We start from the raw sequence: 276634 nt of genomic DNA on the forward strand, positions 1-276634 counted from the left end.
ACAGAATATAAAATATCAGAAAAATAAGGGTATTACTTTGTGAAATTTTTACTTGTCTCCTGGGTTGGAAGGTAAAATGTGTTTGAAAATCCCTTCTCTGATACTTGACTAATCTTCCCTTTGAGCAAAGAACGAGCCCCACTCGGCTTTTGTGAGGAACAGTATCAAGTAGAGGTTAATAACATTGTCTCGTTTTCATCGTGGTTTCATTGTTATTATGTATAAAGTGGTTAATAACATTGTCGTCTTTATCATAGTTTCATTGTTATTATGTATAAAGTGACCCTCGTGTTCCACTTAAGAGTAGCAATAGGCAAGTTCTCCCTTTAAAGACATTTACTGACGTTTTAAAAGACGTCCTTGTAGGGGCGCTGGGTTAAGCATCCGACTTCAGCTCAGGTCACGATCTCACAGTTCGTGGGTTCGAGCCCGGCGTCCGGCTCGGGGCTGACCGCTCACAGCCTGGAGCCTGCTTCGGATTCTGTGTTTCCCTCTCTCTCTGCCCCTCCCCGCTTGCACTGCACTCTGTCTCTCTCTTCTTCAAAAACAAATAGACATTAAGAAAAATCAAATTAAAAAAATAAAAGATGTCCTTGTAGAATAAGATTAAGTTCAATTACAGTAATAGTTCGGGGGCGGGGGCGAGAGGAAGAGAGAGGAAGGTTGAGGAAGGTTGCAGGCCTCCCCTGGCTCAGGCCCCTGTCTGGGAGCCCCCCGGGTCTGGTGGTCGTCAGGGAAGCAGGGTTCTGGAGACGGGGTGCCAGGCCTGGCTCCGCGTGCAGCCTGGGCCTAGGCACATCCCTCTGCCTCCGTCTCTGCATCTGCGGGAAGCGGAAAGCGGGTAGGGTCAGTCCTTCCCTTGGGTTCTGTGTCTGTGTGGACTGGGCCCTGAGGAGTCCCTTCGTTCCAGCTCAGCTCCCACCCCCCTCCCCTCACTGAGCCCTCGCTTCTCAGACAGGAAGACCACCTGTAGTTCCGAGAGATGCCTCAAGGGGGCAGAGGCGGCCCTCGGCTGAGGGGCCGGCTGCCTGCAGGCACGGGCCTCGGGATGTGGATAAACCATGGGGCCCTGGAAAGAACCTATTTCCCTGCGCCCCTGTGACCGAGGTGCAAACCGGTGTCCCTCCAATTCTTGGGCTGTCTATCCCCCTCCTCGCCCCCAGTAAAATGGGTTACTGTAAGGATTAATTAATGGGAATATAACGTACCTAGGACATGAACCTGACTTTCACATGGGAACTGTGGACCTCCCACAAGGGCTGTGGGCCACTTAATAAGCTGGAAGAATTTAAGGCATTTTTATTTCCCTGTGCATGATGGGGGAAGCTTGTGAGCACAGAAATGGCGAGATTAAAAATTGTGAGGTTTGGCGGGGGGCGCCTGGGTGGCTCAGTTAAGCTCTCCACTCTTGGTTTTGGCTCAGGTCATGATCTCACGGTTAGTGAGTTCGAGCCCTGCATCAGGCTCTGCGCTGACAGTGTGGAACCTACTTGAGATTCTCTCTCCCCACCCTGCCCCCCAACTTGCGCTGCCTCTCTAAATAAATAAGTAAATAAATAAACTTTAAATTTTTTTAAGAATAAAAATTGCAGAAAAAAAGAAAAAAAATGCACTTAAAAAAAGCTATTATCCTATCATCTTGGTATAAAACCTTTGCCGTCTTTTTTTCACCGCAAACATAAATATATGATCCCTTGCCTATAAACTCAGGTATGCAAGAAATGTCCCCTTCGTTCATGAATTTTTTTTTTTAACTTTAAATTGTGATAGTTGTTGTTGTTGTTTTCCCCAAGGGAGCAACTTCTTTATGTATTTATATTAAGTAGGCCCCATGCCCAAGATAGGGCTCAAACTCACGACCTTGAGATCAAGAGGCACATGCTGGTGGGAGGGGGATGTGTGTGCCTGCGTGTCTCAGTTGGTTAAGTGTCTGACTCTTGATTTTGGCTCAGGTCATGATCCCAGGGTCGTCAGCCTGTTGTCAGCTCTGTCCTGGTCATGGATGCTCTCCCTCCCTCTCCCTCTGCCCCTCCCGACCCCCAGATTAAAAAGTTGCATAATTTACTGACTGAGCCAGCCAGGCGCCGCATAAAGGGTGATAGTTTGTTTTATTTGTTTTTTTGTTTGTTGTTTGTTTGTTTTTTTAGAATTTATTTAGTTGAGAGAGAGAGAGAGAGAGAGAGAGAGAGAGAGAGAGCATGAGCTGGGGAGGGGCAGAGAGAATGGGAGACAGAAGTTTTGAAGTTGGATACTTAACCAACTGAGCTACTCAGGCGCCCCCTCTGGATGGTTTTATTAAAAGAATATATGCTTGGAGGGCCTGGGTGGCTCAGTCGGTTAAGCGCCAGAGTCTTGATTTCAGCTCAGGTCACGATCTCATGGTTTGTGAGTTCGAGCCCCGTGTCAGGCTCCACACTGATGGCAGAACCTGCTTGAGATTCTCCCTCTCTCTGCCCCTCCCCTGCTCGTATTCTCTCTCTCTCTCTCTCTCTCTCTCTCTCTCTCTCAAATAAATAAATAAATAAATAAATAAATAAAATATATGCTCAACAGAAACGAATCCAAGCAGTTTTGAAAGTATGAAGAAAATAGGCAATAAATCATCATCATAAGTGGGATTTTCTCTTTCGTGAATATAATTTCAGAATTCTGTCTACACCACCTCCTCATGTCTCTACAGGATGATAGGATAGATGGAAAGCTATGATTATGAGATCCTAATCCATGCTATTTTTTTTCTGTGGACAGCCAGGGACTGGCTTGCCTGTGTGTGTGTGTGTGTGTGTGTGTGTGTGTGTATGTGTGTGTGTGCTTAAAATTAATTGGTACATGTTGCAGGGGCAGTTTCAGTTTTACAAGAAAATTGAGCAGAAAGCAAAAGAATTCTTATATACCACCTCACACACACACCTGCACACCCCTATTTTTCTATTGTTTTTAATGTTTATTTATTTATTTTGAGATAGAGAGCACAAGCAGGGGAGGGGCAGAGCGAGAGAGGGAGAGAGAGAATCCCAAGCAGGCTCCTGATGTAAGCACAGAGCCCCAGGCAGGACTCAATCTCACAAACATAAATCTCAGATCTTATTACCTGAGCCAAAATCAAGAGTTGAACACTTAACCAACTGAGCCACACCCAGGTGCCCCTCTGTTCTTAATTTTTCGAGAAACCTCCAGACTGTCTTCCAAGTGGCTGCACCTGTTTGCATTCACGCCAACAGTGTGTGAGGGTTCCATTGTCTCCACATCCTCACCAACATGTGTTGTTTCTTGTGTTTTTGATTTTGGCCATTCGGACAGGTGTGAAGTGTTACCTTATTGTGGTTTCGATTGCAATTCCCTGACGATGAGTGATATTGAGCATATTTTCATGGGTCGGTTGGCCATTTCTGTGTCTTTGGAGAAATAGTCTGTTCATGTCTTCTGCCCGTTTTTAATGGAATTATTTGTGTTTTTGGTGTTGAGTTGTATAAGTTCTTTATGTATTTGGGTTACTAATCCTTTATCAGATATGTCACTGGCAAATATCTTCTTCCATTCAGTAGATTGCCTTTTAGTTTTGTTGATTATTTCCTTTGTTGTGCAGAAGTTTTTTTTTATTTTGATGTAGTTCATGTTTCCTTTTTTCCCCCTTCCCTCAGGAGACATAACTAGAAAAACATTGCTATGGCTGATGACAGAGAGATTACTGGCTGTGCTCTCTTCTAGGATTTTTATGGGTTCAGGTCTCACATTCAGGTCTTTAATCCATTTTGAGTTTATTTTTTATGTATGGTGTAAGAACGTGGCCCAGTTTCATTGTTTTGCATGTCGCTGGCCAGTTTTCCCAGCACCATTATTGCAGAGACTTTTTCCCATTGCATATTTTTGCCTCCTTTGTTAAAGATTAACTGACCACATAATTGTGGGTTTATTTCTGGGCTTTCTACTCTGTCCCATTGATCTTTGTTCTATTTTAGTACTGCACTGTTTTTTGTTATTTAATGTTTATTTTTATTTTTAAAAATTATTTAATGTTTATTGTATTATTATTATTATTATTATTAAATGTTTATGTATTTTTGAGAGAGAGCGAGAGAGCATGAGTGGGGAAGGGGCAGAGAGAGATGGAGACACAGAATCCGAAGCAGGCTTCAGGCTCTGAGCTGTCAGCACAGAGCCCCACATGGGGCTCGAACCCACGAACTGCGAGATCATGACCTGAGCTGAAGTTGGACGCTTAACCCACTGAGCCACCCAGGCGCCCCTTTCTTTAAATGTTTGGTAGAATTCACCTGTGAAGCCCTCTGGTCCTGTACTTCTGTTTGTTGGGAGTTTTTTTGATTACAGATCCAATTTCATTGCTGGTAGTCAATCTGTTCAAATTTTCCATTTCTTCCTTATTCAGTTCTGGGAGATTATATGTTTCTAGAAATTTATCCATTTCTTCTAGGTTGTCCAGTTTATTTTTCATAATATTCTCTTACAATCCTTTATATTTCTGTAGTGTTGGCTGTCATTTCTCCTCTTTCATTTCTGATTTGAGTCCTCTCTCTCTCTCTTTCTCTCTCTCTCTGATAAGTCTGGCTAAATGTTTGTTAACTTTGTTGATCTTTTCAAAGACCTAGTTTCATTTATCTGTTCTTTTTTAAAATTTATTTATTTTGAGAGAGAGAGAGAGAAAGAGAGTGTGTGTGTGTGAGTTGGGGAGGGACTGAGAGAGAGGGAGAGAGAGTCCCAAGCAGGCTCAGTGATATCAGCACAGAGCCCAACTGTGGGGCTCAATCCCACAAACTGCGAGATCATGACCTGAGCTGAAATCAAGAGTTGGACGCTTAACCAACCAGCCACCCAGGTGCCCCTCATTGATCTGTACTATTGGCTTTTTTTGTTGTTTGTTTTGTTTTTAGTTTCTATTTTGTTTATTTCTCCTCTAATCTTTATTGTTTCCTTCCTTCTACTAGTTTTGGGTTTTGCTTATTCTTGTTTTTCTAGCTTCTTTTTCTTACTCAATTACAATGGCTAGTCCCTCCAGTACAATGTTGAACAGAAGTAGTGAGTGTGAACACTTTTGTTACTGATCTTAGGGGGAAAGCAGTCAGTCTTTCACCATTAAATACGATGTTAGCTGTGGGTTTTTCATAGATACCTTTTATCACGTCGAGGAAATTCTCTTGTATTCCTAGTTTAAGTGTTCTTATCAAAAGGAGTGTTGGATTTTGCCAATTTTTTTTTTCTGAGTCTATTGAAATGACCTGTGATTTTGTTTTTTGTTCTATTTGTATGGTATACTACATTAATTGATTCTGGGTGTTGAGCCAGCCTTGCATTCCTGTGCTAAATCCCACTTGGTCATGGCGTATCACTCTTTTACTGTATTTTTGGATTTGGTGTGCTAGTATTTTGTTCAGGATTTGCATCCATATTCATAAGAGATATTGGTCTGTAGTTTTCTTTGGTGGCTTTGGTTTTGGTATCAGGTTGATACTGACCTCATAGGAGTGTTGTGTTGCTTCCTCTGCTATTTTTCGGAAGAGTTTGTGAAGAATCGGTATTAATTCTTCCTTAAATATTTGGTAGAGTTCAGCAATGAAGCCATCTAAGCCTGGACATTTCGTGGTGGATAGTTTTTTTCTTTACTTACTACTACTCGAAACACTTCATTTATTATGGATCTCTCAGATTGTCTATTTTCCATTGATTCAGTTTGGTAGTTCATGCCTTTCCAGGAATTGTTCCATTTCATCTAAGTTATCTAACTTGTTGGTGGACAATTGTTCATATATTCCTTCATATTCCTTTTTATTTCTGTACGGTAAGTAGTAATAACCCCTCCCCCCCCCCCCCCCCCCCGCCCTTCATTTCTGATTCTGGTAATTTGAGTCTTTTCTTTTTTTCTTGGTTTGACCTAGCTAAATGTTTGTCAATTTTGTTGATATTTTTAAATAACTAGCTTTTTGTTTCAATTATGTTCTTTATTTTCTCTGTTCCCTACTTCTTTAATTTCTTTTCCAATCTTTATTATTTGCTTGCTTCTACTGATGTTTTAAGTTTCGTTTGCTCTTCTTTTTCCAGTGTCTTTTATTATTTATTTTATTCTATTTATTTTATTTTATTTCTATTTTTATTCTATTTTTATTCATTTATTTTTTGTGTGGGTGAGAGACAGAGTGCAATCAGGGGAGGGGCAGAGAGAGAGAGAGAGACAGAATTTAAAGCAGGCTCCAGGCTCTGAGCTGTCAGCACAGAGCCTGATATGGGGCTCGAACCCACAAATCCCAAGGTTATGACCTGAGCCAAAAATCAGACACTCAACAAACTGAGTCACCCAGGTACCCCTCCAGTGTCTTTTTGTTTTTTATTTATTTTGTTTTTTTATTTTGAGAGAGTGTGCTCATGTGAATGGGGGAGGGGCATAGACAGAGGGAGAGAGAATCCCAAGCAGGCTCCATGCTGTCAGCCCAGAGCCCAAAGAAAGGCTTGATCTTATGAACCATGAGATCATGACCTGAGCCAAAATTAAGAGTCAGATGCTTAACCAAATGAGGCACCCAGGTGCCCTGACCTCTTTTTCCAGTGTCTTAGGTGGAAGGCTAGGTTATTGATTTGAGAGCTTTCTTTCTCTTTTTTAAAAATTTTGTTATTTTTTAATGTTTTTTAAAAACTTGCTTATTTATTTTTGAGAGAGAGACAGAGCGCCAGCGAGGGATGGGCAGAGAGACAGGGAGACACAGAATCCAAAGCAGGCTCCAGGCTCTGAGCTGTCAGCACAGAGCCCGATGTGGGACTCAAACCCACGAACCTTGCAATCATGACCTGAGCCAAAGTCGAATGCTAAACCAACTGAGCCACCCAAGCGCCCCTCTTTCTGTTTCTTTTTTTAAAGTTCACCCATTTATTTTTGAGAGAGAGAGTGCAAGCAGAGGACGGGCAGAGAGAGGGGGAGGGGGAGAGAGAATCTCAAGCCGGCTCAGCACTTGTCAGTGCGGAACCTAATGCAGGGCTCAAACCCATGAACCATGAGATCATGACCTGAACAGAAATTAAGAGTTGGACGCCTAACCAACTGAGCCACGCAGGTGCTCCATATCTTTCTTTCCTACTATAAGCATTTGTGGCTCTAAGTTTTCCTTTAAGCACTATTTTTAGTGTAAATTTTGGTATCACATTTCTTCATTTCATTCACCTCAAAGTATTTTATGATTTCTCTTTTGACTTCTTCTATGATCCATTGATTATTTAGGATGTGTTGTTAACTTTCCTCATATTTGTGAGTTTTCTAATATTTTCTGCTGTTGAGTTCTTATTTAATTCCACTTTGTGGGGCACCTGGGTGGCTCAGTCAGTTGAACGTCCGACTTTGGCTCAGGTCATGATCTCCCGGTTCGTGAGTTCGACTCCCACGTTGGGTTCTGTGCTGACAGCTCAGAGCCTGGAGCCTACTTCAGGTTCTGTGTCTCTCTCTCTGCCCCTCCCCTGCTTGCACTCTGTCTCTTTCTCTCTCAAAAAGAAATAAGCATTAAAAACATTTTCTTAAAATTTTTTTATTTACATTTATTTATTTTTGAGAAACAGAGAGAGACAGAGCATGAATGAGGGAGGGTCAGAGAGAGGGAGACACAGAATCCGAAACAGGCTCCAGGTTCCGAGCTGTCAGCACAGAGCCCGATGCAGGGCTCGAACCCACGAACTGTGATTCGTCCTGTTTGTGTCCTGTCATGATTGACCTGAGCCGAAGTCGGACGCTCAACCCACTGAGCCACCCAGGCGCCCCTAAAAACATTTTCTAAAATTCCACTTTATATCGTTTTTATCCTTTTAAGCTTGTTATGGTTTATTTTATGGCCTAGCATGTGGTTTATCCTGGAGAAATTTCTATGTGCACTTAAGTAGAGTGTGTATTCTGCTGATGTTGGTGGAGGGTTCCACAGATGTCTGTTAAATTTTGTTAGTTTATAGTTTTACTCAAGTCTTCTATTTCTTAGTTGACTTGTGGTCTAATTGTTTCATTCTTTTTGAAAATGGGTTATTGAAGTCTCCAAATATTTTTTTCATTTTCTATATTTCCCTTCATTTTGGTCAGTTTTCTTTCATGTATTTTGGTGATGTGCTACTTGGTAACTATTGTTTCAATACATTCCTAATGGATAGATCCTTTTATCATTATGAAAATGTCCCTCTTTGGAGAGTCTGGCTGGCTTAGTCAGTAGAATATGCGAGTCTTGATCTTGGGGTCATGAGTTCAAGCCCCACATTGGGCATAGAGCTTCTTTTTTAAAAAAATGTCCCTCTTGGAACACCTGGGTGGCTCAGTCGGTTAAGCGGCCGACTGCAGCTCAGGTCATGATCTCGCGGTCCGTGAGTTCGAGCCCCGCGTCGGGCTCTGTGCTGACAGCTCAGAGCTCGAACTCACAAACCGCGAGATCATGACCTGGGCCGAAGTCGGACGCTCAACCGACTGAGTCACCCAGGCGCCCCATAGACAGCATGCAGTTTGATCTTGTTTCTTAATCCCGTATGACAATCTCTGCCTTATTTAATCCATTTATATTTAATGTTATTACTGACATAGTTGGACTTATGTCTGCCATGGAACTTGTTGTTTTCTATATTTCATGCCTTTTTTGTTCCTGTATTCCTCCTTTATGGCTTTTTTTTTTTTTTTTTTTTTTTTGCATTAAGAGAATATTTTCTAATGTGGAATTTTAATTCCTTTAATTATTTTCCCTTTTTTTTTTTTTTTTAGCATTTTAGCAGTTACTCTAGGATTTACCACATACAACTTAACTTATCTGAATAAGCTTCTGATTTATATTAGCTTAATTCCAGTAATATATATAGAAATCATACTCCTATATGGCTCTATTCTCCCCCCTTCTTGCGGTGTTACTGTGTATGTTGTTATATTATATCCATTATTGTTACAAACCCAATAATACATTGTTATAATTATCACCTTACCATCTATAGTTACTTCCTTAGCCCAACACAGTTTTGCTCCTACCAACTCCCTTTGTGCTGTCATTGACAAATATATTGCACATATTACATTTTTACATGTTACAGCCCCAACTATACATTGTATACACATTACTTTTTAAAATTGCTTTATAAATCGGTTAGAAGTAGGAGAAATCCACTTCCATTTTCTTTTATAATTACATAGTTGCCTTTTCGTTTGTTTGGTGGACTCAGATTATCATTTGGAGTCACTTGCTTTCAGCCTGAAGAGCTTCCTTTAATATTTTTCTTTCTTTCTTTTTTTTTTAGTACAATTTATTGTCAAGTTAGCTAACATACAGTGTACCCAGCATGCTCTTGGCTTCAGGAGTAGATTCCCATGACTCATCGCTTACATACAACACCCAGTGCTCATTCCAACAAGTGCCCTCCTCAATGCCCATCACCTATTTTCCCCACTCCCCATCCCCCCTTTCCCCTATCAACCCTCAGTTTGTTCTCTGTATTTAAGAGTCTCTTATGGTTTTCCTCCCTCATTGTTTGAAACTAATTTACCCCCCATCTCTTCCCCCCATGGGCATCTGTTAATTTTCTCAAATTCCACTATGAGTGAAAATATGTGATATCTGTCTTTCTTTGACTGACTTACTTCACTTAGCAAAATAGCCTTCAGTTCCATCCATGTTGTTGCAAATGGCAGGATTTCATTCTTTCTCACTGCCAACTAGTATTGCATTGTCTATGCAAACCACATCTTCTTTAAAAAAATTTTTTTTTAATGTTTATTCATTTTTGAGAGACAGAGACAGAGCACGAGTGGGGAAGGAGCAGAGAGAGAGGGAGATACAGAATCTGAAGCAGGCTCCAGGCTCTAAGCTGTCAGCACAGAGAACGACATGGGGCTCTAACTCACGAACCGCGAGATCATGACTTGAGCCGAAGTCGGCGCTTAACCGACTGAGGCACCCAGGCGCCCCTAAACCGTATCTTCTATACCCATTTGTCAGTTGGAGGACATTTGGGCTCTTTCCATAATTGGCTATTGTTGATAGTGCTGCTATAAACATTGGGGTATATGTGCCCCTATGAATCAGCACATGTCCCTATGAAACAGGAACCTCCACACTGTTTTCCAGAGTGGCTGTACCATTTTGCATTCCCACCAACAGTGCAAGAGGGTTCCCGTTCCTCCACATCCTCGCCGACATCTGTTGCTTCCTGAGTTGTTGATTTTAGCTACTCTGACAGCCACTCATTGTGGTTTTGATTTGTATTTCCCTGATGATGAACAGTGTTGAGCATCTTTTCATGTTGTCTGTTGGCCATTTGGATGTCTTCTTTGGAAAAGTGTCTCTTCATGTCTTCTGTCCATTTGTTTCACTGGATTGTTTGTTTTTAGGGTATTGATTTCGGTAAGTTCTTTATAGATTTTGGATACTAACCCTTTGTCTGATGGGTCATTGGCAAATATCTTCTCCCATTCCATCAGTTGCCTTTTAGTTTTGTTGATTGTTTCCTTTGCTGTGCAGAAGCTTTTTATCTTGATGAGGTCCCAATAGTTCATTTTTGCCTTTATCTCCCTTGCCTTCAGAGACGTGTCAAGTAAGAAGTTGCTGTGGCTGAGGTCCAAGAGGTTGTTGCCTGTTTTCTCCTTTAGGGTTTTGATGGTTTCCTGTCTCACATTTAGGTCTCTCATCCATTTTGAGTTTATTTTTGTGTATGCTGTAAGAAAGTGGTCCGGTTTTACTCTTCGGCTTGTTGCTGTCCAGTTCTCCCAGCGCCATTTGTTAAAGACACTGTCTTTTTTCCACTGGATACTCTTTCCTGCTTTCACCATACATTTGTGGGTCCAGTTCTGGGTTATCTATTCTATATCATTGGCCTATGTGTCTGTTTTTGAGTCAATACCGTACTGTCTTGATGATTACAGCTTTGTAGTACCGGCAAAAGTCCAGGATTGTGAGGTCTATCACTTTAGTTTTTTTTTTTTTTTTTCAACATTACTTTGGCTATTTGGGGTCTTTCGTGGTTCCACACAAATTTTAGGATTGTTTGTTCTAGCTCTGAGAAGAATGCTGGTGCAATTTTGATTGGGATTGCATCGAATGGGTATATGGCTTTGGGTAGCACCAACATTTTACCAATATTTGTTCTTCCAGTCCATGAGCATGGAACGTCTTTCCATTTCTTTGTGTCTTATTCCATTTTTTTCATAAGTTTTCTATAGTTTTCAGCCTACAAATCTTTTACATCTTTGGTTAGGTTTACTCATAGGTAGTTTATGATTCTTGGTGCATTTGTACTTGGGGTCAATTTCTGGATTTCTCTTTCTGTTGTTTCATTATTGCTGTATAGAAATGCAACCGATTTCTGCACATTGATTTTATTCCCTGCGACTTTGCTGAATTCATGTGTCAGCTCTAGTGGCTTCTTGGTGGAGTCTTTCAGGTTTTCCATGTAGAGCATCATGTCTTGTGCAAAAAGTGAAAGTTTGACTACTTCTTTGCCAATTTAGATACCTTCTATGTCATTTTCTTGTCTTCTTGCTGAAGCTAGGACTTCTGACACTGTGTTAAACAACAGTGGTGAGAGTGGACATCCCTCTCGTGTTCCTGATCTCAGGGGGCAGCTCTCAGTTTCTTCCACATTGAGGATGATGTTAGCTGTGGGCCTCTCATACATGGCTTTTATGATGCTAAGGTATGTTTCTTCTATCCTGACTTTCTTAAGGGTTTTGGTTAAGAAATGATGCTGTATTTTGTCAAATGCTTTTTCTGCATCCATTGACAGGATCATATGGTTCTTACCCTTTTTTCCATTAAGTGATGTATCACACTGATTGATTTGTGAATATTGAACCAGCCCTGCAGCCCAGGAGTGAATCCCACTTGATCATGGTGAATAATTCTTTTAATATACTGTTAAGTTCGATTTGCTAGTATCTTGCTGAGAATTTTTGCATACGTGTTCATCAGGGATATTGGCCTGTAAGTCTCCTTCTTAGTGGGGTCTCTGTCTGATTTGGGAATCAAGGTAATGCTGGTTTCATAGATTGAGTCTGGAAGCTTTCCTTCCATTTCTACTTTTTGGAACAGGTTGAGAAGAATAGGCATTAACTCTGCTTTAAATGTCTGGTATAGGGGCGCCTGGGTGGCTCAGTCGGTTAAGCGTCCGACTTCAGCTCAGGTCACGATCTCACGGTCCCTGAGTTCGAGCCCCGCGTCGGGCTCTGTGCTGACCGCTCAGAGCCTGGAGCCTGTTTCAGATTCTGTGTCTCCTTCTCTCTCTCCCCTCCCCTGTTCATGCTCTGTCTCTCTCTGTCTCAAAAATAAATAAACATTAAAAAATTAAAAAAAAAAAAAAAAAAGAATTGACCAAGAATCAAATCAAGAAATGCAAAGCTGCTGGACAATATCTGATGGTGCCTTGCAACAGGTGGCTGTTTGGTCTGGAAGCTGGTGGAGGGGCCGTCTGGTCTGGTCAGTGTCAATTTCACTCCGATAGATAGGAAGTTACCGGGCACGGAGGGGCGGGGTTTGGTGTAAGTGGGTCCCGCCTCTACCGTGAGCCCACCGTCCAGTTCCTTGGAGCCCCACCATGTTGGGGATGAAAAGAAAAATGGTGACACCCCAGTTTCTCCTCCCCCCAAGCTGGTGTCCCAGACCACTCTGCTCAGGCCATTTGTCCTGCTCCACAGTCTCCTGAGCCCCCGGGCGCTCGCTCTCCGCCACGCTGACCTCTGATGTCTTAAAGGATCCAGCTCTGTGCCCCAGTTCCCGAGTAGTGCCACTGTGCCCAGCTGACAAAGGGCCTCTGGCTGGCAGGTGCCTGCGGGGTCTTTTGTCCCACAGCACTCAAGGGAGGGGACTACTCTCTCCGCCTGCACCTCTGAGCTCCCTACTGAGCCTGGGGCTGGCTCCCTTCCCCACCAGGAGCGTGCACAGGGTGGCAGGCCCCCGTCCGGAGGAAGTCCTGCAATCCTGGATCGTCACTCCCAAGGCTGTTTGCAAGTTAGAAACAGGCTCTCTTTCCGTTTTTTCCATTTCCCTGTCTGGGGTCCACAGAGGTTTTTCTCCTGGCCAAATACAATCCCACAATTCCACAGCCTCTCTTTCTCTTCCTTTTGTCTCTCCACAGAAGGGGATCCCTCCCCTCCCTCCCTATGCCCCCCATTTTATCTCTCCCAATGTGCAATCACGCACCTATGGCCCACCAAGCTGTCCCCGGGGGGGCCCCTGGAGATGCCTCTGTCACTCTGTAGCCTGGATTCCTGGAATTCCAAATCTTCTGGCCTCAATACTGCTGTGTTTGAGAGATGAGGGAACTTTGGGCCCCCCTACTTCTCCGCCACATTGACCTCTCTTCCTTTAGTATTTCTTATAGGGTGGGTCTGCCAACAACACGTTCTCTCACCTCTGTTTCCTGGGAAGATCTTTATTTCACCCTCATTTTTGAAAAGATAGCTTTGCTAGAGACAGGATTCTTGGTCGACAGCTGTTTCTTTGCCTGCTTCGAGGATGTTATCTCACTGCCTTTTGTATTCTGGTTTTTGCAGAGAAGTTAGGTGCTCCTATCTGTTAGGTTCTCTTGTAAGAACTTGGATTTTTCTTGTTGCTTTCAAGATTTTCTCCCTGGCCTTTGACTTTTAGCATTTGTGCCATATAATGTCTATTTGTGGTTTTATTTGTATGTATTTTGCTTGGAGTTTGTTGAGCTTCCTGGATGTATAGGTTACTGTTTTTCAATATATTTGGGAAGATTTCTGCCATTGTTTCTTTGAATGCGAATTTTTTTGGCAACGGTGCGGAGAAAGGAGAACCCTCTTGAACTGTTGGTGGGAATGCAAACTCGTGCAGTCACTTTGGAAAAAAAAAAACAGTATGGAGGTTCTTCAAAAGTTAAAAAGAGGAGTACCTTAAAATCCAGCAATTGCACTACTGGGTATTTACCCAAAGGATACAAAAATACAAATTCTAAGGAGTACATGTACCCCCAATGTTTATGGCAGCCTATCAACAATAGCCAAAGTATGGAAAGAGCCCAAATGTCCATCGAGTGATAAATGGATAAAGAAGATGTTATGTGTGTGTATATAACACACACACACGCACACACACACACACACACACACGCACACGCACTGGAATGTTACCCAGCCATCAAAAAGAATGAAATCTTGGGGCGCCTGGGTGGCTCAGTCGGTTGAGCGTCCGACTTCGGCTCAGGTCACGATCTCGCGGTCCGTGAGTTCGAGCCCCGCATCGGGCTCTGGGCTGATGGCTCAGAGCCTGGAGCCTGCTTCCGATTCTGTGTCTCCCTCTCTCTCTGACCCTCCCCCGTTCCTGCTCTGTCTCTCTCTGTTTCAAAAATAAATAAACTTAAAAAAAATTAAAAAAAAAATAAAAATAAAAAAAAAGAATGAAATCTTGCCATTTGCAACGTTGTGGATGGAACTAGAATGTATTATGCTAAGTGAAATAAGTCAGAGAAAGACAAACATCATATGATTTCACTCATGTGTGGAACTTAAGAAACAAAGCAGATGAACATAGGGGAGGGAGGAAAAAGAGAGGGAAATAAACCATAAGAGACTCTTAACAATAGAGAACAAACTGAGGGTTGATGGAGGGAGGTGGGTGGGGGAAGGGGCTCGATGGGGGTGGGTCCTAAGGGAGGCACTTGTTGGGATGAGCACTGGGTGTTGTGCTAAGTGATGAATCACTGCATTCTACTCCTGAAAGCCGTATCACACTGTATGTTTAACTAGAATTTAAATAAAAATTTGAGAAGAAAAAAAAAAGGACCTTCTAGTGAATTTTTCATTTTTGTTATTGTACTTTCCACCTCTGTAACTTCCCTTTGGTTCCTTTCACAATTTCAGTCTCTTTAGAATTATTCTATTTGATGAGACGTGACATCATGCCTTCCTTTTACTTCCTTGATCATGGTTTCCTTTAGTTCCGTAAACATGTTTAAAAGGACTACTTTAAAGTCTTTTTCTGGTCAAGCTAACATCTGGTCTCTCTCACAGGCAGTTTGTGTTGCCTGTTTGTTTTTTTGTTTTTTTTCCTGTGTATGGTCATGCTTTCTTGGTTTTTTGTTTTGTTTCATTATTGTTGTTATTTTCTTATTTGCTCAGTGACAACCGGATAATTTTGGTGAAGTCTCTTTCCTCCTCACAGGGTTAAGGCTCTGATAGTCTTTTCAGGGAGGCACAGGGAATTCAGGGAATGCTCCTAGCCACCCTAGAATGACAGAGGTTTGGGCAGGTCTCCTGACCCCACCCAGCTGTTAAGCTGCCCTAATTTCCAACTGATTTTTCTATTGTTTTCAACAATACCCTGGGGCATACATTGTTCTAGGAAAGAATCGTAGAACGGTAAGAATCCCATCAACTGTCTCCTTTGAAGGAATACTGTATAGTTCATAATTAAATTTTTTTTTTAATATTTATTTTTGAGAGAGAGAGAGAGAGAACGTGTGAGCAAGGGAGGGAGGGCAGAGAGAGAGAGAGGAGACAGAATCCAAAACAGGCTCCAGGCTCTGAGCTGCCCCAATGCGGGGCTCAAACCCACACACTGTGAGATCGTGACCTAAGCCGAAGTCGCGGACGCTTAACCGACTGAGCCACCCGGCCGCCCCAGAACCTCCACTATCCTTGAGAACACCTTTAGGTCTGAACTTCTTCGCTCTCTGCTATAAATGAGGTCAGCTCCTGCGGGAAGAGAGTAGGAGCTGTTTTATGGCCAGTTTCTAGCCCCAGGCAAACCTCTGAGCCAGGGTTCTGGAGGCGGGGGGTGGGGACCAGGCAAGCTTCTCTCTGAATAACACTCCTGCTTTAGGAGCTGAGCCCTGGTGAGGAGCTAGGGAGGGATCAGCCCGAGGTCCTTTCCGCTTGCCCCTCCTGGTGTGCCATCACCACCTCGGGAGCCCAGGCCAGAGTAAGAGGGCCCCGGGGTTCCCAGTACACTGGGCTCAAAGCACTGGCTCTGTTCCAGGCACGGAGGCTGGGCAGAAAGGGGCGGCCACCTCTCAACTGTGGTCATGCACTTAGGTGGCTGGAACAAGTCGAGAAATGCCGACGTCCTGCGCCTCCCAGGAAGAAGGCCCTCTTAGTAGGACCTAGGGCGAGAGGGGCCCTGTGTTACTGGTCTGGGGGAAGAGGGGCGCTGTGTTGTTGGTTTGAGTAGGAAGGGTGTAGGGGACACTTTTAGGCAACAGGCTTGGGCGCAATGGAAAGCTGGCACCCACAGTGACCCAGTAGGGATTACTATTGCTGTTTGCCGTGACCCTCTCCTAGGTGGGAGGCCCCTTTGGGAATTGGTGACCGGCCTTTTCCACTGTGGGACAAACCCTTTCTATTCCTTCGGACTCCCCCTTGGGCTGTGTTCTTAAAAACTGGAAGGAATTTGACCTCAAGGCCTGAGGAGAAAATGTCTCCTCTCTTTATGTAATGTTTCCTGGCCTCGGGAAAAACTGGCCCAGATCAAGAGGTAAGGCCCCTCACAGAGCTCTTTCTTAGAATACTGTTTTCCCGCTTGACCTCTTTTGCCAGAATTCCTCCAAATGGTCAGAAGTCTCACATGTGCAAACCTTCGTGGCCTTGTCCCCAATCCCGGCCCCCAGAAAAACTGTAGAAGTTGCCTTTCTGGGTTTCATGGCCCATCTAACCCCGTGGACATTCTAGATTACCCCTCTTTTATTCCACCTGGTCATTTTTCCCCTCCCCCTGAAGGTCCAGAGGCTCCCCTGGATCCTATTAGTGCCCTAGGGGCCCCTGCCATTGCCACTACCCTGCCACCACCCTACCAAGGCCCCCTCTCTTACATCCCAAACCCGTCTGGCACTAATTATGAGCCTAAGGACCTGACTTTTGTTTCTCCACAAAATGCCCATCAGTGAGGGAGTGAACAGGGGTGCAGGGACCATTAGGGTCCACATTTCCTTTCCAATGTCTGATTTGTCTCAGATAGAAACAAAATTGGTTTGTTTGTTTTTTTAGCCAAGATTAAGGTCATGTATCACCCCCAAATCCCACAACCCATCTCAGTACCTTCGAGGTTCTTTATGGGAGATCTTTCCTCCAGACAAATCTTATATTAGGCCCTGAAAGCCACTGTCTCACACATTATATTAACCCCGAGGGCAAACTGTCTCCACCATTAATGACCACCCAAACCAGTACAGTCCAAAACCTGGCCCCTCTTTCTCAGGAAACGACATCCAAAACTTACATCCGGGGACTGGGCGTACCTCAAGACTCTTTCGCAGAACAAAAAGCCATGTGAACCTGTCTGAACTGGGTCCTATCAAGTTCTCCCCACCACTCCAACAGTGGTAACCCTTCACGGCTTCCCCAGAAGCCATCTTTCCAGAATCAAGACTCCTCCTGCCCCACATGAGGAGACCTCCCGCCAAGTCCAGCTGTGAGCCATTGGAGATCTAAGCACTGTTCCAATGAGACTCAGGGGGTACACACCCCGAGGCCTAGAGACCCATGAATCTGGCCCATACCCGGTCCCCATTCTCTCCCATGCAAGCATTCAATTATATTATCTTAGAAAAACTCCCTACTTTCCTCCCCAAACGCTCAGGATCTCTCCTTCCCAATTGCAAGACTTCATTCTCGACCTTTTCCTTCAGGGTGACCCCTCCGAATTTACCTGGTCAGACATCATAACTTTCCTGGAGCTGTTCCCCCCCTTGACGTCCTGCTCTCACAGTATAATCATCACCCCTTTTGGGGTTAACCTTTTTCTTTGTCATCGTCACCTTTTGGTGCATATCCACTCTCTCCTTCACTGTCCTGCCCGCTGCTCTCTTGCGGTGTATTCAATAAACCGCCATTTCCTTTGTTCTACCTTAGGTGAATTCTTTTTGTTTTTTTATATATTTTTTTTACTGTCTATTTATTATTGAGTGACAGAGACAGAGCATGAGCAGAGAAGGGGCAGAGAAAGAAGAGACACAGAACCCGAAGCAGGCTCCAGGCTCCGAGCTGTCAGCACAGAGCCCGACGCGGGGCTCGAACTCATGCACCGGGAGATTGTGACGTGAGCCGAAGCAGGACGCTTAACCTGCTGAGCCACCCAGGCACCTCTACCTTGGGTGAATTCTTTCACCACCCTTGCAGCCGGCTTCCGTCAGCTTGTCACCACAGGGAGGGGTCTTGTGTTGTTGGTCTGGGGGAAGGAGACCCCTGTGTTGTTGGTCTGGGGAGAGAGGGTCCCTGTGTTGTTGGTGGGGGAAGGGGGTCCCGGTTCTCTTGGTCTGGGGGAGGGGGAGCCTGTGCTGTTGGCTGAAGTGGTCCAGAATCGAGTCTGCACCTCACTGAACCGGAAGGAGGGTGGAGGGAGGGAGTGTTCTTGGTTCCAATACCACAGACCCTCACCTATCTTACCAAATCTTCCTAAATGTTCTTGCACGGCTTTTCATTTTCTGCTCACCCTTTGGACCATCTCCAGAAGCGTTCAGTATTGTTTCGGTTCTGTTTACTGGCTTTCACCGGCTTTATGGGAAGGCAGGTCTGTGCCACCCCCTTGTGCTGGTTCTGCCGATGTCTATGTCTGAAGGCAGAGATCTGTTTTGTTTTGACTTTTTTTCTCCACCCCATGGGAGAAAATGCACAAAACCTTACGTGGAGCTCGGCACAGAGTAGAGGCTCAAGAAACAGTTCTTAAGCGAACGAGCCCCAGAAAACAACGTGATCCTTTCTCTCCACTGTCTTGTTGAACTTTCCCTGACAAGGGCTTACCCTCCCTGCCCAGGATGAAAACTCAGGGAGACCCTTCAGATGTCTCAGTCAATATCTGAAAATAAGAAGGTCCCCATCCTCCCTCCTTGGGGTGTTAATGGTATAGTCCAGTCTATAATTACAGGACTCTGACTTTCACTGAAACTGCACTTCCCCGACCCCCTGCCCCAGATCCAGACCGGGAACGGGGTCGGGGGGGGGGGGGGGGAGGTCGTGATCAATTTCTCTGTCTTCCTCTCTAGGTCGCAAGCTGCCATTTCTTTCTCTTTTTTTTTAATTATTTAAAAATTTTTTTATTTCTTTTTGAAAGAGAGAGAGAGCGTAAGCAGGGAGGGGCCGAGAGAGAGGGAGGCACAGAATCGGAAGCAGGCTCCAGGCTCCAGCCTCCAGCTGTCAGCACAGAGCCCGACGTGGGGCTCGAACTCGTGAACCATGAGATCATGACCTGAGCCCATGACCTGAGCCGAAGTCAGACGCTTAATTGACTGAACCACCCAGGTGTCCCTCAAGCTGCCGTTTCTGTCTCTCGTCCCTGCTGGATCAGCCCGAGGGTGATGGGTGTATTTGTCTCCTACGGCTTCCGTACCAAGTTACCACAAGCTCCAGTGGCTTTAACGACACACGGTTATTCTGTATAGTTTTGGAGGCCAGAAGTCCAAAACCAGTCTCGCTGGGCTAACGTCAAGGCAGGGGTAGGCTGGCTCCTTCTGGAGCCTCCAGGGGAGAATCCACACATGGCCGCTCTCAGCTTCCAGAGCTGTGGTCCCAGCGTCCCTTGGCTAACGGCCCCTCCCTCCATCTCCAAAGCCAGGAGCCTCGGTAGCATCAGACTTTGGTCACATTCCTGCTTCTTCTCCATCAGCCCTCCCTCTGCCTCCCTCTCATAGGACTCTTGAGGTTACCCTGAGGGTCCCCCCCACCCCCGACGCCCCAATCATCTAGGATCCTCTCCCCGGCTCAAGATCCTTAGTCACATCTGTGAAGTCCCTTTGTCAGATGAGGGAACATTCATTCGCAGGGTCCTGGGATTAGGACCTGGATGTCTTCGGGCCATTAATCAGCCTGCCACATGGGATCAGGGTCTAAGGACTGAGAGTCTTTCGTGGCTGGTTCTGCTGTGGCCTGTTAGTGACCAATGCTGACTGACTTTTGCCTCCTGTGGGCAGCTTTTGAGGGACCTCCGTGGGAACCCCAGCTGCAGTCCCCCTGGTATGCTTGATGCTCGTCCCAACCTGCAGATCTGATGTCCCTTCCTCCCAGGCCCTGCCATCCACCCTCAGCTGGGGTGCCCAAAGCCCCCAAGGGCCGTCTCAGTCAAGTCCCTTTCGGGGGGTCCTGTTTGGTCTCTGGGAATTTGGTGCATTTATGCTGCTAAGATTTGCCGCCCACCCCCGGCACGACTCCCTTGACTCGCCGTGTATGTGGCCCAGGCTCCAGGCTGAGGTCACGTGGCACAGGGGTTATGGCACGGGCCTGGTTCAGGTTTGCCTGGGCTTGAACCCCAGGCCTGCCACTTGCTAGCCATAGGCCCTTAGGAGAGCTACTAGCCTTTTTTGTGCGTGACCTGGCACAGAATAAGCCCTTTGAAAAGCATAAACTAAACCAGCCACCTGGCCCCCCGAGCCCCAGGGGACACATGGTCTGCTTCATAAGGAGTCCCCTCCCACCTCTGCCTCTAGGCACCTCAGATTTGGGGTGGGGGTGGATCCCAACCCCGTGACTGCACCATTCTGAGGCTTTGAAGCCTCAGCTGAAACTGAGCCGGAAAGAGGAACCTTATGACATCCTGTCACACCAGGGTCTGGGGCGGGCGGAGGACAGGGAGGGGCCGTGGGGCGCTAGCCAAGGCCTGGCCAGCTAGGGCTCCGGGGTAGGCAACGGCTTCTGCCACGTTCCTCTTCTGGATCCACAACTTTCTTTCTTTTTTTTTTTTTTAAACGAAACCTTTTATTTTGAGATGACTGTAGATTCACATATATCCTATCAACTTTCTACATAGTAAAATTTCAAACCTTCCGGAAAGCCGTAAGAAGGGCATAATGACACCCATAGACCCCTCACCTGCGTTCACCAATTCATATCTGGTTGAGTTCATGGTTTTTAATCTATTATCTGCAACTCTATAGACACTCATAGAAATGTAGAAATATGGACATGCTCGGTCCACTAGGCATTATATTTCTTTTTTTTTTTTTTTAATTTTTATGTTTTATTCATTTTGAGAGGGGAGGGGGAAGGGGCAGAGAAGAGAGAGAGAGAGAGAATCTCTCTGCGCTGTCTGCAGGGAGCCTGACACGGGGCTCAAACTCACAAACCTCATGACCATGACCCAAGCCAAAATCAAGAGGCAGACGCTCAACTCACTGAGCCACCCAGGTGCCCCTAGGAATTATACTTCTAAAGACTCATATATAATGAACTTCTTTCTCTCTCTCTATATATATATATGTTTATATATATATATATATATAAACATATATATATGTATGTATATATACACGTGTATATATGTGTGTGTATATACATATATGTACATATATATATGTTCATAGATGAATATATTTACATTGAATGAGTGTGTGTGTGGTTATACGCATTTCCCCCCCTAGCTCTGCCTGTATAGTAGTTTTAGAAGCAATAACAACTCCAGAATAGTAAGCATAACGAACACCAGCTCAATCCTGGTTAAACACCACCCTCTGCCTCCCGAGGCAGCTGATTCCAGGGCTGGGGCAGGAGAAGTCTTAGATGAGCCTGAAACATACTGGTAGAAAGGAAGTGCTCAGAGAATGATGGGGACTTGTCATCATTCTGGGGAGTCCTGCGAGGCAAGAAGACAAGGAGGCAGCTGGAAAGGGGTCCCACTGGTCAAATCTGGGATACTCTGAGCATTCCAAATAATTCGTTGTAGTAACGGATTGTCATCCATTGACGAAAACACCTAAGCGTGTCCCATCCCGCACCCCAGGGCCCTTCCTCACTGTCCTCTTCTGGGTTTGTGTCTCCTGTCTTTCCTGGAGAGAACCTGGGTACTAAACAATACCATCGTATTTATCCATTTATGCTCCTTCCCACAATACTCACTCACTTGTTCCGGAATTGCTGCACTGGTGCCACAGCCCATAACACACCTACTAAGGGAAGGCCAAGACTTATTTGCAGTTCTCTTTGACCTTAGGATCTCAATCGCACAGCCCGGCATTTGAACCGGAAGGGGCACCTTCCGGATTGGGCTTTGACGTACGTGTAGGAGTCTCCCGGGAAGACAAAGTGGAAGAGAGGACCCTGCAAAGGGACATGCATGTGCAAAAGGCCTGGGGAATGGAAGAGGGGTGTGTACCCCCCTACTAGGGCAGGGGCCCAGTGTTTGTTTACGGGGAAAGGAGATAACAAAGGGTGGGTCTGGAGAGGAGTGTGGTGGGGGATGGGGGTCGTGGCTTGGAAGGGCCTTGAATGTCAGGCAAGGAGCTTGGGGTTGACGTAGCAGGCACTGGGGAGTCCTGAGGGGCACTGGGCTTTACATAATGTGCAGGGCAGATCGGCAAGTTGGTGGGGGTGATTGGGACCTTGAGATGCGATGCCCGAGCTGCCAGGGCGGCTTTGGGGTCACTTCTCTGGAAACCTCCGTATCTCGTCTGTGACTTGGGCCAAAGAGAGGATCCACTCCCGGGGCTCCCCGGGGACTCCCCAAGAGCCCTACCTGGCCTTTGGGGCCTGAGGCAGAGGCTCTCTGTGTTCTGTGACATGTCTGCTTCCTGTTTCTCCTCCCTCAGGGGAAGCCTCAAAAGAAAAACGCGCTCTCAAAACAAAGGAAGACGGGTCCTCGACTGCAGAGGAAGCAGGAAGCTCTGACCCTGCTCTGAGCCCAGCTGCCGGGGCCTGGGGACAGCGGGATGGAGTCCGTGGCCCTGTACAGCTTCCAGGCCACGGAGAGTGATGAGCTGGCCTTCAACAAGGGGGACACGCTCAAGGTAGGGTGGCCGGGATGTGCCGAGTTGGTCACACGTGGAATGGGGGGGGGGGGTTAAGAATGAGGGCCCGGGACAGCCCCCCAAACAGAGTCCAGCTTCTACAGGAGGACGGGCCCAGCTTCCCCAGTTATTGTGATTCTGGACAAGCCACTTGCTTCCTCTGAGCCTCAGTTTCCTCATCTAGGAAATGGGGGGATAATTAATTAGGACCCGTCCTTTGGGGGCTGTTGTGAGGGTTCAAGGAGACGTTACCATAGTGCCTGGCAGGGGTTGGTTCAACACCCAGTTTTCCGGGCGAAGAATTTGAAAAGACAGCTGAAAGGAGGGAGGGAGGGAGGGAAGGACAGAAAAGCTCTTAGGAAAGAATCGCGTGGGCACACTAACCTCCTGGGGCTGAAAGAAATGTGCCCGAAGTGTAAGAATGAGCTTCCCAGCAGTGTGGAGAAAAGGGAAAGGAGAGTCCTACCACAGCTTGTGTCTCCTTGTCTGCCCCCCCTTTTCTTTTTTTAGTTTTTATTGTTTATCTTTGATTTTAGAGAGAGAGCGAGAGAGCACGTGTGCGAGCAGGGGAGAGGGGCAGAGGGAGAGAGAGAGAGAGAGAGAAAATCTTAAGCAGGCTCCATTCCACAACCCTGGGATCATGACTTGAGCCAAAATCAGGAGGCAGACAGACAACCGACTGAGCCAACCCAGGTTCCCCTTTTGATGCACATCGCAGCCCTCTAAGGTGGTCCGGGCCGACGGGTTTGTGGGCGCTGTCTCTGGCAACGTCCCTGCTTATAAGTCTGCATATGCAAGCAGAGGTCAGGGGCCAGATTCAGAAGCGGCCATGCCAAGATTTAGGCACTGGAGTCCCGCTGACGTATGTTAAGGAAGTCACTGCCCCCTCCCTGGGCCTCAGTCTCCACACTGGAGCAGCGGCCATTAGACGGGGTGTCTCTCCCCCCTGCTGGGCCCCGCTCTTGGCCCCAAGCTTCAAGCACAAGAGGAGGGGACAGGAATGCCCATTTGTTGACACCCCACCAGAGCCAGGTCCCGAGCTCAGCAAAGCACACTAACGTCCCAGTTAAGCTGCCGAGGTGGGGAGAATCAGTGCCCCCTTTCACAGGTGACTAAACTGAGGCACAGGGAGGTGACACGACTTGCTCGGCATGGGGCCAAATGTGGGGTGCACCTACGTCCTTTGCCTCTGGAACCTTCATTCTGTCCCCGTGGGTCTGGGCTGGGGTTTGGGGAGCTCATGACGCTCCCCAAGAGGAACAGTGTCCCCTTAGGGGGCTCCCTTCCTCTCTATGCTGGGATGCCTGCCCTCAGGTCCACCTGAGGTGCCGGCTGGGGGCCCCGGGGACACGTGGCCATGTGGGGACGGGGGCAGGCTTAGCACCAGCACCACCTATAGCCAGGGTATGAGACCTTTGGTGAGAATCATATCTAGTTGAGAGATCTTACTAATCTGAGAGCAGTTTGGGGTCTGTAGACCCAGATGTAGGGCTTGGAGGGGAGCAGGACAGGGAGGAAATAGGAATGAGGTGGGTGCTGGGCTCCAGCTGAGGCTCAGAGTGACCAGCCAGCAGTGGATGGGGATCAGTGGGCGTCCCCCAAGCGACCGCAGCAAAGGCTGTGAAATCTCCACTTTCCTCCCAGATTCCTGTGCCCGCGACCCCCACCCCCATGTCAGTCAAGTTTCCCCGCTAACTTCTGCTAAAGCGTCAGCCGACTCCTGGTGTGTTTCTTTTACCAGAAGTTCTGGTTAAGGCAGGAGCGAGTGAGCTCATGAGCTCATGAGGACAGGGACCACACCAGGGCACCAGGACGTGAAACGGTGCCTGGCATGCAGTAGCCTCTTAGTAAGACATGGGGAATGTTGCAGGGAAGAAGGAAGGAAGGATTAAAGCGTTAGCTGAAACTTGGGCATCCCTCATGTCCACAGAGACTGACGAGGGGACCTTTCAAGCTCAAAGAACGATGGAGGAATGCCAGGCAACGGAAAGAGTGGCCTTTTCTCCCCTTCCTTCCTTCCTTCCTTCCTTCCTTCCTTCCACAAACACTTGTCAAGCTGTGGAGCACATACTTAGGCATTGTCCTAAGTGCTGAGGGTGTAGCAATGGAACAAGGCAAAGTCCCTGCCCTCCTGGAGCTGACATTCCAGAGAGTGAGTGACACCAGGAGGTGATAAATGGATTGAAGAAATCAACTGAGGGAGATGAAATGCAGAGGGCCAGTGGGTGGGAGGGGACAATGGGACAGCTTTAGGTGGGGTCGTCAGGACAGTCTCTCAAAAGAGGGAACATCTAGGGGTGCCTGGCTGGCTCAGTCAACAGAACATGAGATTCTTGATCTCAGGTCATGAGTTGGAGCCCCACATTGGGCATAGAACTTACAAAAAAAAAAAAAAAAAAAGAGGTAACACCTTAGCTGAGACCTGAAGGATGAGTTGGAACCAGCCATGCAAAGAGCCGGGGGAAGAGAGCAGCAGGTGGGAGGGAACAGCTGGTGCAAAGGCCCTGAGGCAGGACCGTGTCAGTGTGTTTGAAGAGTTGAAAGAAAGGTCTGTGGCTGAAGTGCAATGAGGGAAGAGAATCACAGGGTAAGGGTGATGTTGGGAGGTAAGCAGGAATTAGGACCTGTGAAGGATTTGTATTTCATTCCAAATTTGAGGCATACTCACGGAAGAGTTTTCAGTAGGGACAAAGACTGGATCGAGTTTACGTTTTGAAAAGATAACAGAGGGGACAGGAATGGAAGCAGGAAGGGGCTCTTGCAGTCCACTAAGTAAGAAATGAAGGTGGCTTAACCTTAAAAAAAAAAAGACAAGATATTAATGTCCTTAATATGTAAAGAGCTCTTATAAATCAACAAGAAAATCACAAACAGCATAATAGAAAAATGGGCAAAGGATATGAATGGGAAAATTGCCGAAGAAGCAACGTAAGCAAGTAAGTGCCCAATTTCACCAATAACAAAAGACGTGCGCCTTAAACCAAGTAATCGTTCCCCATTTGCCAGACCAGTGAACTTTTATTTTAAAAAGAATCTCCAAGTTTGTTGAGGATGTGAGAAAACATGCACTTTTACATGTGGGAGGTGGACAGGGTAAAGTGACGATCATTTTGATGGGAACTTGGGAAACATATAAAAAGCCGTAAAAATATCCATGTGTGTGAGCCAGAAATTCTGCCTCTGGGAACCCGAGATGTAATCAGAGATGTATGTGTGTTCTCTCATTAAGGACTCAGGGAGCACTCAGTGTGTCCCTGGTCCCATTCTCCGCCCTGGAGACTCAGCAAGGAGAAAACGGGCACAGTCGCTGCTCACGCAGCTGGTATTCTGGTGGCAGACGTGGGCCACAAACCAGATAAAGAAGGAAAACACAGAGTTTGTCAGATGGGGAAGGTGTATAGGGAAAAATAGAGCAGGTGAGAGGTGGGGCACGTTGGCAAAAGCGTCTGCAGTGTGAAATTAACCTGCGTTACCGGCTTAGTGCCAAATATTACGCAGTCCTGAAAATGCTCTTTGGGGAGGGCGTTTCATGCTTTTTCTGCACATCTCACATGTTCTGCAACGAGCAAGCATTCCTTCGAGGGCCAGCTGAGGCGGTGGGATAGCACGTTCACGGTTGTGCAGGTGCAAGGTCACATTTATTTATTTCGGATTTGGATGGATTTTTTTTTTTTGTATTAGCTTTATTTTGTTGGTTTTTTATTTATTTTTGTGTTAGCTTTTATTTATTTATTTATTTTTTTTATTTTATTTTAATTTTTTTTTCAACGTTTTTTATTTATTTTTGGGACAGAGAGAGACAGAGCATGAACGGGGGAGGGGCAGAGAGAGAGGGAGACACAGAATCGGAAACAGGCTCCAGGCTCCGAGCCATCAGCCCAGAGCCTGACGCGGGGCTCGAACTCACGGACCGCAAGATCGTGACCTGGCTGAAGTCGGACGCTCAACCGACTGCGCCACCCAGGCGCCCCTATTTTTGTGTTAGCTTTTAAACAGACTTTATTTCTCAGAAGTTTTTTTTTTTTTTTTTTTACTTTTTAACGTTAATTTATTTTTGAGACACAGAGCGCTAGCCGGGGAAGGGCAGAGAGAGAGGGAGACATGGAACCTGAAGCAGGCTCCAGGCTCCACACCATTCGCACGGAGCCCAGTGCGGGGCTCGAACCCACAAACCGTGAGATCGTGACCTGAGCTGAAACCAACAGTCAGACTCCTAACCGACTGAGCCACCCAGGCACCCCCAGAAATTTTTTCTTTTTAAAGAAATTTCTTAACATTTATTCATTTTTGAGAGACAGAGGGAGCCAGAGACAGAGCCGGTGAGGGAGCAGAGAGAGAAGGAGACACAGAATGTGAAACAGGCTCCAGGCTCTGAGCTGTCAGCACAGAGCCCCACACAGCACTCGAACTCACAAACTGTGAGATCATGACTTGAGCCAAAGTCGGACGCTTAACCGACTGAGCCACCCAGGCACTCCTTAGAAGTTTTCTTTTCTTTTCTTTTCTTTTTTTTTTTAATGTTTATTTATTTTTGAGAGAGAGAGGCAGGGGCCGGGAGGGGCAGAGAGAGGATCTGAAGCCGGCTTTGCACTGACAGCACAGAACCGGATGCGGGGCTCGAACTCACGAACCGGGAGATCATGACCTGAGCTGAAGTTGGTGCTTAACCGGCTGAGCCACCCAGGACCCCCCAGAACAGCTTCAGATTCACACGAAAATCGAGGAGACAGTACAGTGGCATCTGGACCCATCTCTCCCTATCCGTAACATCTTACATTATGAACCCCATGCCATTTTTTCCCCCACGACTGTGACAAAGTGTATTAGGGGACACCAGAGAGGACAAAGTGGAGGGGACAGGGTGGGCAGGGGGCAGATTAGACACCGTCTCTAAATATATAATAACCACAGCTGGTTTGTAATGGTTCACTGTCCATTTCAAATTTCAGACTGACTGTCCTCTGTGTCCAAGTGATTTTGAGTTATTGCAATGGGATCGTCTGTTCTCCTCTATGCACGTTATTAACTAACGAACATACTCAGAGTTTCTGCCTGGCTTTTATTTTTTTAACATACTGTCTTAAAACATTCTTTACCCCGATTCCCGAGTTTCTTGGGGCCCCCTTAAGTTTTGCTCCCGAGGTGCCTCACCCCCCTCACTCTTGCGGAGCCCTTCCTCTGTGCAACTGTAAAATCGTGAGCATGATGTCACCCTGTGTGCCCCCTTCTCCCGGGGCGCAGCTCCTGGAGCCATCCCGTTGATCCTTCCAACCGGTGCTTCCTGAGCGCCCCTGAGGGCCAGGCCCTGTCCCAGAAGTGCCCACAGGCAGATCCCAGCCTCTGGGAGCCCAAGATGAGAACATCTGAGCTCTGGTCTTGGAAGAGACCTGGGTGGCACATAGACCCACACTGGACACACCCAGACATCACTTCCTGGAACAAAGCATCCTCCCCGGTTGGCTGGGCACGTCCGGGTGCACAGGACCCCACTGTTCCCAGCTGAAGGAGGGGGGCCGGGTGGTGGCTTCGCCCCCATCTCTCCACGGATGACCCGGCCCCCAAGACCCAGACTCGGGGAGCCCACAGCCTCCTCGGCATCTCCAGAGACAAGGTCGATGGCACCTCGGACCCAATGCCGACAACCCTGAGCCCTCTAACCTGCTCCCCGACAGCCATTCCCGTGGCAGCCTGCCAGCACTCGGCCCAACCCCCTCGAGTTGTCCTGGCTGCTCCCCAACTGTCTCGTACCCGGCCGGTCGTTGAGTCCTGTCAGCGACTCTGCCGAAACCTATCTGGAACCTGACCGCCCCTCCACACCCCCTCCCCGACTGCCCTCCTCCTCCAGGCCTCCCCCGACCCCGGGCAGGTGCACAAGCTCCTCACTGCCCCACCTGCCTCTGCTCCTAGCCTCCCCAGTCTCCACACGGTGGCCATAACTCAGAGCCTGAGCCTCCCCTGCTGCCCCTCCCTGGCTTCTCTTGGCTTTTATTTTTTTTTTTTTAAGTTTAAATTTATTTATTTTGAGAGAAAGAGTGAGAGCACGAGCAGGAGAGGGGCAGAGAGAGAGAGAGAGAGAGAGAGAATCCCAAGCAGGCTCTGCACTGTCAGCACAGAGCCCGACGTGGGGCTCGATCCCACAGACGGTGAAGTCATGACCTGAGCCGAAATCAAGAGCTGGATGCTTAATGGACTGAGCCACCTGGGCGCCCCTTCTCTTGGCTTTTAAAGGAAAATCTGAACTGCTTCCTGTGGCATACAAGCCCTACGTGCTCTTGCCTGGCTGGCCTTCCCCACTTCTCCTCACAGTTCTGCCCTCCTGAGTCAACTCCAGACCCTCTGGACTCCTCTCGGTTCCGAGAGCAGGGCTTGCTACCACCTCAGGGCCCCCTGCACTGGCTGTTCCCTCTGACTTGGACACCGTTCCCCGCATTTTCTCACATCCGGTTCCTTCCTGTAACCGGGGTCTCCGTTCGCATATCACCTCTTCAGGGAGGGTTTTCTGGACCACCCCCATCTGTCCCCTGTTGACAATCTGCCTGCCCTCAACCAGACATCCTCGATCTATTTCAGAGCACTTGCCACTAATTTAAGGTACCTGTTCAGTTGTTTCCTTCCTTCTTTATTGTCCGCCTCTGCCCACAATGTAAGCTTGTTCCCTGCTGTCTCTCTAGGACTTTGCATGGTATCTGGCACACAGCAGGTGCTCAGGAAATAACTGATGAGTGAATTCCCTGGCTGGGGACCTTGGGGTAGGACAGTGTCCTGGGTGGAGCACACCCATGGGGGTAAAGGCCGGGGGCAAGCCAAGGTGTGAATTTCACCAGGGAGGAGCTGATCTGTCTCCTTGGTGTCAGTTTTCATGGCCCAGAGGGTCTGTAGCTTTTGGACAATTTTAACGGCAAGAATTCAGCCAATCTGGGGCACCTGGGTGGCTCGGTCGCTTAAGGGTCCAATTCTGGATTTCGGCTCGGGTCATGATCCCGTGGTTCGTGAGTCTGAGCCCCGCATCAGGCTCTGTGCTGTCCCTGGTTTGGGATTCTCTCTCTCCCTCTCTCTCTCTCTGCCCCTCCCTCGCACGCACTCTCTCTCTCTCAAAATAAATAAATTAACTAAAAAAAAAAAAAGAATTCAGCTAATGTAGCTAATGAGAACATCACAGATGAGAAAACTGATGCCAAGACTAGAGAGAGAGTCGGAAGCAGACGGAGTAGCCCAGCCCCAGGCTCCAGGGCATCTTCCTTGAATCTGTGGCCATGGAAGACAGCCCACAGGCTTTAATTCTCCCATTAAGTTGGGGAATTATTTTTGTTTTGTTTTCAGCAAAAGTTTTCCTGAGTCAGCCACCTGCTTCCGTCTGTCCCCGGGGCTGCTGACCTTGCCCAGGCTACAGACTCAGGAAGGAAGGAGTCAACGGAGCCTGGCAGACAGACAAGGGGGTGCCTGCCTGCACGGCCTGGGCCCAAGGCAGCAAATCCCAGCTCTTCCTGGCAAAATGGAACTAAGTCGATGCCCTTGCGTCTGCCTGCCCCCCGGCCCTTTGCACCTGCAATGCCCCCATGGTAGCATGCTCTTCTATATCTGATGTTTTTTTTTTCTCTCAACAAATACCCACTAGGATTGAGCCGATGTGCGCATCTGCTCCAGGACTGACAGGAGCGATGCCCCCTTGGCCTTGGGTCCAGGCACAAATGGGAGGTAGAGTGGAGGTAAAAACCAGTGGGCCAGGGTCCCCCCAGACCAGCTGAGCCAGGAACCCCAGGCCCCAGAGTCCTGGCTTGCTGTATGGGCTCTGCCTCCCCGCTGCTGGGTGGCCTTGCTCGCCCCCCACCTCTGGGCCTCGGTGTCCCCATCTGTGAAATAGCCTTTGGTGATGAGCTGTCCCACGGAAGGCTTGCCCCGGGGAAAGGAGGAAGGGGCCCCAAGATTCATTCTGTACATACTGTTCCTCCCTGCGGCCGCTTGGTTGCTCATCCACTGTAACTACCAGCCCGACTCGGGCTGTTTCAGTTCCTCTCGACCCACCTGTGGGGCTGCAGAGATCTCACGCCATGGACGAGGAGCCCATGTGACCTGGGCAGGCCAGGCCTCGGCCACGTCTCAGCCCAAAGACCTCCTTTATTTTGCTCTCTGGTGCCTGAATCCCCACCACCCTGCATTGTCACCCCTGAACTCAGATTATAAGGGTTGTTTAAGTGTAAGTGACCCCAGGTGACCACCGGTAGGCGCTGAGCTCAGGCTGGGGCTCCCCGACCTTCCAGGGTCCCTCCGACCTTCACCCCATGGCTCGGTACACGGCATGCAAATGCTACAGAAACCCCATGTTCAGGGGCACAGCTCAGGAACTGAGGCACCCCAGATCTGCCCCCCCAGATCTGCCTGGGAGTCCAGCTCCGGCCCCCCTGAAGTTCAACGCACCAAAACCTCACTGGGTCCCCAGCTGTCCAACCTGGGGAGTCTGTGACCCTCTTGGGGACAGGCTGTCCCGGGCCCTGAAATCAGACACGGCCCTCGTGAACTGGGGCAGGTCCCCAACCCTCCCCTGTGAAGTGGGTCCTGGGCTGGCATGGGTGATGCCCACCTGGGGTCCTTGAGCGGCGAGACCTCAGCTGGTGGCAGCCGTGCCTCTTTGGTAAGCAAGTGACCGTTGTCCCTCCCGCCCGCAGATCCTGAACATGGAAGATGATCAGAACTGGTACAAGGCTGAGCTGCGAGGTGCTGAGGGCTTTATTCCCAAGAACTACATCCGCGTCAAGCCCCACCCGTGAGTGGCTGCCCCCCCCGCCCCGCCCCCTGCCCCGGCCCTACCCTCAAGGCGGCCCCAGACCCTGCAGTCAAGTGTCCTCACCTGGCCTGGCCCAGGCCGAGCCGAGCTGCCCGAAGGGCACCCCTTAAGCACGCCCCTGGCTTCTAGTCATCAGTGTCTATGCTTAGCAGGGGCAGAGGACAGAGATTCGAGGACCAAAGTGGTGGCAGGGTCAGGGCCAGCCCAGGCCACGCCCCTGAGGGCCTGGAACACCAGAGAACGCCCAGGAGAGTGCTGAAGGGGACAGGGCCCCGGGCTCTCAGACAGCTGGTGGGGTCTCTGGCAGGTCCTGCTGTCTCTATGCCTCAGTTTCCTTACCTGTAATACAAGAAGGGCCGAGGCTTCAATCTGCAGAGGATTCTAGAGCTCTCTTTAAGAGTGGGTGTCATGTGTGGGGCCAGGCATCCTGGGACCTGGGACCTGCTGGCCCAGGGAAGCTCCCAGCACGCCCTCAGCAGGTGGCCTCCCAAGCTGCTGCCCTGAGAAGGGCCGGGGCCGACCCCGGCCCCAGAACAGGCCCAAGTGGCCGAGAACCTATGAAAAACCGACTGGATATGGCTGAGATGATGGTGGAGGTAGGCCCCTCACTCAGTCACTCGTCAAACACTAGCCGCAGCCCCAGGGGGCCTGGCTGGGTGATGCCAGAGACACATGATGAGATGCTGGGGTTGGAGCAGCCCCATCCTGTGGGAGCAACAGGTCATAAAGAAAGCACGAGATGGGAAGGCCGTCAGCATTGAGGTAACTGGGGAAGGCTCCTCAGAAGAGGTGACAATGAATGGGGTTTTGAAGGGTGTGTAGGAGTTAGCTAAGCAGCAGAAGAGGAAGGCATTCCTGGAAGAGGGGACAGACAGGACAATGAGGAAGAGCCCGTGGCAGGAGGGCCTCAGATGCCAGGCTCACGGTGGTGGGGAGCGTGGCGATGGCTGAGCAGGGGAGGGACCCTGTCACAGGTGGAGGCGTGTGACAGGGCCGTGCAGGCTGGAGGGGACAGACTGGAAGCCATGAGGTGTGTGTGACGGTGAGTTAGCAGGGGAGGGCAGTGCAGGGTCAGGGTGGGAACTGGAGGGTATTTCCTCTTTATCTGCCTGCCTTCGAGTTATTTCCAAGCTGCTACCACCTCCGGCTTCCTGTGCAGGCAAGGCCCCATCCCACCCACATCCCCAGCTACCCTGCCTGGGTTCCAGGCATCCCCAGCCTCCCCACGCAGAGGCCGCTGCCTCTAGCCGACACCCTGGGCTGCAGCTATGACATCCAGGCCCTGCGGTGGCCCTGTGGGCAGGTATCTGTCCCTCTGGCCTTATAGTCTTTCGGTCAATAAAGGGAGAACACGAGGGGAGAGAGAGAGAGAGAGAAATGCCAGGTGTCCCGGGGAATCCATAAGCCAATGGAGGACACAGGCAGGAGTGACCACCGTGGGCCGGTGGGTCAGAGAGAGGCCGCCAGGGGGAGGAAATGGCCTGGTGAAGGCCAGAAGCCCGGAAGGCACAAAGCTGCTGAGGAGCCCTGAAGAGAAGCTTGCATTTGCTGACCCAAGATTTCGGTGCAGGGCCAGGCCTATCTGGGTGACGCTGGTGGCTGAGACAAGACCACACCTGTTGGAAGCCATGGAGGGTCCCCGTGTCTGAGGCCCTTGGGGTCCCGGGGGTCAGTTCTAGCCACCTACATCTGGGACAGAGCAGGGACAGGGGTGAGGCCCCCAACCCACCCACCAGGTCATGCCCAGATGTGTTCTTGGCTAACCTCAGCACCTTCCCTGGCCCCAAAATAGCGGTGGGGAAACTCGGCATCTGACTCAGCCCGTCGGGCCCCCGGGTGGGGGGGGAAGGGGAGGGGGAGGGCTGGGGAGGGCTGGGGCGGGCTGGGGTCCCAGAAGGCCTCATCCTACACCAGCCCCACTCCTTCCCTGAGCACCCCCACTGTCTCCCCTGCCTGCCCGGGGAGCCCCTGGGGGAACCGTGATACCGACCAGGGGCCCCAGAGGCACCCACCCGGCCGTGTGCCCGTGGCGGCCGTCAGGGAGGGCTTCCCAGAGGAAGGGCATGGTCCGCTGGGCCTGGAAGTTACAGTAGAAGTTTGCCAGGGAGGGCAGCAGACAGGCCTAAGCGAGTGCTGTGCGGGGAGGGGCGTGAGCCATTTCACAGCAGCTGAGGCGCCTGCAATCTCTCCAGGGCAGACAGTGGAGACAGCTGGATTCTGGGGGCTTCGGGAAGTGCTTGTCCCGCACCCCGTCCTTCAAGCCACCTGAGGACCAGCCCTGCCTTCTCCTGACGGGGGGCAGGGCTGGCCTCCTCAGAGGGTGTGGTTGCCGAAGCCTTTGAGGGTGACGGCCGCCCACACACTGACGCCTCCTATGGGGTTTTGTGGGTTCTTTGGAGACACCCGAGCCCTCAGGAAACGCCCACTCAGGGCCCCACTGGGCCCCTGCTCCTGAACGGTGCCTGCACCTGTGTCCTGCTGGGGGCCGCGGCCTCCCAGCTCAGCCTCCCGAACTCCGGGGACCCGGGCCGAGCTTTCCAGATGGTGGCCTTGAGCCCCCACACTCAGCAGCCGTCTTCACTGCCTCCCCTCCCAGGAAATCCACCGTGAGATGGGCTCGGGGTCCCCACCAGTCTGGGGACAGCAGTAGGCTAAGCCTCGCTTCTGGGTGTGGTTTCCTCAGAAGCAGCACCTGAGCCGCAGTGGGAGGACGAGAACTTTCTTTTGGAGCGGGAGGCGGGCAGGGTAAGTAGGGCTGTGCCGTCCACACGGCCGCTGACGGCGGCAACAGACAGGAGGGGCACCAGAGGGAGAGGACGTGACACAGGCACCCCAGAGTGTTCCATCGGGGCAGGGAGGTGAGTGTCCACCTGCTCGTCTCAGAGAATGTTCCGGGGGCTCGGTCTACCCTGCACACAGGCCTGTGTTAGTCGCCAGAAAAAAAGCCCCGGGGCCGAACCCTGGTGTTCGCATTTGGCCCAGCCCCGTGCGGGGACGGCGGGGACGGTGGGGATGCGGTGGGACACCACCGGCAGCTGCCGCTCCACCTATCGCCCTGGCTCTGGGCTTCGAGGGCTCGTCAACATCCTGACACAACAGGAAAAGTCCCACCTCACATCCGCCCCCGGTGCCAAACTCAGACTCAGGAAACATTTGCTGAAAGAGGGAAGGGAAGCTTGACAAGGGACGGAGTCTCTGGACCCCACCCGGGGTTGGCCGTGGTGCCACCATGAGACTCTGGCTGCTCTGGGCCTCAGTTTCCCCAGCTGAACAAGAAAGGGCCCAGCCAGAAACCACCTGGACGCTACAAGGGTGGGCAAGGCCCAAAGAGGCCGGGGCTGCGTGGGCCACACGGCGAGATGGGCAGGCCTGGCAGAGAAGCTGAGCCCCAGCCTTTTGTCTCCAGGTACTGGGGGCAGAGGGGCAGTGGGGGTCTTGCAGGACTCTAAGCATCTACCAACCACTTCTGCATTACCCAGTTCTATTTGGTCAGCTAGAAAAGGGACTTGGACCTGTGAGCAAAAGTCCAGGCGGCCTCAGTCCGTGCATCTGTGAAATGGGTGCAGGGAAACTCTTAGTGCTTTTGCCCTCCGTTTTCTCCTCTTTTTTTTTTTTTTTTTTTTTTTTTTTCACTTTTCAGAATCTCTCATCTAAAACAGAAGAGCTCAGCTGGGGTTGGCCAGGTCGAGGTGCCCTAAATTTTGATTTTTCTCCTTTCATAATTTCTCATTTCATAATATGTTTGCCTGGCTTGGGCTCAGGAGCCAGAACGCCGGGATCGGGTCCCCACTCCTGCCTGCCATGGCGTGTACCCTTGGGTTCGTTGCTGTGCGATTCTGAGCCTCGGGCTCCTCATCTATGACATGGGTGCAATCACATCTCCTGTGTCTCGGGACCGCCGTGAGGATCCGCGATGTTGGAGGCCCGGCACATGGGGAAGGGGTAGCCTGGCCTCCCCACTGCCCTCACTTGTCCCCTCTCTCTGCAGGTGGTACTCGGGCAGGATTTCCCGGCAACTGGCCGAAGAGATTCTGATGAAGCGGAACCACCTGGGAGCCTTCCTGATCCGGGAGAGTGAGAGCTCCCCAGGGGAGTTCTCTGTCTCCGTGAAGTGAGTTCTGACCCATGGGGGAGCGCGGAGAAGGGTGGAGAGAGGTCTCCCTGAGGGAGGAACAGCCAGAACCTGGAAGCAGGTCACTGTCTGGTGGGGGGCGGGGGGGCAGGGAATGACACGCACCCCGGCGTGTGGTCCAGAGTGGTGGGAATATGCTTGGAAAGGGGGTCGGGGCTGCCTGCAAGGCCTCAAGTCCCGGCGCGAAGGGTCTGTGGACATTATTCTCTGGGCAGTAGGGAGCCATCATAGACTCATCATGAGCGGAGGAAGAAGGATGCCAGGGTTTGATGTAATGGAAGCCACTCGGGGCGGGAGAAGCATCGAGACACCCAGGGCAGATGTCCAGGATGTGGTGTGGGCAGGGTGCCACCATATGGTGCCGTGATTGAGATGAGGGACTGTGGGGCCAGGCTGCTTGGGTTCAGGTTCTAGTTCTGCCCTTTCCTGGCTGTGTGACCTTGGGCAAGTCACTTAACTTCTCTGTGCCTGCTTCCTCTGATGTGAATTGAGTAATTGCAAGGAATATATGAGTCAATATATATATATATTTTGAGTCAATATATTCAGAGCGATTGGAATACTGCCTGACATTGAAGCAGGGTCGCCGTGATGGGAGGGTCTGGCTTTGTGACCAGCAGCTCCTCGGGCATGATGTGGCAGTCTCTGGGGAGCGCAGAACCCAATCCCAAAGGCCACAACTAGGGCCATGGAGGAATCCAGGCTGGAAGGTAGAAACAGGAACAGGCATCGGGGGCGAAGGGGTCTGGTCTCTGTGTTTCCTATTCTCAGGACCTGGGACAGTAGGACATAGATGCATAAATTCAAGGAATATTTTGTTGAGCTACATGTCCTGTGCCAGGCTATTCTAGAAGCTGGGGAAATGACGGTAAAAAAAACCCAAAGTTGCTGCCCTGATGGGTTTATGTCCTGGTGGGAGAGACAGACAGCATACAAGGAAGCAAAGGAATAGAGCAGGAGCCAAGGTGGTCAGAGATGGCCTCTCTGAAGAGGTAGTATGTTTTTAAATGTTTATTTTTGAGAGAGAGGCAGAGACCGAGCATGAGTTGGGGAGAGAGAGGGAGGGAGATGCACAGAATCCAAAGCAGGCTCCAAGCTCTGAGCTGTCAGCACAGAGCCCGACGCGGGGCTCGAACTCACAAACCACGAGATCGTGACCTGAGCCGAAGTCGGACGCTTAACCGTCAGAGCCACCCAGGCGCCCCAAAGGTAGCATTTGAACAAAGATCTGAACTTGGAAGTGGAGGCTGCCCAGGTCTCCAGGAATGAGGACCTGGGAGGAGAGACTTCTACGCAGAGGGAACAGCAAATGCAAAGGCCCTGGGGTAGGAATGCACCTGGGCCGTGTTGGAGTCCACAGGAGGTGGTGTGATAAGAGCAGAGAAGCAAAGGGGGAGAGGATGAGGGATGTGGTCAAAGAGATGGAGCTGACGGGTCCTGACCGGGAGTTTTCTCTGGGAGCAGTAGGGAGCCATGGAGGGTCTTGAGCAGGGGGCGATGTGATTGGCTTCCATTTTTTGGCAGATCCCTCCGGCTGCTATGAGGAGGAGGGATGGTTGGGAGTAAGCAGAGCACTTGGAGGCCAGTGAGGAGCCAGGCCGGAGGTGGCGGTATCTGGGACTCTGGAGGGGGCTGAGGACATGAAAAGCGACCGGGGAGGGGAGTGGTGTGGATCTGCGAAGTCAGGGCCCCCAGCAAGATGCCGACTGTCAGGGTCTCCGCGGGAGGCGCCCACGGTGCCAGCTTTTCCTGTCACTGACCGCGGTATTGGGGTGGCAAGGTTGCCAGCGGGAGGGAGGGAACAAGCAGCGGACCCTGGAGCTTGGCAGTGTGGCCCCTAGGAGGCCGTTCTCCCGGGACTGGGTTGGTTCACGGCCAATGGCTTGATTGTCCAAAGGATAAATGAACACGGGGCCACTTTGTTGGTTAATGTGGGGGCTGGGGGGGGGAGTGTGACAGGGCGCTGGGGTCCGGGGAATCCCAAAGAAGCAGAGAAAGAAAGACACGGACAGGGAGGCTGCTGGGGCATGTGTGTAAAAATGACCCAACATCGCGAGAGTTCTCGGCACTTACCTGATCCCCTCCAAGCTATGCAAGCAGCCGGCCAGTTCCTTTTACTTCCCTTCCGTCCTTGACCTCCAGGGAACAGACCGGTTATCCCAGGGGATGGGAATGGCTCTGGCCCTCTTTGAGCCTCTATTTCCCCATCTTAAAAATGGGAGCACTGTTAAGGCGCCTGGGTGGCTCAGTCGGTTGGGCGTCCGACTTCAGCTCAGGTCATGATCTCCCGGTCTGTGGGTTCGAGCCCCATGTCGGGCTCTGTGCTGACAGCTCAGAGCCTGGAGCCTGCTTCAAATTCTGTATCTCTCTCTCTCTCTGCCCCTCTCCTGCTTGCACGCCATCTATCTGTCTCCCCCAAACAAATAAGTCTTTAAAAAAGTTTTTTTTAATGGGAGCACTGTCAGTGTGCATGTGTATGGGGGTGGGGGGGATGCTGTGAGTTCTTAGCTCTGATCCACCACCCCGCCCCCCGCCCCAGGACGGTCGTGGGCATCTGGAGTGCCCCCTGGGTCACTTCCCACTTCCACAGCTCAGCCTCCACTCCCCAGGATCCGTGCAAAAGCAGGAAATGGAAATTTTCCGTGTGCTGGCTGGCCAAGGGCCTGGTCAGCTGGGAATGGCGCCACCAGGTGGGCTGGTCCAGCTTCGAGGGGCTCCTGGAATCAGTTCAAAAGCCCAAGATCACCCAGCAAAGCAGGGGCACAGGGGACTCAGCCGGACAGCTTCTGCAGCTGGAGCTGAGGGGAGGTGGTGGCCCTGCCAACCCCCACCCTGCCTCTCCCTCCTCTGTGATCAAATCACACCTCCATGCACTGCCCTCTTCTGGCGATTCTTTGTAAGTGCAGCCCGGCTGGTGCAGGTTCAGACGCTGCTCTGTGTGTGTGTGTGTGTGTAAGTAAGAGAGAGAGAGAGAGAAAAGAGAAGAGAGAGGGAGGGGGGGAGAGAGAGAGAGAGAGAGAACCACAGAGTGGGACAGAGAGAGGAGTCAAACCAAGGAGTGTGGTGGGAATGTAGACACAGCCTGGCCCAGGCGTCTCCACGATGAATGAATAAAACCAGCAATTCAGAGACAGGGGACACTTTCCACAGGGTGAAGGAGGTGATATCTGAGCTGGGCCCTGAAGCCCGAGTAGGAGTTTGGTGTACAAAGAGAGGAGAGGCATGTCAGGCACAGGGACTAGCCTGTTGGACCCGGAGTTGGGGTGGGGCAGGGGTGGGTTTGGATAGCAACAAGTCCGACCAGGAGGGGAGACAGGCAGTACTAGGAAGTAGTTGTTGAGCAGGGGAGCCAGCACCCACATCCTGGGAAAAGGCCTGGGAGCATCTTTCGGAGAAATCCTAGCACATGCCCTTCCGCACGTCCCCCAGGGCATCCTGGCCGAGCCCCCCTCCCCCTCTCCCCCCCCCCCCCCAGGTCAGAACCAGAAGGAGCTTCCAGGGCTCAGCTAGCTGTGGTTTGTGCACAGCGTCACCAGGTGGCGTCCTCCACCCCCCAGTTTCATCCCAGCTGAGCCACGCCTCCCAGGTCCTCCTCCCATTCCTGGTCCATTGTCTCTCCCGGGGGCCTTTCAGTGGCCCTTGGAGGATCACAGGGCAGGGATTAGAGTTGGAAACTGAGACTCAGAGGGCGTATATGGCTGGGAGTGTGGGCTTTTGAGCCAGAATCTCAGCTCTGATACTAGCTGTATAACCCTGGGCAAATTACCCTCTGAGCCTCAGTTAGTAAGTGCTCCAAAAATGCAAGTTATACTAGTTATTATATTACCTTCTAAGGGCCACACTGCTTCCCAGCCCCCTGTCCCACGAACCCAGGGCTACTAGAGAAGGGGCAGTGACAGAGTGGCAGGGAACCCAGTTTTCGTCCTGACTTCGCTTCCCGTACCCCCCCCCCCACCCCGTGCCCCCGGGCAGGTCCTGGCTTTCTCTTGGCTGTAACGGCCTCATCTACATCATAGAGACAGCAACCCCCAGGTTGTGAAGTCCAGTGACTCGATGGCCATCCAGCAAAGTGACAGCTGTGCAGGTTCAGGTGTGAGAGCATTTCCGCCTGCATCGGCTTGGCTCTCGGGGACTCTGACCCCATTCCACGTGGCATCTCCCGCATGCTCACGCCAAGCCCCATAAAGCTGTCAGAGGTGGGGTTTATGGGCCTGGGCTGCCTCTCGGAGCGAGAGCGGCCACGGCTGACTGCCCTTTGTGAATTTACAAAGGGCCGTCCGCCACCACTTCCAGGGGCATGTCTGAGCTGGCAGGCAGCAAGCCAGGGACCAAGGCTGGGGCGCAGTGCCTGGGCTGTGTCGCTTTTGTCCCACACTCCCAGCCAGCCTGCGGTGGACTTCTCCGCCTTAAACGGCAGGTTGCTCCCAAGCGAGGCATTTTGCTTCCGTTCAGGCCGGAAGCGCCCTGGAGTCAATGCACGTATGTTTGCTCTGGTCACCGAGTACCTACTGTGTGCCAGGCCTTGTCCCAGGTGCTTGGGATTCGGCCATGAACAAAATAGGACAAAGCTCCCTGTCCTTCGGGCACCCATTTCTACTGGGGTGACAGACAGGAAACAGTTATACAAATTATATAAAATCTTGGAAGATGATAAAGGCTCTTGGGGAAGTGAAGCAGGAAAGAAATGGTAGCAGAAGGTGGAGGGTGCAATACTTTGCAGGCAAAGACAGAGAAGAAGTGATCCCCAGAAACCCCACTGGCAGGAAACGGGGGCCCAGAGAAGTGCAGTAACTTACCCAAGGTCACACAGCAAGGAAGAGCAGAGCAAGTGCCCATTGACCCTCTGCGCCCTGACAGACCCACCTTTCCTGAGTCCCAAAGACCCAGGGGTCCCTGCCAAGGTCCCCTTGGTTCGATTTCATGTCTGCTGCGGCACGTGTATTCCGCCCCAGCCCTTTTCTGAGGCTAGAGAAGGGCCATGCCTAACGGAGATCACCTGGTGGGGGTGAGCACCCAGACCTCTGCCCCGGAGGGCCCACAGGCCCCAGCCGGGGCAGTCCTGGGGCTCCTGACCTTACCCCAGCCTTGTTTATCCTGTCCCTTTGCTGCTGCCACTGTCCCTTTGCTGCTGCCACCAGGCCAGAAAAACCAGCCGGGCAGGACAGGCTGTTGCGAGCATCAGGACTCAGTTGGTCCTTGAGGCTTTTGTTACAGCCCAGAGGCCAGGCCCTGCCCCTCGTTCCCCCCACCCCGCCCACAGTGGGCGGGTGTGGGGGTCACACACAGAGACAAACACACCCACGGCTGCAAAGAAAGGGACTCACACATACAGTCATACAGTCGCACTCACGGAGCAGAGAGAGAGAGAGACCTCCCCCTCCCCCCCACACCCCTAGACACGAGAGACACGGACACCAGGCACACGCAGGCCAGGACACTCACACAAACACCGTGGGCACTGCCCACTGTTGTGGACCAGCTCCACATGGCCCCTCCTCTGGCCTCGCCCAGGTCGAGACCCCTTCCTGGCCGCCCTTCCCGCCTCCAGCTCAGCAGGGCTCACAGGGCACGGCTGTCTGCACTCAAGCCATCCCCCCTGCCCAGTTCGGGGGTCATCTGGAGTCAGACATGGAACCCCCTATGTGCCCTGCAGCTCCCCTGGGCCGGGGGGAGGGAGGGAGAGTCCACAGACGGTCTAAAGGGTTCTCAAACACCTCAAGGCTCCACCCTGGCCTTGAAGGATGGCTAAGGCCAAGACCACAGAGGAAAGGGAAGGTGTTCCTGGGGAGATCACTAGCAAGGGCCCCACGAGGCTGGAAGATAAGCTGGCTAGAGAGAGGGAGACTGCCCCAGATGCTGAGTCCTTGGGGCCACCCGATGGAAGTGGCCCTGCTCAGCCTCAGACAAGCGTGATCACTGATCAGGAGGGGCCACGCCTGGCTTACATGGCCGCCCCTGGCTGTGGGCAGGCCTCTCTCCTTTCTGGGTCCTGCTCTCCTCACTACAGAACAGGAAGGTTGGACCAGGTGGGAGAAGGGACAAGGCCCGTCATTTACTGAGGACCTACTATGCACCACACACAGGTGAGGGGCTGGAACACGCAAGCATCCCAGATTTGAGAATTCTCCCAATTCTCAGATTGGAAGGTTCTAGAATTCCTGGGTCCCTTGTCCCTTTCCTGTCTCATCTCCTCTTCTCTGCTCGCCGATCGTCCTGTGTGATCAGGGAATGCTTTGTTCCTGATAACTTTCCTGGTAACTGAAGGTAACCTCCAAGCACCAAAAAGTTCAAAGTTGTGGTCCGTTGGGGTCGAGGTCATTTTCTTTTTCTTTCTTTCTTTCTTTCTTTCTTTCTTTCTTTCTTTCTTTCTTTCTTTTTCTAATGTTTAATGTTTATTTTAATTTTAGAGAGAGAGGGAGAGAGACGGATCACAAGTGGGGAAGGGGCAGAGAGAGAGGGAGACATAGAATCTGAAGCAGGCTCCAGGCTCTGAGCTGTCAGCACAGAGCCCGATGTGGGGCTCGAACCCATGAACCGTGAGATCAGGACCTGAGCTGAAGTCCGAAAGTTGGACGCTTCACTGACTGAGCCACCTGGGCTCCCCCTGGAGATCATTTTCACAGCTACTACCCCCTTATCTGTCCCCTTACCCAAAGGGGAGGGGCCGTCCTTACCCCAGGTTCCTCCTCCTGCCTCTGCACCAGGTGGCCCAGATATGACATGGAGTCCTTGGGGTCCGTTTCCTGGTTTCTCACTTGCCCGGCTTCGGGTTGCCTCACTCCGCTGCTGGGAGAGACACTCCTCCCCGAACACCCCTGCCAAAGTCTAGGGACCCGGGGAAAACCTGATCTCGCAGGGACCGGACACTAGGGAGTCATAGGGCTTAGAGGCTGCCTCAAGGGGAGCGTGTGGCCTCTGGGAGGCTGTGGCAGACCAGACAGGGCAGGAGGCACCGTCCGCCTGCCCGCCCTAGTTCCATCCCAGGAACACGGGCATGCATGTCGGCCGGCCGACAGCATGAGCGGCTTAGTCACCTGGGAACAATGCTTGCTGATGAGCGCCTTTGTCTCGGGTCTGGGGATCACTGCTCCACCCGGTCCCAGAACTGGCTCGCCTTGGAGCTAAGCTGCCCTGAGATCTGGATGTGTCTTAGAGAGGGTGTCGGGTCTATTTCAGGGTCAGGACACCTGGAGGGCTGGAATCACAGCTCAGAGCGGACCGGACAGGAGAGGGTTTCAAGAACAACGCACCTGATGAGCATTTAAGCCTTGGGCCTTGACGCTCTAGTCCCTGGGTCTAGCCTCTCCCAGCTGGGCTAGCCCTCAGGGCCCACTCCGGCCTCCCTGCCTTTTCGGTGTGTAGTATGCAAGCCATTCTGTGCAGTGGGTCAGAAGAAGGCCGTACAAGGGGCTGAGGAACCCAGGGAGACCTCTGACTCTGACTGAGCTTGGGCCATTTTACCTGGGCTTTGAGGCATGAGTAGGAGCTTGACTCGAGAAGAATTTGGAGAAAACTGTGTATGCAAAGGCTTGGAGGGGAGGTATGTTGGAGTGGAGAGAGAGATTCTGTGTGGTTTGGACCCCTTAACATGGGCAGGGTGGGAGGCATCCCACTTTGCCCACCCCCCCCCCCACTCCCAACACACGAACAGAACAGATTCACCTTAAACAATTATCTTCAGTCTTTAATCTTAAACCTTCAACCGAGCAGCGCACCCGCCCCAGGACTGATGCTGGAGGAACCACGGGTCCCAGGCCTTCTGGGCTCTCAGCTCCACCAGCCACCTGGGCAGGAAGCCCTTCCACGGGCAGGTTCCTAAGCTGGCTTCTTTCTGCTGGGGAGCCGGGGTTCTGCTGTGTTCTCCCAGCAGATTCCCCCGCCTCCTGCAACCCCCCTCCGGGGAGTGCATCAGCGCCCCCCGTTGGGCAGGTGAGGAGGCCGAGGCCCAGAGGCCCAGGTGAGCTGACCGGAGCAAGGAAGGGTGGCCGTGGTCTTTTGGCCAGGCCCAGAGGATGAGAGGGAAGGCCTCCTGGGGATCACAGCCCAGGGAACAACGTGGTGCAGTAGCAGTCCTGGACTGGGGCTGACAAGGTCTGCGATGTTCCCCGTATCACAATTAGAATTATGATTATTGCTATTGCCGTACGACGAGAACCAGCAGGGGAGCATGCTAGAATGACGCTTCACACGTGGGAGCTTGGATGTGGCCCCAGCTCCGGTTTCTGTTGCCGCGTGTGACCCTGGGGGGGGGTCACGGTTTGCACTCGGGGCCTCAGTTTCCCCCACCGTACAAAGGGCTCGGTTTGCACCTCCTGGACCACGTGGTGGGGCCGGCCACCCTTGCAGAAGGGAGGGGAACCGCAGTGGTTTGTGCTGCCCATTGTCCTAACGCTGGCCCCACCTCTGGTCCCAGTCCATCATGGCCTGTCCTGGCCTATGGGACATGCTGTGTGCGGGAAGAGAGTATATGAAGCGTATGAAGGAGGTGAGGCTGGGCAGGTAATCAGAGCCAGATCTCGAGTCCGAGGTGTTAAGATTTTCTCCCGAGGGCAATGGGGAGCCATAGAAGGTTCTTGAGGTAGGGGGCACATAGAGACATGAAGCATCCGACACACCTGAGCTCCTCTCCCACCTGCAGGCTTTGGTCTGAGTCAGCATGGTCTGAGGACTCACTCTTCGTGGGACCGGGAGGGCCGGGAGGGGGCTAGGGGAGATTGTCACGTCTGAGGGGCATATTGAAGAGATGTGAGAAGAGAAGGCCGTTTATTGATTTATTTATTTTTAAAGTTTATTTATTTTGAGAGAGAGAGAGAGAGAGAGAGAATGAGTGGGGAAGAAGGGCAGAGAATCCCAAGCAGGCTCTGCACTGTCAGCACAGAGCACGAGTCGGGGCTTGAACCCACGGACCATGAGCCCACGATCTGAGCCGAAATCAAGAGTCGGACGCTCAACCGACTGAGCCACCCAGGCAACCCCCTCCTCCGAGAGGAACCCGTTCAATGCTGCCAATTAGCCACAGGCAGCATTTTCTGAACCCTTTTCCAGAAGGAAGGTGCTACCATTATCCAGAAGCTGAGGTTTAGAGAAGTTCAGTGACCTGCCTAAGGTCTCACGTCGACCTGCCCTCCCGCCCTGCGCCTTCTCCCCCGACTGCGGGTCTCAACCAGGGCTGAGAGGGGCGAGCTTCCAGGGGGAGGCAGAAGGGGGGGTCCCCGGGCCCCGCTGAGGCTGCCCCTCTCCGCTAGCTACGGCGACCAGGTACAGCACTTCAAGGTGCTGCGCGAGGCCTCGGGCAAGTACTACCTGTGGGAAGAGAAGTTCAACTCCCTGAATGAGCTGGTCGACTTCTACCGCACCACCACCATCGCCAAGCAGCGGCAGGTTTTCCTGCGGGATGAGGAGCCCCTGCTCAAGGTAGGGCCCCCCCACGTGAGCCTCCGCGGGGGGCCGGGACACCTGCCGGGTCTGGCCACCCCCCACCCCCACCGGCAGCCCCGCATCCAGCCCAGGCTCTAGAGTCCGACTCTGGTGGCACTGCGGTGAGACACGCAAGGGTGGGGACGGAGAGGGAAAGGAAAGGAAGGAAGAGAACGGATGTGACGCGGGGCCACCAGTGTCTGGCTTGTTCTCAGCTCCTGGCGCAGTGCGTGGGTCACAGTAGGCACTCGGTGTGAATTTGCGTGAATGAAGGTACAGACACCTGCCGAGCCTACTGGGTGCCGTGTGCGCTGAGCTGGGCTTAGTATGCTGGGGTCCTCATCTGGCCATTGCCCAGGTGAGGAAACTGAGGCGCACCCAAGACCACCCACTGCGTAGGCTCAGTCCGGGGTTCTGGCCCCGAGGAGCTGGTGTTGGGTGGGGTGGAGGCAGTGTGAGCGCTCGTGGGTGAGGGCCTGGCTGGGCTCAGGGTGTGTGTGTGTGTGTGTGTGTGTGTGTAGTGGGGGGTGGGTACCCAGCCGCCACTGGTCCTCGCAAGAACAGCAATTTGCTAGCCAGCCCTTTCATCAAGGGGCCCCTAGGACCAGCCCTCGCTCTCATCAGAATGATGATAGCAGCCAACAGGGTTATTAGCCCCGGTGTGCTGTTTCCTCTGGGAGGGGGGGTTCGGCAAGGCCTGGGGCTAGAGGTCAGGACCCTGGGACGGCCCAGTTGAGCCTGGGCTCTGCAGGGGAACCAGGGAGCATAGCCTGGGGCGGGGGAGAGGGGAGGCTGACGGACTGCTACAGAGAAGCTCCAGTCCTGCCTGTCCCTAGACCCCCACCACGCGTGACCTTCGTCCGTTCCTCAACTGGGCCTCGGTTTCCCCTCTCATGTGCCAGGAGGGTCAAACGGTGCCTCGGGAGACCCCCATTCATGCACTCTGGGCCTCCAGGAAGCTGCCGGGCCTCTTAAATCTGATCCTGGGGCTGGGTCGGTGGCGAGCTCTCTGTCTGAGCCACCTTCCCTCCCCCTCCCCCTCCCCCCGCCAGGCCTCTGTCCCAGACCTCCTGCAACCTCTCCCCTTCACCGCCGTGGGCCAGGTCTGCCCTTGGAGAATGTGAGGGAGCCAGTGTGGAGCTGGCTGAGGGCTCCCCACACCGCCGCCCCCCCCACCACTGCCTCGCTCTGGCCTGGGCCCTGGGGGCACCCACCCTGTGGGAGAACTCCAGAGCTGGCTCAGTCCCCTAGGACCCATGCCGCCTCCTACTTCCTGGGCAGAGAGCCGCTAATTACAGCCTGTCCACTGATCCTATCACCCATCCTGGATAAGATTCCGCAGGCTCAGAACAGAGATGCTGGTGGGACCGGTAGGGCCAGGACACGGCGACAGGCTGACGTGCCTGCAGAGAGCTCTTGTCCGCCCGCCATTTGCGGGGGGGGGGGCGGGGGGGGGGGAACTAAGTCCCACGAGGGTGGGGACTTACCCGAGGTCACCTCGGGGTATAGATAGGACAGGAACCCAGGCCTGAGAGCTGGGAGCGGCCCTGAGTGACATCCTCTCCCTCGAAGCTCGGTCAAGGGCGCAGCGGTAAACTCTGTTCTTAGCTATGCACCACTTTACAGCTTACAAGGCCTGTTCCTGTGGCCAGGACAGTGGTGTTGGTCTGTGGAGAGGGTGGCGTAGACTTGGAGTGAGAACAGAGTCCAAGCTCAATTCTGCCCTCCCACCCACAGCAAATCACTTCTCTTGTTGGGGCCTCCTGAAAACCCCCACTAACCACCTCCTCCCCTCGCAGGGCCCCCGGGCCTGCTTTGCCCAGGCCCAGTTTGACTTCTCGGCCCAGGACCCCTCACAGCTCAGCTTCCACCGCGGTGACATCATCGAGGTCCTGGAGCGCCTGGACCCCCACTGGTGGCGGGGCCGGTTCTGCGGACGCGTGGGCTTCTTCCCACGGAGCTGCGTCCAGCCGGTACAACTGTGACCGGGGTGGGGGCCCGGGGCGGGGGCAGAGCCAGCAGGCCATCCGCCCACCAGACACTGAGGTCCCCAGAGAGGACGCGGACGCCCCGTCCCGGGGTCCCACGGGGCTCAGCCTCACTGGAACGTGGACCTCCTCACTGCCAGGCCCGGGCTCCCGCTGCTTCATACAAACGGAGACGGGGCCTCGGTGCCCGAGGACCGCTGCGATGTTCAGTGCCCACCAGGCAGGGGGAGCTCCCAGAGCTTCCTGCTGGCCTCTTCCTGTTGGCTGCCAGCTGCATGGTGTCACGGGGCAGGGGGACAGAAGCCCCACTCACTCCAACCATCAATGGCCGCGGTCTCGGGGCTCTTGTATTTGGGGGCTCTACCCGAGGAAGCATGGGGGACGGGTTCACCTGGGGCTGACCATCTTCTGGGCCTCCCTGCCCACCCTCAGATGGCCTCTTGAGGTGTTCTGGCTACCGGGAAAGTGGCTTAGAGGTGAGGGACAGGCAAGGGGACTGCATGCACATTGACCTGGACCGATGGACAGACTCCAGGTGGAGACTAACTTCTCAGCAGCCCCCTGACGACTTCAGGCCCCACTTGGGTGTCCAACACCCTCACCCCACCACAGACACTTTGGGGAGGGCCTGCGGGAGGGGAGTGCAGGGATGAAAGAAACAGGCAGCTGTCCCTCTCCCATAGGCCCGACACGATGGACAAGCTCCGAGGGCAGGCCCCGGGCACAGCCACTTGGGGGACCTGGCTGCTCTGGCCTTCTCTGTTTAGGCCCAACTTCTGCCCGGACTGGGGTTCCCGGAGCTCAGGGAAGCTACAGGCCAGGCGGGAGGCCAGGGCCACCGCCGGACTTTGAGGTCTAACAGCATCTGGGATGGGACACTGGCCTGAGCACCGGCGGGGCGTCCGCATGGAATGTGCCACCAGCAGCCGGTACTGACTAGCCCCTGACCAGGGCCTGGGCACTTTGGGGGGCAGGAAGCATGAAACGGGGCTCCGAAAGTGCTTCGAATGCCAGGCTGATGGTGGAAGGGGCAGGGAGCGGGGAGGGAGGGAGGGGACGGCCTCGTGGCAGCCAGGAGCAGCTGGGATGGGAGGCAGGAGTCCAGGGAGGGGGACTCCCCTCTGCCCAGGGCCGTCTGGAGACCCTTCAAGCCCCGAGCTGCTCCTGACCTGGGCCCGTGTATTCAAAATAAAAACAAGAAAATGAGTATAAGGATGTCGATCGGAAACCTCATTTTCTTTGCTTTGTGCTGGTTTTGAAATACCGCCTTCTTTCTGTCCGTCGCCCCCCGACCTTTTTAGGACTCCTCCTTTGCCGGCTCAACTGGTGTGTGGGCACCGGACCGGCTACGCAGTCGCGAGGGGAGTCCCTGGGTCTCTGGGCCTCGGTGTCCTCAGTGAAAGCGAGGTAGACCCGAGGATTCCGAGCGCTCCGGCCTTCCTGGCCACGGGGCCAGCGTCAGGCGAAGTAGGCGTAGAAGAAGATGTTGACACACATGAGCAGAATGGCGTTGAAGCCACACACACGGGCCCAGAAAGCGTGTTTCTGGGGTGTCCGGCCATCGCCTGGAGGAGGTAGGAGGAGGAGAGGGAGACAGATGAGGCCCACAGGGCCACACTTCATACTCCTACGTCCAGGGTGCCTTGGGGTGGGAGAGAGACTCAGAGCCTAGGCTCACACACGTACCTGCTTTGGCTCCCACGAGCACATCCTGAGCCAAGGTCCACCAGGTAAGGTTCTCAATCTGCGGAGAACGATCGGGACATGGGGGGGTGGCAGGACGGGGGTGGGCCCAGACAGGGTCAGGGGTCGGTGACGGAAAAATGGGCAGCTAGGTTCAAAAGGGGACGGGGGGGTCAAGAGCTAGGAAATTCTGTTTATTTTTTTTAAGTTGATTATTTATTTTGAGAGAGAGAGCAGGGGCGGGGCAGAGAGAGAGGGAGAGAGAGAATCCCAAGCGCTGTCAGCCCGACGTGGGGCTTGAACTCATAACCCACGAGATCATGCCCTGAGCTGAAGTCAACAGTTGGATGCTTAACCGACTGCACCACCCAGGCGCCCCAAGAGCTGGAAGATTCTCGAGTCGCAGAGGGTCAGGGGTCAGAGTCAGGGGCCGGGGCAGGCTCACCTGGATTCCCTGGGGGGGTGACGTCAGCAGGCTCCCAGCCACCACAACGACCCCGCTGAGCACAAAGAGGGCGACGGCAAAATGCAAGTAGTGAATGCTCCTGAGGATGGCAGGCCGCGTGTCCGGGTCACCGCAGCGGGGGGCGGGGTGCAGGAATTCCAGGACCAGCCGAGTGGCACCCAGGGCCAGCCCCACCATCAGGCCCCAGAAGGCCCCCTGGGGAAGGGGAGGCAGGGCAGGTGGACGGTGAGGGCCCAGGTTCCCCCAGCACGCACACGGGCGGCAGGGGAAGATGTGAGCCAGACGCAGCCCGTCCGCGGGGAGGGGACCGAGCCCCGACCCCCCCCCCCCCCCCGTCCTGTCTGCCCCGGTGCTGCCCATCCCCCACCCACCTGCTCATTGGCACGCCGCCAGAAGATGCCCAGAACAAAGACTGCGGTCACTGGGGGGGCCAGGGAGCTGGTCACCGACTGCATGTAGATAAAGAGCTGCCCGCTGTTGGAGTCCTGCAGGATGGGGATCCAGGCCACGCTGACGCCGACGAGCACCACGATGACCAGCCTGTGGGCAGGCAGTGGGCGTGCTCGTCCCGGAAGACCCTCCCTCAATTCTCCCGCATCTCCCGCAGCCACTAAGATGCGCTCTCCAGCCGTCCCCTGCCACCCCAGCCTCCTCCCTGGCCTCTGGTCCACTCCTCTAGGGATGTGGCCGGCCCTGCCCTGCCCCCACCCTTCCACGGCTTCCTGCCGCCTGGAGGTCCGCCCGACTCCACCTGTCCCTGGGGTCTCCACTGCGTCAGCCCTCAGGGAGCCCCCGGCCATGGCCCCCCAGGCTCTCCTCTTTGTCTTCAAGGCACTCATCCCAGTGGACATACAGAGGTATGTTCGGGGGGGTTTACATGCTCCTTGTCTGTCTCCCCGGCCCGGCTGGAAGCACCAGGGGAGGTGGGAGCCTCATCCATGGAGCCCACTGCTGCATCCCCTGGCATACAATAGGTGCTCAATAAACACTTGCCGGCTTCCTGAGAGGCCTGCGGCCCTCACATTCCAGCCAGACTGACCCCCCCCCCCCCAGCTTCTCTAGTGCTGGTGGCCTCTGGCTGAAACCCTCCTCGCCACTAGAGCCTGAGGCTGCAGACCACCCATCACAGGGTGACCTCTGTCCTAAGAGTGCAAGGCTTGGGTCGGGGCCCGGACTCCTCAGCTCTGAAGCCTGAGACCTCTGGCCGGAATGAGCCCCTCTGCCTCCCTCCCCTGTGTGGACCCCTCCTTCCGGCCCCTGCCTGCCTCCCCTCTCGGTGCAAGGCCTCCGCCGCGGGGACGTGCTTCGCTCACTCATTCAGCAGTCGCCCGTTCAGAAGCCCACCGGAGTGCAGGGCACCGTGTGAGAAGCCCAGACTGGGTGATGAGTGGGCCCTGTCCCTCCCCAGCACGGACAGCAGGGCAAAGAAAGTAGATAAGTCTGTTACTCTGTCCTAAGGGCTGGGCTCAGGGAGCCCAGAGGAAGTATCGATCCCAGAGGGCTTCTAGGCAGAGGAGGGCCGCCCTCCAGCCTCGAAGAGGTGTGGGGCCCAGCTAAGGAGGCAGAGCTGGGGTCAGGTGTCCTATCTGCTCCTCTTTGGCTGAGTGCCCCTTGCCCCTGTGTCTTGGGTCACTTGGGCACACCTCACCCCCAAGGAGGGTGGTGGGTGAGACCCCCCTGGAACCCTAGACGGGACAGCGAGGGCGAGAGAGGCTACGTCTGCAGCTGGGGCGGGGCTTTCCTGTGTGCCTGTCCGCCCGCCTCCCTTTCTTCCCTTCCAGGCCTGAGGGAGAGGGTGGAGGAAGGAGGTACCACCTTGATTAAGGCTAATTAACCCTTAGCCTGGCAGGCAGGCGGGCGCTGCCCTCTTCAAAGGCATAGGCGGGCTCCACGGACACCCAGCCCACCCCGCCCTCCCCACACAGTCTTCTGCAGCCCACACCGGGCTCAGCGTCTGTGCGCGGGGCCTGGCCTCTCCGGGCCGGCCTGGACTGCGGCCCTGGCCTTCCCCCTGCTCTCCAGGGCTTCCCCTTCCAACTCAGTCACCATCAGGCTGCCAGAGAGACCCCAGGCCCAGAGGCTGTTCCTTCTGCCTGGAATGTCCTCCTCCAATTCCTCCCCTGGCTGACCTCCTCACCCTCCAAGGCTCAGCTCAAGGCCTTCCTCCTCCAGGAAGCCTTCCAACCCCACCCCTTCCTGCACACACACTGCTGTCGGGATGACTGACCCTCTCCATCATTCCTGGGCTACAGCTGCGGTGGTGGGGGGGTGGCCCTCAAGGGCTTTGAGATCTCTCTGGCTCCCCCATATTGTTGAGCTTGATGCAGGATAATAGGGAGGCGTCGGGCACTCCTTGTGGACTGGATAACAGAGAATGGCAGACAGAAGCGGGGAGCAGGAGCAAAAGGCCCTGGCAAAGATCAGGGCCCCAGATGTGGGACTGTCACTTGCCCCAGGCCTGTGATGGCTCCTCTGGTGCCACCCCAACCTGATGAGACTGTCAGGGTCACTGGCATGCCCCTGCCTGTCCCTGCCCCACGACGGCCTCCTCTCCAGGCTTCTGGACATGCTCTGTTACCCCTCTCTGTGAGTCCCACACCTCCTTGGATTGAGGCTCCAGAGACCCAGGACCCCACACCATCTAGGAAACGCAGCTTAAACGGTGTTGTTTTAAGCAGGAAGAGGCTGGAGGTGTTGGGGGGTGTCCCCGTGCTGCACGAGGGAGGCCTTTTCGAGCTGAACCCTGGCCCAACACCTAGCATGAGATCCTTTCCACTGCACCAAACTGGCAGCTGAGGGAACTGGGACCCAGAGAGGGTGAGCAACCTGCCCTGTATCACACAGCCTTATGCCCACAGGCAGGTTGGTGGAGCCTGGATTGGCTGGGGCTTGACATGGTAGAAGAGGTGGGAAGGAGGGTCAAGGGCACCATGGCGGGGGGGTGAGTTGGAATGGGGGGGCAGTTAGGACTTTGGCTTCAGGTGGGAAGAGGAAAGAAGCCTGCTTCTGAGGAGGCCAGGAAGTCGGGGGCACGACACATGGGGGCCACTGAGCGGGCACTGAGGCTACCCGGGTCCCAGACCCGGGGACCCGGTCACACTCTGGGCAGCTGGAGGGCACTTGGTCCCGGGATGCCGAGCCTGGAAGGGCTTTGGAGGAGTCTGCCAGATAGGGGCAGGTTTTCGGGGCCACTGAGGAGGGGCGGGGGAACAATGCAGGGGGGGAGAGGAGGTCAAGGGGCCAGGACCTGCTGACACAGAAGCTTCGTGCAAGGCCGGAGGGAGAGGCTCCTTGTTTTGGAGGAGGCTGTGAGCCTACAGATGAGCTCACACTCGCCTGCTGAATGGCGTGTCCCGACAGAGCCCTTCTGACAGCAGTGTGGCTGACTTACGTCACTGGGCCACCTGCCTGGAGTTGCAGCAGAGACCCCGCCCTGAGGATGAGAGCCAAGGGCAGGGGGCCGCAGGGTGCGCTGTCGGTCAGACACGCACCAGAGGCTGGGCCCCTCGACCGGACGGGCGGAGTTGGGGGAGCAAGCCTCGGAGGGGCACGGGAGGGTGGGAGCTGGGAGAGGGCCCAAGCGGGCGGGCACGTTCACACACTAGGCACCAACCTCTCATTACCCGTTGCTGAGTTCACCCCAAAGGACTCTCCGCCGAGTACAGGGATGGAGGGCTGGGCCAGACATGGCCCCTGCCTGTCTTTGGGGGGGTGGGGGGCATCAGGGAGACAGGTGGACCTATAGGGGCCACATGTCCTGCAGGAGGAATCAGACCATGGTCCCTGTGGGAGGCTTAGAGGGGAGAGGGGCTCACTCCTCAGTCAGGCCTATCAGGGAGGGCTGCGTGGAGGAGGGGGGGACACTTGGGCAAAGTCTAGAAAGATCAGGGAGGCTCTTCAAGGCGATAAGGAGGGGACAAGCAGGGCTAGGAGGAAACGGGAAGAAACTCAGTGGGGCCAGGGACAGCTGTGGCCTGAGTGTGGCCATCCTGAGAACTGGCTCTGGGCCCTCTGTGGGGCAGCTGGAAACCATCAGGAGGGCTAAGGGCTCAGATTTTAGGAAGACAGACAGATCCACAGGGCGACTGGGGAAGGGGGACTCTACCCAGCAGAAATGCCCTCAGAGATTCAGCTCAGAGTCCAAGATACATCTAAGATGAGGGCCGTGACCATGAACGGGTGGCCAGAGCGATGTGGGATGTGGGATGGACAGGACACTCTGGCTCCTTGTATCCTCTCCTTCCTGGGAAGTTCCTCTGCAACTGGCAAACTCCTACTCACCCCTCAAAGCCCCCCGTTGGTGGGGCCCCACGGGCCGTCGTGTGGCTGGGGAAGCCTGGGTCCCAGCCTGTCCCCGGTGCCTGGCACGACCCCTCCCAGCGCCCACCCCCAACCGTACCGGCCAATGAGCAGCAGCTCGCGCTCGCCGGCGAGGGGCCTCAGCCGCCTCCAGATGTCCATGGTGACAAGTGTGCTGCTGCTGTTGAAGATGGAAGTCAGCGACGACATAAGTGCGGCCATCATCACTGCAATCATCAGCCCCCGCAGACCTGGGGGTCGGGAAGACAGGGCCGCTGTGACTCTGCTTGGGAGCCCCTCCTGCCCGTGTCCTACTGGCTGAGGCCCCCCTGGTCAGCATCGGCCATGCACAAGTCCTCGAGAGCAGAGCCCCAGGGGGAGGGAGGCTGGAGGTTTCCGGGGACAGAGACCCAAACACAAGAGGCTGGGAGGCCAAGGGCCAATGGAGGGGCGGTGGGGGGGGGCGGGGGGAGTGGAAACTTCTGGATTTGTGGCTTGCTGTGATTGCTTCTGCTCTTGAGGGTGCAGTTACCAGCATCTTGTTTCCACAAAGCCTTGCAGGTGAAAAAGCACTTTCACACCTAGGACTTCAAGTGACGGAAGCATTATTAACCCGTCTGACAGATGAGGAAGTGGAAGGTCCTAGCGGGAGGAGAGGTGCCCAGGTACTCTCCGCAGCCAGAGGCAAAACTCTGGGGTGGGGTGGGGAGAGGAAGGCCTGGGGCGGGACCCTCTGCCTGGAGGTCACAACTCGGTCAGGGCGCAGTGGCCCAGTGTCTGGGGTTTCCTGCCATTTCTTGTGGGTGGCAGGCCCCAGCAGGCACTGGGGGGTCCCCTTTCTTGTTGGCTCTGTAGAAAAGGAAATGCAGTTCCAGGGGAAAACAAGGGGGCGTCCCCACCGAGGTGGGCAAGGCCCTTCTTTGCAAAGCCTTCTGGGGAGTCATGGGCTTGAGCGGAGCTGAGGGTGGGGAGCCCTGAGAGACAGAAGGACCCTCACTTTGTAACTCAGTGCTGTGTGGCGTAAGGCTGGTCGCCTCCCCTCTCTGGTTCTATCTCCAAGGCTTCTCGTACTTTTTCTTCAAGTGTCTAAGCCCCTCCTCCACCTCCGCAGATTCTCTGTCTCTCCTCCAACCCCTGCCCTAGGATAAACTTGACACAGGCCCCCTCCCCTGAGGACTCAGCCTCCTGGGTGCCATTTTGGCCTGGCCTTGCTTCTGTGCCTGACCTGCTGTGTGACTTGCAAGCATCCCATGGCCTTCTCTGTTCACTTATCAGGCTGACTGGGCTGGCCCCCAAAGAAAAGCGAGTTAGGCCATGGTTTTCCCCCAAACATTTGTCCATCCTGTGTCTCTTGCTCGGGGAGATGGATTAACTCGGGGTTTATTCTCTACCCATTTTTCAGACAGGGAGCCGAAGGCCTAGAGACAGGTTATGGTCCAACCATGGCTGGGGGCTTAGCGAGTTCCTCCCAGCCCCCAGAACAGAAGAGGAAGGTGAGGCCCAGAGGTGGGAACCCACAGTGAGGCCAAGCCTTGCGCCAGGCACCGTCCCTACATTCTTAGGTTTAATCCCAGCAACCACGCTGAGGGGTGGGTAGGCGTCACGCTCTCCCAATTTACAAAGGAGGACGCTGAAAGGGACACGCCCCAAATATCTCAGCCAGCAAGTGGCAGAGCGGAGTTTTGATCCCAGGTCCGTGCACCCACATCCCCTGGGCCTCGGCACCCCGGGAGGGAGGGAGCGTGGGGCCAGGAATCCAGCTTCCACAGAGGAAGCCACAGGGAGGGAGGGAGACACTTAGGGTTGGAGAATCTGGTGGTGAAACCAGGCCGCGGAGGGTCTCAGAAGGCTCGGAGAGGCCCAAACCTGCCCACTGCTGCTACCAGCTGGGGGAGGCAGGAAGTCATGGGGGGCTTGAGCCCCGGATCCTAGCGGAGTGAGCAGTGGGCTTGGAGCCCCGGCAGACGGACTGGGGCATCTCAGCCACTCTAGCCATGGAGACGTCACTTTCCCCTCTTTGTGCCTCACTTTCCCTCTCTGTAAAATGGTGCTAATAACTACCTCATAGCCATAACTGGGAAGCGGTCCGTAAAAGGGTCTGACACCCAGCAGGCCTGGAAGAAGAGACAACGGCGACCTTACTCAAGGGCTCCGACAGCACAGGTTACGAGGACGAGTTCTGTCTGGAGGCAGATTATCCGGGTTCAGAGCCCAGCTCTGCAGCCCAGCTGCCACGTGACCTTGGGCAGGTCTCTTAAGCTCTCTGGGTCTCAGTTTCCCCACCTTTAAAGTGGGGATGATAATAACAGCACTTAGGGTTCCTGAGAAGAAGAAGATGCAAATTGGTCACGTGGAAAGTCCTCGAAACAATGCCTGGCCCCTGGGGGGGTGCCGTGAGCGTGTTCTCTGTTATACTATTTCCTCTTTTCCCCTAGGAGGGGAACGTCCCACGTGGGAGTGGCCTCCGCAGCCCCCAGGGCCCCTGGCCCTCACTGGTCCCGCCCCACAGGCCGCCCAGACCCCACCCAGAATCTCACCTACGGGCATCAGTTCCATGACCAGCTTGGGGTAGGCAATGTTGGAGCAGCCGATCTCGGCCCCACAGGCCCGAAGGCACTCAGACGGCACCACGCAGCCCACGTCATCTGCAGGAAAGGGACGCAGTATGTTCCACCTGCCCCACCCCATCCTCCCGACACACCTGAGCCCCTGGTGTGGCCGAGACCCCGGGCCTGACCTGCTCTGTCCGTCACCACCTCTGACCAGCAGCTACTCGGCCCCAGGTCTGTTTTCCAGGCTGGGTCACGAGGAGGGGGCTGGCCTCTATTCTGGTCCCTAATGCCTTGATTTTTTTTTTTTTTCCTGTCGTCCTCTGTCACAACGCCTTCTCCCCCTCCCCGGCCAGGCCAGGGGGTTGCCTGCAGTGTGGCCCTGCCCATGTGAGCAGTCCGCCGTCTGTACCCATCTGGGGCGCTAGTCTCCCTCACCCCCCTCGGGCCCCCAGCTCTTCTCCCCAGAGGGGCAAATGCAGGCTAGAGGGGCATCTTCCCCCACCCCTGGGCCCAGAGCTTCAGGCTGGGGCCTTTCCTCCTGACCCTGACCTGGAGCTATGTCTGGGTGTTAAGGGAAGACCCCTAAAACACAGGGGAGTCAGATCATGTCCTGGTCAGAACTACCCGGCAGTTCAGCTGTCAACAAAACCCCTCCAGTCGTCGTGATGCCGGGCTCTTCCGGGCTCCTCTGGGCTTGTCCCCTTTCCACCTTGCCCCAGCCACAGGGGCCCCCCTGCCACCTGAGGCCTTCTCCACCAGCCCCTCTTCCCAGGCCTTCCCAGGGGAGGGAAGATTTTCCTCATCTCTTTACTCCGGACCACTGGGGACTGCTTGTTTGTTTTTGCTTTTCCAAGGGGCTGGTGAGCCGGTGAGGAGGGGGCTTGGTCTCACCGAGGCCACCTCCCCAAGGCCGGAGCAGCGCACACTAACTACTCTTTTGTTGAGTGAACGCGGGATTAACCGGTGTCCTGGACTGAACCCTACGCCCAGGCCCCCCTAGCAAGCTGTCTCAGCAGAACCCTGTTTGGAGGCAGGAACCACGGTGCCTGGCTCCCGTGTGACCCTGTTCCTCCACTGCCCCCCCGGCAGCCGGGACTCCCCAGCACAGTGTGGGTAATGGCGGTCAACCCCGCGGTCACGTGCTCCTCCCGTGGAACATTCTCTAAACACCTCGTGGCCCCCGTCCCTTGGGATTTTCCGCAGGGGCCTGCAGAAAGCACAGTAGACGAGAAGATGGTGACTGTGGGGGAAGTTCAGAAACAGAAGCTCCAAGGGGACAGGAGTGAGAGCCGCTCTGAGGGGAGGGGGGCAGTTTGGGGGCTTAAATTTCAATATGGCGGCAGGCACCGGCATTCTTGGGACGCGCTGCTTCCTTTGCAGACCAGGCACTTCTGAGTTAAGTACTGTCCCCTCCGATGCTCTTTCTGAAAAGTTCCTCTATAGATGCCCAACCCACTGCAGGGGGGGGTCTCAGATCCCCTTCCTCCAGGCCAGCGGGGCTGGAGCAGCATCACCCCACCCCCAATGACCTGGGATCCCGGTCTCTAGCCCAGACCCTCTCTTGAGCTCCGGGTATCGGGGACACCTGCTGCCTGTCATCCCTGGCACCTCCCACTCAGAGTGTCCAATCAGACGTGTCCTCTTACCTCTCCCTGGCCCAGTAAGAGCTCGCTGCCTTCTCTCCTCTCCCCCCATCCAGTCCCCCAGCCCCAGGGTCTTCTCCTCCCACGGCCCTGCTGGCCTCACTTGGCCCCCTGCTCTGCTCTGTCTCCTCTCATACAATTTGGGCCCCAGCTCCCCACTGCCTCCCTTCCATCCGTCCCATCCTTGCGAAATTACAGTTTCACTCAGGAGCCCCCTCCCCCCACACCCCTGGAGCCCTTGGCTTCCTGGAAACAAAATCCTTCCCACAGCATCTAAGGTCCTTGACAACTGGTCCCTTCCAGCATGCACGCATCAGCCACCCTGACCTGCTTGCGTTTTCTCCTACACACCCAGCCCTTTGCCACCTCTGTGCCTCTGCAGACGAGGTCCCCTCCTCCCAGGGCTCTGTCCTACCCTTGTTTACCTCCTGCTCCATGGCCCATTGCAAAGGGCTTGTCCTCTGAGGCTTCCTCTGACACCCCCCTTTCCAAATCCTCCCCCCACAACCAGGGCAAAGCAGCTTCCTCTCAAAGGCTCCTGTGGCCAAGGACTGAATCACAATTGTTTGTATATTTTACCTCCCCCATTAGACTGGGAGCTCCCCAAGGGCGGACACTGGGTCTGAATCATCTCCCAGTCCTAGCTCTCAGTCAGTTCAGGGCTCGCCCAGAGGAGAGATCCTGTGAACATTTGCGAATGAATGAGTGAGTAACCAAGTAAGTGGTAGGGAGGAAGGAGGAAAGGCCTAGGAGGAAAGGAGGAGATGGAGAAAGGATGCCAGAAAGAGCCATGATGAAGGTCAGGCACTGTCTGATCCAGCTGCCCTATTTTCCCACCTGCAGCCCAGCGGGTGAGCAGATGAGAGCCAGAAAGGGCATAACTTGCCTGGGACCCATAGTCGGGCCCAGGACAAAGCCCAGGGCCCCACGGCAGGACTTCAGGGAGCACTGGGGTCCAGCACACAGAGGGCAGGTGATGGGTCCCTCCTGACAGGTTCTGGGCCTGCACTGGCTGGCTGCGGTGCTTGGAGGACCCAGCCCTCTTGGGAGAGTCACAGCCACATAATGGCTCAGAAAGCCGGAGTCAGGAGATTCTGGTCGAGTTTATTCAGCCCATTCCAGGCTCTGGGCTTGGGCCACCGCCTCTGGGCACCACTGGCTCACTTGCCAGAGTTTGTGCTGAACAGCAAGAAGAACCTCTCCTTTATGACAGCCGCAGAGGTGTCTCCACTTAAAGTCCCCTGAATATGCCACATTCAGGAGTGAGCAGCCTCAGGACAGTGAGGGCCAGAGAACTGAGAATGGGGCTTCTGAGTTTGCCAGAGAACCAGCTTCTGTGGGCCTGGGAGCTCCCCAACTAGGCTCTGCTTTTGCATTGGCACCTCCGTCAGCCAGGGCTGACACCAGAAGCCTGGGAGTTGTCCCTCTCCTTGTCCCCCATGTTCTCCCTCCCTGCAGCCAATGCCACGTCCAGCCACTGGGCTTGGTGCCCAGGTAAACTCCACCTCCTTACTGTACTGTCTTGTCCCCTCTAACCCACCCACCCTGCAAGCCGCAGAGGAAACATCTAAAACCACTAACCTGCCCACCACCCTCCCTGCTCATATACTTCCGTGGCTCTCCATCCCTTGCAGGAGGGATCACAAGCCTCTAATTGTGCCATTCGTGGCCCTCTACCCACCTAGCCACTTTCAGCCACACCTCTGGGCCTCTGTGTTTTCTGTTCCCTCTCTCCGGAATACCCTTCTTTCCTTCATAAACTCAGGGAATTCATATGAATTCATACTCTCAACTTGTGGATGTCTGCAGGCTTTGGGCAATGGTACCAATAACTCGGTGACCTGTGACAGCTTCTGCCGGTGTTTGTTGATGGATTGAATGACTCTTCCCAATGAGGCCACTGGACACAACACCCTGAGGGCCAATCAAGGTGCTCCCCACTCCCTATCGAGGCCTGGCCCATCCCTGGGAGACAGTCCAGATGTGGATGTTGCAGTAAGGAGTAGGAGAAAAGCACACAGACCTGGGTTTAAGTCCAGCTATCCCACTGCCCTACTGTGTGATCCTGGGTGATTATTTAAGGTCTCTGAGGCTGTTTCCTCCTCTGTAAAGTCCTTCTGGGGGACTTCCAGAGGCCAGAATTCAACCTCAACCTAAATGTCACACCTGATACAAAAATTAATTCAAAATAGATCACAGATTTAAATGTAAGATGTAAAAACTATCAAGCTTTTTCGGGGGGAAATAGGAGAAAATCTTCAGGACTTATGGCTAGGCAAAGAGTTCTTAGACTTGACATCAAAAACAATATCCATAAAAGAAAAAATGGATAAAGTAGACTTCATCACAATTAAAAGTTCTGGGTAAGACACCTGTGAAAAGGATAAAAAAGAAAAGCTACAGAACAAATCAGTAAAGTTGCAGGATACGCAGTCAATATATGAAGATCAGTCGTGTTTCTAGACACTAGCAATGAACCATCAGAGTAATTAAGAAAACAGTCCCATTTATGATGGCATCAAAAATAATAAAATACCTGGGAACAAATTTAACCAAGGAGATTAAAGACTCGTGATGAAAATTATAAGACACTGATGAAAGAAATTGCAGATGATGCAAATAAATAGAAAGGTATACCATGTTCATGGATTGGAACAATTCATGTTGTTAAAATGCTCCTATCACCAAAAGCCATCGACAGATTCGATGTAGTCCCTATCAAAATTCCAACAGCATTTTTCACATAAATAGAGAAAAATAATCCAAAATATTCCTATACAACCACAGAAAACCCCAAATGGCCAAAGTAATCTTAAGAAAGAAGAGAAAAACTGGAGACATCACACTTTCTGATTTCAAACTATATTACAAACCTATAGTAATCAAAACAGTACAGTATTGGCACAAAAACAGACACATAGATCAATATAACACAACAGAGACTATATATATGTGTATGTATGGTCTCTCTCTCTATATATATTCAATCAATTTATGACAAAAGAGCCAAGAATATACAATGGGGAAAGGATAGTCTCTTCAATAAATAGTGTTGGAAAAACGGGACAGCTACATGCACATGAATTAAACTGGACTGCTATCTCATAACATACACAAAACCAACTCAAAATGGACTAAGGATTTGAATGTAAAATTCCTAGAAGAAAACATGGAGGGGGGGGTGGGAGTAAGCTCTTTGACATTGATCATGGCAATGATTTTTTTTTTATTTGACACTGAAAGCAAAGATCTTCAAAAAGACAAAACAAAACAAAAAAATGCCCCCAAATGAGACAATATCAGATTTAAAAGCCTCTGCACAGCAAAGGAAACCATCCACAAAATGAAAAGGCAACCTATGGATTGGGAAGAAATATTTGCAAACCATATATCTGATAAGGGGTTAATAGCCAAAATATATAAAGAACTCATACAACTCAATAGCAAACAAAACAAAAAACAATAACAACACGATCCAATTAAAAAATGGGCAGGGGTGCCTCAGTCAGTTAAGTGTCCGACTTCAGCTCAGGTCATGATCTCTCAGTTCGTGGGTTTGAGCCCCACATCGGGCTCTGTGAGCACAGAGCCTGGAGCCTGCTTCAGATTCTTCCCCGCCCCTGCTCATGCTCTGTCTCTATCAAAAATGAATATTAAAAATTTTTTGAAAACAAATTTTTTAAAATAATAATAAAAAATGGGCAGAAGATCTGAGTAGACATTTTTCCAAAGGAGACATACAAATGGTCAATGGGTACCTGAAAAAAAAAATGCTCAATATCACTAGTCATCAGGGATATGCAAATCAAAACCACAATGAAATATCACCTCACCCCTATTAGAATGGCTATCATCAAAAAGACAAGAGATAACGTGTTGGCAAAGATGTAGAGAAAAGGGAACCCGTTGTGTGTGTGTGTGTGTGTGTGTGTGTGTGTGTGTGTGTGTACTACCAATAAGAACATAAGTCAGTGCAGCAACTAAGGAAAACAAGAAAACAGTATGGAGGTTTCTCAAGGAATTAAGAATAGAAGAGTGTCTGGCTAGCTCAGTCTGTAGAGCATGGGACTCTTGGTCTCTGGATTGTGAGTTTGAGCCTCATATTTGGTGTAGAGATTACTTAAAAATAAAATCTTAAAAAAATAAAAATAGAACTACCATATGATCCAGCAATGCCACATCTGAGTATACCTATCTTTTTTTTTTTTTTTTTTTTGAGAGAGAGAGAGAGAGAGCACACACAGGGGTGCAAGCAAGTGGGGGAGGAGCAGAGAGAGGGAGAGGGAATCCCAAGCAGGCTCCATTGACTCGGGGCTTGATCTCACAAAGTGTGAGATCATGACCTGAGCCTAAATCAAGAGTCAGATGCTTAACTGACTGAGCCACCCAGGCACCCCGGGCATGTATCTTAAGGAAATGAAGTCACTATGTTGAAGAGATATCTGCACTCCATGTTCATTGAAGCATAGTTACAGTAGCCAAGACATGGAAACAACCTAAAGGGTCCATCAACACATGAATGGGTAAAGATGTGGTATATGTATATGTACACACACACACACACACACACACACACACGTATATATACATATATATAATGGAATACTATTCAGCCCTGAGAAAGAAAATCCTACCATTTGTGACAACGTTGGTGGACTTTGAGGGCATTATGCTAAGTGAAGTAAGTCAGACAGAGAAAGTCAAATACTGTCCGATCTCACAAGTGGAATCTAAAAAAGTCAAACTCATAGAAAAAGAGAGTAGAATGATGGTTACCAAGGGCGGAGGGTGGGGTGGGGTGGGAGGAAGAGGTGAGATGTTAGTCAGAGGGTACAAACTTCCAATTATAAGATGAATAAATTCAGAGGATCTAACGTACAGCGTAGTGATTATAGTTAATAATATTATATTCTATACCTTAAAAAAGAAGAAAAAACAGAAAAAGTTACAGACCAGCAGAAAATATATGTGGATTATATACCTGACAAAGACCTTGTATTTGGAATATATAAAAAGCTCTCAAAAGTCAAACAATCCAATTAGAAAATGGGCAAAACACATGAACAGACATTTCACCCAAGAGAACATACAGTGGCAAATAAGCATATGAAAATATGTTGCATATCATTAGTCATTAGGAAAACGCAAATTAACACCATAATAAGAGATTATTACACACTTACAAGCATGGAAAAAATAAAAAAATTGTGACAACATAAAATGCCATCACGGATGTGGATAAATTAGATCACGCAGATGTTGTTGGCAGGAAAATAGACATAATACAGTACCTACACAAATGAATATGTATAATATGTATATGAATGTTCATGGCAGCTTTACTCGTAATAACCAAAAACTGGAAACAACCCAGTGTCCTTCAACAGGAGAGACTGTTAAGCGAGCTCTGGTGCATCCAGGCCATGGGATACTTGTCAGCCACAGAAATGAACAAGCTACTGATATACACGATGATCTGGATGATTCACCAGAGAATTATGCTGGGTGGAAGAAAAAGCTAATCCCTAAAGGTTAAATGCTGTGTTTTCCATTTATATAACGTTCTTGAAATAACAAAATTGTAGACATGGAGAACAGACCAGTGGCTGACAGGGGTTAGGGATGGAGATGTGGGTATGGCTGGCAAGAGGGAGGTCTTGGTGATGACAGAAGGGTTCTGCATCCCAATTGCAGGGGTGGCCACCCAAATCTACACAGGTGGTAAGGTTGCGTGTGTGCATGAGCGTGCACGCACGCACACACACGCACACACACACACGAACACGTGTAAACTGGTGAAATCTGAACAAGTTCTGGAATGCACCGATGTCAACTTTCTGGCTACCGCATTATTGTACGATAGTTCTACAAGATGATACCACGGGCAGAAACAGGGTGAAGGCTGCACGCAACCTCTCTGTTGGTGGTTGGTTGGTTTGTGTTTTGTCTTTTTGTCTTAACAACTTCCTGTGCATCTGTAACTATGGACAGGTAACTGTAGAGGTTGGAGGGCTACGTGCCTTTCAGCCCTGAGAGTCAGGGCTCCCTTCATGAGCGTCCAGGCCCCTGTGCAGTCATAAGAACAAAAAGAGAGGCCGATGCCCAGAGAGACTCTTGATCTGGGCCCTCAGTGGCAGTGACATAAATCAGGCTTCAGGACTCCCAAGGCAGTGCTTGCTCACTGGGACTGTCTGCCTCTCCCTTCTGACTGAGTCTGGTAGGGAGGATGTGGGTGTATGTGTGCCTACCTGGGAGGAGCTAGGGGCACCTGTGGGGCTCTGCTCAGGGAGAGGCAGGGGCCTGGCTTCTGGGGCCATCCAGACACAGTGTGAAGCCCCTGTGGCTGGGGTGGGGGTTTCACGGCAGGGAGTACAGGACATGAGGCCTGAGGGGTCAGTGATGGGGACCACAGGGGTGCTGGGCCTGGAGAGAGCAGACACTGCTCCGGGCGACAGACCCAGGTGGATAGATGGTGGGGGGTTCTGGAACGGGGGAGGCCTAGAGATGCCACCAGCCAGCCCTCAGCAACACAGACCAGTGTCCTCAGGGCCCCCATCCCCACCCAAGCATGCCACAGCCCTGTCCAGATCCAGGTTTAATAGGCTCTGTTGTCCCTGCCCTTGCAGCCTGCTGTTAGATTTGGTCCCCACACCCCCACCCCCCAACCAGGGTCCCAAGCCCCAGGACACCGAGCAGATAGTTGGGCCTGACTCCAGCCCACCAGCAGCCCTCTCTGGCCCTCCCCACGCCAGGGTGCGGGTGGGCGCTGCTCATCATGCAGGACCAGTCCTGGGTAGGTACCCCTCCCAGCAGGGAGCCGGGCTCAGGGACTAAGAACTGGCTATCTATCTGCTCTGTCCACACGTGGCTCTGTAAAGGCTCCTTCCTGAGTTTGGGTCAGACCGTGCCCCATCCCTCCGCTGGGGGCTCCCAGCCCAGTACCCTAACTCTACTTCCACAACTGGACAGCTGCGTATCTGCACGGACTTCCCGTCCCACCCGGGAAACAAGGCACTGGTAGGGTTGGACCAAGGGTACGAACAGGTCCTCCCACCCCGGGGGCAGGGGGAGGAGCGGTGCGCTGGAGCGGTGCAAAGTTGTTGATTTGCTGTGTGTTCTCAGTAAGAACACTTTCCCTCTCTGGGCTGCATAGTTCCAAGACTTCTTGGACTTTGGTCCCTGAGCTTTCCAGAACTCGGCCACCTGGGGCTGGAGGCAGCGGAGGAAACGGGGAGCGCAACCACCCGAAGTCGGTGTCTCTCAGGGATTGGTGGGGGGGATGGGGGGTGGGTGAATCAGCTTCCGGCCCCGCCCCCCAGAGCGGCACGTGACCGCAGGTGGGGTGGGCGGGGCGGCATTAGTCACCAGCCCGCCGCCTGCCTGTGCGCTTCGTTCTCCCCGCAGGGCTCTCCTTGCCGGCTCTGTCCCCGCGCCCGCGTCCGCCCGGTAAGCGAGTCCTCCCGGATCCCGGACCTCCAACGCGCCGTCTGCCAGCCGCGCTTCCCCGAGCCTCCTCCGGGCAGGCCTCTTGGGTTGCCGGTCGTGGCGCCCGGAGATTTTAAGACCCCGCTCCCTTCCCGGAAGCCGTCGGAATGCTGGGCGCCGCTGAGCTGGGCCAGAGGCCATCCGAGTTGTCTCCTGCCTCCCACTCTTGGAAACTTCTGGGAAGTTCCCTGCTGGCTCTAGTTCCTCCCAGAAGTTGCCCAGGACTTTGGGCAGCTCCAGAATTCCTCTGGGACGTGGGTGCCCCCCGGCCCCCACTGATAGAGGCGCAGCGCGCCCTGGCGTGGGTCGCGCCCCGCCGTCTCTCCCACTGCCGCCCCACCCCCGCCCTGTCGCCCCTCCCTAGTCCCCGCCTGCACTCTGACCTGACCTCCGCGTTCTCTTGGACTCCCTCGCAGGTTCCCTATGGGCAGAGTTGCTGAGACGCCGGTGAAGCCCCAAGAGCGCGCGGGGCCGCAGTCGCGCGGGAATTAGGATCCCGACCTTGCTGAGTGCTGTGTCGCCCGCCCACCCAGCAGAAGCGTCGGGGCAGAGGCACCATGGCCTTCTCTCAGGTGCAGTGTCTGGACGACAACCACGTCAACTGGCGCTCCAGCGAGTCCAAGCCCGAGTTCTTCTACAGCGAGGAGCAGCGGCTGGCCCTGGAGGCCCTGGTGGCCCACGGCCGCGAGGCCTTCTACGAGGTGCTGAAGCGCGAGAACATCCGTGACTTCCTCTCGGAGCTGGAGCTCAAGCGCATCCTGGAGACCATCGAGGTGTACGACCCGGGCTCGGAGGACCCGAGGGGTGCCAAGTGGCCCCGGGGGCCCGAGGACAATGGGGTTGGTGACAGCGAGGAGGCCAGCAGGGCAGGTGGGACCCCCACCGAGGCCGAGCCACCGCCCTCTCTGGAGTACTGGCCCCAGAAGTCCGACCGATCCATCCCGCAGCTGGACCTGGGCTGGCCCGACACCATTGCCTACCGCGGTGTGACCCGGGCCAGCGTCTACATGCAGCCCCCCATCGATGGGCAGGCCCACATCAAAGAGGTGGTGCGAAAGATGATCAGCCAGGCCCAGAAGGTGAGGCAGCTGCTGGGCGGGAGTCCCCGGAAGGGAAGCTGGCTCAGTGGGCCTGCGTCCGGCCCCCAGCATATACGGAGACCGCAACACTGTCTCTCTCTTGTGGGTCTCTTTGCTTCCTCCCTGGCTGCCTCCTCCCCTGCCCTCATGGGGTTCCTCAGTGTCTTTGCAGAGGGATAGGGTACCCAGGTTCTCTGGCAGGAGATGGTGGGTTACCCCATCTCAAAGGGCCTTTGTGCATTGTTGGGGGAGGGCTCTGATCTCCCCAGACGCTGCAAGCACGTTCCCCAGAAGAAGGTGCTGTGATGGGGTGGGGCCGGGAGAAATCTCCGGGTTTTCTCTCACTTACTGTCCCTCAGGATGGCTCTGATTCACCCCTGAGAAGCAGGACGCTCTCACACATGCCGTGAACCCTCTGGTGTTGCTTTTTCCTGGGTAGTGGAGAGAGTCTGGAGTGGTGGAGAAGGCCTGGAGACTAAAACACAGCCTGAGTCCATCTGAGGCTGGCCTGGAGGTCCGAGTTCAAAGGTGCCTTTTTCCTGGCTGTGCTGGGTGACGGAGAGTGCCTTGCTCGCCCTCTCTGAGCCTCTGTGTGAGCTTTGCAATGGCAGAATCTTTCCAGGCTGGGATGTAGGGGATGGGGGTGGGCCCTGGGTGGAAGCAGAGTGAATTCAGCTCAGGGTTGTCCGCCTGTGCATTTTGCCAGTGAAGGGACCTCAGGCATTGCCTGTTCTCGACCCCTGCCGAGCCGTGCTGTACCCTGGTGCGGGTAGTCGTTCTCAGCCGGTGCACTGACACACATCCTCGGAAGGGCCAGGCCGGGAACCGGTGCGCCTTCTTACTGAGAGGAATTCTCGGTTTCCAAGCACATCCCGACATGATTGGTAAAGCCTGCGTGGCGAACAGTGTTGGGAAAGGTTCTGAAGCCAGGTCCGAGCTCAGTAGAGAGCAGCGAGTGATGAGCAATGTGTGTGTCCGCGGAGGTCTTTCTAGCAGAGTCTAACCCTTCCCCGGGCCCAGAGCGGGGCAGCAAATCGCACAAGCCCAGAAGGCTGGCTTTGGGGACCATCCTGGCTGACAGGGCCTGGGGGAGCTCTTGGGCAGGGAACCCAGAAGTGGGTCAGGAGCTGACAAGGTGGCCACGGGTTACGTTTCTAGAAAGGTGGAGTCCCTGTCCCCTGAGGGGGCTGGCAGAGTCAGATAGCCCGTGTCTCGGAGCCTGGCTCTCGGCCTGATCCCAGGCAGCTTTGGGGCTTCGGGTTTCTTCTGGTATGTCAGCTGGAGGTGGTTAGGACCAAAGCTGAGTCTTTGGCGGTTGTAAAGATGGAATCGGGTGAGGAGGAGTTTCAGGAAGAGGAGGGAAAGGGGGAGGGGGAAGGGGCCTTCATAGTTCCTGGGCTGAATAACCCGCCCCGCACCTGCCATGGAGGGTGCTGCTGACGCGGTGCCTGACCCGAGGGCCTGCAAACCAGTCCCCTGGGAGGGTCTGTTGGGATCCCATGACCCCTTTTTCAAAAATGGGAGAACGGAGGCCCTGGGTGGGGCTTGACCTGCTATGCCAGGGTTCCCCCTCCTCTGCTCCTCGCCTCCCCACCAGGAGTAGGAAGGAGGCAGACACCAGATCTCTGCTTGGCATGGGAACAGCCGGCCAGTCTAATCTCCCCCAGACAGAAGGACTGATGGCCTGGCCCAGTGATGGGGGCCAGATAGGGGCGCCTGGGGCCAGGCTGGGCACCGGCGCACCCTCCCCACGTGTCTGTGTCCGGGGCTAAGCCCCAGCCACCCCATGCAGTTCCACGGGCCCCCGAAACTTTGTTCCCCACAAAGGCCGTACCAGGTTACTGGCGTCGCTTAAGAGGATGTGGCCGGGGGGGGGGGAGGGGGGGGGGACATCTGTCTCGGGTTTGAACCCCAGTCTGTGTGGTAACTGCGGTTGGCGCGGCCCCCTGATCGGCTGGCGTTGCCCCCTGTTCCCCTCAGAATGGGGCCCCCCTGCTGAGACTGCCCCATGCTGTCAGCCGGCAGGAGCCTTCCAGACCCAGAAGGAGGGTCTGAGGCAGTAGAGGCTCATCTGTCAGATGAGAGCACTGAGGCATGGAGGACAGGGATTTGTTCACACCCCGCCGCACCAGGGTGAGCCACGCCCCTGCTTTCCATCCTGGCTGCTTCCCTGTCAACTCCGTCCAGGGGGCCCGTGGCCAGCATGGTGTGTGGGTGGGCGGGCAATAATAACAGCCACTGTTTTCTGAGTGCGAGGCACTTTATAATTTCAGGTAGTGTTATCTGCCCATTTTTCAGATGTAGAAACTGAGGCCTGACAGCTGAGTCCCTGCCAGCGTCACCTAGCTAGTTCTTGCGTGGAGGGGTGGGGACCAGGCCTGTGTTGTCCTCAGACTCTAGGACGGGTCCCCTGCCCATCCTGGCCTGACAGAGCACAGCGACAGGCAGGGCAGGGAGGGGCGGCTCAGCCAAGCTGCCTGCGATCCTCCCATCGGCCCTGCCCCGGCTGCTTCCCAGGCCCCGGCGCTGGGCTGTGGCGCTGACGGATGCTGACGGGGGCTGACGAGGTGCTTTGCCTGGCCCGCCCGCCGCCACGGGGACCTCTCCCTGCCTTATCTCTCCCCATGAATCACCTCTTCCCCTGCGCCCCCGCATCCTCTCCTCGCCCCCCCAGCAGCAATGCGCGGGGAACACTCCCCCTCCCCAGGCCTGGGACGGGGAGCCCGCCGTCCAGCCGCTGGGCCCGAACACTGCCCGCCCCCTGCCCGCCGGGGCACCTGGCCCGGGGCGGCTGGTGCTGACTCAGGGCGGCCCAGCCCGCCACCTCCTCACGGCGGGCAGACCCTGGGGCAGGGAAGTGACACAGCACACGCTCAACCCGCCCCGGCTTGGCCGTCAGGGAGCGGCTGTGTGTCTCCGTCAAGACTTCTGAACCCCCCTCTTTCCCCAAAGACTAGAATGGAACTGGTACCAGGAGCCAAGAGTGCTGGGATCGGGTCCCTGCTCTGCCTCCGCCACTGTGCGACCCTAGACGAGCCTCAGTCATTTCATCTGCAAAATGGGTAACACTGAAGATTGTCAGGGGTCCCTTCAGCTCTGACACCCTGTTGCCCTGCGATTCTGGACTTCTCTGGGACGAGACACCGGAGGGTCTTGGGTCTAACTCTACCGGCTGTGTGGCCCTGAGCAGGCAGCCTGTGCTCTGAGCTTTCTTCTAGCCCCATTGGGCTCCCAGTCTCTGAGATGGAAGGCCATCTGCCTGCCGCTCCCCCCCGGCCCCTGGGGAACCAGTGATTTCCCTGGGGGAAAACCTGCTTTGGGGTTCCAACTGCATACCAGAGGCCAGGCCTGTAGTATCATGCCCAGGAGGGATGAGCCCCAGTCTCTCTCTGTTGCAGCCTCGGAGAGAGGGGTGAGGCTGGGCTGGGTCCGGGAGGGGGCTGAGGAGGGATGCCCCCCTCCATGACATGGGCCCCCCCGAAGGATCGCTTCACCAGACCCAGACAGCCCAGGGAAGATCCCAGGGGCAGGTGGGAATCACGGACAGGTGAGAAGACGGATGGAGCACGAGGGAGAATGAGTTTCGAAGGTCGGACTAGAACCCACTTCTCGTGCCTGCCAGGCCAGGGCTTGGGAACGGAGACCCAGAGAAGTTAAGTTTCTTGCCTAGGGCTACACAGCAGGAGGAGACGGCAACCTCACGATGCCTGATTAACCCCACATCTTTTCTGTCAACCCCCTGCCTTCACACGCCGAAGTCTTGGCTCACGGCTTGGCTCCAGGAGAATAAAAGCAGCTTAATGAGGCATTTATTAAATGCCAGCTATATGCCAGGTGCTGAGCGGGCACTTTACCCCCATTGTAATCCTCCCGGCAACACCATAAAGTAGGTGTTGTCTCCTTAGTGCAGATGAGGAAACTGAGGCTTGGTGGAGCTCAGAGAGGGCAGGTATCTCGCTCACAGAGCTAACAGCGGGAGGAGTTGGACCCAGCACCCAGGTCTGTGGGCTCTGAGCCTCTTTTCCCCGGGAGAAAATGCATCACGGCCGATGTCTCTGAGCCCTGCCTCTGATGGGAGCTTTGGCGCCTTGCTGCTGGCCCCCAGCTTGACTCAGGACAGTAAAAGCACTTTCACGAGGCTCCTTGTCCCCAGCAGGCTCCCAGACACGGTGCTCTCCCCAGCGGGGATGGGGGTGGGGGCACAAGTATGACCAACACAGGACTGGGGAGACCAGGGCTACCGGCAGCTGAGGCCACGGCGGGTCCCTTTGGAGCAGGAGGGAGGGCCCCAGGGACGGCCCGGTCAGCTGTTCGCGGGCCCCCGCCGGAGCACGGCTGCCTCAGGCTCGCGCCGCGAATCCGGGGAGTTGTCTCCTGCCCGCTCCAGCAATTCCCAGCCCAGGCCCAGGGCCCTCACCTGCCGGGTGGGGAACATCTGATAACATCGTTCCAGGTGTCAGCTCCGTGTCTCCCAAGGCTTCCTACCCGACGGCGTTTGCATCTTAATTGAGAGTTTGAGGAGAGCCAGGAGGAGCCCTGCCAGGAAGGAGGGCACCGGCCAGCCTCTTGGAGCACTGGGGCAGGGGTGGCGCTCCCTCCCACAACCCCTGCCGACGTTATTCGCGTCGCAGAGGAGGATGCTGAGGTTAGGGCGCTCAGAGCGGGCCAGGGCCTGCGCGGGGCTCCACAGAGCCCCGGTCCCCCGGCTCGGCAGGCTCACCTTGAGGCCACCCGTCCTCGCCCTGGGCCAGCAGAGAGGGGCCGGTCCTCTCACGGGCCTCCGGCTCTCCTCTCCAGCTCGGCCACCCCCTTGCTATGTGACCGCGAGCCTCCGTTTCTTCATCTGCAAAATGGGGACTGGCCACGTGTCTTGCGGCAGTAACAGTGAGCCACCCACAAGCTATCGAGTGATCCGAGGATGCTCGGTGCGGGGCAGGGCCGCCCCTCCACACTGGGACCACGCCCTGCGTCCTGGCAGGCGCTGGTCTGCATGGGCTGCTCTAGCCTCCTTCGTGGCTCCCGAATGATCTCCAGGCTTAGGGGTCTTCCCAGGGTGAACGCCACGGGGGGGGGGGGGGGCAGATGGGCTTGCATACCCCTCAGACCCACACCCAGGCCTCTGCTGCTGTCTCGCCATGCTGTCCCAAGATAGTTGCTTTCCCCCTCTGACAGCACCTGTCTCAAAGCATGCTGGGACTCAAATGGGAAAAGAGGTTATGTCAGGCCCTCGGTGTAATGTCTGGCATGGAGCTGGCGTTTCATAAATACCAGTTCTCTTGGGTCTTCCTCCTTCCCTCTCGCCTGATAGCCTCTCTCAGGGAATAGTCCGGGTTGAGAAGTGGTGAGCTCCCCGTCCTGGAGGAGTTCAAGCAGGGGCTTGGTGGGATCCAGTAGAGGGGAGTGGGCATCAGGTGGCCCGGAGGCCTCAGGCAAGGAAGTCCTTTCCAGGCCAGTCTTCCTGGCGGATTAGGATGCTCAAGGACACCTCAGCATCTGTCACCCTTGGATCCCAGAGAAGCTGAGATTTTACAGGCTTTTGAATTTACGAGTCCGAGATTTTCCAGTTTGAAGATCCTCAGCTTGTGCCACGCGCTGATGACTGCGTGGTGGTCTGGTTGGCTGGACTCTGTGACCGCGGGACTCTGGGGCCCCTTGGGGCCAACGGGAAGGGGGAGGGGCCTGTCTTATCCACAGGGCGCAGCCCTGGTCACCTGGCCCTCCCCCATGCTCTGCCCTTTCCTCTGCAGCATTCCTGAGCCTTGGTGAGGAGGCCGATGTCTATCTGGGGAGGGCTGGAGACTCAGGGCAGGGCCCACGCGGCTGGATGGGGCTGGGCCGGGCCCCTGGACAGAGGGCTCTGGGTGTGACCAGTATAGTATGTGCTTCGACCCTGTCCGCTGCAGTCATTTGGCACTCAGGAGGCCCCAGCCTCCTTTAATTGGCCTTAATGAGGCTTCTGTTTTAATAATCCAGAGGGTGGGGAAGGTGCCAGGGCTGATGAATGTCAGAGGGGAGAGACCTCGGGTTATCCATTCCATCCCCCCTCCTCCCCGCCCCGTGTTATCGAGAGGAGAAACCAAGGCTTGGAGAATGGAAGTGCTGGGCTACGGGCCACCCAGGGAAGGAGTGGCAAATGCCCCAGGGCAGTGCTGATGGTCAGGAATTTGTTTCAGAACCCAGAGTGGGCTCTGGGGGGCGGTGGGTGGAGTCACAGCTAGAATGTACACAGGATCCCCCACCAGGGGAAGAGCCCTAAACAGGAGGTCTCTGCCACCAGCCGACTGTGTGGCTCTGGGACGGGGATTCCTCTCTCTGGACAATGGGAGTGGTCATCACTGCCCCCACTTAGTCCCTGGAAAAGGGACGCCTGTATGAGTGTCAGAAACCTGGCCTGGTTATCCCGACCCTGGCTTGGGTCAGCACGTGTTATGACATACACAGACTCCCCCGCCAGGCCGCAGGACCAGGCTGTGCCCTCGGCGACAGGCCTTTGGAGCCAGAGGATGGGCAAACTGGTTTGGAGAATGCCAGAAGTCAGGGGGAGAGTCCCTCACAGTGGGGCCAGCGGCTTCCAGGTGTCCTCCTCAATGCCTGGAGAACCTTCTAGGCCTTTCAGACAGTGTCGCCTTAATCCTGCTACCACCAAGGGAGGGGTGGGGTGCAGGTGCAGGGGGTGGGGTATCTGTGGGGGGGGGGTAGCAAAGTAATTGCCCTGCCAGTGAGGGAGGAGGAGCCTGTGGCTCCAACAGGGAGCCTTAACCCCTCCATGTGTACAAGGGGGTGGTGATAACTACAGGGGAGGTCTGCCCGAGATGAATCCTCCCAGTCTTTGCAGGTCTGAAGGGTCTCAAAATTTTGGTTTTGAAAGCTCTTTTCACCGGGTAGAGAATTCTAGGTTAAGAGTTGTTTGCATTTAGTGCCTTAGAGATGTTGCTCCGGTGTTCCCTGGCTTGCGATGATTCTGTGGAGAAGCCTCCGTTTCTTTGTTCCTCACCATGTAATGGTCTTTTCCCCCGCTGCCTGCTTTACACATTTTCTCTTCATCACGGACTTCAAGTGATGTGATTATGATGTGCCTCGGTGAGGTTTTCTTCACGTCTCTTCTGCCTGGAATTCACTGAGCTTCCCCGACTCTGGATGTAAGTTTTCATCAAATGTTGAAATGCTATAGACACTATTTTTCAAACGTTCTTCTATCCTCCCCACCCCTCTCCACCTCAGCACTTTTGAGACTCCAGTAACATGCCTCCTGGACCTTCTAGGTGGACTCCCAGTCTGCTGATGCTCTGAGCCGATCCTGGTTGTTCAGTTCCTTACCATGTGTCATTTGGGATAGTTCCTATTGTGTGTCTTCAAGGTCATTCATCTTTTCTTCTATGGTGTCTAATCTGTTATTAATCTCATCCGGTGTATTTTTCATCTTAAATGTTGAATCGTTTTACATCTTGAGATTCAGTTGGTGGAGGGGAGCAGGGGAGAGGGGCAGAGGGAGAGAGAAAGAGAATCTTAAGCAGGCTCCACGCTCACCATGGAGCTTGATGCCGGACTTGATCCCACAACCCTGGGATCAGGACCTGAGCTGAAATCAAGAGTCGGATGCTCTACCGACTGAGCCACCCAGTCACCCTTGGTTTGGTGTTTTTTACGCTTTATTAAGTGGGACTAGAGAAGACTTAATCCAGGGTAGAAGTTGGACTAAGGACCACCTCTGGCCTGCTGCCTGCTTGTAAATAATGAAACACAGATGCATACATTTGCTAGTGTGCCGTCTGTGTTTGTTTTCATGCTGTAATAGCAGAGTTGAGTGGGTCAGAGCGATATGGCCTGCAAAGCCTGAAGTATTTACCATGTGGCCTTTACAGAAAAAGTTAGTTGGCCTCTGGTCTAGGCCTTATTTGCCCACTGCTCACGTACTATCCTTCTGAGGACTCTCCTGCAGGCCCTGAGTTTTAGAGGGGTGTGTGGTCTAGCTGAGGTGGGGACGTAAAAGATTCCTGGTCCTGTGTGAGCACTGGTGACTGTCCCAGCTGCTCTTTTCTAGCAGTTTTGTCCCAGCCTGCGTGGTTTCCTCTGTGCATGTGATACTTGGCCACCAGCTGAGGGCTCGAGGGGAGGCCCTGTAGCGTCTGGTGTTCACTCTCTGCAGCCCCATCTCCTCCAGTACTCCATCCTGAAAATTCTAGCTGCTGTGCTCCGGGCACGCCTTGTCTCCTCAACTCCTGGAGACTGCCGGACCCCACCAGGGTCTCCCCCTCCGCTCTGCTGCATCCCAGAGGTAGCTGAGGTGGTCCTGGGGCTGACCTCATTCATGTCCCTTCTCTCAAGGGTCACTGTGCTTGCTGCAGTCCTGTTGGCCACGGTTTCACAGATTGTGCCTGGTTTTTGTCGTGTTGTTGTTTATTGTTAAGGCGGGAGGGTCAGTGTGGGCTCTGTTCCTCTGCCGTGGCTTGAAGTGGAAGTCAAATCCAGGGTCTAGAGAGTCGTCGTTCCAAGCTTTAGAACAGTCTGCAGCATTCTCTGTGTTGTTCCCGCGAGCTGCCGCCATGCACCAGCCTTCCAGCTGGCTCGGAGGGAGGTAGGGATGGCGAGTGGTGATGCCTGGCCTGTCCACCCCGGAGTGCACTGTGGGTCTGGTGGGTCAGGACTCAGGTTTGTGTGCCAAGGAGGCAGGAAAATGACAGCGGAGGCTCTGAGCTTGCCCCGTTCCCGCATTAATTCACACACACACACACACACACACACACACACACACACACACACACCACCCCCCACCCCCCACCAGGACACTAAGGTTCTTGCCCAAGGCCATGCGTCTTCCCATGCCGCCACCCTCTGCCTTAAATTGACAGACCCGCCTATATTTCCCAAGACCCAGCGAGGGCCAGGGACTTGGGTCCTTGTGCACCCTTGCTGTGACTGCGTCTGGGCTCCAGGGTGGGCGGGCTGCTTCTGTCTCCCCTGTCTGCTCTGAGCACTTTGAAGGGACAGACCACGGCTGGCTCTCTCTGAGCCTTCTCCACGCATCTCCGTGGCCGAGGAGGGCGGGGCAGGTGTTACAGGGAGCTCTGGGAACCTCTGACTTGGGTCTCAGAGTCCAGGCCTTCAGAAGACAGGTTGCCACTCAGCAGGTTGCTGTGGCACTTCCAGAAGTGCACAAGCGATTTGCGTTCAAATGGCAGAGAGGAGCTGGGAGCGGTATTTAAGTTGGGGTTTGACCATGGATAGGAGTCGTCCGTGTGGAAGAGAAAAGGAAGGTGGCCCAGCAAGGAGAATAGTGTGTGTGGCTCCAGGCCCGGGGTTTTAGGGAGGGGTCAGCTGGGTCAGGGGCCCCTGGGGAGAGATGCTGCTGCGGAGCCTGGGCCCACGGTCCGCAGTTTTCCGGGTTTTCCAGTTGCGTGCAGAACCCCCTAGCCGTCTCACTCCTGCCCTTCCTCCCCCGGCGCTTCCACAGACCTACTCTACCCACCGGTCCCGTGAGCACACTTCTGCTCCAGGAGTGGTTCCTGTGGCCACAGGGAATCTGAGAAACAGCTCTGGGGGTGCCAGGAGTTGCAGACTGGGTGTCGACCCAGGGAGGCGGGGAGTCCCGTGCCGCTGGTGCAGAGCTGGAGGCAGGGCAGTGGTGGGCACCGTGAGATGCTCCAGCTGGCCCAGACAAGCCAGGCAGGGCTCCTGGGCAGGGCACAGGGTCACCTCCAGCTTCCAGCCTCCCCCTCCATCTTCTCCCCGGCTTTGGCCCTGGCCTTGCCCAGGACCTCTGCAGAGTGTGTCTCAGCTGGGACAGCAGGAGGTGGCTGGTGTTGCCCTCTGGGTGGGGCCAGCAGCTTTGCGCTCAAGCCACACTGTGGGCTGGATAGACCACAGCAGTGAGCCAGGCCGACACCCCCATGTGGCAGATACGGAAACCCGGGGCCCGGGAGGAGCTGTGGCTTGTCCCTGGCTTCCCTCATTGCTGCGGCCCAAGCCACTTGGTCACATTCTCTGTTGACAGAAGCTCCCTGAGGCCCGCCTTAAGCCAGGCTCCCTCCACGAGGGATCTGAACGGGGGGCTCTGCCCTTGATGAGGTCACCGTGTTATGGGCAGGCTGAGCCACCCAGACAGATAATCAGGCAAGGGAGTGAATCCCTCCGTGCCTCAGTTTCCTCATCTGTAAAACGGGAGTAACAACCACTGCCTCACAGCATGTTTGAGAATTGAACGAGGTAGCCGTTATTGGGGCTCATTATACCATCCCACGGCGCGAGGGCCTGGGACCGCTCTCACTTTCTTAAGCAGAAGGCATGCTGGGTGGGGCGAGAGACCCGGGTTCTGGTCTCGAGTCTCTGGCCCCTGCTCTTCCATGCACAGAATGGGGATCTGCATGCAGAAGTCAAGGGCCTCCAGGAAGCCTCTGGTTCTGACTGGGCAAGCTGTGGGGGCCTCCGTGGGGAGCACCAAGCCCCCGCCCCCAGCATCATCCCGGGGCCTAGGGGGCACCAAGCACCCCTCCCTGCTCCCGGCGTCAGCTGGCACCTGTTACAAGCCCTCCTTTGACCGCCCCCTGGCACTGAACCCAGTGTTTGGGGAGAGCTGGCGCTCAGCCCGGGGACCCTGTGGAAGGGATGCACCATGGGGGGCTGGCCCCAACAGGTCCAGCCCAACAGCAGATGATCCCTGGATCAAGTGCCCTACCTGCTAGAGGGCGACTGGGGAAGGACACACGTGGAGTGGGTCCTGCTGGGGCATGTCCCCCGGCCCAGGCCCAGGGCAGGTCCCCATCTGCCACAGCAGGCAGGGCCTGGAACCGGGCCTGACCGATCTGGTGGGGGAGACAAGGAAACGAGGGGTGATGGCCGCCTCGGAGGAGAAATGGGTTGGCTCTGCCCTTTCCAGGGGCGGCTTTATCCAAGGGGATCCCAGGGCTGGCTCTAGGGCTGTGGGATCCCAGGCGAGGAAGTCCCTGCCACCACCCCAGCCACCTCAGGGTCTCATCATGCTCCACCGGTGAAATCAAAGGCTGTTGTGAGCCCACCCGGCTGCCCTCGTGTCTCATCTGCCCTCTCATCCACCCCCTCGCCAAGCAATCTCTGGCCTTTCCTTAAACATCGCCTGGGACGGGGAACTCACTCTCTATCAATACCCTTTGCCTGACTTCGGGTCAGAAAGCGCCTCCTCAACTGGTACCAACGTCTGCCTCGACTGGCTCCTCCCTGCTTACCCTATAGCCCCTGCGTAGTCCGTACAAACTCCCTCTGCCCCACCCGAAACAGCCCCTCAGAGACTCAGAGCCAGCGAGCGGCTGTCCCCCAGAGAACGGAGTGAATCCTGGGCCTCAGCCACCATGGCGCCCTGGCTGGGCCCACAGCTCCACTGCACCCGTTGTGCCAAAGAGAAAGCTGGGCCCAGAGAAGCTAGGCGTCTTGCTCAGGGTCACACAGATCGAGTCCGGGGCAGGGCAGGGCAGGGAGGAGCCCAAATGGGCCTGCAGGGACCAGCTGGGTGAGCTCACCAGAGTGTGCAGACTCATCCCCAGCAGGTCCCAGGCTGCCTCTCCTTCACCCTGTGCCTGCGGATCCCAGTGAGGGGAGCCGGGCAGGCCACTCTCATGGTGGGGGTGGGGGTGAACTTGGCTCCCTAGCGGGCCTGGGTACGTTCTAGCCTGACTGTTCCCAGTTCATTGTATGGCCGAGTCCCTGGCCTCTCAGTGTAAGGCTTTTCCAGAAGGTTCTCAGACCCTGGACAGGGCAGTGGTGCCAGCCTTGAAGGATTGGAGGGGCTGGATGTCTGTGTTGGTTGTCAGCATCAGGCCCTGATTCTCATGGGCTCCCCCTTAGTGCCTGCTGGGACAGGGACGGACGGGGGATGAGAGAGAAGGCCAAAGATGGTCACCGAGCCCCACCAGGCCCGAGCGTCTGCTGACCACACAGGGGAGCTCATCCCAACCACCCTGTCCTTTCCCTGTTGCTTCTTCCTTCCTTGTGCTTTGACTCAGGCCAGTGCCCCTGCCTGTCCGGCCTGGAGCGTGTCACTGCCCACGTCGGGCTAGGGCTTGGGGTAGATGCACTCTGACGTCTTGGGGTCTCACCCTGAGCCCGGTCCAGGAAGCTTGAGGTCAGCCATTGTGAGGACAGATGTCACACGTGCTGGTTTGGACTCTGTCCAGCCAGGTAGGAGAGGTGGCAGCAGAAAGCCTGCCAAAGTCCACAGCAGCCCCGAGCTGCACGGGTGACCTCAAGAACAGCTGTGCCAGATGCTGCCTTCCTAGCTGTTGATACATCGGGTTGATCTCGGCGTCCCAGGGTGGCAGGTGGAGGGCGATGGTGTGGGCTGCTGTTCTGGCTCGGGAATGCAGCCCAGGAAGGGACCAAAACAGGGCGCCCCCGTGCTGAGCCCTGACACCCACAAGGAAGGCTGCTCTGGGGACTGGCCCTGACACGCTCCAAACCTCAGGCTGCAGCCCCCGACTCCAAGGTGTTCTGTCTTCCCTGCACCTGCCTCCCCGGCCAGGATACACAGGCTTTGTTCTCTGCAGTCTCGTGTTACGGAAACGGCGGGCACGTTGAATGTGCTTCTCCTCTATTTGCCGCTGCTCCAGAGAGTCCAGTCCCAGCCCCGAGGCCGTGGGGGGCAGGGCGAGCGGGGCGCCCAGAGAGGGTGGTGGGCGCGGGAGGGCTGAGTGTCCTGCCGAGGCACCTGTCCCCACCGCTGCGCTGCCCAACAGCCCCGGTCTCTTCCTGCTCGCAGGTGATCGCCGTGGTCATGGACATGTTCACTGACGTGGACATCTTCAAGGACCTGCTGGAGGCCGGCTTCAAGAGGAAGGTGGCCGTGTACATCATCGTGGACGAGAGCAATGTCAAGTACTTCCTGCACATGTGTGAGCGGGCCCGCATGCACCTGGGGCACCTCAAGGTGAGCTTGGCTGGTCATGAATGACCAAGCGGTCATTCAGTTGGTCAACAAACACTTGGAGCACCTGCCTGCTAGGGATGGAGTCCTGTGCTTGGCACAGAGAGTTCAGTGACCCTAGAGCCTCCTGCCAAGTGGTCGCCTGACCTCTGGCTGAATGCCCAGAGGGACAGGACACTACTTCCAACAGTCAGAGATAAGATAAATGTTGATCAAGGGTTGATCAGACACTGGAACCCACGCAAGGTGCCACATCACATGTTATTTCAAAGCAGCCCATGCCACACTGGTTACCTGTCTTTGCTTGCACACTGCCAGTGACAGGGTGCTCACCACCTGATCTCCAGCAGCTTCTTACATCCTATCTGGAGAGCTGTGACTCCCAGGAAGTTATTTTTGGGGGCTTAAGCCAGAATCTTTCTCTGTGTGACACCCACCCACCGATCTGGCTCTGACAGAGGCAGCTTCCTCGGGTTGAGGTCAGGCAAGGCTTCCTTGATGGCTGCAGAGTTGAAATAAACTTGAGGAGGGAGAGCAGAGTAGAAAGGGTTTTCTAGAGAAGGTCACCATGGAGCAGAGGTGGAGGGATTGGGGTGAACCTGGGTTCTTCACACTGCTTTGCTGTGTGTCCTTGAGCACATCACTTCCTGTCTCTGGGCTCTAGGGTGTCACTGGTCCCAAAGAGAGGCAGATGGGCCAGGGGGCTGGGCTCTTCCGCTCAGATACCCTGCACTTGATCCCTCGCTTGCGGGCAGGAGGAGCCCTCCTTCCACCCAGCTGTCATTTGGCACCTACGGTGGGCAGCACGTTCCCCAGAGAGTACAGATCAGTACGCATGACAACAGCTGACACTTCCATAGTATTTCACTTGGGTCGGCCCCATCCTAGACACTTCACATGGTTATTTTATTTATTCTGCATGATGACCCGATGGGATAGGGCAGTTGTTCCCATTTCACGGATGGGGAAATGGAGGCACCTGTGCAGGTGTTTAACTTGCTGCCCATTAGGTTAAACATACGGGGTGTGGGGGCTTCCTGGCTGAGCCCCAGCTTCTGACGGGTCAGAATCCCCTGGGCTTCAGGCCTGTGATCTGAGCAAAGTCCCTGGAGAAGGCGCGACGCCGGGCTGGTCAGTGAGGGGCTGGGCTCCTGTGCCTGTAATTTGTCAGTATCTGTCAGTTGTGCCCACCCATCCCCGCTGAGGCCTTTCAAGTGGCTGTGGGCTCTCCAGGCGGAGAGTCTGTGGCTGTGGGGCCATTTTTATGTGGTCTCTCCGGCGGGCCGACCCCAAGCCCCGCGCTCACCCACCACCGCGCTGCCCGCCGTGTAATTAGCACCGAGCGTCGACTCCCGGGGCAGACAGCTCATGCTGGAGAGGTCCAGAGCGTGTAAGAGGCGTCTTTTGAAAGGTGACCACAGAAGCCTCTGCCCTGTGGGCAGCAGATCAGAGAACCTCCGGGCCCATCCCCACTGCACCCTTGCCGCGTGCCCAGTGCACACCCGACGCCCATCCCATTGCTCAGCGCCTGCATGCTCCTGGGGCAGGATGAAGAAGCTTGTCCATGCCAGGCGGGATCTGAACCCAGGATTGGCCGCTCCGAGGCCCAGCCCCCTGTCTAGTGCCTTTCCTCAGCAGCAGAGGCTCAGATGCAAGTCTGCTCGGAGCGTTCGGAGCTCCCAGGAGGTGGGGGGGAGGCAGGACTGGGCTGAGAACGTGACCCAGAAGGCTGCACGGCTCACTGTGCCAAGCCAGCGTGGGCCTTGGGCACGTGGCTCCACCTGTCTGAGCCTCCGGTGCCTCGTGGCCGTAATGATGTCTCATAGGGTTGTTTGAGGATGAAATGAGAGGAGACAATGGCTGTAAAAGCGCTCTGTGCGCTAAGGGGAGTTACGCGGCTGTTGGCAATAACAAGAAATTATAAACCCCAGGCCCCAGGCGGGGGAGGGTGTGTGTGAGGCCAACCCCCCAACACTTGAGCTTGAAATGAGGCCATAGCCCGAAGCATGGGAGGGGCAGCTCACCCCAGGGGTCCTTGGCACCTTCTGCCCTGCTCACCACCTCCCTGCTCTGGGGAATGTTGGGCCCAGGAGCTGGGTGCCACGGAGGGTCAGGTACCTTCCTGGGAAAGAACGTGTGACCCTGACCTCCTCATTCTTGCTGTTGAGCCCGCCCGCTCCACAGCCTGGGCAGGTGGCCAGAGGCTCCTGTGCGCCCAGCCCTGGCCAAGTGTCACCTTGTCGAGGGCCTGCCTGCTCGGCCTACCTCCCTGCCCGCGGGCCAGCTGGGCCCGGACCTGTCTCAGGAGCACTTCCTTTGCCGGTAATCCCTGGGCCCGCCCTCGGCTGCCCGCCACCCCTGCCCAGCTCTGCAGCGACCTGCCCTCAGCTCCTACGGGCCCAGGATACAGGTCTGACCCTGGTGGGGTCATCCTTGTGACTGTGGGGGTGTCGGGCACCAGTCTGGGCAACGCCAGGAGCCAGGCCTGCGCCCATCTCTGCCACCTGCACTGTAACCTTGGGCAGAGATACTGAATCTTTCTGGGCCTCGTTTTCCCTTTCCCTTCCCCTTCAAGCTGTGTTCCGGCTGGGGACTGCCCTCACACCCTCACCTCCAGGCAGCCCACCACCCTGCACCCGAGCCTCCTGCCTCCTGAGCCTCGAGCTCACACAACACATTCTGCAAACAGCCGGTGGATTGTGTGGGCCAGCCCCTCTCTTGCTTTTGATTTTGAGGTCAAGTGGGAAGACAGACACCAGCACCTTCCTGGGTGTGAGGGTCCCGGCCATCCCCGAGCACCCCAGCCTGCTGGCTCAGCTGGCCCCTGACTCTCTCAAGCAGGGAGTGTGGGAATGAGCCACGCCAGGTGACCCAGTCACATTTGGGGTGAGACTGAGGGCTGAGGGATGCCCCAGAGGCAGGGGGGAGCCAGGCTGGGCCTCCAGCCTCACAGCTGAGACAGGACCAGAGCTGTGAGATGCCTGACTGATCTGAAAAGCGAGTCGGCTCTGTGCGGCCAAACTGGAAAAACCAGCAGCTACTTGGGCTAAGGCCGGACCTATTTCTGATGAACAAGAAAACTCCAGCCACCGTGGCCGTGGGAAGGCACTTGATGAGGATACAGGATTCAGCCTGTGGCTTGGGTTCCACGCTGGCCGGGCCAGCCTTGGCCCCCTTCTGGTGCCCCTCCCCTCCAGTCCGGCCGTCTCTGATCCTGGCCTGGGTCTGTAACGGACTCGGGGTGTGGGGCAATGCTTCTCAACCAAGCGGGGTTTGCCTGGCTTGGGATATTTGGCAATGTTTGGAGACTTTTTTAACGGTTGTGACTGGGAGGGTACTCTTGGAACCTGGCAGGTAGCAGCCAGGGACACTGTTAAGCGTGCACAGGACAGTCCCCACAACAGGGAATCGCCTAGCCCGGAATACCAGCAGTGAGCAACCCACCGTAGGGGAAGAGCCAGGGGCCCCTCAGACATCAGGGTCCTGGAGCTGGGCTGGCTCAGCCCTGCCCCATCCCCTACCCCTGAGGGTGCTGTTCATCTCAGCTTCTTGTTGTTCATCCCAGCATGGGGACACGGGTGCTCTGTCCCCTGCAGTCTGCACGGTTGGCCCGATCTCGCTGTCACCGGCCAGACCCGGTCAGGATGTGTCTCCGGGCCTCCCCACTTCTCCTCGGGCCCAGGAGATGTTAGCAGGTCCCTGCAGAGAGCCACTATGGTCCAGCTGGGGGCTGGACTCCACCTACTGGGAGACCATGGGTCGGTCACTCCCCCTCCCTGAGCCCACCTGGCAGTCACACACGGCCGACAGTCCTGGCCTCTCTGGGCCTGACCTGTGACACTCTAGATATTTTCTGGTCCTCTGTGTCAGTCCCCTCTTGCCCCTTGAGCAGAACGGATCGTATCCCGGGCACACTGCATGTGGTGTCACATCCTACTTTGGCACCTCAAATTATGGAGCCCCCACCGAGTGCCGGGCACCTTGCTGGCCCTCAGCCACGTGCACCGTGGCTTCCTTCAGTCTTCGCAGCAGCCCCGAAGCATAAGAGCGGGTAGGCCCGTTTCACAGGTGAGAAAACTGAGGTGTAGGGAGGCCCAGCTGGCATCCGTTTGGTGCCAGGACTGGAGCCATGTTTGACCAGAGCTCCGGGGGGAGGGGCACTGGGCTGGCCCCCTTTGCCTACCACTGTCCCCCGTGTGGGCCACGGCCAGCTCAGTACAGGGTCAAGTGGCATCTTTGTGAGCTCAAGAGGCCCCGCGGGGGATACAGGCAGGGCGCTACAGGTTTGCCCCAGCCTAGTGTCCCCCACGCCGTGCCCCACACGTGGCTGGGGCAAGAGCTGCTCTTGGAGCGGATGAAACGCTGCCCAGCCGTCCCCCCGATGTCCTCTCAGGGACCCATCACTGCCCCTTTGACACACGAGCAAGTTGAGGTTCCAGAGGGTCCACGGGCTTGCCCCGGCCACTCCTCTTGAGCCAGCCTGGGTGCCCTCCACCCTGCCTGCTCCGTGCTCTGCTGGGGGTGCCCCGGGGCTCGGAGACAATGCAGCTTTGTGGGATCCTCTCCCTGCGCTCACCCGAGCCCTGACTCCCGAGACGTTACCTCATCTGGGCCAGGCCCCATGGGGCGGGACCCACCCGGGAACAAACAGCCCCGGGATTGGATGGGCCTGAGAGTCGGGGCCATCCGTGCAGCATGCAGACAGGGAAACTAAGGCCCAGAGAGGGCCAGAGACCCACTTAGAGTCCCACAGCGAATCTGGCACAGCCAAGGCTGCCTCTCTCCTGGAGTTGAGTCACTCTGAGATGTAGGTGGTGACCTCCTGGGCCCTTCACGGGGCCACGCTTTGAGGTGGGCGGGGGCAGACACCGGTGAGGGGGGAATTGAGGCTGTTCTTCTGGGCTGAGGAGAGGCCTGTGGCCCCAGCATGCAGAGCTCTGGGCCGGGAGCCCACAGAAGCCACAGAACCAGGCTGTGGTCGGGCGCAGGTGACTGGAAAAGGCCTCGAAGCGCCTCCAGGATCTTTGTTACAACTTCTGGTCCCTGAGCATGCTCCGCGTTGGGTACAAAGTCACGAGCACTAATTGTCCTGGGTCATGGCCAGCTTCCTGCTGAGCTGGCTGTGTACAGACAGGCAGCCTGGGGGGCAGGGGAGCCGGCCCTGGGAGTAAAGGCTTATCTGCCTACTGGGCTGGGCCCAACACCCAGCGATTATTCAGCCCACAGCCAGGTGGACATCCATGCCCGCCCCATGAGCTCTGGGTACTGCCCTGGGGCTGCCCAGCGGAGAGGGGTCTGAGACCTATCACAGAGGGAACAGACACAGGAGCGCCCTTGGGCCGGGGGCCCGAGCGGAGGGCAGGCTCCCGCTCCCTTCTCTCCGCTGCCCCTGCCCTGACTCAGGCCGTCCCTCCCTGTCCTCCACTTCCTGCTTCTCATTCACTTCATGCGCCCTCCCCCCCTGCCCCACCGTTGGGTGCCAGAACTGTTCTTGAGGGGCAGCTCCAACCCGGTCACTCCTGCTCTGAATCCTTCCATGGCTCCCTACTGCCCACAGGGCTGAGCCAGGCCCTTAAGCAGGTGTGGGGTCTTGCATGGGCATCTGGCTGAGCCTGTTCTACAGGCTCCATCACCCACCCTCCTCCCGCGAAGTCCTCTCGGGTCTTAGGCTGCTTTTGTTACCAGGCCTTTGTGTTCCCACGTCTGGAATGCTGCACCCTCTTCCTGCCTGCTCCACTCATCCTCTCGCCCTCTTTCGATGGCAGGCTTTCCCTGGAGCCTGTCCCGGCCCCCCACACTGGGGGCTCTAACTCATCTGCCTCCTCCCTCACCTCCAGCGGGGCGTCCTGGTCACAGTCCTTTCTGCGTGTGTGGCTGGGGGCTTGGCAGGGTTGAGGAATGAGTGTACGAGTGGGCAGTTAGTAAGCGGGGGCCAGTGAGTGGGCGAGGGCGACGGGGAAGCCACAGAGGTATGATGCCCTCTGGAGGGAGTGACTCCTGTCACAGTGACCCGTAGGCAGACCGATCAGGATGCTGTCAAGGGGGTTCCTGCCCCGGACAGGTGTCAGATTCACTGGGGCTTGTGTTAAAAATGAAATTCCCGGGGTGCCTGGGTGGCTCAGTCAGTGAAGCATCTGACTTCGGCTCAGGGCGTGATCTCGAGGTTCATGAGTTTGAGCCCCGCGTCGAGCTCTGCACCGGTGGTACAGAGCCCGCTTGGGATTCTCTCTCTCCCTGTCTCTCTCTGCCCCGTCCCCACTTGTGCTCTCTCTCTCTGTCTCTCAAAATAAATAGATAAAACAATGAAATTCCCAGCCTGACCCCAGTCCTCCGGAGGCACATCTCTGGGGGCACCCGGGAGCCTGGGTTTCTAACACACTCTGGGGAATTACCTGCACCAGATGAGCACAAGTGTCCTTCCCATCCTGAGGCTCTACTTTGGGGTCCCCTCAACTGTCCCCTCCACTCCTGGGCCTCAGCCGCACTCGCTTTGCCCTTCCTGGGGTCTGCTGTGCCCCAGCTCTCCTGGTGGAAAGAGAGTGCCACAGGGCCCCACAGACTGCGCACCAGGGAGGCCTCAGGTGGTCAGAGAGTCCAGAGAAAGGCAGGAGCGACCTGGCTCTGACGGGAGGCAGTGGTGGCCCCGGGTCTGCTCCCTCTGGGTCTTCCCTTCCCTTCCCATGGTCTCTCGGGGCCCTTCTAGCTTGCTTGGAGCCACAGGGCCGCTCACTCACCCTGGGAAGGCCACAGACTTGCCCGCGTGCAATCCCCAGGTTCCCCGAGAGCAGGCCCCCCCATCCTCAGCTGCACAGCCGCCAGAGGACTTTTCTAAATTGTGTCTGCACGCCCCTCCTGCTCAAGACCCTGCAATAGCCTCCCGCCACCTGCACCGGCTTTTCCCAAGCTGGCCTGGCCACGCAGGTCTTCTCCTGCCCAGGGCTGCCCTGTGGACAGCCTTCGGGTCACACCCAGACCACCCTGCCCCATGCCCTTTGTCACTGTCACCCCCCCCCCCCCACTTTCTACCTTCATATCGCTGCACTCTCCACCTTGGTCTAGACCCTGTGGTCTCCACGTACAACACCCCCTTTCTCCAGGCCTCACTGCCCCATCCTTCCCCATCCGAGCCCCTGTCCCCCGCACACCCCGCCAGTGTGGTCAGTGCTCTGATCACATGTAATTCTGCCTCCTGTCCCCCCAACACAGAATCTCAGGGTGCGGAGCAGCGGGGGAACAGAGTTCTTCACACGGTCGGCCACCAAGTTCAAGGGTGCCCTGGCCCAGAAGTTCATGTTCGTGGATGGAGACCGGGCCATCTGCGGCTCCTACAGGTGACTCTCCAGCTTTCTGGGGGCTGGGGACAGAGGTGGCTCCGGTTCCCAGATGGTTTCTGCCCTTAATCCTGCCTTATGACACCCTGGTTATTCCGGTTCACTGGTCCCAAAACTGCTGAGGTGTGAGCGGGGCTGGGGCACGCCCTCACGCCGCCCGCCTGTCTCCGGAAACGGGCTGGGGAGGGCTTTTGTCTTTAAGACTGTTGTTCCAGCTTAAGGTGTCACCAGCCTAGAGATGGGTGTGGGCCAGGCGCACAGGGCGGTCACTCCTAGAGCCGCCTTCGAGGATGGGCCATGATGAGGATGGCTGTGGCCCAGCTCTGCAAGCCCCACCGAGCAGGGGGCACAGGGCGGGGGCTGCCCACAGCCACGCTGGGCTTGGCGGCAAAGTCACGGGCGATAGCACCTGCCATGTGCACGGGATGACAGCAGGGATGTTCCGGGCATTCTGTGAGCGGCCTTACAGGGGGCCCTAACCCCCAAGAGGAGCCCCACGCTGTGCTGTTTTACACAGGTGGGAGCGGCCTCGGTGTAAGCGACTTGTCCCAGACTCAGGTCTGACCCCGAGGCTTGTGCCGTTCCCTGCCCCTGCTCGCTTCTTGGTTCCATCCGGGGCCCCGTGGCCACAGTCTGATGAACACCGGCCTGTGGGTGCACGGTGGGGGGCCCCAGGCTGGAGGGAGGGGGGCAGGCCCCCACGTGCCTGACCGGGCTGCCCCCTCCCCCTGTGTTGCAGCTTCACGTGGTCGGCCGCGAGGACAGACCGCAACGTGATCTCCGTGCTGTCTGGCCAGGTGGTGGAGATGTTTGACCGGCAGTTCCAGGAGCTGTACCTCATGTCCCACGGTGTCAGCCTCAAGGGCGTCCCCATGGAGAAGGAGCCGGAGCCGGAGCCCATCGTGCTGCCCTCCATGGTACCACTGGTGCCCTCGGGCACGGTAGCCAAGAAGCTCGTCAACCCCAAGTACGCGCTGGTCAAGGCCAAGAGTGCCGACGAGATCGCTAAGACCTCCTCTGAGAAGCAGGAGGGGAAGAAGCCCCCGGGGCTGCGGGGCGCGGCGCTGGCCGAGCGGCCGGGAGACCTCGCCGAGGCGCCCCCGCCTATCCACCCTGGGCTGCTCAACCTGGAGCGGGCCAACATGTTCGAGTACCTGCCCACGTGGGTGGAGCCGGACCCGGAGCCCGGCAGTGACATCCTGGGCTACATCAATATCATTGACCCCAACATCTGGAACCCCCAGCCCAGCCAGATGAACCGCATCAAGATCCGAGACACTTCCCAAGCTGGCACCCAGCTGTGGAGGCAAAGCCAGGACTGTGGCCCCACCCCCGGGCCCGGTGCCCCCGAGGACAGGGTCCCAGCTGAGAACGCTAAGAACGGCCTTCCCCAGGGGGACCCTGAGCCACAGCCCCCCGTGCCCAAGCCCCGGACAGTCCCTGTGGCAGAGCTGCTTGCCCAGCACGGCGGCGACGGTGTGGACTGGGCCCTGGAGGCCCCAGGGGAGGAGACGCCCCAGAATGGGACAGACCATGAGCCGCCCAGGACACCGGGCCCAGGCCATGCCCCACTCCAGCGGCAGGTGTCTGTGACCCAGGATGACCCTGACGGCCACGGAGCGGTGATCCCCAATGGGCTAGATGGGGAAGAGGAGGAAGATGATGATGACTATGTGACCCTCAGTGACCAGGACAGCCTCTCAGGCAGCTCTGGCCTCGGCCCTGGCCCCCGGCGGCCCTCGGCGGCCTCCTCTTCTGTGTCAGACGAGTACTTTGAGGTGAGGGGGCGCTCAGCCCCTCTGCAGAGGCGCCACTCGGAGCAGGTAGCCAACGGGCCAGCCCAGCCCCCCCGACGACAGCTGAGTGCCCCCCACATGACCCGCGGGACCTTTGCTGGACCCCTGGGTGGCTCGCCGTGGGCCCCAGGTCGGGAGAGAGAAGAGGCGGGTACTCCAAGGAGGATGCAGGCTCCGCACTCCACGGACAAGGAGACCCAGGTGGGTCGGGGTCCCCGCACGTGAGGGGTCCTGGGAGCCCCTCCCCCAGCCCCAAGCACCCAGTGTGGTCACCTGCTGGGGTGCCGCATCCCCAGATCAGACAGCTTTGCACGCTATGTACAGATGGGGAAACTGACGAGCAGAGGGAGGGGGTAGGTGGCAACCACCCAGGGCCACACGCGTGGCTGGTCCCAACCCACGCTGGGCATCCACAGCCTCAGCGCCCCACAAAGTCAACCTAAGCCAGCCACTGGGAGCCGAAAGGAAACGCACCTAACATACCCAGAGATTTCAGACACTGGTGTTACAGGCAGTCAACTCTGCCCTGCCATAGCGGTTGACCCCCTCCCTTGTTTGCTGAGCGCACCGAGATGGTTCTTTCTAGCCCTGAGGTCACACGGCAGTAAGTGGTCCTTGTCTGGACCTTATGCCAAGCCACCTCCATGTCAATCCCTTTGATTATGGCCCTGGGGAGCACTCTCCTCCCCTCTCCCCTAAGGCTAGGAAACACCTCACATTCGTCCTTTGCCTCTCCTCCCGGTGAGCACTGCAGGTCAGGGACCCAGAACCCTGGACCCCCTGCAGCCCCGGCCCAGCCCCCGGTGTCTGTTCTACCTGGAAACAGCGCACGGCTGATCATGCCTGGCATGATGATCAGGCCCATGGGCAGCATCTTGAGGTAGCTGGCCAGGATGGAGCCCGCCTTGGCGTGGTTCAGGTCCCGGGCGGACAGCGACCGCTGCACGATGACCTGGGGGCACGAGGAGGGGGTGAGTCTCAGCCCCGCTTGGGGGTGCCTCTGTTCTGTATCACTGGCCTGGAGCTTTAAACCCAGGGATTTGGGGAAGCTTGTGGTCAAGTAGCAGAGGGGTGCTAGAAGCTGCCTGAGCGTGGCTCCCCATGTAGCCCGAGGCAAATCCTAACTGGGCCTCAGTTTGCAGATCTGCAGCATGGGAGGAGGGACAGATAATTGGAATCGATGGCATCTGAGATCCCTCCCAGCTCTGACATTATGAGTTTCTTTCTTTCCCTGTCTTTCTTTCTTCTTTCTTTTTCTTTCTTCTTTCCTTCCTTCCTTCCTTTTTCTTTCTTTGTTTCTCTGTGTCTTTCTTCTCTTTCTCTTTCTTTCTTTCTTTCTTTCTTTCTTTCTTTCTTTCTTTCTTTCTTCTTTTTTTCCTTCTTTCTTTCTTTCTTTCTTTCTTTCTTTCTTTCTTTCTTTCTTTCTTTCCTTTCTTTCCTTTCTTTCCTTTCTTTCCTTTCTTTCCTTTCTTTCACAGCTTTACGGATCGGGGCGCCTGAGTGGCTCAGTTGGTTAAGCGTCCAACTTTGGCTCAGGCCGTGATCTCGCGGTCCGTGAGTTCGAGCCCCGCGTCGGGCTCTGTGCTGACAGCTCAGAGCCTGGAGCCTGTTTCAGATTCTGTGTCTCCCTCTCTCTGACCCTCCCCTGTTCATGCTCTGTCTCTCTCTGTCTCAAAAGTAAATAAACATTAAAAAAGTAATAATAAACAGCTTTGCGGAAGTATAATTCACATAGAGTTCAGCCACATAAACTGTACAAAACTAATACACAGTTTTAGTGTGTTTGTTCACAGAGTTGTACAATCTACACCTTCTAAATCGAAGCATTTTTCTTTTGGTGCTCTGCAGTTTAAGTCACCAGCTGCAGTTCAGAAGTAAGAATGTGTGATTTTAACCTATTTTCCAGACATGCTGGTTGAACGGAGAGCTCCCAGCATTTATTTTCCTCTGAGACATGATAGAGCATTCGTTACAGGGTCTGGAGGGGCAACCCTGAGTATGAAGGACAAGCTGACCTCAATCCTGCTTTGGCACCGGCTACCTCTGACTTGGGACAAGTCGTGGCCTCACTTGGGGCCTCAGTTTCCCTGTCTGGACGATGAGGGGGTTAGACGCAATTCTCTGATGTCCTGTGGGTGCAAGAGCCCAGGGCTGCGCTCCTCACGGAAGAGAAAAAGCAGTTCCCTAAAACCCTGTGTATTGTATTCCCATCATTTCATTCTGTGCTCGTGGCGGGCAGCCCTGGGAGGCAGGGGTGGGGGGCAGCTGCCGTCACCCCATTCTGCAGCTGGAGAAGCTGAGGCGAGCGGCAGGGCCGGGCCCTTCCCTGCAGTGTCAGCGGGCTGCTGCGTCCCCACGACCTCTCAGCCCGGGCTGGGCCGGCAGCTGTTGCCCACTCCCCGTGCTCGGCCGCTTAACCTCCCTGATCCCCTGTGCCTTCATCTCTAAAGTGGGCTACTAACACTGACCCGCAGGGTTGCTGCAAGGACCGAGCGAGGCACCATGCAGGTGGCCCAGCTCACGCCCGGCCGGTCGCGAGTTCCCCAAGTTTAGGCTTCCCTTGGGGTGCGGCCTCGGGGTCAGCCACGGCTCAGTGCTGGCCCGGGCGCCACTCTGGGAAAGTCCTGAACTGGCCTGGTTGTCTGCCTGTCTCGGCCGTGAGGTGAAGGCGAGAGAACCTTCCCGTGGGTGAAACCAGGTTACGGGTGCCGCGCACTCACACCGGGAAAAATGGCGCTCGCTGTCCTGATTAACGTAGCTGCTGCTGTCACCTGAAAGGGACACTCCCCGTGAAACCACAGGAGCAGCAGGTGACAGAAGGTGCATCGCCACAGCAGGCAGGACCCCAGGAGGCCCCCTGGCCCCCTGCGTTTCAGACAGGGACACTGAGGTCAGAGAGGGGCTCCGTAGAGCTCTCTGCCCGTTGGGCCTTTCGCCTCCTGCCTTATTGGGTCAGTTTGTTTCTGAGTTCGAGTGTCAGTGACACGTGGGAGATGAGCCAGGAGGTAGTGAAAAGTCTAAAGACCATGAAAAGCCCTGTGGCCCCAGCACACACAGCTGCCTTCTGGTGCTGACCAGAGTGGGCATCCTGGGGGGCTGGCCTGGCCCAGTGGCTGGGTGGAGTCAGGCAAAGCCCCTGCTTGCTGGTGAGGGTCACAGCAGAGCAGCACCAGGCACGTGGGATCCGGTGCAAAGGTACCTATGTCGCAGGGGTTCTGGTCCCAGTCCTGGTTGTGCCCCAGGCAGACCCAGCGGGACCCGGGGTGCAGGTGCCTGTATTGAGGGGTTTTGGTCCGAGGCCTGAGCGGGAAGACGCCAGGGAAGTGAGGCCGCAGCCGGGCCGTGAAGCCCCAATGTCAGCGGCGTTCGGCCTTGGCCTCCCTGTGTGACCCTCCTCTCCAGGCAGCAAGGCCCATTCAGCCCTGACCTCGAGGCCAGGCAGCGTGCTAACTCACTTGGCCTTCGTGGGAAAATCTCCTGCCCTGTGTCCCGCCCAGAGACGGCAGTGTCAGCCAGGCCCACGCTGCGTGGCGAGGAAAGCAGAGGTGCCCAAGGGGAGTGGAGGGGCATGTCTTGCAGGGAAGGCTCTCCTCATTCATCCCATGGTGGCCGGCCGGGTCGGCCCTTGGGCCTTGCTGCCTCACTCGCGCGGTGGGGTCCTTGGGTAAGATGGTTGTCTGAGGCTTTGCTGGCACAAGACCTTTTGCTGCCTGGAACTGCCCACGGCCTTCCCGGGCAGGCAGAGCGGGGGGCATTGCCCGCCGCTGCCCAGAGGGGTAGGTGGCTGGCGGAGGTGACCTGATGCGTTCACAGCCCAGGGAGGACAAGATTCAGACTCCAGAAGAAGACCCAGCCCACGCAGTCACCAGCACTGCACCACCCGCGGTGGACGGGTGGAGAAGGCTGGGGCAGGAACGGTAGGAACTCGCCTTACCGTAACCGTGAAAGGCGGGACCCATCGCTGTGTGACACGAGGGGAGACTGAGGCACAAAGTAGTGAGGCGAACGTGTCTAGGACCGCCCGCTGGTGAGTGGCAAGGCCAAGAGGCATAAACCCAGGTGAGCCGGCTGCCGCCTGCCCCTGGCCCTTGGGGGGTCTCCTCACTGTCTCTGCTCTTTCTCTCCTAGGGCCAACAGATCCCCCATTATAGAGTCCCTGCCTCGGGGACCAGGGATAAAGATGGCTTCCTGCGGCCCGTGAGGACCTCGGGACCCCCGCGGTACCGCGCTGCGGCTGCCGATGGCACCCAGAGCTCTACCAGGAAAGCGAGCCCAGCCGTAACAAGCACGTACCCCTGGCAGGCCAAGGCTGGCCCCGTGCCCCGCACGCTGGCAGATCCCGGGACTCCAAGGCGGGCCCGAAATGCCAGCCCCCAGGCCGATGGCAGGGTCGCTGAAGAGCATCCAAGTCCTTTTGGAATCCCCTACTCCAAACTGTCCCAGTCAAAGCACCTGAAGGCCAGGACGGGCAGCGGCCAGTGGGCCTCATCTGATTCTAAACGGAGGGCCCAGGCCCCCCGGCACCACAAGGAACCCTAGCACCCTGTCCCTGGGCCTGGAGCCGTGCAGTCCGTGGCCTGTGCCCCAGCCCAGACTCACCACGCAGGTGTTCCTGGGGCCGCGCCAGGGATCGGCAGATGGGCCGCCCAGACTCTCCAGGGCCCATCCCGGAAGGCAGGAAGGTAGGGCGGGTGGCGACAGCGACACTCACCTGGTCAGTGCACCAGTACCAGGTGGCCATGATGGTCAGACCAAAGGTCATCCCAGTCCACGGGAGGTCCCCTGTGTGGGGGTCTCGGAACATGTGCATGGCGTCTGCACGGGGCAGGTGGCAGGTCGTGTTTGCGATGGTCCTGGATGGGACGGCCTGGGCGTAGGCTGCCGCCAGCTGCTCATAGCCGCCGATCTGGTCAAAGGCTGGAGGGGTCGGGGTGGGACGGGGACGGGCTGGTGGCCGATGGCCCTGACTCCGGGCCCCCACTTCCCGATGTACCAAACTTGACTTTTTCCCATCCACCTTTCCCAGTATCTGGAGAGGTGTGGAGGGTAGAGGGTTTTCCAGAACAGGGGAATTCAAATGACTATTTTATTTGTATTTAAAAATAATACTATTAAATGAGCATTTTGCACGTGGACACCACAGTCCTCTTGGCCCCCGGACGCCTGTTGGCCTCGGGCAGGGGTTCTCTGCCAAGCTTCAGACTGTCGAATCAAGGAAGCAAAAGTATTTTTTCTTGGCATTGGAGGACCTTCCCGGGGAGTCTAAAAGTGTTAAAGTCCTGACCTGGGGCTCCTAAAGGATGTGATTTTGGCAGAGCTGAGGATGGCTGGCATGTAGCACTGAGAACAGAAACAAGTCCCAGAAGGGACAAGGGCATGACCAAAGCCACCTGGCCCACCGGCCGGGGCTCGAGCCAGAAGTCTTTCCTCTCGAGGCCAGAGCACATTCACTCTCTCACTGTTCCCGTCTACCTCAGAGTCAGGGCCCTGTGTGGCCAAACCCTGGCCCATCTGCGGCTTTTGCTGTGTCTGTAACCACCCCTCCCGTCCAGGCTGGGCCCGGCTGCCTGGGTCCCTCTCCTGCAGTTGGGTCTCCTCCCTGGTCTGAAAGCAAGCAGGTACACAAAGTCTGGATACAGGAAAATCCCTAGTCTCACCTGCAAGCCCCTCTCCCCTGCCTTTCCCAAGCAGGAAACCTGCTCCCGGACTCCGGGCCCCCAGCCTCATTGCCGCCCGGAGCCCAGGCCGGGCCGGGTACTCAGAGCAAACGTACAAACACTATACAAAGATCGGAAATTACCAGGCTGGAGGATCCTACAGTCTGAGTCTGGAGGAGGCTTTCAAGGCCTCTGTTCACCCTCTGTGGGATCCTCCTGGCTCTGATCGCATACTTCCCAGGACGGGGAGTTCACTACCTATTTATTGAGGGAGCCCTCTGAGCTTCCTCCGGGTTCCTTGACTAGTATCACCGAGCTGTCTAAACCCTCTTCTCTCCTTCCCTGCCATCGGCCAGCAACCCGTAGCAGGACTTCTTGGGATTATGCACATGATTTTAAACAGTTGGAGCCCATCAATGCCCTGGCAGTGTTCATGGATGGTGTGCGCACCTGCCCTCGGCCCTACGTCACCATCTAGTCCTGAGCCAGGGCAGGTGCATTCTTGAGTCCCCTCCACACCAGACCGGAGCCGGCCCGGAGCTGGTGACAAGTGGCAGCTGGGCGACAGGTGGGAAAGGAACACACAGCCTCTGTCACCCAGGGGAGGCTGACGGGCTGACCGCCTCGTGGCTCGGCCTTGCGAGTCCACCACCCCCTCCTCCCCTGGGCTCCCAGGGCTGGCATCTGGGTCCTAACAGGGCAGACCACCAAAAGCACTGGCTGCGGGGGGCTACCCCTCACCTTTGACAGTCAGGATGACGGCCCCCACCACCATGATGAGCGTTTGCAGGGCGTCCGTGTAGATCACAGCAGCCAAACCCCCTGTGGGTAGAAAAAAGGGAGCTGGAGAAAGCTGTGCCCCGAGGGAGGAGGGACAGCGGTTCCACGTACGTGTCCCCTGCCCTCTCACAGGTGGGTGAGCTGTGGACCGCTCAGCTGGGCCGGCGGAGCCCGAGGCAAATCTCCGCCGGCCAGGCTGTGCGGGGAGGTGGCCCCCCGGCTCCCGCCCACCTCTCAGGCCCCTGCACACCTCTGCCCGGCCACGTGGACACCCGGGCTGGCGGTCAGGTCCTCTGTCTGCGGGCCCCCGCCCGACCCCCGCGAGGGCGCCGTACCTGCGATGGTGTACAGGGCCGTGATGGCGAGCATGAGGGTGGTGGAGAGGTAGAAGTTCCAGCCCAGACAGATGTGCACAAAGAGGGCCCCTGCGTACAGGTCGATCTGCGGGAGGGGAGAGGAAGTTGTGCGGAGGCCCGAGGTGACCGCAGGACTCAGGGCACCGCTCACTCGACGTGCGGCCTCAGTGCCCCGTGGACACGGAGGGAGAGACGCCCCACGCACACACCCACCGGCGCTGCTGGGAGGGCGGGAGGGGGTCGTGGCCGTGGACGAGCGGTTGTGCAGGGGATGCTGCTGATTTAATAAAGTCCCGAGTGGCCGATGTCCACCAAGGAGCAGTGTTGTTATTGAGTCTGGCCCCTGCCTGGAGATGTAAAGGAGGAGCCCTGTGTCCTTGGTTCCCAGGGGTCCATGACAAGGAGGAGTCCAGGAGGGCTTCCTGAAGGAGGCCCGAGAAGCCTTACGGGCCTGAAGAAACAGATCTGCAGCCTACGGCTCCAGGCCCATATCCGTTTGGGTGTGCCCCCTGTTCTCTGCTCCCCATTAGACAGGCGGTCCTGAAAAAAGACCAGACGTGTTCTGGGGGGGGGCAGGGGGGCAGTCTTGCTCACTGCCCTCCGGTAGGGTTGGAACTGAAGCCAGGACCGTGTCTCGGGCCAAGGCTGGTCCCCAGAGGCTGCACTGGATACAGACGCTGCCATCCCAGACCCTGGGGCAGCCTATGGGGCTGGAGTCCTAGTCCTGGGGTGAGCCTCACACCCCTAATTCTACCCCCACCCCCATACTGTACTGGGAGCCCAGGGAAGGAGGGCAGGACTGTCCTGTGAGCTCAAGGGGGCTCCACCCTGCCAGGTTTCCAAATGTGCCATTCTGGGCTTGCTCAGTTCGGGGGAGATGACCTGAAATACAACCTTTGGGGCCAACAGGCTCCCGAGAAGGCTGAGCGAGGCTGCGTGGGACCAGGGGGCACGGGGCCCCTTCGAACTACTGCAGTGCCTGGCCCGACATCCAGCTGACCAGCACCACCCAGTCGGTCTTGTGGACCCCCGGTTCCCCCAGGCTCCAAGCCCTAAGGACACAGAGCCCCGGCCTAGCCCGGGTGTCACTCCAGAGCCTGTGTTCCCTGTCCCTCTCCCTCCAGGCCCCTCCTTTACCCTCCCTTGGAGAGACCAGCCAGTGTGGACTCTTGACAAGGTGCTTTGAGGAGATCGGCAGCCCGTCACTCTGGTCCCTGGCTTTGGTGGTGTGTGAGAGTGTGTGTGTGTGTGTGTGTGTGTGTGCATTCGTACGTGTGTCTACCTCCAGCTCCAGGAGAGAAGCCCAGAGTTGTGAATATCAGAGCAGGAAGGACTCTTCAAGCCCCCTCCCCCATCAGACCGGAGGAGACACAGAAGCCTGGGGAGGGGACGGACTTCCCCGAGGTCAGGTTCCAACAGGTATCAGAGATTGGAGTTGCCAGGTGAATGGGGAACAAGAGGTCTCTAGAAAGCAGCAGCCCCTTCCTCCCGCCTGCTCATCCTCCTGCCACCCAAGACCCCTCTCCGCACCCAGGCCGCCCTCAGAGCGGAGCCCTGATCTGTGTGGCTGGCCTTCAGGCCCCGGCCACTCATCTCTAAGCCCAGGTGACTCTGGCCACACCAGACTGGCCACCATTCCAGGCCCAGCACTTCACGGCCTCCAGGCCTCGGTTGGCCAGGTCCCTGTGCCTTGGGGCTGCCCAGTCCGCAGGCTCCATCTTCCAGAACTATCTTCTCCGACGCCCTGCTCCCCTAACCTCTACTCAGGGACTCCCGTCTGGGGCGGTGGGCCGCGAGGAGCCACGAGGACTTGGACAGTGTCAGCAGCAGTACAGGCCCAAGTGTGGAGGTGGGACTCAGCCGCTGTCCTCACTCCAGGGCCCTGCACGGCATCCAGCGACAGCCTGTGCCGCAGCGAATATGAGATTGCCTACAGGCTCCCGGGGAGTCCCCGACCAGGAACTTTAGACAGCACCCAGCCCGACTGGACCTCCCCTTCTGCAGCCCGAGCCCAGTCTCTTGGGGGCCCAGGAGAGCTGCGGCCTCGTAGAAGCTAAGAGCCCTAAACTGTGTCCCTGATCACATGGCTTTGTGGAGGTCATGCCGCCTCCTGGGCCTTGGTGGCTCTTATCTGGAAAATGGGTGAGCAGATATGGAGACCGGCCCAGGGGCAGGCCCAGCCTCCTCCATCCCTCTACAGAGCCCTGCCCTCAGCGGAGGCCGGCGGAAGCGGGGAGCGGGACCTCCAGGGGTGGCCCATCCCCATCGAGGCCACCACTGTCCCTTCAGGGCTCCGGAAACTTCTCACCTTTGCCACACTCCCTGGCACCTGACCCACCGGCCACTGCTGTTGATTCTGTTTCCAAAATACTCCCATGTCTACCCTCTGGCCCATCCCTTGGGAAGCCCCTCCCCGCCTCCTCCTGCACTCAGCTTGTTCAGAGGAAAATCAAGTTCTCTGCATTTCCACCGCGCACGGAATAAAATCCAGCTAGCCAGGCCCAGAGGTCCAGGCGTCGTCCACCAGGCCCCCTCTGTCCCTTCAGCGCTCACCCCTCCCCGAGCTCCACGGCTCCCTGTGCTCCAGCCTCGCCCCTTCCCTCAGCTGCCACAAGCCTGGCCTTCCCCACAGAGACCACTCTCTCCAAAGGGAGCCTGCTCTCATCCTTGTAGATTTCAGCCTCGCCTCTGCTTCTTTGATCAACGTTTTTACTGTTATGATTGTATTCGTCTGTTTACTTATCTGTCTGGAACACTAAGCTCCCAGAAAGCAGGGAATGTGTTTATCATCCGGTGCTCAGCCAGGGCACACATTATGTATGTCAGGGGTTGGCACACCAGAGACCACAGGCCAGATCCAGTCCACACACATTGGTGTGGAGTTTCTCCCTCCAGCAGCAAATCTGAGCAGCTCGTGTGTGTCCTGCAAAGCCAAAACTACTTACTTTCCAGCCCGCCGCAGACCAACTTAGCTGGCCCCTGGCGTGTATTTTTTTCATTCAGTCCTATGAGCTATGCCAGGCATGTAGCACTGGGGGCGCATCCATGAACAGACAGAAGAAATGAGGGAGGCAGACAATAGACATTCTAAGTGAATTATGCAGACTGTCTTCAGACCAGAAGATAGTCGGTGTACGGAGAAGAGGGAGAGCGGGGAAGGGGCAGGCTTCACTGAGAAGGTGAAATTTGAAAGACTTGACATAGGTGAGGACGTGAGCCATGTGGATATCCAGGGGAAGAAGGTTCCAGGCAGAGAACACAAGGGCAAAGGCCCTGAGGCAGGGTCACGTCTGGTGTGTTCATGGATGTGCAAGGAAGCCAGTGTGGCTGCAATGATGTGTGTGACAGAAGAGGGACGGGTGAGGTTAGCAGGGTAGCAGGGGCCCCTTCTTGGAGGATCTTGTAGGCCATGGTTGGCCTTTGCTCCAAGTGGCCTAGGGTATTGTGCCCCGTTTCTCTATTTTCCAGAGGTTAAATGACTAGCCCAGGGCCACGCAGTGATTGGGGCTCAGTGGCCCCCGACCCCATCTGAGGGTCGGGGTGGTGATCCCCGCACCCTGCTATCGAATGTTCTCTGCACACCAGCATCCCCACCTGAGGGACGACAGCAGGTGAGCCCTGCGGTCTCTGTCAGGACAGGCTGCAGCTGGGGTGGGTGCTGAACGCACAGACACCCGGGGCATTCGTGGGGCTCCGCCCAGTGAGGTCAGGGCCTCTGGGGGCCAGCTGGGCGCACGCACTTCAAACAGTTTCAGCCCAAAGCCATCAGCCAAGGCGTCCCCGGTCCTGCCCAAACCAAGCCGGGCAATTAGCGTTCCTCCCGCTTCCCTCTCGGCCTCATCCGGAAGCCCAGCATTGGCATTGGAGCCCCAGCCTTGACGTCAGTGGGTTGCTTTCCATTTTATAGGAGGGTAAGTCCACTCATCTCCCATCACAGTGTGGGGTTTGAAGTGCCAAGTCCTGGCTGCCTCGGTGCAGCAGAGCAGCGGCCGGGGGCCCCCCCGGGGACTGGGAGGCTGGGAGACAGAGGCCTGGGTTCTTTGGTCTCCGCCTGACTCACCATGACCTTGAGCTAGTCACCATCACTCTCTGGGCCTCAACGGCCTCATCTGCACACAGGGGTTGCAGGATGAGATTGTCTGTAAGGACCTTCCCTCTGAACCCTCCTTCCTTCTGGAATCCCACGCAAGCCACCCCGACATTTGAGGTGCGCTTTCTGCCCTTACCCTTCCAGGGGGACCGGGTCCAGGCTCCCAAGGGAAAAGAGGCCTGGGGTGCCCACTAGGGAGGCACCCCAATACCAGGAGGCCGCCGCCAGGGGTCAGCTTCTCCAAGGAGTTGACCGGCCATGGGATGGGCTCCCTGCGGCCGCTGAACCGCCAGAGACCATGAAGGCTCTCAGCGCCCCCTAGTGGGCAGTCCTGGTTCACCTCCGCGCTGGCCCAGGGAAGACATCCAGGCTGACCCCCAGGCTCCCACCAGTGACCTCTCATAGCGAGAACCCCGAACGCCCTCATATCTAGACCCAGGGCAAAGCAGAAGTCAGAAGGCCTGCTTTCTGCCCCCAACTATGCCAGCTGCCGAACCCGCCTTCTGGAAGCCCTCGTCAAGCTATCCCACTCACTGTGTGGGCAAATCATTGTCCCTCTCTGGGCCTCAGTTTCCCCAGCTGTTGAACAAGAGACAGATGAGAGGATGTCAGGTGTGTCTGAGGGGCCCTCAAAACAGGGATGATTCCAGGCGATGCTGGCTGGATGCTGGGAGTTGGGGGGTGGGGGGCAGCTCACCGATATCTTGGTGAAGACGGACAGCAGCAGAGACAGGATAGACAGGTACATGCAAATCCGCTGGCCTCCGTAGCGCTTCTGAATGTATTCAGGCATGGTGACGATCTGGGGAGGCACGGGGGGGCAGGAACTAAGCACTCCCCCGAGATCTCACCCAGTTGTCAGGGCCCAGAGCTTCTCAAGGGCAAGGCCAGACCCACATACCCATTACCATCCCACAACCGGGGACGGTGACTAGGGACAGAGGCACAAGTCTGAAGGCTGTGGTGACAAATCCGGATGAGCTACTGACGCGACTCGATGGGGAAGGACTGGGAGAGATCCAGGGAATGGAAACTACTGGATCCAGTGGCTGCCCAGTGGGGCTGAAGGAGTGGGCAGAGTCAGGGACAGTGTCGCCCAGGTGTGTGCTCGGGTAGAGGGAGCATCGCCCCCCAGATGCGGCGAACAGGGGCCGTGGAAACCAGCAGACACGGCTCCCAGGCTGAGGGCCTCGGGAACGTGTCTTCATGAGTTGACAGGAACGTTAGTTGGCCTAAGAAGAAACGCAGCCCTGGGAGCGGTGGGCTGGCTCTACCACGTGAAGCCGGGCTTCCTGTTCATCAGCATCACCAAGCCAGGGGAGCAAGGCCCCGATGCAGGTGAGGCCACCCTGAGTCCCCGGGAGTAGACTCACCTCCGAGGAGATGTAGATGGGCACGAACACCCACGCCAGGGCCAGCAGCACATACGTGGCCTGAGGGGGACAGGGACAGGGTGAGGACGGCAGTCCCCAGCTCCCACAGACCCTGCATCCGGGCCCAGCGGACTGGAGACCTGACCTGCCAGAGAACCTGAAGAGGGGAAGAATTTGCCTCTTCCTCCCTCTGTGGCCAAGGCTAAGCTCCCTATCCAGCACTCCGGCATTCTGAAGGCCATCCATCCCCGGGAACAACCCCCGTCTAGACACTGGCTGCCCTGAGTGGCCAAGGGCAGACCCCACTGGAGCCCTATCAAGGTCTCTGCGCCTTTCAAGGTCTCTGCACCCTCCCGCAGCTGCGTCCACCCCTGCCTGCTTACATTCCACTCGAAGCCCGCCACGGCCAGGCCCCCGGCCGCACCCGAGCCCGCCAGTCCAATAAAGAGGCCCGAGCCCTCACTGCTGGCAAAGAGAGAGGCTCCAATCTGGAGGACAGAGGGGAAAAAGAATCAGCAGAGGCAGCCGCCCCCAAAGACGCCAAAGCCAATTCCCGGCACCCCATCCCGACGCTCCCAGCTTGGGGGCCCCTTGCCAGCCTCAACCTGCCCCATCGCTGGGCCCCCCACCCCCACCCCGGGCGGTGACCTCGGGTGAGGAAGACACACAAAGTGACCGCAGGGATGAGCCCCTAGGCAGCACCTGCATCCGGGATCAGATGCGGGGCAGGGGGAGAGAACACTCACCGGCCACCAGGTCATGTCCCGGCCCGCCAGGAAGTAGCCTCTCACCGTGTTCCTGCTGGCCCGGCATGAAGACTGCAAGAACAGAGGCAGAAAGGAGCTCAGCAGGTGTTCGAACAAAACTCGTGCCTGAATGTTCACAGCAGCCGAAAGGTGGAAACAACCCAGACACTCAACGACTGATTAACACAAATGGTCTATCCGTACGACGGAATATTACCCCACCCTCGGAAGGCATGAAGTTCTGACACCTGCTACAGCACGATGGCCCTCGAGAACATTCTGCTAAGTAAAAGGAGTCAGACACAAAAGGCCACATATTGTATGATTCCGTCTATATGAAATGTCCAGGACAGGTGGATCCACGGAGGCAGGAAGTAGATTAGTGGTTTCCAGGGGCCGAGGAGAGAGGGCAAGGGGCAATGATTGCTAATAGGTATGGGGTTTCCTTTCGGGGTGATGAAAAAGTTTCGGAAGCAGATACAGGTAATGGTTGTAAAACAGAATGAATGTACTAGATACCTCTGAGTTATACAGTTTAAAATGGTTTAAATGGTGAGTTTCATGTGATGTGAAATTACATCAATAAAACAGAAAGGACAGAGGGAACCAGAATCTTATCCACAGCCTTCCACCCCAGCTCCTGGGCCCCGTGGTCCCGTTCCTTCCCTTCACTCACTTCCAGCCTGCTCTGGACCATGGCCCAAGCCCCCGGTGGCTCCCCGCTGGCCCCCCACTGGGGGAGGGATGGACACACCAGGGAGCTGGGGGCCATGAGCATGGCTGTCGCCATTGACTAAGACGCCCTGTGCTGGCCCAAGACGGGATCCTCCACACTTCTTATCCCGGGCCCGCCAAACTGCCTCAGGGCAGTTACTGTAGCCTATCAGGTCAAAGTCTAAGTTTTGATCATTCCACAGTGCGTAACTAAACTGAGATTTTTTTTTTTTAAGATTTTTATTTTTAAGTAATCTCTACACCCAATGTGGGGTTCGAACTTACAAGCCCAAGATCAAGCGTTGCATGCTCTGACTGAGACAGCCAGGTGCCCTGAAGCTGAGATTTTTGCCTCTTGATGAGGACTTTGAGCTAAGGATTTTGAGAGCCTTTTGGCCTTGATTTCTAACTTCTAGTATTCTAATCTCTGATACATTTCGAAGAATTATCACTCAAGTATTCTTGTATACCTTTTGTGTTGGTGGGAGTATAGAGTTTTGTGCTCCATAATATAATTAAAAACCTGAAATCAGAATGCCTGGGAGCAAATCCTGGCCGCCTTGCTTCCTGTGTATGACCTTGGGCTAATTACCTCACCTCTGTGTCTCAGTTTCCTCATCTGTCATGCGGGCCTTCCCTTGCAGGGCTTCTGTGAGGTTTAACGAGTTAATACATGTGACACTCTAACAACAGTGCCTGGTACCTAGTAAGTAAGCCCAATAAAGGTCAGTGATTATATGGGTTTTTCAAGCCCTCAGTGCTATCTGGACAGGAGAAAGTGAATAGATGTGAACTTGAGGACAGAAGAAATTTGAAAAGAGGGACCCTGGAGGTATATTTAGGTATATATTTTGCATTCCTTTCTCCCAACATATATATCCTAACATAAGACTGGATCACAAAGTATCGATCAATATACAGGCCTCTTTCTACCTGACTTTAATTGCCGCCCCCCTCCTCCCACCAGATTCAAGATGGTTCACCTGAATTGTCTGCATCTGACATTCAAAGCTTTGGATATGGCTCCTGCTTGCCTCTCTCCCACCCCATCTTCCATCACTTTCTCTGAGCTGTGACCCAGCCATACTGAATACAGTAGTATCTGAAGACTCTCACGGTCTTGGCCAGGATGGCCGCATCCAGCTTTGTGGGCTGTGCACTGTGCAACTTCCACAGCGGCTCTGTTCTTAGCCCGGGATTTTTCCAAACATGTCCTTTCATCTTTCAGGGATGTGGTAGGCGTGGCCAATTGCCTCCTTCTTGCCCCTTCCCTTCCTAAAGGGGTCTCATTTTTCCTAGCAATTGGCCTGAGTGGCCCCGGCCCGGTCTCCAGTTCCAGGAGCCCTGAGTCATCTAAGCCATGGAGACTATCACATTCCTTAGCTGCCGCACCTGGTTCAGGACAGTTGTGGACTTAAGCTGGGATTGCTCCTGGCCTCCTGGGAGGCGGAGGAAGAAGCCGGGACTCTGAGGGTGCTGACAGCCAAGTTCACGTAGTTAATATTCACCGAGTGCCCCTCTGTGGCAGAGTTGGTCCCAAGTGCTTTACCTTTATGAGGTGTTTAGTCTTTTTTTTATATATAATTTTATTTAAAAAAATTTTTTGGGGGCGCCTGGGTGGCTCAGTCCGTTAAACGTCCGACTTCAGCTCAGGTCACAATCTCGCGGTCCTTGAGTTCGAGCCCCGCGTCGGGCTCTGGGCTGATGGCTCAGGGCCTGGAGCCTGCTTCCGATTCGGTGTCTCCCTCTCTCTCTGCCCCTGCCCCGTTCATGCTCTGTCTCTCTCTGTCTCAAAAATAAATAAACGTTAAAAAAAAATTTTTTTTAATTAAAACAAAAATTTTTAAGTTTTTAATTTGATTTATTTTTTAACATTTATTCATTTTTGAGAGACAGAGAGAGAGAGACAGATCGTGAGCAGGGGAGGGGCAGAGAGAGAGAGACACACACAGAATCCAAAGCAGGCTCTAGGCTCCGAGCTGTCAGCACAGAGCCCGATGTGGGGCTCAAACCCACGAACTGTGAGATCAGGACCTGAGCCAAAGTCAGATGCTTAACTGACTGAGCCGCCCAAGTGCCCCTAAAAATTTTTTTTTAATGTTTATTTTTGAGAGAGAGAGAGAGAGAGAACGGGGAAGTGGCAGAGAGGGGGGGAAACACAGACGCAGAATCCGAAGCAGGCTCCAGGCTCTGAGCTGTCAGCACGGAGCCTGATGCGGGGCTCGAACCCACGAACCACGAGATCATGGCCTGAGCCAAAAATCAAGAGACAAACGCTTACCCGACTGAGCCACCCAGGTGCCCCGAGGTGTTGAGTCTTTGCAGCAGCCCCGTGAAGTACGTACTGTGACCATCTTCGTATTACCAATGAGAAAGTCAAGGCTTTCACAGATGAAAGTGGCTAGTAAGTGATGGAGTCAGGATTTGAACCCAGGCTAACCAGACAGGCTGGGCATCTCACCTCTGTGAGGGAAACTGGACTCAGGACAATGCCACACATGCGTGGGAGGCTGAGAAAATCAAAGTGAAGTGCAGCGACAGCCTTGATGCAACTCTGGAAACCCCTGGATCCTACCGTACCTGAAGCCTTCACTATTGCTGGACTTTTCAGAATGGACGTCATTATATTTCCTTCATTGTTCAAGCTCATCTGATACAGGTTTTCGGTCCCTTACTCACAGATACCCTAAGAGATGCAAAAGCTCAGCCCAAGGTCGCTTGTGACGCCTCCTTAAAGGCCCTCCCCTGGGTTCTCCTAACCCCACCGTCAGCACCTTTGCAGGTGCACCTGCCCAGCCCAGCTCAGCTTGTTCCATCTGCTTTTGGGTGATGAACGCCTACATCTGACCCCTGTGGGATCCGGCTCCGGGGTGTACTCCTTGAGTGGCTCTCTTCTTTTCTGCCTGTGCTCACAGCCCTGTGGCCTTGGAGGGGCAGGGTGGAACTCCCACAGCCCCGCTGCACACAGCACCAGCCTGCAGGGGAAGGCTGAGCTGGGAGGGGGCGAGTCCTGGGCGGCAAGGCTGATGGGCCGTGTCACCGGGTGGCAAAGGGCCTGGCCTCAGATACCCAAAACATTTTCTTACGTGTGCACTTGCAAGTAAATTCTCCCACCCGCACCGACTGGGGAGGCCTTCTCTCCCTCCTCTTCCCTCTTTAGGTCTTGCTGACCTCTGGCCCTCTGGCTTAAATCAGCGGCCAGGGAAGACAAGATAGGGATACTCATTCTCCCCCAGTAGATAAAGACCATGTGTCAGCACTCAGGGCTGCTGGCCCGGGCACTCCTGGGGACAAGGAGGACGAGCCTGACTTCTGCAAACCCACAGCTGGTTTCTGTGTTCACGTCCTCACCAGAAAGGCCTCCAAGGTCAGCATTATGAGTACACAGGAGGGACCTCTCCCCTATGTACCGGGACCTGGGGTTCGCTGGGGAAGTCCCAGACCCCAGAGCGCTGGGGTTCATCTGTAAATGGGGCTGGCCTTTGCCCCGGGGCGGTGGGGACCAGGTGCCGAGCACAGCGCCTGCCTAGCAGGACCCTCACTGCCACTGGAGTCTGTGATGGCCTGAATCACTTCTCTTTCCTATAGAAAGTGAGAGAAACTCGCTTAGGAACTAGGCTAGGCTGGTGGACAGGGAGCTTTTTTTTTTTTTTTTAAGGTTTTATTTTTATTTTTGAGAGACAGTGCAAGCAGGGGAGGATGAGAGTGGGGGGCGGGGGGAGACAGAGGATCCAAAGCAGGCTCTGTGATGACAGCAGCGAGCCGGATGCAGGGCTTGAACTCAGCAAGTGGGAGATCACGACCTGAGCTGAAGTCGGACGCTCAAATGACGGAGCCGCCCGAGCGCCCCGGACACAGAGCTTTTAGAAGTCCAATGCGCTATCCATTGCGCTACGGAGCCACCTCCGGACACAGAGCTTTTAAAAGTAAAGATCCCCAGGCTCCGTGTGCCTCTCCCCTCCTCTGAACAGACCATGAGCCCATCTGACATGGGGGAAACGGAGGCCAAGAAGGCGATGAGCCGTGCCGGGCCCCCAGCTTGTCCGCACAGACGCTCAGTGAACTTCCCGCGAAGCCTGCCTGTTACAGAGAAGCCCTCCTCCTCCTCACTTTGTAGACTGAGAAGCCACTGCCCAAAGAGAAGGGGGCTTGGTCAAGGTCCCAGATGAATCTACCCCAGGGCTGGGAGGAGGGCCCCGGGGGACCCCCGGCCTCCAGGGGACACGATACAGATGCCTCGGGGACCTGCCAGCCCAGTTCCCACCCCCCGGTGCCCACCCTGGCTGGCCGCCCACCGCAGGCCTCTCACCCATATGCCCACAGCCAGGTTCAGGGCGAAATACACGGTGATGACGATGAGGTCGGTCACGCTCAGCTGCGGGCTGGGAGCACGGGGGTCGCCAGTGGAGTTGTTTGCCTCCATCCCGAGGCAGGCGCCAGCCCTGAGCAAAAGGAGCTGAGGGCCGAACCGGGTCAGAAAGGGCTTCCCGGCAGGCAATAAATTGATCATTAAACCGAGCACGATGGTGGCATCTCCAGCCCACAATGTGGCCGCGTGCTTGAGAGCGGCTTCAAAGTGCGGCTCGGTGTCCTCCACCCCCTCCCCCCAGTGGGGAGCAAGTCCCGACCGTGAGAATGGGGGAGAGCTCAAAGGGGGCTGGAGGAGGGGAGCCCCCCTGCACTCAGAGGGGGTCTGGGAAAAATAAAGGGGAGGCCTGGCTGGCTCAGTCAGTAGAGCGTGCGACTCTTAATCTCAGGCTTGTGAGTTCAATCCCCACACTGGGCGTGAAGTCTCGTGACTTGACCTGTATTTAATTTGTATAGGAAGCATGGCAGGTGGGGGACAGATGCCTCACCTCCGGGGACATCAGGCAACCATGCCCTGTGGCCATCAGGCCACGAGTAGCCTGAGAGGGACTTGGAATGGCGACCCCCTGTGTCACGTGGTCCACTTCTAGCCACGACAGACAGTCCCAGCCCCAGAACGTCCCAGTATTGAACAATAAAGTCCTGTTGCCAAATTCTGTGCTTTCTTTATCTAGACTTAGTTGAAACAATCCCAAGCCCCTCATTTGACCATCTGTTCGGGTCCCCGTGGTCCCCTCGGGACATCCACGGAAGGTCACAATATCTAGCAAGTACCTGCCGAGAGCTGAGGACAATGCTCAGCTTAGGTGATATCCTATCGCAGTCAAGGAATGGAGGCCAGGAGGGTGAGCCATCTGTCATTATCTAGCCCCGTAAGGGACCGAGCTGGGATTCAGCTCCAGATCTGACCCCAGAGGCTCCCCGTTGGTGGCAGTGAGGGCTCTGACTCCATCTAGGGTCCTAGATGCTTGCTCACGAATTAAGTCATCATGCACAGCCTGGTGGATGTCTCCGACATGGCCCGTGGCTTTGCAAAACATTTGAAGTTTAACCAGGACGCGCAGCTCTTCCAGAAGTGTTAATGAGTGAGCAGCAGCCCCCGGGAACACACTGACCCGCAAAACCCAGCTCTGCCTGTTACTCGGTAACTGGAGGTAGACTGTTTAAAGATTACATGCAAAACTAGACAGAGGAGAACAACTAAGTCACTGTTTATAGTAAATTCGGGCGGGCTCAGACTGCCCCCTCCCCAACTACCCTCACCTTCAGCCAACTAGCCTCTCGGATGGTGTTGACTTTCCAAGCCATTGCTGAGAAGCATACCATGAATCAAAAGATCACTTTATACGAGTCAGAAGGACCCAGCTGGGTACTGTCCAGATTTTGTAAGCCAGCTGCCTAAAGATAAAGTGGTTGAAAAATAGTATTTGGTCCCCTCTCCTCAGCCTGGATCTCAGAAGGAAACAAACCACCGAGGGATAAAACCCCCTACCCTCTGATGAAAGTTCTGGGGAAAAGAGGTCACGAGGAGCACATGGGTGGGACGGGAAGAGGGTGGCAGTGAAGGAGGTGAGAAATTCCACACGTAAGCCCAATCACATTCCATATTCCCACCCCATCCTACCCAACACGACCACATGCAGATCAAACTCTTCTGGCCCAGCTCACCCAGGACAGAATACGGGGCCAGCCTAGCCAAGGAGCCGTCCGTATCACACCCTGTAAGCCGCATCTATCCCAAGAGGAAGCCCTGAGGTCATGTTTTCCACTACGACCAACTCCATATCTCTGGATACCAACTGGATGTCCTACAATTTGACTCAACTGTCACTACCTACCTGAGTTACTGCAGACCCCACAGGTTGAGCCCTCAGTCTGCCAGAACTGTGCCCCACCTCAGATGCCAGGCGCAAATCTTAGGCCTCCCATACTTCTGGCTGACCATCTATAAATGTTGGAAGGTCCCATGACCCCTTCCAAAGATGTCATAATTTGCTACACGGCTCACAGGACTCAGGGAAACATTTACAATTACCAGTTGATGATAAAGCTTATTATAAAGGATACAGATGAACAGCCAGTTGAAGAGGTACATAGAAGTGAGGTCCAGGGGCGCCTAGGTGGCTCAGTCAGTTAAGGGTCCGACTTCAGGTCAGGTCATGATCTCACGGTCCGTGAGTTCGAGCCCTGCGTCGGGCTCTGTGCTAAGGGGGTTTTATGTAGGTTTCTTTACCTAGCACGATGGATTCAATCACTGGCCACGGATGATTAACGCAAGGCTGAAAGTTCCAACCCTCGCATCATGCCTTGGTCTCGTCATCAGTTCCCATCTTGAAGCTCTCCAACGGCCACTGAATTGTACACCTTAAAATGTTGAAAATGTTGTGGGGCACCTGGGTGTCTCCGTCGGTTAACTGTCCAACTCTTTCGGCTCAGGTCATGATCTCGCGGTTCAGGAGTTCGAGCCCCACATCGGGCTCCGTGCTGACAGCTCAGAGCCTGGAGCCTGCTTCTGATTCTGTGACTCCCTCTCTCCCTCCCCTGCTCGTGCTCTGTTTCTGTCTCTCAAAACATGAATAAATATTTTTTAAAAATTTTTAATGTTGAAAATGTTGAATTTTATGTTATGGGCATGGTACCTTGATAATAAAAAAATAGACTTATGGGATTTAGAAGGCTTCAGAGGTCTTGGTATTATGTACAGATGTACTAAACCAAGGTAAAATCCTGTAACCATTAAGAAGTTTCTCTTCAGGGATGCCTGGATGGCTCAGTCAGTTAAGCTGCTGAGTCTTGACCTCGGCTCAGGTCATGATCTTGTGGTTCGTGAGTTTGAGCCATGCATTGGGTTCTATGCTGACAGTGTGGAGCCTCCTTGGAATTCTCTGTCTCCCTCTCTCTCTGCTCCTCCCCTGCTCGTGCTCTCTCCCCCCCCACCCCCCCCCAAAAAAAAAACCTTAAAAAAAAAAAAGAAGTTTCTCTTCAAATATGGGTTGCCTGGGTGGCTCGGTTGGCTGAGTGGCCAACTTCAGCTCCGATCATGATCTCGCACTTCCTGAGTTCAAGCCCAGCCTCGGGCTCGCTGCTGTCATCACAGAGCCCACTTCGGATCCTCTGTCCTCCTCTCTCTCTGGCCCTCCCCTGCTTGCACTTTCTCTCTCTCAAAAATAAAGAAGTTTCACCTCAAATAGGAACACAATTATACTTGGGACCTTAATGCCTGACTCCCAGCAATGGATAGATCGTCCAGAGAATCAATAAGGAAACAGCAGATTTGAGCAACGTTATAGACCAGATGGACCTACCATACACAGAACATTATACTCAACAACAATAGAATACAGATTCTTCTCGAGTGCACATGGAACATTTTCTAGGATAGACCATATGCTAGGCCAGACATATGTTAGACAAAACAAATCTTAGCAATTTCAAGAAAACTGAATTCCTACCAAGTATCTTCTCTGACCACAAGGGCATGAAACTAGAAATCAATAAGGAGAATACTGAAAAATTCATGAATACGTAGAAATTAAAACAACACTCTCCTGAACAACAGTGGATCAAAGAAGACATTAAAGGGGAAATAAAAAACAAGTACCTTGAAACAAATGAAAATGGAAACACATCATACCAAAACTCATGGGATGCAGTGAAAAGCCGTTCTAAGAAGGAACTCTATAGCCACAAACACTTGCATTAAGAAGTAAGAATGATGTGGGGCGCCTGGGTGACTCAGTCGGTTAAGCGTCCAACCCTTGGTTTCGGCTCAGGACAAGATCTCACAGTTTGTGCAATCAAGCCCCGCGTCAGGCTCCGTGCTGACAGCGCGGAGCCCGCTTAGGATTCTCTCTCTCCCTCTCTCTGCCACTTCCCCACTCTCTCTCTCCCTTTCTCTTAAAATAAATAAATAGGGGCACCTGGGTGGCTCAGGTGGTTAAGCGGCCGACTTCGGCTCAGGTCACGATCTCGCGGTCCGTGAGTTCGAGCCCCGCGTCGGGATCTGTGCTGACGGTCAGAGCCTGGAGCGTGTTTCCGATTCTGTGTCTCCCTCTCTCTGACCCACCCCCGTTCATGCTCTGTCTCTCTCTGTCTCAAAAATAAGTAAACGTTAAAAAAAATTAAAAAAATAAATAAATAAACTTTAAAAAATTAAAAAAAAAATGATGAGCACCCGCACTGTATTGTACACCTGAAACTAATAAAACACGGTATGTTAACTACTGGAACTCAAATAAAAACTTCAAAAAGAAAATAAGTAAGAAAGATCTCAAATAAGCAACCGAACACCATGCCTCAGGGAACTAGAAAAAGAAGAACAAACTGAGACCAGTTGGCAGGAGGAATGAAATAATAAAGGTTGGAGGAGAAATCAGTGAAATAGAAAATGGAAAACCAGTGGAAAAGATTAATTAAACTGAGAGTTGGATGTGAAAAGATAAACAAAATTGATGAATCTTTAACTAGACTAACGAAGGAAAATAATAGAGAAGACCCAAATCAACAGAATTATAAATGAAAATGAGACAGAAATATAATGGATCCTAAGAGGCCATTATGAAAATTTACACACCGAAAAACTGGGCAACATAGAAGAACATGAAAAAAAATTCATAGAAACATACAAACTACCAAGACTGAATCAGGAAGACAGAAAGTCTGAATAGACTGATTCCTAGTAAGGAGATTGAATCAGTAATCAAAAAGCTCCAAATAAAGAAAAACCCAGGACCAGAAGGCTTTACGGCTGAATTTTACCAAACAGTTAAAGGATTAACACCGGTCCTTCTCAAACCCTTCCAAAAATGGAGGAGGAAACATGCCCAAATTCATTTTATTAGGCCAACATTACCCTGATTCCAAAGCCAGAAAAAAAGACACTACCAGAAAAGAAAACTACAGACCGGTATTCTTGATGAATATAGATGCAAAAATTCTCAATAAAATACTAGCAAACAGAACTTAAGAGCACATTAAAAGAATCATTTACATGATCGAGTAGAATTTATACATGGAGTGCAAAGAAAGTTCAACATAATGCAAATCAGCCAATGCAATACATCACATTAATAGAACGAAAGGAAAAATCCTAGGATCATCTCAATAGATGCAGAGAAAGCATGTGACAAAATTCAATGTCCATTCATGGTAAAAACTCTTAACAAATTAGAGATAGAAGGAACTTCCTCAACATAATAAAGACCGTGTATTGATAAGTTCACAACTAACATCATATTCAAGGATGAAAGTTTGAAAGCTTTTCCTCTAAGACAAGGGTGCCCACTCTCGCCAATCCTATTCAACATAGTACTAGAAGTCCTTGCCAGATCAGTCAGGCAAGAAAAAAAATAAAAGTCATCAGCATTGGAAAGGGAGAAGTAAAATTGTAAAGACAATCCATTTACAATAGCATCAAAAACAATCAAATACTTAGGAATAAATTCAGCCAAGGAAGTGAGAGAGCTCTAGTGTGAAAATTAAGACACTGATGAAAGAAATTGAAGATACAAATAAATAGAAAGGTATCCCATATTTATGGATTGGAAGAATTAATATTATTGTTTTTTTAATTTTAAACGTTTATTCTTTTTTTTAATGTTTATTTTTCAGACAGAGAGAGACAGAGCATGAATGGGGAAGGGTCAGAGAGAGAGAGACACAGAATCCAAAGCAGGCTCCAGGCATGAGCTGTCAGCACAGAGCCCAGTACGGGGCTTGAACTCACAAGCTGTGAGATCACGACCTGAGCCAAGTTGGACACGCAACCGACTGAGCCACCCAGGTGCCCCTGCACATTTTTAACTAGGTTGTTTGATTTTTTTATTATTGAGTTTTAGTAGTTCTCTCTATATTTTGGACCTATAAATTTGTTAATATATATTTGGACATAATACAATATAATGAATATATCCTGCAAGAAATCATTGCCCAATATGTGAAGCTTCTGCACTGTTTTCTTAAAATTTTGTGGTCTCAGTTCAGGTTTTTAAATCAATGTGGAGTTCATTGTTGTACATGCTGTGAGGTAAGGGTCCACGTTCATTCCTCTGCATGTGGACATCCAGTTTTCCCAGCACCATTTATTAAAGAGACTATCTTTCCCCCATTGAATGGTCCTGGCACCCTTACCAAAAGTCATTTGACCATATATGCAGGGGTGTGATTCCGGGCTCTACTCTATTCCATTGGTCTGTTTGCCTTTATGCCAGTACCACACTGACCACCATAGCTTTATAGTAAGCTTTGATATCAGGAAGTGAGAGTCATCTAGCTTAGTTCTTCTTTTTCAAGATCGTTTTGGCTATTTGGGGTCCCTTGATATTCGATATGAATTTTAGGATGGGTTGTCCTACTTCTGCAAAAAAACATCATTGGGGTTTGGGTAGAGATTGCACTGAATCTGTAGTTTGCATTGAGCAATATTGACCCTTTAACAATAGTTAATCCACGAATCAGGGATATGTTCCCATTTATGTCTTTTCTAATTTCTTTCAGCAATGGTTTGTAGTTTTTATTACACAAGTCTATCATCTCCTTGGTTAAGCCAATTCCTAAGTATTTTATTCTTTTTGATGCCATGGTTACTGGAATCATTTTCTCCATATTTCCCTTTCAAGTTGTTGATTGTCGGTGCTTAGAAATGCAACTGATTAGCGGCGCCTGGGTGGTTCAGTTGCTTAAGCATCCGACTTCAGGTCAGGTCATGATCTCACGGTTTGTGGGTTCGAGCCCTGCGTCAGGCTCCGTGCTGACGGCTCAGAGCCTGGAGCCTGCTTCGGATTCTGTGTCTCCCCCTCGCTCTACCCTTCCCCTGCTCACACTCTGTGTCTCTCTGTCTCTCAATAATAAACATTTAAAAAAACTTTTTAAAAATACAACTGATTATCGCATGTCCACTTTGTATCCCATTTTCCTGTTTGTTCTAACAGATTGTGTGTCTGTGTGTGTGTCTGTGTGTGTGTCTGTGTGTGTGTCTGTGTGTAATCTTCAGGGTTTTCTAAATAGAAGATCATATCAGCTGCAAACATAATTTTATTTCTTCCTTTCCAGTTTGGAGGTCTTTTATTTTATATTTTTTGTTTTTGTTTTTGTTTTATTTTTTTATTTTATTTATTTTATTTTTTTATTTTACTTCATTTTATTTTTATTTTATTATTTTATTTTATTATTCTATTTTATTATTCATTTTATTTTATTTTATTTTATTTTATTTTGTTTTATTTTATTACTTTGCACTTCATCGAATAGAAGCAGTGAAAGCAGGCATCCTTGCCTTGCCGTTAATCTTAGAAGAAAAGCTCTCTGTCTTTCACCATTGACTATGATGATCACTGTGGAGTTTTCATCCATGGCTTTTATTATGTTGCGGTAGTTTCTAGTATTCCTAATTTTCTGAGTGTTTTTTTTTTAAGTTTATTTTAATTTTTGAGACAGAGATAGAGCACGAGCCAGGGAGGGGCAGAGAGAGAGTGAGACACAGAATCTGAAGCAGGCTCCAGTCTCCCAGCTGTCAGCACAGAGCTCGAGCTAGGGCTCGAACTCTCAAGCTTCAAGATCATGACCTGAGCTGAAGTCAGATGCTGAACTGACTGAGCCACCCAGGGGCTCCATTCTGAGTGTTTTTATCATAAAAAGTTACCGCTTTTTCCAAACACATTTTCTGTGACAGGATGATCATGTGGTTATTTTTCTTCATTCTATACCAGTTTTCATATGTTGAACCATCTTGCATTCCAGGTATAAATCTCACTTGGTTATAGTGTATAATCCTTTAAGAAAAATTTTTTTAATGTTTATTTATTTTTGAGAGAGAGACAGAGAGACAGAGCAGAGCATAAGCGGGGGAGGGGCAGAGAAAGAGGGAGAGAATCTGAAGCAGGCTCCAGGCTCTGAGCTATCAGCAGAGAGCCTGACATGGGGCTCAAACTCACGAACTGCGAGATCATGACCTGAGCTGAAGTTGGATGCCCAACCGACTGAGCCATCCAGGTGCCCCAATGGTGTATAATCCTTTTGTTATGCTGCTGAAACCCAGTTTTGTAGTATTTTGTTGATGTTTTTGTATCAATGGTCATAAGGGATACCGATCTGTACTTTCTTATAGTGTCTTTAGCTTTGTTATCGGGGTAAATCCGTCTCATAGAATGAGCTAGAAATTGTTCTTTCCTCTTACTTTTTGGGGGGAAAGTTTGAAAAGGACTGGTGTTACTTATTTTATTTTTTAAGTAATCTCTATACCCAACGTGAGTCTTGAACTTACAACCCCAAGATCAAGAGTCACACACTCCACTGACTGAGACAGCCAGGCATGCCGGACTGGTGTCACTTCTTTAAATGTTGGGTAGAATTCACCAGTGAAACCATGGGATCCTGGGTTTTTCTCTGTTGGGAATTTTTAAATAATTGACTCAATCTTCTATTAGTTATATGTCTATTCTGATTTTCTAGTGCTCCCTTTAATTTTGTTCACTTTTGCTTCATTTATTCTGATAGTCTGTTACTAGGCATGTAAATACTTATCATTACTATGTCTTCTTGCTGTGTTGAACCTTTTACTAATATATAATGTCCTTCATTGTCTTTTGCAGGAATTTTTGTCTTAGTCTACTCTGATATTACTTTAGCTATACTTTTTCTCTTTTGGTTACTATTTGCATGGAATATCTTTTTCTGTCCTCTCACTTTCAATCTATTTTTGTCTTTGGATCTAAAGTGAGTCTTCTGTAGACAGCATATACGTGGATTGTATCTGTATTGTATTGTATTATTTTTATCTATTCTGCCTATCTCTTTTACTTGGATAGTTTAATCCATTTACATTTAAAGTAATTAATGATAAGGAAGGACTTGTTATTTTGCTATTGATCTTCCATATGCCTTATAGCTTTTCTGTTCATGTCCTACATTACTGTCTTTTGTGCTTCATTTTTTGTAGTAAAACATTTAAATTCATTTCCAATTTCCTTTGATATACATTCTCTGGCTATTTTCTTCATAGTTACCATGGGATTATATTTAATATCCTAAGGTGTTTTTTTTAGTTTATATTTTTAAAATTTACATCCAAGTTAGTTAGCATATAGTGCAACAATGTTTTCGGGAGTAGATTCCTTAGTGCCCTTTACCCATTTAGCCCATCCCCCCTCCCAAAACCCCTCCCATAACCCTCAGTTTGTTCTCCGTATTTATGAGTCTCTTCTGTTTTGTCCCCCTCCATGTTTTCATATTATTTTTGTTTCCCTTCCCTTATGTTCATCTGTTCTGTGTCTTAAAGTCCTCATATGAGTGAAGTCATATGATTTTTGTCTTTCTCTAATTTCACTTAGCATAATACCCTCCAGTTCCATCCACATAGTTGCAAATGGCAAGACTGCATTCTTTTTGATTGCCAACTAATACTCCATTGTGTATGTGTGTATATGTATGTATGTATGTGTGTGTGTGTATATATATATATATACACACACACACACACACACCACATCTTCTTTATCCATTCATCCATCGATGGACATGTGGGCTGTTTCCATACTTTGCCTATTGTCAATAGTGCTGCTATGAACATGGGGGTGCATGTGTCCCTTCAAAACAGCACACCTGTACCCCGTGGAGAAATGCCTAGTAGTGCAACTGCTGGGTCATAGGGTAGTTCTATTTTTAGTTTTTTGAGGAACCTCCATACTGTTTTCCAGAGTGGCTGCACCAGCTTGCATTCCCATAATATCCTAAGGTTATGACACACTAATTTGAATTTATACCAGCTTAACTTTAAGAGCATACAAAAGTTCTGTTTCTTTGACAGTTTTGTTTATACCTCTTTTCAGTGGTCAACATAAAATTAAATCTTTATACGTTTTGTTCCACAAAACATAACCTTTTGGGGATGCCTGGGTGGCTCAATCAGTTGAGTGTCTGGCTCTTGATTTTGGCTCAGGTCATGATCTCATGGGTTTGGGAGCCCCGCATCAGGCTCTGTACTGATAGCCTGGAGCCTGCTTGGGATTCTGTCTCTCCCTCTCTCTGCCCCTCCCTGCTCACACTCTAAACAAACAAAGCTTTAAAACATAATCTTTTGGGGCGCCTGGGTGGCTAAGTCAGTTAAGCGTCTGACTTCGGCTCAGGTCATGATCTCATGGTCCATGAGTCTGAGCCCCGTGTCGGGGTCTGTGCTGACAGCTCAGAGCCTGGAGCCTGTTTCAGATTCTGTGTCTCCTTCTCTCTGACCCTACCCCATTCACGCTCTGTCTCTCTCCGTCTCAAAAATAAACATTAAAAAAATTTTAAAAAATTAAAATAAAACAATCTTTTAAATGCATTAGTCTCTTAAATTATATAGAAAACAAAAAGTGAAGTTACACACCAATGTTATAATAATATTAGCTTTTAGACTAATAATTTCTAAAATATATTTGTCTCTTAAATCATACAGGAAACAAAAGGCAGAGTTAGAAGCCATGGTTACCATAATAGCAACTTTTATAATTATTTGTGTATTTGCCTTTACTGAGATCTTTATTTTTAGTTTTTTTAATCTTTATTTATTTTTGAGACAGAGAGAGACAGAGAGACAGAGTGTGAGCAGGGGAGGGGCAGAGAGAGGAGACACAGAATCTGAAGCAGGCTCCAGGCTCCAAGCTGTCAACACAGAGCCCAACACAGGGCTCAAATCCACGGTTTGGGGAATCATGACCTGAGCCGAAGTCGGATGCTCAGCTGACTTCATCTCACCTTAAGGACTCCTCTGAGCATTTCTTGCAGAGCAGATGGAACTCCAAAGTTCCAAGGAGAAATCTGCGGATAGTCTTACTGAGAATCCCTTGTATGTGACTCATCACTTCTCTCTTGCTGCCTTCAAGATTGACTTTTTAAAGTTTGGTCATAAGGTGTCTTGGTGTGGGTCTCCCTGACATCTTACTTGGAGATCATGGAGCTTGGATGTCTATATTCACGTCTTTCATAAAATGCTGAAGTTTTCAGCCATTATTTATTCAAATATTCTCTCTACCCCTTTCCCTCTTCTTCTGGAAGAGGTCTCCCACAATGTGTATGTTCAGCCACTTAATGGAGTAACACAGGTGTTTCCTTGTCTTCAATCTCTCTTCTTTCTGTTCCTCAGACGTAGTTCCATTGTCTCATCTTCAAGTTCACTGATCCTTTCTTCCGCCTGCTCAAATCTGCCTTTGAATCCCTCTAGTGAATGTTTCGTTTTAGCTATTGTACTTTTCAGAATTTCTTTTGGTTTCTTTTTAGGGTTTCTGTTGATTGGTATCTCCATTTGGTTCATACATTATTTTCATGTTTTCCACACCTGTTTTTTTTTAGTTCTTTGAGCATCTTTAAGACAGTTGTTTTAAAGTCTGTCTAGTAGACCTACCATCAAGTCTTTTTCAGAAACCATTTCTGTTGATTTTTCCCCTTTGAATGAACCATATCCTTTGATTTTTTTTTTTCAATTAAAAGCTGGACTTTTGAATATAATAACGTGATAGCCCTGGAAATTAGCGTCTTTCCATTTCCCAATATTACTAAATTACCATCACCACCACCACCACATTTTTTGTTGTTGTCGTCATAGCCTGTCTCTGTGCCAAGGATCAACCTGAGGGACAAGCTTAGGGTCTCTTCGGTTCTATCCTGAGCCTGCACTTCCTCTGGGCACGTGCAGTGACTTTCTCATCTTCCCTGTATATGCAATTGCTTTTGAACACTCTAGAGTGTTTACTATTTGGCTCCCAAAAAGGGGAAAAGGAGAAAATTGGGAACGGGGGTGGGGAATAAGTGTACTGGCTTTTAAATGTCCTGGAATTCTCATCAGCTGGAGGGGGAGGGCTTGCAACCAATGAGGGAAGTGCAATCACAGTGGCTGCTCGCCTCTCACACCTCTGCGACCAGAGGCAGCAGTCAGCTATCAGAGCACAGATCCCCACTATTGGAAGGACAGAGTCCTTTCCCCCTACCCTAACACTCACAAACGTGTGCAGGTGGCTCCAAGACTACAGATGCAGCTGCCTGCCACAAGGCTGGGGGGGGGGGGACGAGGTAACTGCAACCGTACTAAGAGCTGAATTGGACCAAAAGTAACGACAATTTCCTGTCCAAGACTCCCCCCCCCCCCCCCGGAAGTTGCAAATCAATAGACTCCAGAGTTCCAAAACCATCAGACAGGTTTTGCCACAGAAAATGTCTGTGTGCAGAGACAGATTCCTGGTGCTTCTCACTCTACCGTCTTCCCCAAACCCTGTTTCTTTTTTATTATTTCTTACTGATATGCTCTGTTTGGTGAGACATCATTCTCATGATTTCCTTTAGCTCTTTGAGTATATTTAAAATCATTGATTTAAAGTCTAGTAAAGGGGCAGCTGGGTGGCTCAGTCAGTTAAGCATCTGATTTCAGCTCAGGTCATGATCTCACAATTCATGAGTTTGAGCCCCGTGTTGGGCTCTGCACTGACAGAATCCCCGCTTAGGAGTCTCGTTTTCTCCTCTCTGCCCCTTCCCCACTCGCACTTTTTCTCTCAAATACATAAAAAAATAAAGCCTTTAGTAAATATGTGTATACTTCTTCAAGGATGGTTTCTTCTAAGTTTTTTTTCCTGTGTATGGGCCCAACCTTGTGTATTTCCATGCCTCAGAACTTTTTTGGTTGATAACTGGGCATTTTTATAACAGGGGAAGTCTGGAATCAGAGTCTCCTCCTTCCCCAGGGTTTATTGCTGCTTGTAGTTGCCTGTTTGGTGGCGTTTCTCAACTAATGTTTGTAAAGTCTGTATTGTCATGTATGGTAACTGAAATCTCTGTTCAGTCAGCTGAATGGTGAGTCATCATAGACTTCCTTAAATGCCTGAAAACAAGAGAAGGGGAAGGGGAAGGGGAAAGGGGAAGGTGGGAGGGGAGGGAGGGAAGGAGGAAGGAAAATCACCCACTCTGCAGATGGGCTGCTGTCTTGGGACACACCTTCAACGCTCAGACAGACTATAATTCTGCTTTAGCCCACACTTCATGCTTGCACAGAGCCCGAAGGTCAGCCCGAAGTGAGAGTCTAAGGCTTTCTTGGGTCTTTTCCGGGCATGTGCTCAGCCCTGCGCAATCCCGTGCCCTTCATATCCCCAGGAACATACGGGAGCTTTGTAAAGTCCTTTTCCCCCCAACCCCTGATGTACCTCATTCTCTAGCCTTTCCTCCAAGCTTTTAACGGTCTCACTGTTTGCCCCAACAGGGGTGGCTAATACATTTGCCTTTATACTTTTTCAACAACTGTCCCTCTGCTCTGAAGAGTTCTGAGTTGGGTAAAACCAAGGCAAGTCCTTTGAGCCATCCTTCGAGGAGCCAGGAAACAGGCCCAAACAAATAACCACGGTTCTGTGAGAACAGTATTCTACTCCCACTGGTACCAGGAACACGTACCAGGAATGCAGGCCACTGTCCTCAAGGCTGCCAGGAAGCAGGTAACAAATGGGACCGGGGGTAAGTTAAAGTGCCACAAAGCAGTTTTGTCAAGATTCAGCCGTTTGGTGGTGGTGGTGGAGTGGTTTGGTTTGACTAACAATTTTCTGGGTTGCCATAAACTTTTGGTTATTTTCTAGAGTCCCAATAATGTTGATTCTGACAGTTTCTGCCGATTTCTTCTTTTTTACAGAGGAAGGGACTTTCAGAGTTCCCCATTCCACCATCCCGTAGACATCTGCCAGCTTATTCTTTTTGAGCTAAAAGGAAAACTTGGTTACTTTCCAGGGTTTCGTAAAGCAGAGACAATCATGCTCGCAAACTGTAAAGGAGAGAGCGTAAGGCCGCACTGTTCTGAGCCAAGAGTTAATGTGCCATGTTAACAATGCAGACTTCCACTTTGATCAGACCCGAGCATCTGTGTGTATTACGTCATGCGATTAGCAAAATATGTCTTCCTTTCATGCACCTGTAGGAGCACAACCATCACAGGGTGTTTGGCTGAGACATGGCGTCGGGAGGGGTCTGGACACTGCCGGCTGTGATGAGCACAGAGAGATGAGCAGGAGACCATCCAATACCCAGGGCAGCTGACAGAAGCAGAGGCCTCGATGATTTTGCACACGCGGGCCCCCAGACCTGCTCCAGAGCAAGCCCCCAAGAGTCAGGCTTCTCTCTTGGGAGCTGCAAGAAACCCTGATACGGCAAACGGTAAGTGACTCGTCTTTAATTTTGTGCCAAGGCAACTGCTATTTTATTCCGGGTTCTAACGCAGGCAGAAAGCACAGGTTTAGGTCTTCTTTGGAAGGAAAAATAATTCTGGGGTGCCTGGCTGACTCAGTCAGTAGAGCATGCTTGATCTTGGGGTCGTGAGTTCGAGCCCCACAAAGCAGGGTGGAGCTGACTTGGAAAAAAAAGAAAAGCAAAAGTAATCCTTTTCTTTGTGAGAAAATCTTAATCTCTTCCTCCATGAATTTGACGGGACTGCCATTACACGAGCTTAGCCGGAGAACGTGCTGGCCTAACTCACGGGACCCCAGTGTTCCGGAGTCTGACAAAACTCCAGTGTAGAAGTTCTGAGTTCTGCACTCCGAACTGGAGGGCAGACGGTCCTCAGAGGCCTGATGTTAACAAGGGTCGTGTCATTTGCCCTCTGTGACCGCCCTCCAGCATGTCCTCGTCCAGAGCATGCACGGGTGAGTTCTGTTCAGAGAATGGCTGTGCTGTCAAACAGGGAGCAGAACAAAGCCATGCCGAGATGCAGGTGGCAACTCACACCAACTCGCTGACCTGCCCCCCGTGGCTCACAGCCTGGGACTCGAGTTCCTCTCCTGCCACAGCCATTACACGTCAGAAATGTGCGGGTCCTGGACAAACAGAACAGGAAATATTACATCCCCGAGAGGCCACTGGCTCACCCCGACAAGATGCAGAAGACAAAACGGAGCGGGCGGACGGACAATTCAACACCCACGGCACGTATATTCAGCTTTCTTTTTATTTTAATTATAAAACAGTGGCCAATACACAAAGTTTAAAAAAAACCACACACACACACACACACACAACGTAAGTTTTTATTCCCTCTTTTTTTTGCAGAAAATAAATAATGGTCACGTAATAATCACTCACATATGCTTGTCTATAAAAGCATTTCTAAAAATGTCACTTACTGGATTTAATGGTATTACCTTTTTGGCTTTTCAACTGCAAGTAACACACAGTAGATCATTTTATTTCATTAACTTGTTTAAGCACTTGGGCTCTAGCAACTTTGGAAAAAGGCTGTCTGTGAGCTTAAAAAAATCGTATTCCAAGCTATTTTTGAAATAAACTACAAACAACCAGATCGTTAATTTATTTAGGAGGAGAATATAGTTTTGCTCTTATAAAAATCGCCCCCAAAACTCACGAACACCTAACCCGACATAAAAAGTTGGTCTATCTTCATAGGAATTAACAAAGAGAAAGGAAGAAAGCATAATCGGCCCCCGTGAAGTGCATCAAATCAGGTGTGAGCCCTCACAGTACGCTCCGCTTCCAGTTTGGCCCTCGGGAGTTTTAAGAAAGGAAAGCTGTTCAGTCATCTAAACCTATGTTTCTGAAAAGGTAGGACATGGACTCCCCATTGTGAATCCGACGGATGGCTTCCGAAAGGATCATGCTGATATCCACCGTTTTAATTTTGGGGCACTGGAGCTTCTGGATTTCATGTGGAATCGTATTGGTAACCACCACCTGCAAATCGAGAGGAGAAAAACCAAGAGCATCATAAAACCAGGTAGCTTCCCGGCTGGATGTGAAAATGTGATATGTTCTCAAATCTCTGTAGTTTGACTTGACAGGACAGTGGGTCTACCGTACCTTTGATGGTGTTTTCAGTCAATGTGAACACTACTTGTGATTCTTAGGTCAAGATCTGATAACCTTATGTCCACTAAGATGGCTACAGGCAAAAAGAGAGTAAGAACTACTGGTAAGGTGGGAATGCAAACTGGTGCGGCCGCTCTGGAAAACAGTATGGAGGTTCCTCAAAAAACTAAAAGCAGAACTACCCTACGTCCCAGCAATTGCACTACTAGGCATTTCTCCACGGGATACAGGTGTGCTGTTTCGAAGGGACACATGCACCTCCATGTTTCTAGGAGCACTATCGACAATAGGCAAAGTATGGAAAGAGCCCACATGTCCATCAGTGGATGAATGGATAAAGAAGATGTGCTATATATATACAAGGGAGTATTACTCGGCAATCAAAAAGAATGCAATCTTGCCATTTGCAACTATGTGGATGGAACTGGAGGGTATTATGCTAAGTGAAATTAGAGAAAGACAAAAATCATATGAGGACTTTAAGACACAGATGAACATAAGGGAAGGGAAACAAAAATAATATAAAAACATGGAGGGGGACAAAACAGAAGAGACTCATAAATACGGAGAACAAACTGAGGGTTACAGGAGGGGTTGTGGGAGGGGGGATGGGCTAAGTGGGTAAGGGGCATTAAGGAATCTACTCCTGAAATCATTGTTGCACTATATGCTAACTAATTTGGATGTACATTTTAAAAAATAAAAACAAAGAACTACTGGTAAGGATGTGGGGAAACTGGAACCCTCAGGTACCTCTGGTGGGAATGTAAAATGGTTTGGCTACTTTGGAAAGCAGTCTGGAAGTTCCTCAAAAGGTTAAACACAGAGTTGCCATACGACCCAAGAGAAATGAAAACCAATCTTCGTTCAGAAACTTGTACACAAGGAGCCCCTGGGTGGCTCGGTTGGTTAAGCGTCCAACCTCGGCTCAGGTCATGGTCCTGCAGTTCACAGGTTCAAGCCGCATCGGGCTCTCTGCTGACAGCACAGAGCCCACTTTGGATCCTCTGTCCCCTTCTCTCTGTGCCCCTCCCCAACTTGTGCTCTCTCTCAAAAATAAATAAACATTTTAAAAAAGAACAAAAAAACTTGTACACAAATGTTTGTAACAGTATTTTTTTAAGTAGGCTCCATGCCCAACGTGGGGCTTGAACTCACAACCCGTAAGATCAAGAGTCCTATGCTCTACTGACTGAGCCAGCCGGGCACCCCTATAGCAGTATTATTTACAACAGTCAAAAAGTGGAAGCAGGGGCGCCTGGGTGGCTCAGTCGGTTAAGCAGCCGACTTCGGCTCGGGTCATGATCTCACGGTCCGTGAGTTCGAGCCCCGCGTCGGGCTCTGTGCTGACAGCTCAGAGCCTGGAGCCTGCTTCAGATTCTGTGTCTCCCTCTCTCTGACCCTCCCCCGTTCATGCTCTGTCTCTCTCTGTCTCAAAAATAAATAAACGTTAAAAAAAATTAAAAAAAAAAAAAAAGTGGAAGCAACCCAAATTTCCTTAAAGTTATGAATGAAAAAAAATGTGGTATATCCATTCAATGAAATATTCAACAACAAATAAAAAGGAAGTACTGATACTCTACTATGGCAAGGATGAACTTTCACAACAGTATCTTCACTGAAAGAAGCCAGATGCAAAAGGTCACACATCACACAATTCATGTATGTGAAATGTCCCAATTAAGTAAACCTATAGAGTCAGAAAGCAGATTACTAGATGCCTAAGGCTGAGTGGAAACGAGGGGGGGGGTGCTGCTAATGAGAACAGGGTTTTTTTTGGGGGGGGGAGCGAATGAGAATGATGGCTATAAAATTCTGTGGATATACTAAAACCACTGAATTTTATACTCTAAATGGGTGAACTGTACGGTATGTGAATTATATCTCAATAAAGTTGTTTCTTAAAGTTAAGATTTGATAAAGATCAAAAAAAGATAAACAGGCACTTTCCAACAGCTACAAATGGAAAAAATATTAAAATACTCAGCTTTCTTAAAAAAACAAACAACAACAACAACAACAACAACAACAACAAAACAGGGGATTTGGGGCACCTGGGGCTCAGTGCTGACGGTGTGGAGCCTGCTTGAGATTCTCTCTTTCCCTCTCTCTCTCAAAATAAATAAACTTTAAATTTAAAAAAAAGGGATGGGAATAATTTTTAGATCATATTTATAATATACATTCCTTGCTTCCAAAACAAGCTTCATGACAACTTATAATAGAGACGCATATACACAATGAAATTGTTGAAACAGACATAACAACCAAGAATTATTCAGAACCAGCACCAGGGACAGGAAAACCTAGCCTCATGCAATTATTGTGACTCATCATTTTGTATTTCATATTCCTAGCAACTGAGGCAAAAATGGAAACATGAAGAGGAATGTAAGCATCACAGCTTGTACAAGACACAACAGGTCCCGCCCCACAAAAAAAATCCACCAACTGGTATCAAACACAGAACTTTCTACACCATTCACGTGAAATCACAGCTTCCACTACTTTTACGCCTCCTCTGAAGTCCAGTGGGCTCTGGGAGGTGTGGCTCTCCAGCAGCTCCCCCACAGGCCTCTGGCTTGCTCTGCCCGCAAACAGCACCCGTGAGAACCACACGGACAGACCAGTGAGAGCTGCTGTGGGCCTGAAGTCTTCCTAGCCTACTTAACATGTGAATTCCATATTGATTCTCCAGCCCTGGATGCCTGTAGCATCATTCTTGGTCCCTTAGTATGTCTGTCCAGCTGAGTAAGGAGGCTGGATCTGACCTGAGCCACGTGAGCCTGGCCTGTCTGTGTGAAGGCACCTTGGACCCATAAACACAGGGCCAAGCTCAAGGAAATCTGCCGCTGAAGAGTCCAAACGCGGAACTCGGAAAAGTAAATCCAATGTAAGATTTAACCAATCTTACAATTCTGGCCAATGTACGATTCAATACCCAGGAACATACATGGCAAAACACTTCCATTTCTTAAGACATAATGAAAATGTGACGTATGCCGTCAAAGCACACAAGCCAGCGGACCCAGGGGGGTGGACGGAGCGAGGTGAGTAAACCCGAATGGCCTGGCTTCAGCCTCAAGGGAGCCGCGTGCAACCGGGAAATGTGCCCCGTTTGCCTGTCTCCCCCAGTCTCCCCCCACAGGCGTCTGCACCGGCGACAGAGCGGGGCTCTGCAGTCAGGCAAGTTAAGGTCTGATCACAGATGCTCAGCCTACTGGCTGTGTGGCCTTAAAAAGTCACTCACCCTTGCTGATGCTCTCTGAAAGTGGTGTCAACGGGGACCCTGCGGGACTGTGATGGAGCTCGAGCGAGGGAGGGTGGGCACAGCACTGTGCACCACACGCACCATTTGTGAGAATTAGGAAGACTCTGAACTATTACCAGGGGCAAAAGGCAGAGAGAGGCTTACAGACCACGAAATGCAAACATAACCCACATTTTCAGTCCATTCGTAACCACAAAAGAACTCCTCCTTCACCCGCTGTCTATAACCCGGACCGAGGGGGCACAGGAGTGCCAGGGCAGCAGTGCCCACGACGGCGGCTGTTACCTCGTCAATGGCGGACTCTTCGATCAGCCGCGGAGCATCCGAGGATAACAAGCCGTGAGTCGCCATCACAAAGATCTTGTATGCGCCTCTTTCCTTCAGGGTCTCTGCTGCAGCGAGGAAGCTGTCAACGTCATCGATGATGTCGTCCTGTCCAATCACAGAGCGAGTGGAAGGCACATGAACACATGCGCAAAGCCAGGAAAAAGAAAGGGTCCAATTCTACTCTAGCAAATCTGCTGCTGCGTGTAACGCCCCGACGGCAAGGTCACACTGCGAGTCTAAGTGGCTGTGACGCCACCACATTCCCTGCTGGCTTTTTGCAGCAAAGCTCCTCTGCCAGGTGCCTGTCATCTACAGGTGACGTCTTGGCCACACCCAAGGCTCCCTGGGGCCTCCCTCTCTGTCATCCCTTACTGTGCCTAGGACTGTGCCCTCACCCTGCAGGGGCTCCAGAAATGTTCACTGAAGGGTTTTTGGTTTTTGAAATGCATAATAAAGCTGTCAGGAAAGGCTTCTGACTCTACGTAGACCTCTCCTCTTTTCCTGTTAGTTTTCTTCAGTTTCCAAATTTTCTCTGCTGGGCATATGGCAAATATGCTTTTTACATACGTTTTTATAATGGGAAAAACACTAATAGTTATTATTTTAACAAAATATGCAATCCAATGGTTTCCCTTCTATCGACCACATATTCCCAGTATGACAGGATAGAAAATATTGGCCTCCGCCCCGGATTCCTGGCACAGAGCTCCTAAAACTCTTGTAAATTCCTGTGATAAGGATACTAGGAACATGTCTTATTCTAGTATCTGTCTTTGACTCCATCCCTGACACAGGGCTCCTAAAACCCTTGTAAATTCGTACGTGGTAAGAATACTAGGAGCATCTTTTATTCTAAAGAGGGAAGTCTCGGTGGGCTCCCAAATGGGGGCTGGTCACCAGAAAGACGACGCCATGAGGAGAAGCTTGGAATTTCCAGCTCCCCCACCCATCCTCCAGAGAGAGGAGAGGGGCTGGAAACAGAGCTAATGATCCATCATGCCTCTGTGATGAACCCTCCATAAAAATCCCCACAGTACAAGGTGTGGAGAGCTTCTAGACTGGTGAAAACATCCACATACTGGGACGGTGACGTGCCCCCAACTTCACGGGGACGGGAGATTTTGTGCTCTGGACCCTCCCAGACCTCGCCCTATGCAGATCTCTTCATCTGTATCCTTTACAACATCCTTTAATAAACTGGTAAATGTGTTTCCCGGAGTTCCGTGAGCTGCTCTAGCAAATGAATCCAACCTGGGAACGGGGTCATGGGAACCTCCAATTTGTAGTCATATTGTACAGAAGCTGTGGGTAACCTGGGGCAACTCAAGTAGGGTGGGAGTAGTCTTGGGGGACTGACCCTTAACCCTAGCTCAGACCCTAGCTCTGAGTAGACAGTGTCAGAACCGAGTTAAATTGTAGGGCACCCAGCTGGTGTTGTAGACAAAAACCTCCACACATTTGTGTGAGCAATAAAGGAGACACACGGGAGAGAGACACAGGAGGTGGAAAACGGAGTCTTTCCTCATCACACCCAGGCTACCAAAGTTATTTGAACCCCATTACGGTATTAAGCATTGTCTAGAGTTGAATAAATATTCACGTATGTATGTATATGTGTGTGTGTATGTATACATATATATATAACGTCCTTGATATATATATATATATATTCTTTTCAAATGTACACTGATATTACTATGATCAAAGAAAAAAATACTACTTTATATTTTTTTTAATGTTTATTTTTGAGAGAAAGAGACAGCATGAGTTGGGGAGAGGCAAAGAGAGAGGGAGACACAGAATCCAAAGCAGGCTTCAGGCTCTGAACTGTCTGGATGGAGCCAATGCGGGGCTCGAACCCATCAGCTGAAGTCTGATGCTCAACCGACTGAGCCACCTAGGCGCCCCAATACATATTACTTTAATTTTTTTTAATGTTTATTTATTTTTGAGAGACAGAGAGAGACAGAGTGTGAGTGGGGGAGGGGCAGAGAGAGAGAGAAAGACACAGAATCTGAAGAGACTCCAGGCTCTGAGCTGTCAGCACAGAGCCCGACGCGGGGTTCGAACTCGCCAACCGTGGGATCATGACCTGAGCTGAAGTCGGACGCTTAACCGACTGAGCCACCCAGGCGCCCCCAATACATATTACTTTAAAAGTGCTACTGGTAAGGGCGCCTGGGTGGCTCAGTCGGTTAAGTGTCCAACTTGGTTTTGGCTTAGGTCATGGTCTCTTGGCTTCATGAGTTCAAGCCCCGCATCGGGGTCTGCCCTGGCAGTGTGGAGCCTGCTTGGGATTCTCTCTCTCTCCCTCTCTTTCTCTGTCCCTCCCCGACTTGCGCTGTCTCTGTGTCTCTCAAAATAAATTTTTTTTTTTCTTAAAAGTGCTGCTGATAAAATTGTACAGCCACTCTGAAATAGAGCTTGACAGGTTCTTATAAAACTGTATTTGCAATTACCATGCAACCCACCAATTGCACTTTTGGTCATTTATCCCACAAAAAGGAAAACTCTGTTCACACAAAAACCCATACACAAAAGCACAGAGCAATTTTATATCTAATAGCAGAGAACGAGAAACAATCCAAATGTCCTTTCATCAGTGAGTGGTTCAACTGGGGTACCAGCCTACATGGAATACTGTTCAGCACTAAAAGCAAATATTAATATACATAACAACTTGATGGATCTCCAGGGAGACGTGCTAAGTAAAAAAAAAAAAAAAAAAAAAAAAAAAAAAAAAATCAATCTTAAAGGGCTACCTACTATATATTCCACTTATATGACTTTCTTGAAATAACCATTATAAAGACAGAGGACACAGGTGCCCGAGTGGCTCAGTCGGTGAAGCATTCGGCTTCAGCTCAGGTCATGATCTCGTGGTTCATGAGTTCAAGCCCTGAATCTGGCTCTGCGCTGACAACTCAGAACCTGGAGCCTGCTTCACATTCTGTGTCTCCCTCTCTCTCTCTGCTCCTCCCCCATTCACGCTCTGTCTCTCCCTCTCTCTCCAAAATAAACACTAAAAAAAAAATTTTAAGTAAAAAGGAGGGCAGACTAGACACGGCCACAAGTTAGTGATCAGGTGGGCAGGAAGGGGGTGTGGCCATAAAGGAGTGGCACAAAGGAGCTTCGTGGTGATGGAACAGTTCCATATCTGGATTGCAGTGGTGGTTACACAAAGCTCCACGTCCATATGCACGTATGCAACACCGGCAATATCAGAAGCAGCTCTATGAGTGGTGGTGATCTGAATTTCCAGATTGTGGTACAGTTAAGCAAGGAGGAGGACGCTGGATAAAGAGGACACAAGATGTGTCTGTATAATCTGGGGGGAGCTACTTCCTATGAATCAATAATTACTTTAAAACAAAAAAGTTGTGGGGTACCTGGGTGGCTCAATCGGTTCAGCGTCCCAACTTCAGTTCAGGTCACGATCTCGAGATTGGCGGGTTCGAGCCCCGTGTCAGGCTGTGCAGACAGCTCAGAGCCTGAAGCCTGCTTCAGATTCTGTGTCTCCCTCTCTCTCTACCCCTCCCCCACTCATGAGCGCGCATTCTCTCTCTCTGTCTCTCTGTCTCTGTCTCTCTCTCTCAAAAATAAACATTAAAAAAAGTGTTTTTGTCTTAAATGTAGTTGCAGCAGAAAGGGGGCAAAGGCTTTACTGCATTCACAGCATCTTGTTACTATAGATTTTGCTGATTAAGGAATAAATTAACGGGCACAGCTATTATTACCCTATAGGGTGACATCGGAGATTTTCTGATTCAGAAAAAGTACAAACAAAACTATAAGCACCAGGGAGCCCTGGTTAATTGGCGCGGCCACTTTGGGAACAATTTGGCACCAGCCAGTGAAGTTGGGAATGTGTGTGCCTTAGACCCCCCAGCCCCACTCCCAGGCACCGAGGAAGTCTAACGTGTATGCACCAGAAAAGAGACGCAACACTGTTCAAAACAGTATTATTTGGAAACAGAAAAACTTTACGTTCAGGGGAGCCTGGGTGGCTCGGTCAGTTAAGCGTCTGACTTCGGCTCAGGTCATGGTCTCATGGTTTGTGAGTTCGAGTGCACAGCCTGCTTCGGATCTTCTGTTTCCCTCTCTCTGCCCCTTCCCTGCTCTTGCTCACTCGCTCTCTCTCAAAAATAAACAATCAAGGGCCGCTGGGTAGCTAAGTCAGTTAAGCATCCAGTTTCAGCTCAGGTCATCGTCTCACAGTTCGTGAGTTTGAGCCCTGCATTGGGCTCTGTGCTGACAGCTCAGAGCCTCGAGCCTGCTTCAGATTCTGCGTCTCCCTCCCTCTCTCCGCCCCCTCCCCAGCTCACACGCATGCACGCTCTCACTCTCTCTCAAAAATAAATAAACATTAAAAAAATAATACATAAGGGCGTCTGGGTGGCTCAGTTGGTTAAGCGTCCGACTTCAGCTCAGGTCATCTCTCACAGCTTGCGAGTTCGAGCCCCGCGTCGGGCTCTGTGCTGACAGCTCAGAGCCTGGAGCCTGCTTCAGATTCTGCGTCTCCCTCTTTCTCTGCCCCTCCCCTGTGCTCTCTCTCTCAAAAATAAATAAAAAATTTTAAAATAATAACAAATAAACATTAAAAAAAAGAAAAACTGTATGTTCAATGCCTGGAGAACAGATCAGTAAGGTGAGTGTTGGCTGTACCATGGAACGGGCACACAGCAATGAAGAAACGTAACGTGCAACCACATGTTAACTACACAGAGGAATCTCAAAACAGCGTTGAACAAAAAGTCACAAAGTACACAAAGACTTCATTATATAAACATGAAAAACCTGCAAACGAAAACAACCTAGTGTTTCGGACACACGCGCTCATGGCAGACTGCAACGGCAAGTAAGGGTACGAATGACGACTTTCAGGCTGCTGACAACCTCTGCGGGGAACAGAGGAAGGGGAGACCAGGGCAAAGCCCAGAGCTGGCTTCAGGGGGACAGGACAATGTTCTGATTCCAAGCTGAGTAATGGGGGACGCACGTGTTCATTTTATTCCTCTTGTAACTATACAGGCATTAAAGACACTCCTTTCGTGTGCTAGTTTTATGAGGTGCAAGAGGATGTGTGTTTTAAACAGTCGTAATCAATTTCGGACGCTTTCAGCACAAAACAATTTCCCATGTTATGAACATCAGCTGCACAATATTTTAGTTGACTAAGGAGTTGTAATTTCTTAGTAAACTAATGATAACAATTTTCAATTTTTGGACCAAAGTAAACATTTAGCCCAGGTACCAACTTAAATGAGACTTACCTGGCCATACCGCTATCCCCACATCATTAGCAAATAATTCAGCAGAGTAACAATGGCAAAATACAACAATGAATAATAAAAGAGGTCTACATACCACAATGATGGCGATCCTTCCTCCCACATCGCCAACAACTGTGATTGGGGGCTTTTCTTTAGGAATTAGCACTGGTCAGAAGAAAACACACACACACAAAAGTTTCTATATTAAAACGTACGATACAGCCTCTAAGAAGTTAATGTCTCATGATAAAAAGACTCAAGAAACTAGCAACAGATGGAAACTTCCTCAACCTGATAAAGGGCAACTGTGAAAAATTCACAGCTGACATCATGCTTAATGAAAGATTGAAAACTCTCCCCTAACATCCGGAACAAGACAAGGATGCCCATCCTCTCCACTGCTATTCGACATTGTACAGGAGGTGCTAGCCAGGGCAATTAGGCAAGAAAAAAGAATAATAAAAGGCATCCAGATTGGAAAGTAAGAAGTAACACTATTTCTATCAGCATGTGACTTGATCCTACATATAAGAAATACCAAAGAATCCACAAGGAACTACAAAAGCTAATACACCAATGCAGCAAATATTTTAAGGTAACACACAAAAATCAGTTGTTTCTACATGCCAGCAATAAACAATCTAAAGAAGAAATTAAGAAAACAACTCCATTTATAAAAGCATCTAAAAGAATAAAATACCTAGGAATAAATTTAACCAAACAGGTGAAACACTTGTACACTAAAAACTATTAAAACACTGCTCAGGAGCGTCTGGGTGGCTCAGTTGGTTAAGCATCTGACATTGGCTCGGAGCCTGACAGCTGAAAGCCTGGAGCCTGCTTCAGATTCTGTGTCTCCCTTTCTCTCTGCCCCTCCCCCTGCTCACACTCTCTCTCTCTCAAAAATTAAAAAAAAAAAAAAAAGAAAGAAAAAATTAAAACACTGCTCAAAGAAATTAAAGAAAACATACATAAATGGAAAAACAGCCAATGTTCATGGATGTATTAACACTGTTAAGATGGCAATGCTCCCAGTGACCTAGAGATTCAATACAATCCTTATCAGAATCCCAACTGCTTTTCTAACAGAAATGAACTGACCATAAATTCCTGAAATATGGAAATACAAGGGACCCCAAATATCCAGAACAATCTCAAAAAAGAACGAATCAAGGTGGAGGACTCACACTTCCCTATTTCAGAACTTATTACAAAGCTGTATTAATCGTATGTGGTACTAGCGTAAGGATGAGGATATAGATCAAGGAAAAGAACTGAGTCAAGAAATAAACATTTATAGTCAATCAATTTTCCCCCCCGCTTTACTGAGATGTCTCTGACAAAGAACACGGTGTTAAGTTCAAGGTGTACAACATAATGATTTGATACACATCCATACAGCAAAATGATTACCACAGTAAGATTGATTAACACATCCATCACTTCACATGATTACAATTTGTGTGTGTGTGTGTGTGTGTGTGTGTGTAGTGAGAAACATTAAGAACTACTCTCTTAGTAACTTTTAAATTTTCATGTATAAAATACAGTATTATTAATTTACAGTTATGTTGTACATTAGATCCCCAGAATTTGTACCCTTTGACCAACATCTCCCCATTTCCTCCACCACCCCAGGCCCTGGCAACTAACATTCTATTGTCTGTTTCTATGAGTTGAGCTTTTTCTTTAGATGCCACATATAAGTGGGGCACCTGGGTGGCTCGGTCAATTAAGCATCCGACTCTTTCGGCTTAGGTCATGATCTCACAGTCACGCTAGTCTAGTGTCTAGAGTATATAAAGAACTCTTACAACTCAACAATAAAAAGGCAAACAAACCAATTTTAAAAATAAGCAAAACATCTGAATAGACACTTCTCCAAAGAAGATATACAAGTGGACAAGCACATGCAACATCATTAGCCATTAGAGAAATGCAGGTCAAAGCTACAACAAAGTACCACTTCAACCTGCTAGGGAGACTATTATAAAAAAAATCAGGAGAGGCGCCTGGGTGGCTCCAGTCGGTTAAGCATCTGACTCTTGATTTCGGCTCAGGTCACGATCTCACAGTTCCTGAGAGGGAGCCCCACATCGGTGGGGCTGACAGCGCGGAGCCTGCTGGGGATTCTCTCTCTTCCCCTGTCCCTCCCCTGCTCACTCTCTCTCAAAAAAAATAAACAAACATCTTTAAAAATCAGGAAATAAGTGTTGGGAAGGATATGGAGAAATCAGAACCTTTGTATACGGCTGGGAGGAATGTAAAATGGCACAGCTGTTGTGGAAAACACTTCGAGGGTTCCTGAGAAAGTTAAACATAAAGTTACGACGAGACCCAGCAATTCTAACCCTGGAGAAATGAAATCCTAGGTCTGTGGGAAGCGGGCACACGAATGAACGTCACAGCCTTAGAGCCAAAGGCAGATGCAACTCTAGTGCCCACCAGTGGGGGAATGACAAGCAAGCTGTGCCATATCCACACACAACGGAAAAGCATCCGGCCACGGAAAGGAATCAAGTCCCAGTACGCGCAACGACTTGGATGAACGTCAAAGACGTTACGCTCGGTGAAAGAAACTAGACGCAGGTCACAGACTGTATGATTCCGTTTCTATGAAATGTCCAGAACAGGCAAATTCATAGCAACAGAAAGGGGGCATGGGGGTGATAATTTAATGGGTAGGGGTGTTCTTCTGGGGGGATGAGGTGTTCAAAACCAGGGAGAAATGGTGGTTGCACCACGCTGCAGACGTACGAAACACCAGTGAACTGTGTACCTTCGAAAATGGCTGATTCTAGGTTATGTGACTTTCACTAGATTTTTGCAGAAAGGTCAGGGTCACTGAAGGAAAAAAGTAGGAGTGCTCCAGATCAGGGCTGCTCCACCTCGGCACCACTGACGTTTTGGGTTAGATAATTCTTTGTTGTGGGGGCTGTCCTGTGTGTCACAGGACCTTTACAGTGTCCTTGGCTTCTTCTCACTAGATGCCAGGAGGAGCCCCCTCACTTGTGACCTCCAAAAATGTCTGCAGACACCTCCAAATGTCCTCAATGGGACAAAATCCAATGGCACCCCCTGGTTGGGAATCACTGCTGTGGATTAAAAGGGTAGCTAAGGGGGTACGACAATTCAACGCAATGTGTGATCCTAGGTGGCAGGGCGGGCAGGGGGCAGCGGGGTACGACAGAAATGCAAAACCCAACAGAGCAAGACAAATCCCAAAACTGAAGTGACTTTTTTTTTTTTTTTTTTTTTACATTTTCCACACTTTTCCCAGGCACCTGACACCAGTACCGGGGAAAGAGCACAGCGGTGTAGCCTTTAGGAAATCAACCCAACAAAGAGCCATACGAACACTCTCAGCTTGGGCCTCCTTAATCTCACTTTTAGAAACTCACAATGAAATAAACCCAAGTGCAGAAGTTTTTACCCACATACGCGCACTGCAACATTCTACTGGCAAGGAGCAGGTGAGAACAAGTACCAGCCAGACCCTGCTCAGGCTTAGGTTTAAGCCACATCTTTAAGATGGGATATTCAACAGCCATTAAAAATGCTGTTTACGCAAGTTTTTAATCACGTGGGCGAAGGTACGTTATGGAGGGAGGTGTGCGTTCTGTGCCCAGGATGCACCGCATCTCCTTAACACAAGTAAGGAAAACCTGAGAAGAGACCCATGAAAAGAGAAATGGGTCTCTGGATGTAGCATTGATGATTATTTTCTTCCTTTATAACGGAATGTTTGGAATATTTATATAATGTGTACACACTCTGGAAAAGAACTGTTTTCTGTTTTAGTTGGCGTTTTTCATGTTTAAGAAACCAGAATGTACAAACTAACATTTTATTATTTTATTAAATTTTTTTTGTAGGCTCCACACCCAGTACGGAGCCTAAAGCGGGGCTTGAACTCACGACCTTGAGATCAAAACCTGAGCTGAGATCAAGAGTTGGATGCTTAACCGACTGAGCCACCCAGGGGCCCCACAAACTAATTTTTTAAACCTAACACTAAATATCAAAATCTTGTGATACAATCAAAATCTCAAAATAGATGCATCAGATGCCACAAGAACAATGCTTTCTTTTGCTGTCATGTATCTATTTGCTATTAACTTTAACAAGTATTACAGAGAGGGTCAGGCCATCAAATGTGCAAAAGCAAAGTGCAACACGTAGGAGCTGCGAAATTCAACTTCTCAATTATAATCCCCCCCAAATCTTCCAGCGTTCACCACCTGAGTTAAAACATAAGCACGGAAATGTTATAATTAAAGTCGTGAATGAAATGAGCTGAAACAGAGAGAGCAAATAAACAGATGGAGGAAATGTCAGAGAGTCCCATTCCCTGGTTTTCATTTTTTTTTTTTTAATTAAAAAAGAAATTTTTTTAATGTTTATTTATTTTTGAGAGAGAGAGAGAGAGACAGAACATGTGCGGGAAAGGGGCAGAGAGAGAGGGAGACACAGAATCCAAAGCAGGTTCTAGGCTCTGACCCATCAGCACAGACCCCAACATGGACCCAACAAGGACCACGAGATCATGACCTGAGCCAGAGTCGGACGCTTAACCGACTGAGCCACCCAGGCGCCCCCCATTCCCTGGTTTGCAGACAGGAAACCAGCAGCTCCATTTCTGCAGTCCAGAAACCACTAGCTAAGACCACATTTAAAGCTAAGACCCAGAAGTTAAAGGGAGCTGATTCGTCTAAAGACTGCGGGATATGTTCCTAAATGGAGCCCACGTGACTGCCAAACTGAACAGGAACGTGCTTTCCCCCACGCTCAGGGGTGGGGCTTATCCCTTGAGCCGAAGGCACTGGGGCTCCTGACATCCACTACTGCCTAAAAGCAGAGCCCCCCAAAAGAATGCCCATTCAAAAGAATGCCCATGTCAGAAATCTACTCCAAGAACAATCAGGAAGGACTGACCTACCATGGAGACTAGAGGTCAGCACCACACCTCAACAGACACTGTCACAAAGCCATCCTACTGCCATCAGTGCTGAGGAGCCACTCATCTCTCCTAAAAGTCACCTGTTTTCTAGCTTCCGCTTCCCCTGTTAAAATGGTATAGAGGCCCCCAATCCTAAACCCTGTCTTTTCTCGCACTAATCTATCTTTTGTGAGTTTTTTTTTTTAATGTTTACTTATGTATTTGAGAGAGAGTGTGCGCGAGCAAGTGTGGGGGAGGGCAGAGAGAGAGGGAGACAGAGGATCCTAAGAAAGCTCCACGCTGTCAGCACAGAGCTGGACACGGGGCTCGAACTCACAAGTTCGGAGCATGACCTGAGCCGAAACCGAGAGCCAGACACTTAACCAAATGAGCCACCCAGGTGCCTTCTTTTGTGAGTTTTATTGCAGGTCCCAAAGCCTGAACCTAAAGAGGGCAGAGGATAAGTTTTTCCTCCCCATCAGACTCAAACAAAGGCAGTATTTTTTTAATCAAGAAGATGTTAATAAAGCACGAAGGAAGTTTCTTAGAAACAAAAGCAAATTCACACATAACCCTACCACCCTGTCACCAGTATTTTCATCTTCCATATTCCCTCCCGGGCCTCACACAAACACAGGTATACCCTCTAGTGTTCTGCCCATTCCCATATGTTCCAGATTTTTCTCTTGTGTCCAGACAGTCTTAATTATGTCAACAGGCTGCATAATTAGCTGTGCTGATACAGCATAATTCAAGCCCTACCCTCTGCTAAGCCGTTTAGACTTTTCCAATATTCTGCATTCAAAATAACACTATAGTGAATAACTTGCGCATACAAAGTTTTTTGCTTATGTTAAACCCTTCTCTAGGATATATTACTGAATGAATGAAATTCCCTGAAGTGCCAGAACGGAGTCTTTTCCTAGTTCTTGCTGTGATCACACCGACTGCTTCTAGAAGGCTCTACAGTCCACAGGGCTCTCTGAAATGCGCTTGTGACAACCAGGCCAGGCCAGGAAAAGTATTAGTCATTTTTGCCAACTTAAAGAAAAAACAGAGAAGAGGCAGTTCACAGCTGAAAAACGACAAATTCAGTCAGCCTTAAAACCAAAGCGGGAAGTGACAAAGAGGGGCCAGCACACTTACTGGGGATCTCCAGGCTGGGGTGGATGGCAGCCACACTCCTGACCATGGGCGGGGAATGCCGTCCATCCACCAAGTCGGACTCGGCGTCCTGCGCTTCCCCGTGGATCACCGCAATTCCCAGTCGCAGGCGCTCCGCAAAAGACTGTGCCCTGAGGGAGAGCAGTAGACACAGTTCAGAAATCACGCAGCCCCCGTTCTCCAGCGTTCGCGGGAGAAACAGAAGACAACATAAATCAGACGCGGTTTCCGAAAGAATTCGTGAAAAGAGAAAGAAGGTGACCTGCAAGTGTTAGGATGCAGGACAAAGTATGGAGTCCCCACGTGACGAGCGTGTCCCTCTGGCCGGGGCAGCGATGGGCGGCGGCCGGCCTGCTCTGTGCTCGGCCCACTGGGGAGCCTACGGCAGCGACTCCGCGAAGCCTCAGCCTCCCGGCTTTTAATTGCTAATCCACCCGGCCACGTACTTCATAGTGAGAACCAACCACAGGAGACAAGGTGCGTTACAGCCTCAGAAAAGCAGTGAGCGTCGATTTTTAAATTGTACTGAGTAGAACGAAGACACCATAAAATATACACGTTTACGCTGTACAATCTCATAGGCTCTGATGTGCGTACACATCCGTGCCACCATCAGCACAACGAAGACCAGGAAAATCTCTCTCACTGCCAGACACGTCCTGGTGCCCCTTTGTAATTTCTCCCTCCGGCACCAGGCAAACCAATAGTTTGTTCTCTGTCAGCATACTTTTGCCTTTTCTAGAATTCTGTGAGTAGAATCAGAGTATCTTTTTTTTTTTTTTTTTTTTTTTTTTGTCTTTCTTCGTTCACTAAGGATAACATGTTGGAGATCCATCCATTTTACATGGGACACCAAAGTCACCCCCTTACACTGCCACAATCTGTTGTTTGGGTCTATCAGTTTGCCCATTCACTTGAACTTCTGCATTGTTTCCAGTTTTGAACCATTACAAAACTGCTTTGAATATTCGTGTACAAATCTCTGCATGGACTTATGTTTTCTTTTCTCCAGGGTAAATACCTAGGCGTAGAATGGCTGGATCATAGGACAGGCATATATTTAGCTCTCTAAAAAAACAACCGTGAGGCACCTTGGGTGGCTCAGATGGTTAAGCGTCCAACTTCGGCTCAGATCATGATCTCACGGTTCATGGGTTCAAGCCCCGTGTCGGCTCTGTGCCGACAGCTCAGAGCCTGGAGCCTGCTTCGGATTCTGTCTCCCTCTCTCTCTCTCTGTCCCTCCCCACGTTGTGCTGTCTCTGTCTCTTCCCCTTAAAAAATAAAAAACATTAAAAAATTAAAAACACAACAACAACGAACTCTTTTCCAAAGCGGTTATACCATTTTACATTCCCACGAACTGCGCACGAGGGCTCCAGTGCCTCCAAGTTCTGCCACTCAGTGTGGTCAGTCGCTTCAACTACTACCCATGCTAACGGCGTGTACAGGTGCCTCACCGTGGCCTCGGTTTGGACTGGCCTCATAACAAATGGTGCTGAACATTCTCACGTGCTTACCTGCCATTCGAATATATACTTTGGGGTAAAGGGTCTGTTCATCTTTTGCCGATTTTTCAGTTGGGTTGTTAGTTCCCTAATAGGTTTTGGGAATTCTTTACATATTCTAAATACAAATTCTTTATCAGATACAGGCTTTCCCAATATTTCCTCCCACTCTGTCTGTGTCTTCTGTCATTCTCTTCATAAAGTCTTTGGAAGAGTAGTTTTAATTTTGATGACACATGATGTGACAACTTTCTTCTTATAAAACGGACTTCTGGTGTCATATTTAAAAAATGTTTGTCCAGGGGCGCCTGGGTGGCTCGGTCGGTTAAGCGTCCGACTTCGGCTCAGGTCATGATCTCACGCTCCGTGAGTTCGAGCCCCGCATCGGGCTCTGTGCTGACAGCTCAGAGCCTGGAGCCTGTTTCAGATTCTGTGTCTCCCTCTCTCTCTGCCCCTCCCCTGTTCATGCTCTGTCTCTCTCTGTCCCAAAAATAAATAAACGTTAAAAAAAAAAAAATTTTTTTTAAATAAAAAAAAATAATAAAAAAATAAAAAAATGTTTGTCCAACCAAAGTCACAAAGATTTTTCTCCCATGTTTTCCTCTGGGAGCTTTATAGTTTTAGGTTCTACATTTAGGTATGGGATTCATTTTTAGTTGATGTTTGTATATGATGTAAAACATGGCTCAGAATTGATGATTTTGCACATGAATTTCCAGTCATTCCCACACCATTTGTTCAAAGGACTATCCTTTCTCCATTCAGAATTGCCTCTGCCCCTCTGCTGGAAATCAGTATTCGAGATACACGTAGGTCTATTTCTGGACTCTGTTCTGTTCCACTGAGCTATTTTTCTATCTTTTCCCAATCACACACAATCACGATTGCTTTAGCTTTATGGTCAGTCCTGACTTCAGTGTTACATCTCCAACTTTGGTATCCTTTCTCAAAGTCTAAGTAGCACTTACATATCTACCGAGTGGAGGGGCAAGTCCACCTGAATCATATTTGGCCAACACCCAAATCCCATAATCACTGGTGTGGAAAACACCCTGAGAAGTGATTAGCGGTGCCATTACTTTCCAGTGAACATACACTGTTCAATCACCATGGATCGCCTTCTTCAGCCCCTTGGGTGTGTTTCTTCGTCTGTGAGAGAGAGAGAGAGAGAGAGAAGACGCTGGCCTCCTAGCTAGAGAAGATCAAGTGAGGTAACACAGACGTCTTAGTTCCAGCTGCTGTAACTGGATACCACAGACCGGGGGTGCTTAAATAGCAGAAATGTGTTTCTCACGGTTCTGGAGGCTACAGGTCCAAGATGAGGGCCTGCTTCCCGGTTGGCACAGGGCCTCTGTCTCTCACTGTGCCCTCGCGGGGCAGCGGGGCAGAGAACAGACGGCCCCTGCAGCACTGGTCTCTTCTCCTAAGGGCACTAAGCCCATACATGACGGCTCCTCCTTCGTGACCTAATTACCTCCCAAAGGCCTCCCCTCCTAAAACCATCACAGTGGGGGTGAGGATTTCAAGACGAATGTTGCGGGGACACAAACATTCAGTCCACAATAGCAGCTAAAACATCTGCCGCTAAACGTAAGCTCCCTGAGGGCACCTTCTCGGGCCTCATCCACCCGGCACAATAGCTTCTCAATAAACATCTGAATGGGTAAATGACAAACTCAGTGTGGTACAGCCCACCCTTGAACAATATGGGTTTGAACTGCGTGGGTCCACTCATAGCCAATTTTTTTTTATATGCATACAGTGCAATACTGTAAATGTATTCTCTTCCTCATGATTTTCTTAATAACATTTTCTTTCCTCTAGCTTACTTTATTGTAACAATACAGTATGCTACACGTAACATACAAAATTTGTATTAGTTGACTGGTTACGCTATCAGTGAGGTTCTAGTCAACGGCGGTCTGTCACTAGTTAAGTCCTGGGGGAGTCCAAGTTATGCGTGGATTCTGAAGCACGGGGGGGGGGGGGGGCGGCACCGCTAAAACCTGTGTTGCTCAAGAGTCAACTGTACCAACAAATGCCAAATAAACGAATCCAAAGCTATTACAATGATAAAATCCCATCAACACATGAAGTCAGATGTAAACTGAGTATTATAAAAGTTACCAAAAGCCTATCCATATGGGCGAGTCAAATGAAAATTCATCATATTCTTTTGGTATTTGGTGGGAAAAAAACGGATCGACACACACCGCTGCTGCTCCGGTCTCCGCCGAGATGGAAGGCCCCCCACCACGGAGCAGAACTGAAAACCCGGATGTTACACATGAAACAAACCTCAGAAGCCTCTGAAGAGGACAGGAGACACAGACTGGCCGGGGACCTCGGGACTGCGGGGATAACAAGGTGCTGAGCCCTCTGGTCTTTCTGTCTCGTCATCCCATATCCCAGACTCGCAGCTGGAGAGGCGGGCGACCCAAAATGCCAAGAGGCACATACCAAAGAAGCGCAGACAAAAGCCTGCTTTCTCCAGCCACAGGACCAAGAGAGAGACCGCCTCCCACGTCAGAAAACTTTAACCCTACCCCCGGCCACCCCAGGAAAAACCAGCTATGCCACTCGCCCACACGAGTTTAGGTCAAGCAGGGGGCCTGCACCGCCTCCCTTGCCAGGCGATAACGATGAGCCCCAAACCCGCCAACGGGGCAGCTGAAGAGACGGCCAAGTAGGGGGCTGGCACTCTTCATCCCCACCGGGCGGTCATCACCCCCCGCGCCCCGCCGGGTGTCAGTGCAGAGGGACACCTGGACTTCCACCCCGACTCGGCAGTAAAGAGGTGCCCTTCCCCCTCCCCTGTGAGGTGGCGTCAGATGGGGCCCCGTCAGTCAGTGGTAACAGGGCCACTCCCCACCTGTGTCAGCAGAGGATTCCCAGGGAGCGGTGCTCGCACTCTGACCCACTTGTGAGTGTCTTCATCCGACTCTTCCTACAAAGCCACGGCAACCACAACAGTGTGGTGCTGACATACAGTCAACGGAACAGATCTGAGAGTCCACAAATACACACAAACATCTACGGCCGAGTGATTTTTGACAAGAATGCCAAAGCCATTCAAGGGGGGAAAGAACAGTCTTTTTGACAAATGGTGCTAGACAACCAGACAATCACGTGGAAAAGAAAGAAGCTGGACCCCTACCTATGCCTCCCTCCGATCGACAACCCAAACCTAAGAGCTAAAACTACACTGTTGGGAGAAATCATAGGGGTAAAACTTAATGCCCTGGGTTTAACGATGGCTGCTTAGATACGATGCCAGAAGCAAAAGCAGTAACAATAATGCCAAACTGGGCTCCATAAAATTAAAAACTTCTGTGCGTCAAAGGACCATATCAAGACGGAAAAAGACAACCTGCAAAATGGGGTAAAATATTTACAAACCACGTATCTGATAAGGATCTAGTCTCCAGAATACATAAAGGACTCCTACAATTCAACCACAAAAAGAAAAACCACCCAGTTAAAAAATGTGCAAAAAGGGGCACCTGGCTGGCTCAGTCGGTTGAACATCTGACTCTTGATTCTGACTCAGGTAGCGATCCCAGGGTCGTGGGATGGAGCCCCGCGTCAGGCTCTGCAGTGAGCATGAAGCCTGCTTAGGATTCATTCTCTCTCTCTTCCTCCCTCCCTCCTTCCCTCTGCCCCTCCCCTAGCTCATACTCACTCTCTCTTAAAAAAAAAAAAAAGTACAAATGACTTGAGTAGACATCTCTCCAAAGAAGCACACGAAAAGACGCTCAACATCATTCATCACCAGGGAAGTACAAATCAAAACAACAACGAGACACGACTTCACACCCACTAGGATGGCTGTAACAGTAACGAAACAGCAAATAAGCGTCGGTCGGGATGTGGAGAGATTGGAATCCTCGTACGTTCCTGGTGAGAATGTGACATGGTGTGGCAGCCCCTCAAAAAGGTAAACACAGGGGGCACCTGGGGGGCTCAGCGGGTTGCACATCCAACTTCAGCTCAGGTCATGATCTCACAGTTCGTGAGTCCGAGCCCCGGGTTGGGCTCTGCCCTGGCGGTGTCTCCCTCTCTCCACCCCGCCCCTGCTCACACTCTCGCTCTCAAAAATAAAGAAACATTTAAAAAAATGTAAACCTAGAATTACCATACGCCCAGCGCTTTCAATCCTAGGTATCCATCCAGGAGAAAGGAAACCACGTGTCCACACAGCAACGGGTACACAAATGTTTGCGGCAGTGCTACTCACAACAGCCACTAGTGGAAACAACCCAAACGTCCCTCAATACGTGGATGGCTAAACAGGCTGGAAGAGTAGTCAGCCATAAAACGGAATGAGATCTTGACACAGGCGACAACGTGAAGGAACCCCGAAAACATTGTGTCAAGTGAAAGAAACCAGATGCAAAAGGCCACCCAGTGTACGATTCCATTTATATAAAATGTCCAGAAGAGGCATATCCAGAGACAGAAAGCAGATCAGTGGTTGCCAGGGGCTGGGGAGAGAAGGGAATGGAGAGTGATTTCTTAACGGGTCCGGGGTGTCCTTCAGGAGTGATGAGAAAGTTCTGAAACAAGAGAGTGATGGTCGTTGCACAACACTGTGGGGGCGCTGACTGCCAATGAACTGTAGACTTTAAAACGATCAGTTCCACGTTCTACGATTTTCACCTTCACAACAACTGAAACCATGTGTATCAGAGAAAAACAAATTACTAAATTAAATCTGATCCAGCACGATGCTTGGAAAAATGGGATCTTATGTTCCAAGACGAGTCACGGTTGGCTCCAACTTAATCAAATGGACAAGACTCTGCTGATAAAGACTCTTAACGGAAGCGCTGTGTGGACACAGCACTGGCTGCACTGGACACAGCTTCATGTTTTTAGCAGTAATGCCAACCTCGTTAATAGACCCAATGTCATTCCTCGTTTACCACGGAAAACTACTTATCGTAACACCTTCGAAACCAGCGGCTTATTGTCCACGAGCTCTCCTCATCCTTCGGTAGCAACGGTCTGCGGGCCCAGGCCAGAGGTAGGTGCCTGTGGCCTCCTTACACACCACAGGGCTGAACAGGGATCCAGTGACCAAAGGCAGGATAATTCCGGGACACAATTTTAAAAGAGCTTTTTTAGGAAAAAGCCTTTCTTCCAACATTCGCTTTTATTCTCTCCCTTTCCTGCTTTGTTGGAAACGCTGGCGTAGGAAATCCTCTCAACCCCAAGCCTCTTTAAGTCCTGTGTTACTGATTCATCAGTTACTCCAGGTGACACAGAACCCTCAGCACTGCCCTATTTGTAGGCCTTTCAGTAAAATGTCACCTTTCAACACGTACCAGTAAGTGGCCTCTTGGCTGGATATAATTCTGTTAATAAATTACTGAGTTCTTCTCATAAAAGGCAGTGAACAGTCACAAAGTATATTCACTGGTATCTTAAAGGGCAGATCTGAAGACCGACGAGCGGCTGCCAATCAAGAACTAGGTCAGGCATCCCTACACCTGGAAGTTTCTGACTACTGGTCACATACTGGGATTGAAAAAAAAGACGAAAAGACATCATCATTTTTAAAATGGAGCCAGCAGACAATCTTCTAAACTAAAAATCCACAGGGGTGCCTGGGGGGCTCAGTCAGTTAGGCATCCAACTCTTGACTTCAGCTCAGGACATGATCTCACAGTCTGTGAGTTCGAGCCCTACATCAGGCTCTGCACGGACAGCGCCAAGCCTGCTTGGAACTCTCTCTCCCTCTCTCTCTTGTCCCTCCCTGCTTGTGCGCGTGCACTCACTCTCTCTCTCAAAATAAATAAGCTTAAAAAAAAAAAATTAAAAGCCCACAGAATTAAGGGAACCGCTGAGACAGAATCCAGAATGTCCAGGATCCAACTGGGGATGTGATTCTCCACATGGACCCAAGGAGTAGTCATGAGCTCCCACCTACCTTTTGGCCGAGGCTGGAGATTTGGCCACGATCACTGCATTCCTGTAGTCCGGGATCTGCGACAGATTAAGAGGTCAGGGATTACTCCAGAGGCTGTTCACGCCAGCACCTGACAGTCAATAAAAAGGAACATTCCTAGACTCAAAACTGTCATCTGGTCACATGAAAAGTCTTCCAAAAAGAGAAAAAGTTCAAAGTAAATTTCCCCTTTGGAAAATGAAGACACTCCTACTACCTAGGAAAAAATATGACGGAGGTATGAGCCTCACAGACTTAAGACAAAAAGTAATGCTAATCGGTGATTAGCTGATATCCAGGGGCCAGTGAATACTGTAATGGGGTATAAAGACGTTTTTATAAAGTCAACAGGAATTCCTCTCATGAATCCCCGTTACGTGCAATTTCACAGTGCAAGGATGATATGCATCCAACCTGAATCCAAGGCAGCTGTCACATTCCAAATTAGTACACTCCATACGAATGACTCCCGTATCTGAGTCATGGCATTTTGAAGAAACCAATTTGTTAAAGGATAGTCAGGATGGTGGGGTTTTTTAAAGATATGAAGAACCCTTAAGAAAATAACTAAAATATCAGTCTACTCTGCAGCCTTTTACTGTTGGAACATTTGAAGTGATTATAATTGAAGATATACCCGTTATCGACTTCTGAGAGTTTATAAGATAGAACTCTTTTTAAGCTGTGCAGTGATTTATTTCTGACTTCATCCTGGCAATCGTTTCAAATTACGCTCTTGACATTTAGACACTTCGTTAAATGGTATTATTTCATTCAATATACCCTCTTCACTTTTTTTCTCACAACTATGCTATATCAATGAATTTCTATATAAGCATTAATAACATCTAACACCTTGTACAATGCCTAGTACACCGGAAGCACTAAGTAATACTTAGTAGATAAACAGAACACTGATTTGAAGAAATCTCTAATACAGAAACACCCAGCATAACCACATGGGTCGGGTATCTTTATAGGGCAGCCTAATTCGTCCAACACTACCAAGGAGTAAGGGAGCAAAAAATACACATGGGCATTTTCCTTATTTTCACCGGAAGTCTTCCTAAACTGTTTTATGGACTTCCTTGTCTCTCACCAAATATCATCAAACAGCGCAAACCCAGCCAAGAGGAGAAGTAACAATGAAGGAAAACAATTAATAAAGCAAATAAAAGGAGACTTTAAAAGAAAGGACTCTTTAATAAAAACAGGTCTATTTCGGGGGTACGTGGCTGGCTCAGTTGGTAGAGCATGAGACTCTTGATCTCAGGGTTGTGAGTTCAAGCCTATGTTGGGAGTAAAGTTTGCTTTAAAAAAAAAAAAAAAGAAAGAAACGAAAACAGGTCTATTTTCTCCCCAGGAGCTACAACAGGAAACTGTACACTTAAAGAACTGGCTGTTAAGAAAAAGAACCAGGGGCGCCTGGGTGGCTCAGTCAGTTAAGTGTCTGACTTCAGCTTAGGTCATGATCTCGCAGTTCATGAGTTCAAGCCTGGCGTTGGGCTCTGGGTTGATGGCTCAGAGCCTGGAGCCTGCTTCAGATTCTGTGTCTCCCACTCTCTCTCTGCCCCTCCCCTGCCTGTGCGCGCTCTCTCTCTCTCTCTCTCTCTCTCTCTCTCTCTCTGTCTCTAAAAAATGAATAAACATTTTTAAAAAATTAAAAAGAAAGAAAAAGAACCAAAAAGAAACCTAGGTAGTGGAAATAAGAAACTCACTAACGGGCTTTTACGGTAGCAGAATGGACACAGATAAACAAGCCTGGGTCTTCAAGCCAAGGGATTTTCCCACAACACTATATATAACAATGCAAAACTTGAAAAAGACCAAATAACAAAAGTGAAACAACAGAAACTAGATCCAAAATTTTCAACATCTAACAGTTCCCAAAGCAAAGAATGAGAAAACAGAAGAGATGAGATACTCAAATAATAGGGGGGGAAAATGCCCAGAGAATGAAAGAGACCCAGGGAGTATCTAGTGACATGAAAGGAAAAAAGATCTACCCCAGACACATCATGCGGAAGTTTCGAAACCACAGCAGAAAAATGAGACACCATGGGGGCAATTCCTGCCTGCCCCCAAAAACACACTGGATGCACACTCACGCTAAAACTCAAGAAAGGGAAAAATTCAAATCATATAGCATTGTTTTGGTCATTAAGCTTGCAAAACTAAGTGCACAGGGAAATAGACACTATCATATGTACTGTTAGTGAAAGTATCAATTAATACAGCCCCTTTGGAGAACTGCAAGTTTCATGATATCATATTAAAATATTAAATTTTCATGATATTCAAATATTAAATTTTCAGAAAATTGAGATTTTTGCAATATCTACTAAAGCATTAAAAATGTAGATTACTTTTCTATCAAGCAATTCTACTCCCCAACATTTTTCAAAAAAACATGTAAGTAATCAGAAAGGTAAGTACAAGAATTTCCAATGCAGCATTATTTAACAATAAATTTTTAAGTAAAATATTTTATCTAAAAGAGTGAAAAATCGGGGCACCTGGGTGGCTCAGTTAGTTTAGTGTCCAACTTCAGCTCAGGTCATGATCTCATGGTTTGTGGGTTCAAGCCCTGTGTCAGGCTCTGTGCTGACAGCACAGAGCCTGCTTTGGATTCTCTATCTCCATCTCTCTGACCCTCCCCCACTTGCACACTCTCTCTCTCTCTCTCAAAAATAAACATTAAAAAAAAAGAAGATACAACATTCACAGCCCTTTTAAAAAAAAAAAGGGTGAAAAATTAAAACAACCTATTATCCAATCAAGAGGAGGACGGTTGAAAAAACTGTGGCTCATTTAAACTTGTGCTTTAAACACTTAAACACGTAGCCATTTGATCTTAATTAAACTCAAAGAAAATGATTCAGTTCTCAGTCACACTAGCCACATGCAACGACCACGGGCGACCATACTAGACAGCGGCTAGAACATTTTCACAATCACAGAAAGTTCTACTGGCCATCACTGATCTAAACTCAGAACTACAATGTAGCAATTATGAATCTTAGCATGGCAAGACCTCCAGACACCAGCGTAGCAATGGAAAGAACAAGTTGCAGAACAAGGCAAACAATATGTTAACTGTTTTTTGTTCTTTGTTTTTTTCCAAAAAAGCACCCACAAATCAACATCTGTAACTATGTATATAGACAAGGAGGCGAATACGAACAGAGAAGTCTGGGAGGACACAGGGCACAAAGCAAGCTGGCAACAAGGGCTACCCCTGCAGAGGGGCCAAGGACCAGGCTGGTGGCCCAGGGAAGCTGGGGCCTGACCAGTATGGTCAGAATTACTATATACACACATGCATGTCCCTGTCACTGCCACTGTCAACATAAAGTTTCATTTTTCACTTTAGAAGAAAATGACTCTATCAGGCAGAAGGGAAAACATACCCCATATCCAGTTTCCAGCTTCCAAACTCTGTAGTAATTTTCTCCTGAACCACTAAGGGAAAACAACATCAGGGCCACTGTGGAACCACAAAGAATCAAACTGCCCTACACCCTCATACTCCCTTGCTATACACCCCTACCCTGTCCTGATTTCTCATCCCCAGCCATATCTCATTTCTGTAAAGAGAGTGGCTGGATTCAAAGACACTAAGAAGAACACTGGGGTCGGGTGGGAGGTCAGGGGGAGGAGGGATGCAACTCAAGAATCAGAAACAGGATAACTCCAGGGACACCTGGATGGCTCAGTCGGTTAAGCGTCCAACTTGGGCTCAGGTCATGATCTCATGGTTTGTGCGTTCAAGCCCCGCATCAGGCTCTGTGCTGACAGCTGAGCCTGGAGCCTGCTTTGGATTCTGTGTCTCCCTCTCTCCCTGCCCCTTCCCCACTCTCACTCTATCTCTTTCTTTCTCTCTCTCTCTCTCAAAAATAAACACTAAAAAATTAAAAAAAAGAAAAAAAAAGAAACAAGATAACTCTAGAAGTTCCTATTTAAAAATTGATGAGATAGGATGGGATCTCTACATACACCAAAGAAATATACTTGTGGCCCTCCTCTTCATCATTTCCTTAAGAATCCTGGTGCAGACCAATGATCTCTAGAACTATCACCGTAATACCTCGTCATTTTTTAAAAATACACATTGTATTTAATCAATACCCAAGCCAATTTCGGTCATATTTTAGTATCTCTCTGATTTGGATGTCCTAAACTCAGTAGTGTCTTACAGCTGCTGTCGGCCCCACAGCAGCTGTGACGTGCTTTTCCAGCCCTTCACACATGTGAAGAAGGCCATGGCATTCATTTCAAACAAGCCACAGGCACTGCTGGTTCTGTACGGGCCGGGTTTGACTGCCATTTAAAACGTCTCCAGCAAGAGTTCCCTATGATTCGGCATTAAAACGAACAGCGACAGTGCATGCAGAAAGACACAGCATGTAGACAGCAGGGTGTAGATTTCACATTCGTGGCTCAAGCAGTCATGGCTGGAGGAATGACTGCAAGTGAGTATCTTCCCATAAGGCGATAATGGAATGCTCTGTGGGACCTAACGAAGGAAGGCTGTGCACTGCCAGTGAAGCTGGAAAGGACTGAATCTCAAAGGACACCTAACACGCACCCACAACGCGACTGAAGGAAGGAGAACCTGCCAAACTCCCAGGAGAGAGGCCCAAAGCTTCAAGGCCATGAGCATCCAATTATCGGGACTTTCCTTCCAACTCTGGCAGAAAGGGCTTCAATTCCAGTGACGGCTCAAGAGAGAAACATGTTGAGCTGTCAGATCGGAAAATGTCAGCATCAGCCTTGCAGAACAGGATCACTGAGGGACACAAAGGCACTGTGTCACACAGCTAATCCACAGTGTTTCCTTCCTTCCTGATGACCTAAATAATGTAAACCTTAGCCGATGGCATCTTTGATTCGGTAAGATATGGTCAACTAAAACAAGCACGCTGTAAAAGGCAAAAAGAACAGAAGTCCTTTTAAACAGTGAGCTCCCGTAGAGTACTTCATTTTTTTTTAAAGTTTATTTATTTTGAGAGAGAGAGAGCGAGCGAGCGAGCATGCATGTGCAATGTGTGAGCAGGGGAGAGGCAGAGAGAGAGAGGGAGAGACAAAATCCCAAGCAGGCTCTGAGCTATCAGCGCAGAACCCAACTTGGGACTAGATCTCCCAAACCGTGAGATCATGACCTGAGCCAACATCAAGAGTCAGACCCTTGGGACGCCGCCTGGGTGGCTCAGTCAGTTAAACATCCGACTTGAGTTCAGGTCATGATCTCACAGTTCGTGAGTTCAAGCCCCGCACTGGGCTCTGTGCTGACAGCTCAGAGCCTGGAGCCTGCTTCCGAGTCTGTGTCTTCTTCTCTCTCTCTGCCCCTCCCCCGCTCGTGTTCTGTCTCTCAAAAACAAATAATCGTAAAAAAAAATTTTTTTTTTTTTTTTAAAGTCACTTAACCGACTGAGCCACCCAGGTGCCCCTAAAGTGGTTAATTTTATGTTATGTGAATTTTACCTCAATGAAAAAAAAAATCTGAACATGTCTGGTTATGTAGACTCCCTAAAGAAAACTACAGGTTACAAACTGAGATATATGTGAAACAAATACTAACCAATGGCTACAATCAAGAATTAAAAAAGGATGCCTGTGGCACAGAAAGAAACACACAAAACCACGGAGGAAACACACAAACAAGAGGCATTAAGCACCTTTTCACAGAAAAGGAAATCTATGAAGAGACGCTCGATTTCTTACATCATCAGAGATATATCCATCGACGTGACAGCAACACACCAGGCCACAGCCATTCAACAGGCAAAAGTTTTAAATTCTGGTAATGTAAGTATTGAAACAAAGTTGGATCCACAGACTACCTGACTCACTGCTGGTCAGAACGGAAAGGTGTAACTGCTTTGGGAAAAATTAAACACAGACCATGCCATCTAGAGATGAATATAGAATCACGATACACTTGCTTGCACACCACAGGAGACACCTACAAGAGTGCTCACAGGACACAATCACAAGAGCAAAAACCTATGAGTAAACTGTGACAAGGCTGCACAGTGACTATTTCTCAACAGTCAAAATGGATGCACCGTGACACATAACATGGATGAGTCTTACTAACGTAACAGCAAGTGAAAACTGCCCCCAAATCACACAATCTGACTCTTTATAAACTTGAAAAAGTGTATTGTTTTTGTCTTTGAATAATACCTGTATGTGTATGTACATATGCGATAAGACCATCTACAAAGGAAGTCAAGAAAACGATGAAGCAAGACTCAGGATAGTGGCTCCCTTGGGCAGGAGGAGGCAGGGGGATGTGACAGAAAAGGACCACATGAGTGGATGTCAGTTATGACGGATCTAGTTTTCTTCCTACGTGGGAGGATCACGGCCGGTGACCACTACAGACAGATGGACAGAGAGACAGGCAGAGTGATGGAAACACAAATGAGGGCCAGGTGCACGCGTGGACCAATGACGACAGTTATTTGACCATGATCACAACTAGTTCAATTCTAGGTACCTGAGGTCCAAAAGAAAACACAATTTAAAGAGCTTCACAAAAGAAACAAACTGCAGATTAAAAATTTGAAAACACAGGGGCACCTGGGTTGGCTCAGTCAGTGAAGCGTCCAACTCTCAATTTTGGCTCTGGTCACGATCTCATGGTTCATGGGATCGAGCCCCGTGTCAGGCTCTGTGCCGACAGTGTCGAGCCTGCTTTGGATTCTCTCTCCCTCTCTCTCTGCCCCTTTCCCACTCACGCTGTCTCTCAAAAATAAATAAACTTTAACAAAAAAAAAAAAAAAAAAGAATTTTAAAATACACTGAATTACATTTATAAAGTAAATCGTGCTTTAAGCAGAATACACCAAGTTTTAATCCTTGACAGGTGGCCCAAGGAAATGGAAATGCATCTTTTCAACCTTAAACAGAATGTTAAAATACAGAAGTATGAGCTAGCCCACCTCTTCTTGAATATACTGCAGTAAAAAGGGAGATGCTCTTAAATTATCAACAGGAATGTTGAAGAAGCCTTGAATTTCCTTCTGGTGCAAATCCATAGTAATAAGATGAGTTAGACCTTTGGAAACAAAGCAGACACAAACATATGAAGAGCTAAATAACCAGCTGTACTGCATGAAATAAGCATATATAAATACTATATATAATAGCATTTAAAAAACTGCTCTCTAATCAAAAAGACTCAGAGTCTCTCTCTCTCAGGTTTTTTAATTCAATGACACTGTGAGAGAACAGAAAACATATAGTGGTCTCTGACCCCTGTCCCTAACACAGAGCTCCTAAAACCCTGGTACATTCCTAAGAGAAAAGAGCGCTAGGAGCACCTTCTGTTCTAATGAGGTGACTTTTGGGTTTTTTTCAATTTTTTTTTAATGTTTATTTATTTTTGAGAGAGAGAGACAGAGAGAGACAGAGTATGAGTGGGTGAGGGGCAGAGAGGGAGGGAGACACAGAATCCAAAGCAGGCTCCATCCAGGCTCTGAGCTGTCGGCACAGGGCCCAATGCGGGGCTCGAACCCACAAACCATTGAGATCATGACCTGAGCTGAAGTCTCCCTACTGAGCTACTCAGGTGCCCCCTAATGAGGTGACTCTTGGTGGGCTCTTGGAGCTTGGAATTTTCAGCCTTCACCCCATCCCCACCTCCATTCTCCAGAGGCAGGGGAAGGGGCCGGAAATGGAGCAGGCACGAGGAAGCAGAGGCTTCGGGCAGCTGCCAGGTAGGTGAACAGGTGGAGGTGCTGGCAGAGGTCATGGGCTCCGCAGCCCTCCCCACATGTGGGGCCTCGCATCCCCTCCAGCAGGACAATCGCCCGTATTCTTTATCTTACGCTTTTCCAATCAAGTGGCAAACAGTAAGTGGGCAGTTTTCCCGAGTTCTGTAAGTTGCTCCCGCAAATAATCAAATCTGAGGATGGGTCCTGGGAGCTTCTGATTCACAGCAGATTGGTCAGAAGCACAGGTGTCTACCTCCAGGTAGACAGTGTCAGAATTTAGTTAGATTGTAGGATACCCAGAGGCGTCTGGGTGGCTCAGTCAGTTAAGCATCTGACTTCGGCTCAGGTCATGATCTCATGGTTTGTGAGTTCCAACCCCACACTGGGCTCTCTGCTGTCAGCACGGAGTCTGCTTCAGACCCTCTGTCCCCCTCTCTTTCTGCCCCTCCCCCGCTCACACTCTCTCTCTCTCTCTCTCTCTCTCTCTCTTTCTCAAAAGTAATAAACATTAAAAACAAAAAACAAAAACCGTAGGATACCCAGCTGATGTCATGGAGAATTGCTAAGTGTAGGGAAAAAGCTCTACACATCTGGTGACCAAAAGTGACATCTTCTGCGTGAGTAGTACAAGAGATACACAGGAGGGGAACTGGCTTTTTCCCCACTTAGAAGGGAAAGACTGGGTGGTTTTCTTACACAGAGATACATGATTTTCACATCAATTTATAGTCTTAAAACAGCAAAGGTAATAGTAATGAAGAAAGGTCTCTTATAATTGTATTAGAGCAAGTTACATCTCCTTGAAGTTTCCTTAATAGGTACAGCAAAGCCATATTAAGACAAATATTGTCTTAAGATCTTAAGACAAACTGCACAGGCCTGTAACTAGAAGAAATGAAGAAACTTCACCTCCACTGGCTCTTCAAAATGATCATCACACTTGAAATGATCATCAGAAAAGTATAAGGAGGGGCACCTGGGTGGCTCAGTCAGTTAAGCGTCCGACTTCAGCTCAGGTCATGGTATCACGGTTTGTGAGTTCAAGCCCCGCGTCACGCTCTGTGCTGACAGCTCAGAGCCTGGAGCCTGCTTTCGATTCTGTGTCTCCCTCTCTCTGCCCCTCCCCTGCTTGCGCTCTCTCTCAAAAATTAACAAACATTTAAAAAATTAAAAAAAAAAAAAGAAAGAAAGAAAATAAAAGTAGAAGGAAAATCTAATTGGAAAAGTTTTAAAAGCCAAACTTGACCCAAAAACCAGGAAAGTCAACCTGGTGGCCCATCCAGGATCAAGGCCAGAAGAGAAGACAAGCATCTTTTCGCAAGGCTCAGTGAGCCAGCCTGCTCCCTTCAGCCAGCTTTGAAAACTCTGAAAACTGACTTTTCAATAGGTTGTAACACTGAAGTTGCTGGGGTTCAAGTTTCACCAAGTTATGGTGTGTTTTGTTTGTTTCTTTGCCTTCTCTGGAATGCTACAGTAGAAAATTTATTCCACAGTAAGTGACTGTGTTCAAACGCAGTGATGTGGGAATATTTTAATCCTTCCCTCTCTGTGCCAATGCTCCAGGATATGTGGCTTCTACAATCATACACACGCATGCACGTGCCCACACAGGCATGTGCACAACTCTGAAGGTTATTCAGAAACAAGGGGGAGACAATTAGGCTACCTGAAAAGGCGCAACACAAATTACCACATATGGTTTGCAAAATATGCCAATCTGTGCTGCGAAGAGGCTAAAGGAAGTTGTTGCTGTTAAAATGCTCGGTTCCAAATGCCTTTTCCCCTTCAAAAATGACTTAAATGTGAGTGTAATTTGTTGCTTCAGTGTCATTTTTTAAACAAAGAAATTAGGAAAAAATAAGTCATTCTCCTTAATTCTGTGTTTCAGGGAGTTGGGAACAGGAGAGAATTATCTGCACTGCTTTCTCGTTATACATAAGCTGTCTTTAAAAACGGTCTTCCTGGGGCGCTGGGTGGCTCAGTCAGTTAAGCATCTGACTTCAGCTCAGCTCATGATCTCATGGTTCATGGGCTCAGGCCCCGCATGGGGCTCTGTACTGACAGCTAGAGCTTGGAGCCTACTTCAGATTCTGCGTCTCCCTCTCCCTCTGCCCCTCCCCAACTTGTACTTGGTCTCTCTCAAAAATAAATAAAACACATTAAAAAACAAGAAAAAGTCTTTCACTCTGTTTAGCATTCGCATTTAGTTAAAACAAGGCTTTACAATTTCTAAGGTAAAAATAAACTTCCCGGGTCCCGCTAAGCATCAAATATCTGCCATTCTTACCCGCTTTGCACATCATCGAAGCCAGCAGTTTAGAAACAATGGAGCCTCTTTTTCTCATCTTGCACTGTTTGCTGTAAGGAAAGTAGGGAATCACGCCGATGATGCTTTTGGCACAGGAGGTCTTACACGCGTACACCATAATCAGGAGTTCCATGATGGTGGTGTTTACATCCCTGTGTTCCGAGAGAGAGAGGAGGGAGGGAGGGAGGGAGGGGGGGGAGGGAGGGGGGGAGAGGGGGAGGGGGGAGGGGGGAGAGGGGGAGGGGGGAGGGGGGAGAGGGGGAGGGGGGAGGGGGGAGAGGGGGAGGGGGGGAGGGGGAGGGGGAGGGGGAGGGGGAGAGAGTGTCCCAGCAAGGAACGTGAGACGCCTGTTCCAACAAGATGTCAGCAGTGTGCTACTCCTGTCTCTACCAAGTCTCAAGGCTCGAGACGCAGAAGAGGAACCAACATGTCCCACATTCCCTCCCAGCCCATGACACTACTTCCTTTCTTCCTAAAAATAGCAGTCAGAAGAGCGAGCTTCCATGGGCTCCCACCGACACACGTATCTACACCTACAGGTCTGCCCGCCCTCCGCCCTCAGTCAGAGACACACTTTCCACACCGAAGTTACTCTGAAATGAGCCCTCCAGATGGCCCACTAACCACCCCTACTCCACAGGACTCCAGTGATCCTCCCTCTCTTGCCTCCATCGTCAGTCTGGTATGCCCCCCCCCCCCCCCCGACCAGACTGTACCCATCGGACTATAAACATTCTGTTGTCACATTAAAAACAACTAGTGGGGCGCCTGAGTGGCTCAGTCGGGTAAGCATCCGACTTCGGCTCAGGTGATGATCTCACGATTCGTGGGTTCGAGCCCCGCGTCGGGCTCTGTGCTGACAGCTCAGAGCCTGGAGCCTGCTTCGGATTCTGTGTCTCCCTCTCTCTCTGCCCCTCCCCCACTCACGTGCTGTCTCCCTCTATCTCAAAAATAAACATTAAAAAAAAAATTAAAAAAAACCAACTAGTGGCCATTTTTCCCACTGCCCCCGAACTTCTTTGCTCCCCTGTGTATATGTCTCAAGGGAGCTGTCTACACTGCTATCATCAGCTCATCTCCACTCACTCTCTCCCAACACGTTCCAATCCAGGTCATCAACGACCTCCACGCAGCTAGATCCAAGGTCATTTCTCCTCCTCCTCTCACCTCAACTCCCCGGGCTGCTCACCCTGCTTGACCCACTTGGCTTCTAGGACTTCCTCCTGTGCTGCCCCACTTGGCTTCCTGTGCCGGTTCTCCTCTCCCCACCTTCCTGCCTAATGCCCATTCATTTGCCCTCTCCTGTGACCTCGCCTCATCCACTGGGCTCCTCATCGAGTTTCATGGCTTTCTAGATGCCGGGCACTCAAGGTCACACACCCCCCCCCCCCCCCGAAAGTGAAAGAGTAGGAGGAGAGGACCCGACAGGGAGTACAGAGTTACACCAAGGGTCCCGAATCATGCGTGCGGGAGCACTTGTCTCCTGTGAACTGCTGACAGGCTGGCCAGCGCTAACCTCTGATCATGAACTTGTCTGAGTGACTGCAGAAGTTGAGCTACTGGACAGCATTGCCTCCATTTAAAATTTTTCTAATACTTTAGTGCCCACCATTAGCCTGTACTAAAATGAAACAGAAGATGTACTGACGACCTCAGATCTCAACGTTAACTATCTGGCAAAGACCACAACGGCCAGGCTTCCGGCAACCTGGCAAGACTAAGAACCACAGAGCTCGCACAAGCCTACGGCGCGGCTCGGAACGATGCAGGATGAGACGAGCAGGTGGGTTTCACTACAGGAAGAAGAAACTAAAAAAAGGCGGGGGGCAAAATGATAAGTGTTGAAATAAACCAAAACACAGGAAAGGAATGCAAGGACCTGGAAACGGGAAGGACTACACGAGCCCCCCTCTGAAGCCCTGAATTCTAAGTCCGATTTGGCTTTCCATGCCCACTTCTCCCGTGTGACGCAAACACTTCCGTGCACTTCTCCAAAATGGAGTCACACGTGTCTCTGAGGAGGTAACAGCACCCAGACACGCAGGAGCCAGAAGCGACGGAAGTCGTCCTGTGCTCTGCGCTTTCCCCACCCCGATGCCGGAAGGTGAAGGGCAAGGGGTGCCCACAACGGAGTTCTCCACCAGCACCCTGGCCCTTCAGCATGCCAGGCGGAGAGGCCACAAGAACTCAGTGCCCCCAGCCCCGCCCAGGTCTGCCGAGGACACTACGTGGCAGAGGGATCGAAACAAGCGGCCCCCGCCCTTCTCCATGGCACACATGCTCCCAGGAAGGCATGGGACGCGACGACAGGTCCCCGTCAACTGTTCTTCCCAGAGGAGCCAGGGGACTACGAGACTTCATCCCGATGAACCAAGGACCAGGATAGATGTTCAACATTCGGTGGAAGTATGTGTGTTGCGAGGCTAAATTCTCCCGAGACCAGGCTTTCTTTGGTATTTTTTACACATATAAACACAAATCTAACATGCAGCAAAATTTAGCATCTCTAAGCTCAAAAAATGGTACACGCTATATAAACTGATTTTCAGACATTATTAAAAGCCACTTTGAGTTGAAGAACTTTCATACACAGAGGCATTCGGAGGCGTCCGTGGACAGTGCGGCATTTGATAAAAAAAACGGTGCAGAGAACCTCGCCGCACAGACTCTTCCACACCCACCTTACACATCTGTGGCCTCGACAACTTTCCAAACACACACATACGTATGTCAAACGTCACACACCACACAGGAATACATCCTTCAATACATTATTTTACCTTCTCAGCTCATTTAATCTACATGATAATAAGTGGTGATTTTTCAATGACCTGCAGTCAAAGCTTTAAGAAGCCCAAGTAAGTAAACCCCTCTCCCCCTGCCTTTTTTGGGGGAACCAGAAGAGCTTCCCTGCAAGTTGTATAAGATTCCGGCTACTGAGAGGCAACGTCATAGGTCCTATTCTCGTTAAGAGCCTCTGCTCCAGTACCTGGCTACTTTCACCCTTCGAGAACCCTAAAAGAACACCTAAAAGTCAGCAGTTATGTCAGAAAAATTAGCAAAATAAAACATACCAATTTTAAAATGGTCATAATTCTTCCTGTCTAGTCAGCTCTTATGATTCCAAGCACTCTTGCCCAGAAAGAAACCCAGAGAGACCCCGTGTCTGTTGGCTAAGGACTCACTTTGAGACAGTCTGGATGATGAAAACATCCTTTCCCCTCACGGATTCTTGAATCTGTACTCTTGTTTCTGGCGGGAAAAGGAAAAAAAGAGGCGGTGGTGAAGATGGCACATAATTTAAATTTTTGAAAATGCACAAAAAAATCTTCCTCATCCCCAGTGTCACAAAATGTGGAGAACGGAACTGTTAAAAACATTCACAAGGCTTTTGGTGCTGTAAATGATAGTGAACACACTGGCATCAATCACCCTTTTTAAACATGTCAACGTTACAGTTCGTGCTACTGAGAGAATTCCATTTCCCACTTGGACCAAGTAATCTACCCTTCTTACTTCCATACAGGCAGGGAGCACTGAGCCACGCTGAGCAGGGTATCTCTATGGGAAACTACATACTCCTTCATAAAAGCAGCAACAATTAACTTATTTGGCAACAAGTGTTACAAAAACATTATAAGAATAAAGACAAAGAAGGTTTAACATCCCTACTCTCAAAAAATCTTGTGAATGGCCACAAGGAAACAATTAAACAAATGAAGAATGGGGCATTCTTCAAAGTATCACACGAAGAAAAGAAATGTCCTAGATGAGAAGAAACTAAAGAGATACAGAAAACACATCCCTTGAGGGGCGCCTGGGTGACTCAGTCGGTTGAGCATCCGACTTTGAGCTCAGGTCATGATCTCACGTGAGTTCTCTCATGAGTTCTCGCCCCACATCCGGCTGGCTGCTGTCAGCATGGAGCCCACTGTGGGTCCTTTGTCCCCTTCTCTCTGCTCCTCCCTGCTCATGTGCTCTCTCTCTCTCTCTCTCTCAAAAATAACATTAAAAAAAAACAAAAAAAAAAACAGAAAAACAACAGTGAAAAAGAAAACACATTGCTTGAGCCAAGAATCCTGGTTTGGAAAAAAAAAAGAACCGAATAGCCATAAAAGGCTCTCCAGGACAACAAGGGAAATCTGAATATTGGCGAGATATTACATAATTAGAGAATGGTCATTTATTTCTTTAAACCAGACAACGTATTCATGCAGAACAAAGTCCTTTTCCTCGGGAGGGGCACAGCCAAGCATTCAGAGCTTAAGTGATCTGATGCCTGCAACTTACTTTCAAAAGGTTGCACGCATTCATATTCATGTCGCAAAATGTAAGCTGTTGAGTCCACGGCAGACATACACGTGGGATATTCACAGCTCTAGTCTCTTATCTTTTTTACAGGTCCAAACATTTTTGTTAAAAATGTTGGGAAAAAACAGAACGTGTGTTTACAAAGGAATATACAGTACCAAGGAAAGAAAATGAACTTTAGGGTCAGGGAGAGCTGGGTTTGAATCCTGACTCTGTCACTTCGGGGACTTGGGGACTTTGTACCTAACATCACCCCTGAACACAGGGCTTCAGTCCCTGGTAACAGCGAGGAATCCACAAACATCAGTTCCAGCCTTCCTTCCCAATAGACACCAAGTATTCTCCCCACCCTCAGGCAGGAACCCAGAGGGCAGACGAACTTTCCTCCTGGGACGAGACTCCCACCACCAGCTCTCCCTAACCCTCCCTTCCAGGCTACACAAAGGGCATCACGCAATCTGCTTTAGCAGCAGACCCTTCTCCAAACTCTCCCTGCGTATTTTCTTCAATTACACATTTTTCCTACTGAAGCCACATGGGCGATCTTGGGAGGCAGGAAAAAGGTGGCAGTGATGGCAGAAATAAATAGGGGGGAAACAAATTTGTGCCTTTTCATCAAAGCGTCTTGTAAGTTCTCCCAATATTTAGGTAACTGCCAAAATCCTACAGTGGAGAAGGACAGGGAACCAGTGTTTCCCGAGCACCTACTACGCACCAAGCAGTGCGAAGGCACACAAATTATCCCATTAAATCCTCAAAGCAGCACAAATCATTCGCAGTTTAGAAAAATTAAATAACTCGCCAAGGATAAGTCGTCTGACCCTCGGGTCCTGGTAAGCTGTCCATCATTCCTGCTAGGATAATTTCAAATATCCACCATTTCTACAGAAATTACAAAGAGTAAGTAACACGTGAACAAGTGCACAATGTGGGGTGTTTATGTAATGACGGAAATCAATTAACAAAAGCATTTCCTAACGGCAATTTATGGGGAATAAAGAATGGCAACCAGTTAACACCGTGGCCACACAGGGCTTTCTCATCCCACCTAAGGGGACACAAATTCACACAATTGCTGAGCTAGATTTCCATTCAGTGGGCCAGCTGCGTGCATGTCTGCAGTCTTTACTGAATGAGGTCTGAGAACTGGAGTTCAAGCCCCCCAGATGGTCTACGTCCAGTTGTATTCGCCCCCTTGCCCGCTGGACTTCCCGCAGGCAGAAATAACTGGCCGCTGGGTCCAACTATTTTAAGAGCAGAGGATGAAGGACAGAGCCAGAACGTCACATTCCACAAAAAGATCAACATCACACGCATGTCTGAGATAGCTCACCTCTGTTAGGTTCCTGGTAAACCTGCACTTTGCCCATCTCCACCCCCAGCCGCCTAGGGAAGAGAAAAGGGGGAAAAAGCTGAAAAGGTAATAGAAATAAAATCGACTCAACATCTTTACTATTTAAGGATGATTCATAAATTGATTAAAAGTGAGACAAAGCGAAATAAAACAGAGGCACTCTTACTATAAAATTGAAAGTGGATACGATACTGTCTGTCGCCGCGTTACCTAACCCCCACCCCACGCCTCCCCAAGAAGGCCTCTGGAGGCCAGCTTAGGCTGATCGAGCCTGTCCCTGGGCTACACCAACCCCTCCTGCCTTTGAACCTTCTGTTCCCTCTGCCTGGAGGGTTTCCCAATTCACATACCATCCCCTGGGCTTAAAAGGCACCTGAGCTAAAACAGAACAACCTGCACAAACCTTTCCCTTCATCCCGTTTTCCTCACACCATCGCCACCTGAAATTCTCTTGTTTGTTTTGTTGACTTTCTTCTTGTCTGGCTCCCCTACTACATAGAAGAAAGGATCCTGACTGTTCAGTTCACCGTTAATCCCCAATATCTAGATCAAGGTCTAATACATAGTAGGGGGTTCAAACTTTATTTAATAAATAACTAAAACTAGACTGAACTACAATCTATGTAAACTATGTTCATACAGAATACACTTCATTGCTCTTCATACGCAAGTAATTCTCCACGTATGCGGCACCTAACACAATCCCTGGCACTTATAAAGACTCGATAAATGTCTGCCGAACGAACGTGTAGGGAGTTACGACAGTTCACAAAAAAAGTTAGCCCTTAATATACAGACAATACACAGACCAGCTACAAAACATCTGTTCTCAAGTTTAACAATCAGTTGCTATTCCGATAGTCAAATTTAAAACATGACATAATGAGGGCGCCTGTGACTGGAAGAAATGAAGAACCTTCACCTCCATTGGCTCCTCGAAATGATCATCATACTTGAAGTGATCATCAGAAAAGTATAAGGAGGGGAGCCTGGGGGGCTCAGTCAGCTAAGCATCTGACTTCAGCTCAGGTCATGACCTCACGGGTTGTGAGTTCGAGGCCGCATCAGGCTCTGTGCTGACAGCTCAGACCCTGGAGCCTGCTTCAGATTGTGTCTGCCTCTGCCTCTCTCTCTCTCAAAAATAAACATAAAAAAATTTTTCGGGGCGCCTGGGTGGCTTGGTCGGTTAAGCGTCCGACTTCAGCTCAGGTCATGATCTCACGGCCCATGAGTTCGAGCCCCGCGTCGGGCTCTCTGCTGACCGCTCAGAGCCTGGAGCCTGTTTCAGATTCTGTGTCTCCCTCTCTCTCTTTGCCCCTCCCCTGTTCATGCTCTGTCTCTCTCTGTCTCAAAAATAAATTAAAAAATTAAAAAAAAATTTTTTTCTTACAACATGACATACTGAATATGGATTTTAATGGCACGAAGTACTCACTCAGCAATTTTCTTTGAAAGCTCCATACACGAGGAGTTAGAATTTGCTGAAAACAACACCAGACCTCCTTTCGTTATGTTCATCTTGGTTTCTAATTCAGGTGGCGCCACACAAAACATCAAAACCTTCTTGGTTTTCCAATTCTCAGAGCCTAGGAGGATTAAAAGTATATTAAGAACCGCCACAGAATATGAAATTCACCTGAATGAACTTTTTTTTTTTTTTACTAGCAAATGACTTAAGCTGAAGGAAATTAGTTTTCGCCATGATGGAGTCTTTTATATTAAATATATGTATGGACAAATAAAAAGTTCATTTGGATTTCAGGGTTCCGGATTTATGGAAAAATGTTACTGCATGATTTAATTAGTTTTCATGACCACTGGGAACAAACGATAAACTTACAAGAAAGGCGGAGCTGAAGAGCTCAGTGTTTTACTGTTTGCTGCTTAAAGTCAATTATGGACAACCTCCTTTTATTCTCTGACAACAAAATTCCTCCTGGATTAACACACAGAAAAATGGCAGAGCCATTAGCAAGGACATGGACTGATCGATCCTTCAATGACGAATAAATAGCCCATCTGTGCCCAGCTTTTCCTATAATAACTATTTACCCCCAAACCTCCCCCTTGGCTGCCAGCTGCCTCTCTGATGCCCTGAGTCATGTCTAAGCTGGACCTTGGCATCTAAGTTTTTCTGAACTGGAACACAAGGCTGAGACCAAATAATAACCCCAAAGGGAAGGAAAGCAACCACCCGACTGACAGGCAGCAGGGCACAAACAGAAAAACCCCTGGCCCGAGAGTCATCAGAGCCGAGGTGGTAATCCCACGGGCCGTTCATGTGCTCCTCCACTCTCTGGGCTGAGTCCTTATCACCCAAGGAAGGTGCAGGACTAGATGCCGTAGCAATAACCAGCAGGCCACGGGGTGGGGGGACCTGCCCGGCGAGCCCACTGCATTTCCTCGGTTGATGGCTCCAGGAAGATCACAAAGGGACCGAAGCCAAGCGGATCTTTCTTGTTACTCTTAAATTTTAATTACACTGGTACACACACACATTCTCCTTGTGAGGAACTGAAACTTGATGTTTAGGCTAACGTCACTAGCACCAATCCCAGGCTCCTTCCCACCCACGTCCCCAGGAACGGACAGTTCTTATCAGTTTGGTACGGCCACCACCTGACCTGTACCCATTCACATGCGACCCCCACCCCATAAAAAAATATGTACAAAAATACCTTTCTAATGTAAAAAAAATCATTGTGCAAATTTATCTATAATCTTTTTTGTTAAACGATGTATTTTGACAACCCGGGGGTTGTATATTTACAAAATATACTTTTGAACTGCTTCGCGTACTCCATGGTGTGGAGATGGCACATGTAGCGGGTCACCATCCTAAACAGGGCTCCTAGCGCACGTGTGCGTGTCTCTGCTGTAATTGCAAGAACCACTGGGTCCTCGGGGCAGGGCAATTTATAGGTATGGACGCACCAGCAGGCTACGAGAGCACATTTCCCCAGGGTGCCTCTTATGGGGCATCCCGTGATGGGAAAAATGGAGCACTACAATGAAAACTGACCTACAGTGTATGAATTCCAAACACAAACACATGCACAAATGACCAAAGCCCTAAGGAGACCAACGAGGATACCTACAATGGAAAGTGGCTCGGGAGCAGGGATCAGCCAACTACAGCCCACGGGCCAAACCAGATCCCTCCAAATGCTCGTTCTGTACATAAAATCGTATTGGAACACAGCCATGCTCACTGCCTACAAACTGTCTATGAATACAATGATAGAGTTGAGTACAGGCCATACAGCTGAAAACACTGATCATCTGGGCCTCCACAGAAAGTCTGCTGACACCTGCTTTAGGGCAGTGTGGGCCAGAGTGGCTGGTACAGATGAAAAAAAGAATGTATTTAGTCATCAATACTCAAAGTTGGAAGAGATCTTAAGTATCTTCCAACACCATCTCTCAACCAATGCTATGTCTGTCTTTAGGAACAGATGGCACAGGTCTGGAGACGGAAACAATAAAAACTCATTCTCCTGTAGTTATAAATACAGGCTTTGGAGTCAAATTCACGATTGCATCTGGGCTCGACTCACTGTGAGGTTCTGTATGAATGAGTCTCTCTTAGCCTTAGGGTAAAGTGACCTTACAGGGTTGCTGTAAAATTAATTTCTGTACAGCACTTAACACAGTGTGCCACACAGAGGATCTGCTTGGTAAATGGAAGCTAGCTACATTGGTATCCACTTTCAAGGTTTTGGTTTTCTACTGAACAAGTGCGGTTACATGCATATGTTGGCCATCTTGTTACATTCCCCAAACCTCAAATAAGAAGCTTCTTAAGGTACCGGTGTTCTTGAGAGGACATGGAACACTCAGAACGAAAGCATCTGAGGGTAGAAAGAGCTCTGAGAGATAACCAGGCCCATCTACAGGACTCCCGCCAAGGAGCCACTCCAGGTGCCTGAACAGCTCGAGCCCAAGGCCCATATCCTAGGGGCCCATCATTCCAAATTCTTCCTTAGAACACGCTAAACTTCCTCTCCCTGCCCTCAACACCTCCTGGTCTTTGTCCTTTCCTTGATACTTTACAGGAAACATCAAATTCCTTTTCCACTGGGCAGTGCTCAACCTATCTCAAGATGGCTCTCTTGCCTCTGTGCCTTCTCTTCCCCAGGATACTTCCTGCAGCCTTTCGTTATTGGTCACAGTTTGAACGCCCTTCACCACTGACTGTGGTCTCTTAAGTCCTAAGTCTTCCGACATCAGGTTTCTATAACCAAAACCCACCACCATCAAAATGGCACAGGTAGGGGCATCCATTTGGAAATGGTTATCGACAGTCATATTCTGCACCTACTCACTGCACAAGATGTTCAAACTTAAGGGCTGTTGCTAGCTTGGGTTCTCCTTTACCCTACTGGAAATTCAAGTTGTACTCTTTACCAAGCTTCAAAAAAGTGAGTTTTAGAGATTATCCTCAGAAACATAATCACCAGGATGGGGCCTGGCAGAAGGCTCATTACCACAAAGCTTTAGCGTGAAATGGAAAGTGAAGAGAGCACTCCCATTCTCCCTGCTCCGCAACCCTGTAAACTACAGCTGCTTTTACATTTATCCTAAATTTACCCCAGAATGTGTGAGAATTATTTATAACACATATGAAAACACGTCCTTTTCCGAGGCTCTCAGTACCTTTCGAAAAGCAAACCCTACTCCTCTCTGAATGAGACTGGACAATCTATGAAGTCTCCTGAATGAATCCACACTGAAAGACCACTCGCTTTGGATGTTGCCAGCAGTCCTTCCAAAACCACTTTTCTGCATTTCAGATGAGGAAGGCTTGCCTTAAAGTGTGATGCTTTCCCTCCAAAGCATCCGCTGCAAACACCTCCTATCTAAAGACACCGGAGTAAGTGTGAAATCCCGGGCTTGCCTTCCGTGGTTACTAGCGACCCGTTCTTGGGTAGGTGGCTTGGCCCTTCCCTTCCTGACAACAGAGATAGATGTTTGGCAAGATCAGCTTCCCCCACCAGTACCGAAGGTTCAGGACAGCAGAGATTTTTTTTTTTTTTCCCCACCATTATATTCTCTGCTGTATATCCAGTGCCTAGTACCTGGCACGTGGGGGCGCAACAGTGTTTGCCAAAGTAACAAACAGTTGTTGAATAAAGCCTGACCTCACTGAGTCGCAACAATTGACAAATAGTATTCAAAGCAGTCTGCAAACTAAAAAGCATCATAAGATGCAAACAATTATTATTTTTATTGCTGACATACCTCGCTCAAAAACAACTGCTTTTTATATCAGTACCGAAGAGAATTAGGGCAAAACCTAAGCCGAATTAATCTTCCGTGTCTCTGTGACCCCAGGCTCTTTGCCCGTCTCTCCAGCAGCAGGTTTTCTTACAGCTAACGCTGTTTTCTAGGTGCTATGAATTCTTACGGCAACTCAAGAAAGCAGGTGGACCTGCTTTCTTGTGGACCCATTTTACACACGGGGAAATGAGGCCGGAGATTAAGAAACGTGCTCAAGGCTGTGCGGCTTCTAAGCAGCTGACGACAGCTGAGTTTCAGTCTGACTTGTAGCAGACAGTTGTATGCAACAGCACAGAAAATGATGATACTCCCATGCTGAATTCAGCATCACAGCAGAATCAGACAAACACCCAGATTTTTTTAAATGTCTAGACAGGCCTTGTTTGAAATACAATTTATACCAGGTGTTGAAGAAAGAACACAACACATAACTTTTAGTATTTCCCCTTTTGGTCATTTGTACCAGGGAAAGAAAAGAACAAGCCATATATGTTCAATGATGGTCACTGCAAGATTTCTTTTTAAGAGCAACACTGGACAGATAGAAAGCATCCATAATGGGGTAATTAAGTAAAATTCGGAAATATATAGTCAACATAATAAAAACGGTAAATATCCAGGACTCTGTACAGTGCTTATGTTAAGTGAATAAGCGCAGAATTTCCTCTCTGCTAATCAAAACTGGGTAATCACGGTATAGACCGGGTCAGGGTAGGAACACGGCCAGGAAGAAGGGTAGGATTTAGCGGAGTTCAATGATGTGGCTGAATTATTTTTATTTGCTCATTTAAATCTTCTAAGCGTAAGAAATCACACTTCTTCATGCTCCAAATCCCCAGTCTGCATTTCCTTATTCTTTATAAAAGCTAAACACCCAAACTGCGCCAATATTAAAATAAAGGGGGGAAAACCCTATCGTCAAGGCAATATGCTGGGGAAAAAAACATTTTAAAGTCAAATAGTATCTGAAAATCACATCGAGGTCCTCCCTCAACCTCTGCTGGGTGAGCTCTGGGTGGAAAGAAAAAAAAAACAACCGGCCAGAGAAGAACAGAAATGGTCCGCGACTAGCAAGGCCAGTCAACTTGGAATCAGGGGCTGTGTCAGACCAGGGGCCGGAGATGGCTGGGTTGGAGGCTCGTTTTCTGAGCCGCCGGTCCCGTAATTAGGGCTCGACTCCCAAAGGCGCCCGGAGCTGGGTCACCCGGGGCCGCGCGCCGGGCCCGAGCCCCGCGGGCCCCGCGAAGGAGAGGAGGGAGGGAGGGAGGAGGGGGCGGCTGCGGGCGCGAGCCCGGGGTCGCCCCGCCGTATCCCCCCCCAACCCCCCCCGCCCAGCCGCCGCCCCGGGACCGCGCGACCCGTCCGCCAGCCGGCGCCGCGGGGCTCCCCGCCCCTTGCACCTGCGCCCCGCACTGCCGGAGCCCGCCGGTCCGCGCCGCCACTCGTCGCTGGCTCCCGCCCGCCTACCTGGCCCCGACCCCAGCCCCGGCCCCGCCGCAGCCTCGGCTGCCGAAGGAAGAAAGCGCCGGCTCTCCAGGCGGCTTCTCTAGGAGCAAAATGGCGACTCCATGCGCAAGAACGGCGTCCACGGCGACTGCGAGGCCTGTGGGCGGGGCAGAGGGCGGGGCCGGGAGCAGGGATTGCGGAGGCACCTGGCTCGCGGGCCGTGGGCGGGGCCCACCCGAGGGGAGGAGCGGGGAGGGGGCGCGGGGGAGGTGCAGGCTAGAGAGGTGGGGCCGTGCTGGCAAGAGGGGCGGGGAGGTGGACGGGGCTGAGCCTCTTTGGACCCCTGGGATGCGGTGGCTGAGAAAGCAAAGGTGTGGAATTACAAATGTCTGGGTTCAAGTCTTTAGTGGCTTGTAACCTTGGGCAAAGTCACTTCACCTCTCTGAGCCTCAATTTCCTCATCCGAAAAATGAAAATGACAGTAGCATCTATCTCATAGGGTTATGAGGATTAAGTGAGATAACACCTGCAGAGCTTTGTAGCTCAATTCCTGCCATGCAGTAAACAATCAGTTGGTATCTTTATTTCCTTTGTTGACCTGTCTTCTTTTATATTTTTTATTTTTTTAATTTTAATTTTTTTTTGAAGTTTATTTATTTTTGAGAGAGACAGAGACAGCATGCGAGTGGGTTCAGGCAGAGAGAGAGGGAGGCACAGAATCTGAAGCAGGCTGCAGGCTCCCAGCTGTCAGCACAGAGCCCGACGTGGGGCTCGAACTCATGAGCTGTGAGATCGTGACCTGAGCTGAAGTCAGACGCTCAACCGACTGAGCCACCCAGCGCCCCTCTTTTATATTTTTTAAATGTTTTGGGGCGCCTGGGTGGCTCAGTCGGTTGAGCGTCTGACTTCGGCTCAGGTCACGATCTCACGGTCCATGAGTTCGAGCCCCGCGTCGGGCTCTGGGCTGATGGCTCAGAGCCTGGAGCCTGCTTCCGATTCTGTGTCTCCCTCTCTCTCTGACCCTCCCCCGTTCATGCTCTGTCTCTGTCTCAAAAATAAATAAACGTTAAAAAAAAAAATTTTTTTTTTTAAATAAATAAATGTTTGTTTTTATTTTGGAGAGAGAGAGACAGAGGATCCGAAGCAGGCTCCTCGCTGACAGCAGAGAACCCGATGCAGGGCTCTTGAGATCATGACCTGAGCCAAAGTCAGTCACTTAACTGACTGAGCCACCCAGGCACCCCAACCTTTCTTCTTTTATTTTGTAAAGGAATTGGTGCTTTTGGTATCCATTGCCTGAATTCTTTATAATCTAAATATAACCATGTTTATATGGTTTATTTTAATTTTAAATATAATAATAACAAATGCAGAGGCATCCGGGTGCTTCAGTCATGAAGTTCTGACTCTTGATCTCAGCTCAGGTCTTGATCTCAGCGTCCTGAATTCAAGCCCTGCATTGGGCTCTGCGCTGGGTATGAAGCCTACCTAAACAAACAAACAAACAAACAAACAAAGCAAATACATATGTAGCACTTACCCTGTATCAAAACAAGCCCTCTTAAGTCCTTACCATATATTAACCATAATGTATTTAGTCCTCACAAGGGCGTGAAGTAGACATTACCGTCTTCTCCATTTTAATACCTATGGGAACTGAAACACCCACACTGAATGACTTGACAAATGACTAAGTGGACGAGAATTGCAATCCAGGAGGCCTGGCCCCAAACTCTGCATTATGCTGATCCCTATACCACATTGCATCTCCAAGTCTGCTTTGGATTTTTCACAAGCGTGAGGCATGGAATCATTCATTAAAGGTTGGGCAGCTAGCCAGAAGCAGCCAGCCTCTTATTTTACAATTGGGGAATACAAGCATCGCGATTTATGAGTTATAAATTGTGTGATCCTTCATGAAATGGCGTTAAGACATTTCCTTTGTCCGACAACTTCACAGGGACATACTTCTTGCAAAGGGCGCGACCCGTGAGCCCACTGATACATTCGCGGGACAAAACCGAATCCTCGTCCAGCAGCCCATCGTTGGGTTTTCTTCACTTCTCTTGCGCGGCAATCTAGCCTTGCCCAACCTCACCTGCCTGCTTCGACCAGCCGCACGGGATCCACCTTTCAGGTCACATGCTGCGGTACGAATGGATCGGACCAATCGGGACAGCTCATCCCTCTCAGCTCACTGATTCGCTCCAAGGATAGGCCGCTGAGCCAATGGGAGCCCAAGAGACACAAGCCAGAGCCGCGTGGGTAACTGTGGCGGGTGGCTCGCTCTCTTGCTCTGCTTGTCAGGATACCTAGAGGGGAACCACTGGGAAAAAATGCTGATAGAGGAACAGATGGGCCCAGTCGAATTTAGGCTGAGCCTGAAGTCTGGAGTTCCCTGGATTTTCATTTATGGGGGCCAGTAAGTTTCTCCCCTCCACCCTCTTAAGCCAGCGTGAATTGGGTTTCTATCATTCTCAGGGGCCTGCGTGTTCTCCCCCTGCTTCTGTATTGTTTTTTCTCACCAGCCTGGTCCTCCCTCTCCGCGCTATAGGGTCCTTGCACGTGCTGTTTCTGCCTCCCAGAAGGCACCTCTTCCTGCAGTCCTCTCCCCCTGCATCTCAACACGACTGTCATTTAAAAGCCTTCCCCAAACGGTCCCCTCCCCAACCAAAAAACCTATTTCGTGTACTTTTCCTTCACCAAGCCTATCATGATTGCCCATTATTGCTAATCATGCATTTACTTGGATGATTATTTCATAAATATCCCTATCCTAGGCCCCATAGGCTGTAAGCCCCATGCGGGCAGGCCGTTTGTGTCTTCTGCTGACCAGGATTTCCCAGTACCCAGAACAGTGTCGAACACAAGTATGGTACTCAAGAAATGTCTCTGAAATGGGTGACCTGAGACTTAGCCCCTTGGTAGAAAGGAGTTGGGCAATGGTACAGAATTATATAGTATTTGCACAACACAAAGAGAATGTTCTGGAAATTTTACAGATCAGCTTTCCTGAGCCAAGTATGGGCTGCTCCCGCATAGCATTGCTTCCAGTGAAATGGCTAGTTTCTCTTCAGTTCCCCCCACTGCAGGCACTTAGTTTCTAGTTTCCCTTGCCCTGCTATATCAGATAACACTTGTCCATCTGCCTCCCATTCTCCAAAGACTCTTTTGAAAGCCCTGGGAGCTGATGTCTCATCTCCCATTCTCATTATCCTTGGGGTTTAGGCCATGGGAGTCAGCTGTGGTGGGCATCCGGCCCAGATGACCTACCAGTGACTGCAGCCCCAGTCACCACCTGACCGCAATTGTACGAGAGACCCTCGAGCGAGAATCACCCAGCTGAGCCCAATCAATCCACAGACCATTGAACGATAACAATCAACTTTTGTATTAAGTCACTGAGTTTGGAGATGTCTTGTTACACAGCTACGGGTAATGAGAGAGAAAGGAGCAGAGCCAGGATTTGAGGACCGTAGTTGGGCTCCTGGTGGTTCAGTTGGTTAAGTCCCGGACTTCGGCTCAGGTCATGATCTCACAGTTTGTGGGTTCAAGCCCCGCATCGGGCTCTGTGCTGACAGCTCGGAGCCTGCTTCAGATTCTGTGTCTCCCTCTCATGCGTGTGCTCTCACTCTCTCTCAAAAATAAGCATTAAAAAAAAAAAATGTAAAGGCCATGGTCATTTCCACCCTAATGCAGTTTTGGGCTAGTGTATTGCTAAGCCTTGATAATCCCTTGCACAGTTGGAGGTTTACTGAGTCTGTATGTATTACAGAAGTGATCAGCTTGCCTGCATCACATTGTTGACCACATTCAAGGGCTGAGCTGTTGCATGTAAAATATGAATCAAGACACCCACACCTAAACCATTCCCTCTCAAACTTTTTTTTTTTTTTAATGAAACTCTTTTTTAAAGGGAGAGGAAACTTGCTATCGTTTTGGAGAAGTTTTTCAGCAGAGTGGTATAGCAGAAAATACAGGCGTCTCCAAATACATGTTGAAATGAGAACTCAGGGACTTGACCATCAGTCACTAAAACCAGGGTCTGCCTCCTGCCCCCTCATTGCAGAAATGACCCCCAACGGAGAGGTGAGGGCACCTCTCTGAGCCTCAGTTTGCTCACCTGAAAAATGGATACTAAGATTAGTGGCTGTATGGGGATTCCGGGTAGGGAATGACTTCTCCGAGGGATCCAGGACTAAGAGGCCACCAGAGGAAGCTCTCTGGCAGCTGTCTCTCCACTCTTGCATCGCTGGCCATCAGTGGCTTTGTTTCTTCTCCAAGTGGAGGAGGATGGCAGCTGGCCTGGCTGTGGAAGGCAGCAGGGACCAGGGGCCTGCTCGCTAGTCAAGGGAACTTTGTAAGTTTCCATCATTGAACCCTTTCCCTCATCCTCTGGATTTTCTCCTTTTTCTAGTCCCCCTTCCCCCCCAAAATGAAAAAAACTTCATTATCTTTCATGATTATTAATATTTACATGTAAAAAAAAATCCAAACACACAAAGAGAAAAAAGTAAAAAGATATTTGCCATTATCTCACCATGGACAGATGATCACGCCCGACATTTTTTTAATCTCCCTTTTTCACTTAACAATTTATTGCAGACATAGTTCACGTTAATGAACTTAAATCAAGGTCATCATCATGTGTACCATGGACTAAACAGCACAGACTTGGCAGAGAAAGACAAATATCCTACGACTTCACTCATATGAGGACTTTAAGACACAAAACAGATGAACATAAGGGAAGGGAAGAAAAAGAATTTAAAAACAGGGAGGGGGACAAAACAGAAGAGACTCTTAAATATAGAGAACAAACTGAGGGTTACAGGAGGGGTTGTGGGAGGGGGGAATGGGCTCAATGGGGGAGGGGCGCTAAGGAATCTACTCCTGAAATCACTGTTGCACTAGATGCTAACTAACTTGGATGTAAATTAAAAAAATAATAATAAATTTAAAAAAAAAAACAAACAGCATAGACTTGGGACCCAGTCAGCCTATGTCTAAAGTCCTTCTCCTCTGCGAACTTCACCCTTCTATACCTGCTTCCTCAGCTGTAAGAGGGGAATGATCGCAGCGGCTGCCTCATAGGGTTGTCGTGGTGACCAAGTGAGTTATTACCTGGCACGCTGTTGCCAACCACTTTCTGTTCGCTGCACTTACTCTGCACTACGGTGATATGGATGGACTGTGACGGTCTTAACCCGTCTCTAAATCTGAGCACTTTTCATTAAGATGCACAAGCTGTCTTTGCACCTCTGCCCGAGTGTTTTCTCACAGTCAATTACTCGAGGTAAACTTGTTGGTCCAAGGGTATGCAATTTTTCAAATTTCGTCCCCAAGAAACTCTGTGCGAATTTACATTCTCGCCAAAAACATGAGGAGTGTCTATTTCTCCTCATCCCCGCTCACACCGAGCACTATCATTTTTGGGTTTTGTTTTTTACTTGATCCAGTGGAGTGTCAATGTTTCCTGGGCTTTTAAAATTACTCGTCCGCATCAAGCTGCCCGTAGCTCCCCTGGCCACCTTGCTAGCTGACCTTCAGCTCCGTTCGTTCACTCAACAAATATTGATTGAGTACCTATCATGTGCCAGACCCAGTTAGAGAGCTGGGCTGCAGCAGAGAATGACAAATCACCTACCTCATGAGATGGCCAAGGAGTAGGCGAGCCACTGCATGCTAAGTGTTTAGCAACTGCCTGCTTTAGCACCCGGGAAGCTATACTATATAAGTGAGACCTTTATAAATAAACACAGAATAGACATTTTGTAAATGTATAAATGATACTGCATCACTGTATATATAACATTCATTATCATTATACATAAAACGATAATATCAAGTATTATCATTATCATGTTTAGCCACAGGACCTAAGAAGTCACTTCTCTCTCTCCCTCAGTCTGCTCATCTATAAATGTCTGCCCAAGAGAATTTTAAATGGTTGTTTTGGGGTTTTGGTTTATTTATTTTGAGTGAGAGAGGGGCGCAGGGTGTGCAGGGGAGAGGCAGAGAGAGAGAGGGAAAGAGAGAATCCCAAACAGGCTCCACACTCTCAGCACAGAACCCGACTCACGAACCGTGAGATCAAGACCTGAGCTGGAATCAAGAGTTGGATGCTTAACTAACTGAGCCACCCAAGTGCCCCTGAAACAGTTGTTTAAACACATACTTGCATACAAATGTGAAAAGCAGGGGTTCTTAAACTTGCGTGCCTATCTTAATCAACTGGAGAGATTATGAAAACACAGAATGCTGGGCCCAGCCCCAGAGTTGCTGATTCAATGAGGTCTGGTGGAACCTGAGCTTCTGCATTTCTAACAAGTGTCCATGGGCTCTCGATGCCTCCGTCCAGCAGTCATGCTCTGACGGCCACTCTCTGGGAGCTCTAAGGATGAAGGAGAGAGTGAATATTGATGAGCTAGTAGCCGTTCCCATCACAGATGGGAAGGGGCCCTGATCCGTGTCCCACGAAGGACCGCTCACAGCATTAAGACCTTCCAAGGCTTTGCCTTTGCAAACTTCCTCCACATCCTCTATATAAATATATGAAAATGCATCCGCATATCATGGAAAATTAAACTCTTTGCTATAAAATAAAATTTGGAAGGGTGTTTTATGATGGTGCTTCTGAAATCATTTGGCCATAGGTGAGTCCCTTAACCTCTGACTGATTTCTAAGCAATCAGTGTTCATCTTACTTTATGGGAAATCCTTACAAAGTGAGAAAATCTAAGCCCCATGTTTTCCACTGTCCTGAAAATTGTATGGACATTAGATTTAATGATGAAGAGGTTGAGTCTAATGTTACACTTTGTGGACCTTTAATTAAACATTTATTGGGGCACCTGGATGGCTCAGTCAGTTGAGCGTCGACTTCGGCTCAGGTCATGATCTCATGGTTCGTGGCTTCGAGCCCTGCGTCGGGCTCTGTGCTGACAGCTTGCTCAGAGCCTGGGGCCTGCTTCAGATTCTGTGTCTCCTTCTCTCTCTGCCCCTCCCCTGCTAGCTCTCTGTCTCTCTCTCTGTCTCTCAAAAATAAATAAACATTTTTAAAAAATTAATAAAAACACATTTATTAATATTGGTTTTGCAGGGCTTTAAAAAATGTTTTGGATGCAATTAAAAAAAAAAATTAGGTCTTGGGGCGCCTGGGTGGCTCAATCGGTTGAGCATCAGACTTCAGCTCAGGGCAGGATCCCGCAGTTCAGGGGTTCAAGCCCCACAAGGGACTCGCTGCTGTCAGCACAGAGTCTGCTTGGATCCTCTGTCCCCCGTCTCTCTGGCCCTCCCCTGCTCTCTCACTCTCTCTCTTAAAAATAAATAAACATAGGGGCGCCTGGGTGGCGCAGTCGGTTAAGCGTCCGACTTCAGCCAGGTCACGATCTCGCGGTCCGTGAGTTCGAGCCCCGCGTCAGGCTCTGGGCTGATGGCTCGGAGCCTGGAGCCTGTTTCCGATTCTGTGTCTCCCTCTCTCTCTGCCCCTCCCCCGTTCATGCTCTGTCTCTCTCTGTCCCAAAAATAAATAAAAAACGTTGAAAAATAAATAAATAAATAAATAAACATAAAAAAAATCTAGGTCTCAAATATAAATGAAGGCCCTTGAGATAGTCCTAATCCCTAGGCTTGGTGCCAAAGAAGTTTGCCAAACAAAGTGGAAGCTCTCCTGAAGATCCTGGACATGGACCCTGGAGAGGCTCCCCCACCTGGAAATCACTGCAGGGCTGTCACAGGGGAGGGAGCAGCTCGAAACGGAGTCAGGGCAGGAACTGCCAGGAAACCGGTTTCTCGTCTCAGCCTCAGGAAGCTGGTCAGAGCTGCCAGCACAGGGCCTGTCCTGACCGGGGAGGAGCCACTGGGAATGGCAACAGAGACACCTCTGTAGGTTAGGATGGGCTGGGTTCTGCTGCAGCAACAAATGAGCCCCAAATCATCATTGGTCACATCAACAAAGAGTTCTTTCTGATGCCATGTGTCCACCGTGGGTCATCTAGAAGCTCTAATCCACATGGCCCACGCTCCTGCCAGCCTGAAGCCACAACCCCCATTCGGGCCACTGTCCCCCTCCCAGCGGAGAGAAAAAAGAGATCTGTCGCTAATCGTGCATCAACCGTTACCGCTTCCGCTGGGAAATAACATGTGTCACTTCTCCTCACGTTGGACAAAGGTACTCTCCTTGACCAAGTTCTCCTCAGGCTCCTCTGAGTTCTCTTTCGACTAGGGCATGACTTTTGGATTTCTGTGCTCCTCTTTGCATTGTCCAATTTGGGCAAGGATCTTGCTGATTCAGTCTAGCCAGAATCCGCCCTCCTCCCATCACCTCCTTATCTTAAGGGAGTTCCTCAAAGTCCTCCACCGTCATCCAGGGGTGTCTCATCACCTTGGCCCGTCTCCGGCTAAAATCTCATTTGACCAGAATCCCCTCCTGATATTTCTTTTCCTAATTTTTCATCCACTAGCCCCACCCTACTCCTTGGTTATAAATCTAACTTTTCTGAGTTCTGAGTTGAGCCCAGTTTCCCTCCCCCACTGCAAAACCCCACTGCAGTGGTCCCTATACTTACCCTGATTGACCCTCTTTTTTTTTTTTTAATTTATTTTTGAGAGACAGAGAAAGAGCATGAGTGGAGGTGGAACAGAGAGAGGGAGACACAGAATCCGAAGCAGGCTCCAGGCTCTGAGCCTGATGTGGGGTTCGAACTCATGAACCCAGGAACCCACCAACCCGGAGATCATGACCTGGGCAGAAGTCAGATGCTTAACCGACTGAGCCACCCAGGCGCCCCCTGATTGGCCCTCTTGACTAAAGCCCACCTTACCACTCTTAAACAACCAGCAGAATGAGTCGTTTTCCCATTGGCCAGAGGAGGTCACATGACCAATCCTGCCCTGCATAGAAGGGGAGGAGAGTTCTCCAGCAAGTAGCACTGTTCCCTTGTGAATAATAATGCCATCCACCACTTTCCTTTGGAAGGGGAACCTGGGACAACCATCTGTAAAGCAGACCCCATCCAGACAGTGGTCTTGTCCACTGTTAATGTAAGATATTCTTGTTTAAAGAGGTGCATGCTTAAGTATTTAGAGGTGAAAAGTTACAAGACCACAGGAGTGGGTTTCAGGTGAGGACTGACCATCAAACTCACTGTGCCCAACGGCTCACCCAGCCCCTCAGTTTCTTAGAAAGGACATGGAACAGGAAAAGGGGACTTCACAAACAGCTTTCTTTTGTCCTTAATTTTTGCAATGGGGCATGTTCTAGCTGTAGGCAACTTCAACAAAGGGAAGCCACTGGCTCTGGGGTCCCTTGCTAGTCAAGTTGCCCTGTAAAGGTTAAGAGGCTCCTTCCTATTCTTCGGTAAAGCTACAGTCAATTACACGTTATGCCAGGAATAACCCTACAAGACAAGTACAGCAAGTGAGGAGCATTCTTGGGTCCGTTTACCAGCACAGGACAGGTCCTGCAGGAACGCCGTCTACGTGCAGACCAAAAATCCATTCTTTTTTTTTTTTTTTTTAATTTTCTTTTAACGTTTATTCATTTTTGAGACAGAGCATGAGCCGGTAAGGGGCAGAGAGAGAGAGAGAGAGAGAGAGAGGGAGACACAGAATCTGAAGCAGGCTCCAGGCTCTGAGCCGTCAGCACAGAGCCCGACGCGGGGCTTGAACTCACGAACTGCGAGATCATGACCTGAGCCGAAGTGGGACGCTCAACTGACTGGGCCACCCAGGGGCTCCCCAAAAATCCATTCTTGAGGCTGGAGGAGGGAGTCCCAGTTCAGCTTTGACAGCTTTCCCTCTAGCCATGATCTCTGCGCCTTCTTTTGAAGCGCTTTGGCCAAAAAGTTAAATAGGACAAACTGGGAACTACTGTTGAATCTAGGGAATGAGAAAGTGCTAACCAAGCTGTTCTTCCAATGGGTCTACGGTTGAAAATTTTCATTGCAGGAAACAGAAAAAGTAAAATCTAAAATGGAGAAATTCACCTCTTGCTTGTATTTCCTGTGTGGTTTACTTGTCAATTAATTCTGCCTGTTTAAGTCTTCCTGCTCTCACATCACAGCACGGATCTCCCCTTTAGTGAAGTCGCCCTCGGGCTCCCGACTGTTGATTGGATCCTAGGATCCAACCCTCCCTGCAATCCAAATGCTAATTCTTCCGGAAGCACATGCCATCGGACCCTTTCTGTTGGCTTCCTTCAGTTGCAGGGCACACAAAACACCACACACACACACACACACACACACACACACTACCTTCAACCCGCCCCCTCCCTCCCCAAAGGGAAACTTTCCCACATAAGCAAATTGTCCTAGATTCCACTTCAGTCAAGTTTTGCGCCAGAGACCAGATGAGTCCAGGCCCCCATTTTTCTCTCCCCACCACTCGCTTTTCATCCTTAGCGTTGCTTCCACTCGTAGACAGCTCATCAGACGGTGGTTAACAGCTTCTGGAGCTGTCTCCTTCCAGAAAGACATTCAGCAGCCTCTGCCCTCGCATTCGCCGCCAAAGTCCCAGGCTCACTCTGATTGGACAGGCTCGGTCACAGTCCCACCCCCTGAGCCAATCAGTTAAGCCAGGGAATATTAGCCCTGATTGGCCTACCCTGAGTCACATGCCCCACACCTGGCTCTAGGGTGGAGTCAGCAGGGGCAAAGAGCCCTAGGAATGGAGGCGGGGGAGGGGGCGACTGGGTGTGGCTGGATTCTGGAAGGTGGGGTTAGAGGCAGCTGTGGGAGATGAGAGCCGAGAGGGAGTTGACTTGGTGACCAGGTCCCAACCCACTTCAGAGGACATTTGGATCTTAGTTGGTTCTGAGTACTTCAACCTGTAAGTCCCCACAGTGATTTTTTTGGACACAGTGTGCGCTTGGCTGGTTGGCCGGATTTTTTTTTCTTCTCCCCCAAGTATTAATTAACCTGTTTTCCTCACGCTCAGCCCAGCCCATGTCTGGAGCCAGCACTGGCTGGGTGTCGTAGTTCACAAAGTGACCACGAGGTGGAGATAGAGAGGCGAGAAACCTGTCGCTAGTCTTCGGTTTTTGTTTACTTCCTAGTGAAGTATAAAATACATATAGAAAAGTGCATCTTACAGATTCAGTTCAATGAATTCTCACAAACAGAGAAAATGAATGTAGCCAGCATTCAATCATCTCAAGAGGCAGAATAGAATATGATCAACACCTCCGGAGCCTCCCTCTTGCCGTCTGCCAACCCACTCCTCCCTCCGCGTGCAAAGATCACCACTGTCCTGACTCACAGAGCCCTCTGTTCATCAATCTTTCTTGTTTTGTCATTTACACCCAAACAGTCATACCGTGTGTGCTCCTTTGGGTCTGGCCTTTTCATTCAACATTCGTTTGTGAGCTTTATCCATGTTGTCATGTGTAGTTGTATTTTTTTTAATGTTTATTTTTGAGAGACAGAGTGTCAGTGGGGGAGGGCAGAAAGAGACACAGAATCGGAAGCAGGCTCCAGGCTCTGAGCTGTCAGCGCAGAACCCGATCTGCACTTGAACTCAAGAACTGTGAGATCATGGCCTGAGCCAAAGTCAGACACTTAACCGACTGAGCCACCCGGGCGCCCCAGTTTTATTTATTTATTTTTTTGTCAAGTAAATGCTACCCCCAAAGAGGGACTCCAAATCACAACCCCGAGATCAAGAGTCACATGCTCCACCGAGTGAGCCACCCAGACACCCCTGTAGTTGTATTTTTGAATGAACACAGTTCATTATGTTTCTGTAGTTCCCACATGGCTTGTCCTTTCTGTTGTTGATGGGCGTTTGGGTAATTTCCGGTTTGGGGCCATTAGGCTTAACGCTGTTATGAATCTTTCACTTCACGGAGACTATATGTATTTTTGTTGGGTGTATACCGGTGAATGAGATTGTTGGACCGTTGGTTATATAAATATTTGTTTAGCATTGGCAGCTACTGCCAAGCTGCCTCCAACACAGTTGAGCTGATTTACATGCCCATCCGTGGTGCAACAGTGTTCCAGTTGCACAGGTATTTTCTGTCTTTTCCATTGTGGCCATTCAAATCCGTTAGGCTTTTTTTTTTTTTTTTTTTACTTTATTTATTTATTTTAAGAGAAAGAGAGACAGCGAGGGAGGGGCAGACACAGAGGGAGAGAAAGAGAATCCCAAGCAGGCTCTGCACTGTCAGCGCAGAACCCGGACACGGGGCTGGATCCCTCGAACCACGAGATCAAGACCTAAGCCAAAATCAAGTCGGACTCTTAACCGACTGAGCCAACCGAGGCGCCCCTTAACAGCTTTATTAGGTATAGCTGATATACTGTAACGTTCACAAGTCAATGATCTTTGGTAAATTTGTGGAGTTGTGTAATCACCATCATGAACCAAGTATCGAAAATTTCCTTCACTCCAAAAAAGATCTCTCATGTCCTTTTTAGCTTGGGTTTTAACCTCCTTGTTTTCAACAGCCTTTAGGCATTTCCTTGGTTCCAGGCACTTGGCTAAGCATATCAGTGATTTTAAAAATCAGTAAGAGATGGAAACCAATTTGACAATAAATTTCATGAAAAAATAAAAATAAAAAAAATAAATAAATAAAAAATAAAAATCAGTAAGACCTGGTCCTTGCAGCCTAGGGAGAGACAGACATGGAATCCAATTACCATGATTCAGGGCAAGCACAGAGCACCATGGCATGTGTAGTGACCCAGAAAAGGTTGAGGGATCCCGATTGCACCTGGTGGGGATGACAGGGAAGGAGAATCAGCTTGGCCACCACCTGGGGGAAAATGTCCCTCCAAAGAGCTCAGCTTTCCGGGCCTTGCTTGGCGAACTTTCCCAACCAGGGGCTTGATTAGGGGACTCTGCCCTTTATACCCACAGCTTTCTGGGTTTCAGCTCAAGTCCGCCTCCCCCACTAGACTGAGAGCTCTTAAGGACGCGGGTCTTGGCTCACTCTTTCACTGTTGTCTTTAGGGCTGACACAATGTCTAGCACATAGTAGGTGCTTGTATTAGCTTCGTGGGCTGCCATAACAAAATACCACAAACTGGGGGGCCTGAAACAACAGAAATTTGTTCTTTTATGGTTCTGGAGGCTCAAAGTCAGAAGTCAAGGTGTGGGCAGGGTCCCTCTCCCTCTGAAGTCTCTAAGGCAGGATCCTTCTTGGCCTTTTTTTTTTTTTTTTTTTTAACAACAACAACAACAAGAACAAGAAAATGATTTATGTGTAACACAGCCCAGTCTCCGTCACTTGAGCAAGCATAGAGGTAGAAAAGAGTCACACTGAAGCATCATGTGGCTTAAGGCAGAACTTTATGCCTCCCCAAACAGCAAGCCCGTCTCCTCCCAGAGATCCATTCCAGAGCCAACCGAACACACAAACAGGCAAGCCCAAAATGAACTTGGGCCCAGGCCTCCGCACGTCTCGCCCTCCCCACCGCCCTCCAAGCTTCCTTGGCTGCAGCCTTCCACCCTTCCAGCCCAACCAGGCCAGCCCCCAGCTCCTGTGATTGCTGGCAGTCCTCCGTTATCCTTGACTTGTAATGCATGTCTCCAACCTCCGCCTTGTCCTTGAAGTGGGAAACAAAAGCAAAAGAAAAAAAAATATGTGTACCATTTACAGCCCATTGACAAGCCCTTGAGACAGGCAGAGTGACCTTCCTCTGGGAGCTCAGCTGCCTCGATGATGACACTTTGCTAAGGGCAAAAGGCAATCCTAGCTTAACATTACCCTGACCTCCAGGATCCTATAGGTCTACTTTAACACATAAAAATTCCTTTGGTGGGGGGTCCCTAGGTGGCCCGGTAGGTTGGGCCTCTGATTCTTGAATTTGGCTCAGGTCACGATCTCATGGTTTGTAGGATCCAGCCTCACGCCCGGCTCTGCGTTAACGGCGTGGAGCCTGGGATTCACTCTCTCCCCCTCACTCTGCCTCCCCTCTACTTGTGCACGTGCACTCTGTCTCCCGACCTCTCTCTCTAAATAAATAAATAAATAAGCATTTAAAAAATTCCTCTGGGGGGCACCTGGGTGGCTCAGTACTTGAGCGTCTGACTTTGGCTTGGATCCCCCAGCAAAGGATCCTCTGTCTCCCTTTCTCTCTGCACCTACCCCACTTATGCTTTCTCTCTCTCAAAATAAATAAATAAATAAACTTTAAACAATTTCATTTGGAAACTTCCTTTATCTCTACCCCCCGAGATATATGCTGGCAATCATCCGCCAAGCGTATGGCTCACTGATATCCGTCTGAAGGGTCTCATGACTAAGGCTGTATTAGACAGTAACGAACAACCTTTTCCTAACGACACCTGGGCCTCTCAAGGTCCCAGAAACCCTGCTTCCGAATTCCTTGGAGACTTAACGCTATCCCTAACCCCCTCCCAACTTAAAAGTGTATAATCAGTCTCTTCTCACAACCCCAGTGCCGCTCTTTCTGCCCACGGGTCCTGTCCCTGTTGCTTTAATAAAATCAGCTTTCTGTACTGAAGACATTTCAAAAATTCTTTCTTTTCCATTTTCTCTGAACCCCAGCATTGCCACATCAGTCCTCACAAGGCGTTTTCATGCTTGTGTCTTTGCATCCTTCTCCTCTTCTTTTGAGGACACCAGCAATATTGACTTTAGGGCTCCCACCATCCCAGTATGACTTCATCTTAACTTAGAACACCTGTATTCTGAGGTTCCAGTTGGACATGAATGTGTGTGTGTGTGTGTGTGTGTGTGTGTGTGTGTAGGAGGGAGCACTATTCAACCCAATACAGCACTCAACAGGACTCTGCTGGAAATCCCATCCTGCGTGCTCTGAGCTGATGCTCCCCCAGGAACTTGCTGCTGACTCTGGTGTGACAGTCACTTTAGTGGGGTTGGGGAGGGGACTGTTCCAGGAATCTGTCAGACCATATGTCCTGCTCACAATGGTTTTCTGGGTGTTCAGTCTGTTTTCTCCTAGAATCATTCCCCCCAGTCCTGCTTCCAGACCAGCTCCCCATGGACGGCCAGGCCCTGGACGCAGTTACTACATCCCGCCTTCTGTCTCTCTCTCTTTTTTTTTTTTACTTCAAACATTAAAAAAAATATGCAAATAGTGCATGGTGATTTTTATAAACTAAAAAAACAATTGTTTTCCTTTTAACTCAAACATTTCGTTGTGTATTAAATAATACATGATGATATTTTTTAAACGTTTAGAAGTTTTTCATTTCTTTCCCTTTTCATTTCAAACATTTAAAAAATACACAAATTATTCACGGTGATGTTTTTTAACTTTTTCAAAAATTTATAGAATGCAGACAAATACCACAAAGAGTTAGCCAGCTGCTGACCTGGGTATCTGTCCTTCCCTTCTTTGTATTTAAAAAAAATTTTTTTTAATGTTGTTATTTATTTTTGAGAGAGAGAGAGAGAGACAGAGTGCCAGCAGGGGAGGGGCAGAGAGAGAGAGGGAGACACAGAATCTGAAGCAGGCTCCGGGCTCTGAGCTGTCAGCACAGACCCAACATAGGGCTCGAGGTCACGAACTATGAACTGTGAACTGCGAGATCATGACCTGAGCTGAACTCAGAGGCCTCACTGACTGAGCCACCCAGGCGCCCCTGTCTTCCCCTTCTTAAATCTCCTGATTTTCAGCTGGTCAGCTGGTCACCTGAAAGAGAGACTACATTTCCCACTTTTCTGCTTCCCTGTGGCTAGGGTGGCCAATGGATGAGACCTAAGTGTTACATGACAGTTTCTGGGAAGTTTTCTGAAAAGACAGCTCAAGGGTGCCCATCCTCGCTAACCCCCCCCCCACCCCCGCCCCAAACACACACTTAGAAATGGGATGTGGAGGCGCCTGGGTGGCTCAGTCAGTTACACATTTGACTTTGGCTCAGGTCATGATCTTGCAGCCTGTGGGTTTGAGCCCCACATCGGGCTCTGTGCTCAGAGCTTGGAGCCTGTTTCGGATTCTGTGTCTCCCTCTCTCTCTGCTCCTCCCCTGCTCTCTCTCTCTCTCTCAAAAATAAAGAAACATTAAAAAAAAATTAAAAAATAGGATGTGGTGCTGGAGTGCCTTCTTGGAGCATGAGGACAGGGACATACCCTAGGGATGGGAAAACAGGAAGCTAAGTCAGCCTGAATCATCATTGTCTTTGGAGACACCATGGCAACCCTGGGCTGTCCACGCTCAGACTTATATGCATAAGAGAAACCAACTTCTTTCTTTCTTTTCTTTTTTTTTTTTTAAGATTTTATTATTTTTTTTTTTTTATTTTTATTTTTTTTCAACGTTTATTTATTTTTGGGACAGAGAGAGACAGAGCATGAACGGGGGAGGGACAGAGAGAGAGGGAGACACAGAATCGGAAACAGGCTCCAGGCTCTGAGCCATCAGACCAGAGCCTGACGCGGGGCTCGAACTCACGGACCGTGAGATCGCGACCTGGCTGAAGTCGGACGCTTAACCGACTGCGCCACCCAGGCGCCCCTAAGATTTTATTTTTAAGCAATCTCTCCACCCAACCCTGGGGCTCGAACTCACAACTCCGAGATCAAGTCGCGTGCTCTACTGATGGAGCCAGCCAGGCACCCCACGGGTGTCATCTTCTATCTTGTTCAAGCGTTTGTGTTTATTTCCTGTGGCTGCTGTAACAAATGGGTGGCTTAAAGCAACACGCATTTATCACCTCACAGTTTTGGAGGCTGGAAGCTTGAAATCAGTAGGGCTGGGCCAGAATCAAGGAGTCACCAGGGCCTCAGTCCCTCCAGAGGCTTTAAAGGAGAATTCGCTCCTTGTCTCTTCCGGGTTCCAACCTTCCTCTGGTTGTGACTAGATCATCCCAATCTCTGCCTCCATCTACACTGCCTTCTCTGTGTGCGCGTCAACTCCCCCTCTGCTTCCTGGCCTACGAGGAGGAAATCCTTATCTCAAGACCCTTAACTTAATTACATTTGTGAAGACCCTTTCCCCGAATAAGGTAATACTTCCAAGGTTCGGGGGATTAAGACTTGATAGCTAGCGTTTGGGGGCCGTGGTCCGGCCAACTACGTCACTGTTATTCATGTCCCTAGTACTTAGCAGTGAAACAAAATCCTAGTAAACCGAGAAGGAGACATGTGAAAGAGTGTTCTGGGCACCATTATTGGTTATAGCAAAAAAGATGGAAATGACTGAGCTCTGTGCTGGAGGTTGAGGGTCAAGAGAAAACTGGACCGAGCCCTTCCCCATAGGAGTCTGCACTCCAGGGATGGACGGATCAAGAACTAATCACGGCAGCGCAGTGATTACACAATAGCAGCGTGCCCTGGGACCTCTGGTTGTGCTGCAGAAGAGTCAGCCCCGACTGGGAACTCAGGGAAAGCTTCACTGAGAAGGCTATTGAAGGATACCTAGGTTCGCGCCAGGTGGGCATGAGGGAAGGGCATTCAAAGCGGAGGGAGGGCCAAGCGCAAAGGCTTGGTGTATGAGAAGAGTGAAGGGAGAGAAGCCGTTGCAGTCAGGGTGCTGTCAGACTCAGGAGACAGGAATCCTGACAATAAAGGGGATTTATGGGATCAAATGAAATGAGCTTCAGGAGGGGTTTGATCAAGCTCTGCCGTTTTGTCTGCTCTGCCCTTCTTCCTTACAATGGCTTCCTCCCTGACTGCCAGCAGTCACCAGGGCGACAACCTTCCTCATGCAATCTGGGGTGCAAAGGTGTTTCTGCAACCATGGGTAACGGTCCTGAGCTCAGCACCAAGTGGACTGCCTCCAAATCATCCCGGTGAGCAACTAATCTTTGTGTGCTGTGCACTTCCCTTCCCGACCCGTTCATTCTCCACCCTTCTCTCCGCATTGTTCTGAATCCTGGTAACTACATAGGTAAACACAGAAGCCAATGTGATCACATTTTTAGTTTGAAGCTGCCCTTCTTTTCGCACCTGATTTCTTTTATTATTTTTTAAATGTTTATTTATTTATTTTTTTAATTTTTGTAACGTTTTTATTTATTTTTGAGACAGGGAGAGACAGAGCATGAACAGGGGAGGGTCAGAGAGAGGGAGACACAGAATCTGAAACAGGCTCCAGGCTCTGAGCTGTCAGCACAGAGCCCGACGCGGGGCTCGAACTCACAGACCACGAGATCATGACCTGAGCCGAAGTCGGCTGCTTAACCGACTGAGCCACCCAGGCGCCCCATAATGTTTATTTATTTTTGAGAGAGGGAGAGAGACAGAGCACGAGTGGGGGAGGGGCAGAGAGAGAGAGGGAGACACAGAATCGGAAGCAGGCTCCAGGCTCCGAGCTATCAGCACAGAGCCCAACATGGGGCTCAAACCCATGAACCATGAGATCATGACCTGAGCGAAAGTCAGACACTTAACCAACTCAGCCACCCTGATGCCCCTTCATATCTGATTTAAAAGACAACTACACAGGGGCACCTGGCTGGCTCAGTCAGAAGAGTGTGGAACTCATGATCTCAAGGTTGTGAGTTTGAGCCCCACGTCGGGTATAGAGGTTAGTAAAAAAGAAATAAATATAAAAAAAGACAACCACATAAAGCAATACTTACAAATCTATGTGGATGGGCACACAATGTATATTTACGTTGTGACAGTAACCGCGTAAAGAAGGAGAAGAATGGAGATATATGGCAGCAAAGGTTTGGTGAACTATGTTTTGAAATGGACATTAACCTTGAAAGCATTATGTTAAGTGAAAGAAAACAGGCGCGGAAGGCAACATCATCTGTGATTTTCTTTCTTTTTTTTTTTTAATGTTTACTTTTGAGAGAGAGTGCCAGCAAAGGAGGGTCAGAGAGAGGGAGACAGAGGATCCGAAGCAGGCTCTGAGCTGATAGCAGTGATGTGGGGCTCGAACTCGTGAACCGTGAGATCATGACCTGGACCTAAGTTGGGTGCTCAGCCGACTGAGCCACCCGGGTGCCCCTGTGATTTTCTTTGAGTCAAGAATCGGAGTAGGTGAATCTCTAGAAACAGCAAGTAGATCAGTGGTTGCCAGAGGCAGAGGGGTGAGGAGAACGGGGCAGAGAGGGAAGGGGTGTGACTATTAACTCCTTTTGGGAGTGAAGAAAGTGCGCCGAAATTGGATGGGGGCGAGGGTGGTGCAACCTTGTGAATTTACTAAAAACCACTGAACTGTACACATTAAAATAGTGAGCTTTAGGGGCACCTGGGCGGCCCAGTCGGTTCAGCATCCGACTTCGGCTCAAGTCATGATCTCGCCTTTCCCGAGTTCGAACCCCCACATTGGGCTCTGTGCTGACAGCTCAGAGCCTCGAGCCCAGATGCCGTGTCTCCCCCTCCCTCTGCCCCTTCCCCACTCACGCTCTGCCTCTCTCTCTCTCTCAAAAATAACCATTTAAAAAATAAAAAGTAAAATAAATAATTACAATAAAATAAAATAGCGAGTTTTATGGCAGGTGGGCTATATCTCAATTGAAAAAAAAAAACAAACCACCCTCCTGTGTGCAGGAGTAGGAACGTACTCAGGGCGAGTGACAGAAAAAAACACAGACATCTGGTGTGGCTCACGCAAGGGTTGACCGTGAGTGCCGCTCAGAGCAGCAGCAAGGCGGCACAAAGTGAACTGTGTGAACAACGGTTGGAGGGTCAAGCTTTCTCGCAGATTCTGACTCTAAGGGTCTAGCCCAAGGAATCCGAATTTCTGTCGAGTTCCTCCGGCTGCTGGAGGTCCGGCCTCCTGCTGCAAGGTACTTCTGGTTATCTGTGGTTTCATGAGAAAGCTTCATAAAACACAGAGGCATAAATCAATCTTTTAAACTGTCATGGTTCCGTGAGTTGATGGGGCTCAGCTGGGTGGTTTTCCCCTAGGATCTCGCCTATAGTTGCAGTCAGATGGTGGCTGGGGCTGGAATTTTCCAAAGGCTACTGGCTTTGGCTCACCTGTCCAGTATTTGGACCAGGATGGGCTCAACCCACCAGGGGCCGGTCAGGCCTTGACCTCTCTCCATGCGACCTTTCCTTGTGGCTAGCGTGGGCTTCCTTAGAGTAGCCTGACTTCTGATATCGGCCGCGGGCTCAGGGTGGGTGGGACAGGAAGGGAGAACCGCAAGATTCTTAAGGCCTGAGCCCAGAGACTGGCACATTATCATTTCTTGGTATTCTAGTGATCGAAGCAGCCACAGAGGCCACTCTAGTTCAAGGGAAGATAACATAACCCTAGTGAGATGGATTTTTAAAAGATCAGGGGCCATTTTTAATCCTCCAAAAATGTTCTGACAGATTCCCCAGGGAGGGCTCCCAGACACCCTAGTGCGCCTTCGTGAGAGTTTGAGTCCTTGTCACCGGTTTTGTTGTGGATCTAGTCGGTGAGATTTCGATGGGCTTTCCAGGTTGAACTGTTTTTATGTAGGAATTTGCGGATTTTGGGGGCGCCTGGGTGGCGCAGTCAGTTAAGCGTCCGGCTTCAGCCAGGTCACGATCTCGCGGTCCGTGAGTTCGAGCCCCGCGTCAGGCTCTGGGCTGATGGCTCGGAGCCTGGAGCCTGTTTCCGATTCTGTGTCTCCCTCTCTCTCTGCCCCTACCCCGTTCATGCTCTGTCTCTCTCTGTCCCAAAAATAAATTAAAAAAAAAAAAAAAAAAAAAAAAAAAAAACGTTGGAATTTGCGGATTTTGAAATACTATGCCATCACCCCCCCCACCGTCATCCAAGACTCTTCCCTCTGGCTTTTAATTTGGATCTGTCTAATTTCTTCATTCCTGAGGTGATACAGGTCATGACCCAATGTGGGACCCGCAGGGCTCATAGAAACTGTAGGAATGTTCTGGCCAGTCAGGCCTTTTGCTGTATAACCTCAAGGGACTTGAACTTTCCAAGTTTCTTCCTCAGTGAACGCAAACACTCACTTTTGAGAAGATGCATTAAGCAACAGCAGGGGCGCCTGGGCGGCTCAGTCAGTTGAGCGTCTGACTTGATTTCCGCTCAGGTCGTGATCTTGTGGTTCGCGAGTTTGAGCCTGGGTCGGGCTTTGTGCTGACGGTGCAGAGCCTGCTTGGGATTCCCTCTCTCTGCCCCTCCTCCACATGAATGTGCTCTCTCTCTCAATCTCTCTCTCTCTCTCTCTCAAAATAAATAAACTTTTAAGAGAATAGGTATTTAAAAAAATAAGACAGTTGCTGACAGCTTCAAGAGAAAAACAAACATTGGAGGCGTGTGTGTGTGTGTGTGTGTGTGTGTGTTGCAAGTCAAGCCAATCTTTCTACAGTGGTTGGTAATATTTAACCAGAGTTGTACAATTAACCAGAGTTGTACAACTGTTATTTTCTTTGGCCTGGAATTTCCCCCTCTGGGAATAAATTCCAAGGAAATCTATTCCCAAAGGGAAAACATGTAATTTCTCGGCAGCTGTTTTTAATAGCACTATCCATGATAAGAAGTAACTAGGAAAAAAAAACAAACAAACAAACCTGACTAATAAAAAAGAAAATCTTGAAAAAGCAGAGGAAGTGAGCAAGATAGCAACAGAAAATGGAAGTGTAGGAAGTCAAAGGGTCAGTCCTTCCACGGAAGCACTCATTCACCAAAAACTGACAGAATCAATTTTTTGGGGGGGGGGCGGGGGGACTCTGGAATCCAATCAGGAGCTTACAGCAACCAGGAAGTTCTAGTGAAGGAAAAAAATTATTAAGTTTTAGTAAGAAAGGATTGTGTCCATTGGTAGATGGATGGATAAAGAGGTTGTGGAATGCATATACAATGGAATATTATTCAGTGACAAAAAAAGAACAAAATCGTGCCATTTGCAACAACGTGGAGGCAGCTAGAGAATATTATGCTAAGTGGAATAAGTCAGAGACAAACACCATATGACTTTTATTTCATTCATATGCAGAATTTAAGAAACAAAACAAATGAACAAAGGGAGAAAAAGAGACAAACCAAGAAACAGATCTTTAAAAAAAATTTTTTTAATGTTTATTCATTTTTGAGAAACAGAGGCAAGTGAGGGAGGGGCAGGGAGGGATGTGTGTGTGTGTGGCGGGGGGGGGGGGGGTGGGGCGCGGAGACACAGAATCCAAAGCAGGCTCCAGGCTCTGAGCTGTCAGCACAGAGCCCGATGCGGGACTTGAACCCATGAACCTGAGAACATGACCTGAGCTGAAGTCAGACACTCAACCGACTGAGCCACCCAGGGGCCCCGAGAAAGGTTTTTCTTCTTCTTTTTCTTGGCTCCAGGAAGTTATGGAAATCTTTGTCTACTGAGATAACAGAACACGGTGTTCAGTGATGATACATGGCAAGGAATACAGTTTTGGCAAAATATTTTGAAAAAATCTCTGTCTCTCTGTCTCTCTCTGTCTCTGTCTCTCTCTCTCTCTAGCGCGCACACACACACACACACACACACACACACACACAGAAAATATCATCCCTCGGCAATCAAGAACAACAAGCCCTGGAGAAAGGGGAAAATCTGATATTCAGAGTTACCATATTATAATATTCAAAATATCCAGTTTTCAACAAAAAATGACAAGGAATGCAAAGAAACAAAAATGTGTGTCCCATTCACAGGGAAAAAAATTAAGAGAAAACTGTCCAGATATTGAACTTATTAGACAAATACTTTAAAAAAAATTTTTTTTAACGTTTATTTATTTTTGAGACAGAGAGAGACACAGCATGAACGGGGGAGGGGCAGAGAGAGAGGGAGACACAGAATCGGAAGCAAGCTCCAGGCTCTGAGCCATCAGCCCAGAGCCCGACACGGGGCTCGAACTCGCGGACCGCGAGATCGTGACCTGAGCTGAAGTCGGACGCTCAACCGACTGAGCCACCCAGGCGCCCCAGAACTTATTAGACAAATACTTTAAATGAATTTTCTTAAGTATGCTCAAAAAGCTAAAGAAATCAAGGAGAACAATATTTGAACCAATAGAGAATATTAAGAAAAAGGTAGAAATGATAAAAAGGAGCCATATCAAATACTGGAACTAAAGAGTACAATAGTTGAAAAAAAAATATTCACTAGGGGGTTCAAAGGGAGAGTTGAGCAGGTAAAAGAAAGAATCCACAAACCTAAAGGTAGAACCATTCAAATTAGGGGTGCCTGGGTGGCTCAGTCGGTTGAGCGTCTGACTTCGACTCAGGTCATGATCTCACAGTTTGTGAGTTCGAGCCCCGCATCGGGGTCTGTGCTGACAGCTCAGAGCCTGGAGCCTGCTTGGGATTCTGTGTCTCCTCTCTCTGCCCCTTCCCCACTCATGCTCTGTCTCTCTCTGTCTCTCAAAAATGAATAAACGTTAAAAAAAAAATTAAAAGAAAAAGTTCTAGAGAGTCAATATTCTCTCTCTCTCTTTTTTTTTTTTTTTTTTAAAGAACAATTCAAATTATCCAGTCTGAAGAACCGAGAAACAATGATGAAAGAGGGCTTAAGAGATGTGGGGGACATCACTTAATATACCAATATATGCATTATGAGAACCCCAGAAGAAAGAAAGAAAGGAAGAGGCAAAGGAATATTTGAAACAATTAAGGCCAAACACTTCCAATATTTGATGAAAACGTAAGTCTGCATATTGAAACACTCGAAGAAGTACCAGTATTAAAAATCCAAAGAGATCCACAAAAAGATACAGTAATCAAATTTTCAAAAGACAAATACGAGGGAGAGGATTTGGGAGATATAGTGTAGTAACAAGCATCAAGCCTGTCTCTCTCCCCCCCCCGGACAAGAATTGCACTGGCAGATTCACAAGATGTGTAACTCTTTTGGGACTTCAGAGTCTGCGGAAGGCTTGTAACTTCTGAGGAAAGGCTTGGACAGAAAAGAGTGACGGGGCGCCTGGGTGGCTCAGTTGGTTGAGCGTCTGACTTCAGCTCAGGTCATGATTTCGTAGTTCGTGAGTTCAAGCCCCACATGGGCTGGCTGCTGTTAGAGCGGAGCCTGCTTTAGCTGTTGTGTCGCTCCCTCTTCCTGACCCTCCCCTGATCATGTGCTCTCTCTCAAAAATAAATACAATGTTTTAAAAAATTAAAAAATATATATACAAAAAGAAAAGAGTGATTAATCTCAGTCAAGTTTAGGTCTTAGCAGAGTAGTAGTACTCAGTCCCTGCCCATCAGCACCATGGCAGGCAGGATGCTGTAAGTCTGCTTTAATATATAAAAATTCACTTTGGGGGATGCGTGGATGGCTCAGTCAGTTAAGCATCTGACTCTTGATTTCGGCTCAGGTCATAATCTCACAGCTGTGGGATCGAGCCCTGCGTCGGGCTCTGTGCAGAGCACGGAGCCTGCTTGGGATTCTCTCCCTCTCCCTTTACTCCTCACACTCTCTTTCTCTCTCCCAAAAAATAAATAAATAAACTTAAAAAAAAGAACATTGATGCAAAAATTCCCAATAAAATACAAATACTAAAAAAGCAAATTCAGCAGCATATGAGAAGGATGCTACGCCGTGACCATCGGGATTTATTTCTGACATGCAACGAGATCGACATACAGAAATTTATCCGTGTGATATACAACATCAGCAAAATGAAGGAAAACCCCACATGGTCATCTCAGTCGATGCAGAAAAAACATTTGACAAAACTAAGTACCTTTTCATCACAAAAAAGAAAACACACTAGGAAAACTAGGAAGAGAAGGAAACTCCCTCACCATAATAATGGGCATATTACGAAAGAGAATCTTGAAATAATAAGACAGTAGTGATGGATCCTATACAAGGGGTACCAATAAATTAACTGCTGATTTCTCCTAAGAAACATGGATGCCAAAAGATGGCGGGAGAATATACTTAAAGTACTGAAAAGGGGAAAAAAAACCCTTTCAACTAAGAAAACAATATCTGGCAAAATCACTCCTTAAAAATGAAGGAGAAATTAAGACATTTCTGCATAAACAAAATACAGGACTTTCATAAATTAATAGGTAAGTATAAAAACCAGTATTATGTTTTTGGTTTGCAACTCTTCTTTGGGTATCTCATATTATTCAATTTTTTTTTAACATGTCTTTATTTTTGAGACAGACAGAGCATGAATGGGGGAAGGGCAGAGAGAGAGAGAGAGAGGGAGACAGAATCTGAAACAGGCTCCAGGCTCTGAGCTGTCAGCACAGAGCCCGACACGGGGCTCAAACTCACGGACCACGACGTCATGACCTGAGCCGAAGTTGGACACTTAACCGACTGAGCCACCCAGGAGTCCCAGGTGTCTCATATTATTTAAAGGGTAAATGCCTCTAGGGGTCTGGGGGCTCAGTCAGTTGAGTGACTGACTTGATTTTGACTCAGGTCATGATCCCGGGGGCGGGGGGCAGGGGGGAATCTAGCCCTGTGTCAGTCTCCACGTTGGGCGTAGAGCCTACTTAAGATTCTCTCTCTCTCCCTCTCTCTCTGCCCCTCCCCCCTCAAAAAAAAATCTTAAAAAATTATTTATTTATTTATTTATTTATTTATTTTTTAAATTTTTTTTAACGTTTATTTATTTTTGAGACAGAGAGAGACAGAGCATGAACGGGGGAGGGTCAGAGAGAAGGAGACACAGAATCTGAAACAGGCTCCAGGCTCTGAGCTGTCAGCACAGAGCCCGACGCGGGGCTTGACCTCACGGACTGCGAGATCATGACCTGAGCCGAAGTCGGCCGCTTTTACCGACTGAGCCACGCAGGCGCCCCTCAAAAAAATCTTAAAAGGTAAAAATAATGATGCATCTATGTTAATGAGCATCTCGTAAAAGATGCGACTTGTGGCAGTAACAACCTGAAAACGGTGAGACAGAGCTGTCTAGATCAGATGCAAAGCTTTTATATGCCACTGTTGCTAAGCTGATAACAATTCAAACTAGACTGTTATAAATGTAGGGTGTTACTGTAATGCCCAGGTAACCACGAAGCAAATAACTGCAAAGAAAATGAGGAGGGAATCAAAATGGTACATTAGGAAAAAAAAACAAATGCAAAAAAAAAAAAAAAAAAGGCAGGATTTGAGGATTTGAGACTTAAATAAGACATAAACAGAAAATAGCATAGTGGCAAAAGTAAGTCCTTCTTGGGGTGCCTGGCTGGCTCAGTCAGTGGGGCATGTGACTCTTGATCTCAGGGTTGTGAATTTGAGCCCCATGCTGGGTGTAGACATTACTTAAAAGAAAATCATTTTAAAAAGATTTAAAGTAGATACTTCTTTAACAGTAATGTAAATGGATTAAATCTTTAAATGTAAATGGATTAACACAGCAATCAAAAAACAGGCTGGCAGAATAAATTTTTTATTCTTTATCTCATCTCATCTCATCTCATCTCACCTCATCTCATCTCATTTCTTCTCATCTTATCTTATCTTTGACAGACAGAGAGATAGTGAGCAGGGGAGAGGGGCAGAGGGAGAAAGAGAGAATCCTGAGCAGGCTTCATGCTCAGCCTCAATCCCACGACCCAAGCTGAAATCAAGAGTTGAATGCTCAGCCAACTGAGCCACCCAGAATAAATTTTTTAAAACATAATTCAACTCAATACCACCTATAGGAGACTTTAGGCTCAAAGACTCTAATAGGTTGAAAGTGGAAGGATAGAAAAAGAGATTCCGTGTAAGTAGTAACTAAAAGAGAGCTGAGGTAGCTATAAAAATACCAAGTAAATAAAGCCTATGAAAAAATTACCAGAAGAGACAAAAGGGAGTTATATAATAATAAAATGATTAATTCACTAGGAAGATATAACAACTACAAATATATATGCACCATCATCAGATCTTCAAAATATATGAACCAAACAATGAGAGAATCAAAGGGAGACACACACAGAGCTCTCCAGGGGTGCCTGGGTGGCTCAGTCGGTTAAGCGTCTGACTTCGGTTCAGGTCATGATCTCACAGATCATGAGTTCGAGCCCCCCATCGGGCTCTGTGCTGATAGCTTGGAGCCTAGAGCCTGTTCGAATTCTGTGTCTTCCTCTCTCTCTCTCTGCCCCTCCCCTGCTTGTGCTCTGTCTCTCTCTCAAAAATAAATAAAACATTAAAAAAAAAAAAAAGACAGCTCTCCAAAAATAGTTAGATACTTGAACACACCCAATTTCCCATGATGGATAGAAAACCAAGACATAAGATCAATAAGGAAGTGGAGGACTTGAACAATTTTATAAACCAACTGGACCTAACAGACATACACAGGACACTCCCTCAACAAAAGCAGCAAATGTGTTCCTCTCAAGTTCAAAAAAATGACATTTTCCAGGACAGACCATATGATAAGCCTCAATATAGGCCTCAGTAGATTTAAAAAAAAATTTTTAACATTTATTTTATTTTTGAGACAGAGAGAGACAGAGCATGAACAGGGGAGGGGCAGAGAGAGAGGGAGACACAGAATCTGAAACAGGCTCCAGGCTCTGAGCAGTCAGCACAGAGCCCGACGCGGGGCTTGAACTCATGGACCGTGACCTGAACCGAAGTTGGACGCTTAAGCGACTGAGCCACCCAGGCGCCCCAGGCCTCAGTAGATTTAAACAGACTGCAATCATACAATGTATCTTTCCCAACCACAATACCAGAGCTAGAAATCAATCAGAGAAGAAAAACTGAAAAAGGCACAAATATGTAGAAATTCAAAAACACACTCCTAAACATGCAAGGGACCAAAGAAGAAAGCACAATGACTAGAAAATAGGGGCATCTATTTGAGAGGCACCTGGGTGGCTCAGGCAGTTGAGCACCGGATTCTTGATTTCAGCTCAGGTCATGATCCCAGGGTCGTGGGATTGAGCCCTGCCTCGGGCTCCGCACTGAGTATGGAGCCTACTTAGGATTCTCTCTCTCGCTCTCCCCACCACCCTCTCCCCCACTCTCTGTCTCCGTCTCTGTCTCTCTCTCTAAAAAAGAAAAAAAAAGAAAAGAAAATACTTTGAGAGGAAAGATGAAAACACAACATAGCAAAACTTACGGCATGCAGTAAAGGCAGTAATCAGAGGGCTATTTGTATCCGTAAAAGTCTTTATTAAAAAAGGGAAAAGGTGGGTCTCCTGGGTGGCTCAGTTGGTTAAGCTTCCAACTTCAGCTCACATCAAGATCTTACTGTTCTTGAGTTCGAGCCCCGCATCAGGCTCTGTGCTGACAGCTCAGAGCTGGGAGCCTGCTTCAGATTCTGTGTCTCCTTCTCTCTTTGCCGCTCCCCGACTCGTGCTCTCTCTCTCTCTTTCTCTCTCTCTCTCTCTTTCTCTCTCTCTCTCTCTTAAAAATAAATAAATAATACAAAGACCGGAAGCCTAAGTCTCACAGAAAGAAGAAAATACACATTAGGAACATAAATAAAAATTAAAAAATGGAAAAGCAAGTGGATCAGTGAAACCAAAAGTTGGTTCTTTGAAAAGAGCACCGAAATTAACAAACCTTTAGCAAGATTGACCAAAAGAAAAGATGCAAATAAGTAAAATCAGAAATAAAAGTGAGGACACTACAAACATCCTTCCATCAATACAGTCGGTAGGAGAATGCCACAAATATTATTGCAGCCACTAAACTAGGCAGCCTTGATGAATTGGGAAAAATTCCCAGAGACACACATATTAACAAAATTGACTGTAAAAATTGAAAATCTCAACAGACCGATAACTACTAAAGAGATTGAATCAGTAATCAAAAACCTCCCAACAATGAAAAGTCTGGGACCAAATGGCTTCACGGGTGCATTGTGCCAAACAGTTAAAGAATTAGCATTAAACATTTTTCAAACTCTTCCAAAATATAGAGGCGGAGGAAACGTTACCTAACTGATTCTATGAGGCCAGCATTTCCCCATCAAATCCAGTCGGATATACCCACAAACAAAAAACAAAAACACCAAAAGAAAACAAAAACCCCCACAAAAACCAAAACCAAAACCAAGACCAATCCCAAAAACAAAAAACCCTGAAAAAACTACAAAGCAAAATCCTGTGGCTGTAGATGCAAAACTTCTTGACAGAAAACTGGCAAACTGAATCCAACATCATGTGAAAATGACTATACACTATGAACCTGAGGGATTTAGCCCAAGAATACAATGGTGGTTCATCATAAGAAAATTAAGCGATGTGGGACACCTGGGGGATTCAGTCGGTTAAGCGTCCGACTTCAGCTCAGGTCATCATCTCACGGCTCGTGGGTTCGAGTCCCACATCAGGCTCTGTGCTGACAGATCATGACCCGATGAGCCACCCAGGCGACCCAGAGAGTGTATTTTATTTATTTATTTATTTATTTATTTATTTATTTACAATTTTTTTCAATGTTTTATTTATTTTTGAGAGAGCTCAAGCAGGGGAGGAGTAGAGAGAGGGGGACAGAGGATCGGAAGCAGGCTCTTCGCTAACAGCATCAGGGAGCCCGATGTGGGGCTTGAACTCACGAACCAAGAGGTCATGACCTGAGCCAAGGTCGCCGCCCGACCAACTGAGCCACCCAGGCGCCCCAAAGAGAGTGTATTTTATAATTTAAAAAATGTATATTTGGCCCTTGTCTCCAGTTTCTGACGCAGGGTTCCTACCTCCCTTGGGATTTCATGGTGGTAGGAGCATCTTCGGTCCTATTGAGGCCACACTTGGTGGGTCCCCTGACAGCATCGGAATGGAGGCCGGTTCCCTGAAAAACCGAGGCATGATTAGAGGAAGGCTTTCGGCCTCAACCCCCAATCTCCACAGAGGCGAGAAGGGCTGGAGACCGAAGGACTCACCAAGGCCGGTGATTTCATCAGCGTAATGAAACCTCCATAGAAACCCGTAAACAACCCTCTTCGGAGAGTTGCTGAGGTGGTGACCACAGATGTGCTGGAAGGGTGACATGGCCAGGGTGGGCACGGGAACTCCACGACGCCTCCCGCTCCTCGACCTGCACATCTCTTCTACTTGGCTGTTCCCGAATTACATCCTTCATCGTAAGCGGGTACCAGTAAGTAAAGAGGCTCCCTAAGTCCTGTGAATCATTCCATCAAATTACTGGACTTGAGGTAAGGGCTGTGGGAACTCCTGGTTTACAGCCGGTTGGTCAGAAGCACAAGTGACGTCCTGGAACTTGTGACTGGTGTCTCCAGTTGGGGGCGGTCTTCTAGGACGGAGCCCTCAACCTGTGGGGTCTGCACAAACTCCGGGCCGTGTCAGAATCGCAATAAATTGTAGGGTACCCAGTTGGTGGCTAGAGGGCTGGAGAATTGTTTGGTGTGGAGAAAACCCACACGTTTGGTGTCAGAAGTGGAGGGAATGGAAACATTTCAGGGGGAGTTAAGAGCTGCACAGTTTCAGTCTGGGACGTCGCAAAAGGCCTGGAAATCTATAGTGGGGACAGGTGCCCAACAATATGAATGTATTTGATGGCACTAAATATACACTTAAAAAGGGTTAAAATGTTAATTTTGTGTTCTGCACATTTTACCACAAGGAAAAAAGTATTTAGAAAATCTGAGTGTGATCGCGTATGAATGAAAAGGAAGAAAAGAGCGGCGGTGCAGTGAGGCAATCAGACGTCATCTGCACTGAGTCATCAAAATCAATGTCACTGATGAGAGACAGACGCGCATCATTCCCCTCCTGATGCAATGCCCCAAGAAGCACTCAACATCACTTACACAGGGCATTCTGGCAGAGAATGCTTAACCAGAACCTAATAATGAAAAAACAGACAGACACAAAACAAGGACAATTCTAATGAAAAAAAGAAAGAAGCGGGGGCACCTGGGTGGCTCGGTCGGTTGAGCGTCCGACTTCGGCTCAGGTCATGATCTCACCGCTCATCGGTTCGAGCCCCGTGTTGGGCTCTGTGCTGACAGCTGGGGGGCCTGGAGCCTGCTTTGGATTCTGTGTCTTCCTCTTCTCTCTGCCCCTCCCCTGCCTACACTCTGCCTCTCTCTCTCTCTCTCAAAAATAAATAAACATTAAAAAATTAAAAAAAAAAAGAAAATTATAAGGAAGAGAAAATATATTTATAGTTCTGTACTGTATTTATTGAAAAAATATTTTTTAATTATTTTTAATTAATTAAAAAGCATGAGCCCATGCTGCTCAAACCCATATATTGTCAAGGGTCAAATATAAATATATATATATATATATATAATTATCATATATTATAGTTCTATATTATTATAATTGTATTGTATATAATTATGTGGTTACATTATAAAACTATATTTGGCTATAATACATAATATACAATCATATATATTATATACTAGATTATATTAAATTAGTACAGGCATGCTATAGCTATATTATATATATTAAAGCTATAATATATAATTATATACATTATAATTATTTTATGTTATAATATGTTATTATTAAAGCTATAATATATAATTATATTATAATAATTATTAGATGTTATACTACATCAATATATATAATAGTATATATTATAGTTGTATTATTATGTATTAAAGCTAATGGGGCAAAATGTTAGCAATTTGAAATTATGGGTAAAGGAAAGGACACACAAATGTCCTATTATTCTGACTCTTGGAAATTTTCTGTAAATTAGAAATTATTTACAAATAAAATATTTTTATTTTTATTATGTACTTATTCATTTATTTACTTTTAAGTAAACTCTACCCCCAACATGGGGCTCAAACTCACCACCCCAAGATCAACAGTCACATGCGCTGCCAATTGAGCCAGCCAGGTGCCCCTACAGATAAAATATTTTTCAATTATCTGTACACTGATACAGTTTTCATCACGGATTCATTCTGTCACTCCAACAGTAACTACTGAGTGTGTAGGCCCTGTGTCAGGCGCTAAGAATTCCGTTGAACAGTCCCAGCTCCTGCCTTGAGGAATGCCATATCTTAGCGGATATTAACAACACGTTACATACCTAAGTATCCCAGTGGAATTATGGTACCCAGGTGGCTCCTAGTCTGTTTGATCTTTTTCTTGCTACATTTTTCCCGTCCCAGGATGCAGCTGTAATATTTATTAGCTGTTGACCTTGCCTAAGTTACTATCTCTCCATTTCGGTTTTCTCATCTGTAAATACTGAATAAAAAATAGGCCTACCTCATAGGGTTGTTATAAGTTTAAATGAGTTGATGCATGTACAGTCTTTAAATAGCTTCAGACACAGAGTCAACAGTATAAATGTGTTCTTTAAAAACAAAGGAAAAACTTAAAAAAATTTTTTTTTTAATATTTTTTCGTTTTGGAGAGAGAGAGCACAAGCAGGGCAGGGGCAGAGAGAGGGAGACGCAGAATCCGAAGCAGGCTCCAGGCTCCGAGCTGTCAGCCCAGAGCCTGGTGCGGGGCTCAAACCCACAGACCATGAGATCATGACCTGAGCCAAAGTGGGAAGCTCAACTGACTGAGGGGCCCCTGGATAATTTCTCTTAATAGCAATGATCTCCTAATTGGTCAATTGTCACTTGCCCCTTCTCCCTTCTGTCCTCCACAGCCGAGTGATTTATTTTCAAAATGCCAGGCAGCCGAGTTCCATCTCTGCTGAAGGTCCGATCATTGCCTTCTTGCTCTGACATGGAAGTCCCACATTCATCGCCTCCTGGCCCCCACTGTGTAGCAGGAAGTTGCCTGGAGCAGACGCGGTCCGCAGCTCTCAGGATGAGCTCCGATTGGTCCACTTATAGACAACACATGAGATAAGCTGAGTCGATCAAAATGAATCCAAGAGTTCTGAGAGATTGTTGGGGGACCAGAAGTTCTCTCCCTTGCTTTTCATTGTGTGGTATATGGATGGGGTTTCTGGATGAAGAAACTTTTGGGGATGATATTTACCTTCATTATTTTAATTGTGCTGATTGATTTATGGATGACATATATCAAAATTTATCAAATTGTACACTGTGAATATGCACAGTTTATTATATGTCATTTATACCCCAGTTAAGGGTTTTGTTTTTTTGTAATGGAAGAAGATCTCAACGGGCACTTCCCCAACAAAGATACATAGAAGGCAAGTAAACATATGAAAAGATGTTCAACCTCATGAGTCAGTAGGAAGACAAAAACAAGAATGACAGTAACATTTCTTTACTCTTGTAGAATGGCTTAAAAAAAAACACTGTCAAAACCAAATCCAGTAGATTACCCCCCCTTATCCATGATTTTACTTTCCGTGGTTTCAGTTACCCAGGGACTGGGTCAACCTCTGTCCAGAAGCAGATAGATGACCCTCCTTCCTCTGTATCCTATCCTCCTCCTGACATATGGTAGCTAACACTACATCACAATGCCCTGTGTCATCCACCTTACATCATCTCATCACATAGACATGTTATCATAAGCAGGGTGAATGCAGTACAGTGACATATTTTGAGAGAGAGAGAGACCACATTCACATAGTTTTATTATAGTGCATTATTATTCTATTTTATCAGTAGTAATTGTTAAAAAAAATTTTTGTCAGTGTTTTATTTATTTTTGAGACAGAGAGAGACAGAGCATGAGCAGGGGAGGGGCAGAGAGAGAGGGAGACACAGAATCCGAAGCAGGCTCCAGGCTCCGAGCTGTCAGCACAGAGCCCGACGCGGGGCTCGAACTCACAAACCGCGAGATCGTGACCTGAGCCTAAGTCGGACGCTTAACTGACTGAGCCACCCAGGCACCCCGAGTAGTAATTGTTGTTAATCTCTTACCGTGCCTAGTTTATAAATTAAACTTTATCATAGGTATGTATGTTTAGGAAGAAACATAGGGGGTGGTACTGTCTGTGGCTTTAGGCATCCACTGGGTCTTGGAACAGATTCCCTGGGGACAAGGAGGAGACTTAGAGATGAGAATGTGGAATAATTATAACTCTCAGATGTTTTTGATGGGAGTGCAAATTTATACAGCCACTTTGGAAACCATGTTGGCAGTTAACTATAAAGTTACACATACACTTACCATAATAGCTGGCCATCCTGTTCCCAGACATTTATATGAGTGAAATGAAAATATGGTCCCCCAAAACCTGCAAATGGATGTTTATAGCAGTTTTGTTTGTAACAGTAAAAGATTGGGTGCTAGGGGCGCCTGGGTGGCTCAGTCGGTTAAGCGGCCGACTTCGGCTCAGGTCACGATCTCGCGGTCCATGAGTTCAAGCCCCGCGTCGGGCTCTGTGCTGACAGCTCGGAGCCCAGAGCCTGTTTCAGATTCCGTGTCTCCCTCTCTCTCTGACCCTCCCCCGTTCATGCTCTGTCTCCCTCTGTCTCAAAAATAAATAAACGTTAAAAAAAAAAATTAAAAAAAAAAAGATTGGGTGCTAATTCTGACCTATGTGTTTTCTGCACTTGTTGTGATGATCATATTTTTTTCACCTTTATTCTATCAATATGGTGAATCGAATTGATTGATATTCAGATATTGCAATATACTTTGCATTTCTGGGATAAACCCCACTTGATGAAATATATGAGCATTTTTATATTTTTCTGGATTTAGTTGGTTAAGATTTAATTAAGGATTTTTGCATCTCTGTCCATGAGGGGTATTGGTCTGTAGTTTTCTTTTCTTCTAATGATTTTTGTCAGGTTTTTGTAATAAATAATGTTGGGCTCATAAAATGTGTTGAAAGGTGTTTACTACTTCTCTATTTTTCTGAAAGACTTTGTATAGAATTGGCATTATTTCTCTCTTAAATTTTTCATAGGTAGGAAAACTATTTGGGCCTGGAGTTTTATTTGTAGGAAATTCGTAAAAATATGAATTCACATTCTTTACTTGATATAAGGTTATTCATAATTTCTATTTCTTCGAAGTCAGTTTTGATAATGTGTGCCTTTCAAAGACTTTGTCCATTTTATTTAATTCTCTTATTATTCTTTCAGTGCTTTTATGATATGTAGGGCTGTCTCTACTTTTTCCATTCTGATAGTAGTAATTTATATCTTCTCTCTTATTTCCTTGATTATTCCAGCTAGAGTCTCATCAAGTTTATTGACTTTTCTAAAGCTTTTGATTTCATTGATTTCCCTTCTCACTATATTCATGTATTTCTTTAAACGGTTGAGCACAATTATGAAAGCTGTTTTAATATTCTTATCTGCTAGATTCAACACCTCTGTCATTTCTGCATCTGTTTCTATTCATTTATGGGTTTTCCTCGTTATGGGTCACATTTTTCTGCTTCTTGGCTTGTCCACTAACTTTTGATTGGATACAGGATGCTGTAGATGTTATTTGTTGAGTAGCTAGACTTTGTTGTCTTCTTTTAAAGGTGTGGACTTTGTTCCAGGGGCGCCTGGGTAGCTCAGTTGGTTGAGCGTCCAACTTCAGCTCAGGTCATGATCTCATGGTTTGTGAGTTCGAGCTCCACATCAGGCTCTGTGTTGACAGCTCAGAGCCTGGAGCCTGCTTCGGTTTCTGTATTTCTCTCTCTCTCTCTCTCTCTCTCTCTCTCTCTCTCTGCCCTGTTTGTGTTCTATCTCTCTCTCTCAAAAATAAATAAACATTTAAAAAAATTAAAAAACAATTTAAAGGCGTTGGACTTTGTTCTGGAAGACAGTTAAGTTACTTCTAGATCTGTTTGATCTCCTTGAGACTTCTCCTGAAAGTTTTTTTTAGGGGTGCCTGAGTGGCTCAGTCGGTTAAGCATCTGACTCTTGCTTGCACCTCAGGTCATGATTTAATGGTTTGTGGGATCAAGTCCCACATTGGGCTCTGCACTGACAGCATGGAGCCTGCTTGGGATTCTCTTTCACCTCTCTCTCCACCCCTACCTCCCCTCACGTTCTCTCTGTCAAAATAAGTAAATAAACTTTTTAAAAGTTTTTTTTTTTTTAATTTCAAAATAATTGCAATTCACAGGAAATTTCAAAGGTAGTACAAAGAGGGCCTATGTACCCTTCACCAGGTTTCTCCGATGGCTTCATCTTCCATAACTACAGTACAATACCAAATCAGGACATTTACATTGATAAAATATGTGTGTATAGTTCAATGCCATTTTATCACGTGTATAGATTCATGTAATTACCATCACAATCAAAACAAAACCATTCCATAAAGTTCTGTCTCATTGTGCCCCTTCATAGTTCATGCCCCAACCCCACTCTGGCAATGAGCAATTTGTTCTCCATTTCTCTACTTATGTCATTTCAAGAATGTCATATAAATGGAATCATACAGTATGTAACCTTTGAGACTATCTTTTTTCACGTAGCATCGTGCCCTTGAGATCCGTCCAACAGCTCAGTACCGTATACGTCGCTGGCTAGTATTCCATGGTATGGATGTTTGTTTAACCATTTAAGCAAGCCGTAACTATATTTTTATTTACATTTTTTATTTTTTTATTTTTATTTTTATTTTATTTTTGGGACAGAGAGAGAGACAGAGCATGAACGGGGGAGGGGCAGAGAGAGAGGGAGACACAGAATCGGAAACAGGCTCCAGGCTCCGAGCCGTCAGCCCAGAGCCCGACGCGGGGCTCGAACTCACGGACCGCGAGATCGTGACCTGGCTGAAGTCGGACGCTTAACCGACTGCGCCACCCAGGCGCCCCTATTTACATTTTTTAAAATGTTCCGTTTTGTTACAGTTCTTTTTCTTACAAGTCTACTGTTTAATCTCTCAGGATTAAAAAACAAAAGAAAGAAAAACCTATTATTAGGATTCTAAAGAATTACACAACAAAGGAATGTCAAGAGGAGGGCACAATTGCCCCATTCTCTGGGAATACATCAGCTATTTCAGCTTAACCCCTGAACAAAACGAAATACATTGTTTATTTTTTCTAAGTGACATAATGTCCCATCGCTATCTTCATCTGACCTTATAACTTCCAAACAAAAAGCTTCATCTTAAGCTTGGTAAAAAACTTTTAACAGGATGATAGCCTGCCTCAATATGTAGTGTGTATCTTAGGGGACACATTTTTAAATGATTATAACACAGGAATAAAGCTATTAACAATGAAGTCGTCAATTCAGAATCTGGAATATTCAGTCCAAGGACTTTCCCTCAAAATCTTCATCCCTTGTTTGCCTCTATCTGTATTCTCTTTTTGGCAACTGAATCAGTGCCTTGAGACCAAAAGGATATTTCTTTTCATCACAGTAGATTACATGTTATTTAGTGTTCGGCTCCTGTTGTCTTGCTTGCGTTTTCTTTTCTTTTTTCAAAATTTTATTTAACATTTATTCATTTTTGAGAGACAGAGTGGGGGAGGGGCAGAGAGAGAGGAAGACACAGAATCTGAAGCAGGTTCCAGGCTCTGAGCTGTCAGCACAGAGCCTGGTGAGGGGCTCGAACTTAGGGATTGTGAGATCATGACCTGAGCCGAAGTCCGAAGCTCAACCGAATGAGCCATCGGGGGGGGGGGGGGGGGGGGGGGGGGGGGCCAATTGCTTGTGATTTCTATTTGCTCCTTCTTTCTCATGTTGGCCTTTCAAAACACTCCTTCTATGAGGAGTCTGAAATTTTCTTCTACCTTTTCTCTTCTTTTCACCTCCTTGATCATCTCCTTGTTCAGAATCAGAGACTCCACGTGACCCCTGTGTTAGCTGAAATTCTGCCTTTTGATTCAACTTTTGTGTTTCCCTCTGGGCTGTCCAGCTCTTTTCTTGGTTATCTTTTTCCTTCTGACCCTCTTCGTCCTTTTTAAGCTGCTTTTTAGGTTATCATATCACTCTCTGAAGGACGAGGTTATTTTACCATTTTGGATCGGCCTCTTGGTTTTAGAATCTTGACTTGTGTAAACAGGGGATTGGAAAAACGAAAAGCTCACGTGACAGCTGGTTTAACCATTCACCTGATGAAGGTCATTTGAGTTGTTTCCGGTTTGGGTGTATAACAAATAAAGCTGCTATGAACGCATACATAGAGGTTATGGGGACTAAAGTTTTCATTTCTCTGGGTAAGTGCCCAGGAGTATGATTGCTAGGTGATATGGAATGTGTATGTTTACTTTGTTAAGACACTGACAAACTATTTTCCAGAGGGTACCATTTTATATCTCTACCAGTAACGTATGAGATCCAGTCGCTTAGCTTCTTCTCCAGCATTTGGCATTAGCCTTATTTTTATTTCTTTATTTGTTTTTAAGTAGGCTCCATGCTGGGAACGGAGCCCAACACAGGGCTTGAACTCACCACCCTGAGATCAAGACCTGAGCTGAAATCAAGAGTCAGACGCTTAACCAACTGAAACACCCAGGTGCCCCAGCACTGGTTTTCTTATTTTTGGCCATTCAGATTGCTATGGAACGAACCGTGTCATTCCTCCTTCCCCCACCCCAAATTCATAGCTTGGGTGCCTGACCCACAATTTGACTGTATTTGGAGATAGGGTCCTTAGGAGGTAATTAAGGGTAAGTGAGGGCACAAAGGTGGGGCTTCGATCCAATAGGATTAGTGTCCTTATGAGAAGAGATACCAGAGATCTTGCTGTCTCTCCCTCTGTGCACACACACAAGGAAAAGCCACGGGAGGACACAGTAAGAAGGGAACCATATACAAGCCGGGAAGAGGGCCCTTACCAGAAGCCAAAAGGGGGTTTCTGGTTAAATTGACCAGGCCAGGGTGATCGGACATTATCAAGGACGGTGGATAAGGAATGCAACCAGATATGGGGGGTGGGGGGAGGTTCTGTTTAAATTGCCCTAGCTGAATTCTTCCTAAAATTGGACAAATACAGAAGTCCAAAAAGAGTAGCTGAAAAGAAGGTCAGGGAGTGTGACTGGAGTTTGGTCAGCGAGAACATATTTGTCAGTTCTTTTCCCTATACCGTGCAGCCCCTTGGTTTTTATTATTTGTTGAGCCCTTATAATGTGTCATGTACAGCTTTAAGTGTTTTAGATATGCTTATTAATCCTCTTGTCAGGCAGATATGATTATCTCCACTTCAAAGTTGCCGAAGATGGAACTCCCGTGAACTGACTGGTCTAGGACTCCAAACATGGAGAGTTCGAACCCTGGCGCGTCTGGGTGGCTCAGTGGGTTAAGCGTGGGACTTTGGCTCAGGTCAGGACCTCCCCATTCGGAGTTTGAGACCCGCCTTGGGTTCTGTGCTGACAGTTCAGAGCCTGGAGCCTGCTTGGGATTCTGTGTCTCCCTCTCTCTCCGCCCCTTCCCCACTCACGCTCTGTCTCTCTCTCTCTCTCTCTCAAAATTAAACATAAAAAAAAAATTTCAAACCCACATTTGTACTAGTTAAATTATTAGTTAAAGGAACACTGCTAAACTGTAAATAGGACAATGTAAATGTCAAATATAAGCCACAAAATTCACCCCTAATCCTACGGCCTACCCTAATTAACAGGGAAAGGCCCTCCGCTGTCGCCCAGGAATCCCCCCTTCCCCTAGCCTGCAGCCAGAGACAAGTGGAACAGTCGCGCCCCGCAGCCTTTCCCTGCCGGGCGCGGACGGGAAGCCCCGCCCACCGCTCCGTTGCAGCCAATAGCGCCTGCGCCTTTGGGGCGGGGCCGCAGCTCTGATTGGGCACTTCTGGGGGCGGGGCCGGGCCGGGAGCTGAGGGCACCGACTGGTGTGCGAGTCGCGGCGCGCCAAGTTCTGGGTTCCGGACTCACACGCAGGTGTCACGTGGCGGGCACACTGCCAGGCGCGGGTCGGCGGGTCTCCGAGTGGCAGCGGCGGCAGCAGCGTGGGGCCTTGGGGTTGCCCGGCCGGTGTGCGGGACACCGCTCCGGTAGGTGGGCGGCTTTGGGTGCCAGGACCTTGGTGTGCCCAACGCTCTCGGGGCGCTTTGTTGTGTGCGCCTTTCCGCCCCGCTTCCCCCGGCGGCTCTGAGAAGCCGGAAAAGGTGAGGAGCACTTTACTAGTGCCTGGCATGAGGGGTGGGACGGCGGCGAGCCCGGATGCCCTGTCTCTGGTCACTGGTGGGCTCGGCCTTTGACACAGATGCGACGGCTTATTGCTGTTAGAGGAGTCGCTCCCTGCTGAGCAGTTTTCTCGTAGAGCATTTTAAATTTAAGCGCAGCCCTTCACCTCGCTACCGTATGCTCTCAACAGCGCTGCAAGCGAGTGCTATCACGTGGCCCATTTTACAGATGAGGAAGGTGAGGCTCGAAGAGAAGAGCCGACTTAGGCGCGACCTTGCAGATAGCAAAATGGCAGAGCCTGGAATCAAACGGAAGCTCTCAAAGGCTGTGCGTTCAACCAGCCGTTGCATATATGGCCTGCTCTGCTTTTGGAGTGTGAACAGATCCCCGCGGGGGAGAGGCTGCGCCTGTTGTCTGCAGTCTGTCACCCCCTGTTCTAGGAGACAAACGTTGCACTGTAGGATTCTTGGCCTGGTGCCCTGTGCTTCAAGGTCCTGGAAGTTAAGTGACCCTTGGTCCGCTGAGACCAGCACAAACATGTGTCTTTAGGCAGTTGCTAGACTGGAAACACCAGTTCAGGTTCTTATGGAATCACATTTTAAATTTCTTACTTGAGGGAACACACACTGGAGGTGGGCAGCTTGTGCTTTCATTTAGAGTGCAGTGTTCTGGGAACATGCTTCGGAACTAAAGGTAAACCCGAGTTCAGATTCAGGCTCTTATCTCTGTAGGACTTTAGACCACTTAGCTCTCTTAGCCTCGGTTTCCTTCTCTATAAAGTAGGAAACACAGAATCTGTGTGTGGGACGTCCAGATGGCATTCAACAGGGTAGTTCCCTCAGGAGACTTCTGGCTGGTTCCACTTGCAAAGGTCCAGGGAAGATTTGTAGGCGTGGGGAGGCTGAGGAGCTTGGTAAGTAAATTCACTTACCAGGTCTGTTTCCCTGGGGTTGAGGTGAGGCTCGTGCTACGCGTGCAGAGTGGTATTTCCCCAACAGAAATATCCAGCACTTGATGATAGTTACGGCTGCAGTGGGCTGTGTTCTCCAGGGGTGCTCAGCCCAGGTTCCTGAGTGGTGACAAAGAGGGCCCTAAGGACCCCAAGTTTCTTGAATAACCATAGTAGCTGGTAGGTTTCAGTACTTACTCTGTGCCTGGCCTGTTCTATGTGCTCTATGTAGGTCTTGTAGCTCATTTAACTCTCCCTCCCAGTTCAGGACTGTCTTCACTCCTGTGTTTTATACGAGGGGACTGAGAAACACAGGTGTCAGTTACTGGGGTTGCACGTTAGGAAGAGGAGAGCAGGATTTGAACCCGGCAGGCTGCCTTCAGCACAGTTTCCTCGGGTGTGGGTGGGGAGTGGGAGAACTGGAGGGGTCTGGCTTGTGAGATGTCTGCCACCTGCTCTTACATACCCTTGATCTCCCCCAGATGGGTTTCTGTAGTTGTTACTTTCAGATTTCACAGATGGATTGAGGAAATGGCTTAAGACCCGATTTCTAGAACCCAGTTTGAAACTTGTACTGTCAAGGTGAAGAATCTGTTCTCCCGTCCCTGCTCGCACCCTTGGTCCTCGAGTCTCATCTCTTGGGCCCCTGCTTTGTTCCCCCAGCTTCAGCCACAAGGGCCTGATTTCTGGCCCTTCACAAGTCAAATTTCTTACCATTTTAGGGCTTTTGCACTAAAGGCGATAAGGGGAGGAACACTTTCAGAGGGTAAGGTGTTTGTTCTAATCCCAGATCTCCTAAGCTTGGCTCCTTCGCACTTGAGATCTCAGCTCAGGCGCCTTCCACAGTCTAAGTCCTTATAGTCCTTCTAAATCCTCATAGCAGTCATCACCAGCTGAGATTATCTTGTGTATTTCTTGTTTCCACGTTTATTAGTCTGCTCCTCATAAGAGCAGACTAATTGACTCATTGAGTATTCTTAGTTCCTAGCTCAGTGCCTGGGACACAGGAGTTGCTCCATAAATATTTGTTGCAGGAATGAATGAACTAATTGCAGGCTAATAACAGGAGTAGGGTAGATCTCTTCAACATCAAAAGCTTGTTTTGAACTAAACATAGGATTAACCGGATGATCCAGCAATTCCACTTTGGGTCTAGACGCGAAAGGATTGAAAGTGGGGACTTGGTATTTGTTCATGTTCATGGCACACGACAGCATCACTTACGGTAGCCAAAAGGTGGAAGCAACCCAAGTGTCAGTGATGGATGAATGGATAAACTATATACTGTGTGGCATCTATATACAGTGGAATATTATCCAGACTTAAAAGGGAAGGAAATTCCCACACGTGCCGCAACACGGGTGAACTTTGAAGACCTTGCACTACGTGAATTAAGCCAGACAGAAAAGGGCAAGTGTGTGGTTTCGTTTACCGAGGTAATCGAAATAGTCAAATTCATAGAAATGGAATAATTGTGACCACCATCTTGGAGAGGTGTTCAGTGGGTACCCAGAACTGCAGTTTGGGATGATGAAAAGTTCTGGAGATGGATGTGGACGTGGTTGCACAACAAAGTCCGTGTATTTAATGCCGCTGAATTGCACTTAAAAGTGGTTAAAACGGGGGCGTTTTGGTGGCTCAGTCGGTTGAGTGTGACTGTTGATTTTGGCGTCAGTCATGATCTCACCCCGAGTTGGGCTCCGTGCTAAAGGTGGAGCCTGCTTGGGATTCTCTCTCCCTCTCTCTGTCTGCCTCTCCCCTGCTTGCTTGCTCTCTCTTGCAAGCTGTCTCTCTCTAAAAAAAAACATTAAAATAAATTTTTTTAGAGGGGCCCTTGGGTGGCCCAGGAGGTCAAGCATCTGAGTTCCACTCAGGTCATGATCTCGCAGCCCACAGGTTCAAGCCCCATGTTGCACCCTGTGCTGACAGCTCAGAGCCTGGAGCCTGCTTCAGATTCTGTGTCTCCCTCTCTCTCTGACCCTCCCCGACTCGCAGTTTGTCTCTCTCAAAAATAAATAAACATTAAAAAATATATTTTTAGAGAGAAAGCATGGGGGCGGGGTGGGGAGAAGGTGGGGCAGAGAGAGAGGGAGACACAGAATCCTGCTCCAGGCTCTGAGCTGTCAGCACGGAGCCCAACGGGGGGCTCGAATTCACGAGCAGTGAGATCATGACCTGAGCCCAAGTCGGCAGCTTAACCGACTGAGTCACCCAGGCACCCCAATAAACATTTTAAAAAATGGTTAAAATGGCATAGAAAGACAAATACCAGGGGCGCCTGGGTGGCTCAGTCGGTTAAGCGGCCGACTTCGGCTCAGGTCATGATCTCGCGGTCCGTGAGTTCGAGCCCCACGTCGGGCTCCGTGCTGACAGCTCAGAGCCTGGAGCCTGTTTCAGATTCTGTGCCTCCCTCTCTCTGCCCCTCCCCCGTTCATGCTCTGTCTCCCTCTGTCTCAAAAATAAATAAACGTTAAAAAAATTTTAAATAAAAATTATTTTAATTAAAAAATGGTTAAAATGGTAAATCTTATGTATATTTTATCAGTTAAAAAAATGAGGAAAAAGTTCAAGGTATATTATTTTTCAGCCAACCTCCAAACCTCAAGAAAATATGCTCTTTTCTAAAATACGTGTCTTTTCTAAATATAATATTAGCTTAAAAAGGATGACCTTCCCTCTGCATCTTAAAAGAGGGATCTCTTTCTTGTTTTATCAACTATCTGGTCCTCCCGGGTCAAGTTGACACATAAATTAGCTATTTACATTCAAGATCTTTGTCTTCCTTACTGTAATTCAGATTGCCCCAGGATATAGTAGGTCTAATTGACTTCAAAGATACCACAGATGAGATCTATAGTAGGTGTAATTGATTTAATTGAAACAAAACAAAGAATCTTGATCTCTCTGTTTGAATAAAGCATTCAAACTTCTTCATGGTTAAAAGAAAAAGGCTTAGTTTGGACTCAAGAGTATGGGTTTAAGAAGGGTGTGGATTAAGTACCCCAAGTGGGGGATGGCTTGATCCTGAGTGGTATAGGGTACAGGTGGGTGGGCAGGGACAGCTGGAGGGCAGGGCCACACGTGCAGCCCCACCGCCCCACCCCCCCCCCACAGCTACAGAGGTAACTGACTTGGAATTAGCATCTTACGGTAAGGAAAAGATTTGAAGTGAGGCACGGGGCTGCAGGTGGTCTGCTGAAGGGAAGCCAGTGAGAGCAGTGATGCGGATGGGACTTTCTGTTCTTTGTCCTGAGCACAATGGACCTGAACTCCTTTCCCAGAATAATTGTAGATCTGACCTGCCTCGGAGGAGGGGGGCCCCAAATGGACTTTAGTTATTTGGCGGTTGAGCAATAGTTTCTCTGTGTTGCTTTCCTGCCACCTTCGAGTCCTTTTTAACCTTGAGTAGTCAATATGTAAAAAAAGCTTTTCTCTTCCAGATTTAGGACCAGAGGGCCTATTTTGACTCTTGTGCTGTTTTTGGTGGGTTTACCACCTGCCAAGGGCATGTGTGTTGACCCGATGCAGAGGGTCTTGGGTTGCTGGCCATGCTTGAGTGCGGGGATCAGCACGGAGAAGCCCTCCCTGGACACTGGTGCCCAAACCATCCCTTCACGTGGCTTATTTCTAATCCCCTGGTGCTTGGGTTAAAATAATGACTGATTTGAAAGCCCAGTTAGGAATTTCCTGGTTAACAATTACTGGTAGTTTCTTCTTGCTGGCTCTCCTGGAGGTTAGGGACGATCCCTGTGATTTGGGACTCCTGTTTTATTTAGCGGGAATGTTTGTCTAGCAAATGAGAGCGTGTGTGAGCTTGCATAGGAAAACTACACTTTTCTGCTACATGCCCCCGTCCCCCTCCCCCTGCTACCACCCTCCTGACACCAGATGCATGGGTTTTCCACACATCAGCAATTCTGTGACACTGGTGGTGGTGGTGGGGGGGGGGGTCTTACAGTTCAATTCAGTTCTGATGCTAATTGGAGTTAGTGCAGACCCCACAGGTTAAGGGCTCAGTCCCAGAAGACTGCCCCCCAATCAGAGATGTAGAAGGTCTCCAGGTTACCCACAACTTCTGTATGACCTGGCTACACATTGGAGGTTCCTGTGAACCACCCTCCTTGGATTTAGTCATTTCCTAAGCTCACAGAACTCGGAAACATTTGCTTACCTTTACCAGTTCATTCTATAATAAAAAATACCATAAGGGCAGGAAACAGATAAACAGCCAGATGAAGAGATACTTAGGGTAAGGTCTAGGAAGGTCCCAAGTGCAAGAACTTCTGTCCCCCTAGAGCTGGGGGTGCACCATCCTCCGGGTACGTGGATATGTTCACCAGCGTGGAAGCTCCTTGGGCCCCATACTTTTGGAATTTTCACAGAGGCTTCCTCACCTCTGCCTGATCAATTACTAGCTCACTTTCTAGCAACTCTCCCCTCTCTGGAGAATGGGGAGTGGGATGGAAAATTCCAAGCTTCTGCTCATGGCTTGGTCTTTCTGGTGACCAGTCAGGAGCCCACCCAGAGGCACCTAAGTAGGACAAAGGCACTCATCCACCGCCCCGCCCCCCCCATCACAAGGGTTTTAGGAGCAGAGATTAATTATCTATTTCTTATTATTTCACAGTACTCTCAGGAAACGGGCTCTCTCCTCCTGACTGGCTTTCCCCATCTAGACGTCCTCTAGATTTATCTCCACCGATAGGTCCCTGACCCAGCGGTCAGCCTTGTCCTCCGTGCCGTTTTCCTTGTTTTATCCAGCTGCACCCGTCTTGTCCGCTGCTGGGCTTCCCCACAAGGGGAGCCCCACGGAGGCAGGCCCAGTACCAACGCTGTGGTTGCCACAGGGAAGGTCCTCGAGAAATACTTGGCAAATGAATGAACTGAAATCCAAACTTACCAAATGAATGGCAAAGTGCTGAAAAGCCGCCAACTATTGATTAAGGGAGCTTAGTTCCTGTGAATATTTACACTTTAATACCGGAGGATATCCTACTGCTCACAAATTCTCGTTCTTTGCAGAAACATAGGTTAAGAAACTTGGCATTTTCCAGTCATTCATATATATATATTTTTTTAAGTTTATTTTTTTTAACTTTTTTTAAATGTTTGTTTATTTTTGAGAGAGACTGAGTGTGAGTGGGGGAGGGAGAGAGAGAGAGAGAGGGAGACACAGAATCCAAAGCAGGTCCCAGGCTCTGAGCTGTCAGCACCGAGCCGACGCGGGGCTTGAACCTAGGAACTGCGAGATCATGACATGAGTTGAGGTCAGACACTTAACCGACTGAGCCACCCAGGCGCCCCTATTTATTTATCTTTCAGAGAGAGAGAGTATAAGTGAGGGAAGGGTAGGGAGAGAAGGAGAGAGAATCCCAAGCAGGCTCCGCACTGTTAGCACAGAACCCATTGCGGGACTCGAACTCACAAACCGTGAGATCATGACCTTAGCTGAAAGCAAAAGTCAGACGCTTAACTGACTGAGCCACCAGGTGCCCCCTGGTCATCTATATTTTAATGGGATGCCATTTTTCTGCTGATTTTTCAGACGTGCAACTATGACCTGTAGTTTTTACTGGAGGGTTTATATTTAAGCAAGCATGTGCCTCAACTCATAGCTCCTGTAGGAACTCTGTGGGGTACTTAGAATGTATGTTTGGGGGTTTTGAGTCCGTCCTTCATGGCCAACCTGCTGTGTAGCCCGGGCTGAAATACTTTTCTAAGCCTCATTTTCATTACTTGAAAAATGGGAAGAAAAACACCAAAGTCAGCAATTCATTTGTTTGTTCAGGCATTTGGCAAATCTTCCTTCATGTATGGCTGTGCTGAGTTCTGGGTGGGGAATTAAAAAAAAAAAAAAAAAAAAGGTTAACAGTTCTTGCCTTCAAGGCACCTAGTTTAGGTGGGGGGATACCCTGTAACCAGGAAAAGTTTAGTTTTGAAGAGGGTCCTGGGCTCTCTCTAGGCTAGATCAGGCCTCATCGGGAGGGCGGGGAGTTCTCTCTGCTCACGGGCTAAGAAGCTGATGTCCACAGTTCAGAAAGGAACCACACAGTGGTTTTGCAATAGGATGTCTTCGTCTTCGTGTTTGCCAAGCAGTTCTGAGGGAAAGGCCATAGAGATGTCAGGACGTTGGCAACTTGGGAGAACCCACAGGTTGCCGTGAGCTTTGACTGAGTTTAATGCCGGCAGCGTTTACATTTTTAGGCAACCTTGAACCGGTGCAATGACAACTCAAGTCAACGGGGCTCACAAGGATGCCGACCTGTGGTCCTCGCATGAGAAGATGTTGGCACAGCCCCTCAAAGACTGCGACACCGAGGTGAGATGTCTTCACTGATGCTCTGAAAGCGGAGGTGGGCACCGGGCTGGCTCAGCAGGAAGAGCATGCGACTCTTGATCTCGGGGTCATGAGTTCGAGCCCCATGTTGAGGGTAGAGATTACTTAAATAAATAAACCTTTAAACTTGTTTAAACAAATAAGCAGAGGCTCTTGTTTAATTCTCCAGCTCTACCCCTAAAGAAACCTTATTCGGGGACAGCTTTGCTGTTAGTAGAAGAATGCCAGATTTAGAGGCAGTGGCTGAGAAAGTGGCTAAGAGTCCTCCCCTGTGGGTAAATATGGAGATTTCTGAGTTTCTGCAGAGTGCAGAGCACTGTGCTGGCTGCCCTGGAGGACAGGGGCCTGGGGAGGGGTCATTGAGATTTGGCCCTTTCCTTCCAGGCCAGAGGAGTATATGTAGACACTGAGAAGCATCTTTTGTGTATGTGTTTTTTTAACAGCTTTATACTCAAGAGATCATTCACTTCCCATACAAGTCACCCAGTGAAAGCACACACGTCAGTGATTTTTAGTACGTTCACAGCCAATTTTAGACCACTTTTATCCCCCCAAAGAGAAACCTCGACCCCATGAGCAGTCACCCCCGTGCCCCCCTCCCCCCAAACTCCCCAACCCTCGGCCACCAGTGGTCTCCTTTCTGTCCATGTGGGTTTACCAAAGCAACTTTTATTTTATTTTATTTTATTTTATTTTTTTTGCAACTTTTATTTTAAGGAAGGAGAGCAAGGAATATAGTTCAGGGAGGGAGAAACTTGGTGAAACATAGGGATAAAAATAATGAGATAGTGTAAAATTAAAAATCGGTGGGGTACTTTTTTTATTTATTGATTTTTAAGGTGGGAGACTTATTTTTTTTAAGTTTTATTTATGTATTTTGAGAAAGAGAGAGAGAGCACACGTGCACAGCTGGGGGAGGGGCAGAGAGATAGAAGGAGAGAGAGAGAATCTCAAGTGGGCTCCACACTCTTGGTGCAGAGCCCAAGGCGGGGCTTGAACTCATGAACCACGAGATCAAGACCTGAGCCAGAGTCAGCCACTTAACCAACTGAGCCCCCCAGGTGCCCCGGGATACTTATTTTAAAGATCATTTTCTCTCAATTTTGTTTCCCTTGATCCATTGTCTTCTAGTAATTCCTTCCTGAACGCTACAATCTGAGGAAGATCTCTCTATTCTTTAAGTTCTTTGGGAGTCTCCTCAGTCGAGTTGTTAGGGTTTATGGTCTGCTTTCGGGGGTAAAATGCAAATCTTTAATGGTGCGTCTTCGCTTTAATAGGCTATTGCTTTGATCAGAGCAAAATGCTAACCTGAAACGTCCAGACTTTCACTGTCTCTCCTGATCTCAGGTTTACGACATCATCAAGAAGGAGAGTAACCGGCAGAGGGTTGGGCTGGAGCTGATCGCCTCAGAGAATTTCGCCAGCCGAGCAGTTCTGGAGGCTCTGGGCTCTTGCTTAAATAACAAGTACTCTGAAGGGTACCCAGGGCAGAGGTATGTGACTGTCACCGAAGGCCTGCTTCTGACACAGTGACGTGGGCTCCTGGGTCCGAACAGAGTCCAAACAATGTGGACATGTCAGAAAACAGCAAAGCACTCAACTGTGGGGATTTCTATTCCGCGCTGGTCCCGTCGTAACTCGTTTGCGATTCCCAGCATGTTCTAGTGCTGATATTCTTAGAACAGCTAGCTATACTCAGGGTCCTTTACGAGTCCCTGTGGGGGCTCTCTAGAATAACAGGCCAGTCCATAAGGAGTCTGGAGCTGCTGGGCCACTGTCGAGCCTCTAGAAAAAAAGGTCAGTGCCCTGAGTGGCTCTGTGGAAGGTTGCTGCTCTGTGAGTGATTAAATCTGTACCGGGAGTGACCTGGAAGTGACAACTCAACCTGTCGTCGCTGCATGGAATGTTGGGTTTACCTGTGCCGTGATCTGAGAACCACAGGAAGTTATATTCATGTTTGGTTTTTTTAAAGTTTATTTACTTTGTGTGAGAGAGAGAGAGAGCTCACCACATGAGCAAGGGAGAGACGGAGAGAGAGAGGGAGACAGAGAGTTCCAAGCAGGCTCTGTGTTGTTAGCACAGAGCCCAACATGGGGCTCGAAACCACAAACCGTGAGATCATGACCTGAGCCGAAACCAAGAGTCAGGTGCTAAACTGATTGAGCCACCCAGGTGCCCCTCAGTAACCCCTTTTTGACCACACTTGAGTTTATGCCATCGAGGTGACTCAGGGTGGGGCCGCTAGATGCCGAAAGACCAAACGGGAGATTAGACAAAACAACATGAAGAACACAGCTTAGATCCCAGGCCCAGATCAGGCTTCTGAATCCCCTGCCCCGAGAGCTGAATTTCCATGTGGAGCTGGGGACAGCATCTGGGAACAGCCCTGACGTTAACCAGAGTACTTGCTGGGTTTCATCGACCCTGAGCACTCACTTTTTCACATTTTCACATCTCTGAAACTAGGATGAAACTGACTGATGGCAAGCCATCGTTTAATTGAAAATTCTCGGCAGTTAGTAAGATAGCAGTTGCCTCGTAACTGAGGGTGAAATGCAGTGCTGTGTTCTAGGCATTGGGCTGAGCATGGCCACGTTCGTGTTTGTGTGTCCTGCAGCCTGACTGCAAAGTCGCACTCTCACCCCCCCTCCAGATCAGGAGATGGACTTGGGTAGGTGAAGGAGGCTGCACCAAGGCCCGTGGTAAAGGGCACGATGAGGTTTGCACGCTCCAGATCTGGGTCTGCGTGTGGCTCATCTGTCTGAGGCAAGGCAGGAGGGGCGCCGGAGCCTCACCATGACCTTGAACGCCATCCTCATGGCTGCTCCCCTGGAAGATGGTTAATTGCCAAGTCCCTTTGCAGCCCTGACATTCCTGAAGGTCCTCAATGCTTCCCCAAGCATGGCCTGCTGTCCCTCAAGCTTGGGGAGACCGCACCCTTCTTTGGTGACAGAGAATGTGGGGCTGGAAGGGACCTTCCAGATTATTCAGCAAAGCGCCTTTCTGTTTCAAGACTTGTTCATCACAGCATCATTCACAATAGCCAAGAGGGGGGAGCATCCCAAGTGTCGGCGAATGGAGGAATGGATAAGCAAAATGTGGCATATCCATAATAAAATGTCCTCTTCAGCCTTAAAGAAGAAGAAAATCCTGTAAAGAAGAAGATGAACCAGGAGGACATTGTGCTAGATCACAGAGAAAAGGGAATGATGGTTACTAGCAGCTGCGGGGAGGGGGGTTGCTGCTCGTCCGGGTATAGAGTTTCAGTTTTGCAAGATGAGAAAGTTCTAGAGATCTGTTACACAGAACGGCAATATACCTAGCCGTGTGAAGTGCCTAACACCAGTAAACTGTGTGCCTAAAAATGGTTCAGATTTAAATTGTGTTACATGTCCTTTCCTGTGATGAAATTAGTATACATATTAAAAATTTTTAAGGTTGCTGTGACTGTCAGGTAGAGGTGTTACAAATGGTCTACTGAGTTATTACGATGAATATACAGATAAAAAAAATATGTGGTAAATTTTCATATGTAATTATGAAACAAGTATAATTTTATTAGAACTGCAAAAACAAAAAATATTCCACCCCCCCACCCCACCCCCAGCCCTTAGAAACCCCCTTTCCACATTTCTGTCGCTAGGACTCGGACTCCTCTTGGAACCTTCTATAAGGGAAAGCATACAGTGGTAACTGGCTTATTTCACTTAGCATAAGGGTAACGTCCTCAAGATTCATCCATGTAGCCTGCGTCAGAATTTCCTTCTAGGGGCACCTGGACTGAGCATCCGACTTCGGCTCAGGTCATGGTCTCGCAGTTTGTGAGTTCGAGCCCCGCGTTGGGCTCTCTGCTGTCAGTGCAGACTCCACTCTGGGTCCTCTGTCTCCCTCTCTCTGCCCCTCCCCCACTCTCAAAAATAAAGAAACATCAAAAAAACCCAAGGAATTTCCTTCTAGATGAGGTGATGCTTGCTCAGTCACACAGCCAGCTTGGCATGGAGAGGAGATGAGTGTTGTGGGGGCTCGGGGTACGTGCTCTTACTGCTTCTCTCTGCTTTTATTCTTCTGTCCCAGCCTGAAGCTTCTTTGGCCTCTGTACTGTGCACAGAGGTTGGGGGCCGGAGGGGGGCCTAAGTCTGCTTTCTCCCGCAGGTATTATGGCGGGACCGAGTTCATCGATGAGCTGGAGATCCTCTGTCAGAAGCGGGCGCTACAGGTCTATGATCTGGACCCCCAATGCTGGGGGGTCAATGTCCAGCCCTACTCAGGTAATTGCCTGGGCAGACTCCTGCCTGCCAGTCTCCCAGGGCCGCCTTTCACCCAAAGGAGTCTTAACAAGGACTCTGCCCACAGACGAAGTAAAAAACAGGATAAGCCCCTCCCGGGTCAGCACATCTCTCTCTCTCCCTCAACCTTGGCGTCCACCTGACTCACCCTTCCTGAACACCTGTCCCTTATTCTCGGGGGGGTTTGCTGCAGGGGACCCTCCGTGGCGCTGTGGGGGGTGCACAGTGGTGGCCAGGCCTGTTCTGTCCACTCCTGGTTGATGGCCTGCCTAGTGGCCAAGCTCTGGGGTCCTGCTTGGGGCCTCGTGGGCAGAAGTCACCATACCGCGTCTGGTCTTGTGTTCCAGGCTCCCCGGCAAACTTCGCCGTGTATACCGCGCTGGTGGAACCCCACGGGCGCATCATGGGCCTGGACCTGCCCGACGGGGGCCACCTGACCCACGGGTTCATGACAGACAAGAAGAAAATCTCTGCTACGTCCATCTTTTTTGAGTCTATGCCCTATAAGGTAAGAGGGGGGTCTCTCTCCATTAGCTCTGCTGTCCTTTGGCTCAGAAAGCCTCCAGTGTTTGGCTGCACCTGTAGGAACAGGCAGTCTGTTCGTCAGGCGCTAAAGGAAGTCCCCACCTTTTGCTGTCACCCCACTCCCCGCCCCCACAGCCCCAGCGGCTCCTCAGGCATCCAGGGGGCAGCTGAAGCACAGGGACACGGGTCAGGGAGGCGGCTGAAGAGAAGGCCCAGCTGCAGCCAGGGCCCCCGGGGACAGCCCTGCTCGGAACCCCCGGGGCAGCACCCCCCCGCGCCCCAGCCCAGGACGGTGGCTATCCTGGAACAGGGGGCCTGTGCACCCTGCCGCCCCTCGCACACCTGTCAGCTAGCCACAGCCTGCACGAGCCACGTGCCCCGCGTGGGACTGGCGCATATTCGAGGGGGGCCCTTGTCATTATAAATGGTTTGGTCGAACGGTGCATGGCACGCTCGTGGGCTCACGGTCGGTGATGGGGAGGAAAGCAGTAACCAGCACGCGTGCCTGTGGGGTGGTCTGTGCACGTGGTGACTCTTCCTCCTGTCCCGGAGCCAATTCCTCGTGGCGCCCGCTGCCCAGCGGGCCGCTCCAGGCGGGTTCACGTGTCCCACGGCGAGCGAAGGTCGCGGTGCCTCGTTATGCTCGGCTGAGTGTCAGACGCATGGAAGTCAAGCCAGTGTTTCATCTTGGCGTTTCGCGGTCTCTGTTGCTTGCCCTTGACTGTTCGCCGTGTGTTAGCCTTTGGCTCAGTCCTAGTCGTCGCACGGGTGCTTTTGGGGTGCAGGTGACGGTCCGCTTGTTTTCATGGAAAGCTGAGGTGTTTCGCACCAGGGGTGTCCTCATTGGCCAACAGTGGACAACCCCTCGAAGATGGATTTTGAAACGTGACAGGAGGAAGACAGTGCTCTGCCTTTGCGCATGGAACTCAAAAGCCAGTTTCTACAGTTTCTCTCCCTACGGAAAGAGCGGTGGCGGAGCGGAACCCCGGGCTGGTGTTCTGGTCTCATACGCGGCCTTAGGCAGCCTGACTCTTTAGCGTAATGTCCTCCATTACCCAAGAGGCTCTTCTGGGTGTCAGCGGGCTCAGCACCCCCGTCTCCGCGTCTTTGACACACACCGTGCAGGCTGTAGCCCCCTCTGTGGGTGGAGGGTAGAGGCTCCCCTGGTGGTGGGCCTGCAGGGGTGTAGAGAGGAGGGGCCTAGGAGCCTGGCCAGCTGTGGGCACCGGCCCTGTGCAGGGAGGAGGACACAGAGCTGACTGGGCTCCAGCAGCAGCTGCCACGCCCCTCCTCTGCCCACCAGGCTGCCTCCCTGCCCAGCCTTTCCCAGCTCTGCCCTCGCCATGGGGCTCTCTCCCTCACCCTGGGGCTCTCTCCCACCCTTTGGCAGCCGCCTCACACGGGGCCAGGCATTTCATCTCTCCAGGGGGAAACAGCACCTTGAGCCTTCTGTCACCTCCTCTCTCCTCTGTGACCATTCCCCTCTCCAAACGTCCTAAGCTTCCTTCCTGTCCCTTTGCACCTCTCTGGCCCCTCAGAAGTTTCTTACAAATGCCTGTGAATTCTCCCTGGAGCTGTTTTATTGTCGAATGTTTAGGGTTTTGGTTTTTTTTTTAAGTTTATTTATTTATTTTGAAAGGAAGAGGGTGCAGATGTGGGAGGGGCAGAGAGAAAGGGAGAGAGAGAGAGAGAGAGAGAGAGAGAGAGAGAGAGAGAGAGAGAGAGAGAGAGAGAGGAAGGGAGAGAATCCCAAGCAGGCTCCTCATTGTCAGCACAGAGTCCGATGCACGGCGCGAAGCCACAAACTGTGAGATCATGGCCCGAGCTGAAGAGTTGGAATGATTAGGGTTTTTAAAAAAAGAGGAAAACCGGGAGCACCTGGGTGGCTCAGTCGTTAAATGTCCAACTTTGGCTCAGGTCATGGTCTCGCGGTTCGTGAGTTGGAGCCCCTCTCTGTGTCTCCTCTCTCTCTCTCTCCCCCTCCCCCCACTTACGCTCTGTGTCTCTCTCAAAAAAGAATAAACATTAAAAAAATTAAAAAGAGAAAAATGTTCTAGGGTGCCTGGGTGGCTCAGTCAGTTAAGCATCTGGTCCCACATCAAGCTGTGTTTTGATAGTTTGGAATTCTCTTTCTCTCTGCCCCTCCCTCCTGCTAGCATGTGTATTCAAGTGAGCTCGCTCTCTCTCTCTCTCTCTCTCTCTCTCTCTCTCTCTGTCTCAAAAATAAACACTTAAAAAAAGAGAAAAACCTTGTTAAAAAATCCTGCAAGTTCAAAGAGGAAAACGTGGGAGAATAGCAACACACTTTGGGGGGGGGGGGTAATTCTCTTTTAAAATTTTTTTTAGAATTATGTCCATTTTTTTTTTTTTTTTTTTTTACTGTGGGTTGGCTGTTGATTTTCATCAAGGTAACAGTTTCTTTGCCAAGTTCAGGTGACAGAACCAGTTTATTCCATTTGAAACAAAACCTTCAGCCCGCCTGTCCAGAGGATGTCTCAGCTGCACACAACTTGCTGTAATCCTGTTTAATTGGAAGCGCTTTTTTCCTTTGGAAAGGGCGGCGGCCATCCCCGAGTCTCTCCCCCCACGGGGTAGGGGTGCAGAACCCAAGGCTTCTCTTACCACCTCCTCCCCAGAGAGCTCCCATGCCCCCTCCCCTAAAATCTTTCCCTTTGACTTGTACTTTCCCCTTGGCACAAATGATGTAACACAACTTTAAGACACTGAATTTACTAAGAACTGTGTCGCCAAGCAGGGCGCCTGGGTGGCTCAGTCGGTCGAGCAACCGACTTCGATTCGGGTCTCGATCTCGCCATCCCATCCGTGAGTTCGAGCTCCACATCGGGCTCCCTGCTGTCGGCACAGAGCCTGTTTTGGATCCTCTGTCCCCCTCTCTCCGCCCCTCCCCGACTTGCTCTCAAAAATAAATATAAAAAAAAAGTTTTATGTTTCACATCCAGATGGGTCCATGGTTTATCTCAAATCGATTTCTGTGGGGGACCGTAGAGTGGGGGTCAGATAACACTCTTTTTTCCGGCTGACCTAGTGCCACTTACCGGAAGACCATTCTTTCCCTGCAATGTTGCTGTTGTCATGGATCGGATCGACCCCCTGTCACAGGGCTTCTGTTTCTGGCCTTCTTCTGTTCTGTCAAACTGTCCTTCCACAAGCTCGTGCTGCCTTAATCACTGTAATTTTTTGTGTTTTAAAATTTCTTTCAGTAACGTTTTGCATGGAGGTCTGGTATACCTTTTGCTAGATATTTTATGGGTTTTGAAACTAATGTGATATTATTTAAAAAAAATTTTTTTTTTACATTTATTTAATTTTGAGAGACAGAGCACGAACGGGGGAGGGGCAGAGAGAAGGAGACATAGAATCCAAAGCAGGCTCCAAGCTCTGAGCGGTCAGCACAGAGCCCGATGCGGGATTCGAACTCACAGACTGCGAGGTCATGACCTGAGCTGAAGTCGGACGCTTAACTGACTGAGCCACCCAGGCGCCCCAATAATATTATTTTTTAAATGTTTGCTTTTGGGGGGGGCAGGATGGGCAAAGAGAGAGGGAGTGAGAGGATCCCAAGTAGAATCCACGCTGTCCGTGCAGAGCCTGATTCGGGACTCCATCTCAGGAACTCTGAGGTCATGACCTGAGCTGAAATCAAGAGTCCAGAGGCTTAACCGACTGAGCCACCCAGGCGCCCTTAATATAATATTATTCTTATTAAAATTTCCTTCCCGATGTTTTGCTGCTTATATGGACGAATAGAACTGGTTTTTGGCTTTTGACTCCACATCCAGTGACCTTGCTAAATTCAATTACTAATTCTAATAGCTTGTCCCTAGAGGCTTGGATCTCCCAGGTAGGCGGTCATCGCGTCTGTGAGTAATGTCAGCTTTGTGCGTCTCCTAATCCTATGTCCTTATTTCTTCCTCTTGCCTCTGTGTACCTGGGACTAGAAGAGGTGTTAGCATCTCGTCTCATTCCCGAAGGTAACAGTGTCTTAGCACCTGCCCTGTGCGGTGCATGTTTGTGGCTCCTGTTTCACTCTGCAGTGGCGTTTTGGTTCCCTCTCCTTCCCGGAAGAACCCCGAGGCGGGGGCTCACTTTTCCTCTCGGGACCCCTCAGGGCATCCTGCCTCCATAGGCGATACCTGGTTGTCCACGCCACGTGCACAGGCCACATACACCGGTACCCCACCTTGCCCTCAAGTCACGCTCTGGGACGTCTTTCCTGTGTCCATGGTGGAGTGGAGCGAACAGCTTTGGGCAGGTGGAGGAAGTCATCTTACCCTTGAGAGTTGGCACGAGTCCCGGTGGGAGGGCAGGCACGGTGTGGTGGACGCAGCCCGAGCCTGCTGTCTCCGTCACATTCCACAGGTGAACCCAGACACTGGCTACATCAACTATGACCAACTGGAGGAAAATGCCCGCCTCTTCCACCCGAAGCTGATTATTGCAGGTGATGAGCTGGGGGGTAAAGGCACCGTATTTGTAGCAGCCCCCTTGCCTATTACAAAATGAAGATGTGATGTTCCCCAGCTCGCTGCCTCTGCCTCGAATAGCCGGGCTTCTTGGGTCTAAGTATATTCTCTTCTTTCGGGACAAATATCTGTTTTGCCACCTTTAGTACTAGGTGGCAAAAGATCTGAGGCTGTTATCAGAGAAGCATCCAGAAATGTTAACTCCTGGAGCACTTGGCTAGCTCAGAGTACGTGGCTCAAGATCTCAGGGTCGTGAGTTCGAGCCCCGTGTTGGGTTGTAGAGATTACTTAAATAAATAAAAACTTTAGAAATGTGAATGCTTGACTAACTGATGGAGGAAATAACAATAGTTAGGGGCCATCCCAACCACCGTGAAGAGGCACGTGGCCTGAAGAGGCAGGTCAGAGTGGTTGCCTTCGGCACATAAGGATGTTTTTTTGTTTTTAATTTTTTTGTTAATGTTTATTTATTTTTGAGACAGAGACAGAGCGTGAGCAGGGGAGGGGCAGACAGAGAGGGAGACACAGAATCCAAAACAGGCTCCAGGCTCTGAACTGTCAGCACAGAGCCCGACATGGGGCTCGAACCCACGGACTGTGAGATCATGACCTGGGCCGGAGTTGGATTCTTAACCGACTTGGCCACCCAGGCACCCCCACAAGGATGTTTTTTGAGGGTGTTTTTCATTTCCGTTCTCGGGGGTTTTGGAGGGAGAAATCTCTAAGCTTTCGAATATGCCCATCGCGAGGCCCGCGTGCAGGCTTGCGCTCCGGGAGACTCTCAGCTGGCCGTGGGTATCTCTGACTCGACTTTGTCACCTTTGCCGTCTCAGGGACCAGCTGCTACTCCCGAAACCTGGATTACGCTCGACTGAGGAGGATCGCAGACGACAACGGGGCCTATCTCATGGCCGACATGGCGCACATCAGCGGGCTGGTGGCTGCCGGCGTGGTGCCTTCCCCCTTTGAGCACTGCCACGTGGTGTCCACCACCACCCACAAAACCCTGCGAGGCTGCCGCGCCGGCATGATCTTCTACAGGAGAGGTATGCTCCGGGGCGTGGGGTACTGGCGGGCTGCTGGCGTTGGCCTTTCTCCTCTGGGGTGCATGCTCGGTTCGGGAAGCTAGGAAAACCCAGGGTCCCTTGAAGGGTCCCTTAAAGAGCTAGTTAGGGGGCACCTGGGTGGCTTAGTCGGTCAAGCGTCTCTTGGTTCCAGCTTGGGTCACGATCCCACAGTTCGTGAGATCGAGCCCCACGTTGGGCTCTGCGCTAACTGCATAGAGCCTGCTTGGGATTCTCTCTCTCCCCCTTTCTCTTCCTGTCCCTCCCCACCTCTCTCTCTCTCTCAAAATAAATCAACTTAAACAAACAAACAAAAAAAAAACTACTTAAGGAGGGGGCGATCAGTCTGCAGAAGAGATCTGGAAAGAAGCCCTGAGCACAGCTCTTACTTCATTCCTTGGGCATCTGGGTCCTGGAAAAGGAGGAAAGGTATTGTGCCATGGGTCGACTAGTCTTGCCCACAAGGGGCAGGCACTGTAGCAAAAACAAGACATGCGAGGCTGGCCAGGGGCTACCAGAAGGCCTCGTGGTGCAGCGTCATTCTGGTGACCTCGCTGTGGTCCAGGACGCCTATCCCAGAGAAGGACTCACAGTAATCAAAGCGCAAGACGCTGATGTATAAACCATAGTTACCACTTTAGTCCTTTTAGTGAGGAATTTCTGTTGACTGCCTCCAACCCACATGTAAGCACTCCTTTTATTTGGGGATTCCCCGTGCTTGGGAAAACCAGACCTGTGATCAGATCATCTGGCCCATGATGAGACCGGATCCCCACGCACCTGCAGAGAAACCAGCCCCTGGGTGACTGGGTCTCTCTCCCCTGCGGCCTTCTTGCCTAGCCCCCTGGCCAGGACTGGACACACCCATATGCCCGCTAGCGTTCTCAGGTCCTGCTGTCTCAGGACCTTCTTCGGTTGTACCCACGGTTCAAGGCAGGTGGCCAGTCCCACCTGCCTAGAAACTTCCTTTCTTCCCACTGAGCACTGATGTGATTTGCTGCACCTTGAGCAACTCCTGAATCTTCCACGGACGCCCTCTGTGATCCCGGGCTGCTTGTGCAGCCTCTCTGTGCCTCGTTTCCTCACCTCCAGAGAGGGGATCGTAATAATAGCACCCATCCCTTCAGACTACCTTTGGGAGGAGCACATGAATTAACCTTAATGTAAAGTGCCTCGCACGGTTCGTGGCTAACAAGCAGCTCTGTAGAGACAGTAGTTCCTACAACTGATGATTAACTTTGTTTCAGAAAGGAATCCTATTCCTTATTAGAGCCATTATCATATAATATACATCATTATATAAACGAGTCTTCTGTCCTTCAACATAGTCGTCTCGGAAGACTGCTCTCTTGGACACTTGAGGAAATACGCCCAAGGCACATTCTTCATTACGATCTCAGTGTGGGGAAATTTCCTTTTTTTTTTTTTAATTGTATTTTTTTTAATGTTTATTTTTGAGAGACTGAGACACAGAGCACGAGCCGGGGAGGGGCAGAGACAGAGGGAGACACAGACTCAGAAGCAGGCTCCGGGCTCTGAGCTGTCAGCACAGAGACAGTCGTGGGGCTAGAACTCATGAGCTGTGAGATCATGACCTGAGCTAAGTCAGACACTTAACTGACTGAGTCACCCAGATGCCAGAGGAATGATGGGAGTTCGATCCTTAACAGTTCTTTTTTTTTTTTTTTTTTAAATTAAGTAAGCTCCACGCCCAACATGGGGCTTGCACTCAGGACCCTTAGATCAAGAGCCGTATGCTGTACTGGCTGAGCCAGCCTGGCGCCCCTTTGTGGAGGGAAATTTCTGTCCTTTGATTTCATGTACAGAGGGTGGTCTGCCCCCGCTCCGGAAGCAAGGGGCCCCTCTGCTCTGTACCATCCGGCACTAGAGGCCAGGCTTGTGCTTAGCGCACTCTGGGTTTGAGTCCGGGTAGGGAGAAGACAGAGGGGACAGCCCGTCTCACGTTCCCATTCTGTTGTTTTTCTTCATCCAGGAGTGCGCAGCGTGGATCCCAAGACCGGCAAAGAGACGCTGTACAACCTGGAGTCGCTCATCAACTCTGCCGTGTTCCCGGGCCTGCAGGGAGGTCCCCACAACCACGCCATTGCTGGTAAAATGCCACCAAACCCCACCCGGAGCCCTTGGATGGCACCTGGGGCTGCGCCCTCATCCATGACAGCCCCACGCAAGCTAGGGGTCCTCCTAACTTTGCTCATCCGTGGCCCCTGGTTCCCACCTCACCTGTCCACCAAAAGTGTGTACCAGGACTTGCACATCGGGGAGAAACTAGAACATCTCTGTCCAGGAGATGCTAACGAGCGAGAAAAGGGAAACTGGCGACGGGTGTCAGGGACAAGGGGAGCGAGCGATGACCACTCCACACGTACGTCCACCCGTAGGCAGAACCGTATTGGGTGAGCTTCCGTACAGTGGGTGTGGCCAGCTTTAAGAAATAACGGGGAGGGGCCCCTGGGTGGCTCGGTCGGTTGGGCATCTGACTTCGGCTCAGGTCACGATCTTGCAGTCCGTGAGTTCGAGCTCCGTGTCAGGCTCTGTGTAGACGGCTCAGAGCCTGGAGCCTGTTTCAGATTCTGTGTCTCCCTCTCCCTCTCTCTCTCTCTGACCCTCCCCTGTTCATACTCTGTCTCTCTCTGTCTCAAAAATAAATAAACGTTAAAAAAAATTAAAAAAAAAAAAAAAACAATGGGGAGGGGATTTAGCAACGAGAAAAAGGCACGGCAAAAGGAGTGGGCGATTAGCACCCAAACCCGGCAAGGGCACGTTGCCTGTCCGCTGACATCCTGACCCTTGCACTGCTGGCCTTGAGGCCGCGTGGGAAACGCCTGGGTCCGATGGCACGGTCACCCAGCAGGCTGTCATCGAGCCATTCCATTCCTGTACAGACAGCTTAGGAAATGTGTGATGATCAGAGTTATTCCAGTGTCGTCTTTGGAACCAAGCAGTTTGGCAGAGGAGCCCAGGACGAAGGCGTATGGTCTCCATCCCGAACGTCACTGGTGTTTCGAAGGAGGGGAGTGGGGGAAGCAAGGAGTGGTGAATTTTAGGCCCCTGGGAGCAGGGAGGGGGTGGGTCTCCACTGGTGTCTCCCCTTCTCCCTTTACACCTACAAACTCCACGTCCGTGGTCTCTTCAACTCTTGGGTGATGGGGTGACCCACCCTGCAGGCGCTCCGGGCCCCTTCCTGTCGTTTCCACCAACACCGATTAGAGGCTTCTGCGCCAGCGCTCAGGCACACGTCTTTTGCCTTCTCCTTCACCTTCTGTGCCCCCTTGAACAGCCCTTGGGATTGACCAAGGTGCCGGAGGAGTCTGGACGTGCAGGCAAACAGGTCTGCACCTCTCACCGGGCCTCTGATCTTTTCGGATCTGCGTGATCTGGCATCAGAGCAAAAGCTTTTTGGGGCAGCTGAGTGTTCATGTTCGCAAAGGACCGTAAAACCCATCTTGCTTAAGAACTGCTTTCCTGTGGTGATCTTACTAGCACAAGACTCCCAGGCCTGGAGAAAGGCTACCTCAAAAGCACCTCCTCAAAGAGGAGAGGCCTGTGGGTTCAGCTGGTTAATTGTAGCATTAAAAAACTACGTATCATCTGGTGGAGGGGGACTATGAACCCCCTCTTTGGTGATATTGAAAAGCAAGGAGGCCTGAGTGGAAGCAAGCGGTGTTCTTGAACTCCTGGTCGGTCTCTTGGTCCCCTCCTGCCTTCCTGACCCCTTCTCTCTTCCCGCCAGGGGTCGCCGTGGCCCTGAAACAAGCCATGACTCCGGAATTCCGGGTGTACCAGCGCCAGGTGGTGGCCAACTGCAGGGCTCTGGCTGAGACCTTGATGGAGCTGGGCTACAAAGTGGTAACAGGTACCAACAGAAAGTGCTGGACGGCCCCCCCACCGACCCCGGGACGGGGGTGCCCCTGCTCCTAGGGGTGGCACTTTAAACCTCGCACCTAGGCCTGGGCGCTGCAGCCACGGCTGTGCATCATCTGTCGCTGGCATGTGACGCGACGGGTCCTCAGGAGAGCTTTGTGGAAGGCCCACCTGAGGCTCAACCGAGAAAGGTTCGGTACCAGTGGTCACACGGCTGGTGGAAGGCACAGTCACAGCTTGGAACACAGCAGGCTCCCAGAGCAGTCTCCCCAGCGATGCCCCACGCCGTCCCACGGGGGTGTCTCCACTCACCCCCGAGGGCCCGGGTACAACAGGCCTTCCCAGTAGGAGTTCATGGCAGCATTCTATCCATGTCTGCTTGAATACAAAAGCTGGTGGTGCTGAGTAAGGTCCCCGTGAGATGGACCTTCCGGGTGAGGGCCCGCTCGGGGGGGTGCGGTCGCTTCTGTCCCTGCGCGTTTTACGGCTAGGACGGCATTTTTCTGGCAGACTTCTGCTCACAAGGCCGCTGTGGATGCTGCCAGTGGGGTGGTCTAGGGAAGCGAGTCCTGGTAGGCCACTGACTCGGGTGCCTACTCCCTGCCCGCGGCCCTTTACGGGGATTTCAGGCCCCGGCCTGAGGAGTGGGCTCCCCACCAGACTAGTCGTGAGCAGCAGAGCTGGGACAAACGCTGTCTCCTCAGCAGGTCTCGGGAGCACCCGTTTTCCGTTTCGCTTCACTTCCTCTTCCCTTTCTTTGTCCTTCATCCTCTGCCTCTTTCAGTTAGAAAGCCCTAGAAATCTCAGTGTGGGCTGCGACCTTCAGGGTCCCTTAGGTCACTCTGTCAGACATGGATGTGCACACCAATACCGCAGGCACCCTGTTAACATGCAGGTTGTGAAGGGGCGCCTGGGCGGCTCAGTCGGTTAAGCGTCCGACTTCAGCTCAGGTCATGATCTCCCGGTTCGTGGGTTCGAGCCCTGTGTCGGGCTCTGTGCTGACCTCTCAGAGCCTGGAGCCTGCTTCGGATGCTGTGTGTGTCTCTCTCTCTTTGCTCCTCCCCTGCTCCCTCTCTGTCTCTCAAAAATGAATAAACGTTAAAAAATTTTTAAAAGATACAGGTTGTGACTCGGCAGGTCTAGGTTGGTTGGGGGTGTTTGTATCCTGCATTTCCATCCAGCTGGCGTGGGACCCACACTTGGCACTACAAGGAGTTAGACCAATGTCCCTGTGGCTACAGACAGCAGACGGCAGCCCCTCAGCCCAGCGAGGCCCAAAGTCTCACGTCAATCTCGGGAGAGGTCTCCACTTTCCTGAGCTCCCAGGGCTGCCCCCACCCCCAGTTCACTCTCCTCTGAGGACACGGTGCAGATGGCCGAAGCAGATAGTGGCGACCGTAAGCCCAGGAGCCAGCGTTCGTGATAACCTGCTTTGTGCCTGGTATGGGCAAAGTGCTATACGTGGCACCTTATCTAAACTTGGCGACAGCCTCGTGAATTATCGCTCTTATTTTGCAAATGGGCGTCTGAGGTTCCCAGATGTCGAGCTGCCTAAAGCCACAGCAAGCGTGAGGGCGTGGTTTAATCTCTGGACTGTGGGGTCCCGCACCTTTGAAGTCATTGCTATTGTCCAAGTGAAGGGCCCGGGATTAATGAGATTTCAAAGTGGAAAGATCCAGGTGCTCGGAAGACCCCTGGTGGCCTTGGTCCAGTTCCAGAAAGTTCTAGTGGCCTCGATATCCTCATGTGTTGGGTCAGGGCGCTGGGCAGCCTAAGCTGGGAAAGCTACCGTTGGTTCCCCTCGGGCTCAAGGACCTGCTCCCAGTCACCAGGTACCCTTTGTAAACTATCACCTCTTAGGTCCTGGGGCATCTTTTGTTTAGCATGGGACTAAAGTCTCTCAGGACACGTGGTGGGGGTGCTCACCTTCCTCATCACATCTGCTTTAGCCTCCTTGATCCCTACCCTCATTTCTTAGGAAGAGAGATTCCTTCACCTGGGAGTCAGCTTTCCACATTCCTACATGTCCAACTTGGTTTCCAGGTGGTTCTGACAACCATTTGATCCTCGTGGATCTCCGTTCCAAAGGCACGGATGGTGGCAGGGCCGAGAAGGTACTAGAAGCCTGCTCTATAGCCTGCAATAAGAACACCTGTCCAGGTAAGAATCTTTGCTGGTCTTCTCTTCTGTACCGCTCCCGTCTTAGATTTCTTTTGGCCAGAGTTGTAGCCGATGATAGTTTGGCTCTGGGGACAGACATCAAGGGATTTTCAAGGGGCACATACACCGTATGGCATGGGGCAAAATCCTGGCTCTCTTCTGGCCTGCTCCTTCTGATGCAGCTCTAACCCTGCCAGGCACAGAGAGGGAGGGACTGAGGTGGACTGCTCGGAGGGGCTACAGGCATTTGGAGAAGAGAAGCAGGGGCCTCTGGAACAGGCTGGGTTTCTCAGGGGGTTGTAAAAAGAATGTGGGTGATGCATCCCTGACTCACAAGGATGCTAGCCTCCCTTTTGGGAGGTCATGCCACTGAAGGCAACCTCCTTGCTGTTTCATCACAGTGGCCACAACGTGCGGCCGTCTCCTGTGCCTTTGTGCCGCCTCTGGCATTTAAATCAGCAGCGCTCTGCTTCCGAGATACAGTGGGCACCCACAGGCCAGTTTTTTGGCCAGCTGTCTTCTTAAATGCACAGGGGTCAGTGGGGAGTTGGGTGCAGCCAAAGGACAGAGCCCGTTTGTCTTGAAGGTGACAAAAGCGCACTGCGGCCCAGCGGACTGCGTCTGGGGACTCCGGCACTGACATCCCGCGGATTTTTGGAAAAAGAGTTCCAAAAAGTGGCCCAGTTTATTCACAGAGGTAAGGAGAAAGGGTCAGAGGTTTGCCACTTTAGACTCTGTGTGTGTGTGTGTGTGTGTGTGTAGTTTCTGATTGTGGCTGAGCAGGGCTGAGCGCTGGGGACGAGACAGCAAAGATCACTTTAGCAGCCCATCTAGTCTGAGAGGCTTGTAACTTGTCCTGCCCAAGGAAGGGGGCACACGAGAATCCTTTCCGAGGGTGACGTGAACACCTAAGGCTGTCATGCCCCCGGGCCTCGGGAGTGTCTCCCGGGCCCAGTGGGGCTGCCGCACTGGCACTGTGAGCCCACAGGGGATCCGTTCTGTCTCTTGCGGGCGCAGGGATAGAACTGACTCTGCAGATTCAGGACGACGTTGGTGCCAGAACCACCCTGAAGGAGTTCAAGGAGAAACTGGCCGGGGACGAGAAACACCAAAGGGCCGTCAGGGCTCTCAGGGAGGAAGTGGAGAGCTTCGCGTCTCTCTTCCCTCTGCCTGGACTGCCTGCCTTTTAGAGGAGCTGCCAGCCCCCACCTGCCCGTGGGCACCTGCCCGGCACCCGACTGTCGGGACTGCACAGGGACCGCTTGCTCGAGGACCTGGTGCCCTCGTGGGGAGACAGGAGAGCTGCGCCACGCGGGACCAGGCTGGGTCAACTTCATGCCCTCTGAGGGGGTTTCTTTTGGACTTTCCTCACATTATCTCCAGAAATCAAAATTCGTTTAAGACCCACTGTTAGTAATTCTGGGACAGGTTATTAAGGAGTTTAAATTTGATCCTTTCTCTCAGTTCTTCTGGAAAATGGCAATTATTTAGCCTGGGTCCGGGGCAGACGAGCGGAAAGACCCCAGTAGTTGCACTCGCCCTTCTCTGAGTTCCCGGGCTTCCTCCAGGCTCTGCAGTACAGAAACACCCCAGTTCGGAGCTCCTAAAAGCTTCCTCTTCTTAATGTCTTGTTACGCGGCGGGCTGCTACAGCACCGATTGATGACCGTTACAAATGAGAAGGCGAATCCTGAAGCCAGGTCTTGACAACCAGTATGGTGGGAGTTTCCCCGTGGCACTCAGGGTGTCGTGGAAACGGTCTCGTTCGCCCCCCACCCCCGGAGGGTACCAGGGCCCATCAGGTGTAAGCACCGGCTGAGGAGAGATGGCTTTCCTTCCCTGTGCCGGATAAGCAACTCCCCCCTGTAATCAGGAGACCAAGCGTCACCTTCCCAGAGAAACTTTATTTTTCACAGAGCCAAAGTGCAAAACATAGATGACCATTTTTAATAAGCACAATCGAATGTGTAACCACAGAGTGTCTACAAGAATCATAAGAGCTTTAAAAAATACAACCAATTTTTATATTTCAAAAATATCTGAACTCAAATAAATTAATTTCTTAAAAAGTACACTTCTCATACTATTTGTTTGGCATTTACTCCGGTTAAACTCTGGTGCGGCCAGACCCAGGAGCCGGCGTCACACGCGTGTTCGCAGTACTCGCGTGGTGACGACCACAGCTCACGTGGCGGTAGAGGACTCACGTTCACACGCGTGGACGGAGGGACATGCGGTAATAAAATAGCCTTCCCAAAATAACAAACACGAATTCATCACAGACTATGCTTTTCACCGCAGTCTTCAAAGGTGGTGCTTATATTAACCCGACCCGTGTAGCCAGCCAGCGTGGGGCAGTCGGTGGGTCCCGCCCAGAAGGCGCCCCTGGGGTCGAGGGTCCAGCACGTTACTGGCATCTATCCCAGCACGGGCGGGGACAACGGCCGCAGACTCCACAGGGTGTGGGTGACACAGCAGTCCCCGTATCTCTGCCTCAGTTTGGGAGCCATCATGCTGCCGGGACAGTCTTCCGTTCGGGGGCCTGGCTCCTCCCCCGGCCAGGGCATCTCCAAGACCCTCCTGTGTAGCCTCCACTCTGGAGCTAGATAAGGACTCCCAGGAGGCGTGGGCTCCACACCAGTGGCTTAATTCACTGCAAAGTGCTCGTTCCACCCCCCCCCCCGCCGCCCCCCCCCCCCCACGCCTCCTTCTCCCCACTATGGTCATACCAAACCTGAACAGAGGAGACTAGATTAGGTCAGTGCTCACAACATTCTCCTTTGGGGGCCCAGGAAAACTTGGTGTGCTCGGACCTTATCAGCTGAGACTGGTTTTATTTCCGGCCAGAAGTAGCAATTTGATGCTTTCTCCTTTTTGCGGTCTGCTAATACTGTACCTCTTTTAAAGATTCCAGTTTTGTCACTTTCTGTCACAGTACTGGGGAAAAGCCAGAAAGCTAGTTGGTTTGCTTCCAAAGCACAAACCAAGGCACTTTCTTCCGAGCTTTCTAGAGAGATGGGAAGTAAAACCGGATTGCTGGCTTGGGAGATCAGCTCCTCGGAAGATCATCCACACTCCCCGACGGGTTCCCTGCCGGCTGAGTGTTACGCAGAGGAGAAGCTGACCTGCCTTGCAACAGCAGGTCCGGGGAGGTCGGGACATGCGTCTCGCACTGGCGGAAGTGGGCGGTCACCGTGCGCGCCGCTCCCAGCCTCCAGAAACATGTCGTTGAACTGTAGCAGCCCTGGCACTTGGGGTAGAAACTGTTGGACTTCCCAGGATTTGAGCTGGGATATGTCATTTGAGGTTGAAACCTACAATACCTTGACTATAGCAACGGAGAAGCAAAAAGCTAGATGGGAAATGACAGGTGGGCTGTCGCGGTTCATTTCCAAGTTCTAGCGCAATCTGTGTAACTTCAGCCCTTGCAAGTCAATCATGGAAAAGTCACAATTTCTAACACCCCAAGATTCCAGCAAATGGAGCAAGGTCCCTAGGGAAATGGTGAGGTGTGAGGCAACAGCTCAGGCCGGAGCGTCCCAAGGGCCACACGTGGGCTTCTAGAAACCACGACTGCGTAACTGCTAACCTTATCAGGCTGCTCTCAACCTGGATTGCTTGAGAAAGGGTGGCTGGGGGCAGGGGAGCTGGTAACGGATTGGAAGTGAAGTTGAAATAAACTCAGCTTTGGTGCCTGGGCCTTCAAAATGAGTCAGGACTGACAAAGTCAAGGGGCATGGATGTCCTTTGTTTTCTGCAAAGTGTTTTCAAGATGTTTTATCTGAGGCAAACCTGAAACGAATATTTTTAAAGAGACAGCCCTGTCGCATAGAGCTCCCAGCCTTAAGATTTGCAGACGCGGGACTTCCAGTGGGTTCCGCTTCTCCAAAGTGGAGGGGGTCTGAGAAGGGCAGTCCCACAGTCTCAAGTGCCTGCCCACACTGGCTCAGTCCCTCTGCCACCTTAAAATCCCTCTGGAAAGAAACATTCTTGGCATCAAGCAATCCTCAGAAACTGCCACACTGAAAAGCTAGGTTTTCACCAAAATTTGAAACTGGAGTCTACTTGTCAGGGAAGCCAGCTTTCTTTCACGGAGGAACGACTCAAGGGAGACGCTCCTCACCCACTCTTTCTGAGGCTGGCCCCAGGACAGGGCACAGCCGTTCTGTTCACACCCGACTGGTCTCTTGCCTCAGAATCCTGGGGCCTCTGGAACCATCCTCGAGGCAGAGCTTCCAAGCAAGCACCCTCCAAAGTGACTTCTACTTCAGACTACCGTGTTGCATGGCCTTAGCTTCTAGAAGGCCAGATGTGACTGACCTTCTGCCTTGATCAGTTTCCCAGGTGACAGCAGTGTTAACTGTAGCGTCCGTGATGCTGTGGAACAGGATGAAAAGCAATGGTGGTGCCAACGATCGCTTTCAACTTTGTCAAACGGACCCCACAGACCCTTCTTTCCCTCGGAGATAAAGTGTCGTAAGGTCATGTCCCTGGAGGCCTGAGTAGACAGCAGTGAGCCACCCGGTTAGGAAACAGAGCAGCATCTTGAACACGAGGGACACGGGAGGCGGCAGCGAAGAGGGGAGCCCAGGGAGAGAAACAGGCATCCTACGCAGCCTTCCCCACATGCAAACACACGCTTGACATTTAAAAGCTGCCAAAACATTCCTGGCGACTCTTCTGTGCGTGAACAAAGTAACGGGCACGGGTACAAAGAACACCCGTGAGATGTAGACAGACCGTCTACCTTAAAAGGTCCTCAGTCCCAGCCTCGGGAACGAAATCACACACCCTCTGCCAGGAATGTGGACCCTGACCGGAAGCCGGTGGCCAGGAGCCAACGGGCCACATCCTTGTGTGGAGGACCCGGGCGAGGAAGGGGCCACGGGAGGGATGTGACGCAAACCCCCCTTGGGTTCCCGCCTCCGCTACCCGACCTCGACGGTAGGCCACAAAGCTGACAGACCAGTCTCAACAGCAAGACCCCAACTACCCGGAACACGGCACCGGCAGGTGCACACACGCGTGCTCAGGAGCAACCGCCCATGGCTGGTTCGGGTCTGTTTTATCACAATTTTCTTGGAACGAATTAAAAAGCAGAAATACTAAGAGTTCTCCCTAGTTGGAGGAAAAAAAAAAAAAAAGCAGCCATACAAAAAAAAAAAAAGTGTAAAAACTTCAAGGTTGCAAGAAACTCTATCAAGAAACCAACAGCAACTGAGTAAGGAGCCTCAGGGGGGTCATGGAGGGTGAGTCGGGGATTGTCTCCTTCCCTGAAGGGAGGACTCACACGGGACGGGAGTGAGCTGCCGAGAGGTGAATGTACTTACGGGGGCCCGCATGGGGGCGGGAGTGAGCCGCAGTGAGGAGCATGTACTTGGGGGACCCACATGGGGACGGGAGCGGGAGCGAGCTGTGGTGAGGTAAGCACACCTGGGGGACCCGCGCGGGTCGGAGTGAACAGTGGTGAGGTGCGTGTATCTGGAGGGCCCGCGTGGGGGCAGGAGTGAGCAGCGGTGAGGTGTGGGTATTCCAGGCCCGCGGGGGACAGATCCACGAAGACAGCCAGCCACACAAGGAGGCTCTCCTTCCGGGGGGAGACCCTGCCCGCCCGGACCAAGCAGCCGGCTGGAACTGCGCCGTCACCGTGCCCACAAGACCCGCAAGAGGTAGTGAAGTGGTTGCAAAGGTTTGCTGTGGGTGGGGGACTGGGGTGTGACCTCGGCCGAGTGCCAGCATGTCTGCAGACCTTCCCCAAGAGGACAGCGTGGACTCGCTCCCAGAAAGGCTGGTGGGCTGGGCCCCAGAGGCCCGCCGGCTCTTCGTCACTTGCACGGGGGCGACGGCACCGTGGCCCCGGGCTCTCCAGCTGCGAGAGCAGTTCTCACTCACAGGCAGGGACTGGCGACTAACGCTAGTCCCTCCTGCTGACCCGGGGGAGCAAGGTGAGAGCCCCCCCCCCCCCAGGCACTTCTGTGCCTAGTGGGGAAGCGAGGACCAGACAGGGTGCTGCCCGCTCTGCCTGCAGCCTCGGGGCGCAGGTCACGCGTCTGCCGCCACCCACCTGAGGCACGGCTGCCTCCCCTCCATGTCACTCATTCAGGGGCTTTCTCTGGGATGATGGGCTCTAGGGGGCCGAGTAAAAGACCCTAGCCGGGATCTGAATGGGGCAATGGATGTTCCGTTGTCCGGTTTCCCACCAAACCATTTCAGTTAACGGGGCGCTTCCCTTCATTTTGCGGCCCATGTGTCTGGGAGCTGAATGCGTAGCCTGCTCCTCCCGCGTGGGCTTCACCTTTCCACCCCTCACGCCCCCCACCCCCACCCCCCGCACCGTCAAAAGGGCGCTGGCTCTCTTCTGGCCTGGCTGCCAGTCCTCGGGGAGCCGAGCGCCCCCCCCCTCCTCGCCAGGGGGGCCGAGAGGCCTAGTGCCGTCCTTACCGACGCCTTCGGAGAGCCAGGCGCCCGCCTCTGCCAGGGTCCCGACTCCCACACCGCCCGAGGCCACGTGGGAACCAGCGCCGCCACCTTGGTCTCCTTCCCACTCAGGTCACCAGCAGCCTAGACGGCTCAGAGGGCCGCCTGCTCGTGCCAACCCCTCCCCTCCCCGTACCCTGAGTCACAGGTCTTGGTCACAGTGGCTGGGACTGACCTCAGATTTTGTACAAAAAGCTGGGGACGTAGTCGAACCTGAGCGTGGGGTGGCCGGTCCCGGGAGGCTCCTGCGCGTAGTGCAGCTTCAGCAGCTCAGCCAGGTACTGGACCACCTTCGTGTCTTCGTTCACCAGACCCAGGTTCAGCTTCAGGAAGCTCGCCCGGCGGCTGGCCAGCAGTTCCTCGGTCTCCCTGTCGTGGGCAGGCAGGTGCAGGTGGTGGCAAAAGGTGTAGAGGAAGGCCTTGGAGCAGAGCTGGGTGAGCACGCTCTGGACGTGCAGGTAGTAGGTGCTGCCCCGCTTGATGTGGGTGCGGTGGTCGGCCAGCCGGGGCACCAGGGCGCCTCTGTAGAGGGGGCAGCGCAGGGTTTTGCTGTCCAGGTCCAGGATGCTCGTGTAGCGGCTGTAGCGGCTCAGGGTGTGGAGGGTGCCGGCGCCGGCTGGGGACGTCACTCTGAAACACACAGGCCAACGTCAGGAGGAAAGACTCGGGGCGGGGCGGGGGAGTCTTCCCGCTTCCAGGCCGGCCTCCGCCGGCCAATACTCACTAGCTCTTTCTGGAAGGCAGATCTGATCATGATGCTCTTCAAAGGGCTCCTCGCCACCCCCGTGACCGAGTTCAAGTGCCCTGGCATGGCCCACGGGCCCTGCTTCCTGTTGGCCTCTGAGGCCCCATCTGTTACATCCACGACTTCCTTGTGGCCACGCCAAGCCTTCAGAAGGGCCTCAAAATCACCGGCCTTCGTGCTCTGCCCAGAATGCCCTTCCCTTCCATTGGTACTTGGTTTATGGCAATTCGAGCCTTACCCAGCCAGCCATCCCTGATCCCCTCCTCTGCTTCCCTGCTTTCTTTGCTTCGTGACCCTGGCCAAGTTCCTTAGCCCTTCAGAGCCCCCTCTGTAAAACAGAGATCACTGGTCCTGCCTCAAGCGGTCACCGCAGAGACAAAATGGGCTGTGCTTAGGAGAGTGCCTGGCCCTCAGTATTACCAGCCCAGCAATGATCAGCGTGGGGACTGCCATTTAGCTCTTGTCTCTCCCACTGGACAAGGCTTCTGCAGACCCAGGACCATCTGATTTGGCCTCCTGCCCCACTGCCCGCTACTGTGCCCATACATCAGAGGCAGGCAAGGCTTGTTCAGTGAGGGAAGGGGTCAGAGTGATCAGCCCTAGTAGCTCTGTACAATCCTCTAGATCAGGGGCGCCTGGGGGGCTCAGTCAATTAAGCATCCGACTCTTGGTTTTGGCTCATGATCTCACGGTTTGTGAGTTCGAGCCCTGCGTCGGGCTCTGTGCTGACAGCTCGGAGCCTGGAGCCTGCTTTGGATTCTGTGTCTCCTTCTCTCTCTGCCCCTCCCCAACTTGTGTTCTGTCTCTCTGTGTCTCTCAAAAAATAAATAAATGTAGAAAAAAAAAATCCTCTAGTTGAATTTTCCCAGAGAGTCACCCTGCAGTCTGGCAAATGTCTGCCTGACCAGAAATTTCATAGGCGGACACAGTTCTGGAATTCAGGGCTTGTGCCAGACCTGAGATACTGTGGACAAAGGGCTGACAATCACTCGGGACCAAGGTAACCTCCTATTTTTTCCTTCCTGGGTGCTGTCATCTTCTCGTGTAGTTAACAGCATCTACTACATACCAGGCAGTGACCTAGGGGCTGAACAGGCAACGAAGAATGAGCCTGGTCAGCTGGGAAGAAAGGACAGGCACACGGTAGGTACACTGAGTAGAGATGTGGTCTGGGTCTCCACGGGGAGGCCCGGGGCCAGGAAAATCCTGGAAGAACGGCCTCGGAGCTGGGCCTTACAAGAAAGGTGGGCTCCGAGAACCTCAGGGGGCATCCAGACCATACAAGAACAGGACCACAGAGACGGGAAAACAGCCACATGGGCCATGTGTCGTGAAAACCACGAGGAGAGCAGTGGGGTGGGGACCCCATCACATAGGCGATGAAGAAGCAGGGCTTGCAGGTGGCTCACTGGCTTCTCGGGGACACCGCCTTCTCAGTCCACTCCTGAGGCACCCTTACCTCCCTCGGAAGGGGGCCCAGGCCGCAGGCCAAATGCCTCTTCAACCTCGGCACATCCAGCCCCCCGAGGTTCTGCCGCAGCAGAAAAAGCCAGGCCTCGCCCCGTCTTCCTGTCCCTCCATTCCAGCCACCTGTCCTGCTGGAACACCCTGCCTCGGCCCTGCCACTCCCAGGAGCTCTGACACCCCCACACCTACCCCTACCTACAGAGGCACCACTTTTTCAGAAGATGCTGCTCCTTCTAACTCTCCCTCCACCTGTTTCCCACGAAGCTCGTCAGGAGGCGAGCCAGCACGGAAAGAGGAAAAGCCCCAGGCCTTTGGGCCTCTGCTCCTCCCACACCTGTCTTAGGTTCATTACCGCCCATCCCAACACCGGAGGCAGCCTCTGGATACATGTGGACACTGAAGCCCAGAGAGGGGCCGTGGCTCACGCAAGGTCCCCCAGCTAGAAAGTGGCTGAGCCAGGACGCAACCAGGGCCTCTACCTGCCCCTCCACCCCCCCACAGCTAGCACTCTCTCCCGTGAGTACTGAGCTCTGTTTTTCAAACAGTCCAGCGCTTGTTCCTGCTACCTGGAAGCAATACAATTACCCCTCATTTTGATTTCAAATGGGAAACCAACGCGAGTATTTACCCATCTCGTATACCCACGTGTGATAGATCTGACGGACGAGCATTTCCAGGCAGAAAGCCTACTTCAGTGGAAAAAAAATCCAAGGGCGGTGAAACCGGCAGTTTTGGGGTGAGAGTCTTTAAAAACAGATTATCATCTGAGCTGATTTTGGCTGGAGTCAAAGCACCTGAGAGGGGACAGACCCTCCTGGGTCAGAGTTCTCGGATTCCAGATTAACCCAGCACGGGGGGGATCGACCCCTGCCATTGCTGAGCAACCCATCCCTGGGCAGGAACTTCACGGCCACTCTTCTACTCCTCTTGAATGCTGGCCCTCAGACGGGCCTCAATCTGCCTCGCGGTTTGAAGACTGCTTCTGCCTGCCGGGCTGACTCACCACCTCTCCGCAACTCTGAGCGTGTCCAAGGACAGGCTCCACACGGGGGCTCTGCGACATTCCGGATGCGCACCTTCCCCACAGCTGCACACGGTAAGCATCTTAAGCCCCACTCACAGACGTGTCCAACAAGCTTTGCGAACGGACGAGAAGAGAAGACTGGCCCAAATTCACACGGCGGACAGTGGCAGCGTCAGGACCTGAGCTCAGAGCGCCCACTGTGTTCCTCCCTAACCACAAGGAACCACGACTCCTCGGGTTTTCATCTCAGAATGAGAATGAGAATTTCATTCTCGGAATTCATATTGGGCGACTGCTCACCTCCCAGGATTTCTTTGGGTGAGCGGTGGCCAAACCAGTCCCCACTCGGGTGACGTGCCCCCTAGGGAACAAGGCCTCCGACCCCTGCCCACCGTATCTCGTACCAGAGCGGGACCCTCTGGAGGCAGACGCTGCCAATTCCCAGCGTGTGCACACGCCCAGAAGGTCTGAGAAGCAGAGCAACGGGAGGCACGTCCCCCCCTAGGGAATGTCTGCAAAGCTCTCGCCTGTCACTTCTGATGGGTCCCTCGCCTTCACAGAGGGATGCTGAAAGGCTCTAGAGCCTGGCCGGGGAGGGCCACGCTCAGCGGCCGCTGCCTTGGCCCGCCTGCCGTGAGTCGGTACGCGTCCCTGCGAGGTTATCCGAGAAAGGCTCACAGCGATCAGGTACAGACCAGACGCGATGGGCCCTTCCACACCTGCTCTCACGACGCAGGTCTCGTCAGCTCCGTGTGCAGATACAAACAGGCTCAGAGGTCAGGCTGACAGAGCGGTGACAGAGCTGGGGCTGGCGTGGGGGGCCCCATGAAGACAGCGCCTGTCCTATCAAGGGGATGCACCATGGCTGACTCACCTTACAATTCTGGCAGCAGGCCGGGTGGCCGGCATTTAACAGCCGCCTATAAACTTTTGGCAAATGGTCATTCAGTGATCCAACCCTCTCATCTGCTCAGGAGGGAACAGAGCCTCGCGTGGAGGAGTGACCTGTGGCTAAATACTGGTAGGGCCGGCCCGGGACTCAGACCAACTCGAACCCTTTGCACCTCGGGGAGCCCGTCCGCCAGCTACTCTCTCGCACCCACAGACTTCATTACTGGATCACAGCAGGTGTTCCAAGGCAGACCAGCCTAGGCCTCAGAATCCTCAACACAGCACTCCAGCCAGGTACCCAAGAGAGCAGAGCTGGTGTAAGAGATGAACTTCTTTTGCCGTTCTGGCACATTCTAAGGAGGGAATTTCAGGGAAAGCAGAAAGGGCGACACTGTCCCGAGCCTGGTCCTGGATAAGCGGGCCGTCAATAGATTGATGTGCGTTTTAGATTCACCATCTTGTGAATAAGTGGAAGGTGAATAAGTGGAAAGGTCAAAGGTTGGGGTGAAGGGGTCAGTTGGAGAAGAGGTGTGTTTAAGGGACACCGACGCGTTATTCCACCAAGACAAGTAGCAAAGACAATCCATGAAAAGTCCTTCCCTTCCTGCAACAGATGGGTTAAACCCGAGCATAGGGCTGGCATCAGCCGAGGGACGGGATCCCGAGAGGAAGGACAAAGCCCACAAGGGCACCCAGTGCAGCCCTCTAACTCCTGATTCTGCATCCACAAGCAAGGACTCAACTCAGTGGTTTCCTGTGTGGCCCAAGGAGGGGACTGTTCCAGGTGTCTTGGCCATGTCATACCAAGTCCCCGTGACACGCTGGCAAGCCCACCCTCTTGGTCACTCAAGCCAAACACCTCAAGCCTTCCCCAAGCACCACTGTCCCTCATTTCCCACACTTCACTAACCTGCCCCGTTGGTTTTCTTAGAACACACGATGCACTTGCTGTTGGAACTCTCCTCCCTGTTCAGCAAGGCTCTGGCCACCCGTCTCTGCTCCTGAACTATGAAGTCTTCCAGGGCAGCGTCCTTGCTCAGGTACCCCCAGATGGTACCCCAGCACCCGCCAGCGTGGCCAACGAGCCAAGTCAAGACGGGGAGACAACACTTGCTTGAATCTCGGCACCACGACCCCGGGGAAAGCCTAACGCAGCAAGGGTTAGAGGGAGGGCCGGGTGACTTCTGCAAGAGGTGCAAACAGGGCAACTCGGGACACGGCGACCTCACTGATACCGAGGACCTCAGCAGAAGGCAAGACGGAAAGTCGGAACAGACGGTTGCTGACTGCAGCGGGGCAGAAATTCCTTTTGCTCTTTCCATGTGACGTGGGAGGTGCAGGCTGCCTGCGTCAGCGCCTCTGTTTCACAGATGTGCAAAGTGGGCCGCTGGCAAGAGGATGAGGGCGCACCCTGAGGGAAAGAGACCCTTACACCAGACAACTTGTCAAGCAGTATTTGGAAAAAAACAAAAGAGAGTCTACTAAACCTCCAGTAACTTGGAGAAATGAAAGAGCATTCAAACAGAGAAAGTAGAAATTGGGCCTTCCATTTCCTTATTATTTAAAAAAAAATTTTTTTTAATGTTTATTCATTTTTGAGAGACAGAGAGAGAAGAGAGAGAGAGAGAGAGAGCGCGCACAAGCAGGGGAGGGGCAGAGAGAGAGGGAGACACAGACTCCGAAGAAGGCTCCAGGCTCTGAGCTGTCAGCACAGAGCCCGAAGCAGGGCAGGAACTTTCGAGCCACCACGAGATCATGACCTGAGGCAAAGTCAGACACTTAACCAACTGAGCCACCCAAGCGCCCCTTGCATTTCCTTATTAAGACAGACTTCTAAGTTGGGGGGCGGGGGGGGGGGAACAGCCTTCTAGGGTGAACAGGACAGTGGAATAAAAGCCACTGGACCCCTCTGATGTCCCCGTCACCAGTGATGGCTGCCATCTTCTAGGAATACCACAGACCTTTCTCAGAAGCAGGTCTCTCAATCATTTATACCATAGTGTGAATTTGAGGATCACCAAGAACCTGAGATCTGGAAGTCAGCCGTCCCCCAACGCTTGCTGGTATACCAGATAAACTCCATGTCCTACTGAGTCAGAATCTCTTGGGGGACAGGGCCCAGAAATTCACGATCTAAACAAATTCCCCTAAATAATTCTGACCCGACAGGTTGCAGACCTCAGTTGGCAACCACTTAGGAACCGCAACCCCTCACGGGAGGGACAAGGAAAGAGAAGACCAGAGAAACGGAAGGACGTGCCCAAAGTTACAGAGTGAGTGCTGGGGGTCCGGTCTGGAAGCCAGGTCTCCCGATTCTGGCCCCACCACGCGGACGCGTTACCCTCACCCAGAGGGATGGATGTTCAAAACCTCGTCTTGCTTTGATGAGTTTGGGGGTGTAGGCAGGTCTGCAGGCGTAAAGGTCCGTCTCTAACTGGACAGGGCCCTTCCCCACCCCCGGTAAACAGTTACCTCTGCAGGCCGATCAGCTTCCACTTCTGAAAATCCGTGATGTGCAAAGGAGAGGAGACCCAGTGCTTCACCGGTTTGGCGTGACGGCTGTGGTTGGGGACAAAGATGGACAGCGCCGTCACGAGCTTCCTCACTATGGCCTCATCCTCCCCCAGGACCACAAGGGTCCTCCCGCTGAGCAGGGAGTAGATGGCTGGATGGGCAAAGGGGTACTGACGGATGAATTTTAAGGCGTTCTGGCCAGCCCTCTTTTTATGCCTCTCAGAAGAGGGCCCGGTGGGATGAGCAGAGGAGGGAGTCCTGTCTGAGCTGGTGGAGGCTATACTGCTCATATTACTGGTAGTGTCCGAGTAGTTGTCCAGGCTGGTCTTACTGACATCCCGGCTAGCCGGCAGGCGGCTCGGGTCCAGCTCAAAGGCAGGGAAGCCTTCAGAACTGTTGTCTCGGGAAGGGCTGGCGTTTTCCCCCGCAAAGTCCACATGGAACCCCTGGTCTTTCTGCCTGTAGCGCTGCGGGGGGCTGCTCACTACTCCGTCCGGGTCAGAGAGTGTGTGGGCTGGGGTGGAGAGGGGCACCCGCAGGCTGTCACTCTCCTTCCCAATGCAGCAGGCGGAGTCCGTCTGGGACAGGGTGTTTTCTAGGCTGCCCTCCTCTGCCTCGGCCAGCTCTGGCGGGCTGATGCTCGCCTGGAAGTGGATGGCTCCCGCGCTGTCATCTGCGTACGATTCTTCTTCGTTAATGGCACTTGGGTAGCTGGCCTTAAAGTCATCGGGGATGAGGGCCTCAGAGGGGCAGGTGCTGAGGACTTCGATGCTGTCCTCGCTGATGGTCCTGTGGCTGACTGCTTTGCTCCGGACCACCTGGGGGCTCAATGGCACCGTGAGGCTGGCCTGGCTGTCAGACTTAGACAGCACAGAGGTGGACTTCTCCGTGCCCAGAACCTCGATGCTTTCGCCACTGCTGACGCTCCCTTTCATATCCGTATCCAGGCAGTCCAAGTTTTCCTGGGGGTCAAAACTGCTCAATTCTGTCACCTCCACTTCCTTGTACTCCTCATCCCCAAGTTCCTGCTCCATCTTGATCGGCACAGACTCCACACTGGACTTGTAAGAACCGACGCTGATGAACACTTGAGGAATCAGACACTCTTCCGGAGACCTGGAAGGCGGCCTGCCTGGACTGGGCTTAGGGGGCGCGCTCTCTTGCTTCTCTACCATTCTGTCGTCCCCCGCCACAAAATCTTCAAAGAGGAAGTTCGTTATGTGCTGTTGCTTTAGAAGCGCTCTGTCAATCTGGCTGGTCAGGAGGTAGCACAGGTCTCCTCTGAACATGTGCTCTATGTGGCTGAGCTGAGCCAGGGTCTGGGTGAAGTACTCCGTGTCACAGAGCTCTTCCAAGGTCTTCAGCTTCTTGTCAAAACACTTGGTGGACTTTGCTTTGATGAGTTTGGGGGTGTAGGCAGGTCTGCAGGCGTAAAGGTCCGCGTCAGCCGACTCATCAGGGTTAGAGGCAGTGGCTACCTGGTCGGCCTGATCCCGCGTGGGCTCTGTCTCCGCAGAACACAAGGCAGACCCCTTCGACTTCCGATGAGGGTATGAGCGGATCTGCTTCAGCAGATCTTGGTGTTCAATTATGGACTTCTCTACACTGGCCAGCTCGTTGGCTTTCTCAATTGCCTGAGATGAGTAAAAGCCCTTGTCGTTGGCCTTCTTCTGGATCTCCGTTTCGGTGTGCAGCACTGTCCTGGTGTAATCCAAGTCTTTCAGCTTTTTTTCAAGTTCTCCCGCAAATGCCTTCCTGTTGCCCGTCTTCAAGCACTCAGAAGCTTTGGAAAACTCGGCTGAGAGCTCCTGAAACTGCTGCATGATTTTGTGCTGGTCCGCTGAGATATAAGCCATGCAAAAGGGCCTCACAAAGCCCCGGGCCTCCAGGTCGTACAGGGTAAGGTGGTGCACGTAGGCAAAGGCTCCCTCCTTGGAGTCTCCCAGCACCACCTTGGAGTCCTCCACAAAGTTCAGCTTGGGGTAGGCAGAACCCGGGGGATGGCCCACAAAGGAGGCCTGGTAATCCACAGACATGATCCGCAAGGAGAAGTAATTGAGATCAAAAGTACCAAAAACTTTGGTGTCATTGGGGATGGTCAGCAAGGGTTGGGGGCCCACCTGCTCGGAGAACTCGGAAATAAGGATGAAGTCCCGAGAGAACTTGGCCCCGGACAGTTTGGACCATGGGTTGGCTCCTTGGCTGGCGAAGGGGAAGAGTGGCACCGAGTACTCCTCGGGCAAGGCGGGCTCATTGTAAGGCTCCTCCTCGTACTCCTCCTCTTTGGTGAAGGCCACCACGTCAGGGGCGCTGATCATATTTCCAGATGTATGGAGAGAACATTGAGAAGAAGTGAGAAAGAATGCGGGGTAATCAATGCAGGGAAGCCACGCCTCTGGAAGAGGAAGCAAAGTCCTTGCGGTCTTCTTTGCGCCCTCAGGGGTACTAGGCTGTCTCTCGCACACTCGAAGGCTCGAACTCCCACAATCCCGTCAGAGATACAGCTAACTCTTCCAGAGCCCCGAGGGGCCTCATGAACTCCGCAGGTCCGGAAGACCGAGTAGGCGGGTTACCCTCCTTCTCCTCCTCCTCTGGCGAGGGCGTCCGGCGCAGGACACCTGCAGCGAGGTCACTCGCACACCCGAACCTGCCGCGACAGCAACAGCCCAGCCCTGAACCGGTGCCTAACGCGGGACTACGGGCCGCCGCAGGGGCCAGTCAAGCGCTGCGGCCCCCACGGCCCGAGGGCAGAAACCGTCGCGGCTCCTTGGACGCCACAACCTGGAGCAGGCTACCGCGGCGCCGCCATCTTGGCATCACATGACTCGCGGTGCCTTGCGCCGCGTGACCCGGAAGCGTCCGCGTAGACTTCCGAGCGGGAGAGAAAAGGATTGTGAGCGAACGACAGGTTTGGGCGGAACTTTCCAGCGGCCTCTCCCAAGGAGAATCGATTTACCAACCACTGTCGGGAAAGAAAGGAAGTGGGGCGGAGGAGCGGAAACGTACAAGGGGCCCCAGCGCAGGGTCGTCTGGGAGTTGTAGTTCGCGGTCCCGTGGCGCTCGCACCGGGCGGATGTAGCCCGAGAAGGCGGGCGGAAGCCGGAGGCCTAGGGGCGGGATTCCCTGTCGAGGCCGTGGGTCCGAAGCCCCGCGGGCTTAGGGGTGGTGACCGGGACGCGGCAGGTGGCGCTGGCTGCTTTCGGGGGCCCCAGTTCCCTTAGGGTGGACGTCAGGTGGGCGTCACCTCTGGCTTTTCCAGCATGCTTGGGCACCCGGCGGGCGGCAGCGGGCGCGGGGCCTAGGGATGATCTTCCCTGTCGCCCGCTGCGCTCTCCGCTGGCTGCAACGGCCGGGAGCCAGGACCTTGTCCCGCGCTGCCATGGAGGTGGCCTTGCGAGGCGTGCGGAAAATTCTCTGTGTGGCCGAGAAAAACGACGCGGCCAAGGGGATCGCCGACCTGCTGTCCAACGGTCGCGTGAGGCGGGTAAGGAGGCGTATTTCCGATCAGCTGTGCGGGTGAGGGAGCTGTCCCGATCACCCAGCGGGACAGCGCGGCGAGCGCTGGGAATACAGACGGAGGCCGCTTCTTCCACTTCTGGGTCATTGCAGTGGCTTCCTGTCTTCTTTTCGGACTGGTAGGCATTTAGAAGTGAAGATGCTTCACCCATGTGCTTGAAAACCTTGGCTCCTCCTTGCGCACAGCAGCGGTTCCCAAACTAGTCTGATAATCGGTACTAGCTGGGACACTGGCTATTCTGTGGGTTTGGGGTGAGACCAGGGAAGGCTGTGTCTTAACAGTATTCCCTGTGATTTGAAATTTTAAGTTATTGGGAACCCCTGTTCACAGCACTTTAATTTGGCGGTCGAGCCCTGTCCCAGCATTCCCAGCTAACCTGGCTCTCCCCATCAACTGGCGCATCCCCTGGGTTCTGCGGCCCCACTGGCTTTACAGTCTGTAAACGCCTATTAAGAGGGCAGTACTACCTAGGCTATGGAATTAGAGGGAACCGCTGCCCTATTCCTACTAGTACAAAGTCACTCCCGAGAGACAGGCAAGTAAGGGATGAAAATTTGTTCTGGACACACTGGAGGTGCAAAGGAAGGGAAAGGTAAAAGAATTTGTAAAAGGTGGCATGGAGATGATAAGAACTGATCGGGAAAATCTGTCAAATAAAAGTGGATTGCGAAATGGTTTTCTGGAGGCAGAAAGCAGAAGTTCCCTGCTCTTTTCTTCTTTCAAGATCTCAAGGTCCTTAGACCTCCATTTCTAGCTCGTGGAGAGTGGGAGCAAGAGCTGAGGTTGTGTCTGTAGAGTTCAGACCTCTGGCCCCTCACAGGGAGAACTCTGATAGCTTTCTCCCTAACCTTTCACTATTCAAATTCTGGGCAGCCAAAATGACTTTATAAAACACAAGTGTGACTCCAGTAATCTCCCACTTAAAACCCACATTGCTTATCTCAATTGATGCAGAACAAACATTTGATAAAAATGTAATCCCCTTCGTGATCTTACAGAATAGAAATCCTAAAGGAGCCACAAAGAACCATTGGTGCTAATAAATATGTTCAGCCAAGTTATGGGATACAAGATCAACGTACACAAATCAGTAGCAATGAACAATCTGGAAAGAAAATTTAAAAAAAAAACAATTCCATTTACAATAGCATTCAAAAGCACACTGAAAACTGCGACCTTCTTTATCTGGGTAGTTTTTTTCATGGTTTTATTTTTATATTCAGAAAGATGCATCTTAAAGAATTCTGTAGATTTAGTGGCAGCAGTATGGGAGTTCCTACAGATTACTTAGAGAAGGGACTTTGTTTTTTTTTTTGTTTTTTTTTTTTAGAGTGGACAGCACTGCAAAAAAGATCACAAAAGCAGGGGCTCCTGGGTGACTCAGTTGATCGAGCATCCGACTCTTGATTTCTTTGGCTCGGGTCATGATCCCAGGGTCGTGGGATCGAGCCCCGCGTCAGGCTCCTGCGCTGAGCCTGGAGCTCGCTTGGGATTCTTTCTCTCTCCCTCTCTCTCTCTGCCCCTCTCCCCTGCTCACATGCTCTCTCTCTAAAATAAAAAGAGAAGGAGAGATCACAAAAGCTACATTCTTGATCTATCAACCCGGTGTTTTTTCTTTCCCCAGACTCCGAAACTGCTCTAAGTTTGGGGTATCCAGTTTCCCTGAGCACCTCACCCACACATGGGATCACACATAATTGTGTGCCACCCCAAAATGGGAATTACAGGGGGGCAAGTTTGAAATGTCAGGAAAGACATTTCACATCCTCGAGGCTACCACTGGTAGAGGAGACTGCCTGGTGGAGCTCTGGTTGTGGGATCACACACATGTTATCGGACAAGTTATTTACCTGGAGAGGATCAGAACGGTGGTTTTAGACTGTTCCCAAGAGACACAAGGGACAATGGATGTGCCCCTCAGGAGTCACTTGGGACTGGACTGGGGAAACGTACCTGTAAAAGTACTTTTTTTTTTTTTTTTTAACGTTTATTTATTTTTGAGACAGAAAGAGACAGAGCATGAACGGGGGAGGGTCAGAGAGAGGGAGACACAGAATCGGAAACAGGCTCCAGGCTCTGAGCCGTCAACACAGAGCCCGATGCGGGGCTCGAACCCACGGACCGTGAGATCATGACCTGAGTCGAAGTCGGCCGCCCAACCAACGGAGCCACCCAGGCGCCCCCCTGTAAAAGTACTTTTAATGCTGCTGTGGAGGACGGTGGGATCTATTCAGAGAGGGTCTGATTCGTCCACACTCGCAGCTAAAGAATTGCTTTATAGACTGGCTTCCAGTGGTGACTGGGGCTTGTAGGGTTACTGGATTTTAGAGCCAGAGGAGCACTTAGAGGTAACTTTATTCAAAAATAAATTGACGTTCAGAAAGGCGAGTGATTTGCCTGTGGTTTTACAGGCGCAGTTGTACAGCCAAAAAGTAGTAGAAGGATATGGGGAGGAGGGGGAAAGTGGGCAAGAGAATTCTGTCCTAATCCTTTCTCTGCCTCTAATTTGTGACTTGACCTTGGACTCGTCCAGGCTCATCTATTCGTCGTTATATTAGCTGACCTCAGGGTTACCTTCTGGCATAAAAACTCCATGGACTGTCCCAAGCATGTGCTCGTAACTGTTTTGAGGAGCCTCTTGATAACTGGCCTTAGTAATTTAGCCTAGTTTTTATCTTTAGGAAATACTGTTATTTTTCAGTATGACCACTTATCGAGGTTCTGCTTGATCTTTAGGCCGAGGAGTCATTTGTTTTCAACGCAATTTATTTATTCTTGTTTTGTGTTACAGAGGGAAGGATTGTCTAAATTCAACAAGATCTATGAATTTGATTATCATCTGTACGGCCAGGTAGGTGCTATCATATTTCTGTCCTGCAGCTGAAGTGTGCTGCTGTTAGATCCATGGGCCATTTTGGTATATGTTCCTCGAGTTTTTAGTTTTGGCTGTAAAAATAGAAGCTGTTAACTACAGGTTGCCGCTGAACTGCTTGTACCTTAAGAGTTATTTCAAGGGGCGCCCGGGTAGCTCAGTCGATTAAACGTCCAACTTCAGCTCAGGTCATGATCTTGTGGTTGGTGGGTTCGTGCCCCATGTCGGCCTCTGTGCTGACACCTCAGAGCCTGGAGCCTGCTTTGATTCTGTGTCTCCCTCTCTGCCCCTCCCCAACCCACACTGTGTGTGTGTGTGTGTGTGTGTGTGTGTGTGTGTGTGTGTGTGTGTGTCTCGAAAATAAACATTAAAAAAAAAAGTTATTTGATCAAGAAGAACAAGCCTGGCCATCATAGAAGAAGTCACTATCTTTCAAGAATAATTGTTGAGACCTAAAGATCTCTGGTTACAAATGAGTATTTTGTAATTTATAAGGAAGTCTCTTTTTAATGAAATATGGCCCCTTCTCTTTATAACAAGAAAGAAACTAAAACACAGTAGTTTGAGGAAACTTTAAATCCTATAAAAGGCATCATGGTGCTAGAATTAGAACGGTCGTTAGTTTGGTATTCGGCTTCAAAGAGATGCATTTATGTTCATTTCTTCCCAACTAGGTTTTGTTTTGTTTTGTTTATAGACTTAATTTTTTTAGAGCCATTTTAGGTTTTCGGAGCAAAATTGAGAGGGCGGTACAGAGATTTCCAATAGACCCCTGCCCCCACACATACACCCCCCCCCACACACACCATGATCAACATCAGATCACCAGAGCAATGCATTCTTTACCATCACAATTGTACCTACACTGACACATCATAATCACCCAAAGTCCCTAGTTTACATTAGGGTTCTCTCTTGGTGTTGTGCGTACCATGGGTTTGGACAAAAGTAGGACATGCATCCGTCGTTACAGTATCATGCACACTATTCCCACTGCCCTTAAAGTCCTCTGCACTCCATCTCTTCCTTCCTCTTCACCTCCCCCAACCCTCGGCAACCCCTTTTTTCTCTTTAACAGAAGTTCCTCCCTTTTATTTGAATGATGTGGCAAAATATAATTGCCGAAAGACTAACTCGAATTTTGTTATCCTTCAGAATGTTACCATGATAATGACTTCGGTTTCTGGACATTTGCTGGCTCATGATTTCCAGATGCAGTTCCGCAAATGGTCAGTACAATGCCTGGGGGAAGAACTTTCTGATTATTACAGTAAGTTGTGACATGCTGCCGGGATTTTGAGGCATGTTGATCTTACTATATAACTTCCAATACCCAGATGACTGTCTTTGTCCATTCGGGCTGGTATAACAAAATGTCGTCAACCGTGGCGGGGGCTCATAAACAATAGAAATTGATTTTGCCTGGTTCTGGAGGCTGGAAGCAGGAGATCAGGGTACACGTAGACTGCTGACCTCTCACCGTGTCCTCAGCTGATGGAAGGAGCGAGGGAGCTCTGTGCGTCTTCTTTTATCAGAGCATTAATCCCATTCATGAGGTACCGCTCCCGTGACCTAATCGCCTCGCAGAGTCCCCACCTTCTAACACCATCACATTGGTATTAAGATTCCAGCATGTGAATTTTGAGGGGACGGACACCATGGAGACCACGGCAGTGACCTAAGGTTAACTGAACCATTGTGAATTTTTACCGTGTGTTGAGAACAAACAACCACTTTGAAGTGTTATTTTCCTTAGAATAGCCAGACCTATTTCATGTGGTCACTGTGTTACATTTATCCTATTGCAGACGTGCGTGAAAGGGCTCCAGAATTTCTTCTTAGCAGCTGCTGCTGTCACAGAAAGCAGAAAGTGCTCTGCGCAGAGGGTCATAGCCTTGCTTTTAATTCTCTGGCATTTTCACGTGGGACTTCTGTTGGGGATCCATCCGTGAGCTCACTGAGCAATTTTTTTCTTGTAAAAATGGAGGACTTTCCGTCCTGTGCTGAGGTTGGATGTTTTGTGTTTTCATCCTCTTTTCTAGGCACAGCTGCAATCCCCTTGTCCTCTTTGAAGCAGAAATTGAAAAGTACTGCCCAGAGAATTTTGTAGACATCAAGGTAGGATCTTTTGGAAGACATACAGCACTGGAGGAGTTGAACAGCTCCAGAGTGCAAAATAATTGAACAGTGACTTCTGTATTTTGAATGCATCAGAATTTAGAGATCGCGTTTCCCACCAAACTTGGTGCCATGATTTTAAAAATGATTCCTACTCAGGGCACCTGGGTGGCTCAGTCGGTTAAGCGTCTGACTCTTGATTTCAGCTCAGGTCGTGATCTCATGGTTGGTGAGATCAAGCCCCAAGTCAGGTTCTGCACGGACAGCCTGCCTAGGATTCTCTTTCTCCCTCTCTCCCTCCGTTTCTCCCCCTCCCTGCCCCCTCAAAATAAATAAATAAACATTTAAAAATTCTTCCCACTCATCGTATAATGAGGCCACTTACTTTTTATTTGTTTATTTTCAAAGAGTTTAGTTTTAAATAACGTCTCCACCAATGGAGAAGTCACAACCCCAAGATCAAGAGTCACAAGCTGTCCTAAAAATAAGCCTTTTTATTAGTAGTGGTTGTTTAAATAAATCCTAGGAATAACACTGTTAAATGATTAATTCTAAGTGATGAATCACTGAATTCTGTTCCCGAAACCCAATACGACGCTGTGTGTTAACTAATTAGAACCTAAGTAAAAAAAAAAACTTGACACGTTGAACAAGTTAAAAAACATTAATCCTAGCTTCCATCCCGAATTAGCATGGAGAGACAACAAAGTGTAAATGGTCACGTGACAGGCAAGTTATGAGTGCTCAGGGCACCTGTAGCAGTGGTCTGCTAGCTGGGAAACCTTCTTGGGGTGAAACTCAATTAGGGATCAGTTTCGTTTTTGACCAGGACGTGATCAGAACCGCGAGAGTTACAAGTGTGTGTCAGAGCTGAGGTTTAGGTCTTGTCACACTAGGGCAGGTGCATTAAACCCTCCATCTTCTAGAAGCTCACTTTCGGGCCCGTGATTCTAAGCTGGAGGGTTGTGGTAGCAGCCTCCTCCTCCTTACAGGTAGTAAGAGCAGTTTCCTCAGATCGCTCCCTCTCACCAAGGCGGCGCATTCCGATAACACCACTGATGTTCGGTTTGGTCACACGTCCTTAGCGTAGAGGTGTCACCTCATGGCGACTGCGCTCTCACCGCTCTTCCCTGGCTGGGAATTTCAGAAAACTCTGGAACGAGAGACCCGGCAGTGCCAGGCCCTGGTGATCTGGACCGACTGCGATAGAGAAGGGGAAAATATCGGGTTCGAGATTATCCACGTGTGCAGGGCTGGTAAGTGACGTGGCTTCCGGGTTTCCACACGCTGGGACCACAGAAGTAGATGGTTCCCTTGTGTGAGTGGGTCAAGGCTGAGTTCCTCCTTATAGACTCTCCCCGCTGGATCCGTCAGGCCTCACCAGCAGTGTGTCCAGAGCAAGTTACTGAACCCACGGGAGCCTCAGCCTTCTGGAAAGTCAGGCCAGTCTGACACAGTTCCTAGGGTGGCACGAGGACTAAAAGAGTTCCCGAGTGGCACAGACCCTACAGCCCAGGGCTTGTTTCGCGTCAGGTCCAAGTAGATTGCCAGCTGCTTGAGAGCAGGGACTTCGTATCATAACTTTTTTAAGTATAGATTGAATATTTGCAAGAGAACGCATATGCTGTACGGACAGTACAAAGAGTAATTCTAGAATGTTGTTCATCTGCTGTATTCTTTGTATGCTGCCTGAATATTAATAAATACTCACTGAGGTGAATTTAAATGCCTTCAACGGGGCTAATGATTGCAGGTAACTTAGCGGAAGTGATGCACAGGTCATTCTCAGGCTTCAGAGAGTGGACGGTTTCTATTTTCCCTGAGTGTTTTTGTGTTGAAAGCTGTAACGACTGCTGGGAATTTAAGTACGTTAACTTTCAGGGACAGTGTGTATGTCCTATGTTATTTCCGTGCCAGGACATGAAATTCCCTTGTAGGACCTTCTAATTGACAACATTTTATTTTCCCTAAACGTCTAAGAGAACGAGTGAGATTAGAATCTTGAGAGGCTCATAAGGAGAATAGCTGAAATTCACTTAAATAGCTAAAATTCACACCACTCTTACTTCTGACAAAACTAAGCTTAGCGGTTATAGCAAAGTTTCCTTCTTAGGTGGCTAGCATACTGTTAATTTCACCTAATCAGAAAATTGGGTGCCTCACAACATCTCGAAATGGCTTATCTTTAATTCAAGGTGGTTTAAGAAAAGCGAGCCCTTTATGATGGGAAGGCAGTGTGGTTTGACTTTGATCTTGGTGACTCTGTTCCACAGTGAAGCCCAGTCTGCCAGTGCTGAGAGCCCGTTTCTCTGAGATCACCCCCCGAGCCGTCCAGACAGCCTGTGAGAACCTGACCGAGCCCGATCCGAGAGTGAGCGATGCTGTGGACGTGAGGCAGGAGCTGGACCTGAGGATCGGTGAGCCACTGGCAAACTCCCCTGAGGGTCTGCGTGGCACATTGGGGGTTGGGTTATGAACCAAGAATGAGGCTTGTGTGTAGATACGCGCAGCTTGCTTTGATCTTACGGTCCACTGCTTTCTCCTTCCTTCCTTCCGTCCTCACTGCCTAGGAGCTGCCTTCACTAGGTTCCAGACCCTGAGGCTGCAGAGGATTTTTCCCGAGGTGTTAGCGGAGCAGCTGATCAGTTACGGCAGCTGCCAGTTCCCAACCCTGGGGTTCGTGGTAGAGAGGTTCAAAGCCATTCAGGCTTTTGTGCCAGAAGTCTTCCACAAAATTAAAGGTATGGCCGGGGGAGTTGTTTACGGTGTAGAACCTAAGGGCCTGGGAAGCACCAGGAGCAAAAATGGCACTAATTAAATGTGTGAGTTGTTTAGTCTTGCTGCCCTTCGTCCCACCCCATTACGATGCTCAGAATCCACTTGGTTTCCTGAATGGCCCATAATCCCAAAGCCATGTTTCCTATTCCTTTGGAATTTCAGTGCAATGTGCTTTCTTCTCTCTGTCCCATCATATGGCTTCTCTGAGTCATGGCCTTCCTGTTTGTCCCCGATACAGTAACTCATGACCACAAAGATGGTGTCGTAGAATTCAACTGGAAAAGGCATCGCCTCTTTAACCACACAGCTTGTCTTGTCCTCTATCAGCTGTGCATGGAGGTAAGAGATAGTTGGAATTTTAATGATCGAGGAAGACTGTTCTGGAAGTTCCCAGGCCACTCCTTCTGTGTTAGCAGAAGTGATCCTGCTCCCTTTTCCCACTGAACTGTAGCTTTCAGCTTGCATCTCAGGACCTCACTTTTAGGGAACCTGTAGGACGAACTCCGTGAAAATGGTACTAAACGATGTGAAACCACAGGAGCTGCAGACCTTTTAGATAAAGGCAGAAATTTTAAGAAATACATAGCTGAAATCTCTCCCTAAAGTAGAATGCTGTTAGCAGAGGTCACTCAGGATCCTCTAGACCTGTCTGGAACAGTAGACTCCTAGAGCTGGAAGGGGTTTGGACAGCATCTGGTCCAGCTCCCTCTTCCCCCGGTTAGATGAGATCTAGAAAGATGAAAGTCACAAACGAGCAAGTTAACTTCATCCAGGGGCAAATGCCAGGAAGGAAAAGTAGCGGGAAGGAACAGAGACCAGCCTGGGGGGGGCAGGGAGGGGACCATTCTAGGCATGGTGGTCACGGAAGACCTCTCAGGGCCACATCTGAGTGAAGGCCAGAGTGATTAGCAGGAGACAGCCAGCCACAAGGGGGCCGGGGGGTGGGGGGGTAGAGAACACGTGTCAGTAGACAAGTAGAGAGAGCGGCCCATCAGAGGACCACAGGCCAGTCGGTGGCCGAGTTGCGACCCTCATACTGATCGTCCACCTTGTGGTGCTGCTGCTTTTCAGCCAGTACCTGACTGCTGGCTTTAACCTGGAGGCTGCACACAGTGGTGCCTGAGAGAAACTCTGAGATCTCTACTTTGATGAGTCACATGTGCTCCCGGCTGTAGCGCCCCGGCAGGTTTATTAATTGATTTGGCGAAGGGGGACCGATGACCGGTGAGCACCGGCTGCGGTGCCAGACACGCTTTATGTTACACTATCCTGTTTAGTCCTGATAGTGCCCGTGAGGGTGGCGATCCTGTCCCCGCCTCACAGGTGAGGTGGGAGAGAGTGAAGTAATTTGTGCGCACTCTAGAGCCGGTAAGGGGCACAGCACAGCTAGTTTCTAGCGTACCTGACTCTCCAGCTCCTTCCGGAGACCACCCTGCGTCCAGGAGTCACTCTGTCCACGCCTCTGCCCTTTGACCCTAGAGGTCACGGAACTACCTGGCACGTCTCTGACACTGCCCATTTACCCGTTCGAGAGAAGGAAACACCCCTGTTCGCTGGGGTGCGGTGAAGATGGTCTCCACATTGGGCTTTCCAGCTTGTAGTGTACGATTTCTCCTATTTCTAACTTGGTATCATCCTGACGTTTTAAAATGTAACACCGTGCACGTGTAGGTAGGAAACAGTGCTTAGGAGATGCACAGGCTGTCGTGTTCCGCGGGCCCTGGAAGGCGCCTTGGGGCTTGTGAAGTTGCCCCTCAAAGTCTCGGTTTGAGCGGGAAGGTGGTGAGGTCTCCGCCACACCGCGGGCTTCGAGCCCACCTCGCTTGAGGTGCTGTCGTGGCTGGAGCAGGGCCTCTGCTCGTGGTGAGTGTCCTCCAGAATGGTGAGCAAAGGCTACCACAGGACAGCTAGAGAAGGTGCGCGAAGAGGTTAACGTGGCCTCTGCTTTTTTCTGGCTCCCTAGGATCCCAGGGCAACCGTGGTAGAGGTCAAGTCTAAGGCAAAGAGCAAGTGGAGGCCTCAAGCATTGGACACTGTGGTATGTTCCACATGACTGCACCAGGCGCTCTGATTGCCTGGTGCTGGGACCAGGTTTCGACGGTGGCCAGTGGCACAAGCATCACCCTTCACGAGGCCAAGCGGGAAAGCCCTTGGGGAGAACAGAAACCCCAAAACAGAGGCTGCTTAGTCTTTTCGTGCTTTTTTAAGTTAATAAATGCAACGTAGCTGCTTTGTGTGGGGTTTGGCAAACAGAAAGAGGAAGACACGTCCCCCGTCATCCTTACGTAATCTCTGATCCAATGTGAGCATCTCCTCTTTCTGTTTTTTCTCATACATGTAATTTTTACATTGTCGTGATTAGGATAGCTTGTCTTTTTCCGCCCAAGCATTTTTCTTTAACGTGTGCCTCATCTATGTAAACGTTTTTTTAAAATCTGTATTAAGAGCCTACCTTAGGACAGGGTTTCTCAACTTTTTAGACCCACGAAGAGCCACCCTGCTGGACACGAGTTGGAGTTAACTACCTTAGGAGTGCCCCTTCCCAGTCACCACCAGTCAGGACCATTCAGGGTACAGTTGCCGTCAGGATTCACCCTGGAGGTTGAACATACAGAACAAACAGGCTAAGAAACGCGTGGGGATTGGTGGGCAGTGTGGTCTTTACCTTGGGCGTGGCCCAGTGTGTGTGTATGTGTGTGTGTGTGTGTGTGCGCGCACGCACGCGTGTGTGAGTGATTTGTAGGAATGACAACGGGAGAGTTACAGACCGATTGCACAGGACAGGTATAAGTGTATTGGTCCTCACTGGTTAAATAGGCTTTGACATAGAGCCGCTGACATTGGTGGAATGTGACCAAGGGGAAGGACAACCGATTATCTCCCAGGAGTTTTTGAAGAATGGTATTCATCATCCAGAAGTTAGTAGGGCTCCAGTGGTTTTCCCAAAGTGTGGTTCCCAGACTGCCTGTATTAGAATCTGTGTATTGGCTTGCTGGTTTAAAAAAAAAAAAAAAAAGCAGATTTCTGGCCTCTGTCCCAGCCCTCTTCTGTCAGAATCCCTAGTGCTCAGGGCCCGGCAATCTTTTCTCTTCCTAAGTGATTCTTGCTTGTGCCCATCAGAGCCTGAGAACCACTGGGTTGGAATCTGCTTCTGCCTGGCAGGCCCAGAAAGCTTTCTTTGCTACAGTCTTTCTCCCTCTGCGTGACAGCAGCTGGAGTGACAGTGGCCAGACATTTGTGAAGATGAGTTGTGTGGCTGTGTTGTGCCCTCTGACTCCCACACTGCACTCTAACTTGCCTATTGACACATTTAACAGGAGCTTGAGAAGCTGGCTTCTCGAAAGTTGAGAATAAATGCTAAAGAAACCATGAGGATTGCCGAAAAGCTCTACACTCAAGGGTAAATATTTGGGAATAGAATTTGGTGCATCTTTGTCAGGGTGAAGTATTCTATTTTGCTTCATTTTCTTTTAAAGATTTTATTTTTAAGTAATCTGTATACCCAACATGGGGCTCAAACTCACAATCTGAGGTCAAGAGTTACATGCTCCACCCACTGAGCCAGGGTGAAGATACTTTAGACCTTATGGATAAATACAGACTGTCTAGATATCACCTGAGCTCTGAAGTAGAAGAATTTTGACATTGATTTTTCTGATAAGGAAAAGAGCCCGTTGAGTGAATTCACATCTCAGTGTTGACCTCTCAACAGTCCCCCCCGCCAGGGCCTTGGCAGGTGGCAGACCACACCTTTAGTAGTCGTTTGCCATCATAAATCATCGCTCTTCAGGGGTTGTGAACATCCCAGCACCATCCAGTGACGGTGTGGTCCATGCTGTGGACCGCTGTGGCAGCCACTCGCCACAGGTGACTATCAGGCATTTGAGATTTGGCTCGTGCGAATTGGGACGTGCTGGAAGTGTAAAATATGCTCTGGGTTTCGAAGACTTGTATGAAACAAAAGGATGTAAGTGATCTCGTTAATACCATTTAAGTGGCTAGTAAAAAATGGTAAATTACATGTAGGGTCCACATGAGGGTTTGTTAGGCAGCATTACGCTTTCTATACCTGAAAAAAATTCGTAGGAGCACACTCTGTTGCTGCTCTCAAGGCCATGGCGGGTCACTGGCAGACCATTCATAGATCGGGCCAGGGCTGTGTCCCGGCCACACAACGGCTGGCAGGCTGAGCCTACTGTGTTCCCCGCCTGTGCTTCCCCTGTCATTTATCTTGTGGCTTCTTGGGGCATCTCAGCAAGAGAGCCTGCTGTCTCTCACCCCATCAGGGGGTCCCATCCGAGAACTTTTGTCAACGTAGGTAAGCTAGGTTGCCTTCGGTTGCGTTGGCTAGCTCAGATGGGACATTGCAGGTGCCACCAGGTGCTTTCAATCGAATTCAGTTGTTTCTGGAGCAATTCTAGCAATTTCTTTTTCTATTCGTTTGCCTTTGTTTTAGGTACATCAGCTATCCTCGAACTGAGACAAACATCTTCCCCAAAGACTTAAACCTGACGGTGCTCGTAGAGCAGCAGACCCCGGATCCACGTTGGGGGGCCTTTGCCCAGAGCATTCTAGAACGGGGCGGCCCTACTCCACGCAATGGGAACAAGTCTGACCAAGCTCACCCTCCCATCCACCCCACCAAATACGCTAGCAGCTTGCAGGTTGGTTTCCCTAACTACTGCCTCCTAGAACCCAGGGGGAGGTGAAGGGTTAGCGGCACTTGAATTTACTCTGTGGGCTCTTACTTGAGGAACTGAGTGATTTTGAAATATCTCTCCATTTTAGCAAAGAAATGTCAGTGTCCGAATTCTGCTGCTTCAGTGTTCTGCTTGGTATCCGTGAATCCCCGCCCCCAGAGCAGGCTCCGCTGTCCAGCCCACTTCCCGCTCTGTCAGACCCCCTGCAGCTTTGCCGAGCCCCCCACACGTGGACTAGGAGGTTCGCCTGCCCTGTGCCCTTGCACAACCCCCACGGAGCCTCCCACAGAATCGCTTGGTCTTCTTGGCCCCTCGTTAACTGGAGGAATCCGGCCCCCATCCTCCTCAGACTCGATGGGTTTCCATTGCCATCCTGACACTTGGACGCTGTGACACCGGCCTCTTGTCTTTGGTCCGGTGGTGGCTGCAGGGCTCTGCCGTGTGTCTTGCCTATTGTCCTTCCTCAGCTGGAGAATGAGCTCCAGGAGGGCCCTGAGGGCCAAGCTGGTTAGGCTTGTTTGACAGATGCAGGCTCTTTGCAGAGCTGAGCCACATTTGGTCCTTGTTTCCTTTTTTTATTAACACGCATTGTTCCCTGGCCCTAAATGTAATACAGGTCCATTTTAGTTTAGAAAATTCAAAAGAATATGAGGAAGAAAAAAATTTGCCATTTCCTCATATGCCGAGTTTTTTTGTTTTTTTTTTTTTTTAATTTTTTTTTTTAACGTTTATTTATTTTTGAGACAGAGAGAGACAGAGCATGAACAGGGGAGGGTCAGAGAGAGGGAGACACAGAATCTGAAACAGGCTCCAGGCTCTGAGCTGTCAGCACAGAGCTTGACGCGGGGCTCGAACTCACATACCGTGAGATCGTGACCTGAGCCGAAGTCGGACGCTTAACCGACTGAGCCACCCAGGCGCCCCGAATTTTTTTTTTTTAATAGATGTTTGTTCATTTTTAAGAGAGAGTGTCGGAGCGAGGGAGGGGCAGAGAGAGGGGGAACAGAGGATCTGAAGCGGGCTCTGTGCTGACAGCAGAGAGCCCAGTGGGGGGCTCGAACTCAAACTGTGAGATCATGACCTGAGCTGAAGTCAGACGCTCAATCAACTAAGCCACCCAGGTGCCCCTGAAATATTTTAAACTATGATATTTAATGATTGCATAGATGTACCATAATTTCTTTTACCAAATCTATTTTTTTGTTGTTTATTTATTTTTTTTTTTTTGAGAGAGAGAGAGAGCACACGTGCACAAGCAGGAGAGGGGCACAGAGAAAGAGAATCTGAAGGAGGTTTCAGGTTTCAAGCTGTTAGCGCAGAGCCCGACATGGGGCTTGAACCCACGAACCGCAAGGTCATGACCTGAGCCAAAGTCGGATTGCCAGCCAACTGAGCCACCCTGCTCATCTGCAGGGTGCAAAATCACCCCTGCAGAAAGCACCCCTGCAAAATCTGTTTTTTAAGATTGCTTTCAACTTTCTGAGACATAATAACCATTGACCTTTGTGTAAATATCTGTGTGGACCTTTCGTTTCCTTTGGATCCATTCTTAGAATTATTGGCTATGAGTACGAGCATCTTACGGGCTTTGACAGATTGAGCCTCGCTCAGTCCTTGATTACTTCACTGGTAGAAAGTCCCATGAACCTTGTGAACGTGATGGTGTAGGGCTGCTGGCTGTAACTTTACTGTGTCTTCTATACAAGGGATCCCTTATTAGTTTATTATGTTTTTACCTTGTCTCCTCCCTTGGTGGGGTTTATGTCAAAAGAAGCACCTCTCAGTCTGGAAGGTAGGATGCCTTCCTTGCTTATCCTCACCTGATTAGGGTTGTGTCTAAGTCCACAGGCGCTCCGTGCTGCTGCGGGGGCTACGGGAGCCACGTGCCCTGTTTCATGTAGAACTTTGGGCCGGAAGGTGGCCTCGGCCACGTCAGACTACTGGTGGTGCTGCGATCCTGGAGAGGCTATCTTCTGGAGGGAGTTTCAGACCCTTTCTCTTTCTTCCTAGGGAGATGAGCAGCGACTGTATGAGTTCATCGTTCGTCATTTCCTGGCTTGCTGCTCCCAGGATGCTCAGGGGCAGGAGACCACTGTGGAGATCGACATCGCTCAGGAACGCTTCGTGGCCCACGGCCTCATGATTCTGGCCCGAAACTACCTGGATGTGTACCCATATGACCGCTGGAGTGACAAGGTACTAAAGCACAGGCCCGGCCGGAGGCCAGAGGCCACGTCTCACCCCGTGGGCCTCGGGGAAAGGGGAAGACAGCCGTGTTCCCGACCCCAGTGCCGTCTGATGGAGCGGGGCCACGTTCTTTGAAATGGAAGTTGTCTTTTGCCTAAGTGCCACGCGGAACGATCTGACGCTTCTGCTGCTCTCCGTAGACCCTCCCCGTCTACGAGAGAGGCTCCCGCTTTCAGCCCAGCACTGTGGAGATGGTGGACGGAGAGACCAGTCCCCCCCAGCTGCTCACCGAAGCCGACCTCATCGCCCTCATGGAAAAGCACGGCATTGGTCAGTAGCGGCTCCAGCGCCCTCCGTACGGGCCAGGCACCGTGTCTCTTCTGGCCTTTGCCACGGCTCTAACGTGGCCATTGTATTCTTCACCCCCTTTGTAGCTGAAGTGAGGCTTAGAGAGGTTAAGAACCTTGGTCTGAGTAAGTCCGCACATGGTGCTCTCAACCACTGCTTTACAGCAGCCGAATGAGGACATCGATGTGTCCCAGGACTCGGGGGCGGTGCGCTGGGAGCACCCTGGCCAGGTCCTGTCCGTGGACTCAGGATATTTAGCCCACACAGGGATTTGCTTCTATTTTGAATAAGTTACCAACATTTAAGGCCTGAGAGATTCCACATAAAAAATCCGTGTCTTCATCTTGCGAGGCGTCGGGTCTGGCAGCCCGCCCCTTCGCGCCCAGAAATGGAATTGGAGTTGAATTGGAGTGGTGGCTGTCCCTTCCCCATCGCTCACACTTGGCTCCGCTCTCCGCTCGTTACCTGCCAGGCCCCTGCGGAGTCTGAGTTTGCTGCCCTGCGGCTAGCCACACGCGGCCGTGCCCTTGGTGTTCCTTAAAGCATTCCTCGTAACAGTATGGGAACTGGAAATTAGGTTAAAAGGAAACTGGGCCAGAACTGGCTTTCCCGGTAAGCCCCGTGGCCCAAGGTTTACAGGTGGGTTCCTCGGGACAGATCTGCCACCCCTCGTCAGTTTTCGTCACGGCTCTGTGGATGGTCTCCGGCAAACCTAGTTCAGAGGGGCAGCGGCACGATGGAGAGGGAAGTGGATGGAGGGGAAGTAGGAGTTCCCTGGGCGTATTCCTGGGGCACAGCTGCCCGCCCTGGGGCACAGCCGCCTCACTACACAGTGGGTTTTGTAGTCCTGGGACTTAGGAAGGAGTGCCCTCCTGGAGTCCTCTGGCCATTGCTATACTGTCCGCAAAGTTGCAGGGTTCGCTAAAATTAAAGTTAGTTCACCCATCAGGATTCACTCATTAAAAATCTGAGGCTTCCACAGCTAGACGTTGGTCTAGGCCCCGGAGACACAGACAGGAATCAAGCCTGGTCATTCCATTCCCCCAAGGGCTCATCTAGCCGGAGAAAGAAATCAAAGCAACACTTAAGTCCAGCCCGATGGGCTCTGGCAGGGAGCGGGCAGGGGCCTTAAACCTCATAGGAAGGATTCCTGGCGAGTGAAGGCAAGCCAGGCACCGGCCGAGTCTGCAGGAGGACGGAGGCACAGGGAAGCACATGGCACTGTGGCCGGGGGTGTGCGTGGAAGGTGAGGCTGGGAAGATGACTTGAGCCTGACTGCGGGGCCGGCGTTGCCTGCCTAACGAGCTCGGGTGTTGGCCTGTGGCTAGCAGAGCGCAGTTTAAGATTTCTGAGGAAAAGAGCAAAGACTTATTTTTTTATTTTTATTTCTTTTGAGAGAGAGTGAAGGAGGGGCAGAGAGAGAGAGGGAGGGAGAGAATCTCAAGCAGGCTCCACACTGTCAGTAGGGAGCCTGATGCGGGGCTCCATCTCACAAACTGAGATCACAACCTGAGCCGAAACCAAAAGTCGGCCACCCAGGTGCTCAAGAGAGCTACGTTTTTTAATATGTTACCAGCTTTAAAAAAAAAAAAAAAAACCTAAAAATGTTACCAGCTTTATTGAGATATAATTCACATACCCCACGCTTGACTGATGTAAGACGTACAAATCAGCGTCCGGTATATTCACAAAAGCGTGCAACCCTCCCCACGATTAAACTTAGAACGTTTTCATTGTCTCAGAAAGAAACCCCGTGCCCATTAGCAGTCACACCCCATCCCCCCTTCTCCCCAGTCCCTCCAGTCCTGGGCAACCACTCCTCTTTCTGACTAGAACGATACGGCGTGTGGCCTTCTGTGACCGGCTTCTCCCACTTAGCGTGTTCTCAGGGGTCACCCACACTGTGGCGGGAATCAGCACTTCTTTCCCTCTTGGCTGGTGCTGTCCCGTTGTGCAGGTACACCCCGGTTTGTTTATCCATTCCTCAGTCGATGGACTTTTGGGTCCTTCCCATTTGTCCCGGTGCACATTTGTGTCCAGGTTTGTGTGTGGACAGTTTTCGGTTCTCTAGGGTGGATAACCTAGCAGTAGAATTTCTGGGTCCTATGGTAACTCTGTGTTTACCTCTTGAGGAAGTTCTGGACTGTTTGCCGTGGCGGCTGCATCGTTTTACGCTCTGGGAGCAACGCTTGAGGCTTGAGGTTTCTCCGTGCCCTCGCCAACATTTGTGGTTATCGGTGCTTTTTGGTTATACCCATTCAAGTGGGCGTGAAGTGGTACCTCTGTGGTTTTGACTTGCATTTCTCTGATGCCAGAGCTACATTTGCAGAGAACCCTTTGGCCACAGCGTAAAGAAGGGGTGGGTGGAGGAAGCAGCCAGAAAGGAGGAGACCGAGCACATTGCCCTGATGCGGATGACGTGACGTGGGCTCCAGCCGTGGCTCTGCCACATGGAGCAGAGGACAAAGACGCAGGAGTTGTGAAGCTGACATTGACAGCTTAAGTGAGGAAGCGGATGCGAGGGAGCAGTGTGGTTTCTGCGTGGGCCGGAGGCGAAGGGAGATGTCTTACCGAGAATAAGAAGTCCAGGCAGAGGAAGGTGCCCGCAGGACCCGGGGGCAGGGGGGGAAACGGTCTGCATCACCCCGAGTAACCAGGACTGGCTTTCAGGTACTGATGCCACTCATGCGGAGCACATCGAGACCATCAAAGCCCGGATGTACGTCGGGCTCACCCCGGACAAGCGGTTTCTGCCCGGGCATCTGGGCATGGGGCTTGTGGAAGGTAAGGAGGAGGAGCTCGCGGGGGTATTGGCGGAGCCGCGTAACTAAAGTCCCCGAAGGTGTCGCCCGGGGCCACGTAGAACACCGCTCTTGCCCCTGCAGGCTATGACTCCATGGGCTATGAGATGTCCAAGCCCAACCTCCGGGCTGAGCTGGAAGCTGATCTGAAGCTGATCTGTGAGGGGAAGAAGGACAAGTTGGTGGTTCTGAGGCAGCAAGTCCAGAAATACAAACAGGTTTTCGTTGAAGCAGTGGCCAAAGCAAAGAAGTGAGTCCGGGTCCGACTTGTGTGCGCACGCGGTCATTTGGCTCTGCCTCCTGGGCCGTAACCTCTCCCTGGGCAGCGGGAGCGGGTGGGGGTGATTCGGCAGAAACCGGGCGGCGCGCCTCCTCGCGCCTCGTGAAGTGTGCGCCGCGGGTGGTTAGATGTCCTCGGGCCAGTTCGTCACAGCCGGCGGTGTGCCTGGCAGGGCCGTCCCCATGCAGCTCCTTCCCCTTCGGGCTTTCCTCCCGAGGGTTCCCCTTCCCCTAGAGCTTCGCCAGCATACAAACGGTAATCGGAAAGACCTGGTCCCGTCGTGCCAGGCTGTTGGCGCCAGATAGAGACGCCATTCTCTTGATTTTAATTGTCCTGAGTTGACAGGCAGCACAGCCGTGGGGCAGGAAACCTAGTGCTGGTGTAGGACACGTTTGCTCTGTGGAGTATTTCTTGGAGGTGGCCACGCAGCAAGCGGCACGTGTGCATGTTGTTAGACGCAACCCTGTTTTCTACCCCGTGCCAGTTTGGCAAAGAAGCGGATGAGCCAGGGCACCCGGCGGGCTCTGTCGGTAGACCATGTGACTCTTGATCTCAGGGTTGAGTTTGAGCCCCGTGTTAGGTGTAGAGATTACTTAAAAATAAAATCTTAAGAAAAGAGAAATGGATGAGCTAGTTTATTTATTTTTAATGTTTATTCTTGACAGAGAAAGAGAGACAGGGCATGCGTGGGGGAGGGGCAGAGAGAGAGGGAGACACAGAATCGGAAGCAGGCTCCGGGCTCCGAGCTGTCAGCACTGAGCCCGACGCGGGGCTCGAACTCAAGGACCGCGAGATGATGACCTGAGCTGAAGTCAGACGCTCAACCAACTCAGCCACCCAGGGGCCCCAGGATGAGCTAATTTAAATGTAAATCCAGACAGACAGACACTTCTGGAGTGCATGCTAGGACCCTGTGCAGTTTTGTTTGGTGCGGGGCTGGTGACAAGGCAAAAGTACCTGCCTGTAGCTGGATCACTCCCGGGAGCTGCCAGGAGCCAGAGAGGAGCCAGGGCCGCTTGGCCAACACAGCTCCGCCTGCCTCCGTTCTCCGCATCAGGCCTGCGGCGAGCAGCCCGCCGGTTCCCCTGGTCACACTCATGCTGTGCGCACGTAAGAATATCGTAAATGTTTTGCTCTTTCTTCAGATTGGACGAGGCCTTATCCCAGTACTTTGGGGAAGGGGCAGAGGTGGCCCAGCAAGAAGCCATCTACCCAGCCATGCCAGAGCCCATCAAGAAGTGCCCGCAGTGCAACAAGGACATGGTCCTCAAGACCAAGAAGAGTGGCGGGTCAGTGCCAGACTTGTCCCCGCCGGTGCTCACCCAGCACTTGCTGGGTTGGCCATACAGCCCCCTGCAGGGCCCTGTCGTTTCACTTCTGTGTCTGTCTTTGTTTGTTTGTGTATTTATTTATTTATTAATGTTTATTTTTGAGAGAGAGAGAGAGAGACCGAGTGCTAGTGAGGGAGGGTCAGAGAGAGATGGAGACACAGAACCCAAAGCAGGCTCCAGGCTCTGAGCTGTCAGCACAGAGCCCGACACGGGGTCGAACCCACAGGCCGCGAGATCATGACCCAAGCCGGAAGTCGGCCGCTTAACCGACTGAGGCACCCAGGCACCCCTCTGTGTCATTATTTAAAGGCAGGCGTGCTGCTGCCGGCCCCTGCACTAGGTATTGGAGGTAGAAGGCTAGCTGACAGGGACCCGGCCTTGGAGTCGTGACATGACCTGGGATCCAGAGGAGGTGGGGGATGACGGCAGATTTGCGTCCCTTGTGGATCAGACGCCGCCCACTCACCGTGTGGAGGACGGCGGAGAAGCATGAGCTGAGGACCCCGTTGGGTCTGAGTTCAAATCTCACTTCTGCCACACACAAGTGTTGTGCCCCAGAGCAGGTTACTTAACTACTAAGCGCCAATTTTCCATAAACCTGGGGCGGTGGGGTCTACTCTGGGAAGGGTGAGGGTTTGGCGTCATGGGTCAGAAGTCTAGTAGCGCAGGGCCTGACGTGTTAGAGATACTCAGCGGCACTGCTTTTCTTCTTCCGGTTTTGGCGCTGATTTGGACCTGGACGTGCCACATCCCTTCTCACTCTTAGTGCAGCAGTGGGTAGGCAGTTTGTCGCGAGGCTCCCCAAGCCGGCCCCGGGCCGCTGGCAGGTGTTCACAGCAGGAGTGGGGAATGGAGACGGTGGCCGTCATTTATCACGTGCCATCCCTATGGGGGGCATGATGCACGGTCCTCGACGTACATTCTGGACTCCGTAACCACACAGCAGGGTGGTGTTTTTACCTCAGTTTCGTACGGAGTGGAGGCTGAGGCTTCGTGGGCTGAAGCGACTTGTCTACAGCAGGCAGCCCTGGGGAGCGGGAAAGGCAGAATTTGATCCCAGGTCTTCGCGGCCCTTCATTCCTTCGCCCCCTTTGGGCTGCAGCCGTGTGCCGCCTCTGTGCTGCCTCGGGAGCGGGTGGCATCCCCGACTACTGACCCGTCACTGGCCTGGGCAAAGAGAAGGCCAGGCCGGCTCTCAGAAACCAGAGGCTAATGGGCCCAACTTGGCAGTGGGCAGCAGGTGCACGCATACGAGCCGGTGCTGGTACAGGCTTCGTCCAGTGCGGACTGCCACATGCGAGGGCTTAGTAAGTGCTGTGCTGTGAACTCTGAAGCTCTCCGAGTGCTTGAGTCACCGGGGGGAGGGGGGGGGGGGTCTGGGGATTGTCTTGTGGAATTTACCGCTCCAGGGCTTATCTGACAGTTGCCGTTTCTCAGTGGATTAGCTGTTTGAATAATTGGGGTTTGGGGTTTGGTTAGTTTTCCCCTGGTCTGGTCGTACCCAGGCATGCTCAAAGGACATCGTAAACTGTGTTCACGTTGGCTAGTCCAGCCCTAAAGTTTCGTGGCTGGAAGCTGTAAGGAATTGTTGGCCAAGGGGCACCTGGCTGGCTCAGTCGGACGAGCACACAACTCTTGATCTCCGGGTCGCGAGTTTGAACCTGACGCTGGGTGTCGAGATTACTTGAATAGATAAAAACCTCAGAATGATGTGGTGCAGGTGTCCAGAGTAAAAGCTCTTTCATCAGACAGATAGGGTTCTATTCCCAGCTCTCTTACTCACCGCATGTGCATCCTTGGGCAGGTTTCCAGACTGTTCCCCACCTCAGTTTGCCCCACTGTAAACTGAGCGTGTCAACGGTTTCCATCAGAATTGTCGTGTGGACAAGTTGGGGAAGGTCTGAGAGCACACAGCCTGGAACCTGAGCAGCACCTGAGCAGAACCCTCAGGTCGTGGCCTTGCTATGGCCTGGGTTGGTCAGTGGGTTGTTTTTTGGTTTTGTTTTATTTATTTGTTTTGAGAGAGAGAGCGCGGGCATGCGTGCAAGAGCATGGGGGAGGGGGAGAGAGAATCCCAAGCAGGCTGTGTACTGACAGTGCAGAGCTCAACTCGGGGCTCGACCCCCCGAACTGTGAGATCGAGACCTGAGCTGAAACCAAGTCGGAAGCTTAACTGACGGAGCTCCCCAGGCACCCTGGTTTGGTGCTTCTAAAGAAAGCAGAGTCAGCAATACGTATTTCTTTTTTTCAGGAAGATGGGAGATAAACGCAGGCTAGTTTTTCTCATTTAGTACCAGCGACTGTGTATCCATTTACGTGTCCTTCAGGAAAATCAAGATCTCCCTTAATCGACTGAGGAAAAGTCCCCCTGCCAGATGGGCGACAGTCTAGGAATGTTTATTTCCTGCATGCAGTCTGGTGGCTCCTGCCTGACCCTGCTCCCTCTGCCCTCCAGGTTCTACCTCAGCTGCACCGGTTTCCCAGAATGCCGATCGGCCATGTGGTTCCCCGACTCTGTGCTGGAGGCCAGCAGGGATGGGACTGTGTGTCCGGTTTGTCAGCCGCACCCTGTTTACAGGTGAGCTGGCCCCTGAGTCGGCTGCAGGAAGAGCACAGGTGGGAGGGAATCTCCCGCGACTTTCATTCCTAGACCGCTGCGTGGCCGGGGGCGAATCGGTGCTCTCAGCAGCAGCTGGGTTGGCAGTCCTAAATCGGTCTGTGTCCCTTCCCTTTCCAGCTAGATTGCTGCCAAGTAGGGCATGGGGAAGAGAATATTCGTGTGTCGGCCGTGGCTTCCAGGCTCCTCCCAAAGGCCCAGAGCCCTCGTGTAGAACCCGTCCTCAGACCTTTTGGCCATAGGACCCCTTACACTGGTAAAAATCATTGAGGAGCCCAAAGAGCTTTTGTTGTGGGTTAAGCTCATCAATAAGCTTATCAATTTAGATTAACTTATCTAATTAATTAACTTATCTAATTAGTTAGGTTAAGCTTATCGGTAAGCTTATCAATTTAGATTAACCATCTAAGTTAAAGTGGAGGCATTTAAAGACACATGTATTAATTTTACAATGCATACACTGCATACTGACGTAAATGGCATGTTTTTACTTATTTCCAAAGCAGACCAAACAAAACAATGCATTGTTTCCCATTTCTCTAAGTCTAATGTCTGGCTTTAGATAAGACTCGGGCCTCTGCTCCCAGGCAGTGTGCTGGGCCCGTGGCATGGGCTGTGGCCTTTGGCAGAGTCGCATGCCTACAGCAGGGAAGAATGACCGCTGTAACTTCCCAGCCTTGTAACAAAATACCTTGAAAGGGCCCGGGAGCCTCCAGGAGCCTGAGAGCCGCTGGTGTTACAGGAAGTGAACCTTTCAGAGACTTCTGTATTTTGGCGGTTAATTGGGATCTTAGATTTCCCCTGCCTCCCCCCCCTGCCCTCGTGACAGCTGGACGGGCTAGCGGTTGGCAGGTGGCTGGCGTGGGCTCCTGGGGCCCCGAGGGGAGGCCCAGGGTGGGCGCAGCCCTTTTCGGACCAGAAGACTTGCAGCTGGTGGTTCGTGCTTTCACTCACCTTCTGGCCTCACTAGGTTGAAGTTCAAGTTTAAACGTGGCAGCCTTCCCCCGACCATGCCTCTGGAGTTTGTGGGCTGCGTCGGAGGATGTGATGAGACCCTGATGGAGCTCCTGGACCTAAGACTCTCACGGGGCGCCCCCAGAGCCAGCCAGCCAGCCAGCCAGCCCTCTAACCACCTGCAGGCTAGCCAGTCCCTGAACAGAATCGACAGCGCCCCTCGGGCCCTGCCACCACCCGCTGCCACTGGTGAAAGTGACTCTGTGACCTGCAACTGTGGCCAGGAGGCCGTGCTGCTCACCGTCCGGAAAGAGGGTCCCAACCAGGGCCGGCAGTTTTATAAGTGCAACGGTGGCGGCTGCAACTTCTTCCTGTGGGCCGACAGCAGCCCCCCGGATGCAGGGGGGCCCCCCCCCTCGGCACCAAGACCCTCAGGTGGCTCGGCAGGACGCCCGCCTGGCCCGGGGCATCGCCGGGGTGGGTTTGGCAGACCCGGCGATGACAGCGGAGGGGGCACGTCGTGCCTGTGCAGCCAGCCCACCGTCACCCGGACGGTGCAGAAGGACGGGCCCAACAAGGGGCGCCAGTTCCACACATGCGCCAAGCCAAGAGAGCAGCAGTGCGGCTTCTTCCAGTGGGCGGACGAGAACGTGGCCCCAGGTGAGACGGGACGTGTAGCCCGGCCGGGGCTCTGCTGCAGTTCGCATGGCGTCCACCTCCTAGAGCAAGGGCGGCCCCTGAAGGGAGGGCGGGGCAGCGGTGGGCCCATCAAGGCCGGCTGCAGCCCACAGAGCTGCCCACTGCGCACCCGGCACTACGCTAGACACGCTATCTGTGCGTCTTCCGCCCCCGTCAGCCCAGCACGTGCTCACACTTGTACAAACGGGGCAGCTGAGTCCCAGCGAACCGCCTCCGCTGGGGGCCGCACCGCAGCACAGCCCGAGGTCGGCCGGACCGCTCGGCTCTGCGCTCCTCCAGCCTCGGTAGGCTCGCAAGGTCCTTGTCTTCAGCTGCGGAGCCTGGCCCTGGGGATGTCTAGGAACCTGCCCAGAGTTACATGGTTTGGGCCCGGTAACTGGGTCTGGTGAGAACCACCACCCAGACGTTGGAGCAAGGCAGATCACGCGCCCGGAGGCACTTGGAAGCGGTCCCGCCCACCCCAGTGCGCGGCAGAAGCTTAGCTGGTACCTGAGAATAGCCGAAAGGCCTGTTGTCGGACAGAGCTGGTCCCAAAGCCTAGCTATAGAACCTTGAACGAAAGGCCCGGCCTCACCGCCTCAGTTTCCTCGGTGAGCCGGGCACTTGCCTACCTTCCTTAGGGTTCCTGTCTCAGAAGAGTTTAGTTAAGTCTCAGACGGTGATTCTAACACACGTTGCCAGCTCTGCTTGTACAGGAAGAACCTAGAAGGCTGGGGAAGGCGCAGGGGTGGCTACCAGTGCCCGAGGGGGCTGGAGGCAGCCACTGCCACGACAGACTCGGTTTGCAGTGTGTGAGAGGTGGTCCAGGAAGTGGTGTCTGACGTCCAGGCCAGCTGATCAGTTGTCCCGGGTGACACAGGGCGGTCCAAACTAAGAGGCCCATTTGAGGGCTGGAGGAACCCAGAACTCCCGTTTCCTGGCACGGACGGTGGGGAGCAGGTTGTTGGTCACAGGCCTGCTGGGTTTCGCTGCTTCTCCATGTGGCCTCAGGCCAGCTGGCAGGATGTTGCTTCTGTAAAGAAGGCCTGTGTGAAGTGACAATAGTGCCCTCCTTATCAGGATAGTGATGGTGGGCCAAGGCCTTCAAGGACACAGGGTCCTTTAGGGAGTGGTGTCGGGGCAACGGAAGGGGGGGACACACCGTGTGTGGCGAGGAGGGAAGGGAGCCTGGCCTGTGGGCGGACCCGACCATACAAAGGCCGGAGGGACGCCCCCCGCCCAATGCTGGGACCTGTATTTCTGGCCACTTCTGTGTGTCTGTTCCAAAGTCAGCCTTCCCCTGACTCTTCCCACAGGGAGCCTCGGAGTCCAGACCTGGCCAAGAGACAGGGGCAGAATCCAGGGGCCAGAGGCCAGAAGCAAAAGAGCCCGGGCCACTTCCTCAGACACGGGCTCCACGGCCAAGAAGCCCCGGAAATGCAGCGTTTGCCACCAGCCTGGACACACCCGTCCCTTCTGTCCTCAGAACACATGAGGCAGGGGAGGGGAGAGAGGGCCACGTCCTCACACCTGCCCCTTCCGTCTCAGGAATACGCTGTTTTCACCGGGACCAGGCTGCCCTTCGCTGCCCTGGAGGCTTTGCGGAAAGTGGCGGCTTTTGGAGTCTCGCCGCCTGTCGTGCTCGGGAGTCCGGATCCGGACCGCTCTCTCGAGAAGTCCCGTCTCTGGTGGACAGTGGCTCCCCGCCTGGGCTTCTTGCTGCTGGCGCCGCAAAGCATTTACCAGCGGGGTTGGTGCGTCCCGTGCTGTGGCTCCAGGCAGCCTGGAAGGGGCTTTGCCCACAGACATTCTGAGAAGGGGATGGGAGTGGCTCTTGTTCTAGAATTGTGTCCGTAGAAGCGGCTCCCACAGCTCGTGTGCCTTAATAAAGAATTCCGTCCCTCTCTTCTGGTGGGTGTGGTGCAGTGTCCGGTGAACAGTGGCAGAAACGACAGACACAGACGCCAGCCAGTGCTCGGGGGGACCTCTCGCCTGTCTCTGGGCCCCTGCGCCTCTCTTCCCGGCCCCTGCCCGTCCTCCCTGTCCACACGGCAGGCAGCGAGCCCAAGCGCTCCCAGCCCCACAAACGGCTTGCCCCGCAGAGCAGAGACACGATACGAGATTCCGGATGCTTCCACGCTTCGCAGAGGTGGCCGTGTCCCTGGTCTGTCTTTACAAAACCCTCTGATACATAACCGTGTGGTTTCTTTCACTGGTTAGAAGATAAGCAGAAACGGGGTGTGAGTTGCCCAGAGTTGCAATGCTAGTAGGTGACGAAGTGAACTCCCCTTGGGTTTTGGACTCCTGGCCCTGTACCGTTCGGTTTGACTGACAACTCCGTTCCCTGCCTGGATGGCAGCGGGCAGCGTTTTTGTAAGAGCAGCGGGTGGCCCAGAGTTGCTCGTGGAGCCTCCAGGCGGCAGGGTGGGTCACGGCCCTGCTGTTGTGTTTTATTCCCCTCCCCCCAGCCCTCGGGAACACCAGTCTACTTTCCGTCTTGATGGTTTTCCCTGTCCTGAACATTTCTTATAAACGGAATCACAGAGCATGCGACTTTCTGTGGCTTCTTCGACTTAGCGCGTCGTCTTCCAGGTTCATCCACAAGCGCGTGTCAGTACTCGTGACCGGGTGATATCCCGTCATGTGGATGAACCACACTGTGTCCCTCCGGGCAGAAGTTGACGGACATTCGGTCCGTTTCCACATTTTGGCTCTCGTCAATAGCGTTACTATACGCCCAGGTACAAGATTTGAACATCGTGGGGTGCCCGGGTGGCTCCGTTGGTTAAGCATCCAACTCTGGATGTCAGGTCAGGTCCTGATCTCGGGGTCGCGAGTTTGAGCCCCACTTTAGGCTCCGCTCCGCGCATGAAGCCTACCTAAAAAAAAAAAGCCGCAACCCCCTGTTCTCAATTCTTTGGTGTGCACACCTGGGACTGGACCTGCCGGCCCTCCGGGTAATTCTGTGCAACCGCCAAGCGGTTTTCCACAGCAGCTGCCCCATTTTACGTTCCCGCCAACAGCGCACAAGGGAGTTCTCCGCATCCTCGCCAGCACGTATTCTCCTCCTTTGGATTATTATTTTATCACCCATCCTAATGAGTGTGAAGTGTTCCTGTGGTTTTGACGCGCATTTTCCGAACGGCCGTTGAAACACTACCGGGTTGGACTGTCCCCGGGTCAGACCTGGCTGGGGTGCTGACTCTCCACCAGCCTGCGGTGCCTCCCCGGACTTGTGCCCTAACTGCTGAGCCGGAGAGGCCTCGTCCGTAACAGGGTGATGGTACGCACCTGGGGGCTCTTTGGCGGGAGGGCAGAGCCAGGCCTGACTGGCTGCAGTGAGAACGTCACCAACAGAACCCGCGGGGGAGTTTTCCAGGTCCCTTGATGGCCTGCTCAGGCTGGCAGCGTTCAGGCAACAAGAAATTGATCTGTCCCCCTCTAATGGTGCCTGGAAAGGTTTGGACCCCCGTATGGACCCCCACGTACAGCTTGTGCGGTGCAGGGCCGAGGCGAAGACCACCCCAGCTCGCTGAGTCCTGGTTGCAGCTGAGCACTGGGCCAGGCGGATCACGCGCCGTGTTAATCGGCTTCCCAGCCTCCCTGCGAGGCAGCGCCTGCTGCCCGTCTGATGGTGGAGATCGCGGCCCGGATGGGGACCTGCTTACCCCTAGAAGCTGTCAAGCAGGAGTTGAAGTCGGCTGCCATGCCTGCACCTCAGAGCTCTGGGAGAGTTCACACTGTTCTCCACGCTGCGGGGCGAGCCGCCTGCCACCCCTCGGAGGAGAGGAAGCCTGGCTGATACCGCGCACACCTCCCCGTCAGCTGGTCTGCCTGCCCCGGGCTCACAGAATCCATCTCTGATGCTTCCTGGTCTTAGAGCAGCTGGAAACTACAGATAAGTCCCCTTCCCCGCCCTCCGCCGCTCCACGCGTGCCGGGCACACTGGGCACCAGCTCCTGGGACAGCGGCAGGAGACGCTGCAGCCCTTTGGGGTGAATCACAGCCCACGCTCCCCCCGGGAACACGTCAGCGGCTCAGACCCCGGGATCGCGCGTGGTGTTCGAGTTCCCGGGACTAGAATACAAAGTGTTGCAGGTTCAGCGAGCGCCCCAGGTGGTACCACTCTTCCCCCCCTGGCCGTCCCTTCCGGGGCCAGATGTGTGCGCCCCATCCCCGCCTCAGACTGCCGTGTTCATGGTGGGGGAGCGGGGCTCCGGGTTGCGAGGTCACGACTGAAGGAGCTGGAGAGTCTGGCTTCCCACCGGCCTGAAGGTGCGGCCCGATGGACTGTGCTGTCCCGGGAAATTGGCAGGAGTGCAGAAAGGACGCACAACAGCGTCCCGGGAGCCCGTCTTTGGGGTACAATTCTGGGCTTCGTCCGCTACAGCCTTAGCGTCCTCAACAAAGCAAGTGCAATCAAATGGTCGTGTTGCTGGGGTTTGCTTGTTTGTTTGTTTTTTTAAATAACTTTTTCTGATTACAAAAGAAAAATTGACTTCTGAAAAATGTAAATGCGTAAGACATATATGCCATGTGCCAGGTTGAAGGCCTCCGTTTTAGGGTGAACAGGCCAGAGGTGGAGCAGTGGCCTTGGCCTACAGGCTGCTGGGTGGGCAGCTCCAGCCCCCACCCCTGGGCCCCAGCGCCCTTTTGGGCCCCGCCAGCCACATAAATCTGAAGGGGAAGGGCCCTTTGCCACCAAAGCTCGAGAAGTGCCTTCCTCGCGTGCCTCATAAGCTAGCTCAGAGGCAATTCTTGAGGTAGATTCTGGCTCGTGAAGGAACCAGGTGGCCCCTCAGCTGACACTGAAGTGACAGCTTCTCGGCGCGGTCCAGGTAGGTGTGGAGAGCCACAGACAGCCGGCACGGCTGTTGGGAGCGTGCATCTCCCAAGTCGTGAAGTCTGCTGGAAGGAGGTTGGGAGCCGCCACGATGGGGCAGAGGCGCGGGCGCGGGCGTGGGCGTGGGCCCCGGGCTTCCGCCTCCCCGACGCAGACACTCGCCCTTCCTGCCCGGCCGGCCGGTGTCAGCTCGGTGCTCTGGGCCAGTTTTCCGGCCTACTGACCCACGTCCTTCCAGAATGCAGTTTGGCCGGATCCTTCAGGGTCTGAACACTGAATGCTTTGCGCTCCCAGGAATGTCCTGTGCCACAGTTTGTGTGCACAGAGACTTTCTTCAGGGTTTGTTGTTGTTGTTGTTTAATGTTTTTTATTTATTTTTGAGGGACAGAGACAGCGAGAGAGCAAGCAGGGGAGGGACAGAGGGAAACACAGAGTCCGAAGCAGGCTCCAGGCTCTGAGCTGTCAGCACAGAGCCTGACACGGGGCTCGAACCCACGAACCGTGAGATCATGACCCGAGCTGAAGGACGCTTGACTGACTGAGCCACTCAGGCACCCCAGGGTTTATTGTTTTTTAAGTACAATTATCCCCCCGCTTATGGGTGGGGGATACGTCCCAAGACCCCCCCCGCAGTGGATGCCTAAAACTGCAGATAGTACCAAACCCTATATACTCTGAGTTTTACTATGCCTTTTCCCAGAATACACGAGAAAGTTGGAGAAAGTCCAATTTATAAATTAGGCACAGTAGGAAATTCACAATAACTTATAATAGAACAACTATAACAATATATCGTAATAAAAGAGATGTGAATGTGGCCTCTCTCTCCCTCTCAAAATACCGTATGGCACTTGTACCCACCCTTCCTGTGAGGATATGAGATGCCAAAATGCGTGATGAAGGGAGGTGAATGGTGTGGACCTTGTGACCTAGCGCCAGGCTGCTATTGACACGACAATACATCAGGAGGGTCATCTGCTTCTGGTCCGCAGTCGACCAGGCAGAACTGAAACCGCGGAAAGCGAAACCATGGGTAAGGGGGAACTACCGTCATGGCGAAGATTGGAACAGCTGGACAGGTCGGCTCTAGGGAATGAAAGGCAGCCCCACTTGGTAGACTGTTCTGCAGCTAAGCGTTTCCTGAAGAGGAGTGCAGACAAGTGGATTTA

At 51.1% G+C, this 276634-nt stretch overlaps 7 protein-coding genes across 15 annotated transcripts; 4 read left to right on the forward strand and 3 right to left on the reverse strand.

The window, feature by feature from the left end:
* The first annotated feature begins 22390 nt into the window (after positions 1 to 22390).
* Positions 22391 to 48178, forward strand: LOC102954649 (GRB2 related adaptor protein). 2 transcript variants are annotated; one of them, XM_007080762.3, is made up of 6 exons: positions 22391 to 22665; positions 31329 to 31426; positions 35436 to 35558; positions 44825 to 44993; positions 46796 to 46969; positions 47668 to 48178. In XM_007080762.3, the coding sequence occupies exons 1-6, from the start codon at positions 22588 to 22590 to the stop codon at positions 47749 to 47751; spliced, it is 726 nt and encodes a 241-aa protein (XP_007080824.2). In that variant the 5' UTR covers positions 22391 to 22587; the 3' UTR covers positions 47752 to 48178. The 2 variants fall into 2 exon arrangements, with proteins under 2 accessions (XP_007080824.2, XP_042821861.1); XM_042965927.1 differs by having other exon boundaries at positions 22393 to 22665; positions 46796 to 48177.
* Positions 48179 to 48404: 226 nt separating this feature from the next.
* SLC5A10 (solute carrier family 5 member 10) lies at positions 48405 to 106346 on the reverse strand. Its single transcript, XM_042965926.1, has 15 exons — positions 106233 to 106346; positions 101210 to 101281; positions 100847 to 100951; positions 100464 to 100523; positions 99788 to 99892; positions 94980 to 95085; positions 94606 to 94686; positions 92919 to 93124; positions 89024 to 89159; positions 55970 to 56077; positions 53533 to 53683; positions 49505 to 49673; positions 49113 to 49328; positions 48671 to 48728; positions 48405 to 48549 (listed from the first exon to the last, which is right to left on the reverse strand). Exons 1-15 carry the CDS (start codon positions 106344 to 106346, stop codon positions 48443 to 48445), a joined length of 1794 nt encoding a protein of 597 aa, XP_042821860.1. The 3' UTR covers positions 48405 to 48442.
* On the forward strand, positions 65006 to 92999 carry FAM83G (family with sequence similarity 83 member G). Its single transcript, XM_042965925.1, has 6 exons — positions 65006 to 65073; positions 65529 to 66191; positions 78916 to 79083; positions 86287 to 86411; positions 87151 to 88408; positions 92336 to 92999. Exons 2-6 carry the CDS (start codon positions 65670 to 65672, stop codon positions 92744 to 92746), a joined length of 2484 nt encoding a protein of 827 aa, XP_042821859.1. The 5' UTR covers positions 65006 to 65073; positions 65529 to 65669; the 3' UTR covers positions 92747 to 92999.
* A 14951-nt stretch (positions 106347 to 121297) lies between the features above and the next one.
* On the reverse strand, positions 121298 to 167115 carry PRPSAP2 (phosphoribosyl pyrophosphate synthetase associated protein 2). 2 transcript variants are annotated; one of them, XM_042966141.1, is made up of 12 exons: positions 166981 to 167115; positions 162074 to 162169; positions 161669 to 161819; positions 160213 to 160265; positions 157754 to 157820; positions 154548 to 154720; positions 151487 to 151602; positions 144519 to 144574; positions 137064 to 137212; positions 131073 to 131143; positions 125664 to 125810; positions 121298 to 121972 (listed from the first exon to the last, which is right to left on the reverse strand). In XM_042966141.1, exons 3-12 carry the CDS (start codon positions 161785 to 161787, stop codon positions 121814 to 121816), a joined length of 1110 nt encoding a protein of 369 aa, XP_042822075.1. In that variant the 5' UTR covers positions 161788 to 161819; positions 162074 to 162169; positions 166981 to 167115; the 3' UTR covers positions 121298 to 121813. The 2 variants fall into 2 exon arrangements, with proteins under 2 accessions (XP_042822075.1, XP_042822076.1); XM_042966142.1 differs by lacking the exon at positions 162074 to 162169.
* Positions 167116 to 206341: 39226 nt separating this feature from the next.
* Positions 206342 to 232489, forward strand: SHMT1 (serine hydroxymethyltransferase 1). 2 transcript variants are annotated; one of them, XM_007080767.2, is made up of 12 exons: positions 206342 to 206618; positions 213791 to 213905; positions 215271 to 215416; positions 218076 to 218191; positions 218557 to 218717; positions 223115 to 223196; positions 224052 to 224264; positions 226276 to 226392; positions 228034 to 228156; positions 230208 to 230324; positions 230911 to 231021; positions 231342 to 232489. In XM_007080767.2, exons 2-12 carry the CDS (start codon positions 213810 to 213812, stop codon positions 231512 to 231514), a joined length of 1455 nt encoding a protein of 484 aa, XP_007080829.1. In that variant the 5' UTR covers positions 206342 to 206618; positions 213791 to 213809; the 3' UTR covers positions 231515 to 232489. The 2 variants fall into 2 exon arrangements, with proteins under 2 accessions (XP_007080829.1, XP_042822538.1); XM_042966604.1 differs by having other exon boundaries at positions 206342 to 206504.
* Positions 232490 to 233031: 542 nt separating this feature from the next.
* SMCR8 (SMCR8-C9orf72 complex subunit) lies at positions 233032 to 246036 on the reverse strand. 3 transcript variants are annotated; one of them, XM_042965545.1, is made up of 3 exons: positions 243400 to 246036; positions 237014 to 237430; positions 233032 to 234700 (listed from the first exon to the last, which is right to left on the reverse strand). In XM_042965545.1, the coding sequence occupies exons 1-3, from the start codon at positions 245757 to 245759 to the stop codon at positions 234586 to 234588; spliced, it is 2892 nt and encodes a 963-aa protein (XP_042821479.1). In that variant the 5' UTR covers positions 245760 to 246036; the 3' UTR covers positions 233032 to 234585. The 3 variants fall into 3 exon arrangements, with proteins under 3 accessions (XP_042821479.1, XP_042821480.1, XP_042821482.1); XM_042965548.1 differs by having other exon boundaries at positions 234616 to 234700; positions 236976 to 237430; XM_042965546.1 differs by having other exon boundaries at positions 234608 to 237430.
* Positions 246037 to 246257: 221 nt separating this feature from the next.
* On the forward strand, positions 246258 to 272526 carry TOP3A (DNA topoisomerase III alpha). Of its 4 annotated transcripts, XM_042965542.1 has the most exons (20): positions 246258 to 246349; positions 246701 to 246925; positions 249750 to 249809; positions 250986 to 251059; positions 251873 to 251948; positions 253096 to 253204; positions 254222 to 254365; positions 254519 to 254689; positions 254965 to 255065; positions 256690 to 256764; positions 258044 to 258126; positions 259183 to 259390; positions 261437 to 261622; positions 261814 to 261943; positions 264632 to 264745; positions 264847 to 265012; positions 266188 to 266331; positions 268829 to 268951; positions 269961 to 270604; positions 271939 to 272214. In XM_042965542.1, the coding sequence occupies exons 2-20, from the start codon at positions 246746 to 246748 to the stop codon at positions 272115 to 272117; spliced, it is 2967 nt and encodes a 988-aa protein (XP_042821476.1). In that variant the 5' UTR covers positions 246258 to 246349; positions 246701 to 246745; the 3' UTR covers positions 272118 to 272214. The 4 variants fall into 4 exon arrangements, with proteins under 4 accessions (XP_042821476.1, XP_042821475.1, XP_042821478.1 ...); XM_042965541.1 differs by having other exon boundaries at positions 246337 to 246925; XM_042965543.1 differs by lacking the exons at positions 246258 to 246349; positions 246701 to 246925 and adding an exon at positions 246951 to 247076.
* Positions 272527 to 276634: the final 4108 nt, after the last annotated feature.

The sequence above is a fragment of the Panthera tigris genome, chromosome E1, assembly GCF_018350195.1.
Source record: "Panthera tigris isolate Pti1 chromosome E1, P.tigris_Pti1_mat1.1, whole genome shotgun sequence".
Taxonomy (NCBI): Eukaryota; Metazoa; Chordata; class Mammalia; order Carnivora; family Felidae; genus Panthera; species Panthera tigris.

What these genes read in the sequence shown, in the direction of transcription:
- SLC5A10 (XM_042965926.1), bottom strand. Translation starts at nt 106,346, where the DNA reads ATGGAGGCAAACAACTCCACTGGCGACCCCCGTGCTCCCAGCCCGCAG. An exon ending in GGTACTGGTGCACTGACCAG is followed by an intron (nt 89,160 to 92,918) that starts GTGAGTGTCGCT and finishes TCGTGCCCCCAG; the next exon opens with GTCATCGTGCAGCGGTCGCT. An exon ending in CAGCCGTGCGCTGTTTCCAG is followed by an intron (nt 56,078 to 89,023) that starts GTAGAACAGACA and finishes CCTTTCCTGCAG; the next exon opens with ATGACGTGGGCTGCGTGGTG.
- TOP3A (XM_042965542.1), top strand. Translation starts at nt 246,746, where the DNA reads ATGATCTTCCCTGTCGCCCGCTGCGCTCTCCGCTGGCTGCAACGGCCG. An exon ending in CATGGAAAAGCACGGCATTG is followed by an intron (nt 261,944 to 264,631) that starts GTCAGTAGCGGC and finishes ACTGGCTTTCAG; the next exon opens with GTACTGATGCCACTCATGCG. An exon ending in CAGCCGCACCCTGTTTACAG is followed by an intron (nt 268,952 to 269,960) that starts GTGAGCTGGCCC and finishes TGGCCTCACTAG; the next exon opens with GTTGAAGTTCAAGTTTAAAC.
- SMCR8 (XM_042965545.1), bottom strand. Translation starts at nt 245,759, where the DNA reads ATGATCAGCGCCCCTGACGTGGTGGCCTTCACCAAAGAGGAGGAGTAC. An exon ending in AAGCTGATCGGCCTGCAGAG is followed by an intron (nt 237,431 to 243,399) that starts GTAACTGTTTAC and finishes TGTGTGTTTCAG; the next exon opens with AGTGACGTCCCCAGCCGGCG. An exon ending in ACCGGCCACCCCACGCTCAG is followed by an intron (nt 234,701 to 237,013) that starts GTTCGACTACGT and finishes CCTGTTCCACAG; the next exon opens with CATCACGGACGCTACAGTTA.
- LOC102954649 (XM_007080762.3), top strand. Translation starts at nt 22,588, where the DNA reads ATGGAGTCCGTGGCCCTGTACAGCTTCCAGGCCACGGAGAGTGATGAG. An exon ending in ATCCGCGTCAAGCCCCACCC is followed by an intron (nt 31,427 to 35,435) that starts GTGAGTGGCTGC and finishes CTCTCTCTGCAG; the next exon opens with GTGGTACTCGGGCAGGATTT. An exon ending in CACGGAGCTGCGTCCAGCCG is followed by an intron (nt 46,970 to 47,667) that starts GTACAACTGTGA and finishes CCTCTCCCATAG; the next exon opens with GCCCGACACGATGGACAAGC.
- SHMT1 (XM_007080767.2), top strand. Translation starts at nt 213,810, where the DNA reads ATGACAACTCAAGTCAACGGGGCTCACAAGGATGCCGACCTGTGGTCC. An exon ending in GAAGGGTACCCAGGGCAGAG is followed by an intron (nt 215,417 to 218,075) that starts GTATGTGACTGT and finishes TTTCTCCCGCAG; the next exon opens with GTATTATGGCGGGACCGAGT. An exon ending in CAATGTCCAGCCCTACTCAG is followed by an intron (nt 218,192 to 218,556) that starts GTAATTGCCTGG and finishes CTTGTGTTCCAG; the next exon opens with GCTCCCCGGCAAACTTCGCC.
- FAM83G (XM_042965925.1), top strand. Translation starts at nt 65,670, where the DNA reads ATGGCCTTCTCTCAGGTGCAGTGTCTGGACGACAACCACGTCAACTGG. An exon ending in TGATCAGCCAGGCCCAGAAG is followed by an intron (nt 66,192 to 78,915) that starts GTGAGGCAGCTG and finishes TCCTGCTCGCAG; the next exon opens with GTGATCGCCGTGGTCATGGA. An exon ending in CCACGGACAAGGAGACCCAG is followed by an intron (nt 88,409 to 92,335) that starts GTGGGTCGGGGT and finishes TTTCTCTCCTAG; the next exon opens with GGCCAACAGATCCCCCATTA.
- PRPSAP2 (XM_042966142.1), bottom strand. Translation starts at nt 161,787, where the DNA reads ATGTTTTGTGTGGCGCCACCTGAATTAGAAACCAAGATGAACATAACG. An exon ending in CTTTCAAAGAAAATTGCTGA is followed by an intron (nt 160,266 to 161,668) that starts GTGAGTACTTCG and finishes TCTCTTCCCTAG; the next exon opens with GCGGCTGGGGGTGGAGATGG. An exon ending in TTACCAGGAACCTAACAGAG is followed by an intron (nt 157,821 to 160,212) that starts GTGAGCTATCTC and finishes TTTTCCCGCCAG; the next exon opens with AAACAAGAGTACAGATTCAA.